At 39.2% G+C, this 288,358-nt stretch overlaps 1 protein-coding gene and 1 long non-coding RNA gene across 11 annotated transcripts; one reads left to right on the top strand and one right to left on the bottom strand.

Moving 5' to 3' along the window:
* Nucleotides 1–28,252: 28,252 nt before the first annotated feature.
* Nucleotides 28,253–32,978, bottom strand: LOC136099265 (uncharacterized). Of its 2 annotated transcripts, none has more exons than XR_010651064.2 (3): nucleotides 32,818–32,978; nucleotides 30,064–30,281; nucleotides 28,253–28,395 (listed from the first exon to the last, which is right to left on the bottom strand). It is a non-coding gene; the product is annotated as an uncharacterized lncRNA (long non-coding RNA). The 2 variants fall into 2 exon arrangements; XR_011738336.1 differs by lacking the exon at nucleotides 28,253–28,395 and adding an exon at nucleotides 28,794–28,954.
* A 14,248-nt stretch (nucleotides 32,979–47,226) lies between these two features.
* QKI (QKI, KH domain containing RNA binding) lies at nucleotides 47,227–205,632 on the top strand. 9 transcript variants are annotated; one of them, XR_011738335.1, is made up of 9 exons: nucleotides 47,227–47,985; nucleotides 85,720–85,862; nucleotides 109,935–110,051; nucleotides 133,474–133,524; nucleotides 152,295–152,438; nucleotides 192,403–192,490; nucleotides 194,796–195,092; nucleotides 196,997–197,840; nucleotides 202,472–205,632. XR_011738335.1 is itself a non-coding variant. In XM_071806364.1 (9 exons), the coding sequence occupies exons 1-9, from the start codon at nucleotides 47,844–47,846 to the stop codon at nucleotides 202,486–202,488; spliced, it is 1,050 nt and encodes a 349-aa protein (XP_071662465.1). In that variant the 5' UTR covers nucleotides 47,227–47,843; the 3' UTR covers nucleotides 202,489–205,632. The 9 variants fall into 9 exon arrangements, 7 of the variants coding, with proteins under 7 accessions (XP_071662465.1, XP_071662464.1, XP_071662463.1 ...); XM_071806364.1 differs by having other exon boundaries at nucleotides 194,820–195,092; nucleotides 197,766–197,840; XM_071806363.1 differs by having other exon boundaries at nucleotides 194,799–195,092; nucleotides 197,766–197,840.
* Nucleotides 205,633–288,358: the final 82,726 nt, after the last annotated feature.

Genomic DNA, 288,358 nt, shown 5'->3' with positions numbered 1-288,358 from the left:
AAAGTGTGCTGGAGCACTGCCGCTCAGAGGGAGCTGAGTTATTCAGCTCAGAAACAAATCAAGCCCTTCATAAAAGAAATAATCCCAGGCCACCTTTCACTCCTTAGCTATTTGTATTCTGTCCTTAAGAGAAAGCCCAATACTGCTCTTTGCCTGAGTTCAAAGAACTCCTCAATAGCTGGCCTCAGTTCCCCACTGCTGGGCTCCAGCCAGGGAGCTGCTTGCAGAAGGGACAGAACGGGAAAGGGCTCTCGTCCCTGGGATTTCCCCATCCTATCACCCTCCTGCATCCCAGCAGAGCTGCTGAGGATGAGATAAAGTTGCAGGCTCCTCACCAGCCTCACCAGCTTTGCAACTCTATTCCCTGACTCATTCTTTTTGCATACCCCACCCCTCTTCCCCCCCACCGCTTAGCTCAACTAGGACAAGAGTAGTGAGTGACAAAGTGACACTGTGAAAAATGGGTACTTCGTGCAGCTGCAGACTTGCCCAGACCTGATCCCCTCAGCCCTGTGCTCTTTCTTGACAATTTCTTTCACAAGACATTGCTTCAACAAGGGGTGACCTTATTGCAAACCATAAGGGCAATAGAGGTCATGCCCTTTCACATCGGGAAAAATACATTTTACAGCAAAGTGCTTTTACTTGTGTTCGGGATGGGAACATTAGCCTCTGCCATACTATTTCTATGACTGGGCCATTGCTTTAAAAGTGAACGTTCTCCCATAACCTTATTAATCCTAGGAGCTAGAGTGATAAAAAGAAGCATGATAAAAACCACAGGCTGGTAATTTGGATACAGTGAGAATAAGACTATTTTAAGATGTCATTTTACTAAGTCAAACTGTGGGCCTGTCAACCTTGACAGTGTCCCTTTAAGCATGATCAGCAGCATATTTATAGGCAATTACAGCACAGCTCAGAGCGCTTTAGAAAGCACAAGATCAAGGACCCAGGTGCTTAAGCATATGAGTAATACTATGTCATTCAATACGCTGCTTAGCTATTTGACTATGCTCAAAAAATGAAATTGTGGTTAAAAAATAGTAACTGCCTCTCTTTTCACCAGATCATGTAATTGTGGTCACTGACACGAGGGGCAAGCCAATCAACAGGTTCTAATTGTATGCACCTAAAAGACACTCTGGGCTAGGTGTTTCAAGGAGTATAAATTAAGCATTGCACCATTAAAGGGAGCTTGGCTTTCCAGAACTGATGTGGTTCATGCCTTGTTCTGAGGTCTGCTGCTCTTTTCTGGGTCTCTAGCCACACCAAGGTAAATTGCATCAGTAAAGGACCCTGGTTAAATAAGTCATAAGTGGTTTTCTTCTGAGACTAAATAAGATATCTCCAGGGTTTTTTAATAAACGTGTTTGATAGGTTGGCTGGTACTTGTTTAGCTTGAGAGTAAAAAGCATATGCTAACATTAAGAAAAAAAAAAGTCTAACTGTGGCCTTATTGTCATGCATAATCATCAACACAGGAGTCAAATGAGATCTTTTTAATGATCTCACTTCAAAGCTGCATAAGGAAACTCTGTAACAGGTATCTGACTTTTGGGAGCTCTGGCATTTTGTGAATGCTGTGGGTGCTATGAAGCAGTTGCTGTGTGTGCTGCTGAGCCACTGAACAGTACAACTTGTCTGTGCAAAGCCAAGCAGGGGCAGAGGTGGCTGCAGCTCCTGCCTGGGCCAGGGCTGCCCGTGGGCTCTTGTGGAGGGGCAGAGGATGGGGCAATGGGACACGCTGCTGCTGGCCCTGGCAGTGGGGAGCTAGAGCCGGGCTTCTTGCTGGTAGTTTTCCAGTGTTTCAAAGAGATGGAGCTGACAAAACGAGTTTGAAAAAGTCCTCCAGGAGTGAAATACAAAAGGGCTATGGGAAGCTGCAAGGGGGAGGGAAAGTACGGGACCCTGGCTGGGGTGAGTGTTTGTGTGTGGGGTGCAGGGAGGTGTAGCTGCAGCCAAGCAGGGCAAAAATAAAAAGCTAAAGTAGACACGATGTGCTTTCCTAATCCTGTCTGGAGACCCTCTGACTTCCAGAAAAGCATTCTCCAGTCTGAGGGGCACTGCAGGCAGTGGGGCAGTTCACATTTTTCCACTCATCTGTAACATCCTGTGTTTTCTGCTTTAAATAAAAGCAGCAATGTTTGCAGGAACTCTGTACAAAGCCTGTCTCCTTGCAACCGCTCGGAGCTGCTTTGTGCCTCCTGGAGACCGGGAGAGGAAGGTTCATGCCCTGGCAGGACAAGAAGTTCCCTGCACCAGCCCCATAATCTTTCCGGTGTGGGAGGGGAGGGCAGGGAGCGTGTGTGGTGAGGCACATCGTAGCTGTGCTTGTTCTTGACTGTGGAACACAGCCTGGGTAGGTCTGTGGGGCTCCTGGTTGAGAGCTCTCAGCTCCTTAGGACAGCGTGTCCAGAGTGAGGAACGGGTCGTCCAGCACCTTTGGGGTGCTGGGTGCCCCCCAGTATGGCTTCTGGTGAGGTGGGTGGGGGTCTGCCTAAGGCGAGGGGCACAACTTGCTGACTTGGGCAGGAAAGTGTTTCTCACAAAGCTGGGAGCGAGCTGACTGTCCCATCTGTTGATGCCAGTTTGGGTGTTTATTCCACAAATAAACAAATACTTAAATTTTACAAGCACGGGAGTGAGTCAGACAGCTAAGAAGCTGCCAGTTGGTAACCCCCGTGCTCTCTGTTCCATGGGTGCTGCGTGTGCAGCCGGGCGGTGGGCAGCACTCAGGCTCAGAGTGCCCTGGCAATCGCCCCACGCCGGTAGTGGAGGCACCGCCTGGTCTCAGCCACCCCAGTGGGTCAGCAGCTGGTGGGTGTGCGCCTGGAGTTCCCTTCCTCCAGCAGAAAGGAAGGGAGAAGGGGACGACTGCTTGGACTTCCTGCCAACCAAGTCCCTCACATTGAACAAAAGCCTCAAGCTAGGGAAGAACAGGCACCTTGGTGGGGGAGGAAGCGCAGAGCACAGCCTTGCTGATGCGGCCATGGCCAGGGGCATTTTGGGGACCGCCCTCCCTGCTGCCACTGGCCCTGTGGGTGCCTGGTGCACAGTGGTCCTACCGCCCTGCATCTGCCGTGCTCTGCTGACCTGCTGCTGAGGGGCGGGAGAGGGTAGAAGGGAACTAGTCCTGTGCTTTACAAATGCTGAAAGAGAAGTTAAATCCCAATTTCTGCACTCTGCCGTGGTGAGATGGGGTTAAATGCATTGAGGGAACAGGAAGAAGGTGGGCATCTAGAGTATCATTGGGCCTTGTATGCCTGGCTCAAAAGATGACTACCATGCACCTTTAGTTTATTGAATAATCTAGACAATCCAAACTTCCTATGTTCATTGGCATCAGCATAATTTTTTTTTTTTAGGAGGTTAAGGCTGTTAGAGGGCAGAAGAGGAGCAGCTACAAGCCAACCTGCTGCAGCCTGCTCCACTCTAGTACAGTGGGACCATGTTGGTCTTGGGTCTCATCACTGCATGTCTTTCATCTCTGTGGCCATATGATACACAACTTGGTAGAGATGAATTGACACTACCATACTTACTGTGATTGCAGATAAAAGCACATGTGCTTTTGGTGGCACACAGCATATTCATGTGCAGATATAAGTGTTGCAGCTGCTAGCATCCATAACCACTGTAGTTCTGTGCCTTCTATGGAGCTTTGCATGAAGTCATGTTGCTCTCTGATGTGGGTAAAATAATCGAAGCAAGCTTGTGGACAAACTCCTGAAAAACATTAGGAAGCCTGAAGAGGTCTCTGCGTTGCAAGTGTATCTTGTCCACAATGTGTGCAGCAGTGCTGGATGCTGAGGCTCACTGGATATAGGCCAGACAAAATTAATGGCTGATGTAAAGCACCCACCTCATGTTGCACACTATTGCATTAATCATGGGGTGGGGAGTGCTGTCTTTAACTGTGTGGTCCATCCACCTCTGTATTAGATTTCGGTTTTTGTTTTCTGGGTGTAATTCCTAAGACCTTCCCTAAGGAGCAATTACCAAAAAGCAAGCTCAGTTTACCTAACTCCAGCACTAGAAGAAGGGAATTATATCCCTGCATTTGGCCATCTCGTGCATTAGTCTCATTACTTCGTTTTTGCTTGTTCTCACTTCCTGCTTCTCCCGGTCCCTGCGGAGCTGTGCTGAGCTGGAAGAGACACTGAGAGAGCTGGGTGGGTAGAGGGGCAGTTGCTGAGAAGAGAGCAGGAGGGACCAGCTATTCCGGCAAAGGCTTTTTCCTTTGCAGTTCATGTTTTGGAAAGTGAGTTTTGGGGAACTTGCATCTCTTTCAGCCCAGAGCTGCTCCCTGGGCAGTAGCTGAGACCGGAATAAGTTCTCCTGCATAATGCTGTGGTGTATTGGGAGAAAAATATCAGCTTTGGTGCAGGTGAGGGGATGAAAGTGAGGGCAAATGTGGGAAGCTCTTGGCTCATGAGCACAGAGAGGCTGCATTTGTCTAGCTTCTTGTGCCCCTGCACCTGTGCATTCCAAAGCCACTCTCTGGGCCACGATTTGTCCCCCCCGGCTACTACCTGGGTGTTTTCTGTGGCTGGGAGTTTTCTATGGCAGAGCCTTTGTGGACTCTGCTTGTGTGAAGGGCTGAACAGATGCCCCAGTGCTGCAACATGGGGGCAGCCTGGGATGTGACTTTCAAGGTGTACTGGAAGCTGCTGATGCTGCTGGTGGGGGGGGGGGAGCACATTTTTTGCAGTCATCTTCTCCTTCAAGTGCTACCATTTTTGCCCCAACCTGCCCACAGCAACATCCCATCTTAGACTGGATGTTGTCACCATTACAGCTGGGATATCATCAGGTGTTGCAGAGCTGAGCCTGGCTCCTCCTGGCCAGCAGTAGGACCTGCCAGAACTCTTTCCTCTTTTCCCTGCTGGGCTTATTCGGCTGGTGTTGATGTTGTTGCCCCAGGGCTGGAACAAGCCTGTTCCTGAGCACTTGCAGGACAAGAGACCCTGAGGCTGGTGGTCTGCAATTCCCTACCTCTTAGGAAAACAACTAAATTTTTCCTCAGTGAAAAGAATGAATAGCACCTAGCAGAAATAGTGGTTTAAATTCACTACTGTAAGTCCAAAGATAAAACCCAGATCTCTTTCAAAATGCTTTTGGTGTGGGGAGAGAGAATACTTGGAAACCATTGTTCAGCTCAATGTTTCATAGTGTATTTTATTCTTCAGCTATTCACAGGAGGAACTCCATGCCTTAAACTTTATTTTATTAACACTGAATCATTTATGTCTGATACAAAGGAAGAAATTGCTATTGCACTGCCTCAAGAATCAAAGTAAAGGGAACATCTGCTCTAAACTTCTTGCATCTGATTATTGCTTGCTATGCATTATTACTTACAGGAGTAAAGTAACTAAATTGAAGCTTTTTTCTTGTGCCTACTTTTATGCATTACTTTGGTATAAAATGTTTGGCTTGCTTAAAATCAACCTACAGCTAAAACTATGTCCGCATAGAGCAGAGCCCACGTGTACTTTGATGCAATGAAGGGCACAATTGGAGCATTCTGAAAGATTGTTTTTAAAAGACCATTTGTTCACTCCCCCATAGGAGCTGGGTGTACAAGCACATCAAAATGCAACATTAAGGAAAAAAATCCTCCATGAAGAATTCTGTAGACACAGAGAAATGTTTTCTGTAGCTCAGCAGCTGTCTGTATTCAAAAGCAGGGAAACGACTCATTGGGAGGGTGATGATAGTTTTGATAGGAATCCCCCGCATCACAAGAATGTTTCTAACGAAGGAGGAAAAACCCACCAGAAACATTCCAGGGCTGTGAACCTGCAAGCTGCTGAAACCAGCATCCGAGCTGCTGAAACCAGCATCCGAGCTGCTGAAACCAGCATCTGAGCTGCTCTGCAAAGAAAACAGCAGCAAATCCAGCTACTTCTGCAAGAGGCAGAGCGAGTTAGCTGTTATTTTTCTTTTCCTTCCTTTCTGAAAGGCATGCTGTCTTACCAATGAGCTTAATTGATTGAAAAAAAAAAAAATCTGGAAAATAAAGCTCTTGAACTTGCATGCTGAGAAACCTAACAGCATCACGTGCATAGCAAAGGCCACATATCCCACAAAATACCACAACATTTCACAAAGGAGGTTTAAGAGCTCCAATTGAATAAAGCTTTCTCTGTGAAATATCTTTATGGATCTACAAAGCAGTTAAACCCTCCTTGGGAAAAAAATGTGTACATCTCTTACAGTGCAGCAGCAGTGTAATGACCACTGAGGCCTCATTAACAAGGTTTCTCCCTTGTCAGTAGAAGGCAAAAACAAATCCTCATCACAGAAAAGAAATTTAACTACTAAATTCTGAGCATTTGCTTTTAAAACCTATGTATATATATAAAATCCACCCTCTCTTTAATGGTGCTCTGGCATTTAAAGAATGAATCCTGCTACTTGAGGCCAGTAATGACAATAACAGGGCCTAAATAAACTTAATAGGACCCTTTTCTATCAATAATGTTGTCACTGACAGTGCAGGATTGGTTTTGTGGTCTGTGTTATAGCAGCTTTTAATTATAAAACAATTTGGCTACCATGTGCAGTAGGAAAATTGGGTAGTTGCAAACCCTGCAGTATTCTTTCATACGTACTATAATGGTTGCTTTTTTTCTTAAAGAAAATAATTAGTATTCCTCTGTTTTCAGTGGGGTTTTTTTAAAGCTTTTATGACTTGAGCATTTTTCAGCTCCCCAAGAAGATGGTTGCATTTCTTCTGCTCAACGGCTTTCCTTCATACCCACAAATATTTCCAGCTTTTTATTACCAATGTGTAGTGCTGCACTGTCTCTTCATATCTCCCATATTGTTATAATTATGTTTGGGGAATGGAGATGGATGGGGTGTTCAGTGCGTTTGGTTTCCCCACAGCCCTCACGCATGACTGTTTTTTATAATTTGATCAATTGAAGGCAGTTGTACAAACAGTAGTTTTTAATTTCCAGATTTTGTTTTCAAGTTTCTCATGAAAATTTAAATGTTTTCTTTAAATTATACAGTGCAGTTCTGTATGCTTTGCCTGAGACATCTCCTGATGTTTGCCTCCCTCTCCTTCCTGTGAAACCATGAGGCTGACTCTCCAGAGTTGCCTGATCCATGTGGACACACACCCACCATCCTTGGGGAAGCAACTGCTCCTTCATAAATGTTCCCAAATAAAGCTCAAAGAGCAGGTGATGCCACTGAGGTGCAGAAAGATCTGGAAAACCGGCTGGTGGGTGAGTGAAATGAGCTGAGCCCTGGCCCCAACCTGAGACTGGGCTTGCAAACCAAGGGTGGGAGATGTCCTCAAAGCCATAGTCCCAAGGAGGTCAGTGGAAGGAACCTCTCCCAGCACCCAGGGGGGTGTTTAGTGGCCCCCTCACCCACTTGTGTGGCTCCCTGATGGTGGTCAGGTGCCCTCTGAGCCCACTTCTGCAGCACCCACCAACTGGCTCCTGGCACAAAGCAGATGCTCCATGTGCCCGGTGGTCACCGAGCTGCCAAAGCCTGTGCTCATCTGCTTCCTTCATATCATGGTAGATGGTGGCCACAACCATGAAATGCAGCTGGCAATTGGCATCATCTGAGCTTGGTGGCTGGGAGGAGGAGGAGGAGGAACCAGGGCAAGGGTTTAAACACAGGGATATTTTTTCCAAGGGAGATGCCTCTGCTGATTTTCTCACCTGGATTTGCTCCAGGTGAGTACAGAGCAATGTATGTGCTGCAAATACAGGGAGACTGGAAAAGAGCTGTGACCACTCACTTCTAGTGCTCGGCAAAAGCCACTTTATCTTTTACTCTGCAGTGGGTGTGCTGGAGCATTATGGCTGGTGTGGCAGACCACCACAGAGTCCCCTTCCCAGGGTCCATCAGCAGCTCCCCGCGAACAGGCAGCTGAAACCCAAAGTGCTGCTGCACAGTCAGGAAGTGTTGCTATTTCTGCTTTTAGCCGAGCAAACTGAAGTCACACAGAAAATGTGTGTTAGAGCAAGGGGTGAAAGCCTGTCACTTGCCCTAACAACTGCTGATGCCGTGCTGGTGCCAGACCTGCTCCTCGCGGCTGGGTCTCCAGGAATGAAATGGGGAAGCGATGCCGCGTGACTGCTCTGGTTTCAGTTCAGCACATACAGAACTGGCTGTAGCTGCACAGAGCAGTGATTGCAGTTAAATATTGCCCATCTTACCCTTCAGATTCATCTTAATGGAGTCGAAGGGATTATTCATATGAAAAAAGAGAACAGGAACTGGCCACTGGCCTTACCTTAAGCTTATATTGTTGCTGTGTAGTCGGTTGCATGGGTTTTCTCCTGGATAATCTTTCTTCTACTCAAGCAGCACTTTAGAAGGACTGTATTTGCATTTAACCATATCTTCATCTTACATCTGTGGGGTCATTTCAGTTAGCTTCTATGCATTGTTTTGGTTTGTGCGCTTTCACTCTGTCTTATTAGCTCTTAACCTGCATTTTTATAAGTGACTTTCTACAGAAAATGTCAGGAGACTAGAGAGCTCCATCTCTTTTGTCACATTGTGATTTGGTATAAAAGTAGCATGCACCTTGCTTTAAAGATTGGTCAAGGTTAAAATCAGTGATACGATCTATTTGTTTAGGAATTTATACAAATCTGGTGCCATCAGACAATAATAAGAATAGTGAAATTTGCTATGAAAGGCATTTATTCTTTTACTGTGAACTTTACACCTCTTCACTTATTTCAGTAAATGCCCAATAAAAGCACAATAAATCCAGTGTTTTAAAAGCATGGGCTTTGCAGCTGCCTGACTTTCCTACCGTATGTGGTACCAGCCTCCCTGTGGTGCCAAGAGCTGCCTTTGGCACCTCCCCACCACCTGCCTGGAAAAACCCTCTCACCTGCAGCACGGGATGCCCACCCCAATGCTGTGCTTGAGGGAAAGAGGAAAATAACATAACCACAAAATCCAGGGGTGGCTGATGCCCAAAGGTGACTGGGAAGGGAGTGGGGCAGAGGCTGCACCCCCTGAGAGGAAGGGGTGAAAGCTGCCCTGGCTGCAGGGAAGGGTTGTGAGGTGGGGGTGCAACATTCTGGGGTCAGCCCGCTTCACATTGCAGGTAAATGTGAAATTTGTGAACGAACTAAATTGAGGGGTGACATAAAACCTTGTTAGCAGCTGCTTGTACTGAAATAGGTAATAGCCTTGGAATTTTAATTTAGTAGGGAAACATTAAACTAAATGTTTATGCCTTACTCATTTTCTCCTATAAAACTCTTTTCAAATTGCAGAAATGGGAAGAAAAAAAGCAGATAAGGCTGAACCAAGCTGAAAATAACTTGCTTGTTAGACTGACTGTAACCTTGCATCTGTAGTACCAGGAATGTAGTGGGACACCTCAGCAAGGCGGGGAGGGCATGATTTCCATGGAGAAAAGGAGGCTGAGGGGAGACCTTTTTGCTGTCTACAACTACCTGAAAGGAGGTTGTAGCATGGAGGGTGTTGGTCTCTTCTCCCAAGTAGCAAGTGATGGGATGAGAGGAAATGGCCTCAAGTTGTGCCAGAGGAGGTTCAGATTGGATATTAGGAAACATTTCTTCACAGAAAGGGTTGTCAGGCATTGGAACAGGCTACCCAGGGAAGTGTTTGAGTCACCATCCCTGGAGGTTTTCAAAAGATGCCTAGACAAGGCTCTTAGGGACATGGTTTAGTGCTAGATTTAGGTTGCGGTTGGAGTTTATGATCTTAAGGGTCTCTTCCAACCAAAATGATTCTATGGACAGTCAGGGAGAAGGTAGGGCCCGCCTCAGCAGCCCCTGTTTCTGCTGGAGCCAGTTCCTGTCTGCACTTTCCCAAAGGGCACAACTGCTTCTGCCAAAACTTCCTGGGGGGCGATGACACACTGTCCCCTCCAGCCCCAGCTGGAAGAATCATCTCTCTTGAACAAGATTAATAGGTCAAACCCCAAATCTTGAATCCTCTACAGGAACCCAAATGTGACTGCTCATGGGCTTTGCCTGCTCAGCTGAGAGCTAGTGGGACGTGCTGGAGAGCTGTGCTGTGCGTGGGCATCCTGCTGTAGAGCAAAGGGGAGCTCAGCCTGTGGTGCCAGCTCTGCTGTAACATTTGCCCTTATGACCAGCAGCTGGGTCCCAGGCTGTTATCTCTGTGTGTTGTTTTGGTTTCTTTTGTGTGTGTGTGTTTTGGTTGGTTGTGTGGGGGTTTTTTTATGTTTGTGGGTTTTTTTGTTTTGTCCCTGGCTTCTTTCCTCCTCCAGGGAAATGGAAACTACCCCTTGAAGTCAAAAGACAAAGAGCCCTCTTCTCTTGACCATCCTGTCTTGCTTTCTCCACTGCCTCACTAACCCGGATTTATAGCTGTGTACCGAAGAGCAGAACCAGCCTTCTTAGTTGGTCAGAGTAATTCTTTTAGCTCAGTCATACGTTTATATGATTTTTTTGATCATGTTCTGCTTGAGCTGAATGATGATCTACTGCTGCTGAGTCAGTAATTACAGCAGCCTTTCAGACACCAGACTAGAGAAACAGTGGTAAGTGCTGCTGAAGAGGCAGCTCGTACACAGACCCTGTCAGGCTTTGTCTCCTCATGCGATGGCCTGTTTGACCATAGTGCCAAAAGAGAAATATGCAGCTGCTGTTTCAAGGGATGGATCCGAGCTGACCTGCAGCTGGGCAAAAATGTCCCAACAAATTATGCTTTAGTGAATGGTCTTCCTGCCTGGCCCTGGAGAGGCAGCAGAAATAAACTGCTCTTTGGGCAAGTGCTACTCAGGTCTGGCCACCTCGTCCCAGTCTGTCTCCTCCTCTTTTTTCCTCTGCACACCAGTGCAGGCTCAGAAATGCCTCTGAGCAGGGACAGAGCCCACTACAAGCAGGAAAAATGGAGCTGAGCTCCTCTGAAATGAAGGTTTGTGGGGAAGAGCTGAAAAGTCAACGTGAACACAGGAAAAAGTGCTCAATATCAAGAGGCTGAAGGACTGAGAGGTTTTGCTCTGTCAAGAGGAAGGTGAAAAATGGAGGAAATGTTCTGAGAAAAGACAGAAGAGATCAGTGGTATATGGGTGGAGAAAGGCATCAGGGAAGAGGAGGTCAAGTCAAGGAGGATTGAAGGTAGGGAAGAAGGAGGAAGATGCAAATTAAATAAAGAGCAAAGAATCCCTGTGGTCGGTGGACACAGGTGACTGAGGAGGAGGCAAAACTCTTATTGTACTTTCTCTAACAGGAGGACGTGGCTACTAGATCTGCTGAGACAATGTCCTTGGAGCCGCTCCTTTAGGAGATACCAATCCTGAGCTTGTACTGTGGGACACCATGATACTGAAAAGGCATTAAATGCAGAAAATTGTGATACAAGACAAAAAGATACTTTTCCCAGTGTAGGAAAGAGAATACTGTTTAAATATTTAATGATGTTTTGGTTTACAGTAGTTTAATGGTGTTAAAGCAGCAAAGACATGCTCACAAAAAACCAGCATTTTAAAGCTATAAATTATTCTGGTTGTTTTCTATTTTTTCCCCCTCCCTCTAGATAAAAGTAACCATTTGACAACAGACTTCCTCAAACAATTCAGCCACAGTGTCTCAGTACAAGCTAACATATTGTTTCGCACATCTGAAACAAACCACTGAGAAAGTAGTAAGTGATCATTCATAGATGCAGACTGGTAGCTAATAGCATCCCCACTTGCCTTCTAAACACTGAGCACAGTTACAATAAATTCAGGATGTATGCATGCGGAAAACTCAATTGCAGTTGAATCAGAGATGAACCAAAAATAGAACCATTCAAAGCTGCTAGCGTAAAATCCAAATAATGACCTATAGTAGATCTCAGCCTGAGAGGACAACACGTCCCATGTAATCATCTTAAAGGGACTTCGTCAATGTGTTCAGGGCCCACACCCCAGTAAATATATATAATTCCAAACAGGTGTACTCTGCAACTGAGCACTGAAGCTAGGTGGGAGAGCTTCTCCCAGTGAGGCCTCAGGAGCTGTGTGTTGTTTCCTTCTCTAGCCACATCTGGGCTTCAGTCCAGATTATTGTGTTGTTTTGTTCTGGAGAAGTAAGCGAATGCTGCTACTGGATAGGAAGAGTATCGTGGAAAGCTGGATGATGGTGGACATGCCACTCTGTGTTCCTCTACTGAGACTGTCAAGGCTTCTGGGGCGCACTTCAACAGGGAAATATTTTAAAGGTCCATTTAAAATAAAATTAAATTTTTAAAAAAGTGAAGAAAGGCCTATTTACACCTTGCAGATTCCTTAGGCTGTGGTGGCAGCTTCAAGTCACTGACATTTTGGAAACTAGCCCTTCAAATTTGTCATGCCTGACATGTGATGGCTTCTTTGCAGGGGGAAGCAGCATGGACGTGGTGCAGGTGCATTGCATGGGTACAGCCCCGGGTGGCCAGGAAAAATAGGAGAGCTGTCACAAGCTCTGCAGTGCATGGAAATGGCGATTTTATGGGTAATATTAAATGGTGATTTATTAAAAGCTGTGATCCTTCAGCAGCTTTTACTATATCATCATAAACCAACACTCCTGTATAGTACATTAAGCTGGGTAATTCTGTTGGTTCTTCACTAGGGCTGGCAAAAGTATATTTAATGTTGTTTTATGTGGGCTGGTAAGCTGAGAATGTCGTTACTCTAAACTTATCATCAAGAAGGGTGAAAAAGGCACCTGGTCAGCACAGCATGAACATTTTACATGGGAAAACCCATCTTATTGGCTACATTGGTCAGTGCCAATGGCTTACGTACCTGGAGTGACTTTACTTCAGCACCAGTGAATATAATGGCAGAATTTGTCTCTCTGGGTTTAAAATTAGGGCAGATAATTAGGGCTCATTGGTTCATGGCCGTGCTCTGCTATTGACTTGCTGTGGGACATTCGGGTTGTAGCTTGACCCCATTATACCCTGACTTTCCCTTCAAGATCATGGGAATACTAGCTGTTTAGGTGTTGTGATGCTCAGTTAATTGAGGGAACATGCCAAATGTGTTAAACCCAGGGAAAACTATTCAGAGTGCAGTGTTATTAGGATGTATACAATTCTGCATTTGGGAAAAATTTAAATTCCACCTCTTAAATATCCTTTGCAAATGGAACTTGCAAAAAAGCAGGGCAAGCACTGCTAACGCAGCTTTGCCACATGCTGTCAAGTGCTTGTAAACTCTATTTATAGCTACAGTTAAAGATCCAGATATGCAAGTACTCCATTAAAAGACCACATTAATGAGCCCTTAGAGAAAATATCTCACAAAGCCTTTTGAGTTCGTAACTGCTCAGTTGTGCAGGGCTTCTTGCTTGTTAACATTCATAAAATATAAATACTGTATACTAAACACCAGCACTTTGTGGATTGCAATCACTTATCTTGCCATCAACAATGTGAGGTGTGCGAGTGGGGAGGCAGCAGCACTCGTGGGGTGGTGGAGCTGTCAGCCCGCACCAGTCACTCACCCTCCACCTTGTCTGGGGGCCTTTCTTCCCAGTGCAAAGAAGAGTGTCAGACTGACTGGCAGGTCAGTATCTGCGAGTATAATTTTGGAGAGAACAATCAAATGGATTAGCTGGGAGCAGCAGAGCTGGGCCTTCTTTGCAGCCACAGCTCAAGAGCATGGCAAGTATTTGAAGCAAAATCTAATAGATAAAAGTCAAAGGAGGTGTGGGGTTTTTCTTGTTTGTTGTTCTCCCCTTTCCTTTGATGTAAGCTAGCTGATGAGAAGTGTCATTTGAGAGAGAAAAAAGTTGCTATATTTGATTTGTCATTAATTCCCCCTGTCCTTTCCTGTCTGTAATTATGCAATTCCCCTTTTCTTATTCTCTCTTCTCACAGAATTCCATATTTTAAGTTGTGATGGATGCTCTTGCTTAAACTTTTTTTAATCTGTGTTTTATCTGAAATTGTTTTATCAAGTCTGCATTGTGTAAGCAAACAACACTTGAGCCCATTTAAGAATAATGCACTTTAACATTTAATAATGCATTTCCAGCCGTCCACAAGTCACAAAGTGTGTGAGCACTGGAGGAGACCATTTCTGTTGTTTTATCTGTATCTCTGCAAGCTGAAGAAACTGAGACAGAGAAAGATGAAGTGACTTGTTGGATACTATTTGCTGATAGTTGTTGCCAACCAATTTATGTTCTTTCTGCTTTTGGTCCCATTGCTTTTCAAACAGAAGATGCCCTCCTGGAAGCAACACTTCTGCTCCCGAAATGAGAAATAAGGACAGCAGGCTTTTTAGCTTCAGGGCAGTTCTTACTGTTCAAATGTGTCATTGATTTCAGTAGTGCATTAGCAGGCTTGTTAAGCAGGTTCTAGAGTGCTTAGGTTTATTTTATGACAGTGAGTACCTAACTGTTCAAAATATTAGCATCTTATTGTAACAGCAAACTGGCTGGTGCTGTAAACCGCCGAGGCGCTGTGACTACTCCATGATTACCAAGTGCCTGATAAAACAGGGTCAGTATCAATCAATTGCTGATGTAGGCAAAGGCAGGGCTATGGCACTGCAATGAACTGCCTTCCTGCTTCTCTCCTCATTCATTTCCCTATATCTGCCTCAGTCTGTAGCGGAGCATTGCTGTCTGTCCTGCATCCTGTGTGTGAGCTCCTGCTGAAACCATCACCCTGAGCACTGCTGTATTTCTGCCCATTTATAGGTGAAACTTGGATGTCAACTGGGTCAATAACCTGAGAGTAAGCAAGAAAAATCCCACAGTCTGAGGGGTGGCTTGGTCTTCTGGGACACCTGGCTGTCCTTCCCCTGGCCTAGCTTGAGAAGCTGACCCTGTGTGCAGTGAGCTGGTGGTCCTGGTCTCAAGGTGGTCAGTTATTGTGGAGCCAGTGCATCAGCCAGGAACAGACTGTACCCTGACCTCAGGGTTTTGGTCAGCCATGGGTGGCCTGCAGCCCTGAACCTGAGCACTCACAGGCAGGGCTTGTGGGGGGTTTCTCCTTTCAGCTACTTTGGCAGAGAGCACGTGTCCTCAGGGAGCAGGCAGGACAACAAAGGCTGGGGGAATGGTGGAGGGGTGGTGGGAGAACCTTGGCTTTGTAACCCACCATCCCAGCACCAGCAGGAGTTTTGTGCCTGTCTGGGCAGAAATGGCTCTGTGAGGTTTCAGCAAGGGAAGTGTTGGGATCTGAAAGTATCATGGTTTTCCAGCAGCAGCTGGGAATAGAGTAGGGGGGTGGAGGCTGAGAGCTTGTGACAGTGGCTGCTGCTTACATCTGCTGGGGATTCAGTGCTTGGGAGGTTCATCTCTGTGGTTTTTTGTGTCTGTGTAGGAAACAAATTCCCACCACTGAGGAATTAAATACTTTAAACCACTACAAAGCAAATGGGTTGTATCCATCTCTTCCGTTGTTTAGGTGTAGTGGGAAAAAAAAGCTGGAAAAAAAACTGCTATCAGAGTCCAGAGGCTTCATATGTACATATACATTAAGCTTTTGTGTGAGAGCAAAGGGGAAGACAAGAAGGAATTATGTGGGCATGAAGAATGAACAAAATTATGCTGGTGGAGACGGGACTTGCATGTGGGACAAGGGGACTGGAAAGCATTAGAAATTGGAAGTTTCTCAGACTAAACCAGATGGGCTTCTGGAAAAAGAAAAAACAAACAAACAAACAAAAAACAAAACTAAACAAAAACAAAAAAAAAAAAAAAGAAAGAATTGGAAAGCTGGTTTTATTTTCAGGTTAGAGTTAGGCACTTAAGTGTATCCACGAATGTGGATCTTAACTTCTGTACCTTGGTTTCCCTCTCCATGAAAGGTAAATAATAACACTTGAGTTGCAGGGTAGTGTGAAAACAAGCTTGTTCATATTTGGGAAGCACATATATGCTATATGAGAACTGTAGCAAAGACTATGGTTAAAGACTATGGTAGCAAAGACTATGGTTAAAGCTGTGGGCTTGGATTGTGACACTTGGCATCTGCCTCTACACACCACGCATCATGCATAGGGCTAACAGGAGCATATGAAAACACAGGCCAAATTTAATGAGTTCTGAAATCAGGAACATGTGACTTGCCAAAATCAGAAGTGCAAAAACTTTGAACTCAGAGAAAACACTGAGAGGGGCATATGTATTCTTAAACAAACAGCAAAATACAGTAAAGAGGTGGGATACAGTGGGGAAATACTCACAGGTATAGTCCATGGAGTTCAAGAGATCTGTATACCCTTGAGAAATAAATTTACTTGGATTAGAAATGACCACTGTGGATGACCAGGGAAACACAAAGAGCAGTAAAGAGAGAAGAATATGAGACCTATAAATCAGCAGGGTCAGCTCTGCAGGAATGGGTACAAGAGCCTGTAGTGAAAGAATAATGCAAGAAAATTATCCAAAAAGCTGAGACAGGAAAAGATAGGGAAAGATGTGAACTCAATACAAGTTTTTATAAATTGGGTATGTAGAAAGCTAAAGGTCACTCAGGGAGAGAGCCATCACCTTCCTGAGAAACAAGGAGGCTACCTTGGCAAAAACAGGGATATTGGCAGGAAAGTGAATTACTACTTGTACCTCAGTATTCAGCAGCGAGAGGTGGAAAGTCTGTCACAGCCACTATACATCTTTCAAGGACAGAAAATAAACAATCATTAACTCGAAAGGCTACAAGGGAATCAAGCAACTGACGCAAACCACCAAAATAAAGAACTATGTAAAAAGTGGGTGGTTTACACCTCAGATTTATTTTAAAAAATAGATGCCAAAGGAATTAAATCAGCCAGCAAACTTACGCTGGCTATGGGAGAGGTACCTGGGAAATTAAGAGGAGGTATTGCTGCATCCCAGACTTTTAAAGGAGAATAATGAGGGAAGAAGTGTCTATGAGCTCCAGGGAGCACTTGAGACAGCTGATTATTATTACCAGAAAGGCACAGTTATAACTGGAAACAAATTCTTTTAAAAGGAAAAGTGGTTAAGATTAATAAAAAAATGAATTTTAGCATCCTCAGATTTCAAGAGTACAAGGATTCAATGTTCCATGAGGTGTCGCTGTGTAAGATAGGAGGTATGGGACTGAGTCTCTAGATGCCTGGCTTGATTACTGAATCCAGGTGGTGATAAAAAAAATATGTAGAGATTGTTCAGGGTAGAGGTGGATAATTCAATGAGATGCTTGTTGATTGAACTCTGTTAACACTGTGCAGTTGTCACTTGGGAGAAAAAGCACGAGGAAGTGAGGACCTCAATGAAAGAGGCATAACTGAGAGCAAAGAGGAGGCAAGCTTTTGGAAGTAGAGGACGTTTGCACTGGTATGTGGAATTTGACCTGAAGAAATGTGAAGCTGGGAAAAGAAAGTCAAGGTAAAGGTGCCTTAAAGAGATAGATGGGGCAAGTCAGCATAGGAGGAATATCTGAGGATGGCAGCCAAGTTTCTGTTTGTGTTCCTTTTTAAGGTTCAGGGAATGAAAGAACTAGGTGTGAACACTGTAAGATCTAATTTTTATATGCTCTGATGGAGTTCATAACCTTAACACGTGCATTTACAGTGTGTGAGGAGACACAGCTACCTAGCAATGGGACTCAAAGCTTGTTTCACACTAAGTGAGCAATTACCCTACAAGAAGTGCTGCAGATACCCAGTGACATAAGGTGGTTCAGTGCCTGTTCCCAAGGGGTGTTTGCTGCTGTGGAACGAACTGGAGCCCGGCTGGAGCTGGGTTGCAGGCGCTCCTTTTGGCTGACTTCTTGTAGCCTCCTGGGATGATGGTAATTGGAGCATGTGGCTGGGATGAGGGGAAATGGAGTTCAAAGCTTGCTCTCTCTTCCTGGAGGTGTTTCAGCCCATAGCTCTCCTGTGTAATGTCTGCTCAGGTTAGGCTTTTTGGATTCCTCCTGAGGAAAGCAATTCTAATTTTTATGTATTGCAATTGGTCCACAGAGAAGACAAGAGCCAAGGGAGCCGAAGGCCCAGCAAGACCAGCCCAGGTGCCCTCCTGCTGCTCCTCCTCACAGGTCAGCATGACATGAAACATGGGAAAGAATGAATGTGTTAATATTAAGGTTTTGGGTTCCAGTATTCACCTGCAGGAGGGAGGCTAAAGGGAGGTAAATAAATGAAAATGGGCAACCTTAGCTGTATGTAGAGCTCTACCATATTTTTTGAAAGGAAGAATATTCAGATGCATGAAGGTAAAGAGCAGTTGGAAGAAAATGCTGCATTTGAGCTCACTGCAGTAGATTATGCCAGATTGACTGATACCTTTCTTTGATTAAATTGAATTATGTCCTAGATAAAGAAATGCTTAGTTCCCCTGCTTAGAAAATGTAGATGATTGGTGAAGCTGGAGGACCTGAGGATTAAAAAAGGAACTGTGAGACAGAAAATGATTTAACTAATGCTGAAATGACAGTGAGTAAGTTCGAGAGGAGAGGTAAGGGAGAACAGTTAACAGAGGAATTTCTCAAGAGTCATCTTCGGGACCCCATGACTTTGGTACAAAAAGGAAGTAACGATGGCATTTTTTGCAACCACAGCATGAGTGGAGAGGGAAGGCTGATGCCTCCAGGCCCTGACCTGATTGCTGAATGCTTTGGTGTCTGTGTAGGCAGCCTGGTGATACCAGTTAGGAACTGAAGTTTGCTGCTTACCGTGAACTACTGTGAATCGCTTCCTTTCCCCTCAAAGAACTTCTTCCCTTAACAAATGAATTTTATGGTGTCAATGTCCCTGTGTATTTCAGATTGGGGTTGTTAAGCTCTTACTGTAAATGACTTGTACAGCGAGGTGCAAGGGAAACCACAAGATGCCAGCTGCATCCTCATCCAAGTTTTCATGAATCTAGCCCCCAAAAAAGATGGCAATATCTTTATTAACTCCCAACTGTGACAAAACCAATAAGGGATCCTAACTTCTAACCTTCCTGCTGTTGGCATTTACATATCTTCAAAGCAATTATTTCTGCATTTTTGTGTGTAGATAGTGAGAAATGAAGGGATGCTAGAGCTGCATTGATGTGGCTGCAAAGCCTCCTTGAGCATTAAACACTTCTCTGCAGTCTAGATATTTACAGTCAAGACGTTATACCTCGATTAGCAGACGTGGATTTATTTCTAGGAGACCTTTCCCACTAGTAAACTCGGGCACTACCAAGTCAGGTATAAACAAAAGGTCTGTCCTCCACTTAAATATTAGACAAACCTTATTTTGAAATAGGGTTCAGACTTTGATGGATTTACATGGACAAAAAGAGCCCACATTCTTCAGTACTGAGGCTATTTTCACCCCTGAGGGGCTGGGCTTAGCTAATAAAATCATGCATCCTCAACTTATTGATCAAAATGCATTACAGAACACCACTCTATACCATCTTCCTTTTTTTTCCCCTTTTTTTTCCTCTTCTCTCATTAATTTCAATCATGTAATAACAAAAACCCAGTTATATTAATTGGTATGACTCCCCCTCAGGGGCATTGTGAAGCATGAAATAATTCCTTTCATTAGTGACAATGCAGGGACATGAGTTTTCCCTTGAGGATCTGTCTCATCTTCTGATTTGGTGACCATACAGAATGGCGATAGGATTAGGGATGTACTGTTTTAAAATTAATAGTTTGTTGGGAAGGGGCTGGAAGCTGGTGGGGAAAGAGGAAGCTTAAAATTCCAGAGATTACATTTGACTTCAAGGCCCTTGGAAGCTGATGCATCTAGCTGGTATTTATCAGGCAAAACCAGCTGCTGAGACATCATTAGCCCCAGCTCCTATTTTATTTTTGAAAGGCAGCTGAGCTGGTGTTCGAAACATGCCACAGAGGAGCAGAAAACTACATCAGTGTAGAGTTGGTCAGATTCGTTTCTCTTTTTTATTTTTGGGAGTTCAGACACGAACTCCCAGGCTGTCCTGCACTCATTTCGGTAGTGGAGCTGCTGCCACCAGCTTGTGGAGGTTTGTCTTCTGCCCGAACAGGTAGCGCACACCCTGCCAAGCAAACACCACAGTCCTAGCGCACACACGTAGGTGATTCTAGCTGGGGAGGGAGGAAAAACCAATACTCTTTTTTTTTTTTTTTTTTTTAATTATTTCTGCTGAGCTAGCACAAAGGCATCTATTGCTACTTTTGCTGCATTTGCAACATTTTCATCAGCAAAGAGGTTTTTTTGGAAACCAGACTGCCTTTGTGCAGAGGAAGTGGACCTCCTGACCGCAATGTCATTTCCCTTGTTTCCAGCCAGCTTCTTCACCGAGCATACAGCCTAAACCTGTCTCGCTTAACATCTGGCTATAAAGGAGCAGGGAAGTTTCTGCCAGCTGTTCCTCTGCTCTTTGCTGTTCTCAGATGATGTTATCAAATCTTTACTGCAGCTTTAATGCTGCTGGATTAACACACATACTTTTGGGTATTGTTCCTTCTGTGCCCTGGATAGATTTACTGGTTTGACGACATCCTTATCACTGAAGAATAGGTCCAAGCCAGCAGTGACCCTTGTTGCATGGGTGTGTTCATTACCTAAGTGCAAAATACCAAACAGCATCAGACACATAGATTGTTCCATCTCTTAAGCAGCCTCTGTGCTGAGGATTACTCATGAAAAATAATCAGTAAAATATGTTGCAGACAAAGGCTATGATGGGAGAGATAACCTTGCCATTAAAGGTCCCATAATGCAAGCACATCTCTCTCCCAGAAATGGAAACAAGGATAACATGTTTTTAACTGAATCAATAGAGATCAATGCAAAGACAATAACTCAATAAATGGATGCATTAACCAGAGAGTAAGAACCAATATACTCCCAAGTTGAACCGTGGCTCTGGAATTAGATGTACTGTGGGGATACAGACCATGTTACTAAAAGCTATTGGAATCATAAGAAAAAAAAAGATGACAGGTTGTGTAATTTCAAGGCCTTGCTCACAGCACTGCACTTTCTCATTGTTTTTGGAAAGCTGGAGGCGAATGCACCAGCCCTGCGACGGCACTGTCACCCTCCTGCCGTGTCCTGGGAGCAGGATGGCTGCTCCTCAGATGTGTCCGACCAGGGGTGGTGCGGTGCAGCAGGCTAGGAGCAGCTGTAAAAAGGAGAATCTCAGGCATTTACTTGACTCTGCAGTTGTCTTCTGCTGGGGATGAAAGGGAAGGCTGTGGAGTGGAGTTGATCTTCTAGCGGTTGATCTACCGATCTTCTAGTGATGATCGCTGTTTCTCAGGGACTGACAGGGATCCCAACCAAGCCTCTGCTACAGATAATTTTGAAGGCAGTGCAACTACTTGCAGGGATGGTGTCCAGTGTATAGTTTTAGCAGCCTACTGTTGGGGGTACCTGGGAGCTTATTATGTTTGATCGTTGGGAGAACCTACAAGAAAACAAAAGAGGTGAAAGAAAACCACCACCACCAAAAACCAGAAATCAGTTTCTGGAGATGCAACTACACCTTCGAAGTACTCACTCTACTGCCATAGAGAAAGTAGGAAAATCTTAGTAAGAGACACTTGAACCTTTTAAGCATCACCTCTTGGCAAGAATGACCTCTCATGCATATTTATGTACAGCACTTAGCTTTATAATGGCCACTTGAAAGACATCTAATTCTTTTTTGCTTAGGAATGAAGCTATGTGGAGTGTGACAAAAATGTTCCAAGGTCCAAATATTATAATGCAGAAATGGTCCTGGTATTTCCTGCATGCCAGCCAAAACTACCTCCTGGGAGTATATGTTTTAAGAATTTATGGACTTCTTGATTAAGTGGATATGTATTTGCAGGCATATATACATACCCAAAAAGAGTTAGTGAAATCAGGTAGTTGCTACAGGGCTTTGATCAAGCTTTCCTTGAAGAATTTCAGACAGGTCCTATGGCTTGGTTTGGTTTGTAAATCCTTTTGTTGCACAAACTTAATGTTATTCATTATGCACTGAAAGCAAAATCATATGACTACCATTTCCTAAGTAACATAATTATCTTATTGATTCTTATGGGGCAAAACACTACTTTTATTGTTAATTAATACTGCCAAATCTGGTTATACAATTCTGGATATAGGAAGTTCAGTTTAATGTGTGTTTAGGGGGGGAGAAATCTAAAAATAAATGCCTTAAATAACTGTTTTTCCTTTCAGAATGTGAGCATAGATATTCTTTTGTGTGATCCCTGTTCTTAACTACTACAAGAAATACAACCTGTTATCACTTTTCATCAGGGAGGAAGAAATACAGATAATGAAACATAAAAATACCTTGTGAAAAAAGCTTTAAGTAGCTGAACAGAAATGCATGAGGCAAAGATACACAACCCTGCTGTTTTGGAACCAAAGTAATTTTATGGAAAATGAAAAGAGTACTTGCAATAATTTCAAGGGCTTACACTTTCAATCTTATTTTAAGTGGAAATGTATCAGGAAATTCTTACGCAGAGAGCACATAAATAGTATCTTGTCTGTCCCACGGAAAAGACAGAATGAAAGATTCATTAGACACTAGGACATATAACGACTTCTCAATTTGTTCAGTTCTTAGCTAGTGCTCTAATGAAATTCAAACCTGCTACATCTGCCATACTACACTGTTAATTAGTTTTCTATTTATTTAGCAGATCTAGAAGTGGAAAGCAATCTATTGCCAGTGAATTGTTTGACTTCTATGCTAAGTAGGCTGCATTCCAATCCTCTGATGTTGAAACTAGCATGAATCCAACTTTCATCTCATTGCCGTGTCAAATTAGCACCCAGCAGATTCTAGATACAAAGACTTTTTTTTTTTCTTTTTTTTTTTTTTTTTCTCTTCCTCTCCTTTGGTTTGTAAAAGACCAACAGTTCTTGGAAGTCAAGAAACAGAAGTTAGGCAAGTTTTCTGCAACATCTCTTCCCGCCCCTTGCTACAGTGGATTATATGTAGGAGGTATAGAGGTTGCGGGGGCTTTTTTTTTTATATCGAAGGAGGAACATGATTTCAAGTAGACCATGTTCATTATGTGAAACAACAAATATTGATGCATCTTCTGCAAGAGTTTGAATACAGTACTACCCAACCTAAGAAAAACCCAGAATGCTTTGGCAAAATTAAGAGATGACTTTTGGACATGCTTTGCCATTTTCTATTTCTGTCTGTATGCTGCAACATATTGCAGCATCTAAACATGACACTCTGTATGTGTCTTACTCCTGTCTTGCAGTGTCAACAGAGACACTGAATTGTGAAAGTATAAAACAAAGCCAGATGAAATTAGAAAAGAAGATGACTGGAAACAAAGCCATTAATTCTGCACTGCAGGAGCTACAGCATGTTGGGGGGGCGGGGGGAGAGGAGAATACAAACTTATACCCCGACTTTGGAGTTTGCATTACTTTTTTTTTTCCTGAAATCTAGATACAAACTTTGAATGTGTTTTTTGGGTCAGGCTAGTCCTAAATAAACCACTATTATACAACGAGTAAGCAAAATGCTGTACTGAGCTTTAGCAGAACAAAGACAAAGCTGCTCTCCTCCTGTACTGTTATTTGTAGAGCATCCTTAATAAAATGCATATCATAGGCAGGTGTTGGTTTTGAGTAATTTATGATATAAGTCAGAGAAATGTCCAGCACAGGACAGCAACGTAGAAAAGCTGGGTTGAAGAGCACACTGGTGGCAGTGTTCACAAAAGAATAGCTCCTTTCAAGGGAGAGGAAATAAATCTCTTACGCTAGACTGAATGATATTTTTGGAAAAATGTTTTTGGATTTCAGGTCTGAAACAGAAATAGTGAACTTTGGGTTAAATACTGGTTGAAAATGAAAGTATGTGAGCTTAATTGATTAGATGGCTTGAGATCTATAGAAGAAAATATTTTAAAAATAAAGATGTGATACTTGGAACGAAAGTTCAAAGCCAGGGCTAGACTCAGAAAACGAGGGTAGAAAGGAGAAGAGAACTGAAGGAGGCAATGTGTGAAAGTGGAATAGGAAGGGAAAATGTGCCAAGTTTTGAACTGAAGGAAACTGATCTCAACTCAGGATAGAAAATCCAGGAAGAGTCAGGACAAGTCAACCCGATTTTTTTTTTTTTTTTTTTTTCCTGATCTAAATTCATTGCTGCCTTTCTTTCCTGTTTGCTGGGGGTTTTTTGTGTTTTATTTATTTATTTATTTATTTATACGGTCTTAGATGTTTTCTTAACTTTGCTATTATTTCTATAGTATGGTGCTCTCTTCTACCTTTAGGAATGACTTAAAAAACTGAAAATTCTGAGTCTGGGAAAACAAAAAGTAGCACAGCATAGTGACATGTTTAATTGAGTCAGCAGTGACATGAATTCCCAAGTACTGCCTGGAAGCCTTCATTCTTACAGCTCAGTGTTTTGTTGTGATACAGAAAAGAAAACAAACTGAAGGAGTTGAAGTAATTTTCTGAATTTTTTTTTAAGTTGTTTTCTTGGGTTCCTGGCATATTCAGAAGGACTGAACAGCACTACTTAACAAAGCATGCCATTAAGTAAATGTTGCTTTTGTAATGGTTGGGTTTGAGTTTTTCATAGTCAGGAACAGGAAAGAGTATAAAATAGAATTTATTCATCTTTTCTGGTGTTCATAGAGCTGAATGGACCGAAGCAGCTGAGGTGGGAGGCAGAAATTTGAAGGCTAGGGTTCTGTCTGATAATGAAGCTCTGCAGTGTATAAGCATATCTTCTGATGATTAGGAATAAATCCGTGAGTTTCAGGAGCCTTAAATATACCTGGTCTGCAGTTTTTCTGCATACACGTATGAAACAGTTGCCAGAAAGTCTTCTACTTATTATGAATTGCTCATAATCTTTCTGTAAGTCACTGGAGCTGAATCTCAGCCACAGCTCCCCTTGTTTCTGCCTAGCTGGGAAAATCTGGCTTTATTATGTCTGTTCCTGAGCGCTCAAGGTACATGGTACAGTACATCCTCTCCTACTGATTGCTTCTGTCCCAGTTCATAGGGGTCAGGGAGCTTGTCCTGCAAACAAAGCTGCTGTGGTGCTCCTCTTTTTTGATCAAGTTACGCACTTGTGTCTTATTTTCTGCAGTACCATAAAAGAGGGACTTTGTCTAACTGCCGTACGCAACCAGCAGATGCTTGTGACCATGGATGTTGCATAATCAGTGAATGATAATTCATAAAAATCTTTAAACCTTCAGAAATAATTCAGAATTTCAGCAGATTTCTGTCTTGTCTGGCTGCTCATTTTGATTGGCTATAGAAAAAAAGCCAGTTGTGCATAAACTCCATCTGTTCTTATGAAGTAATACGTATGTAGTGGAGAGAAATACTCGAAGAGATATTTGAGCAGCGCTATTGGAAAAACAGATAAACTGAATGTGGGATCAGGATTCCATTTGATGCACAGAAGCAGCTGCAATAATCAGTTAGAAATTCAACTTTTTGCAAAACTATTGGCAGAAGAAATTGATCCTTTAAATGTAATGTGTGCCTTGAAAGAAATTTTGTTCAGCTATTTAAATTATGCCTCCATTTTACAATGCTATGTAATTTGATTATACAAACTACACCTCTAATTCTTGCCTCTGCAGATGTTGCACTGAAATACTTCTCTTGGTATGCAGTAGAGCAAGTCACAGACTTTACTGGATAGTGGAATGAAAGGCAGAGTTCAGGTGTCATTTTATAACGTGACTGATATAACTCAAATTAATGGTTCTTCTGGTGTGTGATACATAGACACAGTACTTCTGTAACAAGATTTAGTTGAGGAACACCCAAAGTATGACTGAAGACAGTGGTGTGTCATTTTAACTGCAGGATGGATAGAGGGTTTGTGGAAGAATGACATGGGGCATATGTCTGTCTTAATTTGTACTCCCTCCCCATTACTTAAGTCCTTTTTAGTAGAGGTAGGGGGAATAAGAAGTGAATTTAAATTCTTGGTGTACTAGGGCACAGTAGCCAGGTGGCTGTATTACCATAACAGGCAGTAGCAGTCACCCCAGAAACCTCTACATTTTACAGAATTAGAACAAATCTGCTGAAATCATGTTTGTGCCAGGAGCTCCAAATGGGTCTGGGGAACAGCAAAGAGAAGACAGTGAAGAGAGGAAGCACTGAGGTCTACTTCACACAAAATAAAGCCTCTGGAAATAAGATGGTGTCAATCTCTGCATTTTGGTGTTATGTGCTTAAAAGGTCCTTTGTAGCTCAGGCAAGAAGGATCCTTGCCCTCACAAACTTACATACTATTTGAAACCTTTGTGGTCTGCACAACACAGCAAAATGGAGAGTTGTGGTGACAATGGAAATACTGTGACATTGGTTGGGTCAAAATACACGTTTCAAGAGTATCAACCATGAGGAAAGGGTGGATATTGGTCCAGGACATAGGGACATGTAACAGGGAAGCTGGCCAGAGCAGCACGGGTCAGGGGGAGTGGCACCATGGGAGAGGCCTGGATAATCAGGCAGGAAAGAAATTATGCAGGAAGCTTGGCAAGTCAGGAGTTGACAGGTAAATGAAAAGAGACATAGCAGAACAACAAACTGAGTAGATCTGATTGTTCGAATTACATGTTTAGAGTCGGAGTAGCAGGTGAAAGGAAAAAGGAAGATGTAGCCATGCGAGAGGCTTTATAGGAGATCATCTGGAGCCCAGAGGCAGAAGGAAGATGAGAAGTTGAACTGTGAGGAAATAGTAAAATAAAGTTAAGGAAACCTGAAGGTGAGGTATATTTGTTCTGGAGGTAAGCATGGCAGTGGAAGATGGTGGATGAGTGGAAGATGAGGGTAAGGAGAAGAAAAGAACTTGAAGATGTACTATGTATATTGTGGGGACAGAAGTGTTAGGAAAGGGAGGAAAATCTCTTTTATAGGTGGGAGAGCAAGGAACACTAGATCTAGTAGATTATATATGCAATATAATAGGGAAAATAGTAGCAGAGGATAGAGGGCTACCACTGATGTAAATGATATATCCTAATCTATATGCAGAATGCAATCTCATAGAGTTTATTTACAAACTTGCTAGTAATGGAAGCACAGGTGAAAACATTCAGCTGGAAAGAGATAGGCCCTTTATACTCAGCACAACAGAGGTAAAACAGAGAAAGTTTCAGTGATGTGTGCTAGTGTATGGTCCAATACCAACAACAACAAAACAAGTAACTTTAAAACAAAAAGTGGGTTAACTTTTTAGGGACGAATGGTTCTCTGGCCCTCTGCACATCGTGAGCTTTGTGCTGTTTTCAATGAATGAATGCATTCTTAAAATGTCTGCAGTTACAAACTTTCTTTTCCACAGCACATGCTGTCATGCCTCTGGCACTCTGTTTATGGCGTGCGCCTGCTCTCTCCCAGTTACGATGAGCATCCTTCGCCACCACCCTCTGAATTCCTTTTGGGTTCATCCTGTTATTTGTTCCAGTTCTTTGTATTTCCCTACTCCCATGCTATGTTTCTGCTGCTGCTGAGGCTGTTATGCACTTAAGGCTGTATGGTAAATCCTTTCCTTCTGTCTGTAGCTCCTGACCCCTATATGCACTGGTGAACATTTGCCTCTGTGTTCTGGAGAATGCTTTCTTCTGCAGGTGATCTGGCACCCACAGCATTAATTGGCTGCTTGCTTTCTGTCTGCAGTTTGCTCTCCTTTTCCTTAGATGCATCACAGCTTCTGATGAATGGTCGTGTTTTTCTAGCAGCAAGAAAAAAAAGGCCTACTTCACATCTGCTGGGACTGAGGCTTTCTCTGAGAGGTGGTAAAGTCATCTCAGTGGTTTTTAAATATTGGAAGGCCTGACCAGATTGGGGGTGGTGGCAATGGGATAAGGAGAAGAAACATTCCTCTGTTCTGATCCTGGGGAATATTCTGTCTTCTACCTTTGAGAAGTAAAACTGTCAAGCAACAGTGCCTTTTTTCCCCAGTATTTTTGAAGGGTAGAGACCAGGAGTGAGAAGCGCCTAAGTTACAGCCCTTTTCTTCCTCCACCCTCCTTCACCAAAGGCCTTGTTTTAACCATTGGCCACTTCTGTGTCCTAGTGGATTGAAGGGAAATACACACATAGCCCATGAGCACACCCAAATTATTTAAAAGAGGTTACCTAGTACGACATTGTGCAGTATCCATTCGCTTCCACTGAGAATATGTTGACAGCCTGGACAGCTCCACTGATTTTAATGTAGAAAAAACATTGCTAAAATGCAGGTTTTTCCTCAATGTGATATAGTCAGCAATACAGTGATATACTAAAATTTCAATTCACTTTGTTCACAATAAGTTTGAGTGTCCCAGTGTTTTGTGCTTTTGATTTTTTTGTCTGTCTTAAAAAGCTAGTCATGTCATGAAGAAATACAAAATGCAGGATTTGAGACTCAGTTTATTTGCACTTAATGATATTGTGAAGTCTTCTGGGTTTTAAGCTCTATGTTTTCTGTTGCTGTTTATTCTGGAGTCTTTTATTCCATCATGTTGAAATATCTGATGTAACAGAAACAATAATAGAGATGAAATGCCTGTCACTTTTATTGTACAGGTCAGCCGCCCTTTATATGAGACACAGTTTTAAAACCTTTCAAATACTGTCTGGAAAATTAGCGATAAAATCCTGGCATCAGTGAATCAAAATATACATTGATGTTTGGTGGGTTTGCATGTTCCCTCTAGCTTAAAAAATAGCGTTACCTGGTTTTATGAACTGACTGCAGTATAAATCCACTATTGACTTTATGTTTAAATATTATTTCTTCTGAATTACAAGAAATTGAAAAGTAATTGTTTGCTTCACATCCCATGACAGAAGAATGACTGAGAGCATTCACTTTCACAGAGGAAAAAATCAGACCCTACCAAGACTTAGGAAACCCTTTTGAGAAAATGAAATCGTATTGATACAGATGCAGGTAAGTGTTTCCACAGGTTGCACTCATGTAGGACTGCTCATTCTCCTCTTCCTTGCTGGCAAGAATATCATCTCCGAGTAGAGAGATCTCCCTCCTTTATTCTGCAGCCCGTGGCTTGCTCACAGAACAGTTATGGCCTGATGTCAGGGTTAAGGATCAGGTCAGGTCACCACTTTATTTCGCACTTGTTACTGGCTCCAGACACAACGCGCCCCCCCCCCCCCCCCCCTACTTCTCCTATGCTTGGAAACACATTGGATCTTTATTTCTTCTTGCAGGTCTGTTTTTGAGACAGTTTTTCCTTTGGTCATCACCTCTGAAATACAACCAGTTCAACACAAATCAAACACTCCATGCCTGAATTAGAAAGGGAACCTTTATGAGAAGAGATACTGGAGCTTTGTTCTTGGCAGTTTTAAGCAAAACTGCAAAAGCTTTTTGATGGTCTAAGTTGCCAAAAAGGGAGTGCAAGTACTTCTGTGAATGAACACAGAAGACTTTGCTTGAAATTGCTAAGAGCGCAGGCCATATATTCCTGGTTCAAGGTTTTGTAAGGTGCTAGCCCAGCTGAGAACTTGCACGGTTAGGCTGGACACCATGGTGTTACCTCGTAGCTGCACAACACAAGATCCTGTTTCTGACTTCTCAGTTTCTGCTTCATGCAAAGGCAGAACAAACAGATCAAAAACCTTCAGATGGAGAGGTCTGTCTTCAAATTTATTTTCTAAATCACTGCTAAGACCTGAAGCATCCAGCACATTTTACTGATTAAGTAGCCTTCTGTGAATGAAGGTATGAATGCTCAGAAGCTGTTTCTCAGGTTTCAAAACCAGTTATTCTAAAAACAAAGCCTTTATTGTGTTTAGTTGAAACTAAATAAGCTTGAAATTCAGATTCATTTATTTTTTTTAAAAGAATGATCTGCTAATTGGTGGTGAGGTTTAGATATTAGAGCTTGTTTATTTCTCCCACTTCCTTAAATGATGTTTCAGAAACATTCCCCTGTTATTACAGTCTATTAAATCAGACTTATCAAAAAGGAAACATTTATTGATATCTTAAGAGATGTGTGTGTCTAATTAAGGTTGTGTTGCTATGCATATTTTATATTAAATGTTTCCTGCAATTTGACTTTAATCAGGTCTGTAGTTCCTTAATAAGTGTTTGGTTCCATCACTTATTGTTTTCGTTTTTTCAGGACTAAGGAAGGATGTTCTGTATCAGTTTGCAAAGTTGCATTACTTACCACAGCTTGACAAAGTTCTGCCACACAGTGTAGTATTTTTTCAATACATTCGTCCCTGGAAATGTTGGCAGCTGGTTCTACATGCACATTCTTCATGAGGCTTCCAAGCGCTGGTAAACCCAGAAGTCTGGAGTGTAGGTTGCCATTTTGAAGTGATTGGACAGCTACTTTGCTTATTTCTTGGCTATTTCACACAATTTTACTTGGAACTATGATTACTAGAAAAACAACGACAAAATTATAGGCTTCTATATTCCTGGTTTAATGTTTCATATTCACAAGCTTGCTTTTTATTTATTGTTTTTATTGCTGTGCAAGGTCCCTCTTTGTGTGGTTACTGTTGTCCTTTGCTGTTTTCTTTCTTGTTTCATGTACAGCTACCACTGTAAGAAGGAAATTCAGTCTCAAGTATGTAGCCATTAAAACATCTATCCTGTGCTTGGGTTCTACTTTTCTTGTGCTATCCCTCAACTCTGTGGTTAACTTCAACCTTTAGAAATAGCTTTTTCCATGCTATAATTTAAATGATATGATATGTAACCCATTTTAAAGGATAATTTAAAAGATTAACAGAAAGAGACAAGCTACTACAATTTTCTTTGTGAAACACTGTCAGTTTTGAGTGAAATGTCATATATGCCTACGTGGAAATGGGTCCGGGTTTTTAGAAGAGTCATTCATGATGCAAGAACAAGTTCATCTAATTAACTATAACATCTCTGTCAAATAGCTGTGTAATAGATTACTATCTTAATTCTGCTGGCAGAGAGATGCATTAATGAAGAAATGTTTTGCATGGTATGTTTAAACATATATACACACACACTATATTAATATATTTACAGATTCACACTTAGAGAAATATAAATATATACACATTTCTCTGGGGAACCAAAGATTTCCTTTGCTTTTATCAGGCTTTTCTAAACTTCGGCAATCTTTTTGTTGCTACTCTAATTAGTATACTATGTAATAACTTTAAAGTAAAGCTATGATCTTACTATAATAGATGGCTTACATGTAACAGAAAGAGACCATTTTTACCAGTGATACCCTAATCCAAATAGACATAGCAAGTAAGAAGAAAATAAAGGAAAAACAGTTATTCCCTACTGATGAGACACTTAACAATAGAACAATCCCACGCTCTGCTCAAATCCACACAGGGATTACATCTGTGCTGAGGAATTAAGCAGTGCCAGGGCATGCATCCTGGAGTTGGTGCTGTTTGAGTGTCAGAAGAACCCCAGGGCAGTTTTCCCCAAGGCCAACTAGCACTTTCCCAAAGACTTCCCAGACACCTTTCAATAGATGACCATGCTGCATTGGATGAAATCTTAACATTATGAACACGGCCAGCTCAGGGTGCCTAGCGTTACAAGTCACAGCTGGATCCTGGTCCTGTTTGTTTAACATTTTAGAAGAGATGCAGCCAGAAAATCTGCATCAAAAGTTGACATTAATTTAAGATTCCTTTTGTCTCATTCCAGCTCCTTTCTAGATCATTACCCTCATTTATATGACATTATCCTTAAAAATCACCCTGGTGAAATGACTAAGGCACTGTTTAAAGAATATAACAAGCCCTTTTATTTTCCTCAGATAAACATCACAAGATGTTAATTGATTTGTTTCCACCTTTGACAATTTTATTTTTTTCTTCGTGAAAACCAAGATGACAAATGAAAGCAAGCTAAAGATAACTAATTCAGAAATAAACTTTCAGAGTGCTCCAAAATTAGATCGTGTCATTAGTACTCAACTTATGAGCATTGACATTTGGTGGAATTACACTTGTGTGAACAAATTCAGTTCTTGCCGTTTAGGAACATTAAATGATCTTTAAGAAGGAATGATGCTTGAGGTTTCCCTAAGTTCCTTTCATTGATGTAATTCCTGATATTCAACCGCTCTTAAAACAAAAATTCTCACACTGTGCCACAGAAAATGCTGGACAAACAAATTAGCAATGGTTATTGCTTAAAAAACCAGCAGAAATTGAATGGTGCCGAAGTAGTATATTCTGTTACAGGGAATATGTATTCTTGAAATAATGTTACAGGCTCCATGTTAGTTTATTCTGTATTCTTCAAATAAGTCTGCAAGTTTTGCCAATATCTTTTGCCTTTCAAATAATTACTTTGTATTTATAAAGTGAGCAGATTCTGCTGGCAAAAATAACAGGTAAGAAAACAGTTATTAGACAGGAGCCTCGTCTTCTGCCCCTCCCTCTTTACATGGAGAAATTCAAATGGGAGAAAGCAGGGTAAGAAGTACACCGTGCTTGGAGTGGAAAACTCTCCCAAATCCACTTTTCTTCCTCCTAAGTGGGCACTGTTGATATTGGAAGCTGCTTGCCTGGAAGAACAACCACTAACCTCTTCATGATTTGTGAGGAAATCTGGAGCTGATTTGTGTAAGAGGGAGGAATGATGTTGTATTTTACTCCACCAGCATCTTGCAGCCCTGTGGTTACAACACTCAACCCTTAGAGGACTTCTGTACATAAGGTAATACATCTTTCTGTCTAGAGACGGACTCAGATTCCTTCATCAACTAATTAATGAATGCTAGGTGTCTGAAAGCTATTTCTGGAAACTAGGTTTGCAGGGACTCCTAATAGAACTATACTTATGAACTATACTTATTGCTTATGTATTAGAAGAAAATAAAAAAAATGCATCAGCCATAATAACTTGAGAAAATTTGTAGACCTGCTATGTCAATATTCTCAGAGATTATGAACAAACTCACCTTTTTTTTGTTGTTTAATGTCAAGGCAGAATGTCTTTTGAGAAATTTGTCTTAGGACGCCTTATGCTGTACCTCTAAGGAGTTCAGTAATTGTGGCTTCAGCACTTTGGAGGCTGCCTGCTAGGAGCTCTAGGTCTACCCATGAGCAGAAACAAGCATCTGTGCCTACAGAAAGACACAGACAATTTTCATGTTGTACACCTAAACCAATTGTTAGGCATCAAAGAGGAACAGCATGTACATCAAACTCAGAAAAAAAAAAAAAAAAAAAAGAGAGAAGGAGTTGCCTTTTAGATTCCCTTTCAGTTCAGTGCCATCCGTGGAGGTATGACTTCCAACTGAGATGACTCTCTTGCTGTAGTACGGAAACAGCTAGACTTCTCATAGCTGAGACGGAGTAGCAGATTCCTTTTAGAGTGCTGTGATTCAGCTGTAGGAAATTTCTTTGAGGACGGAAAAAAAAAAAGATAAATTTATGCAAGAATCCATTTGGACTCAAGAAAGTACTTTCTTGAAAACACATGGCTGCACTCCACTGCCTTCAGACAAAATGTGACAATGCTTCACAATCAGCCTTAGGAAAAAGGAAGATTGCTCATTTTTAGTGTTCACCGTAAGAGGAGGGGTGAGACAACTTACCTGCAATTTCCAGTGGTGTGTGGTTTGTTTTGTTCATTTATTTTCTCTCTCTAGGAATTAGGAATTTGTACTGAGACCTAAAGTCTGGATCCACTGTAGGACTCTGATTCAGGAGAGTGAAGAATGTGCTCCTGCCCTTGCTGACGTTTGAAGCAAAACTTCACAAGGCAGATCACTAGGTAGGTTTGTGGTCTTGCCATTAAGAAATTACTGAAAGCTTGATTTTTATTTGTGCAATTGCATTTGTGCATTTTCATCTTCTGGAAGTAGAGTTTATTCTACTGGGTTAGAAATCTGTGGATGTGAATAGGTTTCAGTGCAAGAAAACAAGCTTAGGTAACTAGTTTATGTCCTATATTCTATTTAAAGAATGTGAGCCACTTAATGCACAGCCCAGAAGTCCCACTGGTCTAGACAGGACATTCTGGCTCCTCATATGGGTCCCTGGTTTCCAGATAAACTTCTGAGACTGGAGGAGGCTTAGTGTCCTTAGTGTCAGTGTGCTAGACTGAGATGCAGCTGCTGGGCACCTGCGTATCATCTATAGCTCAGGCTTGTTTGTTGTCTTTGTAAATTCTTGTATTTTCCTGTGCCATTTTCTTCTGGGCAAAGTACAGATAATTGCTTTCCTCATCATTAATATGACACTCCAGTGGGCTAGAACCTCTATGGCTTTTAAGATTTTTGGGTTGTTCTTTCTTCACGGGGTACTTTTCTGGCATTGTAAATCAAGGCCTTTTACAGGACTCTGACATCATCTGCTCCCTGACTTAGGTGGATGGGTAAGAAAGATGGCTTTCTTACCTCCCAAAAAACACAGTTTCAATGACTTCACTTGTGTGCCACTTTTTTTTCTCCTCTCTTTGGGAATGTTAATAACTTAAAGGGAGCCAAAAAAAACCACCACTCAAGCCAAGGACTAGCTCAGCTTTGTTTTTTCCTTACAGTTGTACACATAAAAGCTTTCAGCTCTGCCTAACACTGCATCACTCTTCAGTGTTTTTCCCCAGTTTTTCTGCCCCTTGCTTCCCATTCTTCCTTCTTCAAAGCTTATTCAAGTATCTAATCTCCCTTCTCATCCAGCATTTACCAACTTGATGTATCTTCCTCATTTGCCTAGTAATCCACTGTGTCCTGCACAGGTATATACAGAAGGAAGTCCTCCTTCCCCTCCCTGCAAACTGACCCACAGAAAAAAGAGGCAAGTCATTACACAGATGTGTAAATATGCTTCACTAACATCCCACGTAAGTGCTTCAATTTGTCCAGGCTAGACAAGTCCAGGTAAGTTTGAAATCTCCCCAACTAAAAAACAAAACTGAAATTTCTTTTTTTCTGATCACTTTTGATTTTAAGGGGTTCAAGTACTTCAACAATATACAAAACTATATCTGTGGTCACAAGTGGCAATGCAGATTTATAGAAATAAAAGAGCAAATGGGGAGAAGATGCCGGTTAAAAGACTAAACAGAAGTGATGCAATTTCACTTGTCATACATTAATTTTTTATTAGGTTGTATTTAACTTTACTGTCTTGGGATTTGCTAGGCAAAATGTTTCATTTAACCGTTGGGTATCACGGGCAAAGTAACTGAAAATAGTGAAGTATTTCAAGATCATAAATAATTTCAGCATAAATGAAATGTAGATGGCTTTATTGAATTTAATTACATGCAAAATTGAATACCTTGAAAACAAAGCACAATAAAAGCACAAACGTATTTATTAGGGCAATGTTTCATGAAATTCAGATATGATAGCACAAGAGCAAATTTTAAGATTTCATATTCTGGTTCATCAATATGAAGGAATTTACTGTCCTGCTTGTATGAGTTAGGGCCATGTCTGCCATGGCTATGTGTGCATCAGATAAGAAAAGGGGTAGAGATAATTAAAGGTTTAAAAAAATGATTCTTCATGACAATGTAGCATGACAAGAATTCATATATCCATATTTCAGTCATACTATTTTAATGCATGTTCCTTAAGTTGCAGTTTTGAACTACACATACTGAAAATAAATTAATATTCTAGTATATCTAGCGATAATCTCAGTATGTTCTATGTATTTAATTTTAAAATGACAGTTTAGTTTCCAGAAAACTCAGTCTCACAGAATCAGTTGTACAGAGCTGAAGCTTTGCCTCTTCTTCATTACTGGAAACACAAATCCAGTTAAGACTTTTTAGGCACGCTTTCATTTTTCCATTAATACATTTTATTTCAAATTTATTCAGAGGAGAAACAAAAGTTACATTTGCAGCTGAGGAAAGCAAAGATGAAACTTTGTTCTTTCTTTTGTGCTCAGCCATACAATTTATTTTTCTCCTGGCAACAGATTTTAAATCTCTTTGCCTTTATTTTTCCATGGGAACTGTTTAGTAAGTGCAGACATTAGAGCTGACAACGCTTTGTGTGGTTTTTTTTCCTTTTGCCTGGTTTCTGTGTCTGTGTGTGCAGGCATGCATTCATTAACGTAATTCCTCAACTTTCAACAAGAGTGCATCATAAACCAGAGGAAAAAACCCTCATAAATATTTAGATCCTTCGTCTACCTTCCAAAACTACAGTGAAAAAGAGGGTTTAGTGAGAACTTGGTTGGAGTTAATCTGCATATGAACTGAAAGGGGGTACAAAAGGATGAAAAGCTGGTGGAAAGGAGAACGAGAATACAAACCCCATAGTCTCCAGGGGGCCATTCATCTTGTTCTTGTCAATACAATCTCAGTCTTGCTGCTTGGCTGTTTTCTGCGCATGACCCAACCGATGAGCTGTGCAAAGACAGTGTTGCAAAGGATCTGTCTGCTTGCTTCCTAGTTTTGTTCTATCGTGTAATTTTTCGAGAGTATAAGCAAAATACTTCACGTTTTGGAAGCTGCAGAAGTTTCCCTAAATGCTTTTCTGCTTGTTTGTGGTCCACACACTGACATACAAACTTAAAACGTTTACATAAAAAGACAAGCAGATTATATGAAAAGCAATTTTATGTAATTTGACAATTAATGAGAGGTAGTAAGATGACAATGTAGCTTAAAGTGTATTATTACCTTCTGAAAGCTACAAAAGCATACAATTTGGACATAGTGCTGTATATATTTATATATAAAACTCTACTATTTCTAACAAACAACTGTCAAAAAGTCCAAAGTTACAGATAAAAAACCAGAACCAATGAAATTTCGTGTTTCATGTATTTTCATTAACAAACAGTCAGAAAATCATTTAGGTTGGAAGAGACCTCTTAAGATCATAGATGATGATCCAACTCCGCACATGGAATTCTGCAAATTATTTTGTATTTTTACTTTTAAAAATGAGGGAATGTTGCAATACATTCAATAATTATTTAAACTTTATTTCATTATCTGAGACCAAATCATGCTACCTACGTACAATGACTTGTGATCTCCAGCTGCTGTGCTTAGGTATCCTTTTCAGCTGAAAGGGCACAATAGCCATTAAACAGTAAAGTCTGAAATTATTATTCCACACATAACAGACTTCTTGATCATAAGCAGCCAAAAGACAGCAGGTTTTTGCTTGTTGTGAGGACAAAGTTAGAATGAAATAATGTAACTCAATTCATCAAGCTCCACAGCGATCATATGAAGATATGACAGGAGTTATACCAGTATTAAAAGCAAAATGGTGATTTTAGCCACATATCTGTAATATTTGCTTACCTTACTACATCGCTAATCTACTCTTTTGTACTTGTGATAACAGATAAGTCCAAGTATATTTTTTCGAATTAATCTATATTTCAGGATCCTGAAATGGACTCTGCTGGTTCATTGGTAGGTTTTTGTTACCAGACCTCTCCAAAACGTTATTACTGGAGCAAGAGAATTAATATATCAATGTAACATCAGGTACAAGCCTGAGCCTGCAAGCTGTGCATACACTGCTATGACTCCCTCACTAATCACCTGTTGTCAGTCTAACACAAAGGACTCCACCTACTCTGACAAACTTCTAATGAAGTACGAAGACATATCTGTAGCCAGAGGGATAATTGATTTCACTACTAACCTGCAAGACAGGTGCATACAAACTTCATAATGGGGAAAAAAAGATCAATTATGCCTCTAGTAATGAAAATCAGATGGATATCTATAAATAGATTACCTGGAAAGAAAACCAAGATAGGGGTCTATACTGTAATTGACTTGTTAAGGGAAGACCACCTTCTGGCATGAAAATTGGCCATCTAATCAGCTATGTCATGACTTTTTAAAAGCAAGTAGAAAAATTCTAGAGATGGGGAAATGCTTTAGATCCAGCAGTGCCTTCTCTTCACCTCTAACAGAGAAGTGGTTTGCCAGCTTCCCAAATAACAGGGACTTTCCAGACCTCTCTAGGGTGGAAAAAAGGAAGGCTGCCTAATTTGGATTACTTAATACCTGTTTTCATGTTGTCTTTAATCAAAACAGAATTACAGAAATTCAGGGTAACTTTTTTCCTGCCTTGCCTCAAGTAGTGTTTTCTTTATAGTTCCTGCCACAACCTGCTGGTTTTGAGCATACTGTCAGACTAGATTGTTCATGTGTTAATACATAACAAACAGTATAGTTATGCAAACTGGATAGCAGAGTATACTCTCTGAGAAACTTATTTTGCACTTCTCTGCTCCTTAAGCAGTTCTTCAGTCCTCTCAGGACTGGGGGGGTGGTGGGGTGGTGTGTGTGCTAAAAACAGAGACAACTCTCACATCTGTTCTGCTCAGAAAAAAAAACACAAACAAAACAACAAAAAACAAACACACAAAATCCCCCAAGCCCTCCCAAAATCCCAAACAGAGACAAACCTGTGATCAACAGAAGTGTAATAACCTTTCTTAGATAGACAAGTTAAGTAAACGCCTGAAAGGTAAAGAAAACTGCCCATGAAACCACAATACCACAAGAGATGTTAACATTTCAATAATCAGTTTCATTTATGAATGACAGAATAAATTACATAATATAAAGCTGCCTATTATAGAAGTTTTTAAGGCCACTTTCTCAAAGTTATAAGAAAAGTTGTAGCAGGTACATGGAAACTTCTCATGTTCTAAATAAGCAGGAATATCTAAACTTATGTGAACTGGATCTGTACAAATGTAATTTGAAACATTTCAAATGAAGATTAATTTAAAAAATGTAAAAAAATTTGAGAGATGGCCACCAGGGTAAAATGTAACTGTATATACCCTTCAAATTCAGCTGCAGTGACTGTTTTTTATCAGACCACTATATCTAAATTCTTACTCCATTTTGCATATATTTTGCCTCTATATCATAGTGAAATTTTCAGCCTACTCCCTTGCCCCTTTACTCTGTGGTCTACCCAAGACAATGGCATTATGAATGTGAAATACTAGCTTCTGAAAACCATAGCTAGGGAATGACCGCATTACCTTCAAAAGAGTAATTAAGTTGTTGTCAAAATCCTGAACCTAAGCTGTTGTTCAGACTATTCTTGGAGCAAAAGAGTTTAGCAGAAAAATGTTTCTGCGTACTTACAGTGAGATTCAGTTGACTGTTCGACAACTTGCAGGGGCCACTCCAGATGTCCAAAAGGTCTAAGAGACACCTGCACAGAGCTGGTAGATGTGATAGAAGAACTACGAGAAGAGACCTTCTTGAGATTCAAGTGGAATACCAGAAGGCAAGTGAATCCCACTCTTAAATGTGCTTATAAACTTGTAATAATGAGTTACTGTAATCAAGCAATGAACTAACTTTAAATAATCATCAGATATTAGCTAAGTAAGATCATATGATTTTGTATGAAGTGACTGTAGCTCAAAATGAGTCAGATCTCCTAGATGAGCTAACAACCCAGAAACATGCACCTTTTGACTTTGAGCCCAAGAGTCACATTTTACTTACTGTTACGATTTGTCCTCTGAGCTCCAGTGACAGTCAAATAGGGACTTACAATGCACTAGGCTACAAATACCAACCAAGATGGCACAAGATTTGGGATACTTCCTGTTTCTATGAGGAAATCCTGGATCTTTCAAGTGCTTAAGCAACAATTTACTTTTGTAACGGCTTCCATCCAAGAAACTTGAAGTACGTTTGTGTTTCATAGCTTCTGAAGAGTAGAAAGCTGTGAAATGGGCTCTGGGGCATATAATAACTACAGTGTATGTGGCTATGGCATTCCAGGGAAGACCTCCTACAAACAGATGGTGGGTTGGAGGAACAAAGGGGAGACCGTAAATTATCCACAAACAAAAAAAAGTTAGGCTTCTTAAGGTGAAAACAGACCATAGAAATATTGAGAGATTGAACACTACTGTTTCCTTTTAGAGAAAAGGCACAAATACCCATGAAATGCTAAAGCAGAGAACAAGTTTCTGAGCATACTGTAGCACAGAAATACAATGGTCTTTGTGTGGGAAAGCAACCACCACTGCAGCACTGCTCTCTGACCTTCGCTTTGGATGAACACTGTTGTGCAATTCTGTCTCATCCCTAGCAACTTTTAAAATTTGTATTGCTTGGTCCCTTTATCTCCTTGCAGCTTTTTAATGCCAGATACATTTTTTTAAATGTATTTCACGGTGAAGAGAAGTATTTAATAAAGACTTGGAATATATGAAGTATTTTGAGTGGAAAAAACAGATCTCTATCAAAAAACGATTTTTTTTTCAGACTGATTAGTTACATTTTATTAGAAGGCCCAAGTTTCTTGCTCATTACCGGGAAGTTGTAAAAAGATGTTAAGTTTACTTATGGTTTGTTTAGATGTTTTATGCCCAGTTCGATATAAGCTCCTTGTGTAAGAACTGCTGTTCTTTGTGTACTGAACACTAGGAATCATAAGCGACACAACACTAACAATCCCTCAGTGTAAGTCAATACACATATACATTCATACTTCAGATATTTTAAAACGGAAAGTTTAATGCACCAATTACACTTTAAGCTCTCCTTGGTTTCAGTAGGAATTTAGAAGAATGGTCAATTTTAAATGTATTTACAAAATTAAGGCTGAAAGCATCTAATTTATATTCAACAGTAACCAATACTATGCTATTTTACCAGAAGATGGTACATCTGAAAAACAGAACCTGTTTTTTTAGCTCTCAGCTCATTGCCACTGTGGTTGTCAAAACATATCTGCAAATTTCTCTGACATGAACTTGTCTTTTTTTTTTTTTTTTTTTTTTTTCTTTTCCTTTTTTAATCCTATGGTGAAGGTGAAAACACTTCTCACTGTGGTAAAAAGTAAAAATACTTTTGACTACCTATCTTACACAGAAATATGTCTTTCAACATTGTATTTTTTCGTTACATGTAGCAAATAAAAAAATCTGCTGATGACACTGCTGTAGTTGAGATGACTGCTTCAATTAAAATTCAGAATGTTATCTTGGGTAATTTTAAGGCTTGATATCTAGTGCAAGCTGGATAGAAGTTAAAAAACACCAAAACAGGTATATCTGAAATAATGGCTAAGACCTCTTAATATTCTTAGTTTCCAGATATCCTAATATTGTAATATTTTAAACTGTGTGTCAGCTGGACTCCAGTGAGATATATTCTATTCAGCAATGGTCAATTCCGTGCCTCCCCAGAGTTAGGCAGCACTTACAGTAATACACACTCACTGCTACTCCCACTTTTGCAACATGTGGCATAGGCTGGTTCACAGTGTTTCTGTATGCAAGTTCTCTACAAGGGACAGGCCAGAAGCCATTTGAAGTTCTCCCCTGCATAAGCCTGACACTGCATAGCTAAGGTAGTAATTTGGTGACTGTACAGACAGGAAGGGTAGTTAGCACACGTAACTGATGTTATAGTACTGTGCACAAGATAAGAACCACTGGAAATATGCATGGTGTATTTCAAGAAATTATTTGGCTTCTTTTAGTGAGCTAGGAAGAATATCCATGATCCAACAGTAAAATTCACAAAAACAATGAAAATGTTTACAAATTACAAGATGTAGGGAAATTTATTAGCACAATTCAGATATGTGATGTGAATAAACAGCTTTCTTCCTCCAGCTTTTGAATGTAAGTGTTATTATGAACAAGATGATAAAGTAGGTAAATTTTATGTTTATAATGTAGTACCTCAGTTTAGTTTTCTTAATTGCTTAATTTCTCTTCTATGCTTTCTTAGACTGCTTTTCTTCCCTCCTTCTCACAGTTTTCTGCCTTTCTCATCAAGATTATAATAAAACTGGCATACATAAGATTCATTTTGATCTCCTACTAAAGAGCGTAAATTGAAATCAATCTAAACTTTGTTTCTAATGCACACAGATTTCTTGGGAGCCAAGCACAACTACCACACTCTAGACAGACACATTTTCTCCTTGTTAGAATGGTATCTTTTCCCAAGAAGACTCTACATAGTAGTACATAAAGAAACAGCATGTACATTCCATACCCATGGAAATTATCTACTTAAAAATATAATCTAATAGGTGATTAATCTATGGCAATCTTGAACAGCACTGTAATACACTGGAACAGGTTGCCCAGAGTAGCTGTCCATGTCCCATTACTGGAAGTGTTCAAGGCCAGGTGGGATGGGGCTCTGAGCAACTTGATATAGTTGAAGATGTCCCTGCTCACTGCCAGGGGAATGAAATAGAGGACCTTTAAAGGTCCATTCCAACCCAAACTATTCTATGATCCTAACTACTGAGAGTTAAACAAAATGCTTAATGTTTCACAAAGCAGAATTTAGGCCTCTCCATCCTATCTGCCTAACAGTCTTATCACAGCAACTTAAAGTACATGGAATATGTACCGTATCAAGAAAAAAACTGCCTGGTACAAGACTTAGGTCAAAGGTAGAAAATACTTTTTTGTTTGACTTAGCATTTTCTTTTCTCCCCAACTTAATGACTGCATAATTAATACACAACCACAGGAAGAGTGAGAATGCAGCTCTTCCTACTCTTGCATAAGTGGATGAATCACTAAGATAGCTCTTCTTCTGGCTCCTTTATTCCAACCTGCAGAATGGCCAGTTCTAACTGGAGTGATATTGTGGGTTACTACACCCTTCTTCACAGTTGTTATAGACCTTGAAATACCTTAAGTATAGAAGAAACAAACCTGAATCCTTACAGACTAAAAAGTGTGCTTAAAACCTATATCTTCCACTTCTTCAGCAATCACCATCAATAGGGGACAAATTTAGGTATTATCTCTTCCACGATTGCATACAGCACTCAGAAATATAGATATTATCTATATTTAACGGATTAAGCTCATTCTGTGATTTAAATAAAAGTCAACTTATTTCCAGCTCACTACTGTGTCAGGAAAACATTCAAGCTGGAATAAAGCATCCAGTTCTACAGATAAGATAAACCTGGCATCCAGAGTGGACAGGTAAGTGTTAGCATAAATACTTAAAGAACCTGAGGTGGCCACTAGAACACGGGCATATTTTTTTAAAAACTGTTTCCTTTTTAGACTATGAAGTCTTCTGCTTATTACTTTGAACAATGCACTCCTATGGCTTCTATTTTAAAAGTTACCTGTGAGTTTGGCTTAATGTCAAAGGAAATATGTTTTTGTTGTCAGACACATCACAGAATTTCAATTTAATTGGTTCTTGATTTTTAGTCTGGGTCTAGACCTTATTCTGTTCATGTGTTAATCACCTTTCAGAGATGGATGGATTTCAGATGTCCATCTGGTAGTGGTCAAGTCTGACTGCTGCATTACGGTTACAGCAGTTACAATCTTGTATAGCATGAATGATTCAATACCTAATCACAAACATGGTACTTTTTTCTTGAGTAACTGTAATGAGCAAGTGAAGAATTGCATCATTCCCTCAAGAAGAGTAGTATAGAACATTGGTACCTTCCTGTTCTAGACAGCGATGGAGAAGGCAAATGAAATCTCACTGTATATGCCTATGATTTGGTCAACAGAGACACTGGAAGTAACAGCCAACTAAAAGAGGATGTTTCCCAGTAGTCATCAGCCTTCAGCTCTCATATTTCCCAAGGTGCTATCAGCTATGAACATTATGGTAGTAATTGAATTTGCTTTTTATGATCATTGCAGGTCTTTACTGTAATATACAGAGGCTGCTGCTGGCATTATCATAATTTTTCTTACTTCAAGATTAGATTAATGCAATAAAACTTCACCTTAAAAGAGAAGCTGTTGGAGAACAGGTTACATGATACAAGAAGGCCTACCTAGCTAAAAACACAAGAATTAAATATAAGGACTTCTGCTTGTGTCCCAACAGAAGAGGCTGGGTAGTTACCTACAGAACCTTACATGACCACAGGGCCTGATTACCTTGCAACAAACCAACCAACCAACAAAAAAAATCACCCCTCCACCCCCCACATCAGTACCACACCACTTCTCCCTCTTACCTGCAGGACAAGTTTATTCAACCCCCTGCATCCCTCCCCCTCCCACCCCTCCTATTTCTTCCCCCACGGGAAGCTGTGAAGTTCAATACAGTGCAAGAGTATTTCTAGTGCCTCTGCAGATCAGGCTGTAGACACACCAGTCTCAAAGGGAGTTATACCTTCTCGCAGCTCTTAAGCAGAACTAATTCAACTTTCATCTCCCAGGCATTCTTAAAACACCCTTTTCTGGGATGTGGAAGTGTGTGAATGTAAGGGCAGAGAGAACATAAGGCAGGGGTGTCAAACTCATTTTCACCACAGACCACATCAGCCTCATGGTGGTCTTCAAAGGGCCAAATATAATTTTAGGACTGTATAAACGTAACTACTTCAACATAAAGTATGCCAAGAAGGGCTTTTAGGCAGCTTTTTGTTTTTACCATCTACTTGATCAAGAAAGATACTATGCTGATTTGCCTAGTTAAAACTAATGGTGAGTTATCTACATTTTGTTAAAGCACTCAGCTTTTCCAAAGGCATTTTTCCAATGATTTAAATTCAGAGCCTTGAAGTATTTATGGAAAAAAAAAAATCAAGGATAAGAATTTTCGTTAAACCATCTATGCTTGATTACTATGAGCAGCTTTGGCACATAGCTTTGCCTCAATTTTTGTGCTGTTCAGGCTGAGAAAATAATTCAGATTAACACAGAGCAAACTAGAGCTTGAATTTTGCAATGCACCTGAGTGATTACTCAGTAACTGCTAGCATGCATCATCTTATCCTTCAGTAAGTAAGCACAAAATACCTTAGGATAAGCTATATTTTTCCTATTAGCAGGAAAGAAAACTGATAGCTACTGCACAACAATGTGTGATTGTATTTCTTACCTTATACTGTGTGCATGTTCTGTCTGCTCCTATTCAAGCACTGGAAGCACTTATGTGCAAGAAGCAATAATGAAGTGGTATCAGAACAGCTGCACCAAATCTGCTGAAAAAGTCTCCATATGCTATTTTTAATGTGAAAATCAGCAGTCCAGAACAATTACTCTAACATTATCTAAGTTCATCTAATTTTAAGATCAAAGCCTGCTGTCTGATGGATGCCCTTTATCAAATTGAAGGATTCAATACCAAGTTTTTTCAGGGTTAAAAAGAGCCTTCACTCACTGGTTAAAAATTCGCAAATGAAGGGCTACAAAAATGCATCATATTTCAGACTTACCTACAATAAAAGGATGGCCATTTTGTTAAGCATAAAATTGTGACAAGCTAACACACCACCTTATAAAACAAGGTTGGAAAACAGAAAACACAATCTTCTTATTAAATAGAAACTGCATTGTTTCATCATCCACAGCCATACTGCAGTGTGCTTTGGGCATCCTATTGATAGACTAAGAATCTGTATTTTAAAAAAATGGTTTGTAACATTGCTAAGCTTTTCTTTTTTATAACAAAGATAACACTTTCTTGCCGAATATACATTTTCTAAATTACAAAAGCAATAAATCTGACTTATCTTATATAAGCCATAATTTTTACTTAAAACCCTGAAATAAAATAAAAATCCTCATGTCCAAATAGTGAGTTCTACACATTTAAAGAGGAAGAATACAGCAAACACTAGAAGGAATGCAATAATGCAAGGCATTTTTACTATAATGCAAACTACACTTTCCCTACATTTTCATCACTGCATATCTTTAAGGAAAGGTTGAGTAATACTGCTTGACAATACCAAGTAAAATTGTACACCTGTCAAAAAGACAAGACAGCTGTACTTCTTTTTAGTTGTGGAAGCACTGTTCATTGTTATTAACATAATACTTAAAGTTTTTTCAAATAGCGTGCAGTATATCAGCAAATAAATTTGAATTTTTACAGAACTTTAAGCAATATATAAACTTTATACCTAGTCCTATTAAAAATGACTGTTTTCAGAGAACTAAACAAAGCATGAAGCGATTTTTATCTAGCTTTATAACAAGCTCAACCAACCTACTGAGAATTACATCAACTCTTTCTGACGACCTCCTAAATAATAAAAATGAAGTAAGAACGCCGAGTAGCTGCACGGGGAAGGCACAGACCAGGGAGAATACGTACAAGCAACCGCGTCGCACTGCTTTGCCTCTGCGGCTGCAGTGGATGGAGCACACAAATTTTGGTTCTGGCTGCCGGATACTGCTGCTCCCATCACGTCTCCCATCCAAACCCGTCAAACGAGTCATGACTGATGCGCTGCCCTGTAAGCGAAAAAGGGCGTCTGACTGCCTGCCGGCGAAGCTGGGGCACGGAGGTGGCCCCAGGACACGGCCGGCCCCGGGGCATCGAAGCGGACGGGCCGCCCGGCTGAGGTACGGCGCTGCGCAGCACCCGCCGCAGGCGGGGGCCGCCATCGTTGCTCTGGGCTCGGGAGTGGGGCTAGCCCGCCACCACCCACGTTTCTCCTCCCGCAGCGGCAGCGAGCCCCTAGCCCGTCCCGCCGAGGCCGAAGGTAGCCGTTAAACCGCTCCGGCAGCACGCGGGCTCGCACCGCCCGGCCGACAAGCGAGGAGGGGAGAGTGACTCCCACCACTTCCGCTTCTCCTCGCTCTCCCGCACGGCCGGCTACGGTTCGCGGCCGGGGAGCTCCCGTGGCACCGGCACCTCGGCCCCGCATCGCGCCCTCCACCTGCCCTCGCAGCCGCTTTACCGGTTGGAAATCGCTCCTCGCGCCGCTCCGCCACCCGCACCGCCCACCGCCCGCATGCGCGGCGCGTACAACTCCCGCCCCTCTCCTTCTCCTCCACCCCAGTTCTACCCCCTCTGTTGCGCGAAACCGCGACCGCGCGAGGCAGCGGCAGCGCTGTAAAGGGCGGGCGCGCGCGTTTCTGTGAGGCTCTCCCCGCCCCCGAGGGCGCACGTGACCCAGCCCAGCCCAGCCCTGCCCTGCCCCGCCCCGCCCCCCCTCCTCGCGCGCAGCGAGTGAAGCAACACGACTTTGTTTAGAAGAGTTCTGTGCGCGCGCGTGCCTCCGCGCGGCGGTGGGGGGGGCAACGCGCGGGAGTTGCACGGGGCGCTGCGCGCTTGCGCCGCCTGTCCACGCGCAAAAGCTCGGAGAGGGCGTGGCCGGGGGGGAGAAAACCCCCTTCTGCCCCGCGGCGCCCCCTTCTCTGCCCTCCCCCCGCCGCGCCGCCACCGCCGCCCCGGGCCCCCAGAGCGGAAAGGGAGCGCCAGCTGGCTCCGCCAAGCGGCGCTGCCGGCGGCCACCGAGTAACGGCCGCCCCGCCCTTGGCCCCGCCCCCCGGCATGTCCCCACCCCCGCGGGCCCTGCCCCCTCCCCTCCTCCTGCCGCCGCTGCTGCTGCCAGCGCAGCCTGAACTGAAGCGAACTCCGGAGCGAACTGAGGAGAAGTGAGGAGGCGGCGGCGGGGCTGAGACTCACCAGCCACAGGCGGCAGTGGCGGCGGGAGGGCGGGCGGGCGGGAGGCGGAGAGGAGGACACGCCAGGCGCAGCGCGGCGGCAACAACAGCGTCGTCGGCGGCAACAGCGGAGAGACACCGGCGGCGGCTCCTCGGAAGCGGCAGCCGCGCCAGCAGCGCCCGCCCGCCCCGCTCGTCCCCTCCCTCCCCCGCCGCGGAGACAGGGGGCAGCGCCGAGAGGAGAAGCCGGGCTCAGCGTGTGTGTGCGCGGGAGGAGGAGGAGGAGGAGGGGGGACACGCCGAAGACTGCGCCGGCCGAGGGCGCACGGAGCAGGGAAGCGGCGGCGGCACCGAGAGGCGGCGGCGAGTCCTTGTGCCCGGGGAGGAGGGCGCAGCCCGCACGGGGGTTTCTGCCGAGTTTCCTCTTTTTTTCGGCCCTTCGGACTCGGCGGCGGGTCTGCGTTTGTCTCCGGATTTGAATCCTCCTCCTCCTCCTCCTTCCTCGGGGAAGCTCCCCTCCCCGCCCCCTCCCCTCCCCCACCGCCTCCCTGCCCGCCCGGATCCAGCCGGGCGCCCCGTGCCGCGGTCGCGTTGCTCGGCGGAGCTGCTGCGGGCGCTCGCCGTCTCTGCGCGGGCTTGGAATATGGTTGGGGAAATGGAGACCAAGGAGAAGCCGAAGCCGAGCCCCGATTACCTGATGCAGCTGATGAACGACAAGAAGCTGATGAGCAGCCTCCCCAACTTCTGCGGGATCTTCAACCACCTCGAGAGGCTGCTGGACGAAGGTAAAGGCGCTCGCTTTTTCGCCCCCTCCCCCGCTCCGCCGCCCTGCCCTGCCTCTCCCCCCTCCCCCGGGCCTCCGCGGCTCTCCCGGGATCTCGCTCGGCCCCTCGCCCCAGCCGTGGCCGGGCGGCGGGGGGAGCCCGGGGCCTGTTTCCCTCTCCCTACTCCTCTCCGCACGCTCTCGGGCCCCGGCTGGAGAGCCGAAAACAAAGGGGAAGTGCGGGCTCTCCCCGCCCTGGCTGCTGCCGTGTGGTGCCGGGGGACTGGTGAGCGAGTGGGAGGGGGAAGAGGCAGCCCCGGCCGCACAGGTCCCCGCTGCCTCCTGGGGTTTCTTTTCCCCCAATTTTTTTTTTTCTTTTCCCCTTCCCTACACCGTCTCCGAAAACCGGGGGAAGGGTAACCACGGCACGGAGGGGAGGGAGCGAGGAGAGGAGCTCAGGAATGTGCTCTGGGGGAAGGCAGGGAGGAGGGGAAGGCAGGCTGGCTGCACGGCACGGCGAGCGCGGCGCGGCGCTCCCCTCCCTCCCGCGGCGCCGGGGAGCGGGGTCCGGTGCGGCGCCCTGCGGGGAGCGCCGCTCGGCCCGGCCGGAGGGCCCCGGGCGGGGTGGGGGGGCGGACTGGGAGGGTGTTTGGTTTCGAGATTTGGCTGTTCTGGAAGCTGCTTGAACTTGAATGACTAAGGCGGAGGGGGCTGAGCTCTTCCTTCAGCTCCAGCACTACCCCACCCCGAACTGGCCACAAACTAATTATAATTTTTGTATATTGTGAGGGAAGCGAACAAATTCTTCTTTCAGCTCTCCTTACCTTTTAAAGAAACTAACTTGCAGGAGTCCTACGTGTGACTTTTACTGAAGGGAAAAAAAATTACGAAATTGCCTCGTTTACTCCAGCTGCTGCTGCCGCCCCAGCCTTGTACCCCGTTCCTGCTTAGAGGGGCGAGGGGCTGCTGCTGTGGGTTGACCCTCTTCCTTATTTTTTTTCTTAACTAGCTCCCTTTAAGGTTGAGTACTTTTACAAATAAATAATCACATTTTGGAAATGAAAAAAATAAAGTATGTGCTGGGAACTTCATTTGTCCCATATATTTTCCCACTACAGTAGCAGGCCCATTGTGTTAAAAATAAGGTGATACACTTGTTCTTAGTGTCTTAAATTCTTTTTATGCTTGGGTTCACAGGTTTGCTTTTCTTGTTAAAAGCATTTCCTTTCTTACCACTTGGAACCTGGGCTTTCTGGAGAGTTAGAGTTTGCTTTATCGTGTTTGGTAGCTTTGAAAAATACTATAAAAGCATAAATTATTTAGGCAGTTTCAACTTGTTGGGATTTTTAGCATGAAATACTGAATTTCGAGATTTAGAGTCAGGATTCTTGTTTGCAGATGTATTCTTTCTCATTAAAAGAAGTTTGGAAGTTGTTGACCTCGGAAGATGAAAGAGCTGGTTGTATTTGGTAGAGCTACTCCCCGCCCTCTCCCAAGACTGTAAAAATGAGATAGTGACTGTAGTACAACAAAAAATAGCATACCAGGAAAATAATACCTTCTGAAATAAATAATAAAGAAATAAAAAAGAAAAAAAGGCAACATGAAAAACAACACAGTGAAGAATACTGAAAGATGGATTGTGCAAAGCGACATAATGGGATATTCTGTTTTTATTTTCAACACTCTTGGTGAAATTTGAGTTCATGTTGAAGCTAACATGGATGTGAAAATTAAAACTAGTTAAAACTTATGTTCTGGGTCACCACAGCAAACAACCTCTTCAGAATAGTTAGATTTACAACACACATCAAGAAGAAACTTGACTGAGAGGACTTCTTTTTTAGCACAAATGAGCCTTCCAGAGGTTTGATATCGGATTTTCAAATCGGTGAATCTCTTCAACTTAAAGTATTTGGCCAGAGGATGCCTGAAACTTTTTTTTTTTTTTGGTCTGAGGACAAAAGAAAGAAAAAAAAAAAACATTTCACCATGTGAAAAGGCAAATGAGAAATGGAATGTCTGAAATCCTTGCACCTTTTGATATATTTTTAAATAGCGAAAGCTCTGGAAATATGTTTTGTGAAGTATTGGCATTCCAAAATGAGGGCTCTGGAGACTTGCTGAAAGAGTTTAAGGATTCTGTTGGAGGTATTCTTCACACTCTTCTTTAAAAGAAAAATGAATAAAATAGAATTTGTGTTTCTGAATAGTCTCAGGAAGAAGTCTGGTGTCCCTTTAAGCCTTTCTGCTTTTCCTGTTTACGTTGGCAATTGGGTGGAAGTATTGTGGAGGCAGAAAACTTTTTGGAATGTTGAAAAAATGTTTCATGCAAATCTAGTAAATTGCTTCAAGACTTCAAAATTTGAACACTAAGGGGCGCCAGTTATTTTTTTTCTGAGGCGTGAGACTGGCCTCTGAACACCATCGCTGCCGTGAAAATCAACACATCTATTAGAAGACACCTAAGAATGACAAAGTACTTGTGGATTTGTGGGGGTATCTATGTTCACGTGGACTTACAGATGTTGTCTGCTTACATGCAGTATTATTAATATGTAGGTAGAGTAGTCAATAGCAATGAACAGTTGAGAAGTTGGAACAACTGTTGTTCTGTAAAACACCCTTCCTGGTTACCAAAGGGGCACCGCGTTAAATATCTTGGAGCTATATGCTACATTGACATCCTCCAGAAGGGTTCTCTAGTTTTCTAGAAAGGTCTGCAAGATTTAGAATGCCTACTTAAAAGTGTAATATTTGATAGTTTCATCAGTTGTTCCGTATCACCTTTGAGAATACCAAATATTAGGGGCAGGTGTGTGTACATATATATATTTATCTCTCTCTAAAAATAAAGTTAGAGTGTTCACATACCCTCTGCCCGCACCCCTCCTGCGATTTGGTTTGCTTCTTCTGGTTTGTTTTGTGCTTTAGATAGGTGGTGTTTGTGTGGTTTTGTTTTGTTTTAGTTACTATACAGCCGTTTTCCTGAAGGTTTTGTTTATGCTTGAAAAGAACAGTATTACCATCAGCCTTTGTTTAGTTTGTACTAGTTAAATTGAAGAAATAGTCACAACCCTAAGAATTCAAACAAATGAAACATGGGATTGCTTTCTCTCCTGGAATGCTAGGGGTTAGTTTATTTATTTATTTTTACAGTATTTAAAACCAAAACTCAAATAGGCCTGTGTTGCGATTACTTCTAATTGTATGCAACAGACATAGAAATGGACTTATCGGTTTAGATGAAGAACAGTATGTCTAATCTGGTTGGGTTTCAGAATGTACATTTACTTTTTTGGCCCTTTTCTGTGCTGTGTATGTTATCCAAAACAGATTTTCAACTGTCCCAGTGTTTGATATTTGAAAATTGTAGTGCTTAACTTAGTAGATGGTCTCTGCCTTACCGCGTTTGGTTTTGAAGATCAGCTTAAATGTGAGAGGTATATGGAGGAAACTTTTTTAAAAAAACAACTAATTTATAATATTAAAGTCACAGTTTTGTTTAAGACAGATATTTTTGCATGTATGTGCTTTCAACTTCTTATGTGTATTACTATAGATTAACAAGGATGTTTAAAGTGCACATCATAATAACTAGGAAGCTGGATTGTTTTTATCAGACTAGTGCAAACCTGTGGGAAGAGAGGGCTCTTCCTGAATGTGGAATAGGCTGTATTTCCTGTCATTGTTTGCACCATCAAATGTGACCTGATTTTTTTGCATTTCAGCTTCTCAGATACTAACTTTCATGATTCTAACCTAGACTGTTTTTTTCTGACTATTTGTGTATTTTAATGGTGCCTGTTGTGGAAGAATGAAGTTGTACCTCTTTTCTTGCACTATATATTTTAAATAAATTGGATATTTTAAACTCTGCAATTGCATTCTTATCTATTGAAATTACTGAGGTAACCATTAGCTGAGATCTGAGTAGTGTAATTTGTATATTTACTTTTTTTTTTTTTCTTGAACCTGTAAGTGGTCAGAATGTTGTACTTGATCGGAATGAGCACAGATCAAATCTGTGGTCTGGTCTTTTTAAAAAAGGTATTGATGCAGGCCTTACTGGGAATTCATTTCTCCTCTGTAAACTATACACCAAAAACTTCTGCCTTCCTGTCAAACTTGTCTTGAATGTGGCTTAAAAGTGTGTCTACCTTTAAATATAAATTAAGCCATGCATCTAGCTTTTGGAGATAAATGTAATTTCATGTCTTTCTGACTAGCAGTTATAACAACTCCACCTGTAAAAACATCTGGGTAGGGATTAAGGAGCATGTTTTTTTTATTGGATGTTGCTTTTTCTGTTCACTGAGAAAAGTGCATGTGAATTTGCAGAGTGCCCTGCCCAAAACTGAAGTTTTTGTATCAGTCTCATTGTCTTAACCAAAACGTCTGCATGAGTTAGGACTAAAGAGCTGTGTTCTGGTGTTGTAAATAAGTTCTTTCTGAGATGTTTTCTGGTTACTTTTGCACGTGACCTTATTGTTTGTGATTATGTAAATGTAGCCTGTGCTTAGTGAGGGTTTTGCTGACTTGTCAGATTTGATGAAGGGGCATTGGCCACATTAGCATGACTATTTTTCAGTTGTATCAGGTCTTGCAATAGAACCTCATTATTTCCTTACAAACTGTGCCTCTTAATGCAAAGTGAAGAGAACTATTTTCTTCAGGGTGAAGGCCTTATATAGGCTTTTGGCCAGACAGTCCCAGGCAAATTTTTGGATTTGGAGTTTTAACATTAAAATTGTACAAAACAGCATGCAACAAGAGCATCCAGTGTTGTTTGTGTGCTCTTTATCAATAGTGCTCTTTTGATTCTGGTTCTTTAATCAAATGTAAATCTTAAGGTAATGGTCTGAGGCAGTTTTCTGATTTATGATAGTCACATAATAATGAGGCTGTAGAGCTTTTAGAACTTGTGTGTTCTAAAACTTCACAGGAATTGTTCTGAGGTGTGTTTTGTTGTTGTAATTCTTTGGCAGCGTCTTATAACATCAAAACAAAAACTCCGTTGCACTTAAGAAAAGGTTTATTTTTTTTAAGCTTGGGGAAGAGTATTTAACTCTCCCCCCCGCCCCCCCCGTGATCCCAACAGTTCAGATCTTTTTAAAATAAGTTATTTTTGGAACTGCAACATTCATAGGATTGCAGTCACCTGGTGTGTATCTTAAAAATCTGTGTGGTGTTTTGAACTGATAAAAGTTTTAAGTTAGTAAAGCAGTTATTTTAATCTTACATTTTGAAAGCAGTTTTGTTCACTGTTGCGTACCAATAATTTATTATTAAGATGTCTATCATCAGAGGGTTTTTTTAAGAGGAACTATAGTAGATGTAGTTCTATATGAGAACTGCTGATGTATTTGTCTTTAAATTGTGAGAGACTTGTTGGAATTTTTCATCATTTTTGTGTTACTTATTCCTTAAGTTTGGAATTGCATTGCATTTTCCTCATCTGAAGTTGTGAGCAATAGTTTCCAAAGTAACTAGTGTCCTATAATAATGTCTTGCTACCGATTAGATTAGGGAGTGGCATATGATGTTTTCATAGTGCAGAAAGGAAAAACTGAAGGTGTGTTGGTTAGTAGTAAAGTGTGTGTGTGGGGGGGAACAAGCAAATCAGCAACAACTGAGAAACAGTAGATTTTAAGAGAGTGCTTAGAATGTCTTATTTGTGAAAATGAAATTTACATGCATCAAAAGAGAAAAGATCATGTCAGAGAAAGGTTGCTGGTGTTTGGTGAGCGATGTTCATGTGAAGATAAGCCTGGACATGAATAGTTACTTTTGTAGATCAGTAGCTTTTTTTGACCAGGTTTCAGTCCTTAAATTAAAACTTTCTTTCAGTGAGTACTCTAAACAATGCCAGATCAGGAACAGGATATTACAGTGATTTGAATTCTGTAACTTTGGTTGAAAAGCAAGTACATTTGAATTGCCTTCAATTACTGTCTGTAACCTTAAAATATTCTTCTTTTTGGAGAATGCATACTGATACAGATATCCTGTTAATTAGATGTATTATTAGAGGCTGATCTAGTGTATAATCTGTGGCTGACTGACAGAATAGGCCTGTGTTCATGTTAATTACCGGACCATCCTGTCAGCTCAGGCTGATTGAAGTACAGCAGGAGTCTGCCATGGAGACTGATGGTTTGTATTCGACTGCTTATATGGAATGTCGGGGCGGGGGGCGGGAAACAGGGGAGACGAGGAAAGCCGGGAAAGCTGTGAAGCAATGAAATGCTCTCACTCACTGACCCTTGTCTTTATTGAAACATAGCTCGCAACTTCTTCTTTGGGCTCTCTGAATTTTTCTGTATTGATTTTTATCAAAGTGCATATTATGAAAATCTTATGTTGATGTTTTAATGACATTTAATAAGCCAGTCCTAAGAAAATTAGTAGGAACAGTAAAATTGCCAGTGTTTTTAATCTCATTATGCTTAGGTCAGTAGAAGCACCATGTAAGATGTTTGTGGCTTTGTAGCAGGAGGATCTAGGTCTGTGAAGGACAGTACAGCTGAGACACATGATGGGTGAATGTTTATAACCTGAGTTAGATCCCTTTGCTGTGGTGAGACAAGGAGTTGGTTGCTGGAACTTAAGCAACATTACATTTTGACTTGAGAATATATCCCATGTTACTTTGTGCAGTGCAGGTAAAGCAGTCTTTGGGTTTCTTTTGGTTGTTTTTCTTGGAAACAGTTAATAGAAATGAAGCTAGCTTTTTAATTGCAGAGCTTAGTTTTTTGAGACAATTTATGCTTGAATGAGCAAAGCAACCATGACAGCTTTAAAGAAATAATATGCATCTTCATTAGCAGAGCTACCCCTCTATGGTGTAGCTGTCATTTCCATGGGAAAGGTGCCCGTTGCAGGCCAGTTGGGTGCCTCAGAACAACAAGGTGGTACAAGTTAAAGTGCTTCTACTCAGGCACTTGTTACTAAACCTGTGTTTTCTGGGTCCAGTACTAGAAGTTGCAGCTTTTTACATATTCTTCAGCTGTTTTAGCAGGTGTTAGCGCTCAGAATGAGTGTGGAAACAGTAGACAGGTTTTTTTAGTATTATTATTATTATTATCATGGTATAAAATACTGAGTAAAAATTGAAAACATGTTTTCAATTACTTTTTATTCGAGAATTGATTTTCATACTTGGTGTCAAAATAGTAAATTTTGCTTCTCAGTTCATTGTAGAACATCATTCTCTTGAAGGGAAATAGCAATAGGTAGCTATTAATGGATTTTCTTTTAGCATTTTTGGTGGTGTATAGTTGATTGAATAACATGCTGGAAGTAATTTATTTTTTAAATCAGTTTAAAAAATATTTTTGACTTTTGCAGTTTCACCTGAATACTTGCACTTTACTTCATAGGGTAGTGGAGAAGATTTTTCTGTACTTCCAGGACGGGGTGTACCAGAGCAATGTTTTGATACTTTTTAATTTCATTGCAATACTCCTGGAAGTGCATGGGCAGGAAGGCCCTCAGGATACCCCCTTTCTAAAGGGAATAAACCAGGAAGCAATTTGTGTGATAACTGACTGACATCTGAGCTATTAACAGTGGGGAAGTTAACACTTTTAATGGTATATAACCTTATAAATGTTTATGCTTCTTTAAGACTTGATTTGAAAGGGAAAAATAATCCCAGCATGACAAACAAGTAACATTTTGTTACTTTGCTGGGAAATTATGTTGGTGTAGTTCTGGGGGGTAATGCATCAGAGTGGCTGCTGATGTTAGAGCACAGGCAGGAGATGATAATACAGTATTTTATACCATTTTCTGGTGGACCAGTTTCTGGTTTAAAAGGTCAGCTGATATTTTGGACTGCTCAGGGTTTTTTTGAGTTTGTTTTGATGTGGTACTGACTTTCTTTTTAGATCAGAGCTGTGATCAAACTCACCATATGTGATCTCAGAGTGCTTGTGTTTGCACAAAGGCTGAGGTGGCTCAATACAGAAGATATAGAGCAGAGCCTTGGGGAGAGTACTTTTGCTTAAACATTTACTTTAAAGTCTGAAACCACTAATTGATGTCAACTGATTGCGCATCTACTCCTTTCAAAATTTTAAGGACGTGACTGTTTTCAGACTAACTGACACTAGATGGAAGTCAGACTTTGCTGAACTCTTTAAGTCCTTCGGCTGTTGAAATAATGAACTGTATTACTTTGTCTAGTTCAGATTAAAGGACTGTTTCAGAAACCTCTGTAACTATTACTTGGTTGAAACATCCTATCCTAACTGCAGTATATTTTCTTCATTACTGTCTAGAAGGTGCAATACGCCTGAAATCGTAAAAAGTAAGCAGCAGATCCATCTAGCACAAGTATTAATAAAAACTTAATGTTCTGGTTCATATCTTTCAATGGCAACCGAACTAAAACATTCAGCTGATGTTGCATAATGCTTCCATTTATTTATCAGGCTTTGAAGCTATAGCAAACCAGTTAATATTCTTCTTAATACAGCTTAATCTAATAACCCACAAATAATTATACAAAAAGTTAATGCATAATTTTCAATTTCTAGATGCAGAGCAAGCCAAATCCACTTCTGTTTGCTGTGGAATGTCTTCAGTTTCTTTGCAGGAATGGGGAGGAGAACACAAGGAAAAATTCTACTATATAGAATATAATATGAGCTGGTGCTGTTTTCTTTTAGAGCAGCGTTGTTCATCTTTGTGTAGGGCTTTTAGGTACTTTCAGTTTGTCTCACTTTGAAGGAGCATGAGCTGCACCTCTATGTCAGAAATTTAACATGGGATGTTTTTTAAAAAAGTTGTCAAATTGTTGTCATCTCCCCCCTCCTTCCTTCAAACCTTCCAGACTAACTTTGCCTAAATACTACATGTACAATCTATTGACAGGTGTGTTCTCTAACAGTTAGTTTGTGTGTTAAAGTTGAAGGTTAAAATGCTGTAATAGGCTCACCTGTCTTGTTTAAAGTATGATGTTTTTGCTGTGAAGATTGTGCAGTGATAAAATGGTGCATGTTAGATGATTGTAGAGACAAGTTGTTGGTAGCTCTTTAATTGCTTAAGTATCGTATCATCTATAAAGATAAGCGTAGTTGGAGAGGCTTATATATAGTCAGTTTATGAGAAAATTACTACTACTTTAAATCACTCGAGGCTTTTATGGAAATCGGATACTGCCTGTGAATCAACCTGAAGCAAGACTGCTTATACGGATTCTTTTGTTCCCACTTTTCACATGGTTCTGTCAACTTTGTGATCAACCGGTAAATAGACTTGAACAAAATCTAGGCATAGATGATATGGTAGGCATCAGAAATGAATTCTAACCAAGATTCTATCAGGAAGACAGATTATATATGTATTAAAATGTCTTGAGAGGAAGACCGATACTTTAGTACTTCTCAGGTGTAGAATTAGTGACTGCAGTTGCTTTTAGAAGGGAAATATATTTAGCTGATGTAATAACATGTTTACAGAGATTTGAGTCTCATATTTTGAAATTCCTTGCAGTTCATTTGTGCTTTGTTGATAAATCTTGTGACGAGACTACCATAATCCTTTGGGAAAAAATCTGGAACAAACATTATCTAAAGATCAAATCTGCCTTGGAAGAAACTTCAAAAAGTACAGGCGACTTTCTTGAGAAAAGCGTATTAAGCTTATGGACTTCAAAGAACTTTTTTTAGAGATCTGCAATGTTTAAGAAATATACTGATATTTTGAGGAACAGGAGGAGAAAAACTTCCCTATATCAGTTTAATATGGGGTTAATTGAGGTTGAATTCCATATGGATCAAAGTACTGCCAATTTCTGATAATTCTGGTGTAGCTTCTAGGGAAGCAAGGAATTGTGTGGAAGCTCTGTCTGTAGGTAATGAGGTACCTAAGCCTAGTGCCTATTGATTTAGTAACTGTATTTTAATCATAACTATTCATGAGGAAGCTTTTTGGTTCCAAATGGGAGGTTTAATGCACACTGAGGGCCCTTGGTAGTGCCGGGTTTTAACACTGTTAGGTGTCTTCAGAAAGGTATTCTTGCGTCAGCCTCAGATTAACATAAGATGAATAACAGAGCAATTCATCACCTAGGCAGCTCTGAAGAGTGTCAGCAAGAAAGCTGACGATGATGAATTGTGGAGAAATGGATGCTGCAGTAGATCACCCCTCCAGCTGGCTCGGGAGTATTGAGGGATGGCCGGTGGTATTTAGGTGTACGCTGGGTAATTACGTGAGGAGGGACTAGGCTCCTTTGCTTGGTTGAGTAGAAAAGAAACATCCGATCTACAATTTAAGATGGTTACTAAATTCAACAGCATAAAATGACAGATGGGCCACTGGTTTGTGCTTTATTGAAAAAGTTTTGCATCAGTCTTTAAGACTGATAAATGTGAGTAAAGTTTTGAAGACAAGTTCCTGAACTTCCGTTGATATTGGCAATCTCAGCAGCCTTTTTGGCAATATAAATTTGGCTAAGTTAACTTTGAAGCAGTTTTAGTTTATTCTGAACTTAATTTTGCCTCAAGTTTTGCACTAACTTGTCTTAGATCTTACAGCTTTTAGTTCCTGGTGACTTTCAGGTTTTTTTTTGTTTGGTGGTGGTTTTTTTTTTGTGTGTGTTTTTTTTTGTTTGTTTGTTTTTTGTTTGTTTTTTAGGATAAAGAAAGTAATTGTGAATTTGAGGTGGTTAAGCCAGAAATAAACTTGTCTTTGTCTTTAAGTGTTTTTTGTCATGTGCATAGGTCTTTATAATCTCATTTTATATGGTTTGTGCTAGAATTGTTTTTGACCAGTCATTGTGGTATCAAATTGTTGAACACTTGATACGTGGAGAACAGTTTGAAGTAATAACGTTCAAGTTCTTCACTTTGTGGGGGCTATTTGTATGGATTTTTTTTCTGTTTAGTTACTGTAGATAACTAAATCTACATGTACAGCCTTTCTCAGCTCTGAGTAGAATTCATTACTGAAATCAGTGTTGAAAACAAGCATTTCTGTATGTCATATAGTAGTCATAACTAGTATAGTATTAATATAACGGCGTGTTACAGTATAAATTGCTACACAGATCAAACTACATTTTTAGTATGTTTTTCTCCTCTGGATTAGGCAACTTGGCTGCTGAAAGGTTTGAGTGATTGTTAATAACTAAAATGTGTTCCTGAACAATCAGAAGGATGTTATGTTCTCTCTTTATTAAAACTTTTGTGTGCTCTTAGTGTTAAATTTGAGATATAAAGGCAGGATACTAGTGAAGCACTAACACTGAAGGAGCCTTTTCCTAGCCTGGTTAAAGATTAGTAGTTTCTTGTGGTTCACCTATATATATTACATACTACAGCTTACGCTGCTATAAACATTTCTTTTCTTTTTTTTTTTTTAAGATGAAGAAATGAATATTTTGAGCAATGAAACCTGGATAATTTCTAGGCTGTTAAACTAATGAATAAAACAATGCCACAAATATGCAGATACTATGCACCTATCAATGTTGATACCATGAAAAAAATTGACAGAAAGGTTACAGTATCTTTTAAGACCATATTGCTATATAAGTAACTATAAAAATTGTATTACATATTGATCTTGAAACTGTTCATAAAATAATTCTATGAAAGGAGCAGAAAAATTCAAATACATTTTCTTGAAGTACCTGTATTTTAAACTGAAATGTCTTTCTGCCCAGGAAATGTTTCCAGTTTACAAAAATAATGTAACAATTTAAGTTAGCCTTCAAACATTATAAGATTATACACTATGCTTGATTTGGGAAAGGAGAATAGCGCTGAAATACAGAGGTGTCAGTAACTGTTGTGTGGGATCCGAAGTAGCTTGTCATCTGGTTCGGATCATCTGTTTGGAAAAACTTTTTCTTAGGATGAGAGAGATGGAGTAACTTTATATTGGAGTTAGTGTTTTTACAATATAATAAAAATTTCCTTTGCATGTACTGTCTTTTTCCGGCTTAACCTATGCTGTTTTTCCTTGTGCTTGTCACACTGAGCTGCTCTAACCACTCCTTGTCCTAACCTTTTTTGACATAGCAAAGGATTACAAAGCAGGTATATTTCATTTTGCAGCACCCTCAGTGAAACTTTGCAGTCACTTGCACAAAAAGTAACATCAAAGGGATTTTTTTTTTTCCCTAAACTTAATTCTTAGGAGTTTATATTTTGTTGTTGCATGGAAACAAAACAGTGTTTGAAACGAGGCCTCTGAAGTAGACAGCATATTTTTTTAGCTTTCAGAGTTAATTGAGCTAAGTGAAAAGCAATACAAGTTAAAGAGAATGGTGTTTTTCAATCTGCGATTTCCAGAACTGCTGCCTATGAAGAGTCGCTGGAGATAACAAAGAAAGAATAGGCTACGCTGAGCCTTCACCTCTTTAGGAACTTTTTGTTAGTCTCTAAATGAAAGAGGTTGAAGACCACTGGTTTAAAGGCATTTTCATTATAGCAATTGTCCTTGTCCGTGAGCCAAAGTAAAATTTTGAAAGATGAAACTTCAAGGAGATCACAAAACCAAATTGTGTTACCATTATGTAAATGGAAACTTGTTTCACCTATCTGCATTTATTCTTTTCTTAGGACTTCCTGCTTTTACATGTTTACTAAACTAGGGAGTATGCTGATGTTTTTTCCAGATGAGATGTAGAGTATCTAATTATATTTATCAGTAGAGTCCAGTTTGGAGCACTGGAAGTCCACAATATTAACATGTTAATTGCCAAGAATAGTTATAAGACAGGTAACCCACTAAATTCTGTTTTGTATGCTATTATAGAATAATTTCAGTGTTTAAAGGCATCTTTAGCTTTCAATTGTAATTCTATAAAAATAGCTGCACTGTTGTCATTCATGAACAAGGATAATATAGCAAGTTCCGAATGGTTAGCTGAAAATATTTCAGGAGATGTTTTCTTTCAGTGTTTCCACATCGCCCTGCTCCACACACTGCTTTCCATGTCCCCCTTCCTCCTCCTCCTCCCTGCCGCAATGGACAGCCCTGTGAGCTGATGGCACCTGTTTGGTGTTAGTGATAAATGAACTTGGGAGGAAATATAACAAAATGTAACTTAAAACGGTGTTTAATATGTAGTAATCCTGGTGCATATCCTGCCTGTGCTGTTCCTATGCTATTCCTATGCCATTCTTTAAATCAGTCCTGAATATAGTGTCGTAATTTGTAAGGTCCTTTATTGTGAGTTTAGCAGAAGGATGAAACTAGTGTGATTCTAATGTATATTGTATTAGAAGCTTATAAAATTGTGTTTAAAAATTACACATGATTTATAGTTAGCATTCAGCTGAAATATTGAATGCTTAATTTGTATGCTGAGTGGCACTTTTTTGACTTGTTTGTTTGTTCCTAAAAGAGGCTGTTCTTAAGTTCCCTGGAATTTCTCAGCTGAAGAGAAAATTGATGATTCTGTAGCTACTCTGTAAAAACTTACATTATCTTCAACATTTTAATTCTATAGGTAGCGTAGATCTTGGCTACCAGACTGGTAAAATAAATATTATTTTTTTTAATGTTCTCTATCTGTTTCTTATAGTAAATGGAAATGGATTACCCAGTTATGGACAAGATTTAATATGATTAGAAAATGTGGGGTTTTTTTCTGATGCAGTTAAAAATTATACATAAGATTGCTCTAGTTGTAAAGCCAAAGGTAAAGTGGGAGAGTCTACTGTTTTAGGCTTCATGTATCTGACAGTTTTTCATGTGCTTTGATTAACTGAAAAGTTCTCTTTGTGAATGAAGAATGTTTTGTGTAGTTTAGAAATGGACTAATTTTTACTTTTAAGTATTTTTGTTAAAAATAAAACTGTCTCATTTTAATAAATATAATGTAAAAGTATTTTTATTTTTTGATAGCGAAAATAAAATTCTTTTTTTTTCCTTTAAAATCTATTCTTAAAATACAATATTCACATTTACTTATGGAACATGGTGGATATCATCATGCAAAGTATTGTTCAGAATTTTTTTCATACTGATTGTTGCCCGTCTTCTGAAATCTACTGATGGCATGCAGAGCACTTTGCTTTATAATAAACCACACTTCGGTTAATTCTACAGACATCTACAAAACAGTAATCCTTCTCTCATCGTAGTTTCAGTTAGAAAAGCTTCGATCTCAGCTTTTGCTGTAGTGGCAAGAGGTAAACACTGATGTGGCATTATCTTATCTAGTTGATAATTTCATCTAATAGTCCCGGAACTTGATGTGCCAATTGTTAAATGCACTCGGCTGTGAAATAATGGGAATTTCAGCTTGCAAATACCAAGCTATTGTTTTCAATAAAGTTGAGTTGAAATCAGCTCTCTGTGCTGCATTGCAGTGGAAACCGATTAATTACAATGTGACAAGATGCCATTTTTTATTGCCAAAATAAAGTTTCTAGTATTATTCTGCAATAGGAACAAATACTTGGCAGTTTTATTTGAAATTTTAGTTAATTTTATAGACAAATAGGCTAAAGAACCTTTAGTTGTTTAACTTTCATTTTTAGAGTTCATGTTTTTGAAATGGCTTCTCAGATGATTTCTCTTAATTTACACTGCTGCTAGTGCTCTGCAATATGTCTTTTATATTAGTCATTGAGGTCTGGATGGTACTTCCATTATATTTCATGTGACCCATCCGATATGGTGCAAAAATCTCTGCTGTGCAAGATTTAATAATTTCTGACATGTGCCCATGATTTACCTATTTTTTTTTAACTACTGCCAGTTAAATATTGGAGATGTATGGTCTAACAGGTTTTTCTTATGTTTTCACAATGCATGTAAGGCTTGATCAGAACAATTTAATTATTTCTAGTGTTATTACTTTCACTTATGTGGCCACATAAAGTGAAATGAGTTAGGAAGATATTGCAGGATAATTCAACTGTGGAGTTACAGTTTGTTTGTCTGATAACAAAGTATTTTTGAAAAATGGTGCAAGAGAAATACGCCTTTTGAAATGCAATGTTAGTAGATACAACTGAGTAATACTTAATCTAACGTGAAATTAAGTCATACTGTGCATGTAGATTGATTATTTCTAATACAATTTGATTATGTATCAGTGTGACCAATACAGCTCTTTTACATGCTAAAATGACACTCTTGTACTTTTTTACTAGAATACTAAGGGCTTCATATTTTTAATTGCTGATTTTATATGATCTTTAGTTGTTTCACTCGAATCAGAAGTCTTTAGTTGATGAAGCACAAACCAAAATGAATGTAACTCCTGTTGTTAATAAAGATATGCATGTGGCTTTTAGTCAGCTCTTATTCCTGTTGGTAGCTATCACTTTGCTCCTCATTGTTTCCAGTAGTATGCTTTTGGTTTTAAAGAAATATTTTATTACATCGTACTTAGCTCAAGTAGCATTTATAAAAAGAAGCAAAGTGAAGACAGGGCATTTCTTTTGATTATTAGCAGAGAAAGACATTAAAACATGTAGCGTTGTTTGCTTCAATTGTGTTCACCCCTATGACTTCCATATCAGGAGAGAGCAAATATTTGTAGTTTTTTTGTTGTGGTGTTGTGTTGTTTTTTTGTTTTTTTTTTCTTTCCCTTTTCTGAATACTTTTCAGTCTTGCCCAAAAATTGTAAGGAAAAGTAGATCATGCTGAGGTGGGATAAAACAGTGAAATTTGAAAACAAAGTTGTGGGAAAGGAAACAATAAGAAGATAAAATGTACGTTAAAACAAACAAACAAACAAAAACAAAACAAACAGAAAAAACAAACACCAAGGAAAAAACCCCAAAAAACCAAAAAAAGCCTAAATTCCTGTAGAGGGTTTACTAAAAAATACAAATGTTTCAAGACAATTTCCTGTATTTTAGTAAGGAGTGCAGGGTGTGTGTGAAGGTGTAGTCAATACAAGGACTGATTTTATTCTCGGAAATGTTTTGATTAGCACAAATAGACAAGTTTAATGTCAATATGTTTGTCTCTAAGTCTTCGACTTCTAGAAACACAGTGTAGGCGGTGATGGTGGCTTTTGCTGAAAAAGTTGAACTAAAGGTACCACCTGTGAAGAACTCCCTCTGAGGTACACCCGCTGTTAGGGCTTTTCGTGTGAGTGATAGGCCTTTGCATTACATTGGAGACGCTAATGTCTGAATGGATGTGATGGCTGCCTTGGAATGATGCTGCTGTTAGCAGTGAAAAATGTCTTCCTTACAATTCTTGTGCAGCAGGCCGTGGAGTGCAGCACATTTTTATAATAAAGGTGATGAATTTAATCGCAAACTGGCAGCCAAATGGAAATTGCAGACCTTGATACTGGGAGAAAATTGCCTATAAAGCAACTCCTGAGAGAGCAGGCTTTAAATTTATCCACCCATTTCGACATTGAGGAGAACATAGGAATTGCAGAGTATTTTGCTTGGCCTGTTTAGTCCAGACGGATGATGCTTCAGTCTTCCTTTATTTAAGAACTCGATACAGCATTGTGTTGCCTTTTTTTTTTTTTTTTCCCTGAATAAAATTGACCTTGCTGCTTAAACTTTACATGGTAGAGGGTTTCAGAAAAATCTGTTCCTTTATTAGCTTGTAATTTGCTCCTGTTATAAAGTAGGACCTAATATGCATTATTAATTGAAACTTACCAACTGCTTCATGGGTTTTCCCTTATGTCAGATGTAACCCTAATGTGATTTGAGTTTTATAAAAAAGCATACCCATGTATTTGAAGGCTATTTGCTGCATTACACTGATGTGAAAAGCAATGCCATAAATGATTTAACTAGTCTTGAAGTCCCACTGGAAGTAGAATACTTTTTCTAATAGTATGTCATAATTTCTGATACAGGTGCAGCATTTTTCAAAATTGTTGGTACTGATACATTTCAGCAAGTCATCCTCTTTATCTCTAATGTTTGGTGGTGCCAAAAGCTGATGTCCTTCCTATATGATAAGTAGGAACTGATTTTACAAATATGATTCCCATATCTGGTAAGCACTATATTAAAGAAGACAAAACATTCTTTAGGGAGCTTACTAAAAGATTGTATGTTTATCATCTGTTCGTACAAATAATTGCAAATAAATTCTTTTAGAAATATCTGATTTTATTAGACACTTAACTCACTGCAACACTTTTGAATTGCTCTTCTGGGTGCTTTGGGAAGTGGCCATCATTCAGGCAGACTTAAGAATGAGTAGCATTAGATTTTGTCACTGTCTTCAAGGTGAACAGAATAGGAACACTTAATGGCAAAATATTAAGTGTGGCATTTGGAACAATCTGGTAAGGATATTATTTCAAATATTTCGTTGGTCCAGTTTCTGCTTTTAAATGAAATCAGAAGCATCGTCTGTACTAGAATGATTCTCTTGGTTATATGATCCCTAAGGTAAAATTCACAAAGGTAAAATATGGCCTGATCTCTGGGCCAACATGAAGAATCTTTTTGCCAAGTGTATAAAACAAGAACTGTAGATTTCTTACTCTCAATTTAACTTTGTTCTGCCCTTTAGAAAATCAAACCTGTTACCAGTCCTGATTTTTTTTCTTTTTTAAATTTTGTCTTACTAAAGTAAAGATTCCTAAGAGGTGGTACGTTTTAGTACAAGAAGACATAATGATTGTTAAGTAGTTGTGTGGTGAAAACAGTGGAGCCTCATTCTGGCAGTTGTTGGAAGTCTACTGCACAGCATTTCTGTAGCTGAGAAGCTCCTCTATATTCCTTTGCTTAAAGTATAGATTTGTAGTAAAAGAAGATGAATGGTTGACTAGTTCTTGAATGTATTTTCACCGTTTTGGATTATTTCTGTTTTTCTATGGAAAATACAGACTAAAATTTCTATGGAGTATATTTTCTATCTACATTTCTGTATTAATTTTTGGTCACAGGAAGAGCATGGCCTAACTTGCTTGTAGAGTAGCATTTATAATCTTGTTTTATGTTATGTTAATTTTTTGAGACTACGGTAGATTCAAATGAACACATTAACTGGACTTCTAGGCTTCTTGTAAGAGGGATCAGCTTTTCCTCAGAATTCTTGTTTTACTGCAGGTAGACAAGTTCAGATGCATACAGACATCCAGAGTTAGCTGGTATCCCTTTCACTCCTGTTCATGTGCTTTTTATTACTGACTGTGAACATGCAGAGGTTCCCATTCAATTAGGAAAGATCAAGTGCAGGTTTTGGGTAGAATTGAAATTGAAGTGTGTATGCTGAGTTAACAGAAAAAGAGATTATGTCCAGCCTACCTACTGCAAAATAACGGCAGGACCTTTTTATTTATTTATTTTTATTACTGGAAAACCTTGGAGAGAAGTTATGGAAGATGGTTTTGAACTAATTTAATAGCTCGATGATTCAAGGAGATTCTTGTTTGGGAAGGTGTCCCTGTTACTTCCATTCTGCTAATTCTGGTGTTTGGTGGATTCTTCAGTGATCTGTTTCAGCTCAGTAACCTGGAAGAAAGCTGATCAAGCAAAACGGAGAAAAGGTTTGAATAGTCTTTTGCTCTGTGAGTTGAATTGGCTTCCTGTTCAGAGCTGATGTGAGAGATGTTCAGGAACTCTGCAGCTGGGAGTGAGAAGGCAGTGATGACATCATTTCTCAGCGTTCAAAGGAAGGAGAAGTAGTACAGCAAAACTGACTTTTTGGAACAATGCTCTTCTGATGGTCCAGATTTCTGATTTCTTCTGGACTACTGTGTGTAATTTGGGATATACAGTCCCCTTCCTTTAGAGTAGTGAGCTGTCTGGTATTGTCTAACATTTCATAGCTTTCATAGGTATTGTTTAGCTTCTGTTTTGCTTTGTTGATTGAAAGCTCTGTTTGTCCCTAGTAAATACATATCTTGGCATTTGTCATGAAAAAGGACTTTTAAATAGGGCATCTAGTCATTCCAAAGTTTAGAAATTAAACTGTGCATCTGATTGTTGGAGAGAATATGTTAAACTGAGAATTTATGTATTTTGAGAAATCATTATGAAAAACTCGGAAGTCCTTTTTTTTTTTTGTTTTTGTTTTTAGTATTTCATTGAGATGTTTTTAAAAACAAAAATGCCGCCCCTCCAGCCCCCTTTTAAACTTTTTATCTTTCATGTTCTTAACCAGATCTGAAAGTTATATTAGGAGCAGATTATTTCAGAAAGAGAAGATTGTATAGTACTGTTTACTTAAGTATGGAAGGAACTAAAACATCGACATGAGGTTGTGAACCTGTAAAATTGGATGGGCCTTTTGGTTACTTTTCTTGCAAGAATGGAAAATGATGGGAAGGAGACAGGAAACTGAGTTACTTTGCAGTTTTACTGACTGCTGCTACTTCTCTAAGCGGGCAAAATTCAGTTTACTGAAATGCAGAAACAGTTAATTTTAGTAAGTTTCTCCAATACAAGCTATGTGATTGACAATCTCAAAATAATTTGGCAAAATCTCAGTAAATATGAGAAGGTTGCTTAAATACACTGGTCTCCTGATACCAATTTAAAACTTTAATTTAGGATCTCCTCACAGTATTGGAAGTTCTGAAGAGGTGTCCAGATATCTAAATAATTTGCTTTTCTCCTTCATCATGCAGTCAGCAATACCTCTGTGTTTCACTTCAGTTTCATTGCTGACCTAAAGGGGAAGTATTGCAGGTGACAGAGATTATTCCTCAAAATGTTATGTTTTGTTGTTGTTGTTATTAATTTGCACCTTGAGGAGTTGAGGGCTGATGGCAGTCACTTAACCTGGCTGGAGTGCAAAGCCCCCAATATTTGTCCCCATTTGAAGTGCACAGCTAGGATTACAGTTCGTTGTTAAATTTTTGATTTTTTTTTTTTTTTTGTTTTGCTTTTAATTTTGAGAGGAAACATGACAGTTGATACCAATAATGTTGCTGCCTTTCAAAGCTGAAAAAATATACCAACCAGTATCTTTTCATTCAATACTTATCACATTAATGAGAGAAACTATTAGAATTTGCTCACGTAAGCTTTTCCTGGCAAACTGAAATGTATTCAGCATGCACCCAGGCTGTTTAGAATAGTAATTATAACTAGTGTTACTGCTTTTATTTCTGGTTCCTTGCTACACTGTATGGAGCTTTATAAGGGGTGGAGTGCCTGTTGGTACTTCTAAAGAACACTTTACTGTATGATAGTCTAGTTCCATTTTCTGTAAGAAAATCATGTTGAAATGAGTTTTTAAAGTGTCAATGATGGACAGAGAACCCAAAAAAACCCTCTTCTGTGCCCTTCTGTGGGGTTTTTGTTGGTTTGGTGGTTAGGTTTTTTTTTAACACAGCACAATGTAATTGAAAGCAGTCAAGCTCTTATCAGATGCTCTGCAGGTCTGGTGGCAGGAGGGGATTGACTATTTGCCTATACTTTTTTCTTCATCCTTCAAAGATGATTTCAAAAGAGAATTGTTTCCACCTGCAGCCGGTATGTGGGAACAGGTGGGTAAAAGAGGTAGAAGGAAGGAGACAGAGACTTGCAAAAAATAGAAGCCTGAAAGACTGTTTCAGGTTTTCGCTGCTTTTGTGTTCAATGCTTATAAAAACAAGTCTTGAATGCTAAATGGAGGAAGTGAAACTTTCCTACTGTCGTTCACAGAATCACAGAATGTTAGGGATTGGAAGGGACCTCAAAAGATCATCTAGTCCAGTCCTCCTACCGGAGCAGGAACACCCAGATGAGGCTACACAGGAATGTGTCCAGGTGGGTTTTGAGTGTCTCCAGAGAAGGAGACTCCGCAACCCCCCTGGGCAGCCTGTTCCAGTGTTCTGTTACCCCTACTGAGAAGAAGTTTCTTCTCAAATTTAAGTGGAACCTCTTGTGTTCCAGTTTGAACCCATTACCCCTTGTCCTACCGCTGGTTGTCACTGAGAAGAGCCTGGCTCCATCCTCATGACACTCACCCTTTATTTATTTGTAAACATTAATAAGGTCACCCCTCAGTTTCCTCTTCTCCAAGCTAAAGAGACCCAGCTCCCTTCAGCCTTTCCTCAAAAGGGAGATGCTCCACTCTCTTCATCATCTTCATGGCTCTAAAGCAGTTCCCTGTCCTTCTGAACTGTGGGGCCCAGAACTGGACACAATATCCCGGATGTGGTCTCACCAGGGCAGAGGGGAAGGAGAACCTCTCTTGACCTACTAACTTCCCCCCTTCTAATGCACCCTAGGATGCCATTGACCTTCCTGGCCACAAGGGCACAGTGCTGGCTCATGGTCATCCTGCTGTCCATCAGGACCCCAGGGTCCCTTTCCCCTATGCTGCTCTCTAATAGGGCATTCCCCAACTTATACTGGAACCTGGGGTTGTTCCTGCCCAGATGCAAGACTCTACACTTTCCATTGTTATGTTTCATTAAATCTTTCCCCGCCCAACTCTCCAGCCTGTCCAGTTTTTGCTGGATGGCAGCACAACCTTCTGGTGTGTCAGCCACTCCTCCCAGCTTAGTGTCATCAGCAAACATAATAGGTGTTAAAGTTTTATTTCCTTTCTAGTAATGTAGCCTCAGCTATATGCCATTAGTAGTTCTGTATGGCTCCGATTTAATGAGCAATGATTCTTCGGCTCAGGCAGAATATGGTTCTGAGCAATTAATGCTGGAAGCAGTAGTGTAAACTGGTGTGTAGTTGAGGCCTCATCTTGGTTCTGTTTTGTTACCTTGTGTTTAAAGTTGAAATACATTTTAGCATAGTGGGGGTGGTGGTGGTGCTGGCAGGGGGGAAGCAGGGAGGGTTGTTTGTGTGTAGTGATTTGTGTTTGTGTGATTTATTTATTTATTTATGTGTGGTGTTGTTTGCAGAAGGTGGTTCTCCTTAAGATGTATTGAGATAAACCATGAAATAAAATTCAGATAGTGACTTTATGGGCAGCAAATTTGATGTTATCTTCCACTGTAGTATCTAGTGGAACACTATCACACTGAAAATAAAAATTCTGTTAATATGATACCAGTAATCCTAGTATTTTTAGTGTATAAATTGAAATCTTATTTTAGTCATCCAGACATGGATGTGTTTCTGAAGAAATGTATGAGTTATGTGATGTAAAGCTGCAGATATGACCTGGAATGTGCTGTGCTGTCATATGTCTTTTAAGTGGCTCTGATATAACTTAAGCATGAGGTTGCTTTATATATTCCATTAAATGACCTCTTTTATTGCATGTGACTTTGCAGAATTACAACTTTTCATGCCAAGTGTGTGCGTTAGGTTGAGCTATACTAAAAGCTTCAATTAAAACAGAGAAAAAATTTTCAAGAAAGAGTGAACATGGGAGAAAAGTCTTAATATTTTAAAACAAAAAATACATTTAAATTTGCTCTGAGAGGTTGCTGAGGGCTTTTATCATTTTATCTAGCAATCTTCCCAGATTCAAATGAAACACATCAAATGTTTGCATTTCAGCACTTCAGTGTCCAAAAAACTGTCCTGCTGAGTATGTGCTGCACCTCCAGCTAGTTTCTCTTATGGTGCTGTCTTACCGTGGACAGGTATGCCATGCCTCAACCTGAGCAGGCCATTTAATGGAAGCTGTAGGTTTTAGTGTACCTGGGGGGTGGACTTGAGAGAATTGACTCACTTCGCTGTGTTATGAGCAATTGGCTTGTTCTCTTCTGAAATTTCAGCTTTTAAGAAGATTTTTTTTTTTCTTAAAGTCAGGAAGATACTGTGTTTGGACAAAAAACTCTGATGATGTAGCCATCCTTCATGTTTTGCAGATTGTTCAGAAGTATAAGAGAATGTTGGGTGGGAACTAGAACTGACTGAAGAACTGAAGGAATGAAAAATCATATCTTACATAGGTAAAAAATGGGATTTGAATGGGGAGAAAAGACGGTTTGGGAGCAGGAGAGTGTTTCGGGTGAGGAAAATAGCTGAAAGGATTTGTCTACTAGAGGAAACTGCTTTCCAGAGCCTGGAGTAAACCCGAAATTTTGGAGTCTTGCCATGTCTTTGCTGTCAGGAAATATCTGTGAAACCCAGAGGCGAATTGTCTCATTCCTCCTCTGCTACTGGACAGTATCTCCTTGTACTGTCAGTTAATACCTTATTTCATGTGGCAGAGGTCTTTGAATGTAAAAATGCCAGCTTAGCTGACTGGTTGAATTTAGCAATTTGACAGATATGAGTACAGTTGTTATGTGGCAGTAAAACTGATCCATAAGATGCACACAGATGAGGACTTTCAGGCATACTTTTTTTCTCACAGGAAGAGTGATGTTTCTGATACCAGCAGATCTCAGGCAGCAATTCTCTGAAGTTTTTGTTTTGTTTTGTTTGGCAAAGGAGTAAGGACCAGACCTGTGTCTGTTAAAGGTGCAGTATCCTACCATCTTGCTACTGGATTTCAGTGACCGTCACAGGTGTCTTTTAGAATAATGGTGAGCTTATTAAGAAAATAAGGGGTAAGTAAGGAAGAGGAAAAAGTAACAATACTTCATGAATAATAGTCACAATTATCTGAAAACTTGTCAGTTATCTTAAATACATGGCTTAACACATCTGTGGCTTTGTTATGCTGTGTATGCATATTGTGCTGTATTTTGCTGTCTCGAAGTGAACTTTGTGTAAAAACAAAGACAAATCCACCAAATGAACAAACCCAAACAAAACCGAAACCATCTTGTACAGAATTTTTATTTCATTAAAAGTTTGAATGCGTATTAAACAGACTCTCATGCCCTCAAGTGCATTGTAAAGTCATGTTTCCTTTTTTGATAAAGTACACTGGAAGCATGCTGTAAGTATATCCAGTTTTCAACTTCAAAGCTGAACATATGTGCTGAGCGTTTTAACAAATACTCATGCTTGGGATATGGATTCTAGAATCAATTGTCTTGAGTATCTTAGGGAAAAATAAACACATTTGCAAGCACTCACTTTGATTTCTTTATGATGTTTCATGAAATTGTTCATAAAGCTCTACTTTCCAGAGAAGTGCCTATTCCTTCAGATTTTTTAGAAAATAACTCTTGGTGTTGAACAAGAGAATATTAACTTCAAGACATAATAAGGTACAAAGACCGTGTATATTTATTTACACGGAAAGAAGCATTGTGCTTAGTCTTGAAAGTGTTATCTTATTGATGTGTTGTCTCAAGGCAGGGCCTAAATAACTGGTGATAGTAATAATTCCTCTTACTGATTAGTAATAATAATTGTGGATTAGAAATCTGAAGAATAATTTCAGTTAATAACGGCATTTTTGCGATGTATTTTGAAATCAAGAGTATATGAGAATATTATAATATTTCCTAGGATAGTTACATTGTACAACTCTAAAAAGGTTAGTCGTAATTTGGAACAAAATGCCAACCTCTTCATGTTTCTGAAGAGGGTGCAGTTGATGTCCAAGGAAAGGCCATGGTTTTGGGTTTTTTAGGTTTCAGCTGATTGCTGTTGTGACAGTCTACATAACCATACCACTTGGAATCTTATGGCAAAGTGTGTAAATTACCTTTCATGTACATGTGAAGTGATGTACCTTTAAGAAGTTATTCTCAAGGTAGTTTTGACTTGTACTGAGTAAAATACTCTGAGAGCAGTTTTGCTTATGGGTTCCTCACCTGTCAAGGCAAATCTGCCTAATGGGGGCTTGATGTTGCATGCAAATCAAGTGTTGTGTGAAAAACAGGATGATGAGAAGGCCCAGCCTAATCTGTTTAACTACTAACAGAATTAAGGGTAGTATCACTAGCCAAATACTACTGTTTATGGAGTAGGCAGGCCATCTACAGTCTCAGTATTCTTAATGAAAGCTCCATTATGGTTGAAGGGAGCGAGCATAGTTTTGTGTTTATAGAAATGAGAAGACAGAGCAGATAACACTGTAGTTTTTGGAAAGTGAGTATCTATCTGTCATGTAAAGGATGAAAAAGATTGTGAATCTGCTTATACCTCTGAAAATCTGATTTTGCCATATAATAAAAATACTCTTCCTGGAGGTTTTTTGTAGTCGTTTTTGAAGGAAATAAAACTTTGAAAGATGGGCTGTGTTTTAACATACCCAACTGCAAATTAGGTTGAACATTCCATTCACTATGTGGAATAACAATCAATAGTGTAGGGCAAATAACAGCTAATAACTTTTTTTGCGGTAAAAGAAACCTAAGTAGCAATGTTCTTGTTTCTCACTTGCTCAGAGGTTGATGCTTTAGTGGTAGTTTGTTCTCTTTAGTAAAGTTTTGCTGGCTCTGCATGTTTAGAAAGTTAGTGGCCTTGCTGATTTCCTGCCTGCTGGCAATATGTTGAGTCAGATGGCTGAACTAATGCATGATACAAAAGAATGGATAACAGTAAGATTAGTATACTAATATATCACTTCAGTTTAGCTTTTGTTCAAGTCTGGAAAAATACTCAGATTTAGTAAAAATTATAATTACTAACAACCTTTTAACCCTGAAGTTAGGCCTCAATCATGTAAACTTTAATTAGATGATTGTCAGGTTTCAGTTCCCTGGAAAAACATCTTTAGATAGGTATATTTGTCTTTTAGAAAAGTATTGAAGTGCGTGTATTTGCAGTGAATTCAAGCACATGGATTTTTACTTTAGGTTGATGAAAAAAGAGCAGCTTTTCGAAGCTGACTGGTTATCTTAATTGCTTCAATGTGAAATTGAAGTTGTTTAACAGTGTTAATAGAGGAACTCCTTGACAGTTTTTAAGTAGTCCTATTTTCTGGATATACTACCTAGCATAAAGAGAAGCATTTTTTTAATCCTTTCAACACCTTGGTTAAAGTAATAAATGATATTACTACAATTTTTTTACTTGTATTTCTCAAATACAAGTTTCTGACACTGATTGTGCTTGTATAATAAATTACAATTTGCAGTAAGGTAAAACGGAGCTTACTAGCATATGTAGTTTTTAATGGAATCTTTTTAACAGTGGTGCTTGAAATAAACTTAATCTTACTGTAAATATGCTATGTGTGGGTCATATAGCAGTTTAGTAAACCATCTGCATACAGAATTATTTTATTGTTGGTTTGTCACCTGTCTAATTTGTTGCAATTTGAAGACTGTTTTGGTAAGGAATTCCTATTCCAAGCTGTGTATCATATATCTTACCTGAAAACAGGTCATGTTTTGATTTAACAATATTTCCCCCACCAACATCTTAATTTGCTGTGGTGGATTCATTCAAAGTTACATGTCACAAATTCAGAGGTGTGTGGTTTTTTTTTTACTGTTACACTTATAGCCCGTTAAAATCTGCTTAATTTTACAGCATGTGTTGCCCTTTTATTCTGGTGGCAGTTGTCTGTGAATCGATAATGAGCAAACTTCTCTTTTTTGTGTGTGTGTGGTCTGTTTTTTCCTTTTAAATGATCCAAATATTTTATATCTTAAGTATTTTCTCTGAATGAGGATGGCCAAAATTGTATGTAGTGTTTTAACACAGTTGTTCATGCAAATTTTGCATTCCTTATTGAAAATACCATACAGAGCTACACCAGTTAAGATACGTGCTCTTCTGCTGCTGTCATTGCTTGGTCCTTCCTGGTCAGTGTATGATTGATAACAGGTTCTGCATCCTGTCTGCAGCAAACAGAACATTCTTCATTTGAGGGAGGCGGAACCTCCTAGTTTTGCAGCACTTTGACTAATCAGTTTTTAGAGATTGTTCAGTTCACCCTTTATGAGGTTTTCCATTGCCTTTGGCCAACCTCTTTTTGATTGTTACTTGGTTTTAGCTTATACCTTGAAGAACTTTACTAGAAATTGGCATTTTTTAGTTAAATTCCATGCAGAGCGGCGCATGGGAAACTAAACTTACACTGCTCTGTTTCCTTAACCACTCTTGGAGTTATGTTAGCGTAGCAGAGTCTAACTTTGATAAACTTGTATGCTTTACAGATTTTCACATGCATATTTCAAGTTCTTCAACGTTTCTGAAATTTGGAGTAGTCATACAAACAGACTAATCTGTCTGGCTGGAATATTTATTCTTGAGCTAAATTTTGGAGGCTTTTCCTGCGTGAATGAGTACGTTTTGTTGTTGTACTTCCTACTTAGAGTTTCCAGTTTTTTCTCTTTCCAACACCTCTTCAGATGGTTTTGTTATTATGACAGATTCCATTACTTCATCAAAGTCACCTGTTTTGAAATGTGAGCATAAATAAAAATTGTTGTTCTTCAGTTTGTTCAAGATTTAGAACTTGATTTGCTGACCTGTCTCCTTTGAAGTCTTCTGCTTACTAAAGCCAAATCAAAACTAACTCTCTATGTTGGTTCATAAATATAAATTTATCACATGTAGGAATATTTGACTACTGCTATATTAAGACTTGATGTCTGTGCTAATTAAGCTTTGTAACAATAAAAGCTAAAAGGTGTGTTGGACATGTATAAGCTTTTAACACAAATGAGTAATACTTAATTTAGGGCTGTAGTTTGGTCAGCTGTGTTCAGTGTTGCTTATATGTTTGGTTCAGTGGAGACTGTGATTAAGTGGAGATTTTGTTTATGTACTGCTTAACTCTGGAAAGTCTTCCAATACTTAAAAGTTAGTTTAAAGTTGTATAGTGCATGTTGATAATGCACTTAATGTCAGAGGAGTGCAATAGTTAATGTACTTAATGTGGAAGATGATTAATTTGTCAGTGTCAGTGGTGGTACTTGTCAGCCAAAACTTTTTGCTTTATTATAGTCTTGTGAGTAAAATGCTGACAGGGCCAGGGTAGGGCAGTGTGTATAAAAATACTGACTGATAGGAAGCAGTGTGTTTAAAAGTAGGATTTTTTTTAATCATAGAATCATTTCAGTTGGAAGACAACCTCAAAGTCACCGAGTCCAACCATAATCTAACTCTAGCATTAAACCATGTCCCTGAGAACCTCGTCTAAAAGCCTTTTAAACATCTCCAGGGATGGTGACTCCACCACTTCCCTGGGCAGCCTGTTTCAACACCTGACAACCCTTTCCATGAAGAATTTTTTCCTAACATCCAATCTAAACCTCCCCTGGCACAATTTGAGGCCATTTCCTCTTGTCCTATCACTTGCTACTTGGGAGGAGAGACCAACACCCTCCATGGTACAACCTCCTTTCAGGTAGTTGTAGACAGCGACAAGGTTTCCCCTCAGCCTCCTTTTCTCCAGGCTAAACAGTCCCAGTTCCCTCAGCTGCTCCTCATGAGACTTGTGCTCCAGGCCCCTCACCAGCTTTGTCACCCTCCTCTGCACTCTCTCTAGTACCTCAGTGTCTTTCTTATGACGAGGGACCCAAAACTTAATAAAGAATTCGAGATGTGGCCTCACCAGCACCGAATACAGTGGCACAATCACTTCACTAGTCATGCTGGCCACACTATTCCTGATACAAGCCAGGATGCTGTTGGCCTTTTTGGCCACCTGGGCACACTGCTAGCTGATGTTCAACTGACTGTCAGTCAACACCCCCAGATCCCTTTCTGCCAGGCAGCTTTCCAGCCACTCTTGCCCAAGTCTGTAGCACTGCCTGGGGTTGTGACCGAAGTGGCCTTGCTAAACCTCATGTGTGTATGATCTGGATATCTAGCTTTTTTTAATGTATGAAGTCATCACTGTGTGCATATACTGTAGAAGATTCAGTTTTATGACAAGGAAAAGGCTGATACAAAGTTATATGAAAAAATGACAGGACATGGGATATGCATCTACACTTTCCCAGCAATTCCTGAAGTACTTCATATTTGCTACAAAGTTTTGTGTTCTCTCAGATTACCTTTGTGTGTAGAAAATGTAGGAGATTTCATTTGTCCGTAGTTAGTAAGAAGACTCCCGTGACATTACTGTGTTAGTGAATAGTTAATTATTCTTGGGTGATTGTGGAAGTAAAAAAAAAAAAAAAGCCTTCGCTCCTTTCATAAAATAAAGACTGCATTAACTGATGGAATGTTTTCTTGTAATTGCTAACTCTGTGGAGGATGGTTGTGGATGGCTTCCAGAAGGTTGAGAAAATAACCTACATGTGCATTATGTTATTCTTTGTAGATGGTGAGTGTTAAGATGCACATTGGAAAGCAGGAAAGAATCTGTTTAGTTATTTCAAGTAGGTTTTTTTTTTTTTTAATTTGCTTTCACTACTTGGTCTCTGCTCAGTTTTAAGAATAAACAAACCTGAAATTTAGATAACTCCATCAGAATTTTAATTCTCTACTATACTTCAAAACTGATCATTTTGCAGGGTGTCTATCAGGAATTAATTTAGTTTTTGTTTTACAGGTTGAAAAATACCATCTTTTTACCTTAGGCACTCCCTGCACATACTGGCAGGACAGCATAGGGTATGGGATTTCTTTTCTGGTACTGAAGGGATTCTGATGTGAATTAGGCCTTTGTTTTCTGAAGTGCTCAGTAGAATTTTTTGAGAGAATGTCTTGTCTTGAACTGGAGAGCTTCCAGTTACATGGCTGCATAGTTGTTCAACGTAAATACGATTTATTTCATATACTGAAGATACCTGTCAAAATTGGACAGCAGGTGACTCTGTTGTGAATGGATGAATTTAAACATGGGTAGCATGGAATAGCATCTGGCTAGAGAAGGTCCATTTTAGACCAGTCAATGTGCACTGTTCACAAAGAGCAATTCTAAAACCAGTTACTAAACAGAGGTAAAATATTTTTGTTTAAAAAATGCACACCTGAGGAACTAAACACATGGAAGTTCTGATATTGTTAAGCTAATGTTTTTAAATAGCAACAAGTAATGTTGATGTTTAATTGTCATAGAATGGATGGCGCTTTTCTTTCAACTTTTTGATCATGATTAATAGTTCGTACAGAATTGCATTACTGCTGATTCTGCTGCATCAAACATATCCAAGTCTTTCATTGTTATGGTTAGCTGCCAAACAATTGATTCATGCTAGGTGGTATGGAAAAATACCAAACACAAAACTGGAACAGATTTAGCAGCTGGACCTATGAGTGACTGTGCTGCTTGTAACTAAGTATTTGAGTGCAGCTTGCTGCTGAAGGGAGCTAGAGTAGAGGATTTTTGAAAGTGTAATAATTAAGCCTGCTATGAATGTGAGCCACCAGATCTGGTTCGGCAGTCCTTCTGTGCTGATGGACTTTACCAGTGGAAAATGTTTCAAAGAGTTTTATGCAGTTAATGGTTGTTGTAAGGAGATTTTGTAACAAGCAGAACAATATATGTTGATTTATTTTAACAGAGTTATTGTTTAAGCTTGATCTAATGCTGAGACTTAACAACACAATGGAGGTTTTGGATTAATTTTCATAATTTTTAATGTTGACCATTAAAACACTTGATTTTCTTTGATTCTTAGAAGTTTAGTTGAATTGTACTGTTTTCTGACTATCAGCTAATTACTCATCTCGAGAAGCTTTCAGTTTTACAAAGACACTCATTTGGATGCGGATGGATGATGTATGTCAGTTGTTATTATAGATGATGTTATTTGGAGACACCAAGTAGACTGCCGAAAGTCTTGTTCAGCTATCCTCTTAGGAACTTCTAAGCTGATTTTCATGTAAAAGGTTTTTAGATTTTTTTTGAAGCGTAGTACTGGGATATGAGGAGACACAGGACTTCATCTCAAATGTACAGCTTTTTGAATTTATCAAGAGAATGAAGGGGCTGTATTTAATCTTCTCTATATGATTTTCTTAAGTGAATGCAGATTGCCACTGTCAAATGTAATGCAGGGTTGATAGATTTTGATATTTTCATATTAAATAATGTAATTGTGAGTTTTAGTATGTGGAAACAAATGCAGGACTTTAAAATTTGCTAGCTAATTATGGCAGAGTTCAGTGTCATGCTGTAAACCAAAACTGCTCATGTATGAAAATTTTTCAGAAGTGGACAGTTTTATCAGCTTTGGTGCTTGGTCATGTTTGTCTAAATCTTTATTGCTTTATTCTGTATTGGTTTCTGAAGGAAAGATGATGGGAATCTTGTTTGCCTTATGGTCAGGCATTTCAATCATTAATAGCCGAGGGTGGGTAGAGTGAGTGCTTGCCAGCATTTTAGTCTGTACACCGATGATGCATGCAGGGTACAGCTCCATATGACACAATATTAAAAATGACTTGTTTTTTTGCTAGCATTGCTATTTCTACTGCATCAGCAATAGTAGTAAACAGCACTGGTGTTAACAGTGAAGACTGTTGAAATTGTGATGAATAAAAACAACTATTTCTTTGCCAAGTAAGCATACTAAAGCTGCTAGATTAGAAAACACATGAGTTGCAGCGTTCCACCAATAATAAAGCACTTAAAAGCTTTCTGTTGACATTTATACAAAGAGAACAGATGAGTGTGCTGTATTTGGTTTTGAAGTCAGTTTGATGCAAACCTTAACAACTGCCCACAACAGAAGGAGTTTTGCAGACTCTTCTTGCAAAAAGAAATGACTAAATTTTGATACCAAGAGTGCTGACAAATTGCTGAAAGTGCTGCCCACTTATCACTGGACTGACAGTTTAATCATTGAAAGTTTACCGCTAGATTGGACTCAAAGGAACAAAGGAGAAGAAACTATAGTATCCGAGGCATTAAAAGATGAATTAAAACTTGAAACGCAAACACTTTTTGGGGGGTGACACTGCTGCATGACTTGCATGCCATATTCTCAGTTGTGGTGTCCAGAAATTACAGATTTTCATTTTCTTTCTGAAAGTGTTGATTAATTCAATGCATAAATGGGGCGACATAGTGTTCTTTTGGTTCTTGTTTTAATTAGTTATAATAAAGGTTGCATTTAAATTTGGTACATGCTGGGTCAACAAGGTTCTTTTGAGGCAGGCGATGAACATCAGCACATCACTCATCTTGTGGTTTGAGCACATGCTCTGTGTTAACCTTCAGAATGCTTTCAAGAGGTTATAGAGCACCTGTCTTCAGAGATTTTTCATTAAGAGCAGAATATACTTTTTCTGCTTTTTTTGATCTCCATTCTTAGTTATGTTTTTCCAGGTGCTTTGTTTACAATATTATTGGATGCTGTTTGAAGAAAATACTATGTATTACATTAAACTAACGGATATCTAATTGCAGTTGTCTAATTGATGGGTTGAGCTTTAATGGAACGTGGAATGGATTGTCTGCCTGGATACATATTCAGTGGGTTTAGATCCTCCAAAGTGGTAATTGTGTGTCTGTATGCTAGAATGTTTGTAGCATTTGTTTACTAGTTTCGGGACCTATCTGATTGCAAAAGAATTGTAAAAAATCTGTTTTCTTGCTTAAAAGTACTCTTACATTCTTAAATTGGTGATCTACCAGCAGTTGTGTACAGTAAAAATATTTTATTAAAATATTAACCTTTTGCACACCTTGCTGTATTTCACATTTAAAAAAAGAAAAAAGCCCCAAAAAACAGAACAGGAAAAAAACCCAAACCAAACAAAAACTGCAAAACCAAACGAAAACACCACCAAAGGAAAAAAACAGACAAAGTCAACCAAACAAAACATTAATCTTCTCAGGAGTAAAGAATAAGGGACTTGAATCAGTTGTTTTCCTGGCCTGCCCCCTCAGCTCAATGCATGTGGATCTTCTGAATTTGAGTCAACTTACTCAAGACATCTCTGATAGATAGGTATCAGAAATTTTCACTTTTCACAGAAAAAAAACAACCTATTGTGGAAATATTGAAGGTGTCACTTATGCTTATTTTTAGTGCCATAGTCTGTAAGAAATGAATTTATTCTAAGAATTAACTTTTCCTGTCAAAATACTTATACTATATGTGAAAAAAAAAAAAATTGGTGTCACGGATATTTTGGGCATAACTTGATTTCTGTAAGAACATAGAAAACTGAAACTGAATGTTCTATGTATCACTGAGATCCAAGCACCATGTAGATTTTTAGCTATATGAATGTAACTTTTTCTCACCATACCCCTTAAATTTTTAATTTTAAAGAATTTGCTCGTAACTTATTTAATATGGAAACTACCTTAAGAATGTGATGCTTTGCTTCCTTAAGGAAGCGTGCTGACTGGTCTTGCAAGTTGGTTAGTGTTTTGATTCATTTGAGTTGCTTGCTGATTGTGGCTATTGCTTTGTTCTACTCATTTGCTGTGTATTGTAAAAATTAAAAATGATAGGCAGGTGGCTCTTCTTTGACAGATGAACACTTCTTATTTTCTTCAGTTTAAAGAGTTAAATTCTGTGTGCATAAATGGCTTAATGTTAGACTTAGGAAGGGAACATAGGCCGAGAGTTGTATCAGTATAGCTTGGTTTAAATGGCTGTAACTAATTTGGAGCAAATTGTTAATGTCATAAGATTTGTTTCAGTTCTTCAAATTTTTAGCTCTACTTTAAACTGCGGTGAGGAATGTGTTGGTTTAAAAACTGTGTCCAAGTCTGCTTTTCTTTCAAAAGATAAAGCTTTATAATTTAGAAGAAGCCTTCATGATGAGAAATTCTAAAGCTGTGGACACTGGGAATGAGGGTGGTTTGCAACTCAAAGTGATGAGAGAGGAAGAATTTGAAACTTTTCAGTGATTTCCTGCTTTGAATATGCTTGCTGAGTGGTTTATGTAAACCCATTTTTACATTGCAATCCAACAGCCTTAAACACATGTGCACACTCTTACTTCCCTAAAGGGAACAGTAATTAACAGCTGAGAAGTGGTAACTTCCTGGTGGCTTTTAATGTGGTGACAAACATTCATCTGAACACTGTCCTTCATGTGCTTAAGAAGAATATTGTTAAGTGTTGTGAAGAAATCAAAGAAGCAATGTCTGTAGGTAAATGTGTAGTCAGTATAGACAGTGTCTGGCTTCAGATCATGTCTTAGGTGTTTGAGAGACTGAAAAATACTATCTGGATGAAGGAAACAAAAGATTACATTATTTGCATAGTTTTCAGGGACAGAGGAAGAAAAATGTTCTCCTGGATGAGAATGCATGTCATTGCCACCATAGGTGACCATGTCATGCCATATTAAGGTGGAACATGGTAACTATATTGAAAACTGTCTCTTCTTGAGTCTGTTTCTCCGCTGCCTTGCTGTGAGCAAGACAAATCTGTCATTTACTGCTAAACTTATTGCTTAGAACAGACAGACCAAAGTACTGTTAAAGGTGAATAATGTGGATTTTGAAATTCTTCATATGAGTTTCTGCTTCTGCCTACAGTAGCGTACTTAGATCTTTTCAAGGGGAGGCCTATTACTGCATTTGCAGAGCTCACAGGTTTTAGAGATACGGTGAGGCTGCTGTATGTCTTTTAAAGTCATATCTACTATTATAATTAAGTATCTCTCCTTACCTAACCCTCTTTTAAATCCCTGGAATGTTATACAACATAATTACCACTGCACTGTTAAGATAGGGGTAAAGTAGTTAGAACTGTACTTGGATGTTCGTTTTGAAACCAAAGCTTTCCGTATTTTTTAATCAGTTGGCTTCCTGTGAGATATTATGGTGGGAGAATTTGTAAAGAATTATAAATGCAGACAAGCCTTGCAAATGAACTTGGGAAGTGTGATTTCATTATAGATGTGCCAAAGAGGCTTTTGGGAAGGGAAGATGAGGCATCTATTTGATAGTGTGCAAGAAATGGTGGGAGATAAATCTAAATAAAAGACTTGTTTACTTGGGTTCCTTTTATTTTCCAATGGGATGTGGTGTGCTTTGAGGATGTGACCTTCCTGCTGTTAAGTATTTTTAAGTATATCAGGACACGGTAAAATGGATACGTATTCGCTAGAGGTGCGAATAGAGCTTTTAGCTTTTGTAACATGCTGGTGGTAAGGATTTTTGGAATCTTATTGCACTTCTGATCAACTCTTGAGGAAGGTGCTGGAAGTACAGTAGCAGATAGTTCTATAGATATGTGGAACTGCTAAGAGTGGCAAAGTTGAAAGATACTCAAAACTAGAGGCTTGAATTTACTTTAATGGAGACTAAAAGGAAAGATTATGTGATCAAAATTCAGTACTTTTGTATGGAGAAACATAAGTTGTGTGATTAAACGAGAGTCATGTATCTGAGAAAACTGCTGTTAGTCGTTAAAAAAAAAAAAAAAACAAAACAGACTTAAAGATGTGTAAAAACGTTCAGCATTGAATGGAAAAGCCCAGGGTATATATTAAGCAGATAAATAACTTTAAGAGTTGTGTATTTAGGATAATGCTTGTGGTTGGCTGGGATGAAAAGTTGAGGAAGAAGATAGGTTGTGTTCTATCCATAGCTAGAAGTGAATGAGAATGGGTTCAACTGGAGATTTGATCAAATTATTTCATAATTTAAGCAGTAGTCCTTCAGTTCTGCCAAATGCAAGGCAAGTGAAGAGAGGCTCCTAGGCGGTGATAGATACAGAAAGGGAATTTGGACACCTGATCAGCAGTTAAAGAAAAACTGGGAATACAGGCTTGTTATTTCACCTACTTCTTCTGAATGTTTCTTCTGAGGTTTTAGGGAAGTAATCTAAGGCAAGAGAGAAGATAAAAGGCCAGGAAGCAGAAGAAAGAGTAGCACTTGAGTAGCTGATGATAATGATGATAAGGAGTTCCTGTAGCTGGCTGTCCCTGTCCTGATGTTTGTCAGTGTTACCAGTGGCGTCAGTGTGGAGAGAGCAAATAAAAACCTACATATGCAAAGAAAACTAAATGTCAGGTGTCTGGTCCTGTAGTGGAGTAGAAAATCCTGAGTTGGTAGGTGTCTTCATTCTATATAGCGTTTGAGGTGTGATAGATGGCTTAGGTTTTACACAAGCCAGAATTCTGTGATAGTCCCCAAGTCAGCTTATCCTCCTCTCTACGTGTGTTCTGAGTGTCATGAATGTGACATATGAGTAATTGCAAGGGAAAGATTAAAGTAAGTGCTCTTTCTTTCCTGTGAAAACTAGGATATCTGATGTTAGTGATTATATCCTACATGAAAGATACAATTTAAAATGAAATTTTCAGTGTAACTACTCAGCTGCCGAATAAAAATAAAAATGACCATGTTGCTACTTATGCTTCAGTACTTCAGCAGACTGCCTAACTTGCTGCAGTGGGGTGTAAGTTAATGGAAAATCTGAAGAGAATGAGAAGGAAATAAAGTCTGCCAAAAGACAAGAGATGTGCTAAAGAATTTCTTTATATATTGAAACCAGTACAAAGACTGCTTCTAGTTAAGAGGGTTTTGTGCCTGTTGCCAAAATTATTGTCAGTGTAGAAGCAGCTGTGGATTTTTTTCTCTAGCTATGATTATATGATGACAAAATTTCTCCGTTGTAAACAGGCGTTAAACACCAAATCATTATATAGTATATACAATTGAGTATGTCAGTTGTCACTGGAGAAACAACTTGTTATTGAATATGCAGAGTCAGTTTGTTAGAATTAATTCAAACTAACTCAGTTGAAAATTAGGTCTGTTTTGTTTGAGGTTCGTAATTTGTGACATTCTCACTCTCCCCCTTAGTTTTTTTTTTTAAGTGGTGAAATGTTAGCTATATCATTTGTCAGAGAAGAAATAGATTGTGAAACAGAGGTTACATTAATCTCTTGTTTGCTGCTAGAGTTTCAAGTGACTTCTTATTTCTATGGCTTCCTGTGGTCAGATGAAAACATGAAGTTTCTGGTTTCAGTTTCATTTTAATTCTGAAGCTTTTGAAAGCAGTTGTAAGAATTCTAAGTAAAAGAACCATCATAAGTCTTAACGCTTTGGGAACAATGCCTGTTTACGTGTTAGTTTTCAGTTTGAAATTTGGTTAATATGTTCATTTTAAGTAATTATTTAGTGATATTCGAATAAACGCATCGAGAAAATTTTATACTAGTTGGGATTCTGTAAGGTAGGAAATGTGGGGGTTTTTATTCGTATACCAGCAGTTTAAATATCAGTTTAACAGTTCTAGAAATGAAATATAAGTGCTTGTTAAATTTGTCTTTTGAGTTAAATAAGAAACCTTTGTGTCCATTCTCAGATATTACAGTTTAGTGAAACTAACCTGGATTTGAATCAAATTAGACATTTTTAGCTGCCTTTTATATAACTGCTGAACTACATCTTGGCAGAAAATATCTCAAAGTGTGATTAATACAGGTGTAATTGCTAGAAACGGTACTTATAAGTTGGCTTGTGACATTCCCTGGTGCTTTTGAGGAATTTTTCCTTACTTTGCAATGAAGTAGTAGGACTTCTGGGTGTATGTGGAGGTTGCTGAGGTCTCTGATACCATACTTGTCTTCATTGTTTCATTGTCTTTCTGGAGGTAGTCAGTAGAATGATATTTACTAGTTTATTTGTCGCACTGTGTGCTCAGTAACCACACCCTTGAGTTGTCAGATTTCTCATTGCTCAAAGATTTGATTTCCAAATGCTATAGTTAATGTCATAACTAGGAAATAGTACTGTCTTGATGCATTTTTGTATCTTCTATGTTAATGTTAGGTACATATTTCTAATTTATTTGCCTTTAAGATAGTTTATTAAAGAAAAATGTAAAAACTAGTTTTGTACACCTTTTAAATGATGTGCACAATTTGTGTCAACAATATGTTCTAAGGAGCTACACATAATTTTTAATTCAATAGCTGAATTCCATAAACGAGATGAGTAGGTTGCAAATTTACAGACATGAAGAAAACATTTAAGATGGGTCCTGCAACTTAAACAAAACAAAACACCACAAAAAAACCCCAAACAAACAAAAACCCTACGAAAATACCTCAACAAGACCAGAGTAGATTTTTCTTTCAAGTTACCATGATGCTTATGAAGAGAGGAAGCAAATGACATTAAAATTTGGGAAAGATTAGAAAGTGAAGACTGTCATGCTAGATTATAATCTGTTACTGTATTTAATACCTAATATACGTTTTTCCCCCCACAGAAATTAGCAGAGTACGGAAAGACATGTATAACGACACATTAAATGGTAGTACGGAGAAGAGAAGTGCAGAATTACCAGATGCTGTGGGACCTATTGTACAGTTACAAGAGAAACTATATGTGCCTGTAAAAGAATATCCAGATGTAAGTATATCTTTTTAGTCCCTAAATTCTTTTTTGATCCTTGTGGTCATATTTAAATGTAGATTTAATGTGATGCTACCCTTGGATCACACTGAATTGCTTTTGACAAGATACTTCTTAGGGGAAGCAGTGTATCTTCCACTTGGTGGCTTGATTTGCAGTGAGTGTGAGTGGAAGAAGGTTGTGCTAAATACCAAACTAGTATGGATTATAAAACTCTAGATCTAAGATCTGAATTTTCTTGTTCATTCAGTATTGTAAGTCCTGAGATACCGTGTAGTGTGTTTTATGGGGGAAGTAGTTCTTGGGATGGTGTTTTTTCCTCTTAGTATGTATTTGAAAGTCAGTTGGAGAATCCTTGGAGGCCATACTTAACCTCAACTACTGTTTGTCCCATACCTGTGTAACCAGTTCTGTTGCATATAGCTGTCTTTATTTTGGGATTGTCCCCCTCCTTCTCCCCCTGCCCAGTGCCCCCTCCACCCCCCCCTTAAGCAAAACTCCTTGCTTGCATGCCAATGTTATGTTCTCCATTGGGTGTTGTATGCTATTGTAAATTCCTTTTTTGAGGAAGAATAGTTTCCTTTAATTAGAAGAAATACTTAGGACTTCTGTGGTCTGAATGGTTTCTTAAAACAAATCGGGAAAGATAGTTCTGTCAAAATCTATGCCAAATGTTTTCATTGATCACTGACAAGGTAAGAAATTGTGTTGTTTCTCTGTAATAGAATTTAGAAGTTCTGTTGCAGTGGAGGAGTGCAGGGTCCAAGTAAGGCATTTGCAGATTGAAGTGGTATAAAGTGGAAGAAAGTACTGAACAGCAAAAAACTGAGGTAACACTTGTGTAGTTCTGTGGCTTTTCTTTGTATCATTAATTAGATTAAGCTCTCCAAATTGAGTTTTATTATTTTAATGCTGCTTAGAACATACAGGCCTCTGAATAAACCCTCATTGTGCCATACTTCGTTAAGAAAATTAAGTGCAAGTTGTTACTCAGAACAGAATATTTAGACGAATATCTCTTCTCCCCTTTCAGTTTTAAAAAAGTTGTTTTGTTGCTCTTGAATTAAAATACCTCTACTGGGAAAAGCCTTCAGAGAATTTGCATTGATAGTAAGGACACCTCTTTCTCCTTCCCTTCCATTTTTCTTCCAAATTAAATATAGGTATATGCATATGTATATAGGTATAAGTACACATATATACATGCATATGTGTTCCCACACCAAAACCAGTGATTCTTTTGAAACTATTTGGAATTACAGATTTTTTGAGAGGAACTGTGCGATGCAGTTCTTCCATAGAGCAATATAAGTAGCTCTTACTTAGATATCTGTATATATCCTAAAGTTATATTGCTTATTGGCTTTTAAAAACAGCTTGGTTGTTGAAATCTTGGTTTTATAACTCAGCAATGTATTCTTTGTGAGAGTTGTCTAGTTACCAGTTGTAGTTTTTACAGAACTTGATCCTTGCTGTATTAGAATCATGAGGTGTGAGGAAAAAAAAAAGGGAATTAGATTTCCCATAATTAGTATAAGCTTTTCTTCTAGAAATCAAGGATGTAGTAGCTTAGCTCTTCTCTGCTAGTTAATTAGCAAATACACTGTAAATAAGCAGGAAAGAGTTTGTCTCTAGTTCTGCCAAAGCATTTGTGTAGCTTTAGGTGTATGATTTCTCTAGCTACTGCTAGCTCTTTGTGGGCCTTCAGGAGAATGCTTTTGAAGTGGTCACTGATTTATTTTAATAAACTTACAAATTCAGAAGATGGAGAGACCTGTGATTTGTATACATGTGTCCTGGAATAAGAAGGTAGTTGTTCTTCTGAAATGTTTGCTGAAAAGTGAATAGCTTCTACCGCTATGGTGGTACTTCGCAGTTCAAGCTTCATGGGGAACCAAGCTCATTGTTGTCTGTGTGCTCCTGCCTGTCTACGTGGTGTCTGTATTTGCTCTTAGCTACTCAGAATGGGATCTGCACAGCCTCAATAATCGGTTAAGCAACTAGAATATACCACTATCTACAAAAAAAAAACTGTGGCTTTGTATGTAGGCCTTTCTAAATTAAATAACCTGCTTTGCATGCAGGCTAGTGAAGAAAGAAGAGTGACTAGAAACTGGTTTTGATGTAGATTTCAGAATATTTAAATAATAGAAATTTTTAAAAAATCAACATACTTTTCTGATGTTTTAATAAACTTTTATTCTGGTAAATATTTTTTACTTGCAGTTTTAAGCATGTAGATTTGTTGATTGTGGTGAATACTGAATAATATAATACTATAGTGTCATTTTGTGCACAGAATCCTAAATAAGTTGAGGCATAAAAATAATTGTCTACAGTAAGTTTAGACAAACTTATGTTTTTTAATATATGTAAATATACAAATACACGTATGTATAAAAGACAAAACAATAAATTTCTGTAGCCTGTGTCACTTCAGTATTACTGATTCACTGTCCTTTGCGTACCTACACAGAGGAAATAATATATATTACAAAGCTAAAATAAATATATAAAATCCTCTATAGAATCTTTAAAAATTATTTTTTTGTATGAGTGCATATTGAGTATTTTTATTCTAATTTTTCTTTAAAGACCGTAGCTGATGCAAGGTTCAACTTTCCAAAATAGCAGTTGTCTGAAACAGCCTGTGTAAAGTCTGCATTTTTACCTATGTAGGAGTAAATGGAAGATGCATAAAAATCTTGCTAAAGAATAACTAACTTTCTTTTCTATGTCATAGTAGTAAGGAATACTTTGCTGTGATGTAATCATGGCCTGATAAATTACGTAACTGTTATGGTGGTCTGCTTTTCTAAATCATTGTTTTTCCCATAGTAAGATACAATAATGCAGTTGTGTATATTTATATATTTTTTTCCTCTAGCGTCCTTGGAAGGTGTTAGATCTTTATAGAAATTTTAGTCTTAAAACTGATATTTGAACTACTTAGCTTTTCTGAAACATGTATATACTCCAGAAACTTAAGAAATTATGCAGAAGGCACGCAGAAGATTAAAATGCATTAGTTGTCCATAATTTGCCCTTCAGTTAAAAGTATATTCTCTCTGCAGTTAAATATTTGTATTCTCATTTAAGTCTTTGGTGTTACAGTTTGAAGGTGTTTCCAATTAATAAGAAATATTTTCCATCGGAGTTTAAAAAAGAAAAATAAAAGATGTCAGGAAAATTGAGCTCTGAGGAAGCAGAAGAAAGGAGGATATGCTATTGTTTGTGGGTGAATAGTTAAAAGTCTTTAGCATTTCTTATGCTTCAGATAAATGATTAATTTTCTTGAATTTCCCTAAAGAGCTGAGACTAAACTTTGTGTCTGATATAAATTTAAACAGTTTTTGGAATTAGTACCTACAAATGTTGGACTGAATAAATGTTTTCTATTATAATCATGGCTTTATTATTAATAAGTACCCTGTTAACTCTGATTAATGTGGAATTCTCTGTTGGAACTCTTCAGTGCCTCTTCAGTAAAAATGTAAGAACTCAGTAATTATCGCGTTTAAAGTAGCATGTCCTTTGAGTATACTGAAGCTCAAAGGCCAGCAGTGATAAACAGCTTGTGCGTACTTTCTGACCATTTTAGTTAAAACTGTTTAATTAGTACAACAGAATGATGAACACAGGGATTCAGTTTACTATGGGGAACTTACTGACAAAACGTTTAAATCCTTTTTCAATTTGGTAATATCAGAATTTAATAGCTTCCCTAATATGGATTAGGAAAATGATAACATCCTCTTTATTTATTGTTCTGTTTCTTTTACTGAAGCTCATCGTTCCCTAGTGGTAAACAGGGAAGGCGGCTAAAAGAGCTTCCCTTGTTTACCCTTGCAATAGGAAGGAAAGAGAGAATGTAACTGGTCTCTGTAAATAAATCTGAGCTGCAGGGAGGTTTGGCAAAAGATCAACTAGTAATACAAGTACAAAAGTGTACGAAAGAACTGAAGGAGTTTGTTTGCTGATTTCCAGTCCGAATGAGATATTTGGAAAAAAATTCTAGTAGAAGTAGTAGAAGGAAAAAAAGTTACTTTTGAGTTTGAACTTTCTGTATTTGTGAGAGGCTTTATGCACTCTGGTTGCAAATGGTAAGGCAATGGATTCATTGAGAAAGGTCCCCTTTGTTTAGATGCTAATAAACAGAGACATGCATTAGTATTCGTATGAAGCTTTTTTACCTTTTCTGTCTAATGCTTTATTGTATAGCCTTCCATTTACTAACCCATCTGATTCACCTTTTACAAATGAAGTTTCTTTTGAGCCCTGGTAAACACTCAGTAGCTTACCATTTTTGGTAGTACCTTGCTGAAAGATTACATATTTTGTCATAATTTTGTTCAGAAATATGCCTGTCAAATCTCCAGAACATGTTTGTCCTGGGACGCAAAAGATTGGAAGACACCGGAGATAGAAATCCTATCCTTCAGTCTCTGATGGTAATCTTGCAGGTTCAAGGTCAATTCAGGAGTAGTGACGAACTTGATCCATATTTCATCCTTGTGAGAATTATTTCTTCCCCATTTAACCCTTAAAGCATTGAGTGCAATTAAGTTAGACAGGTGATTACCTAGTCATTTATCTGTTCATATTCTTATTCCTGTTTCATTCTTACTTTCAAATTATGCTCTTTAACTATTTGCAGATATTCTGTTTTGTTTATGTGGAGGAAAAAAAGAGGAAGGCAGGGTAGAGGTACGACAAGTAAATACCTAGTAAATAGCACTTGCTTTGTCTAGGGCTAAGGCTATTTTCCGTGATATTATTCAAAGTAAATATGGAAATCTAGTAAGATAAATGAGTTGCATCTGGTACTGATACGCAAGTTGAACGTATTTGTTATGATACCGTTTTGTTATGGTGATGCTTGCATTAATAACTTCTTCAAATTGACGTAGGATATATATGACATTCCTAGTAGAAAGCAGTGAGTTATTTTTCTTGTTTAGTCAATATACAGGTCCAACTCAGGAGGGTAGGAGTCCTCTTGTATGACATTAAGGCCTAGTGCTAAACATTTGGGTGCCTTCTGTATATTGTGGATGAGGAGTGTATGTGTGAGGGGAAGCCAAGTGCTGAAGGAGGATGTTAGGCTAGAAAATCAGTATAAACAGTTAGTTTGTAGGTGCCTGTTGTTTTTCTGGAAATGAAATATCTAAAATTTCAGTTGGAATAAATTAATTTTACTAAAAATGGTTAACTTTGGGATTTACAAAATTTGAGGTTGCAAAGGGTGTGTCCAACTGAACTTTTTGAAGAACAAATTAGTAGTTAACGTGTATCATGCTTGGTTTTGCTCACACAAAGCCTTTCATGATGGCTCGGTTCTCGATTGTCTCTGCAGAGTTAGGCTTCCAATGGGCAGTCTATTAGATCAGAGCTCTCTTCTTAACACCCTCTTCTGTTTTAAAATTCTGCATTTTATGCACATAAATTTCTTAAGTTCATGGACTACAAAAGTATTTGTGTAGATGGTTGATCATGTACTACTATGTTGTATCAATTTGTTTATGCTTCCTTTTGCTGAACTGTTTCCCTCAGAACTACTTTTTGTGTAGTAGCCCTTGCAAGATAAAGTTCTGAATAGTTGTGTGCAAATACAAATGATGAAAGGTCAATTGTGAGACAGATTTGTGGAATATTGATTCTGGTTTACATTGTTTTATTGTTCAATCTGTTCTCTGAAGTGTTTACTGTAGTAAAGGTGTTTTATACGGAGGGGAGGAGGTGCTTCAGCATGACTTTTTCCTTGCTGTTGTGAATAGGTCAGGTGTACTTGAGTACACCTGCTGAACTTGCTGATAGTGTTTGTGAATTAACATGCCGTGTACTTTAACTAGGATTGGGCACTGCAGTAAACACGGAAATACATCAGTAAGGGCTAAAACCCTACCTAACACCGTAAAGTAGAGCTGTGTTTCAAATACATACGTGGATTTACAAATTGCTGTTTAGGTGTCAGAATCCCTACCAGATGCTCTCAGTTATTTGAAATCAAGAACAGGTCTTCCCTTTTCTTCAGAGAACTGAAGATGACTCTTGAAGGATGGGGTTTGTAGCTGAGAAGTACAATGTTATAAGGAGGTTGGAAATACAGAAGAGAATTTAAAAAGTTTCTAAATTTTTTCCTTTGGTTATTATAGTTGACAAAGGAGACCTAAAACACTGAGGTGCCATACTTTACCCCAAAACTTAACCTGACAATTACTATGATATCTTCCTTTTTCCTCTTTTTTCTCTCCATACCTTGTGGTCAGAAACCTTTTGACAAGAATATTAGATATTTCTTCCTTTTTAGTAGCTCTGTAGATTAGGTATTACTGTTTGTATGATCAGATTTTTATGGAGTTGCCCTTGCAAAAGTAATTCAATACTTTATTATCAGAGGACAGCATGAGTTCTGTAGCTTCATATAGGTAGAGCAGTGAAATACAGGGCTTTACTAATTAGCTTGCTCTGTGTTTTGCTGGGATAAGGCGGCACTGAGCCTCATCCTGAATTGCTGTTAAAAGTAGTTTTGAGTACTAGTCAAAATTACCAGACTGATATTTTCCTTGTATCTCTCCCAAGTCATACACTCAGGTAAGAATCAGCCTACATGTCCTCAAGACTAAGATCTATTGTTTATCGCTAGAGTAAGTCTAACCATAAACCTTGAGAGTGCATATTAATTTAAAAAAGAAAAAAAAGTTGCCTTTTAAGCAAGAATATGGACTAGTGTTTTGAAGATATGTGCTGTTTTTAGGTTCTACTGTTTCTGAAGTTCTTTTCTCGTTAATACATTTTAACGTTTGTAACACTTGTCAAGGAAGTCTTCAGTGTGAAGCTGCATTTATAGCATTTGTTTCTGATGTGAATTTGATCCATAGTTTAAAAGAGCAGTATTGCTCTCTGCATTTTCTTCTCAGGTGTTGGTCAGTTGGTCTTTTTCTGTGATTCTTGTTGAGAGTAAGATTGTACACAAATACTCGAGCTTGATGAGTAAAAATTCTGTTTAGATGTTTCCTCCTTCTGTGTTTTGGTTCATAGCTTAGGATCTGTTGTTTGCCTGTCTTCGCATTGAACATTGGATTTAGAATAAAACACAAATGCTACTTTGGTAGACACCTCTGTGTAGCTGATTCTGATATCGTGTAGCTAATAGGTATTCATCTGTAGTTGTGTGAATCTACTCAATTTATTTCATTAGTTTGTTATTTTTTAAAGCCAGTAAGAACAGTGGTTGTACATAGTTGCTCCATTTCAGTTACTTTGGTATGATGTTAATTCACAATTCTAAGATTTTTTTATGGTTATTTTCTCTTTCTTATTAAGACCAGTGTAAAATATAATAGTTGAATTCTGTGAGGGCACTGATTGATTCCTTTGGAAATTTGCTACACTTCTCTGAAATTGTATGCATTGTTTTTCTTCCATATACACTCAGTATTTTAAGAAAAATAATGCTGGTGGTTAAGCAGTCTGTTCCTTTTTACATCTTACTTGCACTTACTTTAATTGTCTCTTATTATAGAGCATAGTATCCTCCCATCTTTCAGGAAGGCTCATGCACCTGTCCTAATGGTGTACATTCATCCTCTCAACACTTAATTTTAAGTTGCTTAGATTGATTAATTTTTTTAGAAGCTTCTGTTTCTTTAGAGTACTGACATAAGCTTGATCAATATCTTTCAGCTCTATGGTTTATAAACAATCAGAACATACTGTCCTAAAAAATCAAGTCTATTCTAGTTACAGACATTATGATCTGTAGTGTCAAAGGACACTGGGGGCTTTGCCCTGTTGTCAGTGGTACAGGGACTGCTTTCTCTGAAGGATCATCAGCTGAATTATGATTTAAAGTTGTCTTAAATATGCAGCAGTTTCTCAGATCATTGTTTTCTCTGCCAAGTACAGGTGGTCTAAAATGTGAATGCTGCATGAAATGGATGTCTCTGTGTGGCTGTTCCAAATTTACCACCATGGTTAGTGGAAATGACCAGTTTTTATCTTGTTAGTGTATCTTAAGTATTGATGATAATTAATCTGTTATTCAAAATAATATATTCAGCTTCTGGGTCATACTGTTTAACCTAATGGTTTCAATTGTATAGTTCGAAGCCATTTGATTCTGTTTGATTACTATTGTTTTAAAGTGAATGTCACTTGCATTGAAAGTAAAGCAAAGTTGCAGTCACTCGACACAGATACTAAAATAGTATTTCTTGGGATGTGGTCTCTAGATTTTTTTCAACTTAATCTGGCCAAAATAATATTTTGAATCTTTTTTTTTTCTTCCACAAGTGCAAACGTTATCCTTGAGACCTGGAAAGATGTAAACAATGGCTTGTGAGCCTTTCTGAAGGATTTCCATTTCTTTGGGGAGTCAGCGGATGGGCAAGCTGAACAAAAGACCTGGAGCTCTGGCTTTGTAGCATAAATAGGGCTGGAAGATAACTTAGGATACAGAGATACATGTTACCATGGACAGATAGATTGTTATGTGACCCTGAAATGCATCTCCAAGCTTTATGATAACTTATGACTTTTTTTCCTGTGGTAAAAAGGAGGTAGTTCTTTCATTGCAGTGACTGTGGTGACAGTCAGCACAGAATGTCTGTCTCCTTACTTTCCAAACCCCTGGGTAAAAGACTAAAGCTACTTAGAAGTGAAACCTGAATATAGTACTTGTTGATACGCTGCTATTTTAGTAGTGTTGTAATATTAAATGTGTGAGATAATAGAGTCAATATGGTTTGATATGCAAAGGTGTTATTATTATTGTAATACTGGACAATAATACTGCTGCTCCATACTGCTTGATGCTGGCTGAAGCACGTAACTCTGTAGTGCATATGTTGTGAGACTTGTACCCTTAAATGCTCCTGACCAGTTCGGCTTTTTAAGGTGTTTTGGGTGCTTTTCAGTTTTGCCTCATTTGTTTTTTTTTGTATTACCTTGTTACAGATAGAGCTGAGAGTTGAGGTTTGGTAATGTAACAGCTTAAAGCAAACAAGGTGGATTAGACCTTAAAGCACTAAAGGAGATATTCAAAGGGCTATAATTCAAGATATCTTCTGCTGTTCTCCTGCAGTTCTAGGCTTGCATTTTGCAAAGTTTCTGATTCTGGCAGCTGTATGTGTATATTGAGCACTTTTGCAACAGCTTTTTCAGAAGGTGAATGGAAGTGTTCAGTTTTTCACTTTAACAAGGAGAAACCTATTTATGTGGTGTTGTTTGGTTGGATTTTTTTTTTTGGTGTTTTGTGTGTTTTGCTTTTTTTGTTGTTTGTTTTGTTCTAGAAGAAATAGTTGGACATAATTACACCTCCCCCCGTGAAGTCATAGTAAGTCAGATTTTGTTTCTGCTTTAGAGCTTTAGTGAGTCAGATTGCAATACTTGAATGTGTGTAAAAGTAAAGGAGCAAAGCAAAAAATAACTAATGTTATTTATGATTATAAATTACAATTTAGTCAGCTAAATTAGGTAATTAAAATCAGACACATGGGTGGAAAGCATGTTTGTGTTTAGGAAGGTTAAATACCCTAATTTATCACTCACTTCAGAATTTTCATAAAATGCATTTTTTCCCCAAATATCTTGGTTGAATATGGAAACTTTCATTACACCTGTCATTGCTAATGCCTACCTTTTATCCGCAAAACAATGCCATGCATCTTTATCATGGGTTTACTTGCTCTGTTGTTTGGACTAGTGCTTTATTTTTTTTTAACTTGTGAAATAGAGCGCTACTGTGGAGGAAAAAATAGTAACTACTATTTGTATAATATAATACAGCTTTAAGGTCTTCTGATTTCAGAGTGTATAATTTCTGTGTTTCCTCCCACCTTTCAAGGTGACTAATAAATTTATTTTTGGAACTTAGAATCATAAAGCACTACATAATTCAGCATAAAACTTACTGCCTGAAAGGGATGCAGAACTTTGTCTAAAATTCCAGTAACTAATAAGATGAAATGAAGTGGTTACTAAGCACATGCCCTTTGCATAAACATAAATGTCACCTCAAAACCTGTTTCTGCTTGGTCAGCTCTTCCTTTTTGGGGGAAGAAAAGTGAGTGTATTTGTTTGATAATTTTAAAAAAGGGAATGATGTCCCTGAAGTATAAGAATTTGTATTTCTGCAAAGTGTTTGTAATAACAGGATCACCTTCTGCAATGGTGCTCTAATTTAAACACGTATTTCTCACTTCTAATTACTGAGAATTGGAAGTAGTCTACAGCAAAATTGCCAACTTTAGGTGCCTTGGGTAATGTCACATGTAGTCACATCTAATTAAAAGGTATTATTATGGAAATTAGCTGTTGGACTGTATATCCTGAGGATCCTTTGTGATTGGAATATGAGTTTAATGATGTAAACTGTGAGGCTTAGAGGGCACTGCTGGAACCTGCAATTAGGTTTTGGAGACCGATTTACACACAGCACAACTTGTTAATTCTCTAGATAAATGTGTCACGATTCCCAAGTAGAGCATGGAATTGAACAATTTTTACTTGTCTCCTGGTGTTATTGAAACTGATGTCACTCTTCTGAGAACATCATCCTAGTGAATAGGATGAAACAGATTATTCACTATCTCACTTAAGCATGCCTGCTATTAGATTGTTCACGGGATCTGATTTCTTGAAAGAGTTTCTGTTAACAATCTTTCAATTAATGTTTAAAGGTTTTTATGACCACTTGAAGGAGGGAACTACCAAACTGTACTGTGGACCTTTAAATCATTGCAAATGGTCCCCTAATGATAACAGAGATTCCTATTTTAAATCCGTGAAATTGTTAATTTGTCTATCTTTACAGCTCTCTCTCTTACACTGATAATTCTAAGCAATTTAAAATCCAATTATTTTCAAAATATGACAGTAATTAGATTAGTGTTTTTACATGAACAGAACATGTAGCATAAAATTCATTTTGAGGGGTATTATTTTATAGTTACTTGATAACTTTATAGTTACTTGAAATAGAATTGAAACTACCATATTAAGTTTTTATGTCAATATGTGGAATGAGGAAAAGGGTTAACATTTAAAACAATCTTAAATGGAAAGCACATGTGACTTTTGTGTGTATGAAAAGCATTGAGAAAGCAGAAGTGAAGCCAGTAGTGCAAATTAATATAGTACAAATGGGAGGATTTCTGTCCTATTAGGTGAAGATAGAGTAATGCTGATTAAACAAATTGCTGTTTCTCTAAAGATCCAATGTTAATATTTATATAAACAACTGCAGATTTTATAAACAGTGAAAATGAGACCAGAAATTGGGGGGAACCCTAAACCCCAAATGCATTTCTCTTGAATATGTTTGACAAGGCATGGCTTTTGTCTCTGATCACTGATAAGGTCTCTACTTTGTTGTGTGTTCTTGTACCTCCTGGCTGCTGCGCCAGTCCCCAGTGTTGGCAGCTCCACAAGGAACATCAGCAGAGTGGAGCAAAAGCGACATTAAATGGTTGACACTGAGAGATGGCAGTAAATGAGATGGAAGCTAAATATATAGGTTTGTGTCATTCTAGCAGCTGGCTTAAGTCCTGCTGTTTGTTGCTTGGGTGTACTAGCCTTAAAAAGGAAGAGAATGCATTGTAGCACGAGGAAGAAAAAAACAGCTGGTGGCTTATCAGTCAGCATTAATGACAGAGAAGGTTAAAGAGTTTGGAAGGACAAACTTTGAAAGAGTGCTTTTATTAGTAACAAAATTCTTAATTTTATAAAAATAGTTTTATAAAACTAGTCTAAAACTTTGCAATTTGCCATGGCTCGTTCAGTGCAAAAAGAAATGAATACGTCACTTGCTGCCTGTAAATTTTAAAAATTAACTTTTTCAACTTTCGATTCAAACAGTTAGGTAATTTTACAGTAACATTCTTTTGATGTTTTCTTGTTCCTTAATGGTACTCTTTGGAAACATTTTGATACTTAAGTATCTTGCAATTTAATACTTAATTTAAAAGAAGAATATTTTTATAATAGATGAAAGCATGAATGTGCTTGAATGGTATCAACTTCATACATCTTAATCCACCCCTTTATTAGAATTGTAGAAAATGATCATGTGATTTAACTGCAATTTTGTACTTGATGCATTTTCAAAGTCGAAGTGAATGCTTGAAAACAGTGTTTAATCACTTGTAAGCCTCATATTATATATGTAACTTATAACTACATCAGTAGTTACATGCAGTAAAGCTGTTGGAATATAAGCTTGAAATGAGTCCAGTGCCTTAGTTGGAAGATTAATCCTGCTTGATGTTGTTTGCTGCTGCTTGTTGATTGACATTTCTATTGTTTCTTCTCAAGAACTTGTTTAGTTCTTGACCCCGAACTTGATTGTTTCTCCTGGCTTACAGCTGTCAGTTGGCCTAAAGAGAAGTGACGAGCAAAACTTTATTTCTGGCTCCTCAGCAGGCAAACTAGTCATGCACAAGCCTTTCTGTCCTCTCTTTCATGTCTATATCAGTGTCTGCGGTGGCGGGGCACCCAGGAGACAGTGCTGCCCTGGGTTTAATGGGTGAGAAGGGAAGGGCCCAGCCTTTCCCTGAGACAAACTGTGGGCTAAAGAGTTGGAAACTACTCCAGCCTAAAAGCCATTAGTGGAGAGAACTTTGCCATTTTTTGTTCTTAAATGTGAACAGGCTCCTTGTGCAGCAGCGTAATCTGACGTGGTGAGAAGAGAACAGGAAATTCCAGATCTTCTCCTCTTAGGAGAAGCTGGTATGTTCTGTTCCTTAAAGTTTGTTGGAGTGTTCGTAGAAGGGTGGTGCAGCCCAGGAGCTTAGTGACAGCTTTTAGAAGACTGCAACAATGATACATAAATCTCATGTGTCTTAATGTTAAGAGCTTGAGTGTCAAACCCATTTTCACAGGGGGGCACCTCAGCCTTGCAGTTGCCTTCAAAGGGCTGAGTGTAATTTTAGTAGTGTATAAATATAGGAGTAGTTACATTTATACAGTCCTAAAATTACATTCGGCCCTTTGAAGGCAACCGCAAGGCTGATGTGGCACCCGGCAACAGTGAGTTTGACACCCCTGGTTAAAAGCATTGTGTTTTTTTTCTTCCCATGATAGGAGAAGTTTGTCCTTGTTACAGTGGTACTATCAGAATAGTTTTCTATAATACCAGTTTAAGATGGCGTTGCATTAATTTATTGTCTTTGTATGTGTTTCTCTCTTCTACAGGGAATACCAAAATAGGTACCTGAAAGTTCAGGTGGACTATATGTAGCATGCTGATGCACCAGATGTCATTTTCAGGCCTTGTATAAACAAGATTACAGAGATTTCGAGCTTCTTTGCTCAGGGAATTTGATGTATTGTGTTAAGTCATATTAACTTTTTTATATGCCTCTGTATAGAGAGGTTTATGGCTGTGGAGCTATATAGTAATCTGAAAATCTTCTCTTGCGTTTAGTACATGATACCATTTATGAAGTGCTGGTTACCTTTCGTGTTAGCAGAGCAGCCCTTTGTGGATCTCCGTTTTCAATTCTGTAAGCTTTTTAGGTCAATGCAAATATTACCTATGTGATACATTATATAAAAATATCAGAATGTCAGCAAAATTGTAGCTAATTTAATACACTTGCCTTTATTACTTTTAGTTATCTAATGCAAGCGCTGATTGTTTATACTATTAGCTTTGTTTTCCAAGTGCTTATTTAATTCTGTACAGTAAATACAGAAACACATAGCTTTTCTAGTTTTGTGTTAGAGATCAGTAAATTAAGCGTTATTCTTAAATTGCTTCTCTCAAACTTTGTAGTCCATTTATCTGACTTCGGCTGCTTCTATTTAAAGCAACTTAAGCAGTGCAGCTTCTGCAGTCTTTTAAAGTTTCTAGACTCTTTGACAATAAAAATGGTGGCAGTAAATCATTTTCACACACAAAAAAAGTAGGTCTTCCTTTTGGTTTCTTTGGATTGATTTCTAGTTTCCCTCTGAACATTGTGTTGTCAAATGATGAAGTTAAGTGATGGCGATGTAATTTTCCTACAGAGAAAGGAAAAAAAATGCTTATGCAATCCTAGGAGAGTAAAACTCTTCAATTATTGCTTAATTTTAAATTAAATGGTTTACAGTTTAGGTTAATTTTTAGGAAGTAATTGAATATTGGTTAGATGTGGTAATTCTTCAAATGCAGTAGGTTAGTATATTTGTTGTGGTATGCTGTTAGAGAGAATGACCTTCAAATTAGTCAAAAAATTTGTGAATAAATGATGTTAGCTCTTTAGCAGCTAATTTGGCAAAATAATGCCCTTGAAATTCAAGCTACTTTCTGTGTGTTAACTTTTGTTTTGCACTTTTGATAATACATGTATGCATTTTTTTAAAACAAAGTGGAATCTTCTGCTTGGAGGAGCTGAAAATAGGTTTTCTGGGAAGACTGTTATGTTTTGTGGTTGAATATGTGGATGAAACTTAGGTTGGTACACTGCTAGACAAGAATAGAAATATATTTTGAAGATTTTGATTTTTTTTTGGATGCACATACATGAATTATTATATTCTGAATTCTTATGACTGCATTTTGATAACAAGTTTGGATAGAGACATAGTTCAAACAGATAACAAAGGAAACTATGTTGGCTTCTCAAGGTTTTAATGCATTCAGTTAACCAGGCTGAGGCACTGCTGAGGCTGTTCTATCATGTGCATTAGAATTTTTGTGCTCAAATGTAGCTGTTAATTAGATTTCTAGCGATCATGATAACATTTTATTTTTAAAAAAAAATGAAATCTGAAATGAAACGCCAAGTATTTAATCTGAATGCTTGATTATTTATTCAGGTGCTCTTATAAAATGCAAGTTAAGAATTTGGAGAAAAAGGTAGTATACTTCAGTGTGTTACCTTAAGAACAAAAAAAAATAAATCTGTGCTCTGGATTTTTTTTTTCCCTCTTTAATAAAAAAAGCTCTATTACCATTACTGAAATGGCCTGGAAAGCTAGCTTGATTTTTTTTTTTTTTTTTTTTTTTTTTTGGTTTTTTTTTTCTTCCTTTTTAAATCGGTCTGATCCATTGTATTTACATGGGGTTTGTAAAGCTGTTTTTCAGTTAAACAAGCACTCAAAGCCTTCAGCAGAGGTTATTAGAGGTGAATAATGTGGATTTAAAGGATTTAGTAATTCATTCTAAATCCCAGCTATACTTTTAAATGCATTTTATTTTTTGCTTTTTTTTTAAAGTAGCATTTTAAGCATTAGGATGCAGTCTGCTGACTAAATCACATAATCTGGCTTGTCTAATTTGCAGTTGCAGCAATGAGAAAAAGATTCTGAACTTTTTGAATGATCAGCAGTGACTTATACTCTGCTCAGAAACTAATATAAATAATATGGTAATTGGCAAGCCAACTCTAGCAATAAAAGTAACCTTGCAGAGTGGTTGTGTCTTTAAATGGAGAAAGTAGATATTTTTATTTTAAGATGGTTATATTCTTTTATGTTCCTGTGCTGTCGTGGGGCTTTAACTGTACAGTGCTGCTTCATAAAAAAAATTCAGAGTTTTTTTTTGTAGTAAGCAATATATTTATTGAAATCAATTGCCCAGTTAGAACATCAGGGGTTTTTTATCTGAAATTAACATGGTGTGCTGTTTATTTTGTCATACATATTTTGAAACAGCTTTGAATTTGTTAAATAATGTTATGTTCCTGGAATATAGATACTAGCAAAGAGAACTTTTTAGTGGAGTAGGGCTCAGGGTTGCCCTTTGGAAAATATACTACTTGTGATTCTTGTAACGAATAGAATTACTTTTTAAAATTGAAAATGAAACATCTAAATAGAGAAAAATCCTAATTTTTAGTATTAAAGAATCCTAAAAGTTCTTATTGTTGGTACCACCTCTTTTAATGTTACTCAGAGAACTTCACTAGTAAGAAACAGTGACAATAAATGAGCAGTTCTTAAGCTACACCGAATTGTTTATTATGGTAATCCACCCTTGAAGTAATGAAATCATGTATTGCTGATGTCCAAGAGGGAAGGCTACAGTTCTTAATCTCTCAGGGAGAACAGGGTGTTACTGTTCATCACTGATTCTTTACTGTCTTATTATTAAAACCTTACTGGACAACCTAGATCTGTATCCACATTTCTTATTAAAAGACTGTGGTCTGTTTATTGGCAAGGTGTGTTTGCTAAGTGACCAACAAATGCTGAATATTATGCTCAGTTTTGGTCAGTGAACTGACTTACACATATGTGTTTTCATTCAAGAGTTTTCAATTTGGAACATAATGTTAACTATTCAGTGTCTGAATTGTACTGGTGCTATTTTACTAGCTCCCTAAATGAGGTGACGTAGAGGTTAAACAGCATGGAGGAGGACTGACAAATGCATGCCATGCAACATAAATATCCCACCTGGTACACAGAACCAAGGTTTAAGGTGTTCTTCCCTGCCCCAAATAGTGCTCTCTAGTGAGCTTGAAAAACTTCCTGGAGATGTTTCTACTTTCCAGAGATCCCATAGAATCTATACTGTTGCAGTTGATTTAAGGAGTTGTGCTTATTTAAAAAAAAAAAATCTAATTTAGAGGAACTTAAAATGTTACTGCTACAATAACTGCACTGTGTAATACCTAGGGTAAATGTAGACTTGGGAAATAGCAGTAGCTGTAGGTATTTGTATGGAGAGAACTCATTTAGTATTTGTTAGCAGCTGATTTTTTCATTGTAGCATCTGAGACATGTAATATGCAAAACCTCTGCACTAATGTGTTATTTTCATATTCCTCTACATGCTGATATTTTTGTATAATATCACAGACTTCAAACCACTGAATGTTGACTTTGTTCTCCTGCTGCAAAAATAATATATGTTTTAGTAATATATTACAATTAAGTTCGTATCCTTTATTTTTGCATTAATAAATATTTTACTTACAGAAGTTTTTGAACTAGACTAAGCTTGTCTCACTCCCACAATAGTTATCAGTTCTTGTCTGTAACAAGATGATTTACTGTCTGACTTTGATGTTGAAAAATGCTTATGGTAACTGAACTAGGAACCAAAAAAATCTCCATAATCTAGGATAAGAAAAGTATAAAATGAGCTAAATAAAGATGGAGACAGTCTCAGTGAATTACATATGCGCTGAAAATAATGCTTGGCCATTTAATAAACTGAGAGGAAGAAAAATCTTTTCATCATCTCCTTTCTTCACCAGTGATAAAGATTTTGCTGTTTCCTTTGTGACAACTCAAATTTTGGAGAACTTGAGCTACTTTAAATTTTTTTAGCTGTAACATGATCCTTTTATTGTATGTCAGGGATTAAGTTTCTCACACTTGGAGTAATCTCAAAGGTATGTCAAGTGGTGTGCTAGAGGTTTTTATTTTGTTTATCTGGGACAAAAGTACCTAACTGCAATTGTGATGGTTCCTGACTTTCTGGGGGTTGATATTCTGTGTGTTGTTCTCTAATACCTTGATGGTTTTATTTTTGTGTTTAAGTGATGAAGAGATTCCCTCATGATAACTTACATGGGTAACATTCTTACAGCACAGCATTTCTAATGTACTACTTCACTTCATGGTTTAAATGGTTCAATAGTTCTCAGCTTTGATTATAGTATTAGAATGGTGTATGTCAGATAAACCCAGCAGATCTAAGTGGATATATTTGACATAAGCAGATTATATGTGTCGTGTTGGTATTCACTACACATGTACTCTGGCATTTATTTGGTTATTTCACTTAGAAAGCATGCTGTATTAAGGGAAGGAGGGAATGTTTCTCATGCATTGTTGTCTGCAGCCTCTCTTTTATTACCAGTAGGTGATTTTGGAAGAGACTTCAGGAAAAAACTTCACTCTTGTGTCTTGCAGTCTTAACAGTTACCTGAAGGTAGCTTGTATGTAAAAATTGACTTCTGTATGGAGTTACTGTTGTGTGTGTTTACTGTGTTGACAATGATAATGCCATCTGCTTTGTCAGCCTCCTCTCCCTCTAAAATCTCATCACGTAGCCTGTTGTTCTTAACTATGCAAAACAGTTGCCAAATTCTACTAGAACATATGTAATCCTCAAAATACAGGCTGATGCAGTTAATGGACAATTTCAGAATTATTTTATTCTTGAAACGTTATACTTCTCCCACTTGATTCCTTAAATGTGTACAAGTGGCTGTGTATGTAAACTTTTAATTCTTTGTTTTCACTTAACCTGTGGTGTGGTCACTGAGTAAGCTGTGTATATGATGCACTTGTTTTTATTTGATAGTGGTTTGTACTACTGCTCTTTAACAAAGACTGTATAGCTGTTTTCTTTTGTGATGAACGTGGTGTTGGATCACAGGAAATACTTAATAAAGCATGAAATATATCTGAAATTTTCTATTCATGGAAAAGGAGACTTTTGATTTCCCTAATCATCACCTATCAAAAATCTAGTGGTATCAGCTTCTATACTGGATGAGGTAGTGTCAATTGTTTGAAACATTTCAAGACAATATTTTGACTGAAAAAATTAGGAGGGGGGGAGCTGTCAATGGGAACTGAAAAACCATGTATTTCATCAATTCCTGTTGTTGTCTTACTGTCGGTGGCAAATTTATTCATGGTCATTATGAGTAAAGAAAAAAAATAATTTAGGTGTACATGTTAGTTCTCTTAAAAGTATGTCTGTATTTGTTTATATGTATGTATATAAATACATATCACTACAGCTGCTCTTGTTTAAACAAACAAACCACAACAATGACCAAAAAACCCCACCAAAATTGAGACCAAACAAAACACTGAAGATACTTTGTGATGAAGTTGTCATTGTTAAAATGGGAATTTGGTCAAGATACATTAATTTAGTAAATATTGGAAAATATTACTGCTAGAAGACATATTCAGTGTAACATAGGGTAAATTGCCCATTGAAGTTATTTCTATTCTCCTAAAAAATGTCTCAGATTAAATGGCTGAGAAAGTAGTCTCAAAGCTACATATCTGTAATACTATTCTACAAGTTTTGTTTTCTATATTTAAATATCAAAGTACCTAACTAAAAGTATACAATCTTAACTTATTAAGGCTTCATATGTTATATTTTGTTTTCAGTACCTTAAGTGGTTTTACGCTTGTTTCAAGTTACTGTGTATAAAATGTACTAAGCTATTTATTGTATCTAATGAACATCTAAGCTAAGACTTTTCTTGGTTTCCTGAAGTTGAAATAGACTTCAAGAATAGCTTGTCTTAGCTTTTTTCCAATGATAAGTAACTAGCCCTGCAAATTGAAAGTATAGTAAATCACTGGAACATTTATGAATAAGATGGTAGAATAAATTAGTTTTTAATTGAGCAAAATAATTGTTTAAGCAAATGCAGATGCTTATGTTCTTTCCTGCTAGATCTGGGTATTTTAATCAAATCATTTTTTTCAAATTCTTCTCCAGTAATGAAAGAATTCAGATAAGTTAGATCTAGCTATATCTTACTCTCAGTTTTCAAAGGAATACACAAAATGTAAAAGGGACAATTGATAATAGTGTGAAATGTAGCACTACTGGCCTCCCTCAAGTTCCTCAGATTTTAAGTTGCACAGAAAGTTTCTTAAGCACTGTATTTCTCGTAACACTGTAAAAATCAGACACACTTTGCAGCCTCTTATTAATCAGTACCTTGGAGTCTTTAGTATAGTTCATTCTTATTTTCCTTTATTACTTGTGTTCTGGGTGTAGTGACTGGTGAGACATAGAAGACTGTAAAAAAAAAAAACCACCTGGTCTGCCCGGGAAGCAGTTGTTTAATGCGTGGGGAATGTAAGCTCTATCAGGGAGTTTCTGATCCAATGGGCTTGTTAGGTAGGACACCAGGCAGAAGTTCTGTCAGCTCTTGGGAGCGTTAGTCGCTTCAGACTGATGATTAATATCCCTGAGTAGGTACAAACATTAGGATTTAGAACAACTTTTTTCCTAATCATTTGTTTCTGCCTAAACACCTTTAACAAAAATCCTTGTGTACCGAATCTCCCAACGTATGCTGTCTCTTTTCTTAGGAATGTGTATTTTGAACATCTTCTCAAAGAAAGGCAGAATGTATTACTACAGGATTTTGCTCATGTGTATTTTGTACATGCTGGAAACTTCAAGCTTGTATGGTTAACAGACTAAGGGAATGGGAGTGACAATGCAGAGGGGCAGTCAGAGGGGGAGAGCCACATGGTGGAAATTGTTGGAACTTTGGCAAAAAAAACTTTGAGCACTTGAGCTCCGCTAGATACTCTAATTCTTTGGTTTTTATGAATATTGGTATTGTTGTATACATCCTGATTCCATCCATTGTTCCTAAAATGTAAAGGCTTATAGGTGGTTCATAGGATGCTTTTGTGTTTACGCATGTCATAAACATGTTCTTCTGGAGGTTGTTTCCCGAGTTCTAATTTTGAGTTTGTATAGGAAGATTTGAAAACATGAAAATAAAACTGAGTTCAGCTCTTCTTAAAAAAATGAGGAAAGTAATTGTGAAATACCACATGCCAAAATGTTAGATATATAAAAATATATTAAGTATAGGGATACATTAACTGATGGGAAAGGAGAGATTAACTTGATGAAGGAAAATTAAGTATTTGATTACTTTTTCTGTATTGTTGATGTAGAGGCAGTTAATCTTAGAATGGGTCACTTGAGCTTAATTTTTAACATACTCTTTAACATATTCTGTATCTAATTCCAGCATGTGCAAGGTTGGATACATTCCGAGCAATGCAGTCTTAAATTGGTCAAACTGATTTGTGAACCACTGCTGTTTATTTTCTAGCAATTCCCTAAGGCTAAGATGGATCCCAGAGGATTACGTAAGTGCAGAGTGAGAAAAGCTATAAGAAATAAGGGGAAATATTCCTAGCTTGGGTGCTGTTAGAACAAGCAGTATTCCTGAACACAGGTGTGTTATTTGTAGGGAAACACAAGGGGACGAGGAGTGTGACTGGGTGAGGCTGTGGGACAAAGAGCCTGAAGAATCTTGAGCTAAACATGATAAAAACGCTCTTTTTAATTTCTCAGTTATGTCTGGTTCTGATAGTACTGTCTGATAATCTAGCTGGCCTGGCAGGTAAGTGAAGTGATAGCTGCTGATGGAGCTGGACTCTGATAAAACTTCTGAGACTGTGCAACTAGAAGACTTTGTCTACACTGTGTTCCTGAGTTGTGGTCTACTGGTCACTACTCTCTCTACCCGGTCCCTTCATGAAGGACTCAGAATTGGTTTTTCCTATGGAGTTCTCAGCTAAGACTTTGAGATGGTTGGCTGAGGAACTGAATATTGACAGTGATCCATTGGCACTAAAACTTGTGAATAATTTGTTAAAGCAGTAATTGGCTTAAACTATGATAATTAATTATGGATGTCTCAGTTAAGACTGCACTTCTGGTGGGATCCTGTAGAGTTCTCCTTCAGCTTGGATCTCTAACACACTCAAGAATTACTTGTTTAGTGGGATAGAAAGTACGCTTAGAAAACAATTAAGCCATGCCAAGTGCTTTTAAAGATGGAATTAAAATTCAAAACTGTCCTGAAACTAATGTGCCTGCAGTCAACAGTGTGGAATTCATTACACAAGCATAAAGCAATATGTTGTTGTAGAGAGGTGTAAAAGTTACACATGAATACAAAACTGGGGAAAAATGGCAAGTCAGAGTTTGATGGAGAAGAGTATCTGGGGTCAACAAATGTTGAATCAAATGTAAGAGCTGAATTTTTAGGGGAGCGAAAGAAGCAGTTGGGATGTGTTAATAGCAGTGCAGTTTGTAAGTAGAAGTATTGCCTTGTCCAAGCATCCTGCTTTAAGAAGTGAACAAATTGGAGGGCCCAAGAGAGGTAATAAGGGTCAGAGTATTAAAAAGAACACCTATCAGAAAAATTTCAGGGTACTAATCGTACATTTTGGAAAGAAAAGACAGGGGGTTGAGCTACCTTGGAACAATTTATGAAGGCTCTTTATAAGAAGAATATTCTGGCTTAACATTTAACAGAACTTGTTGCAGTTTAGGTCAGCAATTTCTCAACTAGAAGCCACAAATCTAAACAGTACTCAGATAACATGAATAAAGTTGCAAGTTTGAAAGTAATACAAATGCCTGATTTTTTTCCTTAGTATCATAAGTTGTTATATTTACATTTTTTAATCCAAATCATCTTTTCTTAGAATTTGATTATTCTTTAACTCGTGATCCAAATTAAGAAAAATAGCAGCCTCTTAAAATTTATTAGGAGATAGAGGATGTCATGATAGTCACTTTGCGTGTTGGTTACAGGAGTGGTCTAGAGTCAGGTTCACAATATTATTTTACTTTTAACAGTGGGTGGAATGGGGTAGATTATCTAAGAATTTATTGTGCAGGAAGTGTGGTTGTGGAGAAAGGCAAGTAAGATGGCATTTGTGTAAGACAGGGGTATTACTTTGGTATTAAGCATTAAATGGGTAACAAATGCAGGATTTTGATAATGTTTCAGGGTTGAACTTTATAACTTGTAGCTGCTTCATTGCTTTATCCAGTCTTAGTGAATCTTCCTTCCTTTCCTATGGTTCTCAGTCTGTGTATGCATTCACAAGTGCCTTCAATATTTTTTTTTTTTTTTTTTTTGCCTTGACAGTTGATTCAGGCTTCATAACATCTTTGTTTTTTGAGCTTAGAATACTAAATAATTTTGGGAATGTATCTTCCCGGTGAACAGTTAAGCTATTGTGAAACATGATTATTTTTGTTGAAGAGCTTTAATTTGCTTGTGTTCATAATATCTCCTCACTCCTAAATAATTTCTGGTCTTTTGAGTTTTATAAGGATTTAAAATATGTTGAGTTGTTGAATTTTAATTAACTGAGCAAATGAGACCTGACAACTTCTTCATAATTCCATTGAATAGCTTTGTTTACCAGGATCTAAAATATCCGGACTTCTCTCCCTTATGCAGAGTTTCTGTTCTCTTAATATATTTTTTGAATTTAATCTTCAGTCTGGAATTTCTAGGTTTATGTATCCTTTGAGCCTGATGTTTCATCTTTGCACTGTAGTCACACAATACTGCTTTATGTTTTTCATGCTATCTTCAGTTAGTGGTTTTTTTATTTATGTCACAATTTCCAGAATATGTGATTGAAAATAATGAAAGGGAAAAAATCTTGGAGTATGACTAGGAAATAATGTTATGGATGGCTAAATGGCAACATTACTGTGTTAAGCATAGGCAGGGGGTTGTCTGCTGATATTGAAGTTATCCAACTAAACATGAAATACTTGCTCTATTTGTTTTATTCTGTGATACGCGTGCAGAACTGAGTAAAGGATACAACTTACCTAAAAGTGAAACATGCTTTTGTCATGTGTCTGTATATACATATATTATATAATGTATAGATACGTATACATTATATATATGGCAAACACTCTAGTTTCCTAAAATGTTTCCCATGAAAGCTAAAGTGAATACGTAACAAGCATCAGTTGTTTATTTTTTTCTGAAGGAAATGCTGTGGCAGCAGTCAATAAAGAAGATAAGCCCACCGGAACAACCCAAAAGGGTGCAAAAGAGTGTTTTCTGTAGACTCTGTAGCTGTAGGCAGGGAGCACACGAGCAGTGGGCCTGGGGGCCTCTCCTGAAGACCTTGTGCCATTAAGGCATCAGTCCTACCACATGGATGATGTGTGTGTGTCTGGTTGTGCATCCAGAACCTGTGTATTTCCATGATGTGATACACATTATTGGCATCAAATTAGCATGTCTGATGATATTAGTGGAGAGGGAGGGAGGGTGGTGTGTGGTTTCTGTAAGAGCTCATATGGCTTAAAGAGGAGGAAATTAGGACTCCCGATGCCCTAGACTACCAGATGTTCAGCTTCAAAACCTATTTTCACCTGAAACCTGTATCCCCCAAAGTAGAGGTCACATAGGTACCCTGTATATGAAAATAGCTCTTAAATTAATCTTTAACCTTAGGTATTTAGTGTAGTGTTCCAAACTGATAAACAATTGTTTTTTAGAGACAGAAATACATACATCTTGTTAAATTAATTTTGTTTACATGCTCTAATAGACGTTTTTTTTTTTCCAGTTTAACTTTGTTGGAAGAATCCTTGGGCCAAGAGGACTAACAGCTAAACAGCTTGAGGCAGAAACAGGATGCAAGATAATGGTCCGAGGGAAGGGCTCAATGAGGGACAAAAAGAAGGTAAGCTCTTGAAATGTAGTGTAGTTTCAGATACATAGTTTTATTCCTAACAGAGGGTAAGCTCATGTCTCTCTTATTTGTTGTGTTCTTCTATATGTTTTTTCATCATCATGTTTTTTACAGACTTAGTAAATAACACAAACTACGCTAAAGAAATTAAATGTGCATGCTCCATAATAGGAGTCTAACTAGCAATTATAAAGTATTCTTCAGTAATAGCTAACTTCTAATTGTGTCATGTTTCACAAGGTAAAGGTAAAAATTGAAGTTAAATGTATTTTTCTGAGGAAGAGCTGTTAACCTTAAAGGTGTTGTTAATAACTTTCTTGTATTGAAATACCAAAGTAGTGATTTGTGCAAGTGGTGTGGGTTGGAAAAAATGTTTCATGTGTTTCTGGAAGTGAATTTTGTCTGAGTGAACCAAGAAGCACTGTGCTTCTGGATTTGTTTTGTGTTCAGGTGGAGTTGTAATGTAATTACAGCTGTTCATTGCCCTGTCCTGTAATATACATGCTCTGCCCATAGAAACAGGGAAGCTACACTTCTCAAGATAGAGCCATCCTGAATGTCCAGTTCCTCTGGTGGTAACTCCTGGAAGTAATTTATTTTTGCAGGTTTATTTTCTAGCTATTTCTCTCCACCTGTGCTTAGTACTGCTAAAGTTGCACCAGTATCTCCGCTGAAGTTTCGAAATGTGCACTTAACAGTATTCTTTTCCTCTTTGTTCCCATAAGTATTATTTATTTTGGTTCTTTCTGTAGAAAACCCCTTCTTTATCTGATCAGCTACACAATACCTTCTATCAATACATATTTAACAAGTAAGAATTAAAATAGAAAGCTAATGTCTACCCATTTAAAAATTTCAGACTTCCCAGGGGTTATGACTGTGTTGCTTTCAAACTTCATTTGATTCCTCTTGTTTTCGAAATCTGCTGTAATACTGTGACCACCCTTTCTCTTATTCTACCTGTAGCTATTGTGGATGTTTAGATTGCTAGCTATTGAGCAAAGATCTATTCTAAACCTAGGAAGTTTTTAGCTGTCTTCGTTTTGTAAAAGTGAGAGGGTGAAATTGTCTTAAATGATTGATTTATGAAGGTTTATTTTTTTGAATGCATTATAGTTTGTCCTGAATTTCTTCTGCCTCTTGGCTGGGCAGACATCTAGCATATGAGTCCTACTGTTATGGGGTTTTAAACTGTAAATGGGTAAACAGAACTTGTAGATATTTTTGTATAGGATTTTGAAATACTGATCTCCTGTAACTGGGTGGGGGGGATGGGTAGGAGATGTTTAAATTTCTTGAGTATTAAAACTTCAGCATGTTTCACCCAACATACCAAATTAGATGCGATAATTTGAAGCAAAGCATGTGCTTGCTAATATGCAAACAATTTTAATTACATAGCTTTGCTTGTAACTATTAATAGTAGTCAATTTTTTACATGTTCTGTTATTGTTAAAAAAAAAAAAGATACTGTGGAGCAGGAGATTTACTGAAAATATTTATTCCCTTGAAGAGTTCGCAAACTTCACCTAGTTTTTGTAAAAGACGACTATTCAATCTGTTCTTGAAAGCTAGCGGGTTTTGGCTGGTAGATTAATGAGATGTTAAGGCTTCTGATTACATGTGTAACAAAGTAAATATTAATTTTGTGGAATATACTAAAATGTAGTTTGCAACGAATGAATTCTCCAACTATGATTTCTGAAGAGAAGTACCGATATCTTAGAATGAGTACTGAAAAGTTTAGTCACCTTTTTTGCTGTTTAAACGTAGTTTTAAAAAGACGTATTTTTATCAATAATACCGTTCTTTCCTTGATTTGTGAGCAGACTTTAAATTCATTGCTGCTCCCTCTTTGTTTTAGGAATGGTAATTCTAGGTCAGGACAGCTCATCAGGAGTTAGGTTATGTAACTCTTTTCTGAATAAAAATGTTAGTTCTGGTTCATTTATGTTCATAGGTATCATGAGCTAAAACATTTAGGCATCTATTCTTCAGAAGGCTTGTAGGTACAGATTGAGGCCCCAAGCTTAATGGTCCAGAAATAATGTCTCGCTGTTAGTAGTGAATGTATGTATATTTAAGATGGTCGTTAACAGTGGTGCTCTCATACCTCCTCAAAAGTTTTGTAGATTGGCTTTGCTGTGTGGAAAAGCACACTTAGTTGTGTTAGCTATATTTGCAAATAGCTACTGTAGTATAAAAAGGGAGAAGGAAGAAAACCTTCATCTGAGGACTCTTTTCTTTCTTTTTATTTTTTTTTTTTTCCTGAAGACACCCATTCTCCTGTAAGTGTTTCATTTGCAGACCCTTTCATATAAAGCACTTAGAAGAGTAATGATTATTTCAGATTTCAGGAAATTGCTGTGTGTTCCCTGGCCCACATGTCATAATCCCCCTGCTCCATCTCTTCCTTGTCCTGCTTGTTCGTATAAGCCTGAACAGAAAGCAAGGTGGCCCAATGAGTTTCACATGGGGTATGGTAGCCATTTCTCAGGGTGTGACTAACTACATTTTTGTTACAGCCTTCTTTCTTTTAATGCTTTTTATATGAGGTCACCCTGAAGTTATGTTTGGCTACTGCAGCATTTTTGTTCCTGTGCTATCAGCGGGGCAGGCACTTAAACACCACCGGCTGGTGTAGTACATGTGTATGCACCAGGTCCTTTGTTACTGTCAGCTAGGATAAACACGTTCTCTACCATTTTGATGGTCACCAGCATGTGTTCTGACCTATCTGTTCAACACTCATGTAGGTATTGGCATTTGTGAAATGTCTGTTAGAGAATCACAGAATGGTGGAAGTGGCTTCTGGAGATTTTCTAATATCCTTCCTCAAGTAGGGTCACCTAGGACAGGTTGTCTAGATTGCTGTTAGGTTTAGTGCCTACGACCTCCCCTCACTGTGCTTCAGAACCTGTCCTCTCCTGTGGGGAGCCATCTCTCCAGATAGCTTGGGCAGGTTTACTGTCTGGGGAAGCAATATTTTTGGATTCATTTCCCCCACTCTCCTCAAGTTTTCTTTTTTCCAGTCATTCAAAGAAGAATAGGCAGTGTGAATTACCGGAGTTTCGTCTTCAAGAAAAAAATGTAGAGGAGCTGAGACCTTCCGGGTACAAATCACCTTCTTTTTTTTTCTTTTTTTTTTTTTTTTTTTTTGAAGTTTGGTAAGGGAGGAAATGTTGTCTTCAACAAGGACAAGTTCTGTATGGCAGATCAGCTGTAACTTCATACACATTGAAAGCCACAGAACGATCCAGTCAGCACTTTAATGCCCATTACATCGTCTAAGTTGTCTGTTTGATATATTTGGAAAACAGAGTTCTTAACCATTGATGATTTCATGAGATAATACTACAGTTAGTGTTGAATATTGTGTTGAATATTAGATAATTTAATATATTTGAGTAATATAATAGTATATTTGAATACCAAATATTACAATATTGGTTGTAAACCAGTGTTGAGTACGAAATAATTTTCTTGATAAAATCCGTTCCTAATCTTTCTATAGCTCTTTTGCTTTCCTGAGTTGACTGGTATTAGTAGTTTAGCTTTTTCAGACGGGACTTTTTGTTGCTATACCATTGTTGCTACAGTAAGAAGATTTTAATAATAATTTATTATGGTGCAGTTTGTGTTGCTTCCCAATAAGATGTTTCTTCTAAAAATAAAAATATGGAAGCCATATTTGGGACATGGTGACCACAGACTGTACACTTCTTGCTATTGGCTCTCGCCTCTTTTCCCGATAAATTATACTTACAGATGAACTCCATAGTCTTGCAGTGCAAGATGACCAGCTTCCTTGGCAGTCAGTACCTTTTATGATAACCACCTTTTATTTTCTCCAGGGACTCTTCTCTTTGCAGGTTCTACCTCAAAATGCTAATGCACATCAAAGTGTAAAATACAGAAGTAATAAATAGCATTCTTGCATGGAAGGTTAGGTTACCCTTACCTTTCATCTAGGGTTAACATTATTTAGAAAAGTGAGTATTCAAGTTTTTTCCAGTTTTTTACTGGATTGCTCTGAAATGCAGCTTAATTTGTATGTATATTTTTGTAAGTACAATGTGAGAAGGAATTAATTACTAAACCAGTGTCAAACTGTAATGTGACAGCTGTATGGTACTAAATACCATCACCTGAAGTAAACTGTCCATCAGCTTTTTTCCTTCCTACCTTGGTAGTGGTTGCAGAATCCAAGAGATAATACAAAGACTGACATGCTGAAAAACAAACCATCCAGATTTGCTCTGTAGAAAATTTTGCTCCAGTTCATCATGCCTATGAACAGAAGTAATGAATTGGAAAACTTTGTCACATGGCCAAATCACTTGAACTAGCATCAAATCTTGAAACTTGCTGACAGATTTCCCCCAGAAAGCAAGGGGTTCCTCAAATCATTTGTATCTGAGCCTCAGCTGGTAATCTGAATGTCTCTCTAGGCAGCTTTAGACAAATTTAAAATCAAAACCTTAATTACTGAGAATATTGTGATTAGAGCCTGGAGGTACTTGAAGATGATTATTGAGGAGGGGAGAGAGGTTGCAGGCATTCATCAAAAGCTAATGAATGTGTGACTTTATTAGGACCAAGACATTTTTTGCTTAGTCTGAGTGCACTTCTCATTTGGTAGTGAGGAAAACTAGCTATTTTCGCACCAATCAAAGAATCCTACTTTAAAAAAGGGAAGACTGTCTGATGATGGATGAGCAAAACATTGTTTTTTGTCATTTCCCTTGTCTTACATGAATTCTGTAAAACGCTGACACACCCATAGGGAGTCACATCTCTGATCTTGAACACTTTGATTGCCATTGTCTCACTTAGAGGGACATGAAGCTTTATGGCATCAGGCTGCTGGCTTCTGGCAGTCTTGCTCAACTACATTGTTTTTTCCTATTTCTTTTTGTCAAGAATCTTCTCTAGAACAATGTGTGAGGAGGGGGCATCATTTGTTTTTACTTCACGAGGAAGCATCTCATTATGATACGCAGAACTTTTTTTCCTGTAATTGGTTATTTGAAAGAGAAAGGCACACAGCTATGCAGTTCTAAATTTGAAAAACGCAGTGCCTTCATGCACTGCAACAGCTTCAAATCTGTTGGATCTTGCTACATATTAGGTCATTTGAATTGGTTTGTGATTCCTGACCTACAGCTTCCTCGTTCCTACATGACTTTTCACCTCACAAGCAGAAATTACTTAAGGTTTCGTTAAAGTCAAGCTCTCCATTACCAGCTGTCTTGACCTTTGGCTGGTGCAGAGTTATCACAGTAAATAGATAATTCCATTTATTTGGACTCTCCAGTGTGGTGTGGTTTTTTTATAGTAAGGCTAAAAAGAAATTAAAAAGTTATCCTTGGTACCTATGCAAAACCTGAGGAAAAGGTTAGGGTGGAAAGATTTAACTGTCTTGTGATCAGGATATTTTACAATGTCTATATGCTGTATAGCATTGAAATATTATATATTTGTAATATTTTAATACCTTTTAGTCTCTGAAATGCTGTCAGATGCACTTTGATTTTGAGTGGAAAGTCTTAACAAATATTGAGTTTAGCTTATAAAGTAGAGTTACTGACATTAAATAATATGTACCTCGTACTGCATCTTGTTAAACAAGCCCTACTATTGCTACCCTAATTATAGAATGCTCAACTTTCACATTCAGTGAAAAGTACTATGTGTGAACAAATAACAAAGCTATGGTGCTGAAACATATGTTGAAATGGAATATATTTAGTATATGGTAGCAAATGATAAAGTTGTTCTTTGTTTTGGAATGAAGGGGTTGACCATCACTCTTCTTGTCTTCTGGGAATAAATTGCATGGCTCAGGCCTGTTGCCTCGTCAGTCTCCCTCTACACACAAGCATGCTGCTGCTGCTGCTGTTTGACAATTTGATCTATCTGTTTTGAGAAATCATGGCCACAGTTTGGAATAGCAATTTAAAATTAATTCTGTAACTAGTTGAAAAGGCAGGGTTTGAATATTTGTTAGTAACATTAGGAATAACAGGAAAAAAAAAAACCAACTTTTAAGTCGTTGGGGATGTTGGCATGTGAAAGTGAAAAGCGACTACATAGAAATAATACATCACCAGACTGTCTGTCCTCTTAACACACACACACACACGCACGCACGCACGCACGCACGCATGCCTAACGTCCCTTTCTGACAAAACCCATGGGGTTTCTGGAGGTGAGATGCTTACTTCTACATGTAGGACTATAACTATCAGTATCCCTTGTTCAATAACCATCATTAAGGATACTGTTTGTTAAAGTGAATTGACTTTTACTTACCAGAAACTTGCTGGCTGAGGTAGTGTGGAGTGGCAGTTCAGCATGCTGGATCTCATGGATGATGTTTTGTTAACTTCCGTTGCACATGAAAGCTGCAACTTGTCTGTTTGAGAGGCTGCCAAACGGATGGTTATGTTCACTGGTAACTGCTGTCAGCTTCTGTGACTACTCATTAAAAGTCATTTTATGAGCAGACTGCTCAGCTGAGATTGAGATACTACCTGTATGGCATGTTCCTGAATCTACTGCATTCAGGTTATAAACTTTTAATAGAGAATTACTTAAGGCATTCAGAATGCAGTATTTAAGGAACAATTAAGTTCATTGTCTAGCATCTTCTACAGTTACATTTCCACTAAACACACTTTCTCATACGTATGCATGCCTGTGTTAAATTTGATTTCTCAAAATGATCCATCAAACTTGGGAGGCATTCTTCATACTTGTTTTTTAATCACTGTAGTAGTTGGCCTTTTATTTTTAAACTAACTTCAAACAAAAAAGTCGTATTCATATAAAGGTACTGCTGAGCTTAGGTATTCAGCATATCATAACTACCATCTTAATATACAGTGCAGAATGTACCTTATTAAGCTGTATGCGGATTCAGATGTAGCTGTGTGGTGAAGAAAAATCCTTTAGGTTAGAATCCAAGCACATTTAAGAATATACTTGGCGGTTGATACCGCTTTTCCTTCCTAGAGGGTTCATTGTAAAACATAAGATGTAATGCAAATAATTTTGGCTCCTTGTAAGGTAGTATTTTTTTCAGTAGTGAGTACTTAAGATAGGTTTTTCTGATTTTTAATATCTTTATTGCATTTGTAACAACTTATTTTGAATGCAGGAGGTTATAAAGCTGGACATCATCATTATTATTATTAATAATAATAATATTTTAATATTTGCTGAAGTTATATCCCTAGTGTTCTGGGAGCAGTGACCCTTTGAAGAGATTAAGAATTTACACTATTAGCTAATAGTGTAAAAAGAAAAAGAAAAATTCCTTGTGGTAAGTTACTGGTTAAATTACAAAACTAAATGCTAAAGGCTGACTGGTAGAAACTGTGCTTCAGGAAATCCAAAAGGCAGCAGTGTGGAAGGTAACTGATGTTATTTTTTTAATTACCTCTGACTGAAAGCTTTTAAGCCTGTTTATGGGGATTTTGTAGTCCAGAGTCTCTAGAGTATCATTATTGCAATCTTACCTGCATACATCTTTTCTTTAAGTAAAAAATGGTCAGTTAACATTGACAATAGTGAAGAATACAGTGTAGGCACAATTAGCTTAGTTATGTATGGGTCTGTGAATTTTACAAGGGAATATTTTCCTGAACATTTATATAAGATTTGACAAATACTTCCGATTTGAAGTAATTTATTGCAAAAGGCTTTTCACTTAACAGTCTGAGGAATGCTCTTTCAAGAGCAGAATGATTTTATTTTGAAGAACAGAAAAGTTTAGGTGCCTTAGGGCCTTAAGAATTACTGCAAAGCAATATTAGTCTCTCAGAAAATATTACTGAGATGTGTCTGATGCAATGCATCAGATAGGTTTATTTAATACGTACTTTTGCTTTTTATTGACTACATACTGCATGTGTCCAGCATGGATTTGGTATGTTTCTGCATGCACTCAACACAAAATTGCAGCTTTTAGCAGATTTTTACGCTATTAAGACACATTTTCCTATGTAACATGAAAAGTAGCTGAACCCTTTGACTAGATTAGCTTTAATATCAAAACATGATTATGTGTCACTTTGCTCTGAGAGCACTTAAATTGGTAAATAGTTAACTGGTTATGGAAATAACTAATTTAATGGCATTAAGGAAGTATTTTGTTAAAGACACTGGAAACTGTAGACTGAAGGAGTATAATCAAAGCCATGCTGGTAGAAGCCAACTCAAATTATACTTTACTTTCTGTGTGTTTTTCTGTCACTTTCCGGTGAGTATGATCAAGAGGCAAGAGTATCTAGATTATCTTGAAATTGGAGAAAAGTAGCATGAAGTGTAGTGGAAAAAGTATATTTCAAGGGAATCTTGAAGCATTGCATGAACATCTGTGTATGAACAGGTCTCTATTTTATAAATTGGAATTCTGTGTCTGTTTAACAGTAAATGACTCATCTTAATCTGTACCATGGTAGAAACTGTCTGCAAAATTACTCCTAAGCTTTTGTTAGGTGGGAAGCACAGAGGGTGTTAATCGTGTTATAAAAAGTTGAGAAGGCTACATACAGCTCACAGCTGTTTGAATCTGGCATTTGAATAGAAGTTTTGAAAGGCTTGGGGGCAATTCTTACTGAGTTGTTTTGAGGTATTGACAAAATAGTCTGCAAACATCTATCTACATTTTACTTTGTCTAGCAAAGTAGTGAAAGAAGTGAATAGTTTAAGTAAGGAAAACCTACTGTAACCTGAAAGTTTTTCTGCACTTATTCAGCAGGAAAAGATGAAACAAGTTACTGAACCAGGTGAGACTTTTTTTTAGCATGGTGTGGGTGTTCTGACGTCCAGTTATGATTTCTTAAAATTTTAATCTTCTCTTGCTGGGGTAGTAGTGGTGAAGCGTTATCTAATATTAAAATGAGGGAATTGATTCTTATGAGATTCCACAAATGATAGATTCAGTGATATTTCCCCATCTTCATTATATGCTTTGAAGGACAACTAGTGGTTTTGCAGACTTTACTACTGTTCTTATTTATCAGCACCACTAAACTGGATTCTAGATTTTTCAAGGCTGTAACCTTAATCTTTTGGGATGCCCTTCAGTGGATGATTTTGTATTTGGCTTCTTTGGAACTTTTTAAAGACTTAATGTTGTGCTATTATAAGCTTGCCTACCAGAAATAATTTGTGTTCGGGGTTGCATTTTGAGTGTGTTTGCTGAGTATCATGAAACTGTGCTTGGATTTCTGTGTGGGAAAGACCGTACTTAGTTTGAGGCTCACAGGAGTTTCCCCATCCTACCCGAAGATTGCACCTGCTGAATGCAGGTATGGAGGTGTCACCTGCTGATCCAGGAAGGAAAGCAGCGTGCCTCTTTGTTTCCCTAGCAGGTATCGGTTCTCCGTGTTTTGGGGAGCGCTGCTGGTAGGTAGAATACACGTCGTTGTTTACTGTCTTGGATGTGGCTCCTTGGGGTCAGATTTAGCAATTTTATTGAGACTGATAGGATCGAAAGAGTAAGCACAAAACAAGATACCACTGTTGCTGAAACTAAATACTTAAATTACTCATGAACATTTAGAAGATAGAGATATTTGACCTTCTGCTACTTTATTGTTTTCCAGATAGAGACAAGTGATCTGTAGTGTTTACTGGATTCCTTTTCAACTTGGGAAAGTCAGCTCTGTGATAATCACAAATTGTAATTCCTCAAATGTCTGAGTGGTTTGCCATTTAAACTTGTTTTTAGGTGGTGACAGTTTTCCACTTTTCTCAGATCTGCTGACTCTCTGTTAGCCTGTCTTGCCTTGACTTGGATTAAAATAGATCTTATTAATCACAGGTGACCCTTTTGCTAGGAATGGCCTGCAGTACAGTATAATAAGCTTATGAATGAAATTCAAGTCACTGTGTAGATGTTAAGGGGTATACAGTGGGACAGTATCCTTACTTCATTATCCAGCTATAGTTGCAAGATTTTATTGTTGGTCTTTACTCTTTCCAGATATACGGAGGGATTTATTGACAGACAGTTACACATTTTTATTAGCCTTTTCTGAGAATAATTACCAGCTTCTGTCTGCTAATTATTCCCATTTTTCACATCTGCTTGGGCAGTAAATGGGGAATGTTTTGATGAATGTAGGACTCACTGAAGTGCATACACACTGTGAATATATCTTAAAATGTGTTTAAAAGTAATAACTCAATTTGAAGTATGTGTTGAGGACCTGTGTGAAGGGATGAAAACCTCAGATGTTTGTTAAGACCAGGTACACGAATCTGTTTTTCTGTTAAAGAAAGCCTTCTACTCTTATGTTAGTAGAACACTTAGCGATGGCTGGTACTGAACTCATTGGGAGACTTAATGGAATCTGACATTCTTTGTAAATTATCTAATTTGATTGTTAAGTGCTGCAAAGTTGATATAGAACACACACAACACGCAGTCTTCATGCTTGCTTGGCAAATTTGTTAATGTGAGTAAATCTTGAATGTAATTTGCGTCATAAATCAATTCAGTACCATATTCTATGAGACAACCAAATCTTGTCCTCTAACATCAATAACCTGAAATGAAGAAAACATCAGGTGATTTTGGATGTGGGAAGTAAAATCTGAAAAATAGGGATTTTATTCAGGGAATAACTCATGTGTGCCTGACAGAATGGAATAACTGGCAGTTGAAGTAGCGGGAAGACTATGGCTGTAAGAAAACAATGGGAATATCTAATTCTTGGTGGCTTTCATTAGAGGATGTTATAGAATTACGCAGAAAACTTGATGAGAATGGATAGAATAAGTACAGGGAAGAGGTGTCTAGCTGATAAAAAATGTCATGGATTTGCCACAGAATTGCTGAAAAGCACCAGGATGTTTTAGTGTGGGAAGAACTAATACTTCTGTAGAATTAACATATGCATGGGAGTATAGTGTGCAATCCAAAATAATTTACAGAGTAGTTATATTTTCATAACAAGAGCTATGGGAAATTTTTTTCTTTTTGAGTCTTTGTAAGACAATAGATATCTTTGTCTCTCTTAATCGTTCTGTTCCTTTTGTTTTGAACTTGGTCAGTTTTTTTTGGTCCTCTCTCAGGAACTTCTGCCTTGTTTCCTAAGTTATATTTATTTTCCTTACATTGACATATGGTTCCTCTTAGTTCCTCTGGCTGTCTTTTTTCATCTTGATCCTCACTGACCTTCTGAATTGTCACGTGCTTTATAAACAATTCTAAAAAAATGAGGGTTAATTTCCATGGTGCTTCATTTATCCCCTGAAAATACTATGAGATGCTGTGGAAGTGTACTAAACTCAGTTTTGGTTTCTAGCAACACTTTACATATTGGCATGAAGGTAGTGAATAATATAAACAAGGGAGTTAAAACAGTTCTGCAACTGGGTGACATGAGTAATTCAGTCAAGGAAGATAACATGAGGCATAAGACAAATCAGTGACAGACTTTTCGTACTACTAATTAACAATTAAAATCATTTAACATTCAGAAGACTGTCTGAAAGGGAAGAAAAAATCCAACAGCAAAAATAACATAAAAATATTTCCCTAGGGTCAGGGCGATCGGTGAATTTGCACTGTTTACTTGCTTCGAAGTTATAGGAATGTGAACTCTGAATGTATTAGCTTTTGCAGAGATGCGGAGGCTGCGAAGATGTGTGGAGAGCAGATACCGAAGTTGCATGGGACCTGACTGGAGGTTTCTGTAGGTAATTGGTGGATGTGGCATGAGGAATGAGTCATGGGACATGATCTGGCATGTGGCCAGTGAGTGCATACAAGTGTTTTGCTATAATACTTATGTAAATTGTAAAAAATTTTTTTCTGTGGTTAGTAAGTCTGGTGTAGGTGTTACTTTTTTCCCAGTCTTTCCCTACTTCTCTGACCATGTGCCAGGGTACAAGGTTGGTATGACTGTTCCCAGCGAGGATAACGTTTTGTGGAGGCAAAAAGGCAGTGGATGTTTTGGTGTTGGGTCATTAAATTATTTGGAGGTTTTTTTGAAATGATGTTCTTTTAGTGTTGGTATTGTGGTGTTGGATTTTTTTTTTTTTTAACACTAATGATATCAATTTATCTTAAGAAAACTTCTTCCAGCTTGATAGTCAGGAAAATCATACTCCAATGTTATGAATGAAAAGCTGAAAAGAGGTGTTTCTGTTCTACTGTCCTCTCTTGATATGGTCTATGTTGTACATGTGTCATTTCCACAGTCTGGAGCTCTGGGAACAGTTTCCAAAATCCTGTCCAAAGCACGGACATAGTCTTTTAGTTTTCAGTATTTTTTTCTCTTTGGCTTCTGCATTTTTCCATGTCAAAATGCTTGTTCTTTTTCTATCTGTAGGATCTTAAAACTCTGGACAACAGATCCTGAGATTTGGGTGTAGATAAACTTTTTTTTTCCTTTTTTTCCTTAGTGTGATCATGTACCTTAATTTATTGGTGCAGAATGTTTTTGCTGTGGTGGTGCTTGGAAGTGTAAGGAAAGAAGTGCTGACAGCACCTGGTCCGTTCTGTGGGAAAGCTGCTGTTCACTTTAGCAATTAGGTGTTTGTCTTGAATAAGGAAGAAGCAGGATTTTGAAAGATGGGACCCCTAGCACATTAATGCCAACTCTGGCACTGTTTCTGTATAGTTTGGAGTATTTTTTTAAATGAATATCTGGATAGTTTAATCTTGCTTGTGTACAGAAATGATTAATGCTTCCCTGGCAATCAGATGTTGCTAAAGGATTGGAATGCCAAACCCCATTTAGCTGACTGTCTGAATCCACCTGAAGTATCTGACTCATTTTGTTGATCCACGTGGTAGAATTATTTGAACGCCACTTAAGATGCAGTACTACTGATTTCAAATGCCCACATATTTACAAGCATATGTATTCAAGAAAATTCAATTTATAGGTTGCTGGGGGTTTTGCGGGGCATTTGTTTTAACTAGCTTGCTGAACTGACAAAAGATACTGTAATATGTAATTTGAAAAACTAAAAGCTAGAGGCTGTCAGAGAAATCTAAGATTTAGAATGAAATTTTATAGAGAAAAGTATCGATTGTTTTGTGCTGATAGCATATGTTGTATTTCCTCTCCATCTATTAAGTAAGTGAGCTTCAAATGACCAAGAAGTCTTTGAGGTGGCTGTGAAACAATCTTTTATGTTTCGAGTTGACAACCCTGGAATTGAATCATCACCTAAATTTTGACTGACAAAAAGACCTAGAACTTCAATCTGTTAACTCACACTGAGTCATAACAGCATTAATCAGAAAAGGTCTTGAAGTAAACTGTGTTGCAAGCCAAAATAAGTGATAAATTTTATAGTCATTAATGTGGTTTGAAATACAGAAGCTAATCTGGAAATTAGTCAATATGTGGTTAGGAAACAAGGCTGCTGCAAATGCCAAAATTGGGGTTTGCAGCCTGACTAGTGGAATTTTTCAGTATCCAGCCTTTTAAACAGTAACTTCAACTTGGCTTGAAATGCATCCTTTTGGAATAGTTAACTTGGTGATAAAATTAAACTTCCTTTTAAAAAACAAAACACCACTTCTTTGTTTCTAAGAAGAATCCGTTTGAATTTGCCATGTCTTCTATATACATGTGAAAAAACAAACATTTTGAAGAGAAAAACACATTTCCTATTGATTATGTGTTTCAGCTCTTTTAAGGAAGTCTAATTTTATTTGGTTACTCCAGGCTTCAGAACTATTATTTGCAGTCTAATTGAATGAGTGTTTCATGACTTATAGAATAATCTACCAGGTAGAACAAAGTGCAGTGGTCTAAAATGAATCATATTTGGTCTGTTACTTATGTTCCTATTAAACCCACTTTTCGATTGGCTGGTTTTGCAAGTTGGCGTATTAAGTATAGTAAATTTGAGTAGATAATGCTGTACCACTAGTCTTGCCAGATGCAGAAACTGGCAATAATCTGGCATTTTGAGTGTGTTTTTCAGATCCTGGCCTTTCACACTAGCGGATACGGGATTTTTCCAGTGTCTTCCTTGGAGAATCCCATGATAGATGAGGGAGTGTTTGCTGGGGCACCACTGGCAAGGAATATTTGGGTTCCCATGTAAGCAGTACAATTCTTTATGCTGGGCTGTATTGGGCAGGGGTTCCAACTCCTCAAGCAGTTGTTTGTTGTGACCCTTGGGGAAGAAGCAACAGAAGGGATATAAACATTGCATGGGCAACAACAGCAAGCTGACAAGCAATGAGTTTTGCCGTACTGGCTGGTTCAATTATGCTTCCTTATTGCAAGAGGAAGGAAAGAGAAAATCAAGTTTAACATTTAAAGGAAAGGAATTAAGCAAATTTGAAGGCCCTCAAAATGTCAAACAATTTGTCACAAATATTCTTATGTTAACTCACAAATGTCAGTTGTTGTAAAAAGCCTTTCCAGCTTTTCCTTGCATCTGAGTTTCCAGAACATTTCAGGGCCCACAACTGGGCTTCCGTGTTTAGCTGATTTTTTTTCAGGTTTTTAAACAAACCTCTGAGTCAGGCATTTCATGTAATTTTTGCTGCTCTCCTGACCTTGAAAAAGGATCTGTGCTCCTGCGAGAGACATCTTGAAGGGTGGCTGACAATCATGGAATCAACTAGGAAAGCTTTTTATTTACTTCAGTTACCTGGCTTCAAAGCTAAGCCTTAGGAAAGAGCTGCTTCACCCTACTTTGTTAGTGTACGTTTCCTCACAGCTAAGACACTGAAAACACAGGCTTGCTTCTAGGGATCTGTATTTTCCCTCCTGTTAGCTTGGAGGTGATTTTGTAATCATTTAGAGAAACGACTGACCAACCCCTGCCCTCATTCCATTTTGTTCTTGCTTCGCCAGGATCTTGTGAGAGCCAGCTTTCAAACTGTTGATGGCACCCCATGGTTGTGGCTAACAGTATTTTATAGGCTAGTCCATCCAGTATTCCAGTAGGTCTGCTTTTCTGGGCTCTTCAGAGCTGCTGCCAGATATCCCTTCCCACCATTTTAACTTGTGAGCACTGGACCTCTGAAGCTGTGGGCTGCTTCTAGAGGCCTCATGAAATGTGTCACAAAGAATCGAGCTTAGATATTTGATCTAGGTGTGTTAAATTCTACGTCTGCACTTCTAATAGAGCATATCTTAGGGACCTCAAAAAAAGAGGGGGGATCAAAACATTTATTCTTGTCAAAATTACACTAGCCACATTATTTGAGTGACCTTCTTTATATGAATGTATTTTCAATACACAATGAAAAAATGGATATTCCATAATTCTGCATTTTAACTATAAAATATATTACCAACACAGTATCATTAGATATACAAACTAGTGAGTTTTTTGTTAATTTGAAGATGCAGTGAGCTTAGGTATTGATCATAACAGTAGTGGGAGAAGTGCCAAAAGAATATGGTATTTAGTTCCATCTTAGTTAACCACTGTCTTGTATATATTAAATTAATGGTAAGATCGTTTTCATTCCCTGATGAGCCATGTTCTGGGTAATGTGCACTCCAATATTTGCTTCTAAAACCCTGATAAATGCAATCTGTTGGAATGTTTTTAAGACAATAGCTATTTAATGAATAGCTTGTGTGTACAGGAGAAAAGAATAAGCTTGATTGCTTACAATCTGACATTCAAAAAAGCATTTTTTATCTCCTCATATTTGCATATCTAATTGCTGTGTAATCAAAACCATGTGAACTGTAGCTACTTGAAACCAAAAAATGAAAGGCAATCATCTTTACAGGGGGAAATATCCCACTCATATGCAAGCCTGTCTGAATATTAGAATTATATTCTTCTTGTGTTTAATTATAGGTGTCTGACTGAGCAGTAAATTTATGTCTGTGTATTTAAGAAGTGAATGTGACCCTGAAACATCAGCCTTCCTTTGTTGAAGCAAAGCATTGGCATTGAGAGAACTTAACAGTGTTGTGTATTTTGGTGATAAGGGATTGTGCCAAAATAGCTGTTAATTACCTGCTTTGTTTGATATGGAAAGTAGTGGTTCTGCACTTTTCTTCCCACCAGTGACAGTACTCAATTAAAACTTGTATTAAACAGTGATAATGCTCTCGTTTATCTGGTGGAGAAGACGTGAGGTGAAGAAAATTAACAGGAGTTTTTCAACTGTTTGGAGGTGGCTTGTTTTTTTCCCCATGAACCTAGTGACAGTAAAGAAAATTGAGTTTTGTATTTTTGTTGTGAGGCTGTTTTTGGTGGTTTTAATTTTTTATTATTTTGAAATATTTAATTTTACTAATAGTGCCCATAGTAGAAGTTAGGAAAAAAAAAATCCTTAACTGTAACGTGGAAGTTATATATTTCAAACATGCTTGCACTAACTTGTCCGATGTCATTCCTCTGTGTGAAGCGTCTGTTGTCATGGATCCTTGTTGCACTGTTTTTTGAAACTGTACTGCATTGCTTACCTGTCAAAAGGAGTGTTTCTGGTTTGTTTGTTTGTTTTTAATAAAATTTATTGCCCGAACTTTTCTATTCCAAGTAGTTGAAGCATGGTTTCTAACATAGTTGGTTTTTTTGGCTTCTGTTAATATAGGGGTTTTTTTGCTTCTGTTAATTTTTTTTTTTTAATAAAGAAACATCCTCAGACCTGATTTTGCAAGATTTTATAATTAGCTTTTCCTCTTTTTTAAGTGTGTGAAAAAACTGAATGCAGTATTTTGTTTGGGAACCCTTCAGATTCTTTAAGTAGCAGCTGTTTTTTTGCATATCTAAACAAGGGAGGAGTAAGGCAAGAAAGTTAATGTAGAAGAAAGATGTGGTAATCTGTGTGGATCTTTGTTTCCTTCATGTAGCAATGCTGAAGAATATTCTAAAATTGAAAGTGTACAAATAACTTCAGTGGACAATAAGAAAGGTTATAGAATTGTTACAATAACACTAAAATGCTTTTATTTCATTAATCCAAAGAAATTAAGGAATGACATGGTTACTTTACTTAGGAAGTCAGAAACGTCTGTCCAACAAGCTTAAACAGTTCTATTCTGGAGTGAAACCTGAATGTTTGATGCTAGACTAATTTGGTAAAAAATGTGGAACAGTGAGTGAAAGGAAGTAGTTACTGTAACAGCTTTAAAGCATGTACATGAAATTCTTTTGAAGATCTCTGTGGATATGGCAATGCATGGGAATTCAACTAGAACTTCAGAGCTTCAGCTGTTATGTGAATAGAGGTCACATTTGGAAAGAATGATTGGTTGCCTGCAATAATTAGACACAATTAATAAGGTTTGTACAGAAGGCATATTACACATACTGAATGGTTAGCAGTAATGACTAGTCTTAGATACAACCTTAGAATTAAATAACAAATCATTGCAGATAAAACAGTACCTTAAAAGACTTTGTAGAGGTGTGGAAAACTTGAGAGGTTTTGTTGAGAACCTAAACAGAGTCTTTGTTAAAGAACAGAAAGCTAGCTTCTATTTGCTGGTGGAACTTTGAAATTTCATAGGCTGCAAGCAAACTGCAGTGAAAAGTCAGGTTTTTTAAAAAAAAAAGTTTTCTGTGAATTTATCGTGTTTTACAGAAAGAAGACTAGAAAACCTTGCTTAGATGAGATCTCATAAATGACATGTTTTTGAAGTAGTCTGCTTTTCTGTTGAAGTAAATTATTAAGTGATATTAATATCACATATTAAGTGATAAATTTCATGAAATTATTTATGTGCATATAATTAGCAATAAATTTTCACATGACTGATTAAATTTTTTTAGATTATTCACAAAGTCAATAAATGTAAATTTGTTACTACTCACCACACAATTCCACTTTCATACAAAGTAAACAAGATAAGCATCATATAAAAATTTGATAGGGTGTTTTATGAACTGGCGTTTTGGAGTGGAGTGATCTCTGTCAATTTCTTTAACTGTTTTTCCAATTTTCTTTCTTCTGCACTGTAAAAAAAAAATAAGTGGAGTTTTAATTTCATTTCACTTTATAATAAGTCTTGCAACCCACACAGTCCAGTTGTGGATAGTTTTTCTAACATCAAAGCTAGTTTGTTGAGGCTTCCTTAAAAACTTTCATGTATTCAGTATAAAGTCCCAACTTCAGGTAAAGTTGAGGACGATGTTCTTCCAGAATGAATAGTTTTAAATGGACATTTGTTCTCTGTAAAGCAAAGATAATGAGCCTATTAGATTTTTCTGGTTAAATTAAATGGAGCTGATTACATTTCATTGACTTTAGTCCCTTGAAAATAGTTTGCTAACTTTTTGAGCATTTTCCTTATGCATTTGAGTTAGATTTTTGAGGAACTATTTCATGGGTTTTCTTTTAGAGAAACCTCCTGTTTCCGTATTAAAAAAAAAAAAAAAAGGTGATAGTCAGTTTTAAATAGGTATTAATCTGCTCTATTGTTACCTAATTTCTACATGCAGATCTTTTTGCAGAGAGGAAAATATCAGTGTTGAAATTGGTTTTAGTGTTAAACTGTGGATAAGTAAATGAACTTTTTCTCCTTTAGCGATTGCCTTTCCTAGACTCTTTTTCCTTTTATGTTCTTTACAATCCTTCTAGGAGTTGCAGTCACTCTTGGGTGGAATTTCGGTAGATTTGATTTGTGGCCTAGAATAAGGTTCCTAAGTGCAAGACTGAATGGAAAATCTCTTCCAGTCTAACTTTATTTTTTCTTTTGAAAAATGCCAGCTGGAAGGAACAAATTGGGTAATGCTTTGTACTCACCTGATCAACATTTTTTTCTGAATTTCATTTTGAAGTTGGACAAAAATGTTGGTTTAAGTCAAACAGTTGTTCAAGTAGCAAAACCTCACTATCTCAGTAACCTTTGGGAAAAATAAAGTCCTCAAATTTCTTCTACCAAGGAGCTTTAGGACTTGAAAAGTCTAGAAGCTGTGAGTTGACTTCAGCTCTCTGGATAGTCCTCCAAAAAAGTACTGATTGTTAAGCATCTGATGACAGGGTTTACGTACCACGTGAGAAAAATTCAGGCGCCTTATTTCTCCCCGTAATCTGAGCTAATGGTACTTGTCATTTGAAAAGTGTATGTACCTGCTAAACATGCTTTTTTTCTCTCTTATGCAAACAGTACTACTGAAAGTGTCATAAAACTTGTTTTTATTTCAGATGTACACAATGAATCATAGTTTGCAGCAGATTTAGATCCTGTCTATGTAGAATCAACAACTAAAACACTGAGAATGTAAACAATATATTATTTATTGTTGGGACCTCTAGAGCATGTTTCACATTTGTACCTTTTAGCTTCATAACAATGTACTTGCATGCATCTGGTATTTGAAGTATACTGAGGTAATTCTGAGCACAACTATGTATGATTTTAAAGTAGATAGTGGTGATATTTATGTTTCTTATCCTCTCTCTCACTTTTCTTAGCCAGATGGTTGAGAATGTGATTCTCTAAGGGGTAAAAAAAAAAAAAAAAAAAAAATATCAAGATTTACTGTGAAAGAAAGTAAGGATAATTTGCCATTTTGCCCTTGGAATGTCTGTGCCTCAAAGCTAAGAATTTTTTTTAATAAGATTTTGAGTGATTCAGAATTCTCTTCAAGAAAATGTCAAGAATCCATCTAGAAACAAACTTTAATTCCGTATATTAGCGGAGTCAAATTATGATGACCTTGGATACGCTCTAAACCAATTTATAATGATTACTGTCAGAGCAGTTCTTTTTCTGTTGAAAAGTAATGGCTTATGATATATTGGAGGCCAGATTAGATCATCCTGATGATTCCTTCTGGTCAAAGTCTCTGAAATTGAAAGAAATTTACTTAGAGTTAAGCTTGAGTATTAAAAGAGGGATAACAGTACAATATACTGAATAAAATTTCAATACAGTAAAATGAAACATTTATCGAAGTTTTATATAAATCACAAAAACTTCCATTCTTTATATATACATAATGTGAATACTACTAAAGCATGTAACAATTTTACACTAAGGTTGAATTTATGGAGTTTTTCTATTTGTGCATTATGGACTTCATACATATATTTTTTTGTGTGCTAAAATGGAAATAGTTTATCGATAAGAATCAAGCTAAAATTTTGGGGTTCCAGTATGGTCTGCCTACATGTAATCTTAGATAACTCAATGTTAATTGAGTATCTTTTTAAAAATATTCTGTTGCTTTGCTCCTACTGTGAATGGGGCACTTCTATAGTAGCCAATGCCTTGTTAATCCTGAATTCAAGAAGAGTCTTCAGCAAGAAGTTTTAATGATTTTGGGTACTGGGCTTTTGTTGTGTGTCTTGTTACTGACATTACCTTAGCTAAGAAAAACTTCTTAAACAGGCTTAGGATGACTGTTGGAGGTTTTGTTTGTTTGTTTTAAGAAAAAGGAGTATGTTGACTTGTGCAAAAAATTTGAGGCTGTCTTCAAGGATTTTTAAAGAGAACAGAGGAAGTGAAGCATGATTGCACTAACGGCACCAGGAAATGAAATTCTGCAGCAGGTTTGAGATGAACAAGATCAGGCCTGAGAGATCAGAAGAATAGTAACAATAAGGTGTTAAGTCTCCACAAAATAATGACAACTATAACAGAAGGCATTTTTTTTTCCCAAATGTATTCGTAAATGCTGATTTATTGGCGATTTTTACAGATACCTTTTCTGTTGTTATAAACAGTTTCTTGCTTTCTGCAGCTACGAAGAGTGATACGTATCAAAGGTAGATATTTTGCCACTACTTTGAATTCCAGTCTGTTTACTCTGCCTTCATACCAGCAGTTACAGTGGTTATAGTGTTAAGAGCTATGTAGTTACTTGGAGGTGGGCATGAATGTTAGGATGTACAGAAGTTGCAGAATGCATGGATTTCAGTATCACAGGATGGCTTGGCTTACAGGGCTGTGTATGGTTGCCTACCCACCACAAAAAAAAAAAGCCTTTTTGTGTGAGACCATACGTTTTTGCAGCAAGAACTTTGAGTATATGGTCTAGGCATTGTTTGTAATTTACAGCAGAAGATAAATTTCTTTCAGATTACTGTACATTATTGTGGAGAATAGCAATGAAACTGGTAGTTGGGGTACTTTCATTCTCAACTCTTTTGAAAGGTCTTTTAGTAACTTCTTCTGTTCCATAAGAACTTCTTCTCAGTGAGGGTAACAGAGCACTGGAACAGGCTACCCAGGGAGGTTGTGGAGTTTCCTTCCCTGGAGACATTCAAAGCCCGCCTGGACACATTCCTGTGCGACCTCACCTAGGCGTTCCTGCTCCAGCAGGGGGATTGGACTAGATGATCTTTTGAGGTCCCTTCCAATCCCAAACATACTGTGATACTGTGATAACATTTAAATGGGATTTAATGCTTTGTATAAAATAGCTGCTTATGTAGGATGGTGTATGAAGATAAATAGTTGCATGGGTAGGATATATTTCATAGTAAAAGGAGTATTAAAAACATGACTAAAAAAGTAAGGTATTTTAGTGTCACTGGTATTTTTGGTATTCTTGAAGTGAATTTGACACAATATAAATACACTTTTCTTTAAGTGGGTGGTGTAATGGGTATTGAAATAACCAGAGATGTCCTTAAATCAGAATTTAATTCAAAGGGTCTTTAGCATCTTTCTTATGAGGAGAGACTGATAGAGCTGGGTCTGTTCATCCTGGGGAAGAGAAGGCTGAGAGGGGACCTCATCAATATTTATAAATATTTCAAGGGTGGATGTCAAGAAGATGGGACCACACTCCTTTCAGTGGTGCCCAACGAGATAGGATGAGGGGCAACAGGCACAGGCTGAAGCACAGGAGGTTCCATGTGGATATGAGGAAGAACCTCTTTGCTTTGAGGGTGCCAGAGCACTGTAACAGGCTGCCCAGAGAGGTTGTGGAGTGTCCTTCTGTAGAGATATTCAGAACCCACCTGGACACATTCTGTGTGATCTGCTGTAGGTGAACCTGCTTTAGATAATCTCCAGAGGTCCCTTCCAACCACAACCATTCTGTGATTCTGTGATTTACTTACATTTTCGTCAAATTATGCAGAATTCAAGACACTCGCACACTCCTAAGCAGAGTAATGCCTCAGCCCTGTAAGTTAATCATATTAGTAGTCCTCAAAGGACAAAATCTTCTTGCTATCACAAATTATTTAAGGTTTTCTTTGAGTGGTGTGGCACTGTTTGGATTGATCTAATGTTCAGTTTCTATTAAAGGTCAGAGGACATCCGTTCCTGCTGTTTCATGTGTATCTTCAGGAGTCAGTTGAGTTTGGGAGTTTCTTACATCAGTCCCTGCACAATTTTTTAAGTAGCAGGGGCAGCTCAGGGCAAGTAGCAGAGTCAGGACCACTATTTTCAATGATAACTGGTTCTTAACTAAACTCAACTTGCAGAGTTGAACTCCACCTTCACATTCCATCGTATGAAATACATGAGTGTCTGCATTAAAATGTTTTTTACTTTAACTCTTAGTTCGCTATTTTGCCATTAATTTCATTCAGTAAAGACAGAAGTTTTTGATGAAAAGGATTCTCATTCCATGGCACCATCCCATCTTGCCTAAAATTAATGAGCTATAATGGTTGCCCCAACACAGTAATGAGTATTAGTTAAAACAAACTATCCTTTTGCTCATAAGCTACCCCCTTGCTCATTTGCATCTGATATTAATTTTTTTTTTTTTAAGATTAGTTTCATGCTGTCAGATGAAAGGCACTGTTTTTCTAGGAAAACCATTGCAGCAGCTTTTATGTTCTGATAACTGTGTCACTATAGTATACATACAGACTGTCTCACAGGCATGTTAGCAGTGGAAGAGAAAGTCGTGTTTATCTCCCTTTTATAGCTAGCCAGCTCATGATTTTTCACTCTTCCCCATTTGCAAAGAACTTCTAAAAATTGTTTTCTGCTTATTTTGCTATTCTGAAATATAAAGAGACCCTGAAAAGGACTTGAGCTTTTTTTTTTTTCCCCAATTGCTGTGTATTTTAAAATACTCTCAATCAGACTTCTAACTGTGGTGGTGGTTTGGTGGTGTGTTTTGTTTTGTTTTTTTAACATATATATACATATATATATATAATGTTAATTCATAAAACTGTGTGTAAATCACCAGTAGCAATAGTGTAGGAATACTTAGCTCCAGAAAGGGATTTTTGTAGTGTTTTTCATGGCAGTGAAGGAGAACTTGAAGAGGTTTGGGGGCTGAAGGGAAAGAAAACTGAAGTTTGTTCTTTCTTCTTTGACTTAGCTTCTGTTGATTCTTGCATTGTTTTCCCTTAACTAGATTGTCTTATATTATGGGTTCTTGGGATTTCAATCTCAAGGGTAAAAAAGAAGGAATATATTGTGCCCATGATGGGGTAAAATAAAAGCCCTAATTTCAACTCTTCATGCCTCTCTTAAACATCTTAAAGAAGCAAAATAGGGCACAAGCCCAATCTTCTTTTGCTTTTCAGGTCTCCTTTAAGAGCAGAAACAACCATGATCCAACAGTTTTGGAGGTAGAGGCAAGTAAATGTTTTACTTCTTGTCAGCTTTTGCAAATCACCTATAATTTGAGGAGAGCCTGGTTGACGAAGAATCTCAACCTTCCCCTTCCCCAAATGGTGAATTTGTTTTGTCTGCTTGATGTGAGGAAAAAAATATTTACGCCTTTATTGATTATTGACAGGTTTCACATCAGTTACATGCTGTTGCAATGCCCAATTGGTGTAAAAAGTATACAGGTTTCATATAAGTAAGGTTTTCATGGTAATAGTTGTTGAAATCTTTTCTTTTGAACCCATATTCAAAATGTAAATTCTGTTGGGTCGTTCATCATAGTGATTAAAAAAGAAAAGTTACCCATATTTGCTACCTCCAACTGCTGGTGTTCAAATCAGCTCTTCAGTGTTCTCACTAAGGGCAGTTCAAGAATCTCTTATGTACTGGGTCTAAACCTATAATTATTTCTACGCTGGGGACGTTTCTGAGAGCTCATGTTGAGTTTCTCCTGAAGGTATCACTTGTGTTCTTAAATTGGTATTTTTGTTGTTTTCTGAAGGCTGTATTGGAGGTACAGCAAGGATCTATCCATCTGTATTGCTGAAGTTTTAAAAATCAGTCAGCCTCAGAGTGCTCCTGCTCATCAGGACATTTGACTCCTTCAGGTATCTCAGGTTGCTCTTAGGAGAACTGAAAACAGGACCTGCTGTTCAGTACAAGTCTCATAGCCCTGGCTGGGCATGCTTTTTGCCTTTCTTGCGACAGTTACTGGTGATTTAAATGGCTGTGGTGACCTGCTTCAGTGCTAAACCAACTGAAAACTAAAGCTGGATACTTCCTGTTGCTTTTGGGAACTGTGAACTGGATCGCAAGCTGTGTAGTACTTCAGGATGGGACTAGCAGCAGTGATTTAGAATAGGTTAAACTGTTTTGGGACTACAGGCTTTAGGCATAGTGTGGTTCTGGAATTAGTTGCGCTGGATGACCGTGGCTTCTTGGTAGGCTGTGAAGATGATGCTTTTTACATCTTCAGATGGTAAATGCAGGGTCCCCAACTTGTTTTTTAGACACAAAATGTGGAGCATACAGGTTTAAAATACCTGTTCTCTCCACCACTAATGAACTTTTTGCTGGACTTTCTCAGTGGCTTTGGCAATTTTTTCGTATTTGGAAGTAGTGAAGTTCATTTGTGATACATCTGGATGAATTATTAAGTCATAATACAGTGCAAAGATTAAAATGTAATAGTGAATACTTGGAGATATTTTCATTTTGTTGGCAATCTACAATTATGAGAATAATAATGACAAGTGGTGTGCTGCTGCTGTTAATTTGTACGTAACTTTGAATGCTTTGTAAAGAACCCTCTTCAAACCTAATCAATCAGGAAGCTAGGTTTGTGGGGTTTTTTGGATATTGTTCTTCCTTATCGTCAATAAAAAGAGACAATTTGCATCATTTTATAACAATACAGATTACATGTATTTAGGACAGTTGCCCAAATTCTCTTTTGGGAAATTGTGCTATTCCATGTTACAGGGTTACAATGGGGACAGGAAAAACTAAATTTTGGTCAGCTAATGTGAGAGTATAGTTCAGTGGGCTAAAAATTTTTGCTAGTTGATAAACTGTATCGACCTAATTGAATATCTATGCCAGTTTAAGAAGGGAGAGGAAAAAGCAAGTGGCTAGGTCAGGAAGTGGGAGGTCAGCACCTGTCAGTTGACAGAAAATCTTTGTCGTCTGTTGGAAGTGCATTTTGAACAAAGGGATTACGCTTGTGCTTTCCTGAATAGTAGGAAACATTTAGAATGAAGGAAACCACCTTCTAGCTATCTCTCTAGCATGTGAACAGACTGTGTAATTATATTTGTCCTTAATTCATGCACAATGCTGTCTTATTTTTTAAGATCGGTGAAACCATTGTGGAACGTAAGAAAGGCATGGACATAATGACCTTTTCTACCCAGCCTTACCATCTTACTTTAACTTTTGTTATTCAGAAGTGTATTAATTTAAACTGTAAAGCTTTGGTTTTATTTTTCTGTGGGCAGGTAAGCATGCAGTCTAAAACCATATATAATGGACATTTTAGCAAAACAAGTTTGGAACTTGTCTTTTGAAGAGTAGAAGCAGTTAATTTTTTTAATAACTTCTTGTATCTTTTTGATAATGTACTGGAATCTATTAAAAATTACACACTTCATATGTCTTTAGACTTGGTTAACCCATCAAGGATTTACTTGGCTTCTGTGGCTTCATACTGTAATAATATTCTGTTTAGTTATTTTAATCTGTCTAATATTTATTAATTATATTTCTGTCTTCGTTGATATCCTTGAGCTGAAGAAGTAACTAGATCTACCCATGCTTCTCTTTGGGCATTGTTTTGAAAAAGCAGAACTTGAAATTTTGCATATTTAAGTAAGTCTTAATTTTTCACATAACAGTGACTTGCAATGGACCTGTGATAATTTGGTTAATTGTAGTTTATTCATTTTGTATACTCACTCAATCCTGTAAATGAAAATGTCAGCAGATTCACTATTTATTGAGATTTTTAAAAAAATTACATTCCTTTGGTGGATTTTTTTGTACATTCTACAAAAATCTGCAGGATTCAAAAAGTTAATGTGAAACTGACTGCCTTTTTGGAAGGCTGTTGTTGTCTCCTGAACAGCAGTTGTAGGACTGATAATTGTGGTCTAAAAGGATGAACATCTAGACATTGTCTCTAAGACTGGTATGTGTGTATGCAACATAAATATTGCGATATTTGGCTTCAAATTAGAATTAAGTGTGGCTTTAACTTTCTTTTGTGTTTATGTAATGAGCAAGGGTTTTATTAGGCTTTATTTTCACATTTACAAAGTCATAAATATTTTTTCATAATTACTCCTTTACAGAAAAGGTATTTCAATAATTTCACTTTAAATTACTTTTTCTTATTAAATATTTTCACAAGGTTTTGATTTTATGTGTTGCAGACATACTGTATAAAGAACTGATGGAGTGTATAGTGTATTAAATAAACTGAAAGAAAAGTGGTTTTCAGCTCATTAAGTGTAGAAAGTAAACGAAGAATTCCAAACCCTGACCTGAGGGATAGATTGAGCAAGAACCAGAGAGCTCTCTCTGAAAGCCGCCAGAGAGGACTCATGGGTGCAATATTCTAAATCGTATGTGTCATTAAAGTGGTACTGCTGAAGGGAACCACCCACTGGCTTACTGAATTTTTTTTTTTTTTAAATCACTGAATTTATGTCACCTGAGAGTTAAAGGGGGAATACTGATCCTGAAGATCCATCCTCTCCGTACTATAGAGAGATGTTAGGCTTCCCTAATATATTATCAGCTGTATTCCTAAGAACATTGAATATCAGTACTCAGCTGTGCAGTCTTTAACTGGTATGACTATTACTGCATTTTAATATAGCCTTGAGAACAGGTGCCACATGCTGGATATCCCTGTTCTACAGTCAATATAATCAATAGAGTTGTGAACATGAAATTGACCATGAAGGTTTAGAGCTGTGGTCGCACTTAGGAGTTATGTAGGTTGTAACGTGGGTGTGTCAAATCCCTTATAATTGTAGCAAGTATTTGAAGGCAACTGCTGCAGTAAAACAGTATAATTACAGCCCATATGCAAGGTTTCAGTCATAAATACATGGAAAGTTTGTGTGCTGAGATAATTTGAGTCAGTAGTTCCGAATTCTTTAAAGGACTCAACTTTAGTTCATTAGCTAATATTTTTTCTAAGTTGTCCACTCAGTGACAAATTTGGGGAGTTTTCTGTATTCTCTATAACAAAATTTTGTTTTGTTTTTAAAGTAGAAGCTAGTTTTGTTGAATTTGCATTAGTATCTTGCCTGATACTTTCTGTTTGTCATGAACTGTTGTATGGGTTGTTTACAAATAAATTTGTTTCGTAGTTGCTGCAACTGGGTAAATATGGAAAGAATAGAACTATTTCAGGAGGAGGTAATGATTAAAACCCAAAGATATATAAATGTATGCTTATGTAATTACTATAACATTAAATTATTATAGTTTTAGAGTTAACTAGATGTTTTAATAGCTTAGCAAAAAAAAAGAGATAAAATATAAGGCTAGACTGTTATTATTAAATGTGTTAAAATCTAACAGTCTTAGCAGTAATGCTATGTAAAATGCTATTGAAGTGCTGTTTTCTTTCTTCTGCTCAGTACTGTACTACTGATTGTGGGTCACCATTGAAGAAAAAATTGAATAAATCATGAACAACCAACTACACTCATATTTATGCGCTGCTTAGGACTATTACCATAGCATGAATCCAGAGCAGGCGACACAAAGCTCACATAGTCTGTTCCTCAAAACAAAGTAAAATAAGGGGGGGCAACAAAAAGCAATAGCTCAGAAAACCTGCATTGAATGGAGGCTCAACCTGAACAAAACTATTGCATTTAACTGGTGAGCTTTCCTAGCTATGGAGCAAATGAGTTAGTATATGGATTAGAGTGACCCTGTCATTTAGCTTTTCAGTTGTTTCCAACGGGTAAAAAAAGCCTCTCACCCTGTCTGGACAACACGGTAGGTTTGATAACATGCTGTGAACTTATGCCACCTGTAGCATAATGTCTGTTTAATAACAATATTTTGTGGAAAATGAGTTTGTTATATTAGTCAATATCTTTGACTGTTTATCATCTCCAAAAGATCCCCAGACTGTAGAGGGGAACACTATTCAGAGCAGAGCAAGCTGCCAGCTAAGCAGTGGAATAAGAACAGCAGGCAGTCAGTCATCATCTTAGCAGTACCTACTCACCAGGATAACTGCCTTCTGTAATAGATGGAGTTTCACGAGGACTGTTGACTGCAGAATTAATTTGAGTGTCATTTCTGGTCTCACTTCTCTCTAATGCAAAATGCAGGGCATCCTTCTCACACTTCTGTAAATCTGAAAATTCCAGAACTTAGTACTGTGGGAGAAATAACTATAAAGAAATGAGGGTGAGTGAATAACTGAGTGACATATTAATTATATAATTTGTTAGTGGGAAGCACTCCTAAGTGATTATAAAAAGCTTTTAAAAAAAAAAAATTAAAAAAATCCCTCAAACTTATGTAATAGGGCTGTATTAGTGCTGCTGTATGATGAACAGAGAAACAGGGCCACTGAAACCCAGGTGATGTCTCAAGTGAAATTGCACATTTTAAGAAGTGTTGAGATTGCAAATTCAAGTTAGAAGATACCAGTATTAAGGTTGCTAGTTATGAATTTTTGTGTAAATGAACTTTTTTATGGAGTTAATCACTATGCTGTGAGTGACTGAATTTTTTTTCTTTACCACACCCGTATTTAAGTAAATGGGACATAGATTGTTCATTTCTCAGGTAAGCAAATGAGATGTAACATTTGAAGTGAAAAACGCTGGTTGCTTTGCATGTCTGAGGTGAGGTGAGTAGAAACTTGAGTTTTCAATAATATTTTTACACAGCAATTTCTATGTATTATAGTAAAATTACATTTGACGTAAGCAGCACTGGTAAGTGCCCACCATGTCTACAGAGTTTCAGGTCATGCAGTCAGTCCGAGCCTGGGGCTCCCTCATCCCCACCGCCTGTTGCAAGTGTTTTGGCCCAGTTGTCTGAAGGTGTGACTGACAGCTGGCAGCTTCCTACAAAGGGATCTGCTTGTGCCCTTCTTTGTACTCTGTCTGCTGCTTGTGGGATGTGTCACTGAGCCAGTTCAGCTGGCTAAACAGACAAAACCCAGTCTGACAGCAGTTGCTTGCTGCTGTGTTAAACTGGCTCTGCAAGAGCCCAGTCAGTGAACGCTGGTGCAAAGAAGAGGGAAGGGCTCTGCACACACCCGCAAGGAAGGAGAAAGGAATGGAGCTGCTTGTGGTGGCGGGAGACAGCATTTACCATTTCAGCTCTGTTGTTGGAAGCCTATGCAAGAAACTCCTCAATACAAAGAAACTCAGAATACTTGTGATTTGTGAGTGTTTCTGAGCTGACTGCGCAAGATCAGTGTTGTAATTACTGCCACAGACATTGTGTCTAAAGCTGGCAGTGTTCATTTAAGCAACCACTTTTAAGAAAGTTTGGTTTGTTTAGCACTGTTTTCTTGTTGGCATAGGAGGAGGTGATTTGAATCTAATTATTGAGGATAGCATTTAGCTGCTTAGGTACTTCAGTCTTCTTGCCATCCCTGTGAATTTACAGGAAGGAGAAGTGATTCAGAAACCTCTTCATTATGCATCTTTGAGGAAATGTTCAGGGCAGATTCATCCCAAAGATTGAAACAGAGAGGGGAAATGAGAAAAATACTAGGTGTAATCACATCAGTGCTGATACCTCGTTTCTCATTAAGGTCAGGATTCTGCGAAGCACTTCAGCTTATGCGTGAGTTCTGTTGTAACACTGATTTCTCCCCCCACCTTTCTTTTTTGAAGTCTCACTGTGCATGTTCTTGTCAAAACTCACAGTTATCATCAATTTACACGTTTATCCAGAGCAGAAAGAGCCACTCCCAAGCAGTGGAAGTTACAGATTCTGAACTAAAGCTCTGGGATTGCAACCATGTCAGCCTGGCCCTGGCAGTAAAAACAGCTTTGCTTTTCTGTGCGCAGCCTCTTTCCTGCATTTTGCTGTATTAGTGGTACCCCAGCAGTAAAGTACTACTGGCAGAGTGTCACTGGTTAAAGTATTAAAGTTAGTCACCTTCCTGTACCCTTTCTCATCCCAAACTTGACCCTCAAACCAGTCAAAAAAAAAACAAACCCAGATGAATGTTTGTTTCATTTGTTTTGGTTTTTTAAACCTCACTGAGCAAGAGCAGTTTCTTTAAGGCTCAGGAAGTTATTTGAAGCTTAACTGCTACCTAGATATGCTTGGTTGAGTCACAAGTCTCTTAGTTTTGTTGCTTTGACAAATTGTAAAAGCCTAAATATTACAATGTCCTAAAATAAAGCTAACAACATATTACTATAAAAACAATTTTCTTTTTAAAGACATTGCATTTTAAAGAAACAGTGATAACCGTTCAGTATTCTTAAGCAGATTACTTTTATGTGCATGTGAATAGTAAAAACTATGAACCCATTCTTGTTTATTTTAGCTGGGTTTTGAGGATAAGGAGTAGGGAAAAGTTTTCATTTTCTTAAATTTACTGCACAGAGTTTTATAACCGTATCAGAAACTTGTCTGTTACATTGCACGTTAAGAGGTGGTACTTTTCAATTTTCTTGGTACACTGAGGTTATGATAACATGTTCAATCTGAGTTTCTGTTAAAAATGTTCTGTGGTTACATCTTCATATATATGCTTTTGTGCAAAGATTTGGAGTGAAATTTCACTTTTCTTAGTAAGTTTTAAGCAGCTTCTGAAAAAAATCTTAAGGAGGTTAGTAATCACATGTTGCTGTAAATGTTAACAGCATGAGAAAATGGGGAGTAATCTTTTAAAAGATTACAATTACTTTATAACTAAAAAAAGTGAACAGTTGGCCTGACTATTTTCATTTTACAAAGTTTTCTTTACAATATGCTCCTTTAAGACCTTTATCGGGGTTTATGCAGAGCAATCCCTATTGATATCTTATTTTTCATATACTTATATATGAAGCATACATGTTTCTCATCCTTGAGGAAACACCAAAAGCAAAATGGTTGGGTTTTCAAGCGGAGGCTGAGTCACTGGACTCTGCAAGTGATAGCAAATGGAGATTAGGAAAGTAGAAGTGTGGATACATTGGGATTAAAATGCAAGGTGTAAGCAGCTCTGTTTTTTTTTTTAGCTTGAAAAGGTCACTTAGCTATTACATTTTTTCTCTTTGTATTTTTCTCCCTTTTTTCTTGAACAGTGCTGTAAATTCAGTCTGAAATTAAAAAAGAAAAAGTAATTGATTCCTAATTAGTAGAAGAAAATTAGATATATCAAATTACGTATGAATTAATGTAGCTTTGTCTGTGTCTTACACTTCTAAATAAAGGACCGAAAATTGTTGGAATTCGTGCTTAGATTAAGCAGGAATATCACCTGAAGAAAAGTGTGGGTTTAATTTATTTCTTGACCCTCATGGTTTCTTCAACATCACTTATATGTGGAGCTTTCACAGAAGAGCCAGAGCACAGATGTTTGAGGGTGAGCTTAACTGAGAAATGGATCAGTTCAACACTGAACTCAAATTGTTGAGGAGGGCAGTGTTCACCAGCTTTGCTATGCAAAGCAGCAGTCAAATCTAAGCAAGGCAGAGAGGGAATAAAACGCAGATTAGAAAAAGAAAAATGGTTGCCTTTCAGTAAAGGCAGATGCCACAATTATCTGGGGCAGTTACTGTTGATGAAAGTTACATGATAGTACTTCAAAAGAGGGAAGAAAATGTTTCAAAAAGTCTAAAATTATACTACCAGCCGAAAAGCTGGTCATGTTCTCCATTGAATGCAAAAATATAATTTGTTTTCCGGTTTTTACTTTCGCAAGTGCAGTGACTAATGCAACATTGATTGCAGTGTTCAAAATTCAGTATACTGTAAATGGTAGTCCAAATTGCAGTCAATAATAGTGTTTTGGGGGTGTGTTCTTTTTTGCGTGTGTTTTTTTGTTTTTGTCGAGGGTTAAGATTGCGGGGTGACAATCAAACCCTGGCAGATGTATTGTTAACCTTCTCTCCCCCCAACTTCCCCCCTTTGCCCCTCCCTCTCCCCCCTTCCCACTCAGGACAGGCGCTCGGGAGGGAAAGAAGGACAGAGAGAAGAGAGTTGGAAAAGTTAAAGGTGTTTTACTAATGCTACTAATAAGAATAGAGAAAATAATACAAAATATACAAAACCAATCTTGAAAGTCTCAGCAACTGCAGAGCCAGCACCCAAAGCCCTGGATTAGACTCTGTAGCCAACCGGAGCTGGATTCAGTCTGTCACTAGGCCTCAGTTCGCAGGGACAACCAGCAAGGTCCTCTCCTAATGTCAGCCATGAGGAAAAAGGAAGGAAAAGGGACGAGATCCTCGTGATCTCCCACTTCATATGAAGTATTCACGTGAATGGAATGTTATACACCGTTGGTCAGTCTCTCAGTCATCAGTTTTCTCGTTGCCCCTCTTGCGAGATTGTCCATCCGTGCTTATCAATAAGTTTGCATTCCGTTGCTAGGTTTAACCAAAACGTGTTGGGTTCTCCAGGAAAATGCAGCTAATATGAAGGCTTTAGCTGACAGGCAAAATTCACTAAAAGAGAAACTTGTTTTTTAACAAAACCAGGACAGTTTTAAACTAGTAAAAAAAGTCTCTAAAGAAATATTCAGGTGAACTATACTGTGTAGACTAGAAGACTGAGAAACCTGTGAACAGACACTTTTTTTCCCCTAGATACAGCTGAGGAGTAGTGGTAGCACTTCTCCTTAAACAGTAGAGTAATTATTCAGCCATGTGAAACCTCAGCTCAGGTATTCTCCGTCAAAGCCCAATCACTGACTCTGATGATGCTTTCTATCTTCTCTGTTCATTACACAGATGACAGTAAAAGTTTCATATTAATGGAAAAAGGAAAAACTAAAGGGCTTTCCATGAAGCTGGAAATAAAGGTTCTCTTCAGCATGCTTTATGTGAGTTTTATCCAATCATTCACAGCTGTGAAAAGCCTCCAGTCCTACGTAAAAAAACAGGAACCCATCTCTTGGTGATGTCCTTTATCAGTGCGGTAGAGACACCTCCAGCACTACATTTGTATTTTTTGTTTTCCTCACCTCCTGAGCAGTGATCTGCCTTCTTAAAGGGTGAAGTGGACTGTTACATTGTATTTTTTTTTGATTTGCAAGTTTGTTCTTCAAACAATTTTATTGGTGTTGCCATACCTTGTTTTGGAAAGCTTAGGTCTTTCTGGATGTCAACATTTTCAGCTCTCCTAGTTTGAGAATCCCAGATGAAAACACAGGCATCAGACTTTGAGTTTAATTAAAACTATTTTGCCTTTCAACAGGTACTTTAGCAGAGTTTTAGACACCTTGGTAAGTTTTTGAAATACAGAGGCATGTGTTAGCCAGTCTAGTACCTTAGTGTACTAGTCTTCCTCCTAGGTAAAAATATAATGGTAAATTAAAATATAATACGACTGGAATACTGCTTAAGTAAAAGCTTACATGTACAGAAGAAACTTTATGTGCTTAAAATAGTAAAGTTGGCTATATAGTATATAATAAAGCCAATGTTACCGATGTATTGATCCTACTTCAAGAAATACCTTTTTAGGTCATGAAAAATGGTCTATTCTGGATATATTTTCTGTTTTGTTTTTAACATCCTTTTAATCATCAGTAAACTAAAACTTCTGAAGTATGTTAAGAGTGTAAACTGAGTAATTTAATATCTGTGTGTATTAAAGTGCATAGTGTATAGGTGCTGCTTGATACTAAGGTAGATGAAAGAATACTTACTTTTGTCAGCCTTTGTCCATCTAAAGCTCAATAGCAGAATCAGCTTTATACTGATTAATAATGCTTATAAACTTAGAGGCAGATAGGTTTATGCAGAAGTGATGTTAGAACAGTGGCACGTTATTTTGAAGTTAATTTCATTAGTGGCTGCTAATGAATGGACTTGACTTGTGAGTTGCAAAAAACTTCATGTCTGTATTTCCTTATTAGAGAATGCTCTGAGAGATGTGTCTGATGTCACAGATAAGGTTTTGTTGATCTAAGCCTTCATTTTAAAATGTCTGTTGTACCTTGAGATTCAGAATATGAAGGTACTTCCCTTCAAAAAGCTGTCTGAATTCAACTCTGAATCAAGAAGACTATTGCATTCAGGTGTTATTGGTGTTTCACTTTCTTTTAAGGGAATCTGATTTTTCTAATGGATATTATTATGTTAAGAGTGGTCAATTGGTGAAAATAGTCACAGTATTGTGAAATACCTGTACTGCTTATTCCCTTTCCTATAGGGGAATAAAATTATACTTGGCTATCAATGTAACTCTCTCTCTGTTTGGACTTTTACTACTTCAGGAATACTGGTAAAGTTAAAATGTTAAAACACCTGTAGTCCAGAGTCAGAGAAATGAACAGCCTCACTGCTCTGACTAGGTAAAGTTTGACACTTCATGGTAATTTTAGGTATCAACAGTTGCATTAATCTCTAACAGATATAACCAGGTGTTGTGTTTATGCTGTGCATGTGATGTGATAAATTCTCATTTATTCCCTAAGGATACTGATTATTACAAAACTTTCTTGCTTTCATCCCAAAACACTTGAATAGTCAGTCTTAATGGGTTCCTGGCTTTTGATAGCACTCGGCAATACAGTTCGTTCTGCAAATCATTGCTTTTATTTTTCACGCTGACACGATTTTGAGACAGCTATGCAAGAAGCAAATCCTGGAGCGATGCAATCCGGTTACCTGTTTCACAGAAACAGGGCAGTTTCTGCTGGCTGGGTGCTCCGGAGCCATCAGGTGGTCCAGCTGTGGCTATGGGGAGCCCAGGAGTGGAAGGCCCTGCTGGCCTGGGCGGCATCAACGGCCTCCTCTGCTCTTGGCAGCCCTTGGCAGCCCTTGGCACGGCGTCAGCACCCTTGCGCCTGGAAGCCACAGCTTCAGATAGATCCCGTCTGGTGCTTCGTCCCTGTAGGATCTCAGTTTGGGGCAGTGCTCGTTTTGGAGTTTCCTGAGCACGAGGTCTGTGTTGAGGCTCTGAGACAGAGAACAGAATCTTGCCTTTTGTGTGCGTTTAATCATTAGGCTGTTTCATGCCATCAGTTTTTTTTCAGTATAGTTCTTAAAAGATTTGTTTAGATAATGCCCTTTGACAGTGTTTTGTAGCTACTGTTGAAGGGAACTTAGTATACAACAATAGTGGATAATTAGAGACATACTAACTAATACTAACTTGCCTGGCGTTCAAAACAGTAAGTATGTGACTGTTAATTTAAGCATTTGATCTATTCCTTCTGTATGAGAACAACTTTGGTCAGAAATTCTAAATGTGACATAAGCTACAGTGTTATCCCTGACCAGGTGCTACTCCTTCAGCATTTCTTTTGTTACATTATTTTTTCACCAGCTTTCTGCTTGTGAAACTGCTGCCATTTAGAAGCTCAGTAGGAGCAAAAGTCTGTGTTAATTTGCCTGACTGTAACTGCACAATTAAAGCAGTTTATCAGCAGGGGTTAGGACAATCAGTGTGTTCTGATGCTTCGTGTTATAAAATTACTTCTGTTGTTCAAACAGATACTGTAATTAGTGCATCATTGTAAACTGTTTTTCTGCAGGGCTGGCTTGGAGTTTTATCTTATAAAAAACTTTTGCTACTTAGCTAAGCACTTACTTTGTTTGCAGACCTCTTCTAAAGTGACAACTTCTATTGAAATGTTAATGTCAGGAGTATATCATGTGAGTACACATGTGAGTACAGGTTTTGCAGACATGGGGTTTTTTTCAGGATTTTTTGTTTGTGTTTCACCAGTGAGTCCTGTCAAGACTTAGATTTATTGGCAAAAGTGGAAGGAGAAATCTCCATGTTTTTACTTACAGTTATTACTACATATTAACATTTAATGCCTAATTCTTACATAGGTGGACAAGTTGCTTCGTGTCAGATAGTAAAGATAACTCTGTCCTTGACATGTGCATAATTAGATTTAAGTTAGGATAGTTTCACGAAACATGGTGAGGCAGTCCTTAAGTGGCACTTAATGTGGTCTCTCAACTTTTCACTTTCCCAGTTACAGCGCTGACCTTGTGTTGGCACTCAATATCCCCTTATAATCTTACTTGATTCACTTGTCCAGCAGACAGAGGGAAGAGGATGTGGTTGTGCTGTAGCAGCATGTTGGCCTGGCTCTCGGAAATGCTGGCGAGGTGCTCGGGCCAGTCCCAGTGGAGGAATAAGGACTGCCTGGTGAAGGGAGGGAACCTTCTGAAGTTGTTAGATTGGCCACAAAAGGATATAGTAAACAATAAGAGATGATCCAAATGATTTTTGTTTCATTAGGACAAGAGCTTTCATGGATATTTATCAGTTGGCATGGGGTTATTTTTATGTCTGAGACTGCTAAGTGGTTTCTTCCTTGCACAATATGTTGCAGAAATCCTCTGTCTTCCAAGTGTTTATTTTCAACTATCTCTGCAACAGAGGCACCAAAAACTTACAAATAAAATTCTGTCGTTCAGGTCGGTTCAGGAAAAACAGTTATAAGAACAAAAGTTACACTGAACACCACAAGATAGACAACTCTTGTGGCCCGTGAAATGTGGGGAGTAATGACTTAGTTTAGGGCAAAGAACATTCTTTTTAGGTTCTTCTGGCCTGGTTTTACCAGTTCAGCTATGTCAACAAAAGGTTGTTAAGTAAGGTGTAATCCGTATTGGATGATTGAGTAATGTTTCTCTCATGATCATTAATTCAGACCTGACAATGTTGCATGGCTACAGTATATATCAACTCTTATTTAAAAATGCTCAAACTAGAGCAGGGCTAGAATTTGCTTACCTTTTTAATTTATTATTTTTTAGTTAAGTTTAGCTTTTGTTTCAATTGCTTTAAATCAATGTGTTAACTTCTTGATCCATACAACTTCTTATAAACTGCCCATCCAAGTGTTTTTAAAACTTTGATATATATGTCTGAATGTTTTCATTATGGAAAGTAAACATTCACCTAGAACTTCTGTCAACTGTAATGTACCTATAGCACAATTTGTTAGACAACAGATAGTGTGGTAATTTTACTAAATAGCTGAACTTATTTCTCCATCTTACCTCCTCCACTTGACTGTGAGAAGCAGCTTTGAGTGGTTGTACTGTTTCTTACATCTTAGGATAATTTTAATTAAAGTTCTTAGAATGTACTTGAATGAAACCTTTGTACAGTTTAAAGGACTAAAGCTGTTCTGTTACCTTCTAATTATGGCATTCAATTTGACAGTATATGAAAACATTATTTCCTTTTACTCTCACCTTTCTGTGTTTTTTTTGTCATTCAGTGGGGAGAGCAACAGCTTCTAGTAGGTTGATGAAAACAGAATTTAATAACCTATCACTTCAAGATGAGTGAGGATACTAAGGTTGTTTCTCAACATTTCCTTGAGCCAGTGGCTTTATTTCTTTAAAAGGCCCCTGCTGTTGATACCAAGCCGTGTTTGTGTTTTCTAGTGGCCATGATTACTGGAAATTGTATGAGTTAGTGTGGAAAAAGTGCATAGGATGGAAGTTGTGCTTTTTTTTAATATGGGCCATAGCTTTCTGAAAAAAAAGCCACAAGGAAAACTTCCTTCCACTCTTCCCGCATTGAATTCATTCTTTCTGTATTGTCCAACTAATATACCCCTGCTTGCATGTAGACAGATATTAGAAAAGTGTTTCTTTTCGGTGTCTGTTTCATTTTCCTTTAGTGGCATTTTGACAGCTGGAAATGACTGGATTCTACTTCACCAGTTTTTAATTCATCAACTTATTTTTAGTCATTTGGCCATACTGTGAAGCTCTTTAGGCCTTTGTGGTGAGAAATAAAGTTTGAGATTTTTTTTGAAGTTCTTGATAAAATATTTCGTTATGACTTGCTTTGTGAAAATATTTTTCACTTTAGCCGGTTGAATCTTTTGAACAACTTCAGTCAAGCTGATCAGGCAATTCTTTCCTTTGTGTTTGAAGTTTTTTGAAAATTATTGGCTAGATGGAAGAGACACCTAATTTAATGTCTCTCATCGACAGAAGGGATGTACTGAGTTTTCAGTCATCTACTTTGCGTACCTTATAGACAGCTAGTAAGCTGCTGTACCTTAAGTCAATATTTGAGGCGTTAAGAAGGAAGCTTTGGGATGGGATATGAAGCTGTAAATGGAAATGGCCTTGAAGGACTGGGATGCAGGAGGTACAAGACCACAACTTCGAATTACTGTGGTAGGATGAGTTGTATGGAAAAAAAAGGACACAAATAAACAGGGAGCTGGACTTCAGTGTTTCTGCTCATGGAAGAGCTTTTCTGATATTAAAGCTTGGCTGTATAGATTCAAGTTAATTGTATCCTCTGCTTTTTGGCTCACCCCTAGAACCGTCCCAAAGAAAGTAGAAAATAATTAGGTGGAAGAAAAATTCTGCAATTATGTTACTTCTGGTTTTGTGCAACTAAATTTCAAGGAATTTTACAAAGATTTTTTTTTTTTTAATCTACCTGATCCATTGACTTTATTAGCAAGATAAATATTGAGTACTTTCTTGAAGTCCATTATTGTGTATAGGTATCCTGAGGATGAGCGTATACACACAGGCAACAGAATGAAAGCAAAATCTGTTTACAAAATTAGACTATATTTAAGTATACTGAAATTTCTACCAGACAAGGAGCACGGTGAAATTTCATCTGCCAACTATGTTGCTCTTAATGTTCTTTAATTTAGCAGACAAGATAGTTTGGTTGTAATTAAGCTTTTCTAATATTGTTGTTCCCCAAGGTTGTGACATAAATCATTTTACTCTGTAGTTCCCTGCATCTTCACTGCATCCATTTTTCTTGTATAATTCTCCCATAAACAATATCTGGAATGCAGGAAAACTTCATGCTGTAAATTACTTCTTGTGTATGTAATATAATTTTGAGTATATGCAATTTCTTTTTCCCAAGTCTTTTATTCAGGCTGATTCTTTCTTCTATGTGCATACCCTTTCTGCTGTAGTAACAAGTGTTTTTTGCCCAAAATAACTTTGATGGCAATTTCTGTTCCTCTTTGTGGCATTTTTCTATAGGTAGATCTGGCCACTGGTCTGGATTGCTCAACAGTTGATACTGAAGGACAGGAGGCAATAGGCACACTGAAATGAATCACATTTAAACATAAGAAAACTCTTTCTTTAATTGTGACTGAACACAAGTTGAACACTGAACAGGTTGTCTGGAGAGATGTTGGAGTCTCCATCCTTGTAGATATTTAAAACCTGGCCCTCAGCAACATGCTTGAGTAGGCCCTGTCCTGAGTAGGAGAAGGCTGGACTGGATGATGTCCAAGGTTTCTTTCCACCTCAGTCATTCTTTGGTTCTGCGGAGTAACCTGGTTCGTCGTAGCTGCAGTTCACTTGAAGGTAGCTACAGTTTGTAGTTTCTTTCTGCAGAGGTATGCAGCAGGGCAAGTTGTAGTCATTCTCTCCTGCTCATCTTTTTTTCCCCAAACAATTTCAAAAGAAAACCTTAAGCAACCCTTCAAGTTTTGAACCATATTTAATGAGTCTTAAGATACTTTCTAACTTGAATTCCAGATATAATCGATTTACCCATTCAGACTTTTCTATAATAAAACAGGATTGGGAAAAGATATTTTCAAGAGTTGTTGCTCAGAGTACTAGATTAATTTAAGTAAAGATTTTACTTGTGGGGAAAAAAATCTGGTTTTCCAAACCATCCTTTCGGGGTTTAAAAGGAGAATGAGGCAACATAAAAAATTGGAGCTCTTAACTGCAAGAGGTTGCATGTTCTCTCCCCCCCCACAAGCCTAACCCTGTCACACATTTTGTATCTGACTTTCTGTTTGAATGAATGAACTAGTGTAGATCTGAATTTCCTACTTTTGGTAAAAACAATCAATCAAACATACATATTGGTATAACATTCAACTAGCATCTTCAATAAACCAGAAGACTTTTCTTGGAAAGCTGTTTCACAGTAAGAAAGCAACCTCGCAGGAGAGAATGGAAACAGTGGAGGAATTCAAAGCTCCATTGTGCTGGGGTAGAACAGAAGAAACTTGAAGCCCATTCGAAACTCTTATACTCTTTTCTTTTTCAAGACATATTGTGCGGACTTAATTCCTCTTAACTTTTCAGTCTTACCATTTGACTTCAGAAATAGTACACTCCACAATAGCAGAACTTTTGTTTATGTACTTCATGACTGTAGAAGTAGTCATATACTGGTTTAGTTATATTACTGATAAGTATTTGTATGATTGTGCTATGAGGTCTGACCTTAAAATGTGTGATTATTGACTTTACAGAGGTGTTCCATTTAAAAGTAAATTAGGCAGTGTGGAAAAAAAATAATCTATGGTATAATCTGATTATTGTCCTATGTGCAGCTTCAAAAAAAAAAGTCCTCATGCTACAACAGGATAATTTGAAGTATAGCACCAATATTTTCCCTGTGGTACTACAGTTGTGCAGGTTATCACACATCTCCTGTTAGTAACCAGTACCTTTCCCATTCCAATGGTGTGTGGGCTCAGTGCCAGCGAGTGCAAAAACAGGTGGTGGCATCATTCTTGCTCTGCCCTCTGTTGGCTTAGAAACCTTCTCTCATTCATCATACCTGTAACATTACTACCTCATATTAATATTGTCACGACCTTAAATGAAAACAACTCATTCCTGCTTTGGATTAAAGAAAAAAAAAATAAAATTGTTTAAATAGTAATGGTGGAGCTTTGATCATGATAGAGTGAAATAAGCTGCAAATAGCTTGTGGTAGATAGTTCTTTCAAAGATCAAATTACAGCAGAGAACATGTTATAACTCAACTGCACTTTGCATCAGGTTCTGTTTCATAAATGAGGGTTATTTTTCTCTCTTTTTTCAGCTTCTGAAAGTCACTGAGATATTTTCATACCCACCATTGTTTAGAAAGTTAGCTGAAAACCACATTTTTTTAAAAAGGGTCACTGTAGCCAATAGTATGGGGTAATGCCTATGTGCACATTACATGAAGAATACCGAAAAGATATTTCTTTCTGAATACTGATTATTTTCCATAAATTTTCCATAGATCTCTCATTATTCTATTTTTTCCCCATTTTTATCCTGTCTAGTCCAGAAAACATTTCAGATTTAAAGACAGAACATTGTAAGGAACAGTGTTCCCTCAGGTATATACAAATACAAAATACTGCAAATATATGTTAGTATTACATCTTCAAACACTTCCTCTGTATGTCTGATTTTCTGGAAGAATTTAAATGAAATTTGGGGGAAAAGACACATTTGTGATTAACTCTGCTTGCCTTAAATTTTTAAAATGTGGACTGTGGTTAAGTCACAAATGTTTGTCTTACAAAGTGGAGGCTTTTCTATTAGGCCCAGGATTTTAAATTTTAACTAAGTGGTTTTTGTTTATGTGGGCCTTTATTTAGACTCAAAAGTTACAATAAACCTTCCTCATTTATTGAGGTTTTGATCCCACTCCTCTTTTTTCACTCATTCATTGCATTTTAGATATTGTCAAATTTAAATTACGTTTCTGGGAAACTTAGCTAGCTTTATTCACTGTTTAATAAAAACAGGTTTGGAAAATATCTTCTGTGTTGTGTTCATTATCTTATTTTGTGAAAGACTGGAAACATAAATGTGTTGCATATATTTAGTCATCTCTGTTTAAAAACATTTACATTAAAGATTTGCTGTCTTGTCCTTTGGAGTGATTCAGGTGGAGTTTCTGTGTATGGTGTCTGTTTTACTTTTCTTCAGAGTATTAGATTGCTTAACCACCAGTATGTTTTATCTGTTTAACTCTTGAAAGGCTTCAAAGAATGTTCAAAGCAATACTGTACTTGTTGCTGATGTTCCTTTGTACTCAAATCACATGTGTTTTGTAGTCTTAAAAAAAAATAGAGGTTCCAAAATAAAAACAAAATCTTCAAAATTTATTTAGAAGCCCAAGTTCTTCTAAAGTAATCCCATAAAACTGTCTTAATAGTATGAAGAAGTCTTCTACCATCTTGCTGAAAATGCAGTTCGTACTATTCACAGAATTGAGTTTGCTTACTGTTTATGTGATTGGTTTATACGGACTGTTACAGTGCTTCATAGCTTCCATGTTTTAATTGTTTTAGGAAGAACAGAACCGAGGCAAGCCCAACTGGGAACACCTGAATGAAGATTTACATGTACTTATCACTGTGGAGGATGCTCAGAACAGAGCAGAAATAAAACTGAAGAGGGCTGTTGAAGAAGTAAAAAAGTTACTGATCCCTGCAGTAAGTATTTGTATGCAAATCTTTGATTTCCATTTCCACAAGTTATTTCTGAAATACAATTAATACTGCAGCAGTAAGAGTAAGTCTGCAGAGTGGCATCCTAAAATAAAATTTAAATATTGTTTTGTAATACTCTAGGGATCTTTAAAATGTTTCATCTTGGATCAAATTACTGCTCAAAACAGAGTAATATGTTTTTGAGAGAGATTTTTTTTTTGCCTGTTGTAGTATAGATGGAGGAAATTCTTATTCCCTTTATAAGGCAAAGCTGAACTGTTACAAACACTTTTTCACCTACTTTCAGTATAGAAATGTTTCAGTTTAAGGCTGGGAAAATATGACATCCTTTTATGTTTCCCTTTGAAATGGTTCTAATACTTTAAGAAAAGACGACATCTTCTTTCTTAGATCATCATGATAAACACGTTCCAAAAAGAATGAAACCCCTTCAGGAACACAGTATCAAAACCTTTGCTATCAGTATACTGGGGAAGAATAAACATAGTGAAACTGGAAAATGGGGTGTCTTTCTTGCTTCCTTGTCATATAAACAGCTTTTGCCCAGCCAGATGACTTAGAGCCTTTTGCAGGGACCAGAATTACCCTGGGAGGGCCCTTCTCTTACATCTGCTCTGCATTGTCACTCAAAGCAAAGTGACTCAGCGTGGCTGTTTAGTGCATCCCATGCCATTAACTTGCAATTTGTGCTGATTTTTACCGCCGCTTCTGTGCCATTATAAAATCATAAAAATCAATTATATCTTTTTCAGTGGAGGACAAATTTTCCATATTATGAGGAAAAATTGTGATTATCTTGTGAAAGAAAGTAGTAGGTGGTATTAAAATGACCTAGTGCTATTGGGTGCTTGGTGAATACTAATGGATAATAGCTGTGAGGAAACTTGTGGTGACACATGCTGTATAAGCATATTTATTCAGAACACATTTTTAAAGTTACCAAAGATCAGAAGAGAGACTCAATTTTTGAATTAACAAAATATGGTAGAATATTAAGCAGAAAGTATGAAAAAAATGTCATTTAGACCTTTTCACATTTTACAATTTCAATCTCTGAAAGCAGAAGACAACTACAGAAAGTAGATCTTCAGAATTAATTTACTAAAGAGATCTTGAACACATTAGCATTGAGTTTTTATAGTCAGGTTTAGAATTGGTAATAAGAAAAAGGTTTTTTATATGGGCAAAACTTGAAACTCTTACGTTCATTCTCCAATTACTATGCAGCAAATAGTTTTAAAAACACACAGCTCAGACTTCTGTGTGATACAGAATTGATTTAGTCAAACATCTGTTTGTTCTTCTACCTCCTTATTGCTGAATAATGTGACTGAAGGCTTGTGTCCAAGATGACCTCCAGTATGTCTGAAGTATTAACGTTGTGCTCTGTGTATGTTTGTGTTACACTTGGCTTCTGGAGCTGGTGGGTGGATATGTTTTTAGCCTCAAAAAAAATGAGCTAGGGGAGCTCCAAATGTAGCGTCAGTTGAAAACCACTTTGTCAGTTCATTTCATAAACATATCTATATATTTTGGGTAGGCATGAGAGATTTAGTGGTGCTCATTAAATGCTCAAGAGTTAGAGGTCGTTGGTGCTCATTTCTGGAAATTATGCCTTGTTGAAACAGGCGTATGTAGTACACACTAATGAATTAGTACACTGGTGAACCTGGTTTTTGCACTGTGTATTGCATCTATTCAATTAGTATCAAAAATAGCTGTTTAATCAAATTATGGTTTCAGGCATTTTAAGAGTCGAAAAATTCTGGTTTAGAGTTAAAAGGCAGGAATTGAAAACTTCTTTAAAGGAAGACATAAACCTTTGATTAATCAGGGTAAGCATGAGGAAAAACAGAAATACTAGCTAGTTATAATAAGATGGGGGAAATTGTGGGTATTGGAAGATTGCAAAGATGAGTGGAAAACTGGAAGTTCCCTTTCGCATGGTAGAGTACCTGCAGCTATTACTATTTTCCAAATAAATGTCAGAGAATTAAAATTGTTAAGAAGACATTAATGTATTTCTGTTTTAATCTCTTAATTACTTACATAGAAGAGAAGATTTAATCACATTCTTGCCAAATAGTGGCAACGCTTTGGTGGTTTTCTGAGATACATTTCAGAAAAGCAAGCTAATGTTAGATATGGGAATGAGTTACTAATTTCTTGGAATAATCCATTATTTTTATACTCAATATGTTAAGAAGCGTAATTACATTTTATAGTAACAGTGCATAAACAGGCACATTTCTAAAATGGATTTCCATTTAAAGGTATGTGGGTGAACAGAGAGTATTTCAGTAGTAAAGTGTGTTTCTTCTCATCTGTGAATCTAGATCACTAGTGTTTTGGGTTTTTTTTCCTTGTGGATGTGAATTATTAATTTCCCATTCTACTTGCTCTTGGATTTTTACCAATGTGGTGGTATAATCAGTTTATCTTTAGAAATAAAAAGGACAACTTGAGACACATCAGCTGAACAGGCCATTTTTATTCCCTAAGGAGAAAGGCCACAACTTTTTTTATTATTATTATTGTTTTGTACTTAATTTACATTTCTTAATCTCTTATGTATTTAATTTACATTTATTTGGTATGAAACTTCTGTTTTGGCTGTACTTAAAGTTCTATAGGACTGTTTCTGTTCCCGTAGTTCAGCGAGATACTGGTCATTATCTGGACCTGTGAGATCATGTGGTGCTGCTGTACCACCCTTGTACCATCTTGTCTGAAGATGACTGCAGCATAGCATTAGTCACTGTTGCTCCCTGTCAAACTGTTTGTATTTTTTGCCACTACAGTAATGGGATTTTAAGATTGTAATGGGTACGAAATAATGTTCCAGTAGAAGATGGTTTAATTTCGTTGGTACATTTGGTTGTTGCTTGCAATACTGATCTTAGACTTTTCATTCTTGAATATCTTTAAATTTAGCTGTATGTTATGGGGGAAAGTATAAAGAAAAATCATTGAGCTTAATTAAATACTGTAGCAATATTGATTTAATAATGTCAAAATCCTTAGAGTAGATTAATGTCAATGGCAAGGATTTTTTAAGGTAATTCAAACACAAATAAAACCATGCTATAGAAGAGATGATTATTCCTTATTATGGAATAACATGAATTATGACTTAAAGTAGATAGGAGTCAACAAGCAACCAATTTTATAATAGTTCATAGAGAGGCCAAATTACCAAAATACAATAAGCCATTCAGTAATGGAGGAAAGTTTGGATAATTCTTGCTGTATGGTGGAGCTGAAGTTGGAAAATAATTTTGCCAGTCTTCAGGTTAAAGTAAAACAAAACAAACTTTGCAGAGCTACAAAGCCTCAAATGTTAAAGCAGAAGTATCAAACTGGCCTGAAGAGTGTTGGATTAAGTGATGTTACTGCCCTTTAACTGTATCATAGCTGCTGTATCCTGTTCCCAGCAAGTTGGAAGGCTGACCAAGTCTGAATTTGTGAAACTGTGAAATAAGAGAGTAAAGCATACGTTCTCACCTCTAAGCGTTTTCATAAACAACAGAGAGACAACAGCTATGCTTAACAAATAATAGAGCAGTAAAAATCAGAATGAGAACAACTGTGGAAATACCTGAAAATTGCCCCCAAGGGGCTGAAGCAGTTGCTGAAAGTGATTGATTGAATCTTCTGGAGTTATAGTTCTACTATGGGGTGAATTTACTTTGGCCTGAGGGGCTGGTAAGGTTAAGTGCAAGGCACTATTAGAAAAGTAAGAGCAGGAGTAGGGAACAAAATGCTTACAAGATATGTTAACTAAGGCAGTAGGATAAGAAATACTGGCTGTTTTCAGAGGAAAGTTTATAACTTAATACTGCAAGATCTTGTATTTTGCTTTGATTGTAGTGCAATAAAAACAACCTCGCCAAGTTGCAAATGAATTCTAGATCATGGGCAGAACCTGTGCTGATGTTGTCTACCTTCAGACAAAAGAGGACTGGGAAAAATCTAAAGTTTGTGGGGTTTTGGGTTTGTTTTTTTTTTTTTTTGGTCAAAAGATGAAAACAGATGACATACAGAGTTTATGAAAGAGAAGATTATTATGCTCTGTATAGGAGAAGGCAGAGGAATTAAGGATAAAGTAAATAGTGGAAAGAAATCTGGGTAAGCAGGATCTGATTTTCACCTTGAAGATAATATTCGCTATCTTTTTGATAAGAAGAAGAAAATGGTTGAATAAAAGAATGAAATAACAAACTATTTGCTGTAAGCGCCATGGAGCACAATACTTTTCTTTATGTTCAGTGTCGTGAAATATAGTATACCAACAGGAATATCAGCAAAGCTTTGTATGAAGAGGTAATGCAGACATCTAGAACAAATGTATATGACTCAATGGTTAAACAAAGATGGTATACAACCCCTCCTTCAGGATCTGTTGCTTTAAATTGTAAAGAGGTGTTAGAAGAACCAAGTACAAGCATTTTATGGTTACAGTGAATGGCTTGCTTAATAGTGAGTCTTAATAGGCTAAAATAGTGAATCTTTTCCGTGGTAGTCCAGCTAATGTGCAGAGATTTTACTCACATTTTCTTCTTCCAAATGCTTGTTGTACTCGTGATCAAAGCAGCATCAGAAAATGAAATTCTAGTGTTTCACCTGGTTTAATATGCTGTATACTGCATGATTTTTATGAATTGAAACATTCTTTGTAGTGATGCTTGGTATATAAGTACTTGGTAACTGTCCTTCTGTTGTTTACTTCTTGTTACTAGAGATGTTATTTTGATGGTACTTCCATTTTTAGTCACTCCTGTATACAGCACATTTTCTTTATATATATAAACAGGAGATAATATAATGAAGGGACAATAGTATTGGCAGAATGTTTTATTTTCCAATTGGTTAAGTTAAAAGCTTTCTTTCCCAAAGACTACCTTCATCAAGTGTGATGAGTTGGGGTTTCTTTGTTAATTAAAGTAAGTTTCTAATACCTTCTTATTAGTTCTAAATTGCCATTGTGGTTTATTTTCAGCTTCTTAAAATATGATGAAGGATGTTGGTGAACAGTTGGACTTAGGGATCTTAAAGACCTTTTCCAATCAAAATGATTCTATGATTCTATTCATTTTTACCTTGAGAACTTCTGTGTGCTGTTAGTTCCATAGAAATAACGTGAAACAGTAGAAATCATTTTAAGAATTTTTTATTGTGCTTTAGCTTTAGTTAAAAAAAAGTGGGTCTTGTATAATGCTGTACGTAATTTATTGCCCAGTAGCTAAGACTAGCAAAGCTTGAAATCTGAAAGATGTTAACAGAAGATTTCATTTGTTTTAACCGTTTAAAAAACCCACAATAAATTGTACATGCAAGTTTGACTTCCCTGAATAGCTCTTTCTAATTCATTCCTGCATGGTGTACTGGTTTTACGTTTTTGCTTTCACGAGTGAGAATATAGACCTGCCTTCTGTAGTCTCCCTGTCAAAATGTTGGTCATGCTGTGCAATCCATTGTTTGCTGCTTGTTCAATTAAAGTTATTAAATGAATAAGTGATATTGTAGCAGAAAAAGGACACTGCTGTCCTTAAATGCTTCATCGGAAATTCCCGCATTTAGATCTGTTTTGTCAGTTCAGATGCAAGTCTCTATCGGTGCATGTCATGTAAATGATGAAAAGGGAAGCTCTGTCAGTAGGGTAATGAAGCAGTCAAACTTCTTGGGAGTGACAGCATGTGGTAAACTTTCTGATGTGAAAGAGAGGTGATAGTGTGTTATTTTTAGTGGTGTGAAGCGGAGTTAATGTTTCCATGACAGTATGAACCAAGGGCTGCTGCAGTCCTGCCATTCCTTCATGATTTGCTGTTCCTGCTGCTTCTTTTGCATCAGAAAGTCCTGGCCTTCAACTGACCGTATAGCGAACCCATTTGGTGGAGAGCTTAACTTTGGATTAACTGACTTCTATGGAGTCAGTTTTGCTTTAGCACTGACAGAAGTAAGGGAATGAGAACACACAGCTAGGGGATTGCAGCAGACCACACTTAAAGTTATTCATTTGCAGTTCTATACAAGTTTATGTTTACCTGCAGATAGCTTGAGAACAAAATAATCAGAAACTTGGTGTAGCAGAATGACAGTGGAAAACGAAAGAGGAAAGCATACTGGTATGTATGATTGTACTAGTATGTAAGTTCTCCTCTTTTGTTTTCTGCTATCTAGTATGTCTAGTACTGGTGGTTTTAGTAGCTTATTCACAAGTCGAATAAAGTATTAGTTCTTTTGAGCAGTCCTTAAGTAAATTCTGGTATGTATTTTAATTGTCTTACTCTGCTGAAAGTTTTTACTGTAATGCAAGTCTGAGTTTTAAAGCCCAAGAATCTCTTACACCAGTTTGTATAGGAGACTTTTACATATCATACTTGATATGTTAGCGCTGTGTTAAATTTTTGAGCTTACGCTACTGTTGACTGTTAATAAAATTATTTCAGGTGAGCTGCAAGTGTAAAGCAGGTCTCTTCATCATTGTGTACCGTGGTGGAAAGTCTGTATACCAGTGGTTCCTTACCACCAAAACAACGTGTTGATGGAAAAGATTTTTTGAGATCATATCTAGGTGATTTGCAACTTAATTGAATTAAATGTTGTTTAAACTCTGTTGAATTCCTCAACTCTCTTGAAATTATCTTTGTAGCACTAAGGAGAAAACTAATATTATTCATCAGAATATTGTTCATGGGAAACATTTTGAAAGGGGATATAAAATGCGCTTTTTAATATCATGATTATAAATTGGTTTTCAAGTTTACCTTTTTAAAAATGGCAAATAATTAAAGGGTAAATACCAATTTATGGTATCTGCCATCACATACTTCAGTTGATTGTTTTACAAGTTAGGACATGTGGTCAAAATCAGATATAATTATGTAGAGATGTCTAGTTTTATTAGCTTATAACTCAGGTAGCAGTTGATACTGATTGTGTTCTCCCCTCGGCTTTCCTTATACTAATGGGAGAAAGCAGCTCCTCCAGCAGTTATTTCTAAGAACCCAGGGAAATCAGTTAGTTGTGCCTCTACCTAAAGTTACTGTTGAATACCCTACTATTTTTCCCCTTTTCCTTCTTCTCCAAAATATTTATTGGAGTTATGTACCACCTTCCTTATGCATTCATTATTTCAAGTGTTACAAATGTATAACTTGATAAAAAGACCTCGAGAAACCTACAAAATAGTCTCAAAGAGAAACAAAGCAGCTCTGTTGCCTGGAAGTCAGTAGACACATGCCCTTCCAGAACAGGATTATGCATTGATTAGGTGCTCTAATTAGGTTCTACATGGGTTTTGTCTGTCTTCCAGAAACGTGCTTAACCTGTTTGGTTTTTTTGGTAAACATAGTTGAGAAAAAAAAAATTATGACCTCTTTTAGTAATTCATTTTGTGGTATCTGTAACGGTTTTGTTTTTCATTCTTCATCCAATTTTTTTAAACTCGCTTCCTTTATCCTTTGCTATTTTTCCAGTGCTTCCTGTAGTATTTTTTTTCCATATCTTTGTTCTTTTTCTATTGATAGCCCTGGAACGGGACATGTAAGCTGGCATCTTTAGATGAAGTGTTGTTAAAGTATTTCTTCCCTTATGCAAGAATTAGATGACGAAGCTCTGATTCTCGTCTGTCCATCTTGATAAAGTTGATAAGAAAACTGCAACAAATTACCAATGCATTTTCCTTATCCTTGATTTCTAGTTACAGTTGGGTTTTGTTTGGTTAGTTGGTTTTCATATTTTTTTTTTAAATGATTGCCTGCCATCTAAGTGGAAGAAATGCTAATTGTAGAATTGTGATTGCCGGGGAGACATCATAAAGAGTAGAAATTTTTTGTCCTGCACTTTTAACACATTTTTATACTAATTATTAACCAAACTATATTAAGGAGGTCAGATCACTTTATATACAAGTTCTGTTGGCAGTCGTTTCTGGAGGGATCCTGGCAAATGCAAAAATTTTTGTGTGAAGTGATAGTAAAGTAACCAGTAAACATTTCCCTTTTCCGGCTATTTAGAGGATTCTTTATTGACAGTGTTAGTTTTGAAATCTCAATTTCTAATTATAGAAAAATAAACCTTGTCATACAGACATATGTGGTTTAGTGCTGACTAACAAGTTGCAGTCATCAAATTGTTCCACATTATGCTATTTTGACATCACAGAAAATTCTAACCTTTGGAAAAGTACCCAAAAGTTTTCCACCTACTATTCAGTAGAAAACGTAACCATTTCTTTTTTAAAAGGTACAGAAATGCTTAAGCTTCCAGTGGACGACTAATAAGATTTCTTTTTCTTTCGAAGTTGTTGAATATTCTGGATCCTGTAAAAAACATAGGTAAGCATGATAAAAGAGATGGGAGCCAACTGTTTTAAACAGCTTACGTCATTTTGGACTGGACCATTTGTAACATACTTTAAATTAAGCAGGAGACTGATAAACTGTCCTGGAAAGTAGAAGATTAGATGAGATATTACTGGAAAGTTGCATTGCTTGGAACTCGGTTATTAATGAGAAGCATTTAAGACTCCATCAAGTAGTATGGGGTTTAATATTTTTTTCCTTACATCTTATGTATATTAAAAGCTCTGCCTTACTTTCAAACATATTTAATCAGTAGGGATAATTTAATGAAAACAGAATTGCATTCTACATCTTCACTATTACCATTATTAGCTGATTTTTAATATTTCCACAACATCTGTGTACATATTAAGTTAAGTTCATCAGATCCGACTTATTTGGGAAAGTGAAGTGTGTTTTAAATTCCAAATCACTTGGAGGAGATCTGAACACCAGCAAATCTTAGGGAAAAAGTTAGAGATCTCTAACACTTACTCAGTTCTTTGATATTGCAGTCTTTTATAAATGGATTTCTTTTTGACCACACGCAGCTGTAGATACTAAAAATTTCAGTTGCTTTGTTTATAAATAAATAAATCCAGCCTTTGATAGATCATTTTCTACAGTCTCCTAAGTTGTATGTTGCAAATACTTTTTCATGAGACTAAAAAAATCAACCCCCAAAACCACTATTTTGAGTTGGCTGTCTTAAGATCATTTGTAGTAATTTTGATGAACACTAATTTGCAGTGGTGTAATTGCATGCACCACTATGCTCTCATCTTAGAAGTTGCTTCTTCGTTCTCTAGCTTGTGTTGTCCTAGTTTGAAAACAAAATTTAAACTTTGACTACCCTGGCTTTCTTGGGAACCATACTAAGTACACTGATAGTAGTAACGTAACCAAACGATGCATCTGGAAAGGTGAAACTAGAAGGAATAAAGATTTGTCAGATGTACTCATGGGCACTTGAATTCTGTGGTGATGGAAGATAATGTGATTCAGCAATTCTTGTTCTTTGCTAAACCTGTGTTAGGCAGCCAGTGGCCTTATTTTTTCCGTATCTGCTGATCTGAGCTTTTTGTTTTCAATAAGTAGACCTATAGCTGATAAGATGTTAAAGGAAAGTTTCAAAGTTTTAAAATGAGTGCGTGCTCACTTAGTTTGTGGTAATTTATAATCAGAATCAGTGCCGTCAATAGAGCTGTGTTGAATAATGAACTCTTCATGTCATATTGTGCAGGAAAGCTATTTGAGAGAGTATGACTGCTTCTTGTTTTGCCTTTGAAGATAAATTGCAAACACGAAGAGAGCTGATAGGAATGTCTGAATTTCTCCCACATTTTTGACCCATTGTAGTACATATTGAAAAATCAGATTAGCTCTTCTTAGCATTAATGCTATTTCTTGTCATTTGGAACAGATAGACTATTGCTGTAGTGTTGAGAATACTGTGTTTTTCTTAAGCCTGCAAAAGCAAAGCCTGTATTTGCCTTTCGGTAGTCATTCCTGAAATTACAGATAGATTTCTGAAGGAAGTGGTTGGGCTGTAGAGAGGGGCTCCTTTAGGGATCCTTGCAGTATGAGCTCCTGTCTTAGTGGATGGTGCCGAACTCTGCCAAGAGATGCTTTATTACTCAGCAGTGAGAAAAGCTTCAGGGAAATATCTTCCTTTTGAAGATCTAAAGGTCAATCAGATTCAGGAAAGAGACACATAAAAAAATGAGCTTTTAAAATTCCTCTGGTCATAGAAACACTTGTTTCCTCTATGCTAGCAAAGATACTCATGAAAATAAATGTCAGCTTCCTCATCTATAAAGTGTGGTGATAGCTCCTTACTGATTTGTAAAATACTTGGAGGGGGTAAATGTTTACTTAAAAATTACATGAAAGGTCATTACTGGAACACTAATTTTTTTGTAGCAATCCATAGTTTTGCACATTGTCCTGAAAATAGAAGCGTGAGCAAAGGTTATGTTATCCTATAAGACTGGAGATTGTGAGGGAAGCACTGAAAAGTTCTTGATGTTTATACAGAAAGTTGTGCTAATAAGAAAAAGTTTCATTGATTTCAGCTTAGAATTAACTTGGAAATTGTTTTGTTGCATAAGACTTCATGTAAATTCTACGTATTACTGAAATATTTTTGAGGAGGAACGTTACAAATATGTATATACCCAGCAACGTAGCTGTTGCTTTGAGGCTTTAGTAAACCAGGTATCAAATGATCTATATTGTTTTCCATAGAAAGTAAAGGGGAAGATGAGCAGTTTTGCAGAGTCTAGGACTAGAACAGTACCATTTGAGAAAATGTCATCTCTTGTTCCTGTGCAAATCATATTGCAGTGCTTGAAAATAAAGTGAAGCATGTAAGACACTAAAGCTGATGACTAGTGCAATTTATCCTTATTATGCCATGCTTTACTTTCCATATATTTTGCAGCTGTTACCAGTAATCTCTTTGTAGCAGTCACAACATTAAATATGAATGTTATCATTAAATAATACTTTCTTTCACAACTTACTGTAGTTGGGATGTTCTTAAAAGAGACGTAGTGAGCCCAGTAACCAGATCCCATTAAATTTAGTAATACTTTGTACATCCTGAAGCGTACAGGACCTTCCAAAAATCCTAGCCTAAGTTACTTTTAGGAACTTGAAAGTAAGATGCATGACTGTCAAAATGATAATAATAGTAATGATCAATGGTTGAAGTTAGAAAACTAGGAATTGATTTTTACTAAAAGCCTCACATTGATTTGGAAACTTTAGAAATCTTTGCAAAGACAACTCTTATGATAGTGTAGTTGAGACACAATAGGTGCTGGTTTTATTTTTGCTGCATTTTAATCTGTTCAATCAGCTTCCTTCAAATGTGCATCACACATACCCTTTCAGCCCAAGTTTAAGGTTGAGGGAAACCAAGGAAAATAGATATATTATTAATGTCATTTAATGAAAAACACCTGTGGTTTAAGGCATGGCTTCTATGGCTTCTCTTATAGCTTCACTAAACTCTTTTTTATGGAGATGTCTCTAGTAGGTCATAGGAGGGGAAAAAAAAAAAAACAAAACAAAAAAACAGTTACTCCTTGTGCTGTTCTGATATCAGTTTATTTTTTAATAGCTTTGCTTTTTGCTTTAATAATTTATTTCACAGAAGTGTCAAAGTAAAATCCTGTTTAATTAAAACAGTTTATTAGCAGGGAGCCTTAACTGGCATAAGAGCAGTAAATATCACTCCTTTGTGACTTCTCTGAACAGCTTGAATTTCAAGGGAAGCTTATGTAAAATGTAGGAAAATGAAATTTTGGCTTTTAAAGGTCTTTAGAACATCAGTCTATTACTTCTGAATTAAAAAAAATCAGGAAAAAAGTCTTTGTTGGAGACTTGCAATTATTGAAATTCCTCTAAAACATTAATATTATTAGCATGTATTGACAATCCAAACAAGTTAAATAATAAACTTAAAAGCATAGAAATAATGATTTACTGTGGGTTTTGGGAGAGGAGAATTTTTTTTTTCAAACGATCCTTTCAGTGCTCCTCTTTGTATACCTTTACACTATACTATTGGGGCATCCTTTAGGTGTCTGATTAGACCACTTCTTTCCCTGGCTTTGACGTCAGACATATGCCTGCACTTCCTTAACTTCGTCAGGAGCATTTTTGTGTTTCTGGTGATAGAAGTTTCTTTTCCTCAAAAGAACATTGATGTATTGCGTTTCTGGCAGAGAGCAACATCTGCCCTGTGTGGCACATAACCACAGTTAAGAGGGACAGACAACACCACCCACCTAGAAAGTGTCATTGCACTCAAAGGATTTTCCCATTGAGTTTTTTGGAAAAGATATGTTGATGCAGGAGACTATTCCTACATTTGTGTTAGTTGATCCAGAAGAATAAAAAGATCTGATCACAATTTAAGTCTCATTTCCCTTTCCTACAAGAAGTACTTTGTGCTATATTGCAGGGCCCTCATTTTTTTCTGGCTAAACAAATTACAGCATTTTGGAAATGCCAAGTAGAAAATGGCTTTCCTGTCCTTTTTTGTAGAGTTTGGTTCTACACATCTGCATAAGGGAGGAGAAAAATATCTTAAAACCAGGGTCTTATCCTGCTGGGAGAGCACTCATAATCCTGAAGGATCTGATGTGAATGAAATTTCCTCTCACCTCAGTAATGAGCACCTTGCTCAAGTACAGTGCTTTGGTACATAAATCTATCCACACTTGCCTAGCAGGTCTCCTAGGTCTTCTGTAGACTCTCTACCACCTTCCAGAATCCTTGTTATACATTATGTTCTGGTGCTTCACCTCAAATATGTTGCTTTTGAAAAACAGTAGCCACTGGTATTTCTGAATCCTTCGTAAGTCCTGTACCTTCTTCCAAAAGATGTTCTGGCGAAAGAATTCATAAAGTGGTATACGAACCAGTCAGTCGCTTAAGCCTTTGCAGTTAACATTCAGACCTCACACCCACGACAGTGAGAAGATATAAAAATAGTGCCTTCCATTGCTTCTATATTCTACACATACTCAGCAATTGACTTGCACAAAAGCTTCTGCTATGTTATTTGCTCATTATCTTGTCTTCATTATTTAGGTAAACCGGTTGATTTTTCTTACTCTTGAGATGCCCCTTACTCTCCCTGGTAGGACTGACAGTCTGTTGTACTGTTCTGCCACTCTCAAATGCGGAAGAGAGAAATCTTTGTTCTGGCTGTAATTTCAAGACTTGTTCCTGGTTTCAAGTGTGTCTTTTTTTTGGTGCCAACAGGATCTCTGCTGCTTCATGTGCGAGCAAATAATGACTAAGATATCTATGAATCTTGAAAATAGTCGCAGCTTTAGCAACTACATTTTTCATCTGTGAAAGTATTCTTATCTGGATTCTAGCGTCTGTGGATCCAAAGACTGGCCAGAGACACCTGTCCAAGAGAAGCACTGTCTCTAAGAGCAAAGATAAAGCATCACATTTTTTCCTTACCTGAACAATGAGCTTGTAGAAGATGACTCTTTTTGCAAAGGATGTGGTCGATCCTGGTTTAAACATTATATCTCCACTAAATTTCAGGATGAAATCTACAAAAAATAACATCCATTTCCTATTTACCAGGCAGAATTCACAGAGCAATGGTGGACTGCTGAGAGGTTATGCCACTTCATTCTCAGAGCAGATTTCATCCATTCAACATAAAAGTCTTTCAGTAATACCAGCAGCTGTTTTGACTCTGAGATGTGGGTCTCTTGGCACCCGTGTGCTTAGTTGACCTCAGATGCCAGATTTTGTGATTTATGAAGGGTCAGCCTTCCAAATTTTCCCGTCTGTTGCAAACCCTGGACAGTGTTTGTAAAGGGATGCTGTTTTGTCTTTCCTCTTTGTACAAAGAATGATTTTGCTTCTGATAGGTGAACCTCACTCGAAGTGATATAGGTCTGTAGATTGCAAATTAGTACAAGCTGTATAACCAGATCCTGGAGCTGGGGACTGTCATGGGTGTCTTCCAGCTGCTTTCACTGGGAAATATATGCTGGCAGTAATGGCAAGTGCAGCAATGATGGCTTCATGTCAGAAATAATTAGATAGTGAAGATCCTTCAAAATATCTAAATGATCAATCAGCACCAGTTTCCCTGACTATCCTGTTAATTTCTCAGCAGTCCTTCAGAAGCTAAAAAGAAAAGCCACTCAGTGGCTGTTTTTACTCTTCTCCATTGCCAATCAGGTTCACAGCTGATTCCGTTTTTTTTATACTGAATTTCTTGCTCTCAAGAATGACTTGGGCATTTAAAATAAAGGTGGTGTTTCTTGCTGCAGCGTAGTTCAGGTGATTTTGGTTTCTGAAGTGTTATACTAGCCACAGAGAGGAGATGACATATTTCACAGAAAGAAAAATGTACCATAAATGATGTATGTTATTCATTTGATTTATTGTTTTGACTTTTTAATCCTAGAAGAATTATGTCTTTTTAAGACTTCTGAAGATTTTCCTGACTGTTTTAAAATATAGAGATAGCTCTAAATGTGTTCTGGAGTTTGTAGTTCCCAAGACCATATGTGTCTTCTGTATCATGTAGTTCAAAAAGTTGCATGAAAGTATTGTTCATTGGAGGAGACAATTCATTAGAAACATTAGCATACTTCATCTTTATGCTGTTTGATTTTAGTTTCTGGAGATTACATGGGAGAGTTTTCCTTTACATATTTTCTAAAGAGAACTCTGGAGAAAGCTTCTCTGTTGCAAGATTTAATTTCCAAAATAGTTTACATTAGTGTTGATAGATTCAGATTTTTAAGTAAGTACCTTTAACAAATGTTGTTTTAACTGTGATGATTCCATGGGGAACTTTTCCCAAAAATGACTGCTTAACTATTACCTTACCATTAAACGTTTTCAGATTTTGTATTCTGAGTCTTTAAACTGTGGAGGAGTAGCTAATTTATTTTACAATATAAGTACTGCTAATTATATCTATCTAACAAAACTCTTGATTAAAAGTTCTTATCCATATGAATTTCTCTGTATGGTAAGAGTTTGAGATCAGTTATGCTGCCCTGTAAAACATACAAAAATAAGTTTATGGTAGGGAATAGAGTAAGTGGCATTTCTCTGTTTGCTGCTGTCATATGGTACGTTTGCACTTAATATGTATTTTGTAATGCAATAGAGATTTAGGCCAATGTACTTTCCTGTGAATCAGGAAATTGTTTCAAGACTTCCCTTAGAGCAGATGTTTCTGCCTTCCAAGAATTAGTCTTTGCAAGTAGGTAAGAAGCAGCAAGAAACCTTCCAGGTATGTCAGTATAAAGAGGTTTAAATTAAAAAGAGCAAAGAAAACTGTTGAATACTACCTTTGAAGACCTTCATTATTTAGAATGCTTATATATATTTTGACACTATTTCATTTTGCAGTTACACTTTTCAGAAGGTTATTCATGTAAGTCTTAAACTGTTGAAATAAGAGCTTCCAGAAGGGCTTAAACTGGGGAAGCAGATGATAATAAAGGTCAGCCTTTTTAGTAACTGAATAATCTACCTTCCTCATCAAAACTGAAGTGAAACCAGATTTTTTTGTTACTGTTTGGTGACTAATGGGGCAACCAAAGGAAAATAGTTACTGCAATACAAAATATGAAACCATATAGTGATTTCAGATGCTGTACAAATGGGTTTATTAACTGTTTACAGATACTTAAAAATGATGAAGCAATGTGAGGAAGTGTGGGTGATGATCTAGATTTTGATAAGGCAAATGGAGCTTTCTGTCCGTAAGCTACCAAATATAAGTGTGTAGTGTGGTCTTCAACCTAGAAAAATGTGTCCTTATTAAGATATTAAGCAATAACACCAAGGACTAATTCTTATTTGGTTTGAATGACAAATGATATTTCTGTATTTGAAGTTCATTGTTCAGCAGTTCTTAGGGTGGAAGGTGGTACTCATTCATCTGTAGTAAAATTTAAGAAAGTATGCAGTACATGGGAACATACTAATTTAATATGCGTTGTTGGTGTCTCCCATGTAATATGCTTGTAAACTTTAATATCTGTCAAACATGCTGAAGAGAAATTTCATACAAAATGCTTAACGGAGCTGCTTACATGTTTGAGCTTCTGACTATTGCTTCTGTTTAGAGGAGATCGGATCTTCTGTTCTGGTTGTAGTACTTACACTGTATATAAAGGAATATGTGCAGTGTAGGTATGCATTGAATGTTTTACGGACATATGAAGATACGTAACAGACTTCTAGAACAGTAACAGGCACTTAAGTAATATAATTTGAGAAAGCGTAATTAATGCTTCAGTATGGTTTTATCTCAAACACACCTTACATCTCGGATTAAAGTATATCACTTGAAATTGGTTTTACCTAATCTTTGGTACTAGTCCTGACTTCAGCAGCCTCCTTGTAAACCAATGAATGAATTGCATGTGGACATCAGATGGAGTAATATATTGGAGTTACTTTTTTTTTCTTCCCTGTTGATACAAGTTGTAGACTGAGCTTCACTAATTGGGCCAGATGGGTCTGACTGCTTTCTTAGATGACTCAACCTACACTTAAAAGATGTTTTAACAATATGGCTGTATTTCATTACAAATGTTTCATGGTTTCTTGTTTGCCATTGCATATAGGTTCTTAGAACTAAATCTGGCCTTAAAATAAAAATGCAGTAAGTTTAGAATATCTCAGTAATTTTTAAAAAGAAAGTTTCTGAAAGTTTATCTTTCTCATGTTACAAATCAAGCTAATATGGAATTTAAAACCATAATTTAAGAAAACAAATATGAGATGTTAGCTACTATGATATTTTAGATGAAAAAGGAAACCAGACAGTATGTTTTGAAATTAAATGCATGACTTGATGTCTCTTCAACATTTTAAAAGTTTACTTTGTTTCCATTATGTGTAACTTCCTAAGAATGCGTCGTCTTTTTGCACATCTAATTCAGTACTGCTTCTGATAAGCTTTCATCTGAAGAAAGGAAGAAGAATTGTTGTGATGTTTACCAGAGTCGTCTTGCTCTAAAACAAATGATGAAATGACCAGTAGTTTGTAGAAAAGGTCAAAAGTTCATCCTTGTACTTCGGTTTTATGAGTAAAAGGATAGTTGTTCTTATTCTTGCATTTTACATAAAAGGTCTGTCTTTTTCCAGCTACATTTCAGATTTTTCCGTTTCAAAACACTGTCTTGACCAATAATCATAACTTTTCCCTCAACAGTTCTTTGCGTTTTTCGTACAACAATTTATTGTGTCAGTGTAACTCTATTACACTCACATCTGTTATTTCCTTCCTTTCTGTCATCTTGTCCTGGGCATGTATCTGGAACAGCTTTTAGACTTATATTCTGTGTTCCCTGAGATGACTCAGAAAGCATTGAGTCTAATTGATTTCATCTCATCAGTAAAATATTTAGCGATGCTACACCATTCTTTTCACATAACTTTCATTTGGTGCTTCTGCATTTTCTTAAGTTTTTCAGAGACATTCCTGTTGTTTGTCTTGATTGCCATACAGCCCTTGATATGCTGGGCGTATTACAGTTATCTTTCTTCTGATGAATACCTAGTGAACTTAGACATTTATAGCTAAATTTAATATTTCTTCTGTGACACCTCAGCTCATTGTTTCAAAATTGCAGTGCTTTTGTTTTTAAAAAGACAATAAATGTATATGTGCATCCTGAGAATTAAAAAGCTAGTAGAGTAGTAGTAGCATGAAAATATTTCATTTCACTGCAACATTGTTTTCTGGTGTGAAAATGTCAAAACACTTTGAATTGTGAAAATATGTTCTTTGCTTATGGCAGTAAATGGAGACCTCCAAGTCGAAGCTGACAACACATTTTTTTCAGCTGAAATGTCTGAATGAAATGTGATTATAAATACAAGAATAGCCAGCGTTGTATAAACAAAGCTTAACTAGGGTTTCAGACTTACAATATAAAATCCTGTTTCTAATGAAGGGTGTTGCAAGAGAGTCAGGCTTCAGAGCAAAATCTGATAACTTGTGTGACAGATTGGCTACCTCAGTGAGAAGCCAGTAGCAGCCATATGAAGTTAAAATAGTACTTTTAAAATACTTTAAGTGGTCAGAATTAATGTAAATAAATTATTTTTAAATTACTTACGTGATTTGAATATTAACTATGACTAGAAACCAAACCTATTCAGGTCAAGGTCAATAGTGGAAAACATAAAGTGACCAAAGGTTGTATTCAACAGTTTGTTCTTTTTCCTCACTGACTTGCTTATTAGAAATATCAATTAAATATTTAGCTTAATAAACATGTGAGTGAAGTAAATGAGAAAGTCAAGTGTAAATGGATGAAAAATGGCAAGATCACAGCATTGAAATAAATTATGTGAATCTAGTGGATCTTTAGCATTCAGGAAAAGGGATTAAAACCTCCAGCTGAAAAGTCTCCTAACAGTGCACCAGTTCAGTTTCTGAATGGATCAACTGATGTAATATTCTGATAACAGATTGTGTGGGGTGTGCTGTATCATGAAAGGCACAGCAGTATGCCCCATTATGAATGTATCTTTATAAAAGTTTTAAATAAATGGTGGGGTGATTTATAAGCATCCTTGATATCTGTGGCATCCTTGTTTTGTTTCTCCAAACTGATAAAGAGATAGGGTTAAAACAAACGAACAAAACACTTAATCTGTAGATGTGAGCATTTTTGGATAATGTGGGAGGAGCTTTGATATACATGTATCTCTGAACTGTGTAGAAAAGTTTTAGCAAAGTGTTTATGACAATACCCTGGTTTTTTTGTTGTTTTTTTTTTTTTTTTTTTTTTTTTGTTTTTTTTGTTTTTTTTTTTTTTTTTGTTTTAAAGTTGAAGTCAGTTGCATATATAGGTTTACAAAGGTTTAACTAGGGCACGTCAATAGATGGGTTTCTTTTGTGGGTTATAAACAAGAGAGGAAGTAGAATCTATAAACTTACAGAAACAGTAGAATTTATCTAATCTTAAGATTATACAGGTGAAAGCAAGTCAGGAAAAGCCATTTAAGATAAGTCAGTTATTAAATTTAGTATTGAGAAAGAGGGAGGTCAGGTTTCCATCCAAAGCATTCCCAGCTTTAGCAGTTACTTGGAAGTTAGGACCTATTAGAGACAGCACTGTCAACAGACAGTACTGCTAACCTCATAAAGTGTCTCAGCCTGGTTCTTAGTGAAAGGGGAGAGGCTTTCCTGAAAACAATAGCAAGTTATTGTTTAGCAAAAACCTATTTTGAGGCTGATACCTTCCTGAAAAGGATTATGAGATAATTTTGCAGCCATGGCCTTACCAATTAGTTTATGATTCTTTAAAATGCTTGTTTGGTTAACCACACACCTGTGACTTTTTTCCACCAATGAACAGCCTTGTGCAAACCAGCCACACATATTCTGAAGTGCGGCTCGCTGGCATGGGTGGTGTTCTCCAAGTTAAATGCCATAGAAGCCCTCAGATTCGGTGCCAAAATGGTCTAGCTTTGCTCAGACAAATATCTTTCCTCATGCTGACTCTTCTCCTGGAGGGAGAAACCTGAAATGCAGGCTGGTCAAAACTAATCCAGATTTGTTAATGCAGTCCATCAGTAGCTAACTAGGCTAAATTGTTAAAACAATTTTTCAAGAGAGAATCCTGTAACACTGAGGAGTTGTAGGTTATTTATAAAGGAACTATGGAAGATTTTAAAATAAATAAAACCATGCAAACCTATTTTAATGTGCCCAGAACCCTTGGTAAAGAGGTCCTTACCTCCGCTGGAACAAATAGTTATGGGTTCGTGTCCTGGTTTTGTTAAAAACAAGTTTCTCTTTTAGTGAATTTGCCTGTCAGCTAAAGCCTTCATGTTAGCTGCATTTTCCTGGAGAACCCAACACATGTTTTGGTTAAACCTAGCAATGGAATGCAAACTTATTGATAAGCACGGATGGACATCTCGCGAGAGGGGCAACGAGAAACTGATGTCCGAGAGACTGACCAACGGCGTATAACATTCCATTCACGTGAATACTTCATATGAAGTGGGAGATCACGAGGATCTCGTCCCTTTTCCCTTTTTTCCTCATGGCTGACATTAGGAGAGGACCTTGCTGGTCGTCCCTGCGAACTGAGGCCTAGTGAGAGACTGAATCCAGCTCCGGTTGGCTACAGAGTCTAATCCAGGACTTTGGGTGCTGGCTCTGCAGTTGCTGAGACTTTCAAGATTGGTTTTGTATATTTTGTATTATTTTCTCTATTCTTATTAGTAGCATTAGTAAAACATCTTTAACTTTTCCAACTCTCTTCTCTCTGTCCTTCTTTCCCTCCCGATCGCCTGTCCTGAGTGGGAAGGGGGGAGAGGGAGGGGCAAGAGGGGGAAGTGGGGGGGAGAGGAGGTTAACGATACATCTGCCAGGGTTTGATTGTCACCCCGCAATCTTAACCCTCGACAGCTCGTAAGTTGGTAATCACTATGATATAGTGCATTTGCCCTTTCCTCATAACCTTCTTTTGGGTAGCTCCTGTTTTCGATGCTAAACTATTAGGGTAAGGCAGGTAGTTCTGCTACATGAAGGAGGGAAGAAGGTAGTACATACAGGAGAGCCTACTCAGCTTTCATCTGAAGATTTAGTGCTTGTTTTTATGATCACTTGTAGAAGATGCTAATGTATTTTGAGATTTTTCCAAGAGCATGTCTTCAAACGAGTTGGAAGATGATAGTCTAAGGATGATGTTGGCCTTACTTAACTCATCTCAGGGAGGATGTTATTTTGTCTGATTTTCCATCTCCTGTACGCATTTGTAATACCTATGCCTTCCCTTTTCCCACATTTTCAAAAGCAAAAGTTGCCTTCTACTTCTTCAGAGCACTAAAAAAATACATTTTATGAGAGGACAGCGAGACCATGATCTTCATTCTTTCTAGAAGATAAAATTAAGCCGACGTTTAAGCTTTTCCAATACAATTAATGTTGGTCCAGAGACAGCAAATGTTTATTCTGTTCAACATTGAGCTGCTGTTTACATTTCAGTGGAAGAGGGAACAGCTGGGGCAGAAGAGCAAAGGAGTAGTCATTAGTTTCCTTTACATTTTCTTGATCAAAAATGACAGGGGAGAAAAGCATTGTCACAAAAAACCTGCACACTCTTCTCAAAATAAGTAATGCTTTAAAAGGACCTGAGTGGCTTTTTAAAAATTGAGATGTCCTGGTGACAGTGAGACAGTGGGCACTTACAAATTCAGTGTAATAGCACAACACACAATATTCCGTAGTGGTTTTATGTGGTTCCTTGACCTGTAGTTTAGACTATTAATAACGTAAGATGAATCATTTGAGAGATGACTAAATAACTTCAGTAGTCAAAACACTTAAAGGTTCTGTTGTCTATTTAGGTGTCATGCTCCTTGTTTTTTCTTTCCTTATTGTTTGTTCTGCACAACTTGGTGGAGAGAAGATTCTCTGTGCGGTGGTGGAGCCTCTCTTGTAAGAAGCTGTAATGTGAGAGAACGTTCCTTCCTGTACACAAAGGTGTTGCTGCTGTTCTCTGCCTGCACAGCCATTTTAATCTGAATGAGAAATCTGTCTAGGGACCGAGTACAGTAATTAGCAGTCTCTTCAGAGTGTCAGAGCAGAATTACCATTGTAATGGTTTAGCCGGAGGATAAAAGGATTGAATTTGGGTCTGCCTTCCTGCCAAACTAAATGAGTTGCCATGGGAATTTTCAAATATAAGAGGCGTTTACTTAGAGCAATTTGGCGGGTTTGAATAAACTCATAAATTACAGATTTTAGACGAGAGATCCCTGCTTTCTCTGACAGGGGCTGAACAGCAAAGAAGGCTGTTAGAAAGCTGCTTACATTCTTAATGAGAATAAGTTGATCCATGCTCCCGTGCAGACTATCAGCTTATTAAGGCTAAACTGTTTCAGCTAAATACAGTACAGTAAGCACATTTCGAGAGACAGAGTTTGCAACAAATCCCTGGAGTAAAACACAAAATCTGATTGCTCTAAACATAAATTGAATTTCCTTTGCTAGATTAGATCTATTTTCAAGTAATGCTATTAAAAATGGTTCTCTGTATTGTTTCAATAAACATTAACTTGCTATTGATTTCAACTTTCCTCTGTGCATGTAATATTTATTACAACACTTGTCAAATCTGCTTCTGAAAGGGGAGGAGGGCACTGAAGATTTCTTTTGAAAACAAATAAGGTGCTATGACCCTTCAAACTGTGTTTTTTTTGGGTCATATGTAAATATTTTTCCAGTTCAGGCCTGCCTTCTCTCTGAAGGGAGTTGGGATTTGACCTCCTGACTTGTTTGTCAGCACCAATGCTATTGAAATGTGAGAAGATGGACTTGGTGCTTTCACAAATGCCTCAAGTGATGAACATCACTTATGCTTGTTTAACCTTCAGTTGTACTCAAGAAGTCAGCTGTAGTAGTAAGAACTGATGACCAGTATATTGCCCTGCTTGTTTAGAAGCATGTATTGATGTTCTCCTGGCCGCTTAGATTTGATAACTTCCAGAAAGAGATATGGAAGCTTGTATGTGCTTGAATACTTCGATAGTAGATGTAAACAATATACAGATTTGAGGACAAACCATACTTGGAATAGTATGCAATATTTCTCCCCCAAATAATTTATATTTGGCATTTAAGGCTTAAGTGTTTCCTTGTGATCCTTTTTAGTATGTATCTCAAATCTTTACTCATCATAACTATTAATATATGGTGGAGGAACTAATTAAAAAGAGAGAGCAGTACTGCTGTAATGGCAGTAAATTTGTCTTTTGTTTAAAGCAGTAAAAATATGCTTAGAACTCCTTGATATAATCTTACATCACTAACAGGAATCCTGTAAGTTAGCAAAGGAAAATAGTAAATTTGTGCTGGTGATTCAGTAGTTGAACAGCTGCTGAGTTCTAACAGATTCCTGAACTGTTACTAATGATGCAGCTGAAACTCTGTGTCGTAGCCTCAGGGTGCTGTTTCTGTGAAACTTTAGATCTCCAAAGAAATTAGATGAAGGCAAGAGCAGCATTTACTATTACTAATACTTGGAATTTTAGCTGTTCATTTAAAGTTGCATTGAGAAGTATCGGTTCCTCATATTCGTTATTTCTGCTACAGAGTGTGTGTGCTTAACATTGCCAGCAAATTGATTTCATCAGTTTTGATCTTCACCCCCATAGTTTCTTAAACGAATTAGTAAAAGGGGACAGCAAAATTTAAAGGTATTATCTAAGTGTTTGTGAAGTGGCTTGTGAAACTGAAGCTGTGAATAATTCTACCCTCTGTGTTACGAGAGAGATGCTAAATGATATGTGGACATTAACAGCATTTAAAAAAAAGAAATACTGAAAAGGCAGTGTTGCAGAGAACGTTTTGGGATACTGGACTGAACTGAGTACATCGCTTAGATCCATAGCACCAATGGCTGACAGAAGCTCTGGAAATCAATGCTATTTACAGAAACCAAGCAGTAAAAAAAAAAAAAAAAAAAAGGCAGGGCACTTACTGGTATTACAGCTTTCCAATTTCATACTCTAATATTTTTTTCCTGTATTTCAGAGTGCCATATCTTGGGGGGCTTGGTTGGGACCCATCTTAGTTCACGTCTTTTGCTCTCTTCTCCTCCTCCCCTCTGTTTGACGTGCACAGCTGAGGTAGAACAGCTCAACCCGTGTTTTCTGACAGATCGGGTGTTGGGGCAGGGATATTTCATAATTACTCATAACTGAATATGGGCTACATAATATGATCTTAGTTTTGCAATAATCGAGAAGAAAGTGGATGGAAAAGTGGAATCGCTAGCTAATATTTTACTTTTTTTTCCTATTATGGGTTTTCATAACCTGAAAATTACTAATCAGACATATAAGAAACTTTCTTCTCTGGAGTGAATGAAGACATGCATTTGACCATTTATCTGATAGAAGGTGGATGATTTCTTTGAAGCATATTTTTTTCTTACCTCATCAGCAGTTTAGAGAGAAACCTTGTGGTTTTATTATGACATATTAAAAAAATCTGGATAGGAGTCAAGTTATCTTTTACATTGTCTTATGTAAAACTAAGTTGGACCTGCTGAGATCTGAGTCTTCTTCCATCTACAGTGTATTTTCATGAGATGTGATGAGCCTGTGTGACACTAAGGAACGTAAGTCCCCTTTCTGCTTCACTGGTGAATCCAACTGCAGACTACTTATTTTGTGGATTGATATAATAAAATAACAGTTGTCAGGCCTTTCCATGAGCTGATTTTATTTGCTAAGTGGTAGAGGAGTAACCCACAACATTTTCTGGTGATTATTGAGAGGTAAATCACTTTGCTGTATGTCTCACAAGCACCAGAAAAAAGAAATCAAATATTTTAATACGAAAACAATTCAGTTAGTTGTCAGGTGGTGGATTCCAGTTAGAAAAGAGAAAAAAAATCCATGTTTCTAGATTGGAAATGGGGCTGCTGGGCTTCAGAATGAGCAAAACTAGACCAAGAGTGTTAATGGAGCTGAGTCAGTTGACAGCTCTGCCCAGGGGAGATCTCATCTCCATGCAGTCTCTCCTCCGTTACACTGGCACACATCTGAGCCTGCAGTGAGCTCCTTCAGTTGTGTGATCTGGCATAAAACTATTCAGATTTTTAAAAAATTTGCCAGATTAGCAAATTGACATGGCTCAGTCATGGATGCAGTGATGGATAAAGGAGAGCAACAGTGGGGAAACAGAAGGATTGTGACCACAAGCAGTTAAACTGGCATAAAGTACCATGGGAGTGCCAGCTGAGAGGCTTTTTACATCTTCAAAAATAGGTTTTGGCTCCTTTAACAGCAGTGTAAAATGTGAAGCCTAATCATCCGGAACTAATTTGTAGCCTGGGAAAAAGTCTTAAGATAGCATTTTAATTTTTTACGTTCTAGCATCAGCTGGTCTCTTTTCTAGGTAAACTTGTCTGAACGTGTTTTCTCTGAAATTATTTTCTGTAAGTTTTCCATCTGATTGATTCTCATTCCATTCTCAGTTTCTTAAGGTCTCAGCTTTCTGAACTCAGTCATGTGCAGATACACAGCAGCTTATTTTTACACATTCCAGAAACAAAATTCCATTCATTTTTCCATTTGTTTGAATTGCTTCAGGATTGTCCTAGCTTTTCAGGCCTTTTGGACCTTTGTTGTCCTTATTTCCCTTAACTGAAGGAAAAGGACTTCATTTGTCTCTTCTTACTGATGATGAGTAAATGAGTATTCTTCACAGTTACTCTCAGATAGTGTCCAAAAAATTGCACTACTACTTAGGTTTGTTTCTTAAGTTTTCAGCCACATCTTCTAACTGAAAGCTTTAATTGTTTTGTTTTTATTGAGGAGTGGAGGGAGGAGTGGTTTGGTTTGGGTCTTTTTGTTTGGTGAGAGGTATTTGTGTATTTTTTGCACACGTTAAAGGAGGTTTTTAATGCAAAATGCTATGTATAGTCCATAAAGCTAGAGAATATATGAATTTAGGTATTATTTTGAAATATTCATGAGATTCTGGAGTTCAGAAGATTAAGTGGGACTAAGGTGATTTACCCTGTTGTAGAAAATGCATTTTAAGCTGCTTTTGCATATGGGTGTGCACCTTGTCCACTGGAATATGGAATTATAATTCCACTGTCTCTGAAAGGCAGTTTAATTGTACATACTTCAAATAGCAAACTGGAATGAGTTGGTTTCTCCTGATGATTGGGTTAGTACAATGTGTTTAGAGAACCAGAGTCTCTGCACAGTATTTAAACAGGTTTATACAGAAAGATGTGAAAAAAATTGAGGGTGAAATCTCAAAATGGGAAAATTGGAGAGTTTTAGTTGTTCAACAAGGACTCGGGGATCATTCTGAAAACAGATGGAAGTTTCGTATTGACAGGCAGCTGACAATACAAAATGGAGTGAGAGTGATGGTCAAGGCGCTGATAGTAAATGTGCAGGAAGAAAGTAAGTTACCAGTTGAACCGTTTGGTGCTCTTAGGGTTGATTTCTTTTTGTAATATTATCATTTCTTGTTCTCCACAAAGCTGATACAATATGCATTTGAGGTTAGTTGGAAGGCTACAGGGGAGATCCTATGTAGAAATATTATAGGATTATCCTATCAAGAATGGTTCCCTGAGCATGACATGACAGGATTGATCCAGGGTGGCTCAGTGATTGCAGTTTGTTTCTACCACAGGTCAGGTACTCAGCTACTCAGCTGTTTAGAAAATGAAGAGGGAGGACTGTCAAATAAAATTTTTGTGTAATATCTGATCCAGAGTCTGTAGCAAGCTATTCAGATACAGCACTCTAAAATATGTGAAGATCAGCAACAGATAGAAGCACAGAAGTCTTGATTATTTCTGTCCTAGTACAGCTTTTAACTTGCGGGGAAATTTGATCATGTTTACACTGTGAGTCCTGCTAAATGGTTGCTTAAGTGTAGTGCCTGTGTTTCTGCTGAGGCAGCATATTTTTAAATTAGTGTGTAGAGCAGCAGGGAAGGATGGTAAAATTAATTATATAAGATAGGCCTGATACCTAATTCTTTCATTCTAGGACAGAAAATTAGAAATAAAGAATTTAATTGTTTTATCATGTAGGTTCATTTAATTATTATGTAGAAAACAAATGCTAATTTGTCAATTCTGGTAACATAGCATTTTGGGAAAGAAGAGGTGAAAAATTCTGGTCAGAAGTTTCCTTGGGGACTTTCCAATAGGTTAACCAGTGCTTTGTTTTGGCGAGTTTCTCATTGATACTCGGATACCTCATGATCGCATTTCCTCCTGGGTAGAAAACTGCATCGTCTTCGTTATACTCCATTCTCTTTTTCCTCTGTGAACTGTTCTTACCCATAATTGCTTGTGGGAGACACGGTTCTGAAACATGGCTCATATAAATAAAAAAATGGTAGATCCTGTTATTTATGCATGGCATCTGAATAGTCTTGTATGGGAAGGAAAAAAAAAAAAGAAAAGAAGTAGGTTTTACCCCAGAGTCCAGAAAAAGCTTTTTATGGAAACTGTAGTTTTGTTGTGTGTGATGGTTTTGGTTTTGTTTGTTTCTTTTTTGGTTGGTTGGTTTTGTGTGTGTATTGTGGGCTTTTTGTTGTGGTATTTGTTTTTTTTTTTTTTTAATTAAACATCAGCAGTTTTAGGAAAATTTATCTAACTATGCTATATATATATATATGTAAAATATTGAAATACATATTTTTTGTGCAAATTGGTAAATAGTGAAAAGTACTTTTATTGCAGCGGAGTAAGCTTTTTTTCAGAACATAAGTGTGTGGTTGATTTTTTTTAAGCACTAGCAATACTTTCAAAACTAAGTTACAGTTGCTGGTAATTTGAATATTAAGGATTTATAATCTACCCTTAAAACATGCAGCAAAATAAAATCTCATAGACTAAGTTGAAGGGAACTACTTTTGTGTTACTACATAATGAAAAATAAGTGGTTCTTATTTGCCAAAATCTGGATGTCAAATACTGACATTTAAGTATGTGATAAATTCCCAAAGCCAAATAGGTGAATATCGTGAACAAGAAGCTGGTTTAATTTTCTTTCACAGGAACAATGGGTCTTACTCCAGCTTCATGTTTCATTTTTTTTTTTCCCCCAAGAACTATAATGAATAATTAAAATAAGACTTGCATATATTTAAATTGATCTGGATGATTACACTAGAAAACTATGTGACTGCATTAAAAAAAAAAAAAAGTGAAATTATTATCACTTCTGCTATTCTGGAGTAGTTACAAGAAACTGAAGCATGTTGCATGACTTCTCATTATTTGCTGCGAGTCCAATAATCTTTTGTAATGAAAGTCACTGAGATTAAAGGAATTGATTACAAAATGAAAATCTGTTGTATCTAGATTTTTCTGTTGTACTTAGAAATGTCAGAAGTCTTTTGGCTAAATGCATGAGACTTCACCTTACAACTGCTGGAGAGAGTCCAGCGCAGGGAAACAAAGATGATGGAGTGGAGCATCTACCTTATGAGAAAAGGCTGAGGGAGCTGGGTCTCTTTAGCTTGGAGAAGAGGAGACTGAGGGGTGACCTCATTCATGTTTATAAATATGTAAAGGGTGAGTGTCACGAGGATGGAGCCAGGCTCTTCTCGGTGACAGCCAATGATAGGACAAGGGGTAATGGGTACAAACTGAAACACAAAAGGTTCCACTTAAATTTGAGAAGAAACTTCTTCTCAGGGAGGGTAACAGAGCACTGGAACAGGCTGCCCAGGGAGGTTGTGGAGTCTCCTTCTCTGAAGGCATTCAAGACCTGCCTGGACACTTTCCTGTGTAACCTCATCTAGGTGTTCCTGCTCCGGCAGAGGGGTTGGACTAGATGATCTTTTGAGGTCCCTTCCAATCCCTGACATTCTGTGAATCTGTGATAAGGCTTTAAAAATTATTTTTATGGCTAAATATATGTTGTGTAGGAATAAAATAATGATACAAACTGCTAGAAGCAACTTTCATGCCTTCCCTCAGCACTTACGTGATAGCATGAATAATAAACTTTCAGGGCTAGCTGGAGTCTAAGCCACCTTTTGTCAGTTTATCATCAAGTGAACGCTTTAACAGCTGGTGCTCCTACCTGATAGACAACTCACAGCACACACATAGGGCAGCACAGGCTGCCAGTAGCAGCCTCGAGGCGCAGGAATGGCTTGTCTTGACTTCTCCAGGCAGAACGGGTCTGCCTGGTGGTGAGACAGCCCCAGGTCACAGGTCTGTTTGTGGAGAAGGGAATGTGGTGAGTTGGTCAGGTGGGTGCAGGGGTGCAGCTCCCCGGGGAAGAGGAGCTCCTCAAAGGCCTTTTGTGCCGGCCTCCGCCATGCAGCCCTGGGTTCTTGCTCCCGTTTCTGGAAAATAAGCATTGGCTAGTCTCTGAAAGCTGAAAAGAAAGCTCAATAAATAGCAAAGAAAGCCTTCTCCCTAGCAACACACTGCCTTGGGCAGCTTGTGCCTTCAAACAGAAGGTCATATGATTGACATGTTTGTCCCCTAAAGAGGGTGCACACAATTAGTTTTTTCATTTCTCTGTATTTTTAAGCTGTGTGAAAGCAGGCTTTAGCCAGCCATACAAGAACCAAGACCAGCCAGTGGGAATATTACCACCCCCTTCTTCTGGACTTCATCAGTTCTGAGAGTTCAAGAACAAGAAAGGCATCTATGGCATTTATGAAAGAGTTAATTTTGATTTTTAAACAGTAACATTAGTATTAAAGCACCAGTAAAATGCACTTGGGACATATATATGATGTATTCAACAGAGCTGTGAGCTGCTTGTATACTGGTAAGCAGCTGGAAGTAATCATGAGCTTTCAGTACTCATTCACTTTTTAACAGCTCTTGAGAATTACTGAAAGTATATGCTGAGGGCATAGGTCCTTTTAAACTTTCAGTATTGTGTTTCCCCAGTTGGACTAGAAATTTAAAACTTCAGTCAGTTGAATTTTGGGGCATCTTCATTAAAAAAATATGATTTCTCTAGATGGTAGCTTTATACAGGTCATTAGATGGCTCCACATTAGGGGTTGTGTGTGTAGAAAAAGGCAGTGTCAAGAAAACTGTGCCCTTGCAATTCCTGTTATTTGGGGGGAAAAAAAAACAATTTATGCAAATGTTTTACAAAAGATAACTAGGTAAAATGCAGGAACAATCCTTTTAAATCACATTCTCAAGAATTATGACAGCTAAATGTGAATACAGCAGCAAGTGTGACTGACAGTCTAAAAAGCTATTGGAAGGTCACTGCTCCCTGTATACTAACATTTTATATATGGATAAGCCTAAACATTCATAGTTTTACTCTGTATTTGATTTATTCTTAATTAGTCAGTATTTCGTTTTCAGGACATCTCAAGCTGAAGAGAGAATGTCTTAAAAGTTACTACTGCAGCTTGAATTCCTATGTGGTAGTCTGCCACCCTGAATCCTGTGTATAATGAAACACGGAAGAGAAGGTACACTTGAAAGGTGTGTACTGATTCACAGCAACAGCCTTTGTACTTCTCATCACCAGCTGTTAGTTTTCTGTTATTGCTCTAAAGAGAGAGAGCTCTCCCACTCTTTCTAGGTTACCCAATTTGATATGAAATGTCATTTTATTAGCTTTTTAAAATTATTATTATTTCTGGGTGAGAACATAATGGACATGTTTTCCATATGAAAACATGGGGTTGTATTTCAGTACTATTTTGAGAATGAAAGGCTTTATTTATGTACTAAAACAGTAACATAGCTGGAAACAAAATGAGCAGTCACTGGAGTCTACAGAGTTTGCAAAAAAACCTAGTTTTGAAACCCCTCAATGGAGATTGTTCCACCCTCACGCCCGCCTTGATACTATATCTGAGTTCAGTGTCTTTGCAGCTAAGTGAAATTTACAGCCATTCACAGTGTATAAACTCTAAACTTTGAACAGAAATCTCATGGGATGACAGAGAAAAAGTAAATGTTACAGGCCAGACTCACCTGCAAGTATTTTAATTAATCATTCCATTGTTATATTTCTAACAACTGCCTCTGATTTGTACCAGTTAGAACAACCACCTTGATCATAGGTAGATGTGTAGCATAAGTTGGTTGATTGTGTGGCGTAAGTTGGTCCCGGGACAGGAAGTGTAGGAGGGATCAGGCCAGGGATCAGGTTAGGAGAGCTAAAACCCTGATAGAATTAAATCTGGCCAGGGACGTCAGGGGCAACAGGAAAAGCTTCTATAGGTATGTCGGTCGTAAAAGAAAGACTAGGGAAAATGTGTACTCTGTCTGGAAGGAAATGTGACACCTGGTTTCTTGGGATGTGGGGAAGGGTGAGGTGCTCAATGACTTTTTTGTCTCAGTCTTCACTAGCGAGTGCTCTAGGCACACCACCCAGGTCAAGAAAGACAGGGACTGGGAGAACGAAGAACCGTCCACTGTAGGAGAAGATCAGGTTTGAGACTGTCTAAGGAACCTGAAGGTGCACAAGTCCCCGGGTCTGCAGATCCTGAGGGGACTAGTGGATGAAGTTGCTAAACCACTGTCCATCATATTTGAGAAGTCGTGGCAGTCTGGTGAATCTCCCATTGACTGGAAAATGGGAAACAACCCCCCCCTCATTTTTGAAAAGGAAAAAAAGGAAGACTCAGGGAACTACAGGCCAGTCACTCTCACCCTTGTGCCGGGCACAATCATGGAGCAGATCCTCCTGGAAGTTAAGTCACATAGAAAATAAGGAGATGATTGGTGACAGCCAGCCTGGGTTCACTGAGGGCAAATCGTACCTAACAAATGTAGTGGCCTTCTACAGTGGGGTTACAGTGTTGGTGGATCAGGGAAAAGCAACTGGACTTAGGCAGCACATTTCTGCATTACCTCCTTGTGTCTAAATTGGAGAGACATGGATTTGACAGATGGAGCACTCAGTGGATAAGGAATTGACTGTATGGTCACACTCAGAGAGTTACAGTCAGTTATATAGATGAGATATGAGGAAGAAATTCTTGACCATGAGGGTGGTGAGGCACTGGAACAGGCTGCCCAGAGAAGCTGTGGATGCTTCATCCCTGAAAGTACTCAGACCCAGGCTGGATATGGGTTTGAGCAACCTGGTCTAATGGAAGGTGTCCCTGCCCATGGCAAGAGGCTTAGAACTAGTTGATCTTTTAGGTCCCTTCCAACCCAAGCTGTTCTGTGATTTTTATAATTTACTTAAAACTCAGGGTGGGTTAAAGCATTTGTCCTGATACAAGTAGAGTGTGTCAATGCAGTCTCAAAGTGTTTTGGCACTGTTCGAAAAGGCTACAGCTGGAATAAGGGCCTGCAATAATGTAGCTTGTGTTTGGTTTCTGCTGTGTTCAGGTTCTGGGGATGTTTAATGGTACTTCGGATGTTGCTGGTAGAGCCGTATGTGGGAAAATTTGGTACACGTACCAGAGGCTTGCCTGGTATTATTGCACTCAGTGTGCTTATGGTTTAGCTTCTGCTTTCACAAGTAAATGAACCAGTGAGGAAGAATTGTGCATGTCTAGCATTCCAAAATTAGAAATACCAAAAATAAAGTGTTCAGCTCTGAATGTTTTTCAACTGGGCTTGCACATTGCTAAAAATAGATCTAATGCATTATTGATAGCTATTTAACTTGAATCTTAATACAAGTGTTAGCAAATATCTATGCTAACAAATGCATCTTAATGTATTTTAGTATTATTCTGTCTTTTTGAAAACATTTGAGAAGGTCCTGCATAAATATTTTTGTCTTCTATGGTTTTTGTGAGTTTGGTGTATATACATGTCATGGAAGATGTATTCCTGTTCTGGAGCTATATGAATTGCTGAAGCTGTTCTCTGTGGTGTATAGGGTTTCTTGTCACTGGTTTTATTAACACTATTAAAAGGATGTGGTGCAAGGGAAAGATGAATGATAATTAAAAAAAAAAAGGAAAAGCCAAACAAAAAGCAAATTCTGGAATTAAGTATTGTTGAGTGTCTAGTATAATTGACATAAGGGATATTATTTCCTTGAAAACCCTAGAGCCTGTGATTTAAATATGAACCCATCACATCTGTCCTAAAGAAATGTTGGGACAGACATAAAAATCCATTAAGGTCAAGCAGAATGCTGCTCGTGATTTTTTTTATTCCTTGCAATATAGTAACAACTAGTACCCAGACGGTGTGTGGGGAAGCAAACCTCTAAGTTCCACTGGTGCTGTGTTTCAGTCTGGCTTTTAGAATGTACTTCATGCTGATTTTCTGTACCTTATCTGTATTTTCTTCTTGCAGAAATGGAAAGTGGGGGAGGGAGGTCATAAGGACTCTTGAAAATATAACTTGTAAGCCAAGTATCATGATTAAACAGGGGTAAGTCAGATAAGGTGATGGGAGGTGTAAAAAGATATGCTGCCTTTTCCCTCAGTGTATCTTTAACATTATGACCAATGAATTTGTCAAGTGAAACAGCACAGTCGTCTTTGCATATCATTTGAACTGAGAGCTTGCTTTGAAGAAGATAAGCAGACTGTGTTGCTCAGAAGACATAATGATGCTAATTTATCTTTGCCTGTCCTCATAGGCATAGCAGTATGTGTCAGTGTTGAAAAGGAAATAGAGAAATAACGGAGCTATAGCTTGCCACCTATTCAATGCCACAGAACTGTTGGTGGTGTACAGGGCTCTAAGAAATATGAGTGGTCTTAAAGTAGTGATTTATTTTACTTTGTCTGAGAAGCATTTGGAAAAGTTTCCTCTGATATAAGAATAGCTGCCAAATTCTGCCAGAGAAGACCTCTTGCACAAATTCTCCTCAGCACAAACAAAGCTCTTTTGTAGGCTTTCTATTCCATCACCATCAGAAGTGTGTAATCAGGAAGGAGAAAGTCTAAGTAACACAAGTTTACCAAAAACTTCTAACTGTTAATATTTATATTTTGCGTATGGGAAACTTAAAAAGTCTTTGGCAATTTTTTTGAGGGGAAGAGATGGTGGGTTGTTTTCTCAAATACTGAGTAATAGAGTACCATACCAGAAATAAAAGCCTTTACAGAAGTGAAATCTGATGTCCTGCAGTAGCTAATTGATTAATAGTTTAGGTATTCAGATTCTTCAAAAAAGCTCTTTGTGTTTTACAGCTGATTACCTGTCATCTTGCCAAGGATGTTGTTGCCATAGATACTTCAGTATTTTAACAACTTAGATATAAAAAAAACCCCACAACCTTCCAAACATAGATTTTTCAATGTGCATACCTTGGCTTCAAGAATTCCAGTGTGTTGTAGCCTATGATATTTTATAATATATTCTACAATATATTGATGTCTGTCTTTTGGTTTAATGCGTTTATGTCTCGGAATTTGTAGTGTATTGTTTGTGAGGTCTTTTGTTTATAAATTATGAATGGAAAGGTTTTGTCCCTGAATGGAGACATTCATGTGTAAAGGCTGTTTGACCGGTGCATGGTGTGTTAGGAATACATACTGATCTACAAGTGAATTGCAGTGGAACATTTTTCTTTGTCAGGGAGATAAAAGCATTCTAGAGGCCAGAGAGTCCAGCGAGTGTGGCAGTGCAAGCCTGAGTGCTGCAGCGTGTGGCTCTGTAGCAGGTGAACACTGCAGGCAAGTGGGGTGACAGACCCCTGTGGGCTGCAGCACCCCTGGGTCAGGAGGATAAGATCAGTAGCAGTAAAATACTTCAGTGATGCTATTTTGTTTTACCAAAATTTGTAATAAATTTAATAAGTTGCAGGTGGCTTATAATATACGGACATGCAGTTTTAAAGAATAATGGAAGTCTTTGTATGTAATGTGTGTATTTCCAGAGATACAGTGGTAGAAAGGTTATGTTTATTGTATGTGGCAATTGTAAATTACTTTTCTATTTGAGAAAGAATTTATATTATCTATTCTTGTTCATTAGTGTAGTGCTCTTTAACTGCTAAGTTCTCTACCATTCTGTTGAAAGTGTGTGTAAAATACTTCATGCCTTACCTGTGTACTTAAAAAATACAATGTACTATTGGAATAATTCTCTACCTGAAGTAAATGTGTGAAAATCCATATGGGCTTGGACAGAATGTGGTAGCTGGAAGAGGTCCCTCTGAGGGTGGCAGGAAAGGTGGCAAGCCCCACTGTTCAGTATTGCTGTCTAACCGTGGCAGTGTGGGAAGGGCAGGCAGATGAGCTGCATGAGAAGTTGCTGGGGTGCTTGGAAAGTAAGTGCTACTCGTTAGAGCTCTTGTGTTGCTGAGGCTGCCTGGTCATTCTTTCCATGAGCCAGGTGGGACAAGCCTGCTGGAGTTGGCTGGGGAGCATCAAGAGTGATTTCTGGCCTCTGTATTTGCAGTTGATTTATCTGTCATTTTGCTTCACCGTCATTTCCTCTTCTCACTTGCTGCTTCTGCTCTGATCCTGAAAGGATAGCTCTGGAACAGCTTGTAAAGGACTGCTGCCTTAACCAAAGTCAGACTTGGTCACATTTGGTGCAAGATAAAACTGTCTGCAGTCTGTCCTAGGGTTGGGTTTGGTTCAGTTCCTGAGAATTGAGCTGAAGTCCAGGGATGTGTGTGACAGGATTGCAAAAATGTCATCCATCATGTAAATAAGTGTATCTTTATTATTATGAATGTAGGAAAAAGGTACATCTGTTGTATTTTTCAAAGCAGCTACTTTAAAAGGAAAATGAGCATTATACGGGAAAAGTATGTGTTTGTACAGAAATGCTGTAACCTTCCCTGCCAGTCCTGATAATAATGAGAATCAGAGTATGTTCTGAGAGTTAGCCAGGTAAGGCTGTGAGGCTCAAGGAGCTCTGTCAGGATGAGGTGTCCCTGCTGGCATACAAGTTGAGCGAATTGCTTAGTTTGTGAATTAACTCAGTTGCAGTCACCTTCCGTGTGGGTCAGTTTGGGTCTGCAGCAGTGTGGCAGGTCAGCGTGGGCACTAGCTCCTGGATCTCTGCTCTGGAGTAAACGTTGCTACTTGATCCTTCTTTTCTTTTCAGATAATATCTTTCCTTCTCTAATTTGTTATAGGCCTCTCAGATTTGACTGTACACAGAATCTAACAGTCTACCTGTCACCTCTGGTGGATGACTGAAGTCATCTTCTGAAGTCCTTCGTTGACATAGGATAGTGAATGCACATCTGTTGGGAGTCTGTATGCCTGTGTCTTCCACCTTGATAACCTGTCTGTCTAGTGTGTGTGTGTTTTGTGAATAAATAAGAAGTTAAACTGTATGATGCTCTTAAGGGTGCACTGTATGCGTATGACAATCTGAAGCATTTAAGTGCCTAATAAGTATTTCAGAAGCATTAAACAAAATAATTCTCTGAGCATCCTGAGGTATCTGAGGTTGGAGTAAAGCTTGGACAATGATAATGAAAATAACTTTATCAGAGCTCCCTACTTCATGACATGAAACAAGCTCACACTAGTAGCAATTTATAATGCAATTGCTTTCCCTTTTTTTTTTTTTTTAAACAGTATTGCCCAATGTAGGCCACAGAATTGTGGTTTTAACTGGGCATCAACATGGTCAGTGTTGTGTACTTCGTTTGGAATTGGTTTATTTTGGGAAACATTTCCCCAGAGATTTCATGTAAGTGGCACTTGTGGTTGTTACTAGCATTTTGAACCTTGTGACTATTAATCCTACTCTGATGAAGACTAGAAAATAAATTACTTAAAATGATAGTGGTCACTGGCATTTGGTCTCCTTTTTGTCTTTTTATTGCTAGCCCAAGTAGATCTGAGCTACTGGGAGGAGCACTGGTGGCGTGTTCACAGAACGGTAACTGCTGCTGTCTGTGCACAGCTGGCGTTGTTAGGATTTACTGCTTGCATCTCTTCAGTATTTGTATTCAGTGAGCAGCTGCAAGAGCTTACATTTAAAGAATTATGTTTCAAGATACCATTTAAGGCTTTTTCTTAATCTGCATGTTATATTGTACATGAGAAATACAAGGAAAGCACTGGAGATTTAAGAGGATGAGAGGTCTGAGTCAATCACTTGAGCTTCAACTTAGTAATGCAAATCTGGCTTTAAGTGACCTTATTGATGTTTGCTCAAAGTAGCTTCCTTTTGGTACAAATGACTGAGCTTTGTTGTAGCTATTGTACAGGTAATGTACTGTCCCTTTAGAGATTGCCTTTGTATCCTTGATGCAACCTCTCTTTGCTTTAACAGAGAGCGCCTGCAGCAATGCCTGGAGCTAAGATAGATTGCATCGGTGTGCTGCATTTGATCATCTGTCAGCAAGGAAGAGAGGATAGGGCAGGCAAAAACAGGCGTCCATTGCTCTACCCCAGCTCTTGGAAATGGAGGCTTTGGCTAGTGGTGAATGATGTTCAAGCAGAGAGCTTGATACCAGGGTATGAAGGACGCAACAGCAGCTGTGAAAGGGTCCTGGCCACCTCTGTGACTTACGCCTTGAAGAGAGTTGGCAAGCGCCTGTTGCAAGTTGAGGATGCGAAAGGGTAGCAGGATTTTGAGCAGTGTTAGTCGGTTGGTGCAAAATAGTGGTGAACACCCATGTCTTGAGGAGATAGTATTGTGTAATAAACAGTGCCATCTTCTGGGAGGAGTTGGAACGATGCCCTCGTGGTCAGCAAGAGAGAGGTTTTTGAAGGGGCAGGGGAGTGTTCAGTTGGGTTTTTTCTCTCTGTCTAATGAGGGTTTTGAAAAGCAAAATACCAGAAGTTGAAAGGCAGTGTTAACGTCTAGTAATGCAAGTCCACATCTTACATCCATGAATTATGACTGAGACAGTCTTCAAGGAAAAGTTTAAAAGAATAGAAGTTTATCAACTGCTGAATAGTACTCTGGAGGAGTAAATCTCAAAAATATAGCTTAAGGACTTGGTCTACTTCGTATGCTGAAGTCCATTGTTGTCTTTGTAAACATACTTCATAAAACCTGGATCATTGCAACATCTTTTTGTATAGGAAGCATAGTGACCTATAGGACAACATTAGAAGATCCAACATTGTTTTCTTTTATCGTTTTTAAGTTGTTATAACTCCTTGTGGGTATACCAGAAGGGAAAAAATGTTTTCTGTCCTAAAATTACCACCCTATAAATAGTTACTTTTGGGAAATATTCACTGTGGTGCAAAATCTGGGATTAGAGTTACTAAAATTATCCTAGCAAGTGGAATGTAAGATTCAGCATTTACTGGGACTCATTAATGGTGTCAGATCAATCACCTGAACTCTTATTTGGAGGAAGTGAACAATTTTAGTAACATTAATGGAACTATATGGGAGATGCAGCTGACATTGTGAGGAGGTTTCTTTTGTTACACTTTCAAATAAATACACAAATAAAGGAACCCAAGCGAAAAGCCAATAACAAAGTATAACCATTGTGGGGGCAGGGGAAAAGAGGAATCAGTGTGTTAATCTTTATTGCTAAAATAAATTAGATAAGGTATATCCAGAATGACAAGAATTAGTGAGCTCTGGATAGGCAGATAGATTTGGGATCGGTTTTATCGTATTATGATTGTTTAGGTGATTTACCAGCAAAGATGCAATGCAATAATTGATTTCTTTTGCATGTAAATTTTAAGTCTGTTCTGAGTGTGTCATATTAAGAATGCTTTAATCAGTACATTTTGTATTCCAGAGGGTCTCATTTTAATGACTGGAGTCTGAGGTTTCTGGATAGTAGAGTACTCTACGAAATCGTACTTAACTGTACGATTGATTTGTAGTTAACATGGCAATTGAATGTGTATTTACTTTTTCAATATTAGTGTTAGCTTGCTCTGCCACACTGTATTTAATATACAATCTCCAACTATAGGTATATTCTGAATGTTTAACAACATAAATTGTTACTGTGTGCAGCCTTTGTGTTTATGCAAGTCCTCAGTATTACAGTTAAGACTTTCATTGCTGACATCTGAAAGTGATTTAGTGTTGACCCATCTTACCATGTTGATTTGAAGTTGTTGATAAAAATCAGATGTAAGTTTCCATTGCAAGAGGTGGTGGTCCTTGAGCATACCTCACACTAAGTACTATATTTGCTTACATACAATTTAAAAAGATTTTTGGCTTAGAATTTAATTTAGTAAATTACTTTTCTGTAGTTTGGGAGTAAAGTATGTATAACAATGTTTTGCTGCAAAATAACCTGAAAAAATATTTCCCTGTACGTTCGGAGCACTGTGTGTAGATAATCCTATTCACTAGTTTGAGATGATGTTTTACTGGTGCAGTGCTGTAATGGGCACAGAGGTATTTAATATGTTTTGTTGTTATTGATAGTGATTGCAGTTCTTTGTGGCTTTTAATACTGTTGGTTTGTGGTGTGGGGGTGGGTTGGTTGTTTGAGGCTTTTTTTTTTTTTTTTTTTTTTTTTAATAATCGCTCTTCGAAGTCCTAGTTCAAACCATCTGTAAGAACTGTAGTTTAAGACAGGTGACCTTCTGAAATCAGACTTCTAAGATTTTCAGAGTGGATGGCGTAGTGTGGAACAGGCTGTTCCAAGTATCTGGAAAACGTTGCGTGAATAGACAGCTGACGCTGCCCTCTTTTCCATCTGACTGAGAATTTCAGCAGTGGCATTCAGTGCGAGAAGCAAGGTGGTAAGACTACAGTAGATGCTGACCATCTCTCCGAGGTTACTTATATCATAAACTTGATTTCTGATTGATAGGATGTAGACTAAACAAATGGCAGTATTTCTGGAAAGACAGGTCTTAATACTAAAATTATACTGATTAGAAATACTTTTGTTAGTAACTGAGGATGTGAGCTTTTTTACTGAATACTATGTAATAATATTTATGCAAGCTGCAGAATATCAATGGAGTAGATAACTTCAGGGAAGTAATTTATATTGAAGCAAAACCAAGAATAAGGTATACTGTGGGAATAGTAGTTGTATCCTAATTGGAATATATCTGCATATGCCAGAATTGTGAATTCTGCCTTACAAAGTTGTTGATGTTCTGTTTGGAAAGCTACTGAAAGTTTGTTGCTTATTTTTTGTTTGCTCCCCTCTGTGCTGCCCCATCATGCCCCCACCTCCCCACAGCCCAAAGTAGTCCATATCAACTACAGTGGAGCAAGTTACAACAAACTGAAGTTGCTTAAAATTTGGAGCATTTGTTCTTTTTCTAGCCCAATATTACAGTATTTTTAAAGATCCCTTTATTAACAGTTTTAAAATACCTTAAACAATTTTTATCAAGCACAACTTAACGCTTGAACTTATAATTTATGGCATAAGCCTTTTTCAAAACTGTTTTAAGATACTGATCAACACCTCTTAATGATAGACAATAAGCAACTTGCACTAAATTTTAAGGAAAATTTGACAGAGCTTAGTGGTTTTGTGACTAACGGTAAGCAGGTATTTTGCTTGGATAAAACCTGAAGGCATTTTGTTCTAGGTCCCTTAAATCAGGGGTGTCAAACTCATTTTCACCGGGGGCCACATCAGCCTCACGGTTGCCTTCAAAGGGGCAAATGTAATTTTAGGACTATGTAAATGTAACTACTCCTACACCCCTGCCTTAAATATTGTGAACGAGTGAATTAATAAGCCTGACTTTCTTTCCTTCTTTTTGCATGCAGGCAGAAGGGGAAGACAGCCTTAAAAAGATGCAGCTGATGGAGCTTGCAATTCTGAATGGCACCTACAGAGATGCCAACATCAAATCACGTAAGCACGTTATAAGCTCGAGGGTCAAAGCCATAGTAATGTTTGAAGGTTCTGATTCCTAAAGCTGATTTTGGCACATGTACAGTAGCAACTGTGTTGGCGAATGGAAGACAGTAAAAAAAAAACCCAACAAAATAGTAGGTAGCTCTTGCAAGAGATCTTCTGGAGATAAGTAATGTCCGGTTTGTGTATTGCACACCCCTCTTCTGCTCTTTTTGTAAACAGTATGTCTGGGTTGAAATATTTACAAACACATAGTTTAAACAAGTTCAGCCCTTAACCCTGATGTTTCTGTCTTACAATAATTTTTCCTTAATACATATGAAGGACAACAGACCCCTTTTCAATTTTATTTGTAGCGATTTAATTTGAAAATGTTACAGATGTTCAGGATACAGTGAATACGTTTTTCTGTATTACATTTCTTCCTTTCATCTTGCCTTGCATGTGTCCCCCCAATGTTTTGTTTTTCCAACAATTCATCAACTGATTTCACAGCTGAGTTCACAGGGATCAGTGATGTAATGAGCCATTTTTGCGATTTCTTCCATTACATTTGTGTGACAATGCTTTTGCAAATGCATGTATGCACAGGTTTATACTTGAAAATTAATTACAAACACTTACTAATGAGAACATACACATATTATGTGTGATACAAATAATTTTCTCTAGTTGAAAATCTAATTTCTCCTCCAGAAAATGTAGTTGCTGATACTGTTCCAAAGGAAATTTTTGCTGTAGCTGTGATACAGATGTCAAATACAAGCATAGTTAAATCAGTCTTTTCACTAAGGGCCTACTGATATTTGCAAATTTGTTTCTCCACACAGTCGCCATTTCAGTGTTGAATATGTTTAAAGGTTGGAATGCAGTTAGGTCAATTTGAGAGTGCTTACACCTGTGTAATTATTCTGATTAGAAAAGAGACATAAGCAAGGGCTTTTACCACTACAATGGTGGTGGAAAATCTTTCAACCTTATTCAACACTGTAATATTTAAAGCCAGATCGATTTTAAATATATTTTAGTCTCTAAATTATTGCAAATTTATGAGTAAAATAGCTTTCAGATTCGTGTAAATTGAGGCAAACTGTTGCATAGAAGTCTTTATAATAATTTGAGCAATTTCTTTGTCTGATCTATTCCCATTGTTCTATTGTATCAGTAAGTGGGAAGATGGATTTTTTTTTTTTCCTAGAGATTTCCACACTAATATTCACCTTTTGATAATAAGACTTTTCCTGCTTGTGTTTTGATTTTACTGAAAGCTTGAAGATGTAGAAGCCGTACTGGTTTATTTCTGTTTAATTAAAATGTTTGAGAGGTTTTTTTAATTATGCATTCAACGTGAGCACTGCTGTTTAAAAAAAGAAATTAAGCCACAACAATCTGAAATCTGAAAAACTTCTGCCATATTTCTCATGTCAGACCACCTGTAAGTTAAATGAATCAATGTAGATCAACAGTAGTGCATAGAAATCTATAAATTATAATCCTTTAATATTTACTGTTACCAGCTGATGAGTTAGTATTTAAGGAGTTGTTCATCTTATGTGCCAACATGCTTCACATAACACGTAATGAAATGTGATAGTACTGTTTTTCTTTTTGGTTGTTTTTTTTGGTGTTGTTTTTTTTTTTTTTTTGGCACTTATTTTCTTTAACCTAAGCAAGTCCATAGTGAACTTTTAATACAAAGATAGTATTTTATTTTGGGGAATTTGATGTGGAAATCACTTTTGAGTCTTATTTTATTCATGCTAGAGTAGGAGAGGAGATGCATTGTGTTTCTAGGTCATCATTTGCTTCGCTCATCCTGGAAACTAGAATTGTGTGTATGTTTAAATGCAATTGTAAGATGTAAAAAAGCTGTAGAATCATACGGCAGCTCTGCATAACTGAGTATCTGTGGACTCTGTAGTTGCACTAAATTTTATACTCTGTATTTGATTATCACAGTATTTTCCTTGTACCTTCTGCATGCATCTCAGTCTCATGCAGTCTTGATAGCATAAATGAAGAAATGTGGTCTTTTTGGAGCTTTTGTGCTGTGTAACCTGTTTGAGAAATCTACCTCACTGTTTTACAATGGCTTTTTTATTTTGCATGTTCATACTTAATCACACTGGAAAATGGAAAGCTGTTTGCATTTGAATGGTGTGCTTTGGCACTGTGATCAGCGCATGTACTAATGATTTCCTTTTATTTTTCTTCTTTCCTACTTTTCCCCTTTTTTCCCATTCTTTCCACGTTTTGTACTGCTATCTCCATACTTTCCTCTGAATTTCTTTGCTTACTGTAGCAGCCCTTGCCTTTTCTCTTGCAGCAACAGCCCAGGCTCCAAGGATTATTACTGGGCCTGCGCCTGTTCTCCCGCCAGCTGCCCTGCGTACTCCTACGCCTGCTGGCCCTACCATAATGCCTTTGATCAGACAAATACAAACCGCTGTCATGCCAAACGGAACTCCTCATCCCACCGCTGCAATAGTTCCACCTGGACCCGAAGCTGGTTTAATTTACACACCGTATGAATATCCCTACACGCTGGCACCAGCTACATCAATCCTTGAGTATCCCATTGAACCTAGTGGTGTATTAGGTAAGATCTTTGTCCACACATGACTGGAGAATATATTGTGTATGTTTTTACTATATTTGCAAGGTAGAAGTCATGGGGCTCAAAGAAAAAACTTTAAAGCAACAATCTTATCTCTCAGGTATCTCAAAACTGCCTAGGAAAACGGCTCAAATGGTATAACTCTTAAACATTTTAAGCGTATTTTGCCTTATTAAATGTGCGTATTTAGTATATTAATATTACAGAAAATATTTAATGCTTGTATGAAACTAGGTGATGGATATATGGGCAAGAAAAAAAAAGACTAAATAGAAGTCGGCATCTATGATACGTCATTTATGCTCCCATAAATGCCAGATTTGTTTGTGATCTCTTTAACATAGGTTAGTTTCCAGTAATCTTTGGAAGATGAAACTTCCTATTTTGCTGTACCTTTTTAGTGGCAAAACTGGAGAGAATGGAAAGGTTTTTAATGTTTTTGAGTTTTCGCTTCTTTTTTTACTATACAACTCATAATCTCTCCTTGGTGTCAGAAAGCTGTGAATTATCTTGTAAGCAGAAAATAGTTTCAGTGAATGAATATAAAGCAAACTAAGTTCTGACCAAAGCATAATACAGTTAGCAACTTTATAATGTCTTCTTTAAATACATTGGATTGAAATGCCCATCATTCCTAATATTTCAGATCATTGACTTGCTCTATGAAGACTAGAATGATAAAGAAGCCATGACAATTCAGTTAACTGCTCAATATGAAACAAGCAGTTCCAATATTTTCTTCCTTCCTTACCATCTATAGAATCTAAATATTTTCTCTTCAGTTTGTTTTGAACTGCATATGACCTTGGTGCTGCATAATGTTGATTTTATAGGACTTTGATCTTAGTTTGTTCAGTGCCAGTTATTGATTACACAAATTCTAAACATCTCTAATGAACACTGGACAATAAGGTTCAAAGTCAATATTTTGTTGAAAGTATTGCAAAGAGTCAGTGTTTCACTTACATGACAAATACTTGTTGAGTTATCTGCGTGTGTGCGTGTTTCCACATTATATTTCATACAGTAAAAAAGAAAATGTATTTCAGACTTCTGCCTTTCAGGATTAGTGTATCAATAACAAAAATTTTAGTAGGACAAAGGTATGCAGTGGGTCTGTCTTTGAGCAGCCTATGGTTGTTGTCTGTTACCCCACAGCTAAAATTCAGAGAATATATGATCATGTCATCATTCATTAATTTCTCACAAACATGTAAATATTCTTCCCAGCTCATTCATTCCCAGTCTCTGAGTCCACTTGTAATATGTCCTATGGTAAAGTCACAGTTACAGGCATCGTCACAGTAGCTGTCAATTGTTGGTTAGTGGCAAACCCCTTTCCTGAATCCAGTTAATAGCAAGTAAATAAATACATAATTTCATACTAATAATATGATGCAGAGAACTTTGATTTCTTGCAGAATCTTCTGTAGAGAGAGGAGGGGAAAATTACTCCTAAAATGGCATCTGATTCCATTGCATACTTACAGGCTCAGCTGTGAGAGCACAGATGTATTGTCCAAAACAGATCTCACCAAATAATCTTATTTAAAGAAGGAAAGGGAGGGGGGAAAAAAAAGACCACACTCCGAGTTTGGTAGCAATAGAATCAATAACTCTTAATACATTACTCTATCATCTGGGCAGGTGTATGGAGTTAATTGAATTAAATTAGTTTTTTGTTGAGTTTCATGCAGTAATACACTTAGTCTTATGAATAATGTGCTAAATTAGCCAATTTTTGTGGTGGACCTCTAGGATGTCTTAAAATAATTCTGTTAAAAATGGCAGAGTAATGCATCCCTGTAAGTATTTTGGGGGATGTTGATGTTGAGAACAAATTTTAGTTGGTAACTAACTTACAATTCCCTTCCTTTTATCTTCAGGTATGGCTTTCCCAACGAAAGGCTAAGAATTCAAGAACGGTCTTAACTGATCCTTCATCAGATCTGAATTTTAACAAATGCTTAGTTTCAGCAGCCTTGAAAAAAGCTTGGCCTAGCAGTCAGTGACTTACTTGCACTTTTTTGCACATAGATTTAAAATAAATTAGTGCTATTAATTTGGATTAGCTCCTATTATTACAGAGTAGCTGTAATTTATGAGTGTATAGTAGTATACTGACTGCTAAGTGTTCTATATAGTGTTTGCTTTACTAATCACCTAATTCATTGCAGTTCATACTTATTGACTTAAAGTTTAAAATCACAATCTGTAGGCTTGAAGAATTGCTTTAAAACTTTTTTTTGTGGTAGAACTGGAAGTGATCTTAAGGTTAGCAAATAATTGTCAGTATTAAAAGATGGCATTATTTAAAATAGTCCTGCTGCAAGAAAGGCACTTCAGTGAATATGTGACTAGTAAAGCTTATATGTGCTTGGGTCTAATAGATTTCATGAAATACTGTAATTTTGGGATTGTAAATGAATGGATTAAACAGGTTAAGGCCAGGATGTTTAAAAGAAATGCAATATTAATCTGCACAGATAACTTCTTTTTAAGATTAAGATTTGAAACTACTGTGCCTTAACTTGTTGCTTTTCTTAAAATGAACTTTTGTAGTTAATGATCATTTAAATCCATTTTGATAAACCTGCTGTTAATGTTTTCTTTGAATGTTTTCTAACTTTGTCTTGGTAATTGCAATTTAACTAGGTGCGGTGGCTACTAAAGTTCGAAGGCACGATATGCGTGTCCATCCTTACCAAAGGATTGTGACCGCAGACCGAGGTTAGTTTAGTTCTGCAGTTCTTGTTTGTAAGAAGTGCTCTGAGTGTACATGAGATTTGCAACACCACAGCTGGTTAACCAAATACCCTATTTTTGACCCATTCATTCTTTTTTTCAAAGAACTGAAGAGTTAATATTTTAAAGCTCTGGGAACGCTTGTGGATTTAAAAGTATTTTGCAAACTTTGCTTTCCCAGCTCAAATATATAAATTTAGTGATATATTTAATACAAATGCCATAACTGATTCCCTTTTAGGAATATTAAAGATCCATCTTCATCAGGAAACACTATGAATTCAGTGCTGCAATAATTAATTTGATGTTCTTTTAATTGGTTTGGAAATATCAGATTGGTGTTGCAAAATAAAATGAATGGATGGTTGCTTAATGAGAAAGAAGTAAAGGAATAAATGCCTCCTGTCTGTGTCTGGAGAAATCTGAAGATTTAGATTCCTTTTTTTCAATAAACTTTTGAGCCACTGTACTGTATATTTTGAGGAGGATGCATGTTCTCAGATACCTGACTGAAGTCAGAAAGGTAAGGGCTGTGAAGATAATACTTCAAAAGTTGTTTAAGTTTGAATTACTAAGGGTAGGGGAAGGAAGAGTGTTTTGGTTTTTTCACCAAAATCTATTGCTTGTTATTTGCCTTTTGCTGCTAAAATGTATAACCTGAAGGAGAAGCAACTTTTGAAGTCCTGTTGGTGAGATGACATCCAATATTTGGACATCTCTCTTTAACCCTTGAATGGAAAGTAAATCTTCATTTTTCTCCTTTTCCTCAAGTGTAATGCCTTTGGACCCCTGAATGAAGTATTTAAGCTTATTGAGACAAGTGATATTTTTCGGTTTATTGACATTGGCTAGGGAGTAGTGTGTGGGCTGAATTCTTATCCCATCCCTGCTGCTGACTCATTGTGGGTTTCGGCAAGTCATTTAATCTCTCTGTATATGTTTTCCCATCTGTAAAATAAGGATAATAATACTTCCCTACCTCACAGGGGTGTTGTGGGGGTTCTCGTTTTGTACAGGGCTTTGAGGATGCAAAGCGTTATGTGTCAAGTATTATTATTCTGCTCTCATCAAAATCAGTGTTGTGCAGGCTTCCATGATACTGGAATATTCAAAAGCCAAATTCAGGTGACAGATCTGACATCTCTTAACATCAACTACACTTCACTTTGCACAACCTTCCATAAATTAACTACAAGCAACATTACAGATTTCAGTCAATACTGTAAAAAGGGGCCCTTCTGGATATTTGCTATATTTATGTAACACTTTGATCTTTCATATGATTTTATGCTTTACAGAAAGTGTAAAGCTGACAACAAGACACTTAAGCTTTCTAGAAGATTGCTTTTTCTTTTATATCACCACACATTATATACAACACATTGGCTTGTTCTCATTTTTTGAGAATTTTTCAATGGAAAACAGGGTATAATTAGAATAAGATCATAGCCCGTGTTTATGGGGGGGGGGGGGGCGGGGAAGAAAAATAGGAAAAAGATTAAAATTTACTCTGTCAAGATCATGGCTGGTAAGGATTTGGTTGTCTTAAGTTTGACCTGATGCTGTAAAAATAAGCTTTTGCTAATGGTCTTTCATGATCTGCAATGGTAGATTCAGGTGACCGGTGAGACTACCTTTTTTGTTCAATTAGGTATTTGCCTGAGACAACTAGTAAATATATTGATAAAGCACGGAGCATGGGGAGAATACCAGTCCATAGTTTTAAGTTCATCATTTTAGTGTTTACTCAACATAGATTTCAGATATTTTGCAAAGGGCCTAGATGTTTTGTCTGGGTCACTTATAAGTAGTTGATATTAATTATATCATTTCACCTTCTTTCAAAGTACAGCCATTTTCTGATAGTATGGTTTTCATCTCTGTTGGAAGCCCACTGTCTTATGTAGATACATACACATGGCTTATCTTCTGCAGAATAAGTCATGCATACTTCTCTCTTATAGCATGAAAACCATGCTGATATTGCAGGAGAACATTATTTTAAAGTCTTATCTAGATAATCCCAGTGTGTATTAAGAAACTAACACAAAGTTAGTATTACAACTGTGCTTCATTGTATTTCAAATTTGAAATCCTAGGTTATCACTGCACAGATTTAACAGTTTCACAAAAGGTTTTGAAGGGAAATTTGTTCTGCAATAAAGCAGTTTCTTTTAATGTGCTAAAATTACATTGTATAATCAAAATAATCTAATTATTTGCCATATTCACTAATTTGGTTGGTCTGTCACCAATATATTTCTATAGCTATAACCATGAAAGACAATGTCAGCAAACCGAAATACTTTTTTTAATGTGTAAACTTTTTTTTATATATATAGTTAAATGTCACTAAATCTATATTTGCATTCATTGGGTCTAAAGTTTTCTTTAATTCTAAATCAACTTTCAGATGACTTTGTAGTACTACTGCATTCACTTTTTAAGTAGGTTTTTATTCTCTGCATAGTTGGTTTTTGGTTTTGTTTTTTTGGTTTTTTTTTTTTTTTTTTGATTTTTGTTTTTAGAGTTAAGCACTGCATTTAAAGCAAGAATCCCCAATTGTGTAAATGTTTCACAACTAAGCATTTAGAATTGGTGAAGAGTTAAAAAATATAGCTCATTTTAACTCAAAATAAAACCCCAGTATATAAATAATACAAAATGGAATTTGACGCATATAACAGACAGACTGACTGATTTAATTGTAATAAACTGTAAATGGTGTTGCACAGTTGACAAACCTGTGTGTACTGTAGAAGGCCAGAGACTTGGCAGAGGATGTATCACAGGTGTACTGGTATTTTTAAAAGCTAGTTTGCTTTGATTATAAACTCCACAAGAAATATTAATGCTAAGAATTTTCTTGAATGTTCTATTGAAACAAACTGTCACATAATTTATAAATAAATTTTAATACCATTTAATCAAAATTGTAATCAGTATCAAGATGCTTTAAGAGTCTGTTTCTAGTATACCTGTAAAGTGGTGAGATTGTGCCACATAAAATATTTATTTTTATTTTTGAAACAGCCATTTTAATTTAAACAAATCCCACTTAGTGATTCTGCAAAAATTCAGGGAGCATGTGGTCTCATTTACGTTACAGTAGTAATTTTTCATAGTGTTACAAACTGTTCGCTAAATGATAGGCCATTTTAATTATGTGAAAGTAAATCAGCCCACAAGAAAGATTGCGAAATCGATGCTATCTGTGAATATTGCACCTACTGGACTTCATTTTATGTGATGGCACAAATCTGAGTTTGCACTGAATACCTTTCTCACTTTCATCTCCTCTGCCGTAGTCAAAAGGGCAACAGTACAAAAACTTTATCAACCTCAGAATTTATTAGCTATAATTAAGCTGTTGAATGAGTCTTAAAAAAAAAAAAAAAAAATCATACTACTGTTAAGTGGACCAAGTTTGGTGAAGGAGAATGTGAGAGAATGATTAAAGAAGGAACAGCTCAAGAACATTGGGAATGATAACTTTCCACTTGAGAACTTTTTTATGTTTTACTGTAATTTTTTGTGATTTTGGGTTTTAATTTTTGTTTTATTTGGGGTTTTTTTTGTTTATTGCAAAAGAAAATAGTATTTACAGGTGGCTTCTTTTAAAATATAAAAATATAAAGCAGGAATGTATATGAAATGTCAGATTTTATTGTATTTGCAGAGTATTAGCTTTGAAAATGAATAAAGAGAGCTGTTTGTAGTTTTAAAATGCCTTATTAGTATCAATTAGATATTTTCTCTATTTTTTGATGTACTTAGAGCTTTTTAAGTATAGACTTTAAAATGGCAGGACTTTTACAGTGTTTACATGCAAGTGCATTTTATAAGTGTCCTATATGTGTAAAATAGTATTTTGAACAGGAAAGTGCTGGCTAAAGTAGCAGGCTGAGCGTTTTCCTGGTTCCCACGATGATGCCTACGTTGCTAGACTACAGTTTAGTATTGCTTTGTATCATGAGGCCAAGAAATTCCATGTCGTTTGTAAATAGAATAAATGAAAGGCAATAAAAAATTTATTGAACAAAAACCCTTTGTTTGGCCCATAGTTTGTTGAACCAAATTGTTTCTCTTAAGTCCAGAATTCCTTAGATGACTCCATTCTTTTAACAATCAGTTATTAATAATCACATCCATCATTAATAGTTGCTTTAATGCTTGCACTTGGGGAGGTACTAATGCTTAATAGCAGTCAGATACTGATGCTGTGCACTGACTGTTCCAGAAATCTACCCAGTTCCAAAACTGTTCATTGTTTTTTGTTTTCCAATTTCCTTCATCGACTGCTACTAACCATTAGTCGTTAGTCGTATTTTATCTCTATTTCTCCTGTTAACTGGTTTTGTGGGAGCGGGCTTCTCCTTCACGTGTCCAAATCATGATGGAGGGCTGTCATGATTTTATTGCATTCTGTAGATGGTGTCGATCAGTATGTCAGAATTAAACATGCTTGTTTTTTTTATTAGTTGTGATTAGTTTTCATGTTGTCATTAAGCCGTCACTAGCTGGAACTAATCTCTTCTCTATCTTTTCTTTCTTTTTTTTTTTTGTTTTGTTTTGTTTTTTTTTTATTTTTTTATTTTTTGTTTCTAACCACCCAGCCGCCACCGGCAACTAACCTATGACCTTCTGACCTCTGAACTCTTCACCCAATGATGACCTGACCATGCCTGCCTGCTGATCAGTTAACTGGTAAACGCCTTTGCTTGCCTGTCTTCAGTGCAGCGAGCTGGGGCACTTGTCCGTTCGTCTTACCATCTAACAAAACAGACAAAGAAATTGTTGTCCTCCAACTCCGCTTTTTGTTGTTCTCCTGTTTGGGTGAAAGTGGTTCTAGAACCTGCACTGAATAGTAGTAAAGCAATAAGGTCCAACTCATCCCTCCGCACTGATCATCCTCTAGTGTCCCGCCCCAAGCGAACGGTAAGGAGGCCTCGCACCCCATGGAGACAGATGTCCCTTAACTACCCGATGACAGAGGCAGTTACTGTGAGAGACTTCTAGGAATATTTTTCTTCTCAAAAAAAAACCACAAAAAAAAAACAAAAAAACAAAAAAAAAAAGTCCAAGCTCTCTCTGAATGTACTGTGTGATGATGCATCATGCATGAACCTTTGGTCAGGGATGTCATTGGGGAAGGGATTCCAAAAAGTATTCAAAATTTGATATGCTGTTTAGTCACTACCGGTGCCCTCGCAGGGCAGACGTTGCAGCCTTTTTTCTATTGCCTGCCAAATTGGACGTTTTAAAGGAAAGTGTGCCATGAAATGCAGACTACGATGGCTTTTCAGAACTACATTAATGCAGAGAACAAAACAGCAACACTATTAAAACAAAATCTGAGTTTAAATTATTTTAACCATATTTTAATCTCCTTGGAAGAGTACATGAGAACAAGGTACATGCATTATGTGTCACATTACTGGGCAAACTGTTCAAATATTTTTTTTAAACCTCCCTGTATAGAAAAAATTTCATTAAGGATGTAAAAGCCATGCTTGCCTATTTGCTGTATACATGTAATGAAATTGTAGATAAAGTGTAGTGCATTGAAACAAAATGAACAAAAAAGTAGATACTTTTACTATACAAGGGTGCTGGTGCAGAAAAAATATATTTTTGGAAATGTAGCATTTTATACTTTCAAGTGTTATAAAAAAAAAGAAAAAAAGAACAAAGAAACCCTTTATTTCATTAAATGATTTTTTCTGGTGGTTGTCAAGAAACAAAAGACCAAAAGAGCCTTTTAGTCTTTCTTTTTTATTTTTTAAGTATTGGAATAAGTCTAAAGAAAAGGAAGTGCCTTATTTTCTTCATGGTCATTTAGTCAAATGTCTTGTATAATCAGCTTCTCCCTCAGACAAGTTACTGCATGCCACTCAGTCGCCCAGTATGTGAAAGAAGCTGTGAGGAAAGACAAATGATGAGTTGACCATATTAATTACCTGATTTTTGCCACACTAGTGTGACGTGACTTTGCCAAAATCTCGTTACGTAAAATACTTGCTAAGTTTTTGTCAAAGCAGCCCATCATTATTTCAGCCACTCGACTTTTAAATCATAGCAAATGCCATACTTGTGCAAAGTAAACCAAAGGGTTCTGTGACACTGACTGTCTCATGCTAAATGAGAGTCTTAGCTGACAAATGTTTGTAGGGCTGGAAGTATGTCCTTTTTGTTCAGGGATGGAGAGGAGTTTTCTTCGTTATGGTTGGAACAAAAATACATCAAATACAGTAGGTTTCAGCATCACCCGAAAAAATGATGTTCTGTGGCAAATGAAAGTGCTTTGCTAGTTTTCAGTTATAGTCTGAGCCTGTCCCCAGTTTTCACAGGCAGCTCCTGCAGTGGCAAACAACGTGCAAGTTCTGTGTTTTTCAGCTCCTCTTTGTTTAATCTGCCCGCTGGCTTTTCTTCATGAGATAAGCAGGAGAGGGACATCAGCTAATTTGAAGTCCAGCTGTGCTTTATTTTTAACCTTTATTTCCACATGTGATTCATATAGCTGGGCAACTGCCAGAGCTGAAGCTGATGGACACACAGCATTTAGTTCTGAAAACATTAAGTATTACTTTGCGTGAGGCTCAGTACTAAACTTGGCAAATATCAGGTGATAACTTTATTCCCCTCTAGTCAACTTATTCACCTCCTGCAAATCTTCACAGCTTCCGAATGAAAGGTCAATAGTAAGCTAAGAGGGCTTACATTTTTAAGCACCTGCATGGTGACCTCATCTAACATCTTGTCTCACCTGGAAAGAATTATCAGTTTATTTACTATGCAATAGACATTCATCCTTTCGTATTCAGCTAGCTTTTTGTTTATTGTGCCACTGGCTTTGTCTTCCTGTTACACATACAGTTGCGTTGTTTTTACTTACAGTATATGCTGTGCCATTTTGATTTTATTTTGGTTGGTTGGTTGAATAAACTTGCGACACTCAAACATTTGAAGAGAGATTTGCTAAAACAATACCAGTATTTGATCCGGTTTCATCTCAAGTATGATAAAACCCGGACATTTTAGATGTTTATCAAAGGTCTTTTACTGGGGGGGAGGGGGAGTGTATGAAATAGATGTGTGACATGTGAAAGTAATGTTTGCTCTGAACAAACTTCTGAAAACTTAGTTGACAAAATTTTGGATCAACTTAAAAAAAAAGCATGACTTTTGAAATCTCTGAATGCCTTGGTTCTCAGTATTATCATTCTTTAATGACTTTTTCTTTATTAAACTAAGTAGTTTTAAGACTTCTTTCTGACAGTATTATGTAATTTTTTTAGAGTGGGTAGATGGGAGTGTCGCTTGTATGTAACCGTACAGATGACATGTATTTGTCTATTCTTTATTATCTTAGTAGTTTCATGCTATGTATGTACCATAACCAACCTATTGCCTATGAGAAACATGTAAGATAATGTATTTACAGCCATTGTTACAAGTTTATAATGTATTTTTCTATCTTGTTTTATATGTATGTTATATAACATTCAAAAGAATTTTTTTCCTGATTGAGAAAAAAAAGGATACAAAATGCAAAACCCACAATTTTGATAACTGAAAAATTGCCAATTGTTTTGCAGTACTTTATTATATTGGGAGTGTTGTCTTTCTTGGGCTTTTAGTTAGCTACTGGATGAATACATTAGACATATTTGGGTTTTAGTTGGGTTTTTACATAGCTTGCATTTTAATTCTTTGGTTCTTTGCTGTTTCTATTAACCCATAGCATTATTTTAATAAATGTTATAATACCAACCTACTAACTCTGGACTATGTCTGTTTATTAACCATTACATGTTTAATTAAAATAAACAAATAAAGATGGAAGAATGTAAAGTCTTGAGTTACTGGACTAACCCTGAAGAACGTGACCACAGATAACACAACGTGACTTGTTTTTATGTTGTTTGTCGGCTGACATTCTGCACACTACTATTACGTTGGCTTTGGTCATTCTGACCTTTTACCTGGGGGAGTAGGTGCCAGTAGAAATGGGAACAAAGTAGCATTTTTTGAGGCATTCTTCTTGTAGAGTCTTGCCACTCGCCTTTCAGCATCTGCATTACTAATTCCACACTTTCTTTTTCCTTCTCTAAAATAATTACTGTCGGCTCACAGCAAAAGAGCAAAGATGCCAGTGTATTGGTAAATTGTGGTGGTGTACAGAAACCAGTTTGATTCTTTGTTGAACCATTCAGAGGTTGCAGTTAATCTCACAGGAATTAGTGATTTGTTGGTGTTGGCACCCGATTCACTGTCGCATCATGTGACATTTCTAAGCACAAAATACTTCTAGATAGAATTAAGTATATCAAAATACGAAGTCTGGGGCTTTTCCTTGCCAGAAGTGACTTATTTTCTTCATGCCACACTATTTTTAAGTAGCTTTTTTGATGCTTCTGCTGTGGTCTGTCAGTATTGCCTAGCTCAGGGGAGTACAATTTCTGTAAGCCAAAGGTCAAACTGGATCATTTCCTAATGATTGCAGAAAGTACAAAAATACACCTTTTCTCTAAATTACCAAGCAAACAGCCATTTCAACTTCCAGGGCTGCCTTTATGTCATCTTTATCCTTGCAGATGACTGTAGGAATGTGAATCCAGGGAACTGGAATGGTGAAAATGCTATTTTGAATGTACATCTATGCAAATATTTTTACGGATGAACGTTTCTCAAAGCTTCTGCTGTCTGAGGCTCTTTTATATAGTCTGGGTCATCTTCCTAGATTTGTAACCTTAAATCAACAGCAATCACAGCTAATGTCAAGGGACATCCTTGATGTACGTCACTCTTCAGATGTCAACAGTTTTTGTGAAAGCCCAGTTTTTTCTGTAAATAATAAAAATTCAGATGAGATGCATTCTTCAATTTCAAGCTATGTATCTTCAAATCCATGCAATATAAAAATTAATTTTTAAAAGTTCTCACAGTATTGGTAGTAATTAAAATAGAATCCATTTTTATTTTATGGAGAAAAATGGCTCCGATGAAGATAATTGTTTCTTAATGGCATGTAGCTCTTTGTTTCAGAAAAACATAGGTACAGCTGAAATATTAATACATTTAGAATAGTTTCACTTGTACAGAATTTTTGTTAAGTTTGACAGATCATGAATAGGTTACTATCCGAAAAGTCATCTACTGGCAGATGATAAAAAAATTGGAAGTATACAACAGGTAACATCAGAACCTTTTGACTGGATAATCGCACTACTGTTGTTTCAGAGCCAGTAATTTATATTCCTAAAGATTTTATCAGAGGCATATATTTAACTTGAAGTACTGTCTCCAGCTTAGTTAAAGCTATTTAGATGGGACAAAAGATTAGTATTTATATTGAAGAATACTTCTATTCCCAGAACTGCTGCTTTTCTGTAATATTTTTATTATTTTGTATTTTATTGGATACGAACTACTGTCATACTTTGTCCACAGTGCGTTTTCATCTCATTCTTCTTCATATGCAGTAGCGAAAGTTGCTGTAAGTTTTGAAGTACTTTAAAGCTGAAGGACAGCCAAAAATGAAAACTATATTAATTATTGTTGTCCACCAGATGCATTTCTGAGTTTACCTAAGTGCCTGTCTGAACATGTAACTGTTTTATACATTGCCTGTTTATAGGAAAGATGTTTAGAACTGAATTTGAGGATGGCTTCAATATTGCTACATCACTGAAGCTAGTTTCTTTTTCTTTATTATTTATTCTGGGGTTAAACTGTCCTAACATTTGAAAGATCATACGTTGAAGTCAATTAGAGAGTTGATGTTCCATCCAAAAAAGGGCTTTATCCTAGGGTAATTTTTTTTTTTTTTAAGTAGGTCAGAATATAAACTTAAAACATGGAGCCTTTCAAATTAAAATCTGAGCAATGCTATTCACTTCTTCAAAGTGAACTGTGGTACCACAGGACAGCAAATCTGGTTTCTCTGAGAGTATTTTTTTTTTTGATGTTATCAATCCACAATATATTTCATAAAGAGTCTTCAGGGATATCTTTCAAATGTTTTTAATGAGAGCATGTTAAGTGTATACTGATGATATTTTATTTGAACAGATCTTTTAAAACTATTTATAAATTATGTGTGTAACAAATGGTTTATTCCCAGATTGTACTCTTTGATGGGGGACCACTAAAAGGTTTTCTGCCCTGAAAATGCAGGGAAACACTGAAGTGTGTTGCCATCCATTAAGAAATTATCTTGGAGGAAACATAAGTAGACAAAACTTAATTCTTTGTGTCCAGGTCAAGATAGCAATTATCATAAATAGCACATTGTGCAGAATAGAATCTGAGTAACACATTCCTAGGGTTGAAAGTACATAATTGTTATTGGAATCTTTCTATTTTGTTTTTAATATATTTGATATATTTTTCTGAAACGCTATTAAGGGAATACTGTCCAAATAACCCCTGAACCATAACATTAACACGTGGTAATCAATGTTGAATCAAACTGGTTAACGCAAGTACAGCACTCTTCCTTCTCTGTGCCTGCGCACTAATTGCAGGTGGTGGGTTGTATCTGGGAGCGGGTGCTGGGTGCAGCGGGTCGTGGTGCCAGCAGCCTCGCGTCCATCTCTGACAACACGCTGACTGGGAGGAACCCAACTCCCGAGGCAGAGATTAACTGAGATCTGAAACTCTTAGAAGAATTAATTGAAAAAAAACGGCAATAACAAACCAATATCTATACAGATACGCTTTGACTTGTATTATGGCAGTTTGTGTGAAACATTTAAGGTGTTGTTTGTGCAAAATAATGTATTCTGAGGGGAGAAACAAACATGGACATTGCCAAAACACATGTAAATAAAACACCATTTATGGCTGTACATTATGTGCAATAAAGTAACTGGAAAAAGTGCATGTACTTTATCCTCAAAAGCAAACTGACAGCTCTCAAAGCTGTAGCTATAGTTTTATTTTCTGAAAAGTTAAATTTCATTCTGTACCTAAACAGCAGAATAAAGAATGTACATTTTTCACACTTCAATTTTCATTAATGCTTTTAGCAGTGTTATGAAAGATGTTAATTGTTGGAGAAGCTTAGATTTTCATGGTCATCTGATTACCAGGGTATTTTTTACTTAGCTGTTCCTTATGGCATATGCTGCTGTTGTCTGTAACTGTAAATGAGGCAAGTATGCGTTACATACCTAAACATGTAATACACATTTTGAGTATAGATTTGTGGACGCACCAATTCCATAGATTTTATAAAGATGACCAAGTGATTTGAATGTTATTGTACTTCTGTAAGTGTCACTGTCACAACTGTTCAGAGCAAATAAGGAAGAGGAGTACTACTCTGTAGTAAAGCTAACATACTGGTTTGGGGTGGGGAGTTCTGGTTACAGTAGAAAATGAAGATAATAAATCTGCCACCCTACCTAGTCTGAATCTAGTGAGGAACCCTTTGGAGAAGAAATAGATTATGGTGTTTTATAATTTTCTTCATTATTTATGTGATCATACCTGGTTATATTTTAAGACAATTTCTTTACCAAGGTATTCTTTGCAAAAAAGCCCTCCTACTTTACGCTGTTCAAATTAAAAATGGTTTGCTTCACAAGGAAGTGTACAATAGATAAGGTCAAATGTGGCATCTCTAGGAGTCTGGTGGAATAGGGGAGCAGAGGCTAAATACCAACATTTAGGTAACACTTTCTCTCCTGCATTTTTCCAGGAAGGAAGAAAAATTTGTCATAATTAGTCTTCAAAGCTGCCTTCCGTTATGAGTCTGAACAAAGTGGGTGCTCATTCATATCTGAGCTAGCTTTAACCTCGGTAGTTCACAGAATGTAGAGACGCTATTTGACATGCGCCATTCAAGGAGGTAACATGGCCCTCGGCAGCTTTGCTGTGCCTGTGCGCTGCAGTGCTGGCCTGCAGGCATCTGCAAACTCCCCCCTTCATCCACACAGACCCCTAGAAAACAACTGTGATGGTCTTCCTTGTTTCCTGCACCATGTCAGTAATATCTGTCTGTGATCGTGTTCGTGCTAGAAATTGCTTTTATTTGTCTGCAAATTAAAGTTAGATGTGGAATTTCATGACTGGAAAATTTCTATCAACAAACTTTACTACTGCTCTGCTGGCGCTTTCTACATAAGTTGTTTGTTACATTTATGGAGGATGGCCTCATGTTACTAGATGTCTCCTGAATGTTTTTATAACAGTTGTCATTCCCTTGAGAAAAGAAAAATTTAACCATTGTTTATGTCAAAATAATGCGAGGCACTCACACCAAAGAGTGCAAAATGCAGTGTCTGAAATTAATGTATTTAACATTCAGGCCTACCAGCAGAAGTAAGAAGAGGTATCATCCAATTATTTTCTCAGTATACATATCAAATTCTCAAACAGTTAAAAACAAACAACTGACAGCCAGTTCCTCTTGAGCTGAACTCTTCTACAAATTATCAGCCACAAGTAACTAGGAGCTCCCCAAGCTATACATTTTGAAGCTTTTGTTACAAAATAGCATAGCAGATATTTTCCTCTTTTAATTTCTGTCACTGCATTTTCAAAGTGTTTTTGTCTTCAGCAACAAACAAGGTTCACTGCTTTTGAATAGTAAGCTGGATAAACTCAGAGGTGAGGTTCAAGGAAAAAACACTGAGTAATGGCAACACCTCTCAACATTGCATCATTTCAGCAGCTCATCGGTAAACAAACATGCTTTCTCTAAACGTTAAATATTTGTAGACCCCTTATGCAGACAAGAGGCTAAGTGGAGAAATTACTTTTGTTAGTGGGTCCTTTTCAGAATGAATTCTGTTGGTTTTTCAGTTCACTGGAGATGGCCTTTCTGAAACAGGTGGTACTTCCACTGCCTGAAGCCAGGAAGATCCCAGGCCTTCTTGCTGTAGGTCAGTCATTCAGCAAGTTGTCTCAGTGTTACTTCTTTTTTCCTCTCATGGTCTCTTAAATAATGAAAATGAAACCTCATGTTTTGTATCCAGATCTTTTTGTATAATATCAAGAAAGATGTATCAGTCTCTACCTTGAAGGGCAGTGTTTTAAAGGGGTATTTTTTAAAATTGAAGTTACTACAGTAAAAAGGCAGGTTGTGTGAGCAAGAGTATTATGGGCATCTTTACAATAAAGATGTTGAGATTGCTATTTTGGAGTCTCACTCTATTATATGCATGAGAAATGCACGATGTAATAATAGTGAAATATTTACTTGTTAGTTGTGTACACCTTTCCAACTATGATTTCCAGATTCTGTTGTCTGATAATTTCTAACAGTGGACAAGGTGGTTTTCTTGGGACTAAGAATGTACCTTGTACAGTTAAAAGGTGGTGAAATGACAATGACTTGCATGCTATTGTGTGCCATTTCCCAAATAACCTTAGTGGTGAGACAATTTTGATTCTTTCCCTGAAATGCAAGGAATTAAACAGATCTTCAGCTTTGTTTCTGAAAGAAAGTAGGAAATGTATACTTATGTGGACTGAAAAAAAATATAATAACAATAATGTCAGAGCTTTCAATCCTGTCCTAAACAGATTAGTACCATTTTTTGGACCTTGTATGAGCCAGGAGGAGACAACAAACCTAAACAAGAGCACTGTTTTAAAGAAACCCATACTATGTTGACAAGAAGTTCATCAAAGACTGTAGACTGGAATTTTAAGTGAAGAAAATGGAAATTATCTGTCCTTGAAGAGCTAGTTTGCCATATCTCCCCATTGCCTTAAGCAAGCTTGTTGATTTCTCCATTGGAAGTCTTTCCCTTCTTCAGCCTAATTTGAATTTCATGTTGTTTTCTTCTAAGGTTCTGCCCTGCCCACTTCTGTGCTGTCTTACATTTCATAGACAAATTCTCCTTTCATTGGGATGACCAGGTGGCACAGTTCATTCTTGGTATATAGAAAGACTACAAGAAAGATTTCAGGTCTAAATCAAGATATACAAGTGTGAGATTATTTAGAAATTTGTTACTCGGTCCAAGCAGATGGAAGACAAATGTCTTGATGTCTGTGGCACAAATCTAACTGAGTTTGAGATGCTGATGATTTGTGCAATTTTGAGCAAGACCCTTCCAGCCAAATCCACACAGACACAGTCAACAGAAGAGGGAATTAGGCCGTATTCAGGTGTCAAAATATGGAGTGTGATTACCTAGGTTTTCAACAGAAAAGTCCTTTTATGTTATTCCGTAAATAAAACACCATCCGCTTATCTTCATTTGTCCCTTTTTAGCAACGACATCAACAAAAAAGAAAATCTCTGATACTCAGAGACAGCATACCTACTCAATGCAGAGGGAAGATACTGGTCCATAAACCCCTGTGTTTCAACCACATCCACAGTAACTGGCTTGGCAGCTCAGCTGTTTGGGTATGTCTCCCTGTTTTCATGTGCACAAGTGTGAATGGTCACAACTTAGCCTTCTGCATCCCACAGTTAGCCATAAAGCAGCTCAGTACTGTTGCAGTCAAGTACCTTTGTTGCTCTTGTTCTGAATGTCAGTAGCTCCGTTGCCTGTTGGTGAAATGAAGTGGACAGGAGCACCCCAGCAGAGCATCAGCTGTGGATGACTGCCTCCGAGACTGGGAGTGCTCAAACAGCACAACGCTGAGTGCTCTCCAGCAGCATCACAGTGCCCAAGTGCCTTATGATCTTGAATGTACTTAAAGTATGCAAGCAAAACAAAATACCTTTGACTTCTTACTATCTCAAACCCATGGTGTAAAAAGGTTACACAATCTCCTAGGCCAGCTGAGTCCTATCTCAGACCAAATTGCCTCACTGGGTACCAGCAGTGCCAGGGGTGGCTGTCTCTTGCTTCGGCTGGATTTGTGTTCGTCACTTTCTGCGTCCTGCAGGCTCACTGTGGATGGACTGAGCTACATTCCAGTTTTTCACTGTTGGGAAGTCCAAGGAGAGGTGAAAGGACAGAGGTGCAGCTGCAGGGAACATCACTGCTTTGTCCCTTCACCAGTGGAAGGTAGAAGCAGGAAGTGCCAATTACACTTCAGAAGCAGCAGGACAGACAAAATGGGATTATATTGCAAATCAGCTTGGTGGAAGTCAGAATTTCCTGATCCAACGCTGGAGACAGGCATGAGGATGGTACTAGAGTATCTAGCACACTGCATTTTACTTGTCAGATTGTTAGTATCATACAGTGAAATACCAAGATTGCTTAAATTTTCTGCTGCCTTTTTGAAAATGCCTATCTGCTCCAAGAACTCTTTGGTGTTCAGGGAGCCTGCTGAAGGGTCCAGCACACAGATAGTCTCACTGGTCTTTGTATGTGCTGAGGTTGTACAGCTTTGAGCTCTTGACTATAGCAATCCCAATACTGTTAGAATACAATTATGGCTTACTACATGATGCCCTTTACAAATCTAGATTTATTATAATACACAGTATATTCAAGGGGCTGGAAAAAAGATGCAGCAAGGCAGCATTCTGCATTGCTGTTAAAGGAGCGTGTTATTGGATGTAGCAGAGGCTAATTATGACGTACACCATCTCCATTTGAGATCTGAACTATAAAATTGGATAGATTTCTTAAAATCCACATCTAGGTGCTGGATGCTGCCTTTTATTTTATTAGTATTGCTCTTTGACCACGTTTGGGAACAGAAGTTGGCATAAAACACCAGGTCTCCTGCAATCACGTGAGGTTCTGATTGTTCAGTTTTCAGGTTACCACATGATTTTTGAAACCGAAATGCCTTAAAATAATTAATTTTGATGCAACAACAATGCTTGGAGCCTCAGGCTTGTGGTTGTGAATCGTTACATTTGGTATGCCAGTTTTGCAGTGAGCCTTCTACTGGCTTCTGGAGGAAAGATGATAAATGCTGGTTTTGAGGGAGAGAGCTTTGGGTTTCTCAAGGAAGAGCCAGTGTTAGCAGATGTAAACCAGAATCACATCATTGGCCACACCACTAGTCCCAGGAAAGCCCAGTATTAGTTGATGTATCTGTCCTTGGTCACACTCAACCACAAGCCATCTGGCAAACAAACACTTGGCCAGCCCCAATAGGTGGAAGGTGGAGAAGCAGGGATTTAGCTCTTCAGTCAAGACTCTTCTAAGATTTTATCTTAGTGAAGTAAACAACTGCATTTTTATTAGTTGTGTTGTACATCACAGTGATAATACTAAATTATATTACTGAAGTAGAACTTCCATCTCCTCTGGGTTTGTCTTCTGACTTCCATGTGTGAGGGAACCTTGAAATAAATGATTTCCAGTCTGGGAAACGCCTGGTTTAAAACAAAAGTGAAACCAATGAATGAAATAATCCCAACTTCTGACTCTTTTTAGGAGGGATGGAAGCAGTAAATAATGTTGCCTTGAAGCAATTTCTCCCTCGTCATCCCTTTTCCCCTTGCAGTTTGCTGTCACTAATCACTGTGAGCCAGACTCTGCACATTGAAGAATCCTTCAGACAGATTCAGTGGGGCTGCTCATGTGAGTAATTTGCGGGGGCCATCGGGCCCTGTGCTGTCAGTCTCGTTTCAGCTATAAATTCTCTGGGCACAGACTTAACGTTTCTTGTTAGTAAAACACTGGGTGCAACTCTGGTGCTGTGCTTTTTAATTTTTTTGCCTTTGTACAGCTCCTTCGCATTTTCTCTCACCTTTTTCTTCACACACAGACACAGGGAGCCCTACAAGAATGAGAGTAGCGGCAGCTCTGACAAGCAATGTGGATGTGCCTTGTTCCTCAGAGGGACTCCTTTGGGCAATTTAGCAATGTCACTCTGGCTCTAAACCTTTTGGGTCAAGAGCCTCACCGCTGATAGTGAGCTGGGAAAGGGAGAGACCAGTTGCAAAGGCAGGAAGAGAAAGTGACATCGGTGGCAGGCAGCAACAGGAGAGTCCGGTTGTGCTGGTGAGTCAGCTGAACCACTCGCTCCGCTTGCTCCTTCCAGCCACATACGGGCATGTGCAGGCAGGGAAAATTCCCAGCTTTGATTGCGTGTGGGGAAAGGACCTGCTTGTGCTGCCACAGCAAACTCTGCTCGCTCGGAATAAAATCTCACAAGGCAGAGTTGCCAAAATCCTGGGATGAAATGCTTCTGCTTAATCCCTGACACATCTTGCTCTTTTCAGTGAGAGAAAACTAGTCACTTATGGGTTTTTTGTTTTGTTTTGTTTTTTCCCCAAAAAATTAATTATCAGCTCTGATGTGTCTCTAATGGGAATAATGGCAGAGAATACAAGATCTTCTGTCTGCACTGCTACCTACACACTTGCATATAAATAGCACTTCTGTTTCATAGGTTGGAATAACGGCTGAAGAGAAGTACCAACAGTGCTGTAACTCGTTTCCTTTGTACTGGATCTAATAGGCCTGTGGTAAGAAAAAATACCACTTATGCTTTACTTTTAGGCTGAAATTCATCCTGTGCAGAGGTCTAGCCCGGGGCAGAGGCCACACTTCAATCCTGCTAAGCCCTCAGACAGGCCTTCCAGGTTCTCCTCCAATGGTTACAGGGATCCAGAGGGGTTTGCATTCTGTTCATGGGTAAAGGCATGTAAATAATACCTTTATGACTCAAGGTATGTCTTGAAATACGCAACCTGATGGCAAACAATTCTACTTTATTGTGCAGATACTTGTTCTGAGCCACATGGCTGGTAAGTCATGAAATATTAATGGCCATGCAAATCTCCTCTTCTGTGTCACAAGCTTTTCTGTGTTCCTGACCCCTGACTTCCTTTAATCATCTCCTGGGTGTGTGGTCTGTTACTATTCTGAGACATCTTGTGAACAGGGGCAAAGTAATTACTTGATCCCTGCCTGCTGCAAGAATCTTTTTGAAAAGAAAATGGATAATTTGAGAGATGCTTCCTCCTTGCATTAAAATCAGCCCCACCTGCTTGCTTCACAACACTTCTCTTTTGGTGGCTTGAACGCAGACCTACAGTGTTTGGTGTTATTTTCACGACTGTAAAAACAGCATTCTTGGATCTCCTAAGTCATCACCTGCTCCTCCATAGATTAAATACAATTTCTGGTCAGATGTTTTCTCCCCTCCTCTCTCTTTCCTACTGGTTTTGCTTAGAGCATCCTCATAAATAAGCTACAGTTCCAACCACCAGACGTTTCATTGTGATTTGTTGCAGGAAGGCCTGAATATCTTTCAGCTAGCAGCTGTAGTGCTTATTAGTTCTTGCGTTATCTTAGCCCTTTCCCTAATAATTGGAGGCTGAATGAAAGCCTGAAACATTAAGCTTTTTAAGAACCAGGGCATGTATTTTTTGGCAGAAATTTCCTTTCCTTTCTCTACCTATTCTCTAACATCCCAGATACTAAAAAAATAATTGTTACCATTCCAGGGAAATACGGAAATGCCTCCTAGCTCCCTGCAAAATGTAGGAGAGGTTGGTGATTTGATGTCATGTGGGTCTGACAAGCAAAGGAGAAGCAGCTGTACAAGCAATACAGCTGGAGAAAGAAAGAAGTAATCATGAAAGAGTGTTTGCCATGCGGGAGCTATTTTAGTAAGGCAGCGTGATGAAAGTATAGACAGGAGTAGGTATTTTTACAAGCGAGCTTGTAGTGACTGCCAGGAGCATAGTGTAACACAAGGACAATAATGACCACACAGTTTAATACAAGGTTATTAAATGTTGACCTTCAAGAGGTTTCTGATTTCTGGAGCAATTTTGCCCAGGTGCAGGAGCCAGCAATGTAGCACCAAAACCAGTGCTTTTAAAATGGTGATTTCATATAGATAAGGAGGTGTGGGAGACTGTCTAACATGAAAACATTCATTATCAGAGGAGAGAAAAAGGAACTTGGATCCCTCACGTGTTTGCAATATCCCACTTTGTAATAGCTGGGATGAAAGAAAAGAACCTTTCTGGGGCTCTGCAGTTCAGTCCTTAATTTGTCCATGCTATTTCTGTGGATCAGGTGCCAGCCTGGGAGGAATCCACACCCTGAGTTTTAAAGGTGCAAAAGTATCTACCTGACTCTTGAATTCAGTCAGATATTAGGTGCCAACACGTCTCTAAGGGCATAGGTGTCTGTCAGCCACCACTTTTCTGACTTCTGGCATTTTTTTGCATTTTTTCCAGCACTTGCTTCTGCTTTCTAGCTGCCTGAACTTGTTCTTCATTGTTTTTCTTTCACATTTTTCTTGGAGGTTTTTTTATTCCAAAATAACCTTGGTGACTTCTGGGTCCTATGAGAAAGGCAGACTGACAGCTTGGCTCACACAAATTACAGTTGTGAAGCAACATTATTCAGTGGCTTAAAACCTGTCAGCCTCTGACCCAGGGACCACCCATGACTTGACTGTGCCCTGTGTGGGGAGTGGGAGCCCCTCGCCCCATGGCAGGGGAAAGCTGATGTGCCACCAGTCAGTTGGTGCTCAGAGATCCATAGAGAAAGCAGCCAGAGCAGAGAAGACACAACATCCCACCTAGTCCTTCTGAAGCACTGCCACGGGTTGACTTATATGTATCTAAACGATGCTAATGAGTGCAGCTGCAGGTGCAGCCCTCCATTAGCTTGCAAAGGTGAGAACTGCTAACTCTGGTTTTGGAAAGAGATGAGCTTTGCTCAGCTGAAAGGAGCTGTGAGTGACTCTCATCTGTGTGGCTTTGTAACTAAGCCATGAGTCACTGTAATGAGCAATATGAAAAGCGCTGACCTGCCCATCTCATGGTGCTTCACTTGAGACTCCAAGTTAACCTGCAGCCTCGCTGTGCCTCAGAGCCACATTTTGGGCAGAGGAGAACCAGGACTGGTGGTTTTAATGCAAACCTTACTAATTTAAGAAACGCTTTTGTAGTATGTAAGTCTGCCAAAACACTCAGTGTAAGTCATTAGGACGGTGTCTTGGTTTTGTTTGTTTGTAGTTTTTATTTTGTTTTTCTGTATTCAGCATTTACCTCTAAAGCTGCAGAATTGTTTTTTATCTGAATAATGCTTTCTTATCCCTCACCCTTAGGATTTCAGTTGCAGATCACTTTCTCTTGTCCTGCGCACAAACCTGGCCAGCTGGTGCAGGCTGGGCTGCTCAGCAGCACCCAGGCAGAGGAGCACGGGATTGTCTCTGGGGAAGTCCATGGCTCTGCCTTCCTGGGGGCAGCGCAAAGTACCACCAGCCACTCTGTCCTACCTGCTTCTCACTGAGGCCACACTGTAAGTCAGCACAGTGCCCATCTTACCACTTCAAAGGCCGTTCTGCCACCTTCCATTCCCCTGGGTGTGGTGTCCTCCATGTCCTCACTTGCTTTAAGCTCCACCTGTGGTACCAGCATGTCCGGGATTGTGAAAGCTGTTTGCCTCTGGGTTGGACGCAAGGTATGGCTGGCTTGGCTGCTTGCAGAAAAGGGCACCACTGAATGTTTTCGGCAGCTATCCCTGCATGTGTGGTGCTATTTAAAGTGAAAGCACTTCGATTTGGAAAAGGGGGAATGAAGGTAAAGGCTAATAATGGAAGATTATAAACGCAGCTGACATTCTAGCACGATGTGTCTTTCATGCTGTCCTTCATTTACTCTCCTGGCACTCTCGCCTTTTAATGCCCTGCTGTTTTTCCCCCATGAGCACAGTGCTGCTGAGAGTAACTGGGGTAGCTGCATTTGATCCATTTACGTGCCCATGGCTGTAGTGTGGGCTGTTATTTTAACCCCGCAAGTGAAATGATCCATGAAACCTCCATGGAGAACTATGCTAAGGTACACACTTTCATAATGTGTATTATGGAAGTTTCAGGTGTTAAGAACTTCGGGTTCTTACAGCTCACATTTATTAAAAACACCCCTCTTACAGTTACGAGCTTTTAACAGAGACCCATCTGCACAACACTGCTATGTCAGTGGGTGTTGCTGGCACCAGCAGTGGGACACCTGACTCTGGTCCTGGTCTGGTCTTCTCAGCCAGGCTCCCTCCCTCCTCAGCTGCAGGACATGGGCAGCTCATCCTCAAGCCCGAGAAAAGTCTGGTACAAACAGGGGGAACTATTCTGCTTTGTTACCTGCCCTTCAGACAGCAAAACCTATGTGAGGTGAATGTTGCTTGCGCTGAACCTCTCTTGAAGCCCATGGCAGGCAAGGCAGACATTGAGAGCCTTGTTCTGTACCACAGCCTTGAAATGGGACTATCCCTCCTCTTCTGTCCCTTCTGCCTTTGCTTTGCGGACTGGAAGTCTGTCTGGGAGGTCTACAATGGTGTATACACAAAGCTAGCTGGTTTTCACTGAAGCTTTGTGTATTTGTAAAGCTGACCTTCCTGGATGTGGCTCACTCATTGCCCTTCAGGTCCCCAGGGGTTTCCTACCTCACAAGAAACAGGGAGAACTCCTCTGCCCCAAGTTCCTCATCAAAAAGCACTTGCTCAGAGGTATTGGGAGGCAAAACAGCATGAGTGCTGCAGCTGAACTCATATTAGAGGAATTATTTCAAGCAGTCTGTACATTTCTTCTACTTATAATTTATTATTAACAGTCTAAGAGGGAGAAAAATAATTGATTAAACAATGAGCAAGGCATTCATAAGACATTGTTGAGATCAAGTCTCAGGGAAACACATGAGGCTTTACAAATATATTAAATTTTATCTACCCAGTTAAGTCATTTTACATAGGAAAGAGAAACTTAATCCAGCTGCTCTGTCTCTGTAACTGCTGCTCAAGGGGAAATGAATTCATATCCACTATAAACTGAGAAACAGATTCAACACCAGCTCCCCCTTATCAGAGGGAAAGGAGCAGTTTCATCTCCTAGTTTCTGCAGTCTGCTCCCTGTATATCTGTTCCCTGGTGGCCACATATCGGAGCAGACCAGTGAGAGGAATCTCCTTTCAGGGGCTGGGAAGCAAAATAACTCACCATGAGACGCCTCGCCCCTCTCACAGCAGGAGGCTTCGCTGGCACTTTCTTTCCCAGATGGGAGTTGCTCATGCCCAGACTTGAGAAAAAGTTTGAAAAAGTGGCATTTCTCCCTTATGCCGAATCTGTATTCTTGCTCTAGACAGCAATGAGGCAGTAAGGCACTGCTCCATCTACTTTGCCTCTTAGAAAGCCCCCTCTCTCTCTCCAGCATCAGACATCTGGTATACTTGCCTTCTAACCATGCTGCTTTGTGGTGGGATGATTTGGTTTCGTTGAGAAGGCAAAACTCACCCACAGCCTCACTTCTCACCCCTCTACTTTGCTTTCTGAACCTCTACCGATTGCTTCTGCTGTGCAGTGATGGTCCTGTGTGGGAAATGACTTCAAAAACATCATAAAGACATTTCTGGGAGCAGTACAGTCTTCAAAGGAAAATTCTTGGGAGGCTGGAAATATGGTGGGAGGGAAAAAATAATCTTCCTCTCATTTCAGATGAACTTCTGTCTTCCTTGAAATTCCTGTGAATTTCAAAACCTTTGATAGTCATGAAACATCAGAGGAGCCTTTATGCTAAGCAAAAGCTTTGTGAAAGCAGCGCTGCTTCTGAGCCCACCAGCAGCTGCTGCACACCCCATTCCTCCTTCTTATGTTTGTCATCCCCTCAGCTCATGAAGTCGATCTGCATGTGTTTGGGCAGTCATGGCTGTGCCCTTACTGTGCTGTGTTGGACGATGCTGGAGCAGAACCCATTATGGGATTTGCCTGGCATGGCCGGTGGGCCACCCCAGCTGTTCTCCTGTGGGCCAGGCTGGCTGCTCCCCAGGGATGGCTGCTCTCGGTGCCCTGGGGTGCCCTGCCTGCAACAAAGTGCACGGCACAGCTTGCTGCTGTCCCAGACTCCCTTACAGGTCAATGTCAGGTGGAGAGGCCATGGTAAGGGGCTTTTCTGGGAGAGCCACCAGGCGCAGGTGGAAGATTTGTAGGCAGCCAAAAATCACTGTGAATGCAGGTTATCAGAAAGGACGGCTTGACCACCACTAGCTGGGGCAGCCTCTCCTTGAGACAGGTACAGCCTGTGCACAGCCAGTGTCATGGAGCAGGGAATTTCTTCCCCATGTGCTGACCCACCCATCTAGCTGAGTCACATCCAGGCCTATCTGTTCTATGGTGTTTGAAAGCAACACATGAGGGCTGTCCACGCTTCTGTCTTGTTCTTCACTGCATCTCTTTCCTTGCAATCCCCAGGCTTCCCATCCCAATTTACTTCCCCTGCCCCCTCCTGCTGCTGCTTCACACAGTGCTGCCTCTCAGGAGCTGGTTTGTCTTCTGCTTTGCTCCAGCCTGTTCCTGCCTGTAGCCGTAGCTTTTCTCTCCAACAGGTAGCTCAGTTGCTCTTAAACAAGCTGAAGAAATATCAGACTGTTTTTGGAGCCATGCAATGTGTTCCACAGAAAGTGAAGCTTATACTTTCTGCTGGAGTGCTGTCAAGAAGTAAATTCCTTGTGATGTGAACAAATATAGTTTTTGAACATGTGATTGGCACAAAGTATACAGACAATGACTTTCTGCAAGGATAAGCTGAGCTGAACTAAGGAGTGGGGCAAGGTGAGCCTTTTTTTTATTATTTGGCTTAGTTGCTGCCTTTGAAAAGGGTGGTGTGGTACACAGCTATACAGAGATGTAGACAAAGCTGTAAACCACACCAAGAGTGAGCAAAGACCGTAATGACTTTTTATTAGATGTACCACAGAAGGACAATGTTATGGCTGGAGTTACATGGACCAAGGTCAGGATACAAATTTGTAACTGAGGCAGAAGGCTGTAAAATAAAGCAACAGCATTGTCCAGTTCTTCACATGACTAATGAAGCATGACTCAGTAATGCTGATCATCACTGCCAAACACAAATTTAAGCACAGCTCCCATTCCCACCCAGCAGTGTTTATCAAGCTGGTCCTCTCCAAAACGGACTCACTTCTGCAGGGCCAGCAGACATGACTTAGTGAATAGCCAAAGGACATGCAGAGGAGAAAAGAAGAGTATCAGCCCAAATTACTCCCCACCCCTTCTATGGGCAACATGCACTGGCTTTTGATGGAACTGTGTTTGAAATGTGGTGCAGTGGTCTCAGCCCAGAGAAGAGAAACAGTACAGCTACCTAACACAGGTGCAGCTACAACAGTAGAGTTACCTGCACATCGTGCTACTTGTTAACTGCAATTTTTGCTAAATAAGATTTTTAAAGTGTATGATAAAAGTGTTCAGTATCTGAGGCAAGTGTGGCAAGGGGAGGGGAAGGGAAATCATGCTGAAATCTGGCACTATGACAAAGTGGTTTGGAAGACAAATCCTCTAGAAGAAAGACAGTAATTCAAGAAAGCTTTATTGTAAGTGAGGAAAGGAAGATCTGAGAGCTCACCAGAAAGGCTCCAAGTGATCCGATCTGAATGTATGGCAGAGGAGGCTTATGAAGCAATAAGTGGCAAGGCAAGGAGAAAAACCCAGCAAAATAAAGTGGCAAAGTCCCATACCTGATTTAGGTCCGACTTCTGTCCTTTTCAGAAAGGAGAAATCCAATCCACTCTGAGCAAAGCTAAGAGAAAGGAAAATTAGATACAGAAAGTAAAATGTTAGTTGCCTTCCCTCAATGAATTTTGCAAGCTAGCAGTGGAAGATGTAAAAGTATCTGATGAGAAAGTATGTACCAGAGAGGCTTTCCTGAGAACTGGTGGGCCCATTGAGTGGGCAGCATAGAAAAGCAGAACCCTTCAAGGAAAGGTCTTCTACAGAAGCATAGTGATTTTGGAACAGTGGTCTTCACTGCAGACTAAGACAGAGAGAGAGAAATACAACCTCAAGCTACTATTCTTAAGCAGTGAAAATCAAGAAACTGTTTGGCTTATGGTAACCAGACAACTCCCCAGCATCTGACTGCTGTCAGCCTCCCTGCATACAAGTTCATTGCCTTTTCACGAAAACCTCCTATGGGGCTTCTCATTTTTCTTGAATCTCAAGCAGAGATTCATTGTCTGATCCATGTGATAGATTTTAGATGTTTTGGAATGGAGGTGTAAGTAAAACTCATACACTTAGAGGATCTCTATATGGTGACTGCTGGACTTTAACCCACTGTGGGGATCTGGGAGGGGGCAGGAGCAGCCCCTGTCCCTGTACAGAGCTGTGCTGCTTTCTCGTTACCAGACAGCGCCTCCAGGATTGGAGATACGGAAAAAATCACAGAAAGACATTGCAGCTGCAGGGAAAAACTAAGCCCCTTTTTTTTCAGTTTAGTGTGGTCATTCTGCTTCTGCCATACAAGAAAGGGGTTTCAAAAGCACGTGGAACTAATATGCCACAGCACCTGTCGAAGCTTGTGGTAAACATCTCTTGACTCCTGTGGGGCAGAGCAAAAACACAGCTGCTGCTGACAGAAGAGCTGGTTGAAGACTGCACCCATCTTGCAACAAGTTTTAAGGGGTTTTGTTCATTGTTGGAGCAAACATACATGTTTCCAAGTATTTTTGCGGAACTGAGATGTGCATTGTCAAAATCAAGGTTTGTTTTGTTTCTATTTTTTGTTGTTGTTGTTTGCACTTTTTTTCTGTCTAGATGCAACATTCTGTCTCCACTGGAAAAGCTGCCACATCCATAAAGCCACAGGGATGTTTCAGCTCTGACAAGAGAATTGATGTAGGTTCTCTCTCCTGTCCCACCTCCCCAAACAAAATGTGATCAGAAATAATCTGGCTCATTTCTAGTGCAGCCAGAAAGTTGCAGATGAGTGAAAAGCCCTTCCTTTGCTGAAAACTTCAGTGACTTCATGTCAGCTGGTACAAAAGCTGATTCAAGCTCTAGATGTCAAGGCAATGACCAAATCTGGCAGGTAGAAATGTGAGGGGAGATAGACTTGTTAGCTTTTGCCTGTTTTTAAAATCCATGTATAATATTAATCATGTACATGCTTCATAATCCCATAGTAAATAGCCATAATTTTCCCATTTCACAAAGTTAAATGCCCACATGCCCACTTGTACACAGAAAAATTGATCCAGGTGCAGCCTGAGGAGTTTAGAAAGGTCATTTTCAAGACTGGGAGGATATTGACGGTGTTGCTGTTAAAGAAGGGATATTTAACATCTTTCTGACAATAAACAATGCAAAAGACATTAGTCCCATTGCCATTCCTCTGGTCTAGAAGTGCTGTTAAAACAGTTTTTGTACTCAATATAAACATGATCCACTGCAACATCCCCAGTTGTCCTGGCTGGGCTGTGCAGTTTGGTGGTGCAAAATTGCCATCAGTGCAAGGGACCACAGCACCACTGCGAGTCTTGCCTTTCCTGCACTCAGACTTCTTGCCTCCCAAACCAGTTGCAGTGACTGCAGGCCAACAGTCCCACCTTCTCTTTCCCCCTCCCCAACTCTGCCTCTGGTTTTGAGCAAGCTCAGATTACCTGCGGTCTCTGGGTGTACCTCTCTCCCCTCTGTCCCATAAAATCAACAAATATCCCCACTTTCCCCATCCCCATTTCCCTTCTTTCAATGCTTAAAGATCTGGGAACCCAGCACTGCTAGTGAGATTTCAAAACCCAACCCAGGCTCAAGTGCCAGGTGTGGGCTAAACAGCTGCTGTGTACTTTCTGATCTACACACTACAATGATTTGCACAGCCCATTGCTGAAACAGCTAGAGCCATTTGTTTAAAAAATAAACAGACAGATAAATTCGACTCTTCTCCTAGCAAGCTGATATCATGTGCCTCTCTTAAAAATGGCTTGCTGCAGAATGCATTAGAGCTAAATTATCATTTGTGTTTGTCACAGGGATTGCTAATGTGTAATGAGATTTTAGAGTTAATGTTTTGTACAAAGCACTTAGCAGGGCTGGGCTGAAATTGGTTCAGGATTCTGATGTGGTGTTTTAATTAAAGATATTTTCCAATCAGGGCTGAGCAAACGGCTTGTCAGAAGATTTTGTACCCATCAGCCAATATACCAATGCAATGCTGGTCTCGCTTTCTGCTTTTGAGTTTTCTTCAGGGAATTAGGAGAGCCTCTCCCAATCTCAAGCAGAAGAGCCTTTCTTAGGTGCAACTGTTACAGGAGAAGAAACACGTATTTGATGCTCTGAAGCTTTCACCTGGATGTCAATGGTCTGGTTCACTGCAGCATGACACTAGCCTACTAGCCTTACGCTGCCTTGATTTTGTTGATCTTGCAACTGCAGATTGGTGCAGGATGTGCACAAAGACTGGAAGAAATAGCAAGGCAGGTCTTGCAATGTGCGTCGGCAGCCCTTGTCTGCCCCAGCAGGGTCCTGAACTCTGACTGCCACCTCATCTTTCCTCTCCTGCCCTGCCATCAACCACAGGAGCCAGGGAGGAGGCAGGAAAAGAGGTGATGTAGACTAAAAAAAAAAAAAAAAAAGAGAGGAAGGATTTCCAAAAACTGTACCTGGTAAAACCAGCACAATGATGACCAAGTTGGCTCTGTCTCAAACAAACATGCTTTGAATGTATGATTCAATGCAAACATCAAATGCATGTTCATAGGCACAGCTTTTATTAATTGCTGGACAATAAGGGTTGTTATTTCCAAACTAACACATTGTTAGTCCATGCAGAGAACTTCAACCACCACCAGGGCATAAACTGGGATATCTGCTTAAAACAAAATCACAAAGCTATAACCAAGCATGAAGTGCAGCACACAGGGCTGGTTTCAGGCACAGGCGATGCAAGCCTCTGGCAGAAAACCAGCTGCTGTCCTCATCACTTGCTTTGCCCATCAGCCCCAAAAGCCAAGCTGGGTAGAGCTGTTGAGGGTGGGCAGTGGTGGGGGATGCAGGTAGTGGCTCCTGCTGGGAAGAGACAAGAGGGAAGAGTTGCCCTTCCCAGTGCTAATCACACCAAACCTTCCTCAGCCTTCCCCTCCCACATCTCCAGCCATCACAGTTGTAAACAAATCCTTCTTTGTCCCACACCCCCTGTTTTTTGCACCACTCCCACCTCCCCACAGCCTCGGGCAGCCCCTCTGGAGGCTGAGTCAGCTCCAGGGATTCAAAACAGCAGAGCTGGAGACCCACCTGGCATGGGTGTGCAGCTGGGACACAGCAGCTTCACTGGCTTGCATCATAAGACTGAGGCATAGCAAACTATCCCGGATCTGTATATTTCCATGCTTGATTTTTGCAGCATTTCTTACATAAACCCCTTTAAAGCTGCATAGTTGTGAACCTGTCAGTAGTATGCATTGCATCCTGCTCCTTACAATAGCAGAAACAAATCCCTCTTTATATGCTCATGATTTCAAATACATTTGGTTTGTGGGGTTGTTTGTTTGTTTCTGTGTTTTTTTTTTTTCCTTTTTTTCTAAGAAGAAGAAGAAGGAAAGTTTTCATTTTGTAGACAGTTTTGTTGTTTTAATGCATGTGTGTGAGCTTTATTCTTGTCATTCTCTTTCGCAGGTTTGCTCATCTACAGGTTCCATGACTGGAAATAGATGAGCAGTAAGTAGGGATTTTAATCCCAAAAGCAAACTGTAACATAATCCGTTCATTCTGTGAACTCCCTAGCTAAGCACTGAAGTTCACCTAAGTGTGTAAAAGGATGATACTGACTAGAACAGAGAGTTGAAGACGAATTCTGCAGAAATAAATCTCACTTTTACACCTCTGCTGTGTGGTGGATATGTGAATATGCTGGATATTGTAATGTTCTATTTGCATAAACCTTGTCTGACATCACAGGATCTCAGGAAGTTACAAAGACAGAAGGAGACCAAGCTGCCTATTCAGGTCAGCCCCTCAGTGAAATAGCATCCCACTCTATAAAGCATCATACACATTGCAACTTCATTGTATATCTGTTGTCCAACTGTGTGGATTCTTTCTCTGCAAGAGCATTGACACACCACTTAATGAGTGGTGTTGACCTTTTCAGAGACAATGACGTACCAATATGCACGGGGCACCTTTTGCTGCTAACCCCAAACATTCCAAAATCATGAGTCAGATCTCCCTGACTCATAAATTATAAGACTAGCTGAAAAAAAGTTCATGAAAATGCCAAATGTGTCGATGTTCTTCTCTGCCATAAGTTTTATTGAGTCTATGGTTTTCAGCTTTCAGAGGTCACTCAGGTTGAATTTTAAATATTTTGTTCTCTATAAGCAATAGAAAATTCTGCTGACATATCCCACCTACTACAGGACTCAGTTACAGAAACTGAGGAATTACACTGAACTCTAGCAGATGCACCTTTGTGGTGCTTTTGAACACAGATCTCTGCCTACATGTGCCAAATTACATGAATGAAATTCTGCATGAGGTATTGCCAGGCAAAAAGTGTTAGGAGATAGAGGAGAGCTGGGTTTGCATCCACAGGGATGGTCCTAAGCTTCTAAGTTTCCTGCCCACTGCTGCCAGGACACTGAACCAGTTGATAGTTTAAGTCCCTGTGGTCAGAGATCCCTCATCCATGGGGACTTTGGAGTAGAGAGGAAGAGGAGATCTGTGTTGGTAGAGAGCCAGGGTAGTGAGCTATAGAGGGACTCCCCATCCTTGCTGTGAGTAGCACCTGAGAGCAAAGAGTATAAACTGAAAACACCCTTATGGAGAGGCTGAGGGAATATTTACCATCTCCTTTTGGTAATGCCTGCCAAGCACCCACATCTCCCTCACTCCAGAGAGTGAAAAGGCCTGATTTTGGCACACAGCAGTGGCACCATCAGGTCCACTGTGGTGCTGGAGATGAGGCAGGGGCTTAGGCACGTTGCTCTCTGTTACAAGCACCACATTCACCTTGGCTTTAGGCACAAGCACTACCAAACCAGATTAAAGTCTTCTGCAGCAGTTACAGCACTTGGATAATTAGGTTTGGTGTTTGTGAGAGGAATGATTTCACACCAACGTTTTTGTTTGTTTGTCTTTTATACTCAGACTTTCATCCAGCCTCTGTTACTGAAAGGTCAGTTCTCCTCCTTCTACTCCTCTGACATCTCCTCCTGAGAGACCCATCCCTTCCAGTGCACCCTTGGTAGCTCCAGTGCAAGTGAGGCAGTGGTGACAGCAGGAATGTGAGGTAAAACAGCTGGTCCCAGTGGGCATACCCATGCCAGGGAGCCAGGCTCTGAGTGCAGCTACCCCACTGCCTGCAGTGATGTCCCAGTGCTTCCTACGGTGTCAGAGGAGGGAAGGTTGAGAGGGATGTAGCAGGGAGAGCTGTGTGCAAGGGTTGTGCTTCCCCAGCACAGGAGAGGCTGAACATGAGGATGCACTCCAGGCATGTGTGTGCACTTGAACCTTGAACTGTGGCTCCTAAGGAGGTGGTTTCAGAGAGCTGTTTAAGATACTTATTAGGCCTGAAATGCAGACTGAATTTTCAGTGGGAATCTACTAGGTACTCAGCACTGCTTGAAATTAGGCCATTCCTTAAGCTGCAGGGTAGCCAGTACCATCCACACTGCTGGGTTGTGGCTCTGCCGGACCCATCCAGGCAAGGAGGTTCAGTCATAAGCCCTCTTCTGAGCTCCCATATCTCATGGCACCTCTGCTCCCAGGGGCTTGTATTTGCATTTTGGCCTCTGGTTCAAAGTCTTCATTTGCTGCTTGCTCCCCTAAGGTGATTATTTCCCTCCTCTGCACTGGCTCTTTTGTTCCAGAAATCTTTGGTAGCTTCTGTTTGACGTGTCTCTTTCAGCCCCAGACCCAGGGTTTTGGACCGTTCAAGTGTCTGGCTTTGAATCCTGTTGTGTGTTGGGGTGCCAGAGCTGTTCTGGAGGTTGCAGCCATCAACTCCTCAGTGTGTCACTGCTTTAGCACATTCGGCTGTGCCCTTTGGCAGCCTTCACTTAGTGCCTTGACACCAGAGTTTTCATACTGAAAGCGGTGTTTCCTGAGAGCATTGCTTTGATTTTTCTGTCACTGGTACCAACTTATTCTCTGAAGTGGTGTATTTTCCAAGCCTCCGTAACAGGAGTCATCTTGCTCCAGCCACAGATTCATGGGCAGAAGATGCCAGTGGGATGCCCTGGTTGCAGCAGCTGCTCTTACCAGTGTGTCTATTTAGTAAGTACAGATGGAAAATGCTGTTGTTTTCCCCTCATTGATCACTGTCCAAAGCATCTGAGGCTCCAACAGAAGAGCCAGATGGGAGCAAAGTTGCTATTCCCATAGCTTGGTCCTTTCTATCATATCAATTTCTTTAGAAGGTACCATGCTATACTTCAGGCTTGGCTTTGTAGCCATGTTGGCCCCTCGTAACAGGCCTGTTCAGACACAGGGAAGCTTGCAGGGACCTGCAGCAAGCAGTTCAGCTCAGGTGTAAAGACACACAGTTTCTCCAAGCCTAGGGGCCTCTCCATCTTTTAACTATGCCTCTTTTTTTTTTTTTTCTCCCCTCCTTTTCCTGTTGCTGTTGCAGGTGGCTGGAGTACTCCATGCAGTTCTGTTTCAGGCTGATAAAGACATCTGTAACTGTCAATATCTACCAGCCCTGTCCCTCTGCCATTTTTCTTTTGTTGTTTTACACAGACTTTTACAAGTGGCTCCTTCTCAAATTTCCAGTGAAATGAATAATGTCAGCCGAGCACATAAATCTGTTTCTCTCTGAAGAGGGAGGAAGACACCATAGGCACAGGAATGCTGCTGGAGAGGCTGAAGATGGCACAACGGCAAGTAGGCTGAACAATTATGGCATCTTCCCCCAATTCCTCCTCTCTTCCCCTGTCAAGGTGCTCCTCCACTGCCCAAGCAGCCTTAACAAAGACGGTTTCCTTCGATGCTCCACTATTTCCAAAATCCGTTAGTCCATAATGGGGGGTAGCTCAGGGTCTTGTTACTTTACTTGGTCATCTCTGCAGGTGAGGTTTTTTCCTTCCATTTTCTGCTTTTGCCCATGCTACAGCATCATTGCCGAGGTGTTACCTGCTCCAGTGGTTGAAGGGGACATTGCTGCCGGCCAGCCCCCCTTGCCCCTTGGTCACAGCCCATCACGCTGGAGCAAGCTGCCACCCCCTGCAGAGACTCGGGTACACTGGACCCCGGCCCCGTGCTGGGAGCATCGCCACGTCTGCGGGGTGGGGAGGCAGCAGGCATGGGCTTGGTCAGCTCTCCTGCTGCTGCCAGCTTCTGTGTACGAGCTAACAGCCTGTCAGCTATGGACTCCTTCCCTCGGAAACTGACCCTGAAACCTGGCCCCGTGTTGGCTGCTGCCCTGACAAGTCACTGTGATGGGAACATCACAGCTCTCTGCTCAAACAGGCACTGCAGCATGGCAGACGCCTCTTCTTCCAAGGGCCCTCTGCTTGCACCTGTGCCTAATTACATCTGCAGGCAGAAGTGCTGCACAGAGAGATGTGTCTGAACAGCTAGACCGTGCTCTCAGAAGGCTTCTTAAATTGCTATTTTGATCCCTATCGCACTTCAGAAACTTTCTCTTTGTTTAAAGGCAGCTGAGGTTTTGCTCAGTAAATCCAGCAGGTGCCTCACCATTCCTTGCTGCCTGTAGGTAACTGACTTTTCCTTTCCCTGCCTGCGATGGGCTTGCTTCTGAGAACTTACTGTGTGGGACATCATGAAAAGCTGCACCAGAACCTTCTGGTCCCTTCTCCCCTCCTCCTCCACCCCACTGTGCTTGCCCTGGCACCAGCTTTTGCTATAGGCGATGTGCTCTTTTTTTCCTGTATGCAAAGCTCCTTCTTTTCAAAACCCCTAAGCTCGCAACTGCTCACATAGCAGGGCCCAGCCTGGCTGTGCAGCCAGGAGTGGTTTATTATGAGAAATGGTCTGTTGGCTGCTGCAGACTCACAGCAACATAAACGTGTTGTCTGCAGAAACAACAGTGAAGTGAGGGGTGGCAGGGAGAGAATGATTGTGAATGGGAGGGTGAAGATATGGGGAGCGGAGGTCAGAGGAAGCGTGGGTTTGAAAACAAGACCAGAATGTAGTGCCATTGCTCTGTGATTTTCTTTTAAGTAAAAAGATAGATAAAACTGTCAGGTTTTAACATTGGCAAGTGTCCAGAAATGCCTTCCAATGCTAGTAACTTATCTGTATCAGTTCTGCCACCCACTTCCCATCACCACTGCTCATCGGGAGAGTGCCACCGTGGTGCTGGGTCACTTGTTTCTCAGCCGTCAGATCACAAATAGAGGTTGCTATTTTTTGAGACTTGGAGTGAGCTGGAGAAAAATCAGCGGGTCCTTGTCTGGCCACTGACCAAATCAAAGCCTTTCTTAGGTGTGGGAATGCTCAGAGAGGGTTTTAAGCACTGAATATTTGTCACTGACTTTGGAGGCTCCATTGCTCTTACCCCTAATCTTCCTCACTTGCTCATGCTGTGCATGCAGAGGCAGGGAGGGATGATAATGGACTTGCAGTTGTACTTGCTGTTCCCATAACAAACGGCAGGATCCTCACATAAATTGTTTGAACATGTAACACTGCTCTTATTTCTTAATGATAAGGGCTCAGGAGCTGCCCTTTTCCAAAATGAAATAAATGAACCAAATGTTATCTCTTTGTTTTAAAAAATGATTCCTGCAACTACAACAACAAAAAGCCATTATGATGATCCTTAAAAGTCTTGCAACTTTTATGTGAGAGATTTTCCACTCGCCAAGTCTGGCTTTGCTCCCATTCCCTCTCCTCAGCTCACGTGGCTCCAGCTTTCTAGGGCAGATCGAGCTCCTGGATACAGATGAGCTGAACAAGCTTGCTCTGGAGGACATGTCAGAGGTCAGACCTGGAGGGAGAAGTAACTCCTTTGAATACTGTGTCTAAAGCCAAGTGCTCTAGATCTTGCTCCAGTCCCAAGTGCATCCATCATCAATTATATATCTATACTCAGTGTTTACACAGGTTTCTTGTTTATCATGAAATATTTACTCAAGGCTCTGCATTTGCTGTTAAACCCAACAGTAGTATCTACTGCTTATGCTGAGGAAGTAAAGTTTCACCATAACCTTTTGGTCCTTTGGCACAGATGTGTTAGGTGGCTGGTGCCAGGACCAACAAACATAGCAGGGATACATTTAAACTCAAAAATTTCTGAGTCTATAGAAACAAGTCCCTCCTTTATAATGCATTTAATAGATCTGTGTTTCTGGATACAGGAGGGAGAAATGTTTAAAAAATCAGCTTGAGCAGCATACACAGACATATGTGTGTGGACACACATGCAAGGTTGCACTGATGAGCCTGAGGTAAAAAGCCATCATGATGAAAAGTTGCTTTACTGCCATCCCAAGACAGCATTTGAGCCCTCAGAGCTGGTTTCATGATCTCTGGAACAGAGGGCCCAGAAACTTAACCCATTTGATTTCTGCATAGCCCTCCTAGCTTAAACATGCTTATGTAGGTTAATGCACGCACCCATTAACTTTCCCACTGTCAGCTGCTGTTAGTGTAGCTGCTTAACGCCCTGCTGAGAGGGAGATGGATGGGCTCCTCCAGATGCCATCTCTATGCTGCTTTTTTTAGTTCAACCCCAGGGGATGCAGATCCTAGATAGCTCTTTTGGAGCTGTGTGTGGTCGTGAAAAGTAGTCTATAGACATGCTTTCTCACGTTAGATTTTCAGTTTAACAACACCCCATGCTATCCTTAGGTATATTAAGTGGAAGTAAGGTCTTTTCCAAAGTAGATGAGCATAACTGCTTCCCAGGTGGGGAAAAAGAGACACTGAGAGCTTCAGTGATAACGGCTGAGCCAGCTGCAGAGGTGCGAATTGGCTCCCTAGCTAAAAGAGATGCGGGTTAGTCCTCTGCCCAATTTGTTAGACCACAGCCGAAACCTGGCATGTGGGGGTGCTAGGAGTGGAGGGGAAGACAAGAAGTAAAAGGAAGAGCGTGATGCATGAATGAGAAGAATAAGGTGTATGAAGGTAATGTCCACATTTATCTCTAGAGACCTTATGAACTAACAAATGGCTGCTAATAAGAGTGACTTCCTTCAATGCATTCTGCATGAGGTACCTGGCATGGCTGTGTCTTAGTGATGAGTCTCCCAGCACAAGGCTGTAGGGAGACAGCATCAGTGTGCTGCACATAGTAGAAAGCAGGTGGATTTATTTGGCTCTTTGGGTGGCAAAAAGTGGGAGCATTTTATATTGTCCAGGCAAGAGTGGATTAATGGATTATTCACTGTTTTCCTTTGGATGTATCACAAAATTGGTCTGTGCAAAGAGGAGCAGGGGGAGGAGGAGAGAGAGAGAGGTCTAGAACCAGTGCAGACAGGAGGTGTGGCTGAGTGATGAAGAGTGAAAGATGCTGACCAGGCTTAGGCCACACGTGAAGGGCTGGCTGCCATTCCTGACCCTCCTTAACTGTGAATAAAGACAGACCTTGACAGGGCTATGCCTGAACTCTTCTACTCATGCCTTTGTGTGAGTACCATTAAACTGTGGGGTTGGTGCCAGAAAAGATTTGTTGGTGAGGAAGAGAAGTGGGTTTTTTTGGTCCAGCACAGAATTGCTGGGAGTGCTGTGTTCCCACCACTGAGATAGATAGTTGAGTGGAAAGTCTTCCAGCTGCTGGACACCTGCTGCTGGAGCATGTCCACCTCCCCTGCTCAAGAAACCAGCCAGTATTGGAGGCACAACCCACAGGTGGAGGCGGGCTCTTGTGAGCTGAAAGTGCTTCCAAACCCAAAGCAAATTCTGCTGTGCTGAGCTGTTGCTGCTTTGTATGATTCATTTCTGACCTCTTACTGGCAATTATTCTAAATTGAAATGAATGGGCTGCTGGCCACAGTGCAGGGTTGTTTGGTGCAGCCAAGGGTGTTTTGGCAGTGGATGGAGGAGAGGAAGGGAGGGAGATGCTGTGTCCTGACCCAGACCTCACTCCTGCTGCTTAACCTGGGTCTGTAGACGGGGGGAGCAGTGCTGCCCATCACTGCTGCTCTGGATGTCTTCAGGGTCTCAGCAGAGTGATGTCCTGCACCAAGCCCCATGCAGCCTAGGAGAGGACTTGCTGTGGCATGGGGACATCCACCCATGCTGGGTAGGGCAGACGAGGTGGCTTCTCAGTATTCTTAAGTAGGATCTAAACTCTTCAAAGCAGCTGTAGTGGAGTGGGGGATCTGGCTGTGCTGGCCTGGCCCTGGGGTGGTGCTGGGCTGCTGCACCTCGTTTTCATGTGCACACAGCCTCTTCTGTGCCCTGGGGCTGGCCAGTTTTGGTGGTCTAGTGGCATGGGGAGGACGGAAGCCCAGTGCACCTGCCTGGGTGGGCCTCTCTCACTTGTGCTGACTTTCACCACCATTTAGGGGAGAGGTATCATCCTCATGCACCTGCACCTCCCCAGTATTGCCACAACCAGCCCATCCGCAGGCTGGGGGAGGTGAAGGCTAGACAAATGTGCCTGGACGGAGCTGTGGCATCCCAAGCTTGGGGCTGTGCTCCTAGGGGCGGTGTCCATGCTGTCCTATTTAGGCACTTTACATTGCCTAATTGGAGTTGCTGAGGATCGTGTGTGCGATCCAGCAGATCATGAAGCGACGTGATGACAAATGTCACGTGTCTATGATCTTCGCTCTTCTTCCTGAAAGAAGTCTGGACACAAGAGTACCTGGGTTTATCATCCCACAGAAGAACACTTGCAGATGTGTGTCTGTGTGTGCACCCTTGATGGCATGTGCTTAGAGGAGGCACAATTGGAGCTGTGTCCTTTGCGTGCAGCTGGAAAGGGGCAAACCTGAAGCAGCCCCCCTTTGCAGGTCCTTCCCATTCCCCTGTGCTCTGCAGCCAGTGAGCACAAACATGGGTGGGGGGCGGGGTGTGAAGATGCCCAGCGTGGGCCGGCATTTATTTGTTTTGTATGGTGGATTTTGCTGTTTTCTGAGAGCACAAATGCTGCCTGCTCATTCACCTCCCCTAGCACAGCTGCACCTCTCTGTCCCAGCTGCTGCAGCTTAGCTTTGCCTCAAAACACATTCTTGTGCTGGGTGCTGTGCCTCTGCATTCTCAAATGGAGATTGGCTTTTAGCTGCTTCTGCCTGCATGGCATCTGCTTCTCTCTGCCTTTTTAATCCTCTGCATTTTCCATAGCCTGAAATAAACCAGTAACAAATCTGGGATGCAGTTCTCCAGCCAAGGGGACAGATCTGGGGCTGTGGAGTTCTGCACCTACTGTAATTTCTGCAGCAATCCCTCTTTGTTTTTCTTTTTTTTTTTTTTTGTTACTCAGAAGACTTCTGAGAAATGTATTCTTATGTCAGTAACATTCAAAGGTGAAAAGAAAACCTGCCAGAAGAGAGCCTTCAAAGTCTGACATATTATCATTCAGGGGAGAAGTTTCAGTAGAATTGTGCTGGAATTTTTCCAATAAATAAATTCTACAGTCTTCAAAGGGAGAGCTTTTAGATTAATGGAAATATTACTTAAATTAAAATTCATCCCATTAAGTCATCAATTCCACTGTCATTGCAACATCATGTCTTTAATGTTAATGACATGCACAAATAAAAAGGAAGAAAGCTAGTCATTGTATTATGCAAAAGATGAGTTTGGTCTGCTGTGGAGAGTTAAATACAAGCCAGAGTGGGGCAGAAGGCAGGATCAACAGAGATATGGTTAGAATGCACTTATAGAAGGTATATTGCATGGTACTGAAATGCTAAGAAGCACATCTGGGCTTGTATTTTCAGCGAACTGATTTTTTTTATTCCTCTTGTTTAAACCCTCAGTGACTTCAGGAGGAGGCCTCCTGCGGCTTACTGGCTCTGTCCCTTAGTTTTTGGAGCCGTGTGGAGGAGATTGGATTCCAGACCACAGCTGGGACATATCCCAGCTCACTGTTGCACCAAGTAGGCAGCTTGGAGAGGAACTGCCAAATTCAAACCATGTCTTGAGCTCTCTGCACTTCCAAGATGAGCTCTTCCAGGACCAGGTTTCATGACATCTGTGTAAGGACTTTCTGCTTCCAACCAGGCTGGACAACCTGAGGGATCGCCCTCCATTTTCTGTCCTGGTTAGGAGACATGGGTGGAGGTACAGGTGAGTGAGCAAAGGGGAAAAGCTAACATGCTTCTAACTCATTTGCCTTTTGTTACAATTCGTGCTGGACTGGGAGCAGGGAAGGCAGCAGAGTTAATACCTGCATTTTCTGGTGTGTCACTTGTTAACAGGTCACAGAGCTCTTGCTTGGGATGGATATGAATTTGGCTGATCTCCCAGTCTAGGGGTTTTCCTCTTGAGCCAACCAGTGTGGTACCAATGTCTGTCCTTGGGAGTCATTCTGGGTGTAGGGTCTTCTGCTGATGCCCTGGGGAGAGCAGATGGCAGAAGCACCCTGGGGAGGAGATGGGTCTCCAGCAGATGGAAAAGATTGTGTCACTTTTGGACAGGGCAGCCCCTGGCAGCAGGGTGATAGGGAACACAGCTGGACTGGGCTAGACCATGTTGATCTGCCACAGCCACTGCTGCTGCATTGCGTGCCTGTCCCTGGGAGTCTGCTTGGACTTCTCGTTACTGCTGTTGTGTTGCAGTACACTGAGGTGCCTTGTGGTTCTTCCCCATGTCACTTTGGAAAACCTGTCTGTCCTTCTGGCATCCAGGTGCAGACAGCATTGGGGATTTACCCTTAATTCTTGCTGGTAAGCAAGTGGGCTGCCAACCCAGGGGACTGAGTCCAGCATTTTAAGCACTGCTTATAAACCTAAAACCCACAAAGTTCTAGTCTGAGGGCTTTCATGGGCTTGAGAGGGATTTCAAGGCAACATCTAAATGTACGTAACTGCAGTGAAGCTACTTGTGACTTAGTTCAGTCTCCAATTCATAGACTGAAGCCTGTCACTCAATAGAATAAGCCAGCACAGAGTTTGAAAGGCAAGATGGCAGAGGGATCATTGATGCTGGTATGGATGATACCAACAGACAACACCAAAGGTCAGGATAGCTCCAGTAATAGCTAACAAGTGACAGCTACCTCCCACCTTTCAGAAGACAAACCAACCACTGTTGTTGTGGACACAGGAGCTGCATCTCAGGAAATGTTCCATCCACCCTGTGGAAAGGAGCAAGTAGGTTTACCTGGCTCTCAGGGCAGGTTCTCCAGCTGCATTTGACCTTCACTGAAAGTGAAAGGGTTTTAAGACAGGAGGGCCAGTTCTCAGTGTAAGGCTACATGTGTTGTAAGGTCAGGCCTTAGCCTGCCCCAGACCTTGGAAGATTTGACCTAGAGCTTATTCCATCATTGCTGGCTTCTTGGTCTGTTCAGCAACGTGTTGGAAAAAGTACTAAGTCAGATTTCATGCCTCTATGGGCCTTGGGGAATGCTCACAGCAAATGGAGAAATTACTCAATTCAAAAGTTGAAGTTGCTGAAAGTGAACAAAAAAACCCCAAGTCACTAGCACATACCTGGGTTTCTCATGCCCTCTTCTCAAGTTTTGCTATGCAAAATGAACAACACTTTTCTTGCTGAGACTAAGAATACCTTCCAGGCCAAGTTCCAAAGTCAAGCCATCTCTCTGGCCTTCTCCATCTATATGAATTAACTGTCTTCAGCACAAATTTGAAACTGTAAAAATGCATCATTGTTAGAGCATGTTTTGAGAACGGCTTCAGGAGCACTGAACATATAATTACTTGTACAGAGGCAGAGTTCCCAGACATTTCACTGCAATTGCTCATCAGGCCCAGTTACTACAGCGGTTTCCAGGTTACTACTTTGCCATAGAACAAGTATTTATTTTTCACCAGTAGCACAAGATGTATTTTCCTTGGATTCCCTTGAGTGTTCCTTGCTTGTGGTCAATAAACGAGAAGTTCACAGTGAGTCTGACTGCTATGGGTTGTCACAGCTACTTTTTCATAGCTCAGTTTCTCAGCCTTCTGAGGTAGGGGTAGGCTTTCACTCAGGCACTGGAGTTCATGTCTGGTGGGTTTTGTTATTGTTTTCCTTTATTAAAAGGCTAAAGGCCCTGCAATTGCGCCTGCTTTCCTCTTTCTCTCCTGGTCTCCTCAGGTCCTCAGTCTTTGTTCAAAGGCACCTCCTTCAGCAGATTTCACACCTGGTGCAGCCCAGGGACAATTCACTCCCAGGGAAAGAACGAGCACTTCATGCATTCCTATCATCACCAAGGGCTTCCTGCAATGGAAGCTCAGGTTTTCCGAGGCTATCTTCTCCCACAATGAAAGTAACCTCTGGGCACATGTGCCATTGGCACATCTCTATTCACTTGGTCTGCGAGCCCTCTGCAGCCAGTATTGTTGCCTTTGGGAAGCTAGTGGATTGCTTTGTATTACCCTCTGCTTCCCTGAGCTCTGACTGCCTGCTTCGCAGGACCCTGTATGTGCAGTGCAGTGCAGTCCCAGGCTGAATTTAGTCCTTTACTTTTTAGCAGAGTCTGTTTTCCATACAGCCCCACTGTTTTGCCTGTGGTTGCCATTTGCCACACTGATAGCGACAGGCCTGCTTGTAGGCCTGTGCTGGTACGTACAAATTGTTTTTCACTTGTGAAATGGGCTTCACAATTCTTCCATGCCTCCTAGATGCATTCTGAAGAAAAAATGTTAAATTATCCTAATGTCTGGTCTATATGATTAGTAGGTGTGATTACTGCATATTAAGCAAGTAGATGTATGTAGCAAGGCTGTGTAGGATGTTAAGGTGGTCCTTCTAGCTATGGAACAATTCATCATTAACAAATGCTCAGTGGTCACTTTGACCTGAGAGCAGGGGCAAGCCTTGTACTTTCCTGGTTCACCAGGAACACCAGTACTACTCGGGAGCAGGAAAACATCTCCTGTGGGTCATGCAGCGCTGTGAGGCCAATATCCCATATGGCAAGAGTTCTAACTCCATCCAGCACATTTATGCAGCGCTCGCTTGTAGTCATTGTTAATCCAATGAGAGTAATAAGTAGATATGGAGTCCTGCATGGATTTATTCGTCTGAGGGGATACCACTGGCAGAGATAAAGCAAGGGACAATATTTACCACAAATAAATGTTGACATTTATGGAAAACTAGAGTGTGTGTTCACATCTATTTGGAATGTTTTCATGAGAGCTGCCTGGGAAGCCTCCATGATCGTAGATTTCCTAAACGGTAATAAGTTTTTCTCTTAAGCGAATATTCTAAAGAGACAGATTAAATTAAAGGTTCATTTAAAAACTATTTATTTTCTTCTGGAAGGTGAATAATATTTTTCACTTACACTGCTGCAGTCCATCATAATATGTTTATTTGCATGTGTAATTTGGTTATGTGGTGTTACTTCAAACTCAGTATTGTTCATTTCTGATGAGCAAAACACTCAAATTAATGTCACTGGATAAAATCTTGCCCCCATTGATGTTGACAGCAAAATTGCCATGGACATCATTTTGGACAGGGTTTCAGCTGCTGCTCATATGCTTGATGCATCAAGGGTTTGCAGAGTCCACATTTTACTGACCTGCTCTGTGCCAGGGGCTCTCCTCATGTTCAGCCAGCAGCTCCGATCCCCTAATAATGATGTAAAGACCTCAGGAGAACAAGTCTGTTGGGGGGAAAAAAATCAGTGTCATCTTGCAAAAATACTGACCTGCTTTTCATCTTCCAAGAGTCGAACAAGTTAAGGGAGTGAAATTGAGGCTGTCCGCACCATTTGCACGTGTTGGTTACTCAGGGTCAGTGTTTCCCTGTGCGGTCAGGCAAGGATTGATTTTTGTTGGTATAGATCTCTCTTGCTGCAACAGAAAAAGACATAAAAAACATGGGAAAATCTGATCCAGAAAACCTGGCAAGGGAAACTGTTCACTCTCTTAGGACTAATATACATACATGCGTTTAATGAATAGTATATTATATGCCCCAGAAAAAAATGCATTGAAACATATCAGAATTGTGAAGTGAAACACTGGGCTATGGATGGATGGATGGTGTTTTCTGACTGAATAGATATCCTTTGTGGTTGGCTTGGGTTTATTTTATCTCTTTATTTTTCACTCTCACTATTCAGTAGGGGGTTTTGGGTTTCCTGGAGTCTGTGGAAGATCAGTCATTTTCTCCCTGTGACATCCTCAGCAGAGCATCTTCATCCTATGCATATTCACAGCTGGCTGAGTGCACTGAAGTGCTCTTTTCCTTTTTGTTTCCTGAGAAACTTAGTTGCCCAGAGGAAAATCAAAAAAAGAGGGCCAGCTAACTGGACAGGTCCCTGTAGGGAACTCGAGGACCTTACTTCTGTTGAAACTGCTTGGAGCTTCATAATGTTAATCTTTTCCACCTGATAAGTTAGCCAGATACAAGAGGTCATGAAAGGAGAAAATGTTTTGTGAGGGTTTGTTTGTGTTTTTTTTTGGTGTGTGTGTGTTGTGGTGTTTTTTGTTTTTGTTTTTTGTGTTTGCTTTTTTTTTTTTTTTTTTGGTCAAATGCAGCATGGGCTTCTTTACAGAAACATACAAATGCTGACCATAACCAGAACCAAAGAGCAACTGATGGTGTCTTTGCACCTAGCTTTCTCCCAGCACTAATGCAAAATGCCTTTTATTTTTGTCTGTCCTGGGCATAAATTCCCAATTCTTGTTTCCTTTTTTTATGTTCAGTGCTTCCCTGAACTATTGCCATTCTGCTGCAGACACATAACAATAACCTGATAAGCTCTCCCCTTTGTGCCTGCATTTAGGATGGAAGTGGGGAAGAGTCTTTTGCAAGGGCTGTGCATGAAGGACGGCAACTGCATTCCAGTGCCAAGAATCTCTATGCACAAAGCGGAGATCGTTTTCCCTTTGCAAATTAATCTTTGGATGCGTGAAGATGGGCACCCAGAAAATGAGGTACAGACAGTGGCAGTGTGTGACAAATTTAGATTAGGAGCAATCTGTCACAGCCAGGGATGGTATCCATTTCTGAACTCATGAGCAAGAAATACTCATTGACATTAGTGGGAGCACAATAGGGGCCTGGCTTGCCCACAGTTACTATATTAAATGACCTGTAACTCAAAAGGTCTTGGATAGAATTTATTATTCTGCACCCGGCACATCAGTTTGCAGTGACATTTAGCTCAAGACAAACTCTGAAGAAGTGATAAGCTAGTGAAAAACAGGGGAGTAAAAGAAATTAAATCTAGGAAGTTTTTTTTTTTAGTTTAAATACCTGTAGGTACTTTCATTCCAATTCCACAGAAATAGCCCCCTTTTGCAGAAGGAATTGGAGATTTCACAGAGTTTCTGAACCAAAGCAGGTGCTAGGAAGATTTTTATCACAGAAACTGTTTTCATTGTTAAGAAAAGTTTCCTCATATTTCTCATTCTTGGTACAGGTCCTCAGCTGACCTGCTGGAGTTTCTTAGTAGTCTGTTGATCTGTTGATGGTGATAGTCAAGAATATTGCCCCCTCTGCTATCTCCAGGTGTATGTCGGTGTTGACATGTATGTGAAACAGCTTCTTCAAAAACTGTTCTATTGCTTTTTCAGTTTGGGAATTAGAATGGAAAGTGCGTTCACTCCTTAATATGGAAAGGAACATGGAAATGTTATTTTAAAGTATTTAAAGTGGTTAAAATAACAATCAGCATGAAGTTAGTTTGGTCAATTTTTTAAAAGCAGCCCCCCAAATGGCAGGTGAATTACAGGCCATGGTACTTGCATCAAGCTTCCATTTGCGTTTTGATGAGATTTCTTGACTCTTTCATTTATTTATGGTAATGCATCAAATTATGCTTTAAGAAAGTTAGACGTGAAGACAAGAGATGCTGCTGGTTTAAAAGTATTTTGCATAAGTGCAGTGACTTTTAATTTTGGGTAATGCTAGATACTGATAATGCAGTCTAGAAGTGAATATAATACTGGCATATCCTCTGCAAGCTTTTCTTCTGTTGATAAATATCCTTGCTGCAGCAGATATGTGTGTCTTTGTCCAGATGTATGCTATAGTACAGAGCCATCATTTTATTTTTTGGGCAGATAAAAGTCCTGAATGTAGAGACCAGTAATTTGTTATACTTAGCGGCCTGATAGAGATTTCTGAATGTTAGTTGAACTTCACAGAACAGGGCAGAAGAAGTTTGGATAGTCTGATCAAAATCTACTTGTATTGGAGCACTTACAGTGCAGCATTTTGGTGTTTTTTCTAGCCTGAATCTAGCTAACACTTCAGATATGTATATTAGTAATAACTAAGATATACCTTCATAACTGCAAATGGCAACCCCACAAGGATTGTACTGCACTTTTGAGAGATGATGTTTCTTCCAAAAAACAGTTTTTTAGAAAACGAATGAATTATTTAACTTGTGCTTCTACAGCAAAATACATTGAAATTATTATTTTCTCTTTTCTTTTTGGTGTTTTGTTTAGAAGCCCACTCTTGTGATATTCTTCCCTCTAACTCAGTTTGGCAAGTATGTTACAATACCCTTCAAGGAAAGGGTGGCTGAAAGGAATCTGGGAAAGTAATCAGGTTTGCAAGAGTGCTTTTTCGTATTTGCTGGATCTGCTTATCGTGAGGAGTTGGGGCAACAAGGGAGATTTCAGTTCCCCAGACCCCCTCTGCTCATGAGTATTTTGGAAGTATAGGCAGAAATGCCTCCAAGCCAGCACAACACCCTATTGCACAGGAGGCACTAGGTCTGAATCCACACATGAAGGTGTAGCCTCAAAAGCCTTGGGTCAGCTTTTCTTTTGGGGAGCCAGTGAGCTAACAGCTCAGCAGGAGCAGTGGTGATGCCCAGGCCCATAGGGGTATCACACTGTTGGTCTGGGAGGTATGATGTGTACTCCCCAACCCCCACCAGAACAATAAACCCAGCCCATCTACAGAGGCTGGGTGATCACTGCATTCAAGTACTGAAGGCAATGAAGTGCTGCAGTATCCTGGGGTCAGACAGCGAGCTATTAACCAAGAATATGCTCTTGATGTACCACAGTAGGGGGCCAAAGTGCATGTCAGTGATTAAAAACAAGTGTTGCTTGTAGTAGCTCATAACTATCGGCATCTTGCACCTTCCTGGTAGGCCTAGATACTGGGCAGTTTTCACTCCGTTTTAATACTGCTATATCTATGACTGAAATAATATTTATGCAGGGTAGTTTTTCAAGGAGCTTACTGGATGTGCAAACAAGTTTCTGGGTTTTCCCCTTTCATGGATGCAAGCTGAAGGTCAGATTTACAACGTTTCAAGCTACATTCTGTGCTCATTTATGCAGCTGTAATCTTGAGTTATGCCACTGACGACAAGCAATTGCTCCAGACTTACAGGGATATAACTGACAGCAGAATTTAGCTTGGAGTCGCCAAAGCTCGACAGAAAAGGAGCTGTGAGGGTGAATTCGGTGTTTATGAAATATCTTATGTATATTCAAGGAATGCAAGAGCACAAAGATTTATTAGTAGTGTTCCACAGCATTATTGAAATTAGGCTTAATTATCTGTGTAATTTGCTGGAACCAGCACTTTAGCATTTTTGATCAAGTAGATGCCATTAATTTTAAAAAGAGATGTACCAGACTGTTCTCAAAAAGTGAAAATAAAAGATTTAAAAAGAAAGCCCATAATTTCTAAGCTGCATATTTCAAAAGCTTTGAACATTGTTATTGGTTGGGTCCTTCTCCCTGCTTCTCAAACAAACAGTCCACTCGCAGTTTATTCATATAGAAGAAAGTTCACATCACCCCAGAGGGTTATCCCAGCAAGCAGGGAAAGGAAACATCTCCTTGTTCCCAGGCTTGCTTAGCCCTGTCATCCCTCTCCCTCCTGTCCTTGCTCCAGCCCCACAAATACCGTCTGGCAATGGTGCTGGCTGTCCTTGGAGAAAGGAGGAGAAGAGGAGCTGTGAGCAATAACCCACCCTCTCCTTTGCAGCAATTAAAGTGAAAGGCTTAGACCTCCACCCCGTCCTTTCCACTCAGACATGCTCCACGGGTACTGTTTGGTTTGGAGATATCAGCTCCAGACTTAACCCTGTGTTTCTGCTCTGCCTTCTTGCCAGACCCCTGGTGAGGTATAGCCCGTGGTCATCTGAGCTCCCAGAAAAGAGGGATATTCTCATGCGGAGAGCAGCAGCCATGCCAAGGTGTGGTGTACCTTGCTTTCCTGCTGATTTCTGTGGAAACTTTGGAGAAGATCCTTAGCCACTGTCTTTGTGTATTAAATAGCAATAATGTTGCTTTCCTATTTCCAAAAGAGTGCTTTGAAGATACAGCCATTAACACGTATGAATAGCTTGAAGCTTACATGAACACTGCAATGCTGAGGAGCCAGAGGAATGCCAAAGCAGCCAGGTTATTAGCTGTCATTTTGCCAAACCTCTGCCTGAGCAAGCCTTTATTTTCAGGACAGCTGCTGAGTGGTGGTTTTCTGTGGTCAGCACTTCTCTTGTTCAGATTTTAACTTCTTATTTTTCTCTTCCTTTATACCTTCCCACCACCTGCCCCTGTGTAGGTGTCCAGCAGCACTGAGGTGGCCAGCACGTCATTTTGGGAGACAAGCAGTAAATACGAAGTGGGGGTGCCATTAATGAAACTTTCTATGCCCCAGCTAGAATGGCAGAGAATAATCAGCTCAGACTTTCCCAGTAAATGATTAACTCCTGTTTGCACAGAGGATGGAGCCACGGTAAGAATGCAATTAATTACGCTGGCAGCCCAGCCAGGCCGGCAGTCAGGGGTTCTCTCACTTGCAGCTCCTGGCTCTGCAGGTCTGATTTGAGAGCAACTAATTAAACGCAGGTGCAGGCTAGGAGACTTGTTGAATTAATGCACAGTGTCTTCTTTTCTATGTTCCCAGGCATTTGTAGCTCACAAGAAAAGAGTAGGCGCTTGATGCTACAAATAATAATAGAGTGCTGATGATGGAGGTAATTAATCCTTTATTATTCTGGTGTGATAGGCTGCTGCTAGGGCTGTCATTCAAGTACTTCTCATACAAAAACGTGTCTCAAAGGTGAAAGAACACTGAGTAGGTGAAAGACTGAATAGCATTTTAAAGGATTTTCTGGTGTTATGGGCACAGATACAACTCTAGGCTTGTGGCAAGACAAGGTCGTTGAAACTCAGGACTCGGCATCCACTGTGGTATGTTCTGGGCTGTGCCTTTGACTTGCTAAGGCACCTTTAGCAGTCAGCAGCTTAAAATGAAAATTCGAGCTGGTTCATTTGGCACATGAATGTGGAAGGGAAACATAAAGCCATAACTGTGGCTCACTGTGGGCTTGCTTTTTTCCTTTACTGCTTCCTGGACGTTCTCAGTCGGCCACTGCCAGTAACAGGCTACCGATGTCAGGGGACCTTAGTTTAATTCCAGCACTGCTTCTTCAGATGATGCAGAAGGTGATGGTCTTGCCATAGGGAGACTGGCTTCAAGTGGAAGTAACATGGATGTCTAAGGGACTGCAAAAATAGCAAATATGATTTTGGATTCTGTATTACCAAAAACAAATGCTGCAAAATGATGTTTGTTGCTGGTGGCTTTCTACTGCTCAAATAGGGATCCTTACTTGTTCAAATCAAATACCAGGACTCAATTATCTTCATTACTTAAGGGAAAATTATGAAAATGTTGGCCTTCTGCTCTCTTAGTTGCCATTTACTTGCTTGTAAACCCCTTCCTCCCAGACACAGGAATTTTGTGATTTTTGAGACAGCAAGGAGGAAATAACCTTCTGTGGTAGAAACCCCATGGGGTGGCAAGCATTAGGTTACCTGAGCATCAACACAGAAGGAGAAAACCCAAAACATAATGTATGTGGGTTTTTTTTTAAAGACAGTAGTGATTTTTGTCCTCTTCTTTTTACTTCATGATGAAAACGGTCCAACGCTATTAGGAATGTTTATAGTGAGAAAATAATGCCAAGTTTAATAAATGGATTGGATAGGACAGACCATGTTTTATTCAGTGTGGGAACCAAACACTGCCATATTGTACAGATTTGCTGATCTGGAAGAACCGTACTTGCCTTATGGAATGCAGCTTGAAAGCTGAGCACATGAGCACACTTTCTGTGTGGGGCTTTTTTTTTTTGTTTTTAATGCAGAGAATTTTAAGACAATCATTGTTTGAGGAGTTTTCTAAGAGATTCTCATCAAATTATTTAAGTTCAGGAAACTGACAATAACTTATTATCGTGCTATAGTTTCCAATAGCTTTTGTTTTCCTTGAATCACAATACTTAACTTATTAGAAGCAAATTGCATTCAAGTATTTAGATAAGGGTTATACTCTGCTGCATATTTTAACACTTACTTCCTGTTAGGGGAATTGTTGAGGGCACTTCTTGGATTGAAGGATGGTTTTTGATTCTTCTCCTTTGCCGGTTACCTGTGGTCCTGCAGGATTTTTTATGCGGTGGAGTGTTTGCCCTTACTGGGCTCTTAAAAAGTTTGAAAAAATGCTTTTTTTGCCACCATTTGTATTTTACAACAGCAAGAATCCTTGCTGACCCTCTTGTGATTGTGGGTCTGACGGGAGAGAGCTTGGGAAGGGTGAGGCCCTAAATTACTGCTCAGCTCACAGGAAATTTAGTTGTAGTGTACATATGTGCACAACCACGTGTTGTGCTGGTAACAAGTGTGATTTTTGTTTTCTGAACGCCATGTCTCTGAAATTTCCAGGAAGCTGCTCTTTGCTGCTGGCAGTTGCTACAGAAGCAACTGCCACAGTGACACAGTTTTTGTTCATGTCTTTTTGTCTTCATTAATTTCCAGTGTGTCATGTCAACTGAAAATACGCAGTTGCTGTTAATGTGTTCAAAAGCATGATGTTGGCTAGGCGGCTGTTTATGTCACAGTAAATATTTAATGAGAAGGTATGCTATTTTTAGCCACAATCACAACATATTATTAGGATGTATAGGCCTGAAATATGTTATCTGACACATGATTTTTTTTTGTTACCTTTACAGTTTCCTGAGGGTGTTTTTCCTTTTTCCTTCATAATTTGAACTGGCGAGTGTCAGTATGTAGTGTTGCACATAAGCTGCATAGAAGTGGGAAACATCAAGTTTCAAACCATGGGGTCCCATGCTGATAGGGGACACTACAGCCACTGAATAATGAACCCAGGAAGGCTGTGCAAATATGTGAATGTACAAATGGATCTCAAAGCCGTGATTTTCATATTCCAGCAATTGCTGCTGTAGGAGTGCATGACTGACAGCACAAAGGATTTAGATTTACTGCAGAAAGATGTAAATTGATAAGGCAGTAGACAGCCATCATTCTTCCTTTATTCTCTCTCTGTATCCTATGTCTTTCTCTGCTGGCATAATCAAAGCTGACATAGTGCGTGATATACCAAGTTATATTTTTTGTAATTACAAGACAGTACATGAGATCTGAGGGTGTTATTCAGGAAATGGCACAAAGCTCACTGAAATACAGGTTTTCAGAGTGATCCTCTAATAATATTGTTTTTCACATAGATTCTTGATACTCAGACTCTACATCCATGTCCTTAAGCTGTCTGGGTGCTTTAAGAAGGGATAAGGACAGTGGAAAAAATGAGGGAGCTTTTCCTTTTCCACAGAAGAAAATGTACAAAGTGTGGGATACTTGTTTTGTTTCCTCTCACCCTCAGCTCAGTCTGAAGCATTGAGTTGCACCATACATTGCTAAAAAAGGAGGGGGCGAGGGGGTGGAGACAGGACTGACTTAGGGGGAAGAGTTTAAAAAAAAAAAAAAAAAAAAAATCAGGAAAGCAAAAGAGAGATCACCCGGAAAGACCAAAAAGAACAATCAGCCTCCCTCTTAGCACTGACTGGTGTGGCATAACCCCTGTGTCTTGAGGCCGAAGGGTCCTTTTGCGCTGATCCGTCTCATTAGGCTCAGCTGCCTCTGACTTGAACTGCAACGTTATTACATCAGAAGAGAACAGACTATGAGATACGATAGACTAGTTATGGTGCACATGCACTTGGAAATCTTGTTTTTCCTCAGATCTGACAAAGTATGGTAAAATCTGAATGTTAATATCGCAGCTCTTTTGCCTCAAATACATACATTGAAAATTCAGATCCCATCTGGATTCAGTGAATGCAAAGCTTGGAAGAAGGTGAATGAAGCCTTCCTCCCTCTGGGGTTCCAGCAGGGAGGTGCTGCAGATCTTCTGGACAAATCCCAGGGCCGTCAGTAATTTTCCATATGTTTTCACCTTAAAATTCTAAAATATTTTTAACGAATTAATCAAAAGAGCAAAGAGGAAGAAAATGACATTTGGACTTTTAAATTTAATCAGATTAAAAATAGTAGGGGAAATGGGATCATCTAGATAAGGAAGAGATTATTACTTTCAATCAAAAAACTGTTGTTTCTTTCCATGTCAGCCTTCCTCAGACTTATTTGCACATCCAGAAATAAACTGAGAAACCTATTGCTATACTTCATGGATGTTTAGGTGCAGGCCTTGTCTGCTCGCTGGTGCACGAGGTTGCCACGTGGGCAGGAAAAGGTGCTGCTGGTCATTCACTCCTGTCAAAAGGCAACTCACGGAGTCACAAAAGAAGGAAGAGTCCAAATGTTTTTTGCTAGAACCAGTGAATAAAGCAGCACCTTGAACTACTAATAACTTAAATGAGATGGGTTACCTGAAATGATCTTAGAGATGAACACCAGGTGACTTCCATCAGTCCAAGTGCATTGATGAATTACAGCTCCTGTCATTGTAGAACTTTTTCACCAGAAACCACCATTTTGGGGGAATATATTGGAAAAGGATAGTATTTTGGAAATACTATCAGTATTTTGGAAAAGGATAGAAATTTTTCTATAATTCTTGTAGTGCACACATAATTCCGTAAGAGCTGCCAACAGACACCAGACACTGTCAAATGATTTTGCATAGGTCACTGAGAAACTCCAGAATACTTATGCTGACTTGCTATGAGTGCAGATTAGTTTCAAATGCAGAAAGAAAAGATGCAGAATCTTGTTATCAATTTCCCAGGCCATTCAATTAACAGGACACTCATGCAAAGAATGTGTTTACTGGACTACTTTCTTAACACAGTCATTATGTTTCCTTCAAGGTAGTTCTTAAAGAAAGGGTTTATTTCTTCTCACTTTTTCTTGACTGTTTCTCTGGCAGAAATAGGCCTTTGGGAGCTTCTTAGGAGAATGTGTGGTATACATTTGTTGCTGCATATTCCTTCAGAATTTGCTTTTAAAATGCATATTGGTTACAAAATAAACCTGAATGAGCCATTATACTCTGGTGTGCAGTTATGTATTTAAAACACATACTACATGCAGCTTTAAAAGAAATCTGTATGGAAACAAATTGCATTGCATTTGCAATAGCTGAAGGAAGTTGAACAGAAACACCTGAAGCCCTTCAAAATACCAAAGTAATTTACCTCATTTTCTGGAGAAATTATCTCCCAAACCTCAGAGTCCAGTTTCAATGTCTTTGCTGCACAGAAACTGTAGTGTCTCAATATAGTACAAAAGACTGGAGCTTGGCTGTATCACAGCCTTGATGTAGACTTAGTGCTCCTGTGTGATGTACTAGGGCAGGACAGGATTGCTGCTCTTTGGGAGGGTCTAACGCACTGTGTTGTGAGTGAGGACGTGCTGAGGAGAGAGGCACCCCCAGGTGCAAGGGTGAAATCCAGCTTTCTGTTTCTCCGAAGATTAGTGAAGAGCAGGGATTCAAGTTTGGGATGAACAGTTGTGGTATTCACCTGAGAGAGGGATGCATCTACATGGCCAGCCAAGAAGATGGAGAGGTCTCTGGCTGCTTGTTTCAGGGGTTCAAGCTGCTACTGGACCAGCTCATCTCCCCAGCTTGGACAGTGTCACACCACATATTCTTCCTCTTTAGCTGGTACTTAGCAAAGTACCTGCCTCAGCAGAGCGTAACAGAAGCAGCAGCAGGCACCTCTAAGGAGGCCGTGTGCCTGCCTGGATTGATGTTATGGAACAATATCAAACGTGCTTCCCTGTCTTGTGACAGTGTTCTTGCATTAAATCTACAAAATGCCTTTCTCTGCACAGTACAGTTGGAAATATTAAGAGTCACACTTGTTAGCACTGATGCAGATAAAGCAGAGCTGCAGTAAGCAAGTTCAGTGTCCTGAGGATTTGAGGGCTGGGGTGTTGGGTTTTTTTTTGTTTTTTAGAGCTGAGCATTTAAGACACTTGCATTAAACCTTGGACTTTGCAGATCCTCTTGCTGATTCTGCCATTTATTTCTTGTTTGGCCTCAGGTTATTCATTTAACCTTTTGCCACCCTAATTTCCTCATCTTGAAAATTATGTTTACTTACTTCTCCTGAGTATTCTGTGTGGCTTAATGAATGCCTTTAAGGGATCTGGAGATCCTTGGATCTGAGATGATACAGGACTGCAAAAGATTCACTGCACATGCAAGGAGGAGAGAGCAGGTTCCCAGGCAGGAGAGCCTGTCTGCATGGCTGGCCTGGAACAGAGTCCAAATGTGTAATCAGCAGGGGAGGATTGTACTGCCTGGTTTTAGATGAACTCCTCTTCCTTGTGGCCTTTTCAGATTTGCTGGAAGGAAAAGGAGGCGAGTGATTGAACAGAGAGTAGGGCGGCTGAGGTTAACTGCTTTCTCCTGTTGGTCCCCTGGACCTTCATGCCAGTGCAATAGCAGCTGGATCTCCCAGGAAGGTAATGATCTTCCTGGACACTCTGTCTTGCTGCAGGTTATTAGTGAAGCCCTTTTGCTGCCCATTTCTTTAGCAGGGAAAAATGAATCTCTGACCAGAAAAAAAAAAAAAGTTCTTCCATATAATTAAGCAGCTTTAGAATGAGGCCTGTGCCTTTGCTGATGAACTTCAGTGAAAGCAGATGGTCACAATGGTATTAAAAACTAAAGACTTCAGTCAAGCTTTTAATTGAAAACAATTGGACCCTGCTGGATGGTAATTACCTTGACTACTTGCAAATAATATCACAGCACTGCTACCTATGAAGGAAGAACGGAAACTGAGTTAATAAGAACTGCTTGATCTGCATATAATAAACAAGGAGCATCCAAAACTATTTTCTCTGGTAGCTTCTCCCCTGCAAGATGCTTTCAAGTGGTTAGCAGTGTGAAAAGGAACACAGAGTGGCAGAAATTGAAAGCGTTAGCTGGGTGAATAAAATAACTTGAAGAGCCCATCTTCCCCCATCTCCCTCATTTTTTCTAACAGCTGAAATCCCAGACAAGTCTGAGAAAAACAGAAAAAAAAAAAAAGTGGAAAAGCTCTAGATTATCCAGCATTCCTCCTCTTCCAAATGGCAATGATAATGGCAGGCTGCCTTTATCTCGTTTTATCCTCTTTCTTCTTCCCTGCCTGATCGACTAGAAGGCTGGGGCCTTCTAAGCACCCAGAGTGTTTTTCCCCTATTTTTAATTGGATTTTAATGATCATTAACTTAATATGCCGTAATCTCTAACAAAGCAAATGTAGTAAGTGGCAAAATTTGCAGTGTTTCTGTGATTTGACTATTTTCTTGCTCTTCTGCCTTTTCTGTGCTGGGATCAAGGGAGGTTTTAAGGGCTACCCCACCTAAAGGGCTCCTAAATCCTGCTGTGTATTTGTTGACACAATGTGACATTAATACCATTTTATAGTGTCTTTTCTGCTGAGGAAAATGACCTTTATTGCTGTGGATGTGTGGGTGGAAAAAACAGTCCTAATGTTGTCTCTTTCAAACACAGGTCCTGCTTGTGTATAGAATGAACGAAATCTTGTCACCTTCCATGTAAACACTGTTTTTCATTCAAACACTATTTTTGGCAGTACTCTTGAGCATGGCTTTTTGTCCCCTTATTAGCAGGCAAGACACTCTGATGTTCCAGAAGACCCCAGAGAGTAGCAGCTGCTGAATTTTGCAAAATTAATGAGTAGCTGTGAACTGCTGGTAAAAGTGATGCAATGATTTTCCATAACATATCATTTTAGAAGCAATGACTTTCTTTTCCTATCCAAATATTTGTCTTTTCAAGGCACCAGACAAGAGTTTGTCTTCTCTTGTCTGGCAGCATGATGAAATGGACTTTTCCAGTATGTTTCATCTGGATTTGATGATTTTATGCCTGGAGTTCTACTCTCATTCACTTAACTTGCTGTGATTAACACAGAGAGTGAAGTCCTGGACTTGTGGAAGTCAGAAGTTTTCATGCTGTCTTCAGTAGGATTTTGCTTATTTTTGTGTAATCAAAATATGCTTAAATTTTTCTTGATGTAGCGCCTCTGAAACTCCTGGCTGAGCACAATCACAAGACAGAAGTGTATCTCATAGAATCACTAAAACTGATGTTTTTAGTTGCACTACCATTTAAGTTGAGGTATTTTCGTTTGTGTTTAGGACTTCCCGGCAACCTTGCCCTTTTTCTCTGCTGCTGGGCTCTTGGGGGACAGGTGTTGGGGGATATTGATGGGGCAGGTGCCCTGCTCTGTCTCATGGCCCTTATGTTTAAGTTGATCACCAGATCTGAGCAGAATGTTGCTCACAGCCTTTCCAGTCCCTCCTTTGATAAAGAACTTGGGACAAATTTGCAACTAGGAGAAGGCCGCCTTTCAAAAGTGTCTTCTGGTAGTGGCTGTGGTGATTCTATCAATCTTATAACAGCTGCTTTTAACTCTACAGAGTATGATCACTTACTGTAATCACTGCTTGTAGCTTCCAGGGAGCTGGTATATAGAGCATATTATTTTAAAGGTATAAGTAAGGCATAAGCTTTATTGATCTAAAGTATTCTGAGCGATAAACAGCTGCTGGGTTTGATTAAAGCTGAAGGGAAGCTGAAGCATTTAATCAATCTCAAAAGATGCTCTATTACAAAGCAATTGAGATTATTGCTATTATATGACAAGCTATAGCATAATAAAGAAAGAGGGATAGTTTTTCTTGGAAGCATTTAGAGGTGTTGTGGTGCTTCTTCTCAGCCTGCCTGGTGCTGTCACCTCTGAAGCTCGACTAAGTGACAGCGTGTGCTGATTCCAGCAGACTAATCCTGAAGGCAAGATGCAAGAGCTGGGCCTTTCAGCTGCCCAGAGTCTTATCTCCCTTGTGCCCAAGCTGTGCCTGACAGCAAGCACTTGGGCAAGGAGGAGAAGAAACAGGGCAAGTGTACAATAATGCTGGCCACATCATAACCCTTTCTGATCCTTGCGTCCTGTGCAGCTCAAGATGTTCTGAGCTGTGGGATATGTTCGTGCCTGTCTAACAGCCCTGAAGGGACCTTTCTTCCTTTACTTTGTTTAATCACTTCTCAAACCTTTGGACAGTCTTGAACTTCACAACATCCTGTGGTGATGTGTTGCGCAGTGCTGTCATATGACTTGGTAAAATAGCATTTTTTTGTTTTGTTCTTGTGTTTCAGCTTTCTGCCTGATGATCTCTTTTATTACCTTCTTATTCTTGTGTTAAGAAAAGCCATGGATAGTTGTTAGCTGTTTGCCTTTTCTATTTCATAAACAGGGAGATGTCTGCCTCATCCTGCTCTGTTGTCTCTTTTCCAAGGCTCACTTAGTCTCCCTTATTCTGAAGCTGACCCATTCCTCTGAGCATCCTTGTCATCTGTCTGTCTGTCCCCTTCCTCATTTTGCTGCATGCTTTTTGAGAAGGTGTAACTGGAATTTCCTATAGTACTTTAAGATGTGGGCTTTTTCTGAGTATATTATTTCTTCCTTTTTCAGGTGTTCAGTGATCTGTACTTATTACACCACTTATAAGAAAAGCGTGTCATGTGATTCTGAAGACATGGATATGAGGAGGATTTCTGCAAACTAAGGAGCTGCATGAAATAATCTTAGATTTAAAATTTATCTTATGTTGCATTTAAAATACAGAAATGGAAAGTCTATGAACACAGTAAGATTTTTCCCCCTAGAAAATGTAATATGAAAACAAATTAATCTATGCTTAGTAAACCTATCTATCAATAAATCAATAGACAAACTCATAGATAAGTTTCTTAAACCTTGCCCTTGCTGTATTGGCAACAAAGACATTACAGCACTTAATACCGGAGAGGATGGCATTTATAAAAGCTAACTTTGCTGGGGGTGTCTTGTTTCAGTCCCCTCAGTGGTTTATTCAGACTTTCTTTATGGAACATAGAGAAATAAGATCTTCTGTGACCCACAGTTGAATTGTTTCTCAAAATCAGAAAGTCAAAAAAAACCCCAACTTAAATGACTCATCTGGTCTTTATTATTCACCTGGGGAGAAATACCAAAAGTAAATGGAGCTTAAACAGCGATAAATTAGTTGGAGCATTAGGCATAGATAAAGTAGAATGGCATTAAGAAGTGATAGGATATGATTTTATACATAGATTAATTTAAAATTGACACTGCCCTTCTGTATTTTATTTCCTTTTGGGAGAAGGTGTCTTGCTCTGAATCCCCCTGGTCAGCTTTGGTTTGCTAGTCAGGCCAAATTGCCAGCTGTCAGTGGAGATGAACTGCTTTGAGTTAACTCCTTGAACTAACTTGGAAAAGCAAGGGAGGAAGTGCAGGCCTCCTGCCATCCTCTGTTTCTCACTCTGTCTTGCTTTCACTTCTTCCTTCAGCGTGGTCCATGCTGTGTGGATGGACCTCTGAAAATATGCTCTTGCAAGCTTTGTTTTTGCTGAATGAATCCCATCCATGCAAGTCAGATGCCTTTGGGTTAACGGGCAAATGCAAGACGTATCTGATTTTGTTTCTCCATTATGATACCTTTTTTTAAACTTTAAAATGTTTGAAGCCTCTCATGACCTTCATGTGAAACTCTGTGCATGGCCCTAGTGTGCTGGAGGCTGAGCCTAGTGCAGTTATCTGCGTTGTATAAGATTCCTATTGCAATAACCGATAAATCTTCTTTATAGTGGTTTCACATGAGAGTCATAAGTCTTCTGGGAAAATTATCCTGAGTTTCACTTTATAATGTTATGAGTGTGTCTCATGGTCTTTATAATGGTCTTGTGAGATTTGTGAATGTGTGTTTTAAAGTTAGTGTTTAGATCAGTACATAAAGTTTCAATTAGGAGATCTTGAGATTCTCCACAGATGGTAAGAGCTGGAACGCTTGGTCTGTGAGGGGCGACTGAGGGACCTGGGCTTGTTGAGCCTGGAGAAGACATGACTGCAGGGAAAACTAACAGCAGCCAGATGCTCAGGTCTTTGACTTAGCTTGAACATCACTAGTTTCAGTATGCTGAATGAGTTTGATGGTCGAAACTACAGGCCTAGTTGACAGATGCTTCCTGTTGGAAAGTGGACCACAGCAGATTACTGATGAGAGCCTTGCTCTCCTTACGATGCAATTTGAGGAACATTTCTCTCTCAATGATAGCCTTGCATTCCTGTGTTGTTAACTCGGTAGTGCCAGCAAAGGTCTGGTATGGATACGTGGCAAATGACTAGGGAAATTAGTTCAGGATAGAAGTAATCCTTTTTTGTTTGGTTGGTTTTACCTGTTTTAAAGTTGATTCCTCCCATGGTTCCATGAAAATTCATCTTGGTACAATGGAGGCATACTGCAGGAGAAGGAACAAGCAGCAGAGAGCGCTTCAGCAGTGCTGGGTTTCAAAGAGGCACTTTTCAGACTGTGGCATTACAGTCAGTTTTTGAGAGTCCCCTCCAAATAGCTCCCAACTCCATGGCTTCACAGATGGCTGTTGAAGATGACCATTTGTGAAAACAGATTCCAAGCAAAGTTTGTGGCAAAAATAGACTGTAAAGAATGACAAAACTAAAAAATTAGTGTATGGTACTTCACTTGTGCTGTTTTGCCATTTTTTGGGTTGTAGTCTAATTGGCCCCATCAGACACTACTACTGGGCACAGAGATTCACAGAATCATTCATTGTAGGCCTTTGAGATGATCAGTGTCTCCTGAGCCATTCAGGATGGGACCTTGCTTTTCAGGCCCTGCTGCTGTTTTATATGGACTGCACTAAAACTGGCAAGGCCGGTGGCTGCCCTCTATCCAATTTCCTCAACCTTGTTGCCGTTTTATAACCAGAGATTGTGATGAGCACAAGGTGAGTGCATCAGCCACTTTCAAGAAAATTTTGTTTGTGCCAAGAAGGACAGGACAGGGTTTGGAGGAGCTGCAACTGCTAGCTAATCTCATCTGGAAAGAACGTGCGATGCCTTGTATGAGGTGGGCCTGATCCTGCACTCTAGTGCTCAACCTTGGCATTGCTTCTGCTGGGATCAGGGTGAAGCCTGGCCAAACTGAGACCCGCTTCTGTTTATACTCCTTTCTAAAACTAATCTCTCTTTTCTCCACTATGCATATTTCCACCTTTGTGCTAATGAAAGCGCTGGATTGTTCCAGGGAATTGCATGAAAAATATCTGTGAGCTTTGGCCATCTCTCTGAAATACTACAGTCGATTTGGTGTTTGCTTTGGCGCGTTGCTGTGAAAGATTGTAGAGTGTGTGTGTTTATATATGTATGGGGAGAGAGAGCTCCTGCTCATTGTGCCTTTGTGAGGCTGCCAGACTGTCTGGCCCCATCTATTCTACTGTAAGTGAAAAGGGACTCGTGAGCACTCGCTGCGTGCTTGGGCCAGGACTCTGCTAGGCACTAGGTTTGGAAGCAGTTCGGTCAGCTTGAAAAATCATCTTTCTGACTGAATATTATTTACTCCTCGCTGTTACAAGTAACATGTAAGACCACTTGCGGTGCAGAAATTTTTCCACCTTCCCTTTCTTTGCTCTGTATAATGGGCAACTTTACATACAGTGCATTTTGGTGACCATTCCATACCAGGCAGCCAGTTCCCCTATGGGAACAGAGAGAAGAACTTCCATACAGAAAAGGGAGAAGTAATGTGTGAAAATCAGTGGTAAGATGCAGCCCTGGTTGAAAGACCTGGACATTGCCCTTGAAAAAGGAGTTATTTTCCCCCTGTAGCCCATGGACTTCTGAAGAAAGAGAAGACAGAGGTGGAAGGCATTTCTGTCCAATCTGAGATTTCTCTGTGATGTGTAGAAAGATATTGTCCAGCTCAAAGTTCCCACAGAACCCTTTGAGAAGATTAAGGATGACTCCAGCAGCCCATCGGTGAATTTTCCTACCTATGAGAAAGTTCATTCTAACATTGAATGATATCTGAAAAGTCATGGGCTGCAGGACCTGCACTTAACTAGTAATTATAAAGTAGTTCGATGTTGAACTTGGAGATCAAACAGCACTTTATAGAATTCAAATCTTTTCTTTTTCTAGTGATAATAGGCATTTATCTCAGATTCCCTCTTCTGGAAGGAATAGCTGGAAAACAAATGTGCGTTGACAGGAATTGCCAAGTAACAGGACCCAACCAGCAGCCCATCTGGCTTTGAATCCTGTCTGTAGTAGTGCTGAGTATTTGAAGGAAGATGCAAATATTGCTGGAGTGGATGGTTACAAACAACCTGCAAACAAACTTATCCACTGCTTCCTTGAGAGCTCTATGTCAGCTTTTGCTTCAAGCAGTGGCTCTATTAATTTCAGCAGGGGAAGTACAGTAACTGATGCTTAACAATTAATTTTTTTTGTTTCACCTGTCAAGCTTTGCTGGCCAATTTTGCTTTACAAAATCTATAAGCAGGGAACATTGGTGTTTTCTTTTGTACTGGAGACATGAAGGAATTAAAAGATTCAAAATTGTAAAGCCTTCATGAATAATTTAGGCTCTCTTTCCAACGAGTATTCACTCTGCTACATATGCACAGATACTGGGCTTAGACATTTGTGGTATGAGCAACAGTGCCAAGCTCCCAAGAGGAAACAGGCTTTTATTCAGTGTCAGCCATCAATCCCTTTCCCACCTTCGGGACGTACTCTTGAGGGGGCTTTTGCTTGAGAAACCTGGCCTGTTAGCTTACAGCAAAAATAGACAGGCATAGGCACACTACCTTACAACCTCCCCTACAATATGTTCTGCAACCCGACCAGCCTTGCTCCTCTTACTGCTTTGCTTTGTGAATAAATATAGCTGTGCATACGTTGGTCAGCATACACAGTCACTTGGCTTCTCCTGCTGAAATGGTTGAACTACCAGAGACAGAAATGGCAAGAGCCTACTCAAGCAAACCAGTCAGTGAATTTCTCTGAGTCTTGGCCTGATGGTTTTGAGGGATCTTCTTCATGTCATAAAGACTGATGGAAGCCTGGGAATTTATAGTTGAGAGGTAGCCTATGTTGCATTCTCTTGGTCTTGCCACTGATCTGACGTGAGACCTTTAGGCAAGGATTTTCCTGTTGTAGTCTTCTAGTTTTTTGTTGGTTTTGTTTGTTTGGGTGTTTCTAATATTTGTAAATATTGAAAGAAACACAACTGCTTTTGTGTCAGGAAAAGCGGGCTTCCTTTATCGAGAAATCACCTTATGAATGGTCTGCCTAGTACAAATGGATTCTCTAATTCAAGTGCTGTTTCATACTCCATACTTCAAAGTGTTGACCACCCAGCTCGCACCTTCAACCAGTAAGGTGAGGAAGGACCAGCAGGACCCTGCTTTTCACTGACACCAGGATTAAATGTTATTTTCTGCTTCTCAAACCACTGTGTCTGAGGGCTCAAAACGGTGCTGTTCCTGCGTGTGTCCCCTCTGCCAGGGCACAAGCACACGTTTTTGTAAAACTTGTCAGAGGTAAGCCGCTGCTGAGAGCTACGTGGCACTGAGTGCAGCCCTATGCATTTGTGAAGAGAAATGAATCAGGAGGAAAAGCACTTTTGCTGTGCTCCTGCTATTTTCATGTGAAAGTGAGGCCCTGAAATGCTCTGTTCTACTTCAGTAGCTTTTAGAGGAGCCTTTCTCCAGCAGTCTCTGATACCCAGATTAATTGAATAACTCCAAAGGGCTCTTTTAAATCTAATTCCCTCCCCCATGTTTGCAGTCTCTTTTTTTTTTTACCCTTTTTTTTTTCTTCTCCTCCCTCTCCTGTCTACACCCTCTCTTGAACAAAAAGCTTTAAAATGCTCTTCTGGAAAGGACTCGAATGTAATTCAAATGAAGTTAATGTGAAGTCAAGGTTGATTGCTCATCTCCCTGAAACTACCGGCAGTGACTGAGTGCTGGTGCGAGCGAGATGGGAGTTCAAACACAACTGGGAAGCTCGTGAGCAAGCAAAACAAAGAACGGGCTGGAGGCTTGGGATTTCTGCTCCTGCTCCTCCCCATGTGACTTTCTTGGTTCATGCTGAACCCTTTGATCACTGTCCAGCGCAGGGTTATGTGGCAGCCTGGGCCAGGGCCAGGGATGTATACAGGGGTGGAGGCTGCTGTAATCTGCGTACGGTCTTGATCCACCCTGTATTCTTATTTCCACAAACACTGCCACACATCACCGTGGGGAGCATCACTGCCAGTGCTCCTTCAGCTGCAATGTGGGACTGTCCCTGCCAAGCACAGCTCTGTCTTCCAGAAATGTCTCTGATAATAACATTTTGAATAAGTGTGCCTGTATTTTGTAACCTTTACTCTATTTTTGCCAGATGCATTTTTAGTTGATGCTGAAATCTGAGACTGTGAGTACAATCATGCTATTCAGCACACAGAGTTCATGTCTTTCAGATGTTGCTTCTCTGGGAAAGCTGCACAGCTGAGCACAGCTAGCTTGGGAAGGGTCATAGCAAGAGCACTGCCAGGATCTTGCCCAAGGAAGCACATCCTCCAGACCACCTGCTCTAGGGCAGCATTTTAGCTCCATATTCCGCTAATAGGGATTTCAGTGCTGGGCTTAGCGGCTATTGAGAACTCTCAAGTCCAAGATGAGTTCTTACAGATGTACTACCATTATCCTTCATGCTTAAATGTTGACATGGTAACATGCAAAATGAGCTGAAACTCTTGAAGACAAAAGCTAATTGGCTCTAAGGTAAAGTGGATGGCAGTCATTGGTGGAAGTGTGAGCTGTGGTCCCTTGTGCTTTTCAGCTGCATTTATCTGTGGCCATTCCTCCAGCAGCAAGTGGGAAGAGGGACCTGGTTCCTCCTGTCTGTGTCTGCAGTTGTGGCTTCTGATAAGTTGCCTCCAGCAGACTGGCACAAGTAGACTTTTTGTGATTGAAGACTGTCAGCAGCAGGCTGCATGTCAGCTCTTACGAAGACCTCTGCCTCCTATTAAATCCTACAGCAAACCTGATATGGATTCCACTTTTCTATATTATTTCTACAGGATGGTGAGAAGATCTTAGAGGAATTTTACCATTCTCTATCAAAATATATCTGGAAGACTCCTGAAGTACGGTCATGTGTTGCCCTCTTATCAAATGACACTAGGTTTTCCCAAATGGTAGAACAACTACCTCTAGCAGGCTGTACAAAGGATGTTGCAACTCTGCAATTATTAGTCTAGCACAAATGCTGAAACCGGTTGAAGAGGATTTAGAAATCTACCCCTTCTCTTCTCATTTTCCTCTCACAAATTACTTCAAAGGTCAGTAAAATAAATTTTGCCCAGACAAATGTAAAATAATATTGCAGCATTTCCTAACTCCTTCAGGTTTCTGCACAACAGGGCTAAAACAATACACAGGCAAGTATCTGGAGCAGGAGACTACGAAACTGCCATGAGTGCTGCAGCTCAAAGTCCAGCTGGTGTCACTGAGAGGGGTGAAGACGTGTTGGGGAGATTGCCTGTGGCTTGGGCATGGGTGATGGAGTGTGGTGCTGGTGATGTAGAAGAGAAGGTCTGACTGGCATCCCACAGGACCCCTGCCCTCCATCCTTTCTTCCCACCCTCCCCATGGCTCGTGGTGGGGTGGCAGCTAGGTGGGCTCAGCCCCTGTCCCGGGACAGCAGTGCTCAGCACTGCCTGCTCTGCTGGAGCAGACCGTGTTGTGTTATTCTAGTGTGGCTCTGTAGTTACAGTGATAAAAATCCTCTGTTGGAGATGAAGATAATCTATTTGATGCTCAACTAGGGAACAATCGATCTCTTTGTACAGGGTGGAAGACAAAGCTGTAGGAGCCTAGGATACCTTTAAGCCTGCTTACTTATTACTGTATCCACAGCGGGGAGTGAGGTGCCTCTGAGGCAGCATTAGGAGACAGGACAAATGCCCAGAGCTGCTCCCTGTACAGTGCCTCAGAGCTCGACGTCACCCTGGTGCAGGCCCTAGATTGCTCAGCAACATCCAACCCCCCAAAGACATGGATGAGGATGTGGCCCTTATCCTGAGCCTGAACTGCAAGACTACCCTGAGGTGAGATGCTGTGGTGCATACAGCTTGAGGGAAAAATGGGTCTGGTTTAGGAGAGCTACCTGTCTTTAAGATGATTTTAAATGCTCACATATTTTATGCAGCATTTTGGAATGTTTCAGCTACTCCCATTTGGAATTCAATTCCTCTCCCTGTTAATCAATAGCAGGCCTTAACAAAACAATTATCTCACAGGAGACACAAGCACACAGTGCTGAACAAAGCAAAACAGCTACTGGCTTACAGCAACAATTGCTGCTACACAATGGGTTTTCAAAGCTCAGTATATATTTTGTCCCTAGTGGGAAAACCATAACAGGACTGAATTAGTGGCTAGGCTTGCCAAAAGGAGAAATTAAAGAGCGATCGCTTGTCTGACACCTTGAAGTACTTTTATTTATTTTGGGGGAGAGAACAGTGTGAGAGAATAAGATGCCTATTAGGGAAAACTATTCTCTGTTGCTTTCTGAAGTGTGCAGCAGTTCTGTACACCTGAGGGCTTGGTTCAGGTCAGGGATCAGCAGGACCTTCTGGTGAGAATGAGGACGATGTCCACGGAGCTGGAGAGGTGCGGGGGTGGAGGCAGAAGTGTGGCATGTGAGGGGAGGATGGGCTAAGAGTCCCTTGTCCCTGTGAGGTGAAGCTCAGGGCTGTTTAGCAGGTGGCTGTTTGGTGAGGGAGAGAGAAGAGAGAGAGACTATATAAGAACAAAGCAAATTCCCTTCCCTGCACGTGGTCAGCTCCGAGCTTGCAAACTTAACTGCTCATCTGTGGATTTTGACAGCTCCTTGCTCTGGCACTAATGGGCCTCAGGAGCTCCCAGTGAGCTATAATCGCCTTGGTTCAGGGCTCAGCTTGCACCTTTACAAGCACCTTCACCCCTTGCTGTTAACCTGCAGTCTCCTTTATTCGGCAGCTAAGCTTGTAAATTCATGTAACCAAATAGCTGTGTTGTTAACTGCCTGCATGAAAGTGAACACCACATCCATCTTCCAGTGCCCAGCCAGCAGCCTAATGACACTCTTCGCCATGCTCGCAGGTACCCTTTCAGACATAACTAACTATGGCACTGCAAAAGCAATTGTTTCAGTGCTTGCACAGGCCACGCAGATCACTGGGGCAGAGGAGGGAAGTCTCCCAGGCAGAAGACTTCCTATTGATGGCCCCTGCGCACCAGTGACCCTTGCCATCACCACCCCACGGCATGGAGGCCTTCACCCTGCTGGTGAGCCGTGTCTCATGCCCTGGAGCAGGAATCATGCTTGTGGTGGTTTTATTTTGGGTTGTGACTGATGCTTGACAAGCCTCTTGGAAAAGCTGTGCCTCCGTTTTGCTGCCGATAAACTGAGTGTAATTTCCTGACATGTCACTGGGAGGACAGCTGCTAATGAAACACTAAAAGGTGCTGAGGTTTTCCGGCCTTTCAAGTTCTTGCCCAAATCTGTGGCTTGAATCCTCTAGTCTTGAAATCAATCTCAGCAAGAAGGTTTTCTGAATGCAGACCCAGTTTCCTACGAAACGAGGCTTATGTGATTGCTCTGTGTGTGTGTGTGGACAGACGTGTCAGAACGCCTTCCAAGTTGTTCCCATGAGCTAATTTCAGCTCAGCAAGGCAGAGAGGTACAGCGCTCACAGACAGTAAATCCTAGAAACTCTGAGGAAATGGTGCAAGCTCTTTCTTCTGTTTCTACCACAGAGGAGGCTGGGCTGCAAGTTCATCCTTTGCTAGAGAACCCACATGGAAGCTCAGCTGGGGACACTGCTCATGGGAAGCAAGGCTTGGTTGATTTTGCAGTTGCTTGTGTTACTATTTGTTATCAAAGAAGAAAAATGCAGCTTGCTGTCTGCAAATAACTTAGACCTGCCATTGGCAGAGATCTGGTATGTTCCCTTCCTTGCCCCAAAGCAATCACAAGCAATCAAAGTTGGAGCATGTGAGCTGGCAGGTGTTGAATGGACATTGCTTTTCTTTCTTTGCTGGCTGCTTACCTGGTACAACAGGCAGGCTGAGAGAACTTCTTAATTATCCAGGCTCTGTCCTGGGTGGCACTTGTACACTGACAGTGGGCATTATCAAAGCGTAGTTATTGCACTTTGGCTTGGGAAAGGCCTCGGCATAGTTGTATTCTTAAGGAAACAGTCTTGGAGGGCAGGAGAGAAGCAGCCTCGACCCTGGTCTCCAGTCCAAAGGCTGTTTGTTGTCTTTATGTTAAACATCGCTGGATCTAACCTCAGGGGAGAGTGGGTGGCGGCTTAATTTGGGCTGCCTTTGAAAACAAATTCCAGCAATGCACAGCAAGATCTCAGGGAAACAATGTTTACAATCTATATCCTGCCTCAAATTTTGCAGGCACCACCCTCCTGCCCCACTGCCAAAATTAGCTGCAGTCATCAGGAAGCAGCTGGCGTCCCAAACATGAGCCACTGTGTTCAGCCATCACTTTTACACAGTTGTAGAGTTTTTCCTGGTTGTTGAGCATCACCTACTCTTTGCCTTTGCAGTGGCAGCAGGAAGCTTCTCATAGATGGAGCCTAATCCAGTGTCTATCATGTCCAGTTTCTGCTGATTTTAGCAGGAAGCTTGCTTCATGGTGCGTAGTAGAAATGTCCGGGGTGTATTAGAAGGGGGGTGGTTAGTAGGTCGAGAGAGGTTCTCCTTCCCCTCTACTCTGCCCTGGTGAGACCACACCTGGAATATTGTGTCCAGTTCTGGGCTCCTCAGTTCAAGAAGGACAGGGAACTGCTGGAGAGGATCCAGCGCAGGGCAACAAAGATGATGAAGGGAGTGGAGCATCTCCTTTATGAGGAAAGGCTGAGGGAGCTGGGTCTCTTTAGCTTGGAGAAGAGGAGACTGAGGGGTGACCTCATTCATGTTTACAAATATATAAAGGGTGAGTGTCATGAGGATGGAGCCAGGCTCTTCTCAGTGGCAAACAATGATAGGACAAGGGGTAATGGGTTCAAACTGGAACACAAGAGGTTCCACTTAAATTTGAAAAAAACTTTTTCTCAGCGAGGGTAACAGAGCACTGGAACAGGCTGCCCAGGGGGGTTGTGGAGTCTCCTGCTCGGGAGACATTGAAAACCTGCCTGGACGCCTTCCTGTGTAACCTCATCTGGGTGTTTCTGCTCCGGCAGGAGGATTTGACTAGATGATCTTTTGAGGTCCCTTCCAATCCCTCACATTCTGTGATTCTGTGTCCCTCAAGAAGCAGACTGTCTTCTGTTCTTCCTGAAAGAGAGTGGTGAATCTACTGCCCTGCTGGCTGTCTGCCAGTACATCACCAAAAGCACACAGGCTATGGTACAGAGGCCTTAGATTTAAATAGCATTATAACAGTTTTTGCCAAGCAAGGTAATATTGAGTCCAGTGTTTTTCCATTACCCTTCCCATCCATTAAATCCAGATCGCTTTCAGCTTTTAATTCGCTCTACATACATTTGTGCACCCTTTTCCTTCGTCCTTTGGAAAATGAGTAGCCACTTGTCCCTCCAGTCGGGACTTGGGAGTATTTGAGAAGTGGCAGTGCATTCATTTCTGCTCTAGAGGAACTTTACAGGAACAGCTCTTTAAGTTGTTCAGTTGCCACAATACATTTGAAAGAGTTGGTGTCAGGGCTTTTTGTAATTATTTAAAATATTAAATAATGCAAACTAAGAGAAACAAGGCAAAATACATAATTTATCGGGGGAAGGCATTCCTCTGCTGTCCCTCTGATTTTGCAGGTTTTACTCTGACAGACCAGCTTTGCATTCCCCAAGGTACTGACTTTTATCCTGTCTTTGTGACTGTTTTACGCGCTTTTTCTCCTGAGGGCAAGGGGAAACACATAATGTCTTCTTTCCTTCTGTTTCTTCATCTCTGATGGCTTCTGCACCAGGAAAGAGGAGATGAACAATGCCAGGATCCTGCTCATTCTTTACTATTTTCCTTTTTTTTTTTTTTTCTCTGTCATCACCAAGAGACAGAAGAGGGAAATTACAGCAGGCACTCAATATCCACTCATCTTTTTAATCCAGCTCTTTATCTGCTTTTATTATCCAGTGGCATGACGGTCTTTGGCTCATTATTTACTGGCTGTTTAATTTAACTGTATCCCCATCAGGGAGCCAAAGGATCCAGTCTTAATGCTCTTTCACATGATTTGTCTAACTACTCTCTAAATTATTTATCGTGGCTCTGAAACTTCTGGAGTGCTTTTTTTTTTTTTTTTTTTTTTTTTTTTTAAATAAGCACTATTATTATTATTATCCAAAACATCTGTAAAAAATCACTGCTGACCTCCCATCTGGGCAGCGGTTCTGTCCTGGGGCTGGGTAGTGTCAAGTGTGTGAGCTCTGTTTCAAAATCCTAAAATTCCTGACATGGTGAAATTCTTTTCTTACATGTTTGTTGACAGAAGGTGGGAAGGGAAGGGAAGGAAAGGGAAGATCAAGATGCTGGGCCAGAAGTGAGTGGAACATCTTGCTACGGAAATGGCTGCGAAATGCTCCTCCCTGCATTAGAAAATTAGCTATTTAAAGCTGGATCGATTGCCAATCCTCTTTGTCGCTGTTGTCATTTGGATGTGGCATGTGTAAATAATACTTCCTCATGAAAGAAACCTTCCATCACTGACAGTACTCCTCTGGCCACGTCCTGTCCCAAAGGGGAGGAATCAGCTTGTCCCTGAAAACAGCATCTCTCTCTGAAGAGAAAACCCAGGATCTGTGTTTTGTTTTTCCTCTGAAACTTTAGATGAGTGAATTTTAACCCCCAAATGCCATCAGACTGGCACAATTTCGAAGATGCGTTTGGGCTCTGGAGTTACATAGGACAGTGCTAGCGTAAAAGTAAAAATACATGGAGAAAATGAACAAAACTCAGACAAAACCCACTTTCCCCTAAGATCTGTATAATGAAAGTGGGAATGCATGCTTTAAAGCAGTTCTTCAAAACAGATTGCTTTACCTTTACCAATGTCAATGAGCAAAACTCCCTTTATTCTTGGCTAATCACCGTTCTGGACTCTTCAGGGGTGGGGTCATCTCTTTCGAAAGACTGGAGTTATCAAACACACAGAGATGCAGACTTACGCTTCTATGTTTTCTTAACTATGCTCTGCTTATGTTTTTCCCTTTCCTCCCTCTTCATTTTCAGTTATCCAGGGAGATTAACCCACTCCTGGTTTACACACTCTCAGACTTTCCTCAAGTTGAGATGCACATCTGGACATTGTTTGCATTGCTTCAGGCCCCACTTAGGGATTGGACAAAGTGTTCTTTAAAAAAAAAATAAAAATGAAGTGTCTGTATGGCATTTGAAAGAAACACATTCCCTCTGTAAGGTGCTGTCGCCTGATTGTTACAGAAGCACAGAAAAGAAACTTCTGGGGCATGTAGGGCACTGGAGTTCAAGAAAAAAGAGAAGAGGTTTTTACAGTATTAGTGGTTTGGAGTTCTCGTCATTTCCACATAAGTCCCTGTACCAAGTGAGGGGAGGGCACCAGGCCTTTGGGGAGTATTTAGCTGTCCTGTGTAAGGGAACTTTAAGACCTCACTTGGCATGGGTACCTAGATGACATTTAGGCCAGCTGAACCTGGTTTTTAGAGGTAGGGGTATCTTCTCATGCTGACTAATGAATCCTACCAGAGAAGGAGGTGTTGAACAACCCTGTTGCAGAGCCTTGAAGGCTGCGAAGATATAGCAGAGCTACTGGAGATGCTGGAGGCACAGACCATCTTCTTGTCTGTCCTATATTTATCCCCCTGCCCCCAAACTCCTTGTTTTATTTTTATTGGGATTTTCTTCAGATGAACCCTATGCATCACTAGCACTGAAATTTGCTGATGCCAATAAACCCATCTGTTTTATTAACTAACCGCAGTCCCTGGAGTGTTTCTCACCGGCTGAGAGACGAGCAGCCCTTTCTGCCATCTCCAGCGCTGTGTGTCAGCTCCCTGAAACAATGGGAGGGGACCCAGGAGGTCGCTGGCAGGAAGCACCATTTCCCCTGGATAATTAACCGGCTGGGAGACTGAGGAATGAAGATAGCACATGAGACACACACAGTACAAACCACTGAAACAATAAACAAACAAACCAACGACCAGCACTTCCTTTTCTTATATTGTTAAGGCTGCTTCCTCAAGTCAGGTTGCCCCAAACCCACCCCTCCAAAAGCAGCCTTTTAGACTCACTAATTCTTAACTTCTTCACTGCCAGTTCTGGCGGAAGGTGTAAGCGAAGGTGATGGCCAGTGCAGGGCCTACTGCCTCCTTGGGGCTTGCTGGAGAAACTGGGGATTTCTGTTTCTGAAAGTGATAAAAGCACTTTTACCAAAAATCAAATGGAGGAGGACTTAGTCTGGCCATGAGGCTGCATGGCTGTAACATCCTGGTACCAGAGCTGTGCCATCCATAGATACCAGCATCCAGTTCAGAAGGTTACTCAGTCTAGCTCTTAAAATGTTAATTTCCAGAGAAACTGGCCTGAAAGCCAAGACCTGGAGTAAACCTGGACCAGGGCTTTGTGGCTCAAACCCAGCTCCCACTTCAGCTCTGCAGCAGCCCTCCAACATGCTGTTGTTTCACTGTCTTTGTTAGAGGAGTCAGTTTTGCCACTAGTGCTCCCCACCCTCTGTGTTTGTGAGCATCTGACTGCATGCATCCACCAACATCCTCTCCTCTGACTCCAGAGTGGACTTCTGCCCATGGTGTTCTCCCCCATCCAAACTCCTCTTTGATCAGGATGCTTTTTCGTTAATCCTGACCTCCTAACCCCAGAATTATGAAAGCAGAAATTGGGCAGTGGCAATTTTTGTGCACAGAGCATCATGACCATATTTCATCCCATGAAGGCTGGTGCTAGTGTGGTGAGGCCATAGCCCACGCTGATACTGGATGGTGTATCTTACTCCACTGTGTCCTCAGCAAAATGCTGCCAGGGAGAGGATGCAGCCAGGGACAGTTTGGGAGAATTAGGCTGATCCCACTGGAGCTGGAAAACTGCTTTTCAAAAGAGGTGCTGATATTTCTCCTTGTCAGCCTGCAGATTTTGAGCAGGGCAGGAGTGAGGGCGCCTGGGAAGTGGGACCATGGCCTGTGCTGGCCCGTCCCGCAGCACTGGCAAAGTCTGTCCTGGGGCAGGTCCTGCCTCCTGCCGAGTGCTCCCAGCTGACAGCTTGTTTGTTATTACTTTAAATACCCACTGTTTGTGTTAAGCACAGCAAGAAGTCTAGTAAACCAAAATGGTGACATTTAAAAAATGAAGTCTCTCAAGTAGATGTTTAATCTTTCTAATAAGGAAGTTATCTGCTAAGCTCCAAGTTTAACTGTTATGTAGTAAGTCCATATCAAAACACAGATAATGACTGGTAGGCTATGGTTTAGTGATTGGTATTTAATTAACCTATAAACGTTTTCCTGCTTAATCTAAATTACACGTCTAGCCCAAGGACTGTTTAAGGTGCAGTGCTGGGAGTTTTGTCAGTAAAACAGTTGCTTTAAGTGCTGTGGCACCTGAGGCTATGTGGTGACTGTGAGCTCAGGGGAGGCTTTGTGCATGGGGATGCTACTCACGAACCTGGATCAGGACCTCCTTTCTCCCTCTGCTGTGCCATTCCTGACAGACAAGCTGTGATTGCTGTCATCCTGCCTGCCACCTCCTCCGAAGTCCTCCCTTGTGGCTTTGTCCCAGCCAGATGCCAGCTGATGCCAGCTCCAGTGTGCCTGGTGCCCATCCCTGAGCCTTGAAGTGGGGCCCAGCTTTGCTATCTCATCTGGTGTCCATCACTTTTTTTAAAGGAGAGGGTCACATTTGAAATAGCTGAAGAAGGTCTTAGTCCTGGATTAGAGTATTGGGGAAGTCAAGACACAATGCAAAATGAAAGAGTGTTAGTATACAGTCAGGGAAAATGCAAGCCTTGGCCAGGGCATGGGGAACGGGCAAAGGAGAATGAAGTAAACTGAGACAAAGTCTGGGTGGGCACGTCTGAGCAAACATGTAGGCAAAGTAAGGTGTACAGTGAAAATCTTCAATGTTTCCTGTGCCTCTAGGTGAATAAAAGAGGAGAGGCATGGGGCACCACATAGAGGAATAATGAAAACTAGTTATGGAGATTAGGTGGTGGGATAGGAAGCCTGCTGCAATTGTGCATTATCACAGAAATGAAAAAGAACCACTGCCTTCTGCCACAGACACTGCTGGATGCCCTTCAGCTCCTCTCAGAGCTGGAGCTCTAACAGTGCAGTGCTGTCAGCCACGACAGGCCACCCCACCTCAGGTCCTCTGCCACCACGCAGGAACCGGGCACCTGGAGAAGTGGTGGGTGGTGTGGAAGAGATGAGGGACAGCATATCCTGGTGCTCTACCATGGCTGACATGTGCTGTGTGTTCGTGGCATGCTTTGTTGAGAGGGAAGAGAGCTTGGAGAACAGCTCTCCCTCTCCCTCTTGGGGAAATCAGCCTCTGTCTAACTGAGAAATGCTTCTCCCTGGCATGTTTCCATCCTCAGCGCCTGATATATTTTGGCACGTTTCAGGGCTCAGTGAAGTGTTTTTGAAGCTTTTTCTTTTCTACTGCCAAAATCCCTCTGTGTCACAGTGTGTGTCTCCACAGTGCGGAGTCAAGTGGAGACATGATGGATTTGCACATCCAACCTCCAGCGAAAAGGAAGAAATATGGAACAAACTCTTCCTGAGCACAAGCCCTTTGATTTCAAGGGGCTTCCAACACCCGAAAGTCACTTGTATGGTACCACTCCCCTGAAATCTGCAAAGTGGTACTGTGTTCAACCAACTGCTGAAACCCGAGGTGGAATAGTGGTGCTGTGAGAGCATCTTCCAAAGGAGCTGGGAAGGGACAGGTGTGCTGGTATGTCAGGCAGGTACTGTAAAAAACCCAGTTCCTCTTTTCATGTCATGAATCAACATTTACACCTAAATCTCCTTGCTAACTGATTCATTACTGTCTGTCATGCTAACAGCAGGCTTCTGCTTTATGCCTCTTTTCTCAGTATGAAACAAAAAGCTGGGTTTTACAGTTTAAATAACATATCTTTATTTGTTGTGGAAAAGATAGGATGTGTGCTTTTTAGGACTTTATGCATGGTGTGGATGAATCGTGCAGATGATCAAAACTGTTTTTTAGGCAGCAGTCCTCCTTTGCCTTCTTTATAATGCTCAGTGATTCTGTACAGTGAAGTTGCTCCAAGAGCCTTAAGGAATAGCACAAGTAGACATGGAAACCAGCTCCCTGTTCTCAGAAGACCAACGTGCAAATCCCCGTCTGGCTGTGGCACTGAAAATAACATAACAGGACTTTAATCAGGAACCCCTAGATTCTCAAAGCCCTCTGTAAGCTGTGCTTGAGAGACTCGTGAAAGTAGAGAAACTTTATATGGAGTCACTGGATTGGAAAGGCAGATGTTTTTCTTCCTTCCTCTCTCTGCTGTCTAGTCCTTGTCAGTTTATTTAACATCCTGAGTCCATGTGAGACAGCAAATGTCACCTGGGGAATCATCGAGGTAAGGGGAGCATGCACATTCTGCTGCCAGTTTTTCCAGCCCTTGCACCTCTTTTACTGATGAGTGGAAAAGGCACCCGATTTTGTACATCGAAGGACATAATAACACAGGCTGGGGCAGTGGGGAGCTCAGCTTGCATGCCAGCTCTGCCTGTAAACCTGGTGGGATGGCTGAGCAGCAGGGAAGAATGCAAATTGGAAAGTACAGCAAGGAGAAGTATGTGGTGACTTGCCTCTCTTCCAGCTTTGGGCAATGAGAATGTCCTTAGTACTCCACCTTTGTCTTGTGCTGAATGTGAGTGCTCAGATCTCACTTCTAAAGAGACCAGGTCTCTAGGTGGGCAAATTGCAGGACACTGGATCCTACTAGAAAATATTTGGGACTACTATGCAGTCCCAGCCACTTTAAAGTAAACGTCAACTCTCGTGCGGCATGCCAGAGTATTTTGAGCCAGGCAGAACATCATAACATACTTCTTGATTTATCTACTGTGTTTAAGGTCAATCTGGCCTTTTAATTACACACCTGCAAAAAGAGAAACTCATTCATAAGTGGAGAAACAATATTGTCCTGGACAGCAGTAAGTTTGATGGAGACGTGGCAAACTTTGACAAAAAAATTCCTGCTTTAACTGATGTGACTGTCCTCGTCCAGAAGAAATTCACCTCCTTTTAGCAATATCTAACATAAAGACGACACTATCCATCAAATTGTCGCCATCTAAATTTTGCTAACCATAATGCCTTGCAGAGCTACATTTTGTGTTTTTATGCAGCCGCTGATATGGAGGAAGCTTTAGGACATATTTAGGTCCTGCACTGCATTGTATGTGGGCTAGTAATAAGAACTGGTCTCATCTCAAAATGCAAACCAGCAGCTAAACAGCAGGGGAAAGGACGTACTGGAGTTGGGCCGGTGATGGATTGAGGCAGTGGTGCCCCTGACTCTTCCCTATATCTGCACCAGCATGATGCCTGGATGCACAAGAGAATTGGAAGCTCTTGGACCTTTGGCCTCCTCTTTCCTTCCCCATGGCAGGGGTTGCAGTGCTCTGTGGGCAATGGGTTAGTGTTTGTAGGCACTGAGCACCTGTTACATGATTGCCCAAGATGCAAGGGATTGGCCTGGAGCTACCTCCCCATCCTGTGTTCCCATGATGGTGAGCACCAACACCAGGATGCTCATGCCAGGCCCAGGCATGTAGGGACAGGTACTCCTGAGAAAAATGATTGTGCCCCGGTGCTGTTGGCCTCTCCCTAAAAGGTGAACAGGTGGTCAGCTGCAGAGCTCTGAAGCAGCTGGGATGCTGACCTAAGGAGGACGTGCATTCAGAGGAATACATAGACACATGTAGAATTTGTCAGAGCTAGTATGCCTGCAGACAGAGATGCAAGAGAGTTGTTGGAGCTTCATGTGCTGGAGGAGGATTTCAACTGTTTTTCACAGTGTGTGTGACCACAGCATGGTGATGGGCAGCAAAGAGAGGAGACAGAGGCAGGAGATGAGCACTGTGTATTTCTAGCGTTCTCCCCCCATGAAGACACAGCTTGATTCAGCTAATGGCAGTAATTAGGGATAATGCTTCAGTAAGAGTTTCAGATTTCCTTTATAATTAACCCCAGGGAGCTTACATTGTTTTCTACCTACAGTAACCTGTCATATGTGTGGTGAGAATTTCTTGTCTTTTTCTTCAGTTGTGTTTTTCTTTTTCTTTTTCTTTTTCTTTTTCTTTTTCTTTTTCTTTTTCTTTTTCTTTTTCTTTTTCTTTTTCTTTTTCTTTTTTCTTTTTCACTTTTCCTTTTCCGTTTTCTTTCTTCCCCCCTCTCCCTCCAAATTCTAAGACAAAATTTTACTTTCTCCATTCATAGATAAATGGGACATCACTCATGGAAATAACTCCCTTGCCACCTCTTATATCTGTGAGCTGATAAAGAAGAAGGGTGTTTTGGGATCCTGGCCAAGAGTGGCATCTATAAAGTTACTGTTAATAGCTGCTGTTCTGAAGCCATAGGCCAAAGGTGGCATGAACATGCTAAGTGGCTTGCTGATACCGTTGCCAGAATTAGAAACACTTCAGGGGCTTGATGTGGTTAGTTCTCAAAACACATCCAAGAAGAAGGTTTTTATAGTTCCTGTTTTCCTGGTGGGGAGATTAGCTAGGACTGCTAAAGCAGAATTAGGTTTAGATTTGTGTGTTTATAACAATTATATTATTTGCTCAGGTTGCTAGTTCCTTACCTGAACAAATATTAATACACTCAGAGCTGAAATAGACCCAGTCAGGGCTCCGCTCTTCTTTTTTACCATCCGTCTCTGGCCCTGACCAGTTCACACCAGCCACATCCAGCAAGAAGGATGTATACGTCGTTAGCAGGTGTAGATGGATGTCTGCTCAGTGGCGGTTTCTGATTTGTTTCTGATCCGCTCCAGGATATCCTGGGATAACCTGCAAGCTTACAAATTTCCTGAACTTTAGGTTAGGTACACATGTTTGTATTTATCCTCAATGCCGGCCTCCCCCACTTCGCCATGCATGTCACTTCCCCCCTGTCCTAAATTTCAGATTATATGGCCTCCCACAGATAACAAATAACTTGTCTCTGTGAACATTTCCATGTTTCCTCAAGGGCATAGAAGTGGGTCAAAAAATATGGCTAAGTGGACAAACAGCCAGCTCCATGAGGCAGGTTCTGAGATTTAGGGTTGCTTGTGGGACATCCAGGGCTCATTACCAAACTCTGCTAATTTCAGTTTCCTAAAGTTGGGTGGCAAATTTCACAAATTGAACACGGGGATCTGCTTGTGTTTTTGGTGTTTGCACTATCCAGTGGCAATGAGTTCCACAGTTTAACTTGGTGCTGTGTGAAAATGTACTTCTTTTGCTCCTTTTTACCCTGCAGCCTGAAGATTTCTGTGAAAACCCCCACTTTTGCATTGCAAAGAATAGTGAGTAATATCCCCTGCTGAGTTTTTAAAAACACTTCTGATAGTCATTTTTGACATCCTGCTTGATTTTCTTCAATCATATAACTCATTTTTCAAGCTAAGGAGCCCTACACTGTTTAATCTTTTCTTATATGCCAGCTATATTGCTGATGATAATTCCATACTTGTTAAAAAATCCAGGTACCATCAAGATCTAATAAATTGCCCAAACAGACCAAGAGAAGAATTTTCTTTTCCAACCTTGTCCCACAGAAGCCACATGCAAGACAGAAGGAGATGCAGTGAGAAATGTAATTGAATTTTCTCTGGAAAATGACCATCTTAGCATAGTATGATGTATTGCACTTTTTAGAAACCACAATTTTCACTACCAGTTCAGCAGCACAGATATCTGCGCAACTGCTCTAAAATTACTATCCAAATTAAATATGTCTGAGTGCTGGCCTTGTAGTGGTAAGATGTGAAATGAGAATTAGTATTTTTCAAGTGCTTCATATGATGCATGCTCATGAGAACAAATTACACGTGTTGTACCTACAAATACCCATGGCCATGTATTTTTAATTTGACTCAGATACTGATGGCAGTAACCAGAAAGACAACACAGATGCTTTGGGTCTCAGATCCAGATGTTTTGGTCGCTGTGACAACACCTGTGCTGACTCTGTTGGCAGCACTAGCAGCCCCAACACAACTGCTGTGGCTGCACAGCCCTCAGAGGAGCAAACAAGCCTGGTCCTCCCGTGGCAGAGGGCTGGGCAGCAGCCTGAGTGGGTTGCAGAGGTTTTTGTCTGTTGCGAAGTTACCTCAGAAGCTCGAGGGAAAGAATGACTGAAGGTGCTAATGTTTTACTCCCTTTGTTCTCTGAAAAGCAGGGGGAAGGAGGACACAGCTTGTGACTTACAACAATGCAATTTTTTTTTTTACCCCTCAGACCTTCTCTCTATTTACATTAGAATTTGGACATGGGAAGGTTCAGAGATGGGGACCTCCCAGTCAGCTCCCCTGCATAACTGAATCTTTCACAGATTCACTGGAGTGATTTCATCTCAGTGGTTTCGTTTCACACTTGTTAATAAGATTAATAAGTTCATCTTTCTTTCGATGACTTTGCAAGCATACCTTAAGAAATGTATGATGAAGGTGGAGAAACACTTGAAATACAGTAGTTATTGACTACTTTTTATTTGTGTGTTAGTAAACATTTTATTTCAGTCTCAATGCATAATATCTGCACAAACACAGGTGCCAGGTGGTGCTTTTCATACAAACCTTCCAGAGAGGGGCAGTGCTTGATGATTTGGTGAGGGGTCAGTGCTTCGTTAAAATTCTCCAGGTATAACTGGGGACTTTCCTGTAATCAAATGAATAGACAGAGGATACAGGGTTTTGTTTTCATGATTTTTTTCCACAGGCAGGTTGTTATTACTGCTAAGAAGATGGGAAATATAATGCAAATGTCAAAAAATCTAGATGATGGCTGTATCACCAAGAAGCAGAAAACACAATCAAATGGAAAACAGAAGTGCTAGGATAAGTGTCTCAACAAGGTCAAACTAGATGACAAAGAAGCTGTGTCCAGTATGATGCATCACACCCAACCCGATTAACAAGACTATTTAAATTTGGAAAATTCTTGGTTTGGTTGAAATTTGTCTGAAAGCATTTGATGGAAGGTGGCTGTTAAAGATTAGCAACACAGAGCAGGAAGGAATACTTATATATATATGTATTTTTTCCTTGTCAGTAAAGTATTTTTCAGTCATAAGAGTGGCTCATGCTGCATGCTGATCTTACAGATGGTGCAGTAAATCAGGGCTAACTCTGAAAGTGTCTGTGGAATTACCTTTGTGTAAATGGCATCTGAATTGGTCCCAAGCTGTGAAAGACAAGGATTGCCTTGGGGTGCAAGCACAGATAGAACTAAAGGGTTTTATCCCCCCCTCCCCGTTTTTCCTTGAAGTCTGACTCACTTTGTGGCTTTGAGCATTTTGCATAATTCTTTTGCCTTGGTTTCCTTCCTGCAAAGTCAGCTGATAGTTCCAGAGGAGCTCTTGAGTGGAGAACTTTGATTATGGAAATTGCTATGGAAATGCTTGTTTATTACCGTTAATGGAAGTAGTATAATGCATTAGAAAAATTTTAGCTCAGCCAAGGGACTTGGAGGGCAAAAGGCACTGCAGATTCACCAGGAGCTGTTTTTTTGAAGTACCAGCTTTTATTCCATATGATGAAGAGAACTTTCAGCTTTAAGGGAAAGTGATTATGCCATTCAAGAGTGAGGCAAAGAACACAATCTTGTGACTACACAGGTCAGACTTCAAAACTCAGTACAAGTTCCTTGTGACTTGCATGTGAATTCAGTGTCAGGCAGTAGTGACCACAAGCTCATCTTCTTTGATGTCTGTTTGTCTTATATTAAAGTTGAGGGTGTTCTGCAATATCTCTGTAAACACATAGGATTTGTAGGTCTTCTTTCCTAAGGAGAGATCTTGGGCTTACACAGCCTGTTGCAATCTTTCCTTCTTTCCTCTTCCAAAAGACACACCTAACTTTTGGATAAAACTTGTGAGGAGTGGGGTCTGTTTTTGTTGTCTCTACAGTGACAAGAATGTTCATTAAAGCATGTGGGCATATTACCACACATAATCTTGAGTCTGAGAAAAGGGACACTCACATATGAAAATCCTACATGTGTACTTCATAGGGGCTGACATGCTGCCAGAAGGGAGCAAGCTGGCAACTTAGCAGCAGTGATGGATCAAAAACAGAGAGTGATGCTTTCCTAATGTCTCACATAAATAATCGAGGGCTACGTAAAGGAAAAGAGACCTGAATTTACACAGTTTTGGGAAATAAAAGTGCAGAAGCCTGCTCACCATGAATGCATCCTTCAGCTTTCTAATAGAGGAGGCTGGGACGTGCCAACAGCAGAAGATTCTTGGCCTTTAGTATGACTTTGGACATTGAAGGTGGGATTAATTTTGCCTAAATGTGGCCATTTAAAAGCCAAGTGTCTGGCCTCTTTCCACGTTCAGTGGAGGAAAAAGAGGTGATTTATCCAAACTTTCTGTCCCTGGGCTGTAGAGCGAACCTATTTACACCAGATAGTAACTTACAGACAGCTAAAATTAGCAAGATGAATTGCTCTTTCACTGCTTCCTATGTTTAACAAATTGTACACTTTTCCCACAGTTGTGTATAAGGTCTCTGTTTTACAGGGAGAGAGGAAAGTGAGGCTGAGATGAACTGACTTCCCCAAAGACAGCAACAGAACTGAGATTAAAACACACATGCATCAGATGCTGGCCTCCCCCACTTCGCCATGCATGTCACTTCCCCCCTGTCCTAAATTTCAGATTATATGGCCTCCCACAGATAACAAATAACTTGTCTCTGTGAACATTTCCATGTTTCCTCAAGGGCATAGAAGTGGGTCAAAAAATATGGCTAAGTGGACAAACAGCCAGCTCCATGAGGCAGGTTCTGAGATTTAGGGTTGCTTGTGGGACATCCAGGGCTCATTACCAAACTCTGCTAATTTCAGTTTCCTAAAGTTGGGTGGCAAATTTCACAAAACTGGGCTTGTGAAGAAATATGCAGTGATTTACCTGCCTCGCCTGACAAATGCATTGCATCGTTGGTGTTGCTTTCCTTGCTGAGCATATGGAAGCTGAGTGCTCCCTGGCTAGTATCCAGACATCCAAAAGTTAAATTGATGGGAATTGCCATGAGGGTTGTAGCTAATGGGAGACATAAAGAATGAGGCCTGTTTTATTTTTGCTTGTTTCTTTTCTTATGAGAGTTTTCTTCACAGAACAAACCTAGATAGGACTGCATGCAGCATATTTCTTCTGCATCTCTCCCCTGGGGATGACTTATACCAAGTTGTGATCTGTTTTTCTGTTCCAGCCCATTGGGCTCATCAGTTTATTCAACTGACTTTTTAAATGACCTTATTTTTCCTGATTTTGGAAAAAGTGGCAAGAATCTAATTGCACTTCTGGGCACAGGGTATAATGTCAAGGCGATGGGATGAAGGGAGGAGAGGACTCTGTTTCTCAGAAGGGGAAGAGCTTGCTGGGCAAACCTGTTGGGAAGGCTTGGGTGGTTTACACATCAGGAATCAGCATCCAGGATAGGCTTTAAGCTGATGTCTGCACAATCCAGTGCAAGATGCTTTGTGGTTTCTTATCGACAGGGACAGATGTTACAGAGAAGCTTAGAAGTCCACCTGTAGTTAGATTAGAGGACCTATCTTCTTCAAGCCATTAGAGCTTGGGGTGTCTCTTCACAGACTGCTGTATATGCACTCTGAATCAATCTGTATATTAATAGTTCTGCAGATGGAAAAATATATTTTTTTTCCTAAATCACAGTTCTGTTTCATTTTATGTTGCTTGCTAGATTAAGTTTTAGAGTTCTCTGAGGTCTGGGGTTTTTAATGCAAAGTGAGACCAGAAATTTTTACTGTTGTACAGTTTTGAATGCTTCTTTTTTTTTTTTTTCTTTTGCCGTAAGCAAAACTCTGGAAATCAAAGGTGATTCATCTTTAAGCAGCAAGTGATTTAAACCAAACAATGCTTTTTGATTTATGATAATGAAAAAGATTGCAGAGTGATGACAGGTCAGATGAAAACTCACACAGCACCGATTTTTATGATAAGTATCATTATATTCATGCACTCAACTAATTCTTCACTATCAGTTTTATTTGTGGGTTTTATTTATTTTAAATTTTTTTATTTAGGGCATTTATTGGCAGGGTGTGATTGACAGCCTTTGAAAAAGAAGTCTGCTGCTCAGAGAACAGAGATAAAATTTCCTCATGCAGCCCTGCCAGTATGCCTCAGCTCATCAGGACCACAATACAGGAGTAAGAGAACATGAGAGCATCTTTCTGTGGTCAGATTAAAAGTCTGGCCTGGAATCTTCAACAGTGACCCATAAGAGCTGCCTGGAGGGTACCATAAAGGAAGAGGAAACGCAAGGTGATACTTTCTCCCAAGTATTCCCCCCGTCATCAACAATTTGTGGCTTGGAGAGTTCCCAAGACTGAGGGTCACACACGTAGGCACGCTCAAGGTATTGCCATGCGCACACAGACCATCTACAACATGCTGTGGCAAAATGTCAAGATGTTCCACTTTCTTAATTGCATTTTTGTGACACCAAAACATTGTTTGTTTGTTTGTTTCTTTCTTTCTTTCTTCCTTTTTTTTTTTTCCCCCTGGTTTCTTTGGGTGCTTCCTGGTTTTGGACTGGAAAGGGGGTACTCATGTCCCTGTCTACATGCCACTCCTTGGGAAGGACATTTGGTTTCTGAACCTTTCCTTCAGCAACAAAATTTCCTTTTTTGCTGACATCAGGTCTAAACTTCACTTAGAGGATGACCATTAAAACCATTAAATATTAATGAAAACAAAAAAAATGAATTAGTCTCAATCATAGGATCTTTAAAAATCAACTGCTTTTTGATTTTTAATATAAATAAATAATGTATTTGATTTGTGGATTTATAATTGCTGCAAGTACTTCTCTGTCATGCTTTTAATCTGTTTTATTTTCTTTTTTTTTCCCCTGCACCATAAATTTAGACAACTTTTTGTTTATTTAAGCTTGGCTTTCTTGAATCTGCTTGACTCCGGGAGCCAGAGTTTTAAGAAATGGGTCAACTATGGTGAGACTGAAAACAAAGCCATAAAAGCTTGCAGCACTAGAATTTTTTTGTCGTTGTTTTGTTTTCAGAAAACTCATTCAAGAAACATCTAAACCATGCTGTACTTAACATAGGCTGCTCCAGGGAATCACAGCTGGATTTTATGTTTAGGACAGAAAATCAGCAAAAAGTAGGTCTGGAAAGGGCCTGTTAATAATATCTGGTTCGTCCCCCATTCTGAGACAGGATTCCTGTGGTGTTTGTTTGTCCAGCCTGGCCTTAGGTTTCCTCTTGTGACAGAGGGTCTGCAGCCTTGCTAAATAATCTAGTCCAGCGCTGAACTATCCTGACTACCTGAAAGTTTTCCTAACGTCCAAGTCTCTCTTGCTGCAGCCTAAGCTCATTATTTCTTATCCTACTGTCTGTATAGATGAAAAATGCTTATTTGCTTGTTCTTTTCAGCAGCCTTTCAGAGAAGTGTTATTATGTCTCTTTGGCCATGCACTCAGCTGTGAGGTGACACCTCCCATTTCAGCCAAGTTTGTAACACTTCTTCATGGGGACTCAGCTGATAGTTAAGAGCACCATACTTGATGGATCTGGACTGCTGTCCTACTACCTTTTAGAGATAATCCTCCAATGTGCTCAAGCATTTTTTCTGGGCCAGCGTGTCTGGAATGCACTATAATCATGGTTCTCACAAATCCTGGACATGTGTCCAATATACCATAACAGCTGGAGTTTATTGATGGGTACTGATATATTTCATTCTTCACAATAATTTCAATATGCTTGTCAATTTTTCATTTCATGCACAGTGGCTTTAAAAACGCACTGTAACAGCATTTAAATGATCTTAATGATGGTGTTGGCTGTATCATGAACCTATGCTTGCATCTTTCCTGTACTGGTTTAGATCTGCCCAGCCCATTCATGTCTGACAGACTTTGCAGGTCATAAAAGTAAGGCATTAAAAAGATTTATCCACAATTACTTTAAATGAGATAAGCTGGTTCTGGCAGCCAGTGGTTTTTACCTCTGTCTGACCAGTGTTTCATGAGGAACTGCTCCATGCTGGTCTTGCACTGTGGAGCATACACTGTACTCAGTACTCCTTGCAGCTGCAGAGGCCACATCTCTCTGGGCAGTCGATGAGTCACTTTGGCAGTACTCCTCCACGCTGCCACAGCTCCCAGATGTCAGCAGAGCCTCCTAGTAGAATGATAATTGGCACTTATGACAAATTTGAAAGAATTAAGTGTGGACCTGTTATTACTGTCCATTTTTCCCAGGACATCATCAAACTGACATGATCTCATTCCTACACAAGCACAGAGACCGCAACCTAGTGTAAAAGATTAAAGAAAACCCTGGAAAATTTGTGTACTAGTGTTGTCTTGCCATTTCCTTCTTGTTACTCCTTCCAGCCCTCTCTCCTCAGCCCCCTCCTGCTCCAAAGAGGGCAGGACAGAAATGAGGAAGATCTGACAAAGTGATTGAAATGGCTTTTTGCAAGGCATTTCATAAACTTTATTCAGTTAAGTAGATAAACCTGCCTTTCATTAAAGGAGAAATAATGAGATCCATCAATGTTGGGTGCACTGCTCTTTGTGAATTTCTTTGTTTTGTTTATTGCCAAGAAGAGCATAGACCTGGCACAGGGGACACAGGCCAAAATAGAGGAGGAACGGAGGGTGGATGAGATATTTGGTTTTAGATAAGGCTGCCTGGAGCATACAGGTTACAATTTTCATGATTTGCTGCAGAGGTTGAGCCTCAGCTGGCTGAGACAGCAGCTGCAGTACCTTGAACTAAAAACATCTCATGGACAGTTGTATTTTGCAGGCCTGACAATTGCTTAGGCTTGTCAAATTATACCACGTCATTTTTATTAGCTTGGTATCTAGAGAGCTATCTCAACCATTAGAAAAGGTGGTTAAAACTACATCAAATGATTTGTATGTAACATAATGCTGCTGTTGGTTTGCCAGTTGCTAGAAAACTTTCTGATGCTGCTTCCAGTGATTCGCCTCCCATTGAGTAGTAGCTCTTAATTTAAAACAAAAGCCATTAGCAATGCTATGTGCTAAAGCACTCAGAAACTGGCCTTACTCATATTTTGTTTGGTTGCCAATAGCTTTAATCAGTGTTACCTTTTCTGAATCATCAGTGTGACTAATACCCTTGTGAGGCCACTAAGAATAGACTTCCTCTGAAATAATTTGTCCTCTGCCCACTGAGCTACCTCTGATCCATAAAGGCAATTTTGGCAAATCCCTTTGGTCTTCCATTGTGTCACAGTCTATATCACATAAATACGACAGGTGAGTAAAAATATTAGTATGTCTCCTCAGGGACATCATTAAGTGTTTTGCTGAAAGGAGTAGTGTTTGTCATTTCTGATGCAAAATAAAATGAGTAAAGTGACTTGCCCAAATTCCCATTCTGAAGAAATGACAGACCTAGAATTAGGATCAGTCACCTGTATCCCAACACTAAGATTTATTCACTAAAAATAAAAAAATCCCAGCTTCTTTAAGCCCATGACATTGCATTTTCAGGTTCAGTCTAACTGGGAATATTAACATATCATTGTAAATATTCCACACTATTTACAACCTCCCAGTAGTGCTCAATTGCTCTATTTCCACGTGTGTGGGCCATGTGTAAACTGTCAAAAAAGTTTTAATTCAGCAGAACTGGAACATGGTCGTAGGTGTGGCAAACAGAAGAGGTGTATTACCAGACACTGACCTTTCCTGCAGAGTCAGGATAAAGATTCTTCAGAGTCAGAGTCATGATCCTTTCTGTCCTTGGTGCAGAGTGTAGTAGAAGCCTTTTCCTGTGGGTAGGTTATTGGGAGATTAAGGATATTTTAGGGAATGTTATTTTTGACTGGGTTCAGTTTCTCTGAGAGTTGGGTTTTACATGCTAAATCCATGTCAGTCCAAGTGGATCTTATTATAGATAGCCAAGGCACTTGTGTACTATGAGTGGTTTGAGAATTTCTGATAGCAACCTAGGGATTTTAATTTTAACCTTTTTATTGATCATGGTGAAACGTTATCAGGGAGCACTGTGACCTCACCGGTCTAGCTGCCATCATACAAAAGTTGCTCAGACCTGTATATGCTGTCATGACTCACTGGAGTCTCAGAAGACCCTTTCTTGTGTGTGCAACAGCATAGTTTCACAAGCTTTTATTTTAATGGAAGTATTGTGCTAGTCGTCTCCCTCCCCCAGTTTTGCGCGGGAGTCAGCCAGTGAAACCCAGGGGCTACTCAGGCTAAAAATCAGTTTGTTTCTGTACTGCTGTTATTCTAGCATACAATGAAAATTATTTTTGTTGGATTGGCACATGGCCTCTCAAGACCAGCTGGGCAAGCAGCACTGAGTCAGGGGCTGCAGGAGAGGGAGGACCAGAGGGAAACGTGAGGGGTGACAGAGAGGGATGGTTGTGGGGGAAAGGATTACCATACTTACAAGAACAATTAAAGATTTCCCATTCTGGCACCTAGTGAACATTGGAGCAGTTACCTCCTGTTTTGTTTCCATGTTTAAGTGCTGCAGGCACTGGAGACCATGGGCGGAATTAGTCACCGGCAGGCAAGTGTAGCCTGAAAGACTGCTGTGGCACCTGAGCCATGTAAGGTAGGATAGCATGTGATGGCATTTTTAATATTTAAATACTTATTAAAGAATAGCTTAATATTGTCTAATATGAATGCACATATAAATGTGTACATATATGTGTGTAAGTACATATATATGCCACCTAAAAAAGCAGTGTTTCTGCCTTCAACAATACTTCACAATTCAACAGAAAACTGCAGACATGTTCATATCTAATTAAATGGTTTCTGATCTAGGATTGCCTATTTTTTTCCCTCTATTTAATGAGATTCCTCTAGCAAGATGTGGAAAACAGTGTTTTTTTCTCTTTTCTTTACGTTTTAAATAATCTTTATGCTTCCATATGGCTTGCATGACTGGGCCTTATCATTTATAGATTACAAAGTCACAATTAAAGTCCTAGATAAGACTAACGAGTTGAGCATAGCAGATAGAAATGCTCTTTTATTTTTTAAATGAAATTCTAACTAAATTTTAAATCTGCAAAGAAGGCATAAATTCACAGTGCAATATTGATTACAGAGAGTGAATTTGTCTAATGAGTCAATTCTGAAGAATTCTATGAGGCCTAACAAACAAATAAAAGTTGCATGGCTTGGTGTGATCTTCCCCACCCTCTGTTCCATCATGCTATGAAAACTGCATTATTCTTGATAATGATGCTAAAGGAATTTTTTAAGGACTCATTCTTTAAAGCAGAAGTTTTTTAACTGCATATTACCCTGGATGCGTATACAATGTTTATGCAGTTGTCATTCAGCAGTCTTATATTTTCCACTCTTGGTGGGAAATGTTGACCCAACTCTAAATTTATTATTATTTGTAAAAAAGATGTGTGGTGGTTCTCTAGCAAAAGAATATGTTTTAACAATACTAATCTGAGATGCTTTTCACTTTTGTGTTAAACTTTCATCACCTGAGGTCAAGTAATCCTAACCAGGTGGTTACACTTTAGTGCAGAATGAAAGGAGGGGAAGGGGTAGGCTCTGGCTGCAGGGTGAGGTCCTCTTCTGATAACGTGCTCTATCTCTGTATGTTTGCTTGAAACAAGGTATGTGAAGACTATCAAATATATGTTCTCTTGCTTGCGTTAAATTTAACCTTATTTATCTCAGCAGCAGCTCTGAGTCTACATTGCTCCTTATGAAGTGGAGAAATAGGCTTGCTTATTTATTTTTTTTTATTCTTTTCTGTTCCAGTTAGTACAAGTTAGGACAGGGAGAAGGAAAACTCCTACAAAAGCTGGTGGAAATTCCTGCAGTGGAGAAAGTCCTGTGGTGCACTAGTCTTTGAATTCTCACGTACACTGGGCTTTGGCTCTCCAGAACTATGAAAAACATTGATTTAAGAAAATGGAAGGGGGACTACAGAAGGGAAAAACCTTCAGAAACATATATGTGTGCAACCCTCTGTACTACCAGTTAGGAGGCAGAGCTTTCCTCCTTGTGTAAGTGCAGGTGCTCCCTTGAGGTCTCATGAATGCTCTATACCAGGGGCATCAAACTCATTTTCACCAGGGTGGGGGGCCACATCAGTCTTGCAGTTGCCTTCAAAAGGCCGAATGTAATTTTAGCACTGTATATATGTAACTACTCCCACATCTATACAGACTTAATATTACATTCAGTCCTTTGAAGGCAAACCCTGGTATAGTGCATCCATGTAACACAGTAGGATCAAGATGTACTGAAATTTGAGTGTGAGTTTCATGTTCTTATTCCTTCAGACAAGCATGTGTTTATTCAGGTTGCTTTAAATTACTTTTCATTGATCCAGATATTTCATACTCAGGCTAAAATATTAAAAGGTCACATACAGTAATTAAAAATATATTCTCCTCATGAAAACTGAAGCTTATTAAGTTTTAATTAAGTCAGAAAAAAATTTGAAAAGCATAATTTTCTTATTCAGCAGCTTTTCCTTGACTGTTCTTTGCTTTAGGCACACACACTCAAGGATACAGTAGTGCATTTGTTTACTTTTTAAAACTATTATTAAATGCATTACAAATTCTTTATCCCTGTGTGCAATCAGCAGAGCTTTCACCTGGTTCATCTTTGCAAAGTCTTCATTGCTGGTGATGATATTTGAGCCTGGAGGAATTGTGGTAAGAAATTTTAAAACTGCTGTGATCTAGAGATTAAAAAAATATGTGTGTATATGGGTCAGGATAGGTCAGTATAAAGATTTTAGTAGTGGGATAACTATAGTATATATTTAAAGCAAGTCCTCAGGTATTTAATGTGCCATGTAATTTTTTTGTTCAACTATATACAACCTGTTTCCCAGAAAGGGATGACCTTAGCTGATGTGGGGCCTCAGATAAGCATTCTGGAGTATTTTTAAACAAAATATATAAAATTTACCAATCTCTATTCACTCCTAAACCTCTACCGGAGACCATGCCTCCTGCATTTCACAACCTCCAAATACTCATTTCAGCAAAATACAGTCCTAGACCTCTTCTAGCCGTGGTCCTCATCTGCCCTGTTTCACTAGCAGGTTACTAGTGCCTGTGCCCACAGCTTTTGTTTTAAGAAGTTTTCTTATTTTGCTTTGTCATGTCCTCAGTTTCCTCTGGAAAATGGAAAAATTCATCTCAGTTATGAAGGAGGTGTTTGCCAAAATTCATCTTGGGAGACTTTCTGGAAGCAGCACTTCTTCCTTGCCTGTGACTCAGGGACAGCTGACTTATTTTCCTTATCTAGGAACTGACTGAAGAGAATCTGTTGCTTTTACAGCTGTCAAGTGTATCTGACAATATTCATCCTTGTATTCATGTGCATGCTGTAGAAGTCTTCAGAAGGCATATGCTTTATCCTTTTGTTTTCCTGATCTTAGATCCCCAGGAGGTAAAAGAGAATTAAATAAAATGTAGAGAAACTTTAGTATCAGAGTTTTCAATATCGTTAAGGGGTTTAATTTATTGTAATTGTTCAAGGCTTTTCTGTTTCCTTGTGGATCTATTTCTCCCTCATTAAGATGAAGTTCATGGTGAAGGCTAGATAAATGTGACATTTAATGCAATCCTATTCTTGCTGCTATGGAGACATGCCTTGTAGAGTGTGTCTACTTCACTTTGGTCTACCACAGCATGATAAGTTCAGCACATTTCTACCAGATGTTGCTAGCTCCATGTCTTTGTTAATAGCTTAACGTCCATGTAAGTCTTATACTTGTCAACTTAACACAACATTCGTCTTCATTAAAGCATTTCACAGACCTTGGTTAATGAAACCCTGTCAATGTGGTTTTAGGTGGGAAAGGTCTTTTACAATATAGGACAAATGGTGAAATTGAGGGACAGAGACACTAAGCTCAGATCTTCCAAGTTGCTCAGGTACCTAAGAGCTGTATTTTATATAATGATCTCTCCAGTGACAAACTCATTTTAAATTTTTTCCATCCCATCCTACAGCTCTGCCTGCAGTTTGTCCTTCCCCTCAGCCACACCAATTCTGTTGGTTGTGAGGCCTTCTGGAAAGCAGATCAGTAGCAACCTGTTGCTAATGGTATGTCCTGGCCCCATGTACTTATCCAGCCTTAATGAGAACTGATACCAATGTGTATCAGCTCATTAAAGATGGAAGCAAAACCAAACCAGAACTTCAGATTTTGCTTATGGTGACAGGCTGATGGTCCCTTTCAAAAGAAGCATATGCTCCTTGCTGTACACGCACAGAGGGAAACAACCTTTCACTCTGCCTAAGGTGAAGACATGTTTTGTTAGGCTAAAAGAATACAAACAGCCCTTTCCAAATTTTTGTGGGGAGTTTTTTTGTTTGTTTGCCTTTTTTTGTTGTTGGGGTGTGTGTGTGTGTGTGCTGTGTGTGGGTTGTTTTTTTTTTTTCCTTAATCTGCACTTGTTCAATGACCTCCTTCAGCCATAACTTCACAAACAAGGGACAGGGAGAAGTAGGAATTAGTGCCTAGGATCAAAAGGAGAGCAAGAACTTTATTAATCAGCTTTGCTGATAAAGAAATAATATTTTGGAATATTTTCCATGGAGATTAATGGGGGTTTAGCATAGAAGAACTGGAGGGCTCTTAACTTAGGCAACGTGCATGCAGATCTGTTCATGCTAGATGAACATGAATACTAAAATCACTTTGTGCTCTATCTGGTCACAGCTCTTTGCTTAACAACTTAGCAGACTGGGATATAGGGTCCTGTGCTTGACTTGCTGCTTAAGGTTGGAAATCCCAGTTCCACCAGGAGAGCAAGGGCAAACTCTGTAATTTTTATTTCTGCTCTCTTCATACAGCATTTAATAAAGGACATGGTAATGAGGATTAAATGGCATTTATTATCCAAACAGGGTATCATGCCCAGTTAGCCTGATGGATTGGTAAGAACATGTCAGCTCAATGCCATTATTCAGTCCTTAATTAGGGAAATTTTCCTTACTAAGGACTGAACTGTGATACTATGCAAGGTTTTCAGATTTACCTCAGGTTGCTTATAAGGATCAGTGCCTCTTGTGCACACTCCAGAAGAGACAGTCTTCCACCAAGATCTGTGAAGGGCTTTGCTCAAGTTTCTCATCCAGTGGAATTTAGTGCACAAGGGCTGTGTCTACATGCAGGAGATGACCCAGGCAGATATACCTGTGCTAATCCTTTAACTCATTTACTTGTAAAATGTGTTAGAGGTACTTTATTTCTCCAAGTATGGAAATCAGGACACGCCTGCATTGCTAGTTAAGCTGTAGTACATAGCCAGGAGTTACTTCTGGATGGGTTCATCTGCTTTATATCCCTAGTCCTATTAATTGGGATTTCTTTCTTTTCACTGGACCAGCAGACCTCTAGTTGCTGGATCAGAGACTTGCCAAACTGCTGTAAGAGCTGAGCTCCCTCTTTTAGTGGGGCCTGAACAAGATGCTTGTCCTCCCGGAAGAACACTATGGGCATCTCTGGTCAAAATAAAGCCATGGTGACATGGACAGTCCCCGCATGAGGGAAGACCTCAAAGAGTATTTCTTTCTGTGAGCAGATGTTGTAAAAGGACTGTAACAGCAAACTGATTGTGACAACTCGGTGCCTTTTGTCAAGTGGAAGAAAAATGTACTTTGATCCTTTGGGAGACACATTTGGATGTAGCTAATCATGGAATATTTAAGGGAGCCTTGGGGGGAACTTCTGGTGAGAGAATTTAGTTTCCAGCCGCTACCTGTGATAGCTGTGAACTGTAATGTTTATTTTTCCTCTCCTGGGGACAAAAAAACAATGCCTGTTTTGACTGATGAGGGGGGCTTGCCCTGTGAAACAACTTTCTCTATGACTGTTGTATAATATTTGTGGGGAGGCAAAACTGAGCAAATCAGATTTGTTTACAACAAATAGGACTTGCTCCTCGGAGGCTGTTGTGATGCAGCTTCCTCAGTTCAAAATGATGCTAATTGGCTCCCACCTACTTACCAAAGGGAGGCTCTGTGATTTCAGATATGTCACCTGCTGGAAATGACTAGAAGACTGAAAATATATTCAATTCTTCAGGGGGTGTTTTTTATCCTTTTAAATGAGTTTTTGTGTGAAGAGGTATTTGATAGAATATCCCTGGTGTAAGATAAATAGTTTCCCTGAGTTCAGGACTAATTATCCTCAGGGACACAACAGACTGAACATCTAGATGAGCCAGAAATAAAATGGTATCTTGTGGCTATAGTGGGAAGTAGGCAGTTACGCTCCTACCATACACGATTAGATGGCTATCGAGCCTGTTATTGTTGGGAAGGAAATTACTGGCTTTCTCATAGAAATCTTCTACAAATAACAAAGTACGTGTGCGCTGCAGCAGCACTCTCTCCCTGTTGTGCATAGGTAGATGTGTATCACTGGTAGCCTTTCCTGGTTGTGC

Source organism: Patagioenas fasciata, chromosome 3 (assembly GCF_037038585.1).
Source record: "Patagioenas fasciata isolate bPatFas1 chromosome 3, bPatFas1.hap1, whole genome shotgun sequence".
Lineage (NCBI taxonomy): Eukaryota > Metazoa > Chordata > Aves > Columbiformes > Columbidae > Patagioenas > Patagioenas fasciata.
The sequence above is the reverse complement of the archived record's forward strand: the minus strand, read 5'-3'. Positions and strand labels throughout refer to the sequence as shown.

Excerpts from the sequence above, each read along its gene's own strand:
- QKI (XM_071806362.1), top strand. The coding sequence starts at position 47,844 with ATGGTTGGGGAAATGGAGACCAAGGAGAAGCCGAAGCCGAGCCCCGAT. Across the intron at positions 47,986-85,719 it reads CGAGAGGCTGCTGGACGAAG|AAATTAGCAGAGTACGGAAA; the intron begins GTAAAGGCGCTC and ends TTCCCCCCACAG. Across the intron at positions 192,491-194,795 it reads AGATGCCAACATCAAATCAC|CAGCCCTTGCCTTTTCTCTT; the intron begins GTAAGCACGTTA and ends TGCTTACTGTAG.